The 288,358-nt window shown below is 37.4% G+C and overlaps 2 non-coding genes across 2 annotated transcripts; both read left to right on the top strand.

Moving 5' to 3' along the window:
- The first annotated feature begins 227,297 nt into the window (after nt 1-227,297).
- LOC128282244 (small nucleolar RNA R71) lies at nt 227,298-227,404 on the top strand. Its single transcript, XR_008272457.1, has one exon. It is a non-coding gene; the product is annotated as a small nucleolar RNA R71 (small nucleolar RNA).
- Nucleotides 227,405-232,316: 4,912 nt separating this feature from the next.
- On the top strand, nt 232,317-232,423 carry LOC128282122 (small nucleolar RNA R71). Its single transcript, XR_008272383.1, has one exon. It is a non-coding gene; the product is annotated as a small nucleolar RNA R71 (small nucleolar RNA).
- Nucleotides 232,424-288,358: the final 55,935 nt, after the last annotated feature.

The following is a 288,358-nucleotide window of genomic DNA, read 5'->3' as shown; positions in this document are numbered from 1 at the left end:
CTAAATACTCCTTTTCCCGATTTTATTCTTCCTTCCTCTGTTCTCTGGCAGGCCGAATCATTCCTTCTCTTTCTTTGTTGGCCGAATACCCTAAGTAGTGTTCACTTCTTCTTCTCTGTTCTCCAAACCGATTACCCTCTATCTTTGGGAAGCCAAAATTGTCGAGGACTAGTTATTTTCTCCTTTCTTCTCTTTTCTTTCCCTTGGCCGATTCTTGCTGAAGTGCTGTCAAAATTCCTTTGACTTGTTGGGTAAGTGTTCTTTGGTTTGTTTTCCCCCTTAGTCGAATCTTATTTAGTTTCTTCTAAAAAAATTCAGCTTTTGGTATCTCTTAGGCCGAGAGTTTGCTTTCTCTTTCCTACCATGGGGTGGTATTCATCTAACACCTTTTTTATTCCTTGTTCGTGCAATTGTTATTAGGGGCTCGATTTCTATAATTAGGGTGCTTAGCTGATTATCCTGTCCCTACAAGTGGTACATTCTCTATTGGTAAGTCTTTAATCCTAGGTAAAATTAAGTGGGGTTATGGATTTTGGTGATTTGGTTAACTGTTCTTGTGAAGGTAAAGCTTTTGGAAAGAGTACGTGGAGTTAGAGCAAGGGAAGGTTACGATATTAGATGTTTGGAAAGAGTACGTGGAGTTAATTGTTTGGTAATTAGATGTTTTGGTTGCAACAGTTTCAATATTATGGTATTGAACTAACAAGGGTTTGAGACTAATGAGGGGTTGTGGTTGATCATAGGTTCTCATTTCAAAAGTGGTTCGGTTGCAACTCTGTAGCAGGTGTGTATGCACACACTGAATAAATTATGGATCGGCAAAGGCTGAAAAGATGAAAACCCGAAAGAATGGCCTTTTGGCCACATGGGTGTGCGAATGCACATGTGGTAAGCAAGCCCACCAATCATGAGCGTAAGACTGTAGAGGCCACCATGGGTGTTCTCATAGGCTTAAGCTGTTTTGGGATTCGATGGGCCAAAATGGGCCGTGTAGGCCCAATGGGCTTATGGGCTTCACATAGATAAATTCACTGGTACGTTGTAATTACTGGATCGGGATGTGTAGTTCGCATGGCTGTGGTAATTTTTGGGCTTGATGGGCCATACGCGCGTGTGGGCCTACTTGGACCGCATAATGGGCCTTGGGCCCATTTACACTGCTAGAACCATTAAGGTTACATGAGTCGCTCGAGGCGACTGTAGACCTTCTGATGGGTCGATAAGAGTACCTAGACCCTAGGCAGGTAAAATGACCAAAATACCCCAATAGGGTAAAATGACTATTTTAGTCCTCGAGGGTAAATGGCTGATTTGTTCTATGATTTGACTATTCTTTCTAAGTATGACATTCTGCATATATGTATGATTTATTACATAACATTATGCATGGGGATGGGTTTATGTACTTTGGAGGAAGTATATTGTACTGATATGGTCGCACGGGTTGCACAAGATGACTATAGACCTAAGGTTGCACGGGTCGCACAAGATGATTGTGGACCTACTGATGGGTTTGTGCCACTACTGATGGCTTTGTGCCATTACTGATTGTTGTGTACTACTATTGATGTCTTTGTGCCACTACTGATGGCTTTGTGCCGCTATTGATGGCTTTGTGCCACTACTGACGGCTTCGTGCCGCTACTCATGGCTTTGTGCCATATATTGATACTAGCAGCTTTATTTCGTTATTGTTACTGGTAGCTTTGCTGCGATATTGGTGTGCTGGTGGTACGGAGTAGTGTGATGGTTGGATTGGGATGTTTTGCATTATTGTACATATACTGTTACTGTAATGGGCTAAGGCCCTAACTGATATTGAACTGTTACTACTTGGGCTTAGGCCCAGACTTGTTTACTGTTTGTTTATTATTTGGATTACACACTGAGTTTTCGTAAACTGAGCCATTTGTTTTAACTGTCCAGGTAATCCTTAGGCGGATCGGTGCTGCGAGGGACTCGAAAATGGCCACACTACTGCTTCTGTTTCCTTTATTTGCTATTAGATTTCATTTTGGGTTTTAATTTATGTAATAAGGCCTCTCTATTGTTCTATCGTTTAATTTGGGACTTTTTGTTTATTATGTTTTTTATCTGTTAAGAGTAGAACGCGGTTTTCCAAAACGATAACTCTTTTCAAAACACTACGTTTTTGCAACACTTTTGAAATGCTTCTACAACAAATAATGTTTTAAAAGTAATGACAACTCAAAATGAATTAACAATGGCTAGAATGATTTGAGTTCTAACAAAGAGGCTTTCAATTTCCAAACGGGTTTTCATCATCAAGAGCAAGTTTTCTAAAAGCACTCCAATGTGATACTGCCAGATTTGGCCATAACGTCTAGGCCGAGTTGGGGGTGTTACAAACTCATAATATCATGTACAAAATAACCAAATCCCTATACATTCCATACACCTAAAATGCTAGAAAATCATTGATACCCATCAATAGCTTGTCAGTGTGATAGGATCTCCGACGACCTCCAGCTCGAGCTAGCATCTGTGTTACGATAGGAAAAAGGAAAGGAAGAGAGAGTAAGCATATAGCTTAGTAAGTAGGTAAGTAAATAATAAAGAATTTATTAACATGCTTTTAACAATCCTCATAATATGTTCTCAAGATAAGGCAATCATAATTGCACAAAGTTCCACTATTCACTTATGTTCATATCAAGCTGTCTACGCGAGTTATAGTCACTAAATTATTTATATCTTGATCTACGAAACTCCAAATTAAAATCTGCTAATTTTCCCTAAAAATAAACTCACATATCTTCTTGCCATAAAATTTTCTGAATTTTTGGTCCAGCCAATAAGAACAGTTTATTCTTTAAAGTTTTCCATATTCTGCTGTCCAACAGTTTCGACCCTTTTTCACTAAAAATTAATTATCTCCTAATACGGCATTTTGATGATGTTTCTGTTTATTTATCTTGAAAATAGACTCATTAATAATTTTAAAAATATAAATTATAACCCATAATTATTTTTATACAATTTTTAACAATTTTCCAAAGTCAGAATAGGGGATACCAAAATCATTCTAACCTTGTCTCACAAAAATTCAAACATCTCATAACATGAATTTTTTTTGCTTACACTGTTTCTTCTATGTGAAACTAGACTCACTAAGCTTTAATTTCATATCTTATTCACCCTCTAATTCAATTCATAATTTTTGGTGATTTTTCAAAGTTATACAAGTGCTGCTGTCTAAAATTATTTTATTGCTAATTTTACTCTTTCATTTACACATACATAATACCAAAGCATATCCATAGCTAGCCATTCCAATAGCTAGTCATTATCAAATATTTACATGCGATTCACGGCCAATTTAACCTATACATCAACAACAAAGACTTAAACATATCATGTCTGAATTTAATTTGGTCTAAAAGCCTCACACATGATCATAAATCAACTTACCACATAGTTCCACATCATAAGTATAAACCTATAATTACAAGGTCATCACAAGATCATTCTCATAGATATGACTTACACATTTACATTCTTACTAAATGTTCAGTAATCACAAAGTGTTCACAAAGACATTCTCGTAGAAATCATGAACTCACAATGTCATGAAGTAAATGTTTGTAAACCTTAATTACATACATGTACCAATTCAGAACATAATCAAAACCTTTCACATCCTTGGCGTAAACTTCAAATTACCCGTTGAACCACTTGGAATACTAAAGGATATTTGATAAGCCTCACACAAGAGGGTAAAATGCCGATGCCCTGTCCCAGACATGGTTTTACAGTGGCTCACATGTCGAGGCTGATGCCATGTTCTAGACATGGTCTTACACTAGTTCTCGTCTCAATGCCGATGCCATGTCCTAGACATGGTCTTACACTGGCTCTCATAATGTGGTCGATGCCATGTCCCAGACATGGTCTTACACTAGCACACATATCACATGTTCGCATTGCCATGGTCCAACCACGGTGTTTTTCGTAGTCTCGTACTCAAGCATTCACATTTCATTTCAATAATATAGCATTTATCACAATTATATCAATTTGACCTTTATGCATATATAATTTAATGTTTATTTAAATATACGAACTTACCTCGGTAGCACAATCGGTGAAAAAGACCTATTTGTCATACTTTTTCCCCTGTTCTAAGTCTGAATCTTGTCTTCCGTTATCTATAACAACACATTTAATTTATTTAATCATCATGCTGCTCAAATTAGTCGAATTTCACATTTTTGGTAACATTATATTTTTACCCCTGAACTTTGTCATATTTACACTTTTGCCCCTAGGCTCGTAAAATGAAATTCATTCAATTTCTTTGCTACCCATGCCTAGATGAATCTTTTTCTTGCTTATAGTAGCCCACATTATCCCTTAAAATAGATTTTTAACACGTATTTCATAACTTTTACAAATAGGTCCGTTTGGACGTTTCCACCGAAAATCACTTAGTAAAAGTTGTTTATTTAACAACAAGGATGCATTTTCCATCATCAAGCATCAAAATACACATATATTCATCAATGGAAAAATTTACAAACTTTAACAGTTTTGAAAACGAAGGTACGAAATAAGCTAAATTGAGTTACCACGACTCTAAAAACATAGAAATAATTAAAAACGGGACAAAAACCGTACCTAGATGAGCCATAGAAGCTTGGAGGAAAGTTTGTTCATCCATGGCTGCGCATTTTTGTCATAAATGGTTGAAGAAGAAAGGAAAAAAAGATGATAGCTTTTAAATTTTTGTCTTATTATGCCTTTATTAACTTAATTACCAATTTGCCCTTTTCTTTTCAAACAAATTTCAAATATATCAAAGAAATGTCTTCCACTAACTTATTAATGGGCTAATTATCACATAAGGACTTCTACTAAAAATCCTATAGCTATTTAATACCTCTAGCTTCTAGAACTCAAGTTTTGCACTTTTTACGATTTAGTGTTTTTTTTTCGAAATTAAGCATGCAACTGCTAAAATTAATTGACTAAAACTTTCAAATATCTATAAAATCATGGTATAACACATAAAAAATATTAAAAATTATTTTACCCGACCTCAGATTTCTGTTTCCAAAACCACTGTTCCGACTAGGCCAAAAATCAGGATGTTACAAAGTAACCCAGTTATAATGTCAGTTCAAGTGAGCAGCCTTGAAATACTATTAGCTTGTGTGAGCATTATATTCCCATGTATCTGAGTCTATTGAAAGTGGAATTTAAATCATGAATTGAAAGTGAAACGGTATTGATGATACTTGACATATAAATTGCAATATGGTTATGTTACAAATGTTCACGAGAGTACGATTCGAGAACGTAACTAACGTATTTGATTTGTGGTGACGTTGCATGTATAGATATGTATCAAGTGCCATGGAAAGTTAATTTATTAGTTAACAAAATGCTTTTTTAGGCTTAAATGAGCAGGGCAAGTTTTAATTTCCATATGAGCTTACTAAGCATTTTATCGGCTTACTCTGTTTATTCTCCCTTTTCCTTGTAGATTGTCACCTCATGTCTAACGCCCTAAAATTTTTTAGTATTTATTTATTTATGTTGTGACAAAACAGTTTACCTGTTTCAGTGGTTAAGCTTTATGGGAAGTGTGTGAGAAGTCTTGGGTTCAAGCCTTGGCTTGTGCAAAATTTTTGTTTTAAATGAATTAACCCTTGTCTTTAGTCAATATGTTTATAAATAAATATGAGTAAAACATGTCAGAAAGGGCCTGCTGGTTAAGTGGTTAAGTGGAATATAAATGAGCAGGAGGTTTGGAGTTCGAGTACTGATGTAAATATAGAATTTATTTTTACTGCTGGTGCCATGGGAGTGTTGTGGTTTGACCAAAATTCTGCAGAGTTTGGGTGGGATTTGAATTTGGTATTGAGGGGATAGTGTTAGAGTGATATGGGGAGAAAAATATGGAGGGAGGAGTTCTGATAGAACCGAATTAGGTAAAGGAAAATTCGGCCACTCTTCCTCTTTCTCCAAATTTTCTCTCCTGTGGAATTTTTCCCCTTCTCTGTTTCTTTGCCGAATTGGTTTTTGGTGCCCAAACTCTTCCAGTGGCTGCTAAATTGTTTTTTTGGCTATTCTCTTCTTTTCTTTTTATCTTTCTGCCATTGTTTTCCAGAGATTTCGGTTACCCTTTCTACCCTCAAATTATTTTAAAGCTAGGTTCTCTTTTCCTCCAGCAGGCTGTGCATCATCTTGCACGTTTCTTTGGCCAAATATTGCTAGATAATTCTCTGCTTTACTTTCTGTCCCCTGTTGGCTTTCTACTTTTCTTGGCATTATTTCCTTTTTCTTTTCCTCTTCTTGTCGTTACCTTTTTATTTTTTTCAGTTCAATTCTCCTCTTCGATTCATTGTTCGGTGCATTGCCGAATTGCACTCTGCTCTGTTGTTTTTTGGTAAGTGATTTAGGTGTTGGTTGTAACGTGTTATAAGTTACTGAATGAAAGGTGGTGTTGAGAGGTAAGCGTGGTTTAATTGAAATTGTAATGTAATTCAAATATAGGTTTAATGAAAAGGTTTTGTGACTTTTGTGTTAGGTGAGTACCAAGGTTAATTGGTGCGTCTTCAAGGAACTAAGGGTGCGATTTTGATTGATTTTGGTAAAGAGGTTGTGATTGTGAGCGATTTTGAATTCCATTAAGCTCCATTTGAATAATGAGTTAGGTGATTGATTAAATGACATTTTGGTTGAATCCAGGTGTAGGAGTACTTGGAGTACGATTAACTTCAAATCATATTAGGTGTGTGTAAACACAACCTCGCAGACTGAAATCGGCAAAAAGCTAGAAATGTGGATCATCGACACTATGCGGGCGTGCGGCTGCCCATATGGTAGGTTGTATGTTCGAACACGAATATGTGATCGACAAGGTAGGTCATGTGCGATTCATGAGTCGGGACGAATTGGAAGGGTGGGCACCACGAACGTGTGGCACCCACACTAGTGGACCATACGGGTGTGTGGGATATTGGGCCAGGCCGTGTGATGCACACGATTAAGGCAATTTTTAGGCCTTATGGGCCCACATGGGCAAATGACATGGGCTTATGAGCCCATTTTCACTGTTAAATGGCTAAGGTTGTACGGGTCGCCCGAGACGATTGTGAACCTACTTTAGGGTCGGTAAGCGTACTTAGACCCCTAATTAACTGAAATGACTGTTATACCCATATATGATATAAACATCTGTACGGATGTATATGAGGCATGTTGCTAAAACTGTTCTGAATGCATGTATAATATTATGATTTGGCATGACATGTTGTATATTGCACTGCATTAGGTTGTGGGTTATATTATGCGGAGGAATTGCACTATCAGGCTTCGAGCCTGATTAACTACTAGCTTAGCTGCATATTACTGTATGGTGCCGCATTCGGTACTACTTAGAGTGTTGGATTGGGTGGGTTGATTATATCTCCACATGGAGTGTAGGGTTGGACGGAGATGGTGTGTACAGGATGGTTGGGTAGGAATCTTGTAACTGTATATATGTGACTGTTATTGTACTGAGATGGGCTAAGGCTGAAACTGGACCGACACTGTTACTAAAAAAGGGCTTATGCCCAGACTGTGATTATTTGTATGCTATCTATTTTTGTGCATGGTGATTACACACTGAGTTTCGTAAACTCACCCCTTTTGTTTCACTGCGCAGGTAATCCCCAAACATAGGTGGATCGGTGTATCGAGGGACTCAAAGGTGGCCACTCAACAACCTATATTTTCGTATTTGATTTTGATTATAAGTATTTTTTGGGGGTATTCTACTGCAATAAGGCCTTTATGGATTTCTACTTTAATTTTGGATTTGTTTGTCGTTGCTTATAATTTGTAATCACTAGTTGTAGGGAAACATGGGTTTTCAAAAGTTACAAATGTTTTCTTTCAAAACACTCACCACTACATAAATTGTTTTAAAAAACTTTCGCAATTTATAACAACGTGTAAATAAATGGATAATATTTTGGAAACATATAACTAGATATAAAGATTGCATAAGATAACAAAAAAGATTTATCAATGAATTACTTTTTGAAAGTACTATCATGTGACATCGCCAAATTAGGCCATAACATTTAGGCCGAGTTTGGGGTGTTACATTTAGTGGTATCAGAGCCGAGTTACAAAACTCGACTGTGGATTTTGGTTTTAAAACTTGAATTTTGACTTCCAATTGATTTGAAATGTTTTCAAAAAATTTTCTAGATGTGTGGTACACTGAGTCTCCGACGCCGATCTTGTAAGTTTTCTATAACTATTATGTGTTTTTAACTAAAATGCTATAGATAGTAAAAATTGAGCCTATTATAGGTAGCATACTGTACTAAAAATATTTTAGTAGTGTACACTAAGACGATGGTAAAACTATTGTACGATTGCGATCTATGAAAATGAACTTTGAATTACTAATACTATTTTCTATAAAATATCTGTTAATTAACACTGGAACTATAAATTGATGCATAAAATTATTAATACAGATAAAATGCAATTCGACAATGAGCACTAGAGGTACTTACGGACGGGGTACAAGAGGCCGTAGCAGAGGCCGTGGAGGTGCCCGAGCTGGGTCTTTGTCATCTGGTCACATGCCTAATGTAGAAACAAGAGAGGCACCGGCTTCACCTATGACTGAGACTGGGTCTCATGATCGGGCAGCTGGAGATGACGCACTGTCCCAAGCCATGTTATGGATTCTAGAGAGGGTCGTTGGGCACAATACTGGTGCTGTGGGCCCAGGGTCAGTTATAGAACGACTACGGTCTAATGGAGCTGAGATTTCCAAGGGTATTGCTAGAGTTCCCCTAATGTGGCAGAGTATTGGATTGAGGCCACTGAGAGGATTATGGACGATATCAACTACACCTCCGAGTAGAAACTAAAGGGTGAAGTGTCACTACTGAGAGATGAGGCTTACCAGGGGTGGCTTACGGTTAAAGAGGGCACTCAACCCGATCGACTATCCTGGGAGTTTTTTAAGACTACTTTTCAAGGAAAGTATGTGGGTGCTAGTTATCTGGATGCCTGGAGGAGAGAGTTTTTGAATCTGACTCAGGGGGATAGATCAATGGCCGAATATGAGGCTAAATTTTTGCGACTAAGCTGCTATGCGTGAGGGATGGTGGCGACTGAGTATGAGCAATGTGTTCACTTTGAGGATGGCCTCAGGGATAGTTTTCGAGTTCTAATAGTTCCATGTTGCATTGGTTGATAAGGCGAAGATTACCGAGGAAGTGAAGCACGCTGAGCGTTAGAATCATGAGAAAGAGAGAAGTAGGAACAAAAGGGATTTGAAACCCTCGAGTTCCTTTCTGAGGCCTAAGAAAAAGGCCAGAGTTAATGGGCTGGTCAAAGTTAGGGCCCTTGTTTGATGCTACTGGACTGCAACCATGAGCTGATTGTGGGAGACGCCATCAGGGCGAGTGCTGGAAAAGGAATGGGGCATGTTTAAGGTGTGGATCATTGGAGCACCGTATTAGAGAGTGTCCACGGAGGCCTAATTAGATGGAAGCTCCAGGTTTAGGTACTACACAGCTGCCGAGGGGTGTTCAGCAGCCACCGAGAGGTCGTGGTCAGGCTAGAGGTGGAAATGGTCTGAGCCATGGTCAGAGAGCACCGGGCAGAGGTGCTGGGCATACTGAGGTGAGGCAGCCAACTCTAGTTTGTACTGCACGTCACCGAGAGGATGGAGATGCTCCAGATGTTATCACGAGTATGTTCTTTATCTATGATGTACCTTATATTGTGCTGATAGATATAGGATCTACTCATTCCTATAAAACTTATACTATGTTTGAGACTCTGGTTATCTTGGTTAAGAGCACTACGAGTGAGGTTACTGTACTAAGTCTATTGGGGCAGTTGGTGAGGGTAAATAAACTATTTAGAGATGTTCCTTTGGAGGTTCAAGGGGTCATCTTTATGGTAGATTTGATGGAACTTCCTTTTGGAGAGTTTGATTTAATACTGGGAATGGACTGTGGTTAAACACCGAATGAGTTTGGGTTGTGCCACCAAGCGGATTATACTGAGAACTGCGGAGGACGATGAAGTGGTTGTAATAGGGGAACATTGGAACTACTTATCGAATGTGATCTCTGCACTGAGGGCGAAAAAGTTGGTTCGTAAGGGATGTGAGGCGTATCTGGCTTACATCAGTGTTTCAGATTCTGGGGTTTTTTCTATTAAAGATATCATAACGGTTAAAGAATTTCCAGACGTCTTTCCTGATGAGCTACTGGGTTACCTCCAAATCGAAATGTTGAGTTTGGGATTGAGCTTCTACCTGGTACAGCTCCGGTGTCCATTGCCCCTTATAGAATGGCACCAAATGAGCTTGTGAAGCTTAAGGCTTAGATTCAAGAATTATTGGATCATGGGTTCATCTGTCCTAGTGTGTCTCCATGAGAAGCACCAGTTTTGTTTGTGAAAAAGAATTATGAATGCATGCATATGTGCATTGATTACCGACAATTGAATAAATTGACCATTAAGAATAAGTACCCCCTACCGAGGATAGATGATTTATTAGATCAATTCCGAGGAGCTTTATTTTTTCTAAGATTGATCTCCAATCTGGGTACCATCAACTGAGGGCCAAAGAGACTGATGTATACAAGATAGCGTTTAAGACTCATTATGGTCATTAAGGGTTCCTAGTGATGCCATTTGGACTGACAAATGCACCAGCGACTTTTATGGATTTGATGAACCGAGTGCTCTAGCCCTATCTGGATCGGTTCGTAGTGGTTTTTTTGATGACATTCTGGTGTATTCAAGAACTAAAGGTGAACATAATGAGCATCTCCTACTGGTTCTACAGATTCTGAGGGAGAAACAACTATATGCCAAGTTCAGTAAATGTGAGTTCTAGTTACAAGAGGTAACATTTCTGGGCCATGTGGTATCTACTGAAGGGATTAGGGTTGATCCTCGAAAGATTGAGTCTGTTTTGGATTAGAAGCCGCCTAAGACTGTATCTGAAATCCGCAGTTTTCTGGGACTGGCAGGTATTATTGATGATTTGTAGAGGCGTTTTTACTTATTGTAGCACCTTTGACTAAGCTGTGATGTAAGGGTGTGCCATTTATGAGACTGATGCACAGAAGGAGAGCTTCGAGAAGCTCAAGAAGGTTCTGAATGAGGCCCCTATCTTGATACAGCCAGAGTCAAGTAAAGAGTTCACTATCTACAGCTATGTATCACATGTTGGTTTGGGATGTGTGTTGATGCAAAAGGGTAAGGTAGTAGCGTATGCGTATCAGCAGCTAAAGATTCATGAAGTGAATTATCTGACGCATGACTTAGAGTTGGCTGCGGTGGTATTCACACTGAAGATTTAGAGGCATTATTTGTACGGTGAGAGGTGTATCATCTACACTGATCACAAGAGCCTCAAATATCTCTTCACTCAGAAGGAGCTAAATCTTCAGCAGTGTAGATGGATTGAGCTACTTAAAGACTATGACTATACGATCGAATACCATCCTGGTAAGGCCAATGTGGTGGCAGATGCACTAAGTCGTAGAGCTATGACTGATCTGAGGGCAATGTTTCCTCGCCTCAGTTTATTTGATGATGGTAGTTTGTTGGTCGAGCTTCAAGTTAAACCGATGTGGATGGATCAAATTAAGGGTAAGTAGATGGAAGATGAGTCGTTAGGTCTTTGTTTTCGTCAGGTTGAGAGTGGGGATACTGCGAATTTTGGACTAAATAACGAAGGGATGCTCTATTTCTATGGGAGAATCTGTGTACCAAAGGATACTGATTTGAGGCAGTCTATACTGCGAGAGACGCATAGTAGCCCTTATGCTAAGCGTCCTGGTGGAAATAAATATATCGAGACCTTCGCGAGTTATATTGGTGGTCGGGTCTTAAGCGTGAAGTTATCGACTTCGTGGGTAAATGTCTGACATGCTAGCAGGTTAAGGCTGAAAATCAGTTACCTTTAGGGTTGCTTTAGCCAGTTAAGATTTCACTTTGGAAGTGGGAGAGAGTAACTATGGACTTCGTTAGTGGTTTGCCCCTAACACCTACTAAGAAGGATTCAGTATAGGTCATCGTGGATCAATTGACCAAGTCTGTCCACTTCATACCAGTTCGTACTGACTACTCTTTGCAGAAGTTGGCTAAACTGTATGTGTCTGAGATAGTGAGACTGCATGAGGTACCGGTTTCAATAATATCTGATAGGGATCCTCACTCTACATCTTGGTTCTAGAAGAAGTTATATGAAGGTCTGGGTACAAGGTTGGACTTCAGTATTGCATTTCATCCTCAGACAGACAATCAGTCAAAAATGGTGATACAGAGACTAGAGGACATGTTAAGGAGTTGCGTGATTGATTTTCAAGGCAGTTAGGAGGATTACTTACCGCTAGCAGAGTTTGCTTATAACAATAGCTATCAATCTAGCATACAGATGGCACCTTACGAGGCATTATATAGTCGTAGGTGTCACACTCATTCGTGTTGGATTGAGTTGGGCGAGTGACATGTTCTGGGCCCTAAACTAGTTTCTGATACCAAGGATAAAGTAGGACTAATTCAGGATTGACTGAAAGCGGCACCAGACAGACAAAATCATATGCAGATCTGAAACGTCGAGAGATAGAGTATTCTGTGGGGGACTTCATTTTTCTCAAGGTCTCACCATGGAAGAAGGTATTGAGGTTTGGACGTAAAGGTAAGTTGAGCCCTAGGTTTATCAGGCCTTATCGCATACTAAAACGAGTGGGACCGGTTGCCTACCAGTTGGAGTTACCTCCAGAATTAGATTAGATTCACGAAGTGTTTCATGTCTCTATGTTGAGACACTACCGCTTTGATCCCATGCATATTATTTCAGTTGAGGAGATTGAGGTTAGGCCAGATCTGACTTTTGAGGAGGAGCCGGTTCAGATAGTATATCGTGATGTAAAGGTTTTAAGGATGAAGTCTATCCCATTGGTTAAGGTTCTTTGGTGTAATCACAGCTCTAAAGAGGCCATGTGGGAGCTTGAACATGCGATGCAACAACAATATTCTCATTTGTTCTGATCAGGTAAAATTTTGAGGCTGAAATTTTCTTTAAGGGGGGTAGAGTTTTACCTCCTAGAAATATTTGGTATTTATTTAATTTGTGACACAATTGTGTACCTGTTTCAGTGGTTGAGTGTTCTGTGAAGTGCCTGAGAAGTCTTCGGTTCAAGCCTTGGCTTGTGCAAAATTTTTGTTTTAAATGAATTAACCCTTGTCTTTAGTCAATAGGTTTATAAATAAATATGGGTAAAACATGTTAGAAAGGGCCTACTGGTTTAATGGTTAAGTGGAGTGCAAATGAGCAGGAGGTCTGGAGTTCGAGTACTGACGCAAACATAGAATTTATTTTTACTATTGGTGCCATAGGAATGTTGTGGTTTGACCAAAATTCTGCAAAGTTTGGGTGGGATTTGAATTCGGTAGTTGAGAGGATAGTGTTAGAGTGATATGGGGAGAAAAATGTGGAGGGAGGAGTTGTGATAGAACTGAATTAGGTAAAGGCAAATTCGGACACTCTTCCTCTTTCTCTAAATTTTCTCTGCTATTGAATTTTTCCCCTTCTCTATTTCTCTGCCGAATTGGTTTTTACTGCCCAGACTCTTCCAATGGCTGCCAAGTTATTTTTTTGGCTGTTATCTTATTTTCTTTTTATCTTTTTGGCATTGTTTTCCAGAGATTTTGGTTTCCCTTTCTGCCTTCAAATGTTTTTTGAAGCTAGGTTCTCTTTTCCTCTAGTAGGCTGTGCATCATCTTGCACGTTTCTTTAGCCGAATATTGCTAGGTAATTCTTTGCTTTACTTTCTGTCCCCTTTCGGCTTTCCACTTTTCTTGGCATCATTTTCTTTTTCTTTTCCTCTTCTTCCCGTTACCCCTCTATTTTGGTTTTTTCAGTTCAATTCTCTTTTTCGGTTTTTTATTCTCTGCATTGCAAAATTGCACTCTGCTCTATCATTTTTTGGTAAGTGATTTAGGTGTTTGTTGTAACGTGTTATAAGTTACTGAATGAAAGGTGGTGTTGAGCGATAAATGTGGTTTAATTGAGATTGTAGTATAATTCAAATATAGGTTTAATAAAAAGGTTTTGTGACTTTTGTGTTAGGTGGAGACGAAGGCTGATTGGTGCATCTTCAAGGAACTAAGGGTACAATTTCGATTGATTTTGGTAAGGAGGTTGCGATTGTGAGCGATTTTGAATTCTGTTAGGTTCCATTTGTATAATGAGTTAGGTGATTGATTAAATGACATGTTGGCTGAATCCAGGTGTAGGAGTACTTAGAGTACGATTAACTTCAAATCACATCAAGTGTGTGTAAACACAACCTTGCAAACTGAAATCGGTAAAAAGCCAAAAATATGGATAGTCGACGCCACACGGGCAGTAGGTTGTGTAATCGACGAGGCAAGCCATGTGCGATCCATGAGCCATGCCGAATTAGGCCAAGTGGGCCCCACAAGTGTGTGGGCCCCACACTGGTGGACAACACGGGCGTGTGGGAGTATTGGGCCAGGCCGTATGATCCACACAGCTAAGGCCATTTTTGGGCCTTGTGGGACACACGGGCATGTGGGCCCACATGGGAAAATGACATGGGCTTATGGGCCCATTTTCACTGTTAAACGACTAATGTTGCCCGGGTCACCCGAGACGACTGTGAACCTATTGTAGGGTCGGTAAGTATACTTAGACCCCTGATTGACTAAAATGACTGTTATACCCTTATATGATATAAACATCTGTATGACTGTATATGAGGCATGTTGCTAAAACTGTTCTGAATGCATGTATAATACTATGGTTTGGCATGACATGTTGTATATTTCATTGCATTGGGTTGGGGGTTATATTATGCGAAGGAAGTGCACTGATAGGCCTCGAGCCTGATTAACTGGCAGCTCAGCTGCATATTACTATATGGTGCCGCATTCGATACTACTTGGAGTGTTGGGTTGGATGGGTTGATTATATCCTCACATGGAATGTAGGGTTGGACGAAGATGGTGTGTAGAGGTTGGTTGGGTAGGAATCTTGTGACTGCATATATGTGACTGTTATTGTACTGAGATGGGCTAAGGCCCAAACTGGACCAACACTGTTACTAAAAAAGGGCTTATGCCTAGACTGTGATTATCTGTATGCTATCTATTTTTGTGCATGGGGATTACACACTGAGTTTCGTAAACTCACCCCTTTTGTTTCACTGCGCAGGTAATCCCCAAACATAGGTGGATCGGTGAATTGAGGGACTCAAAGGTGGCCACTCAACCACCTATATTTTCGTATTTGATTTTGATTATAAGTAGTTTTATTTGGGGTATTCTACTGTAATAAGGCCTTTATGGATTTTTACTTTAATTTAGGATTTGTTTATCGTTGCTTATAGTTCGTAATCACTAGTGGTAGGGAAACATGGGTTTTCAAAAGTTACAAATGTTTTCTTTCAAAACACTCACCATTACGTAAATCGTTTTAAAAAGCTTTCACAATTTATAACATCGTGTAAATAAATGGATAATGTTTTGGAAACATATAACCAGATTTAAAGGTTGCATAAGATAACAAAAAGGATTTATCAACGAATTAGTTTTCGAAAGCACTATCATGTGACATCGCCAAATTAGGCCATAATGTTTATAGCATTATATATGTGTTCATAAATGCTTACACTAAAAGTGAAATGGCATGATTCAAGATGGTCTGGTATATGTAAAGAATGATGTTTGAATGATTTGGTTAGTATGCCCTAATGATATGAAAATGTCTAAGTTTAATTGATGTTTAAGTAGTTAATGACTTGTTGAATAGTTGAATATGAGTATTGAACTTGTTTTGTATGATTTTGGCTTGTTTTGAATCGAGTGAAGTTAATTTTTTGTGCACAAATTGAATGCTTTGGTGGATGGAAACACGAAAATGTACACATTTTTTCATGCCTTTTTAACTCAAATTTATACAGTTTCGGTAAAATTCTTGTCGAAAAATAAATAATAATTATAAAATAATTAAATTGCACTCAAATTATGAAAATTTTGAATTTTAATTAAATTTATATCAAATTTTGATTACTTTTGATTATTTTTGACAGATTTGCACAAAGAGCAAAAAATGGCTCGGCAGACACTGCTAGAAGCACAAAATCGATAAGCAATTTTGAAGCATCAATGTGAAATAATTTTTTAGCCTAAGACGGTCCAAATTATGTGTATTAATTCATAATATAATTAATTATTAATTTTAATTCAATTTAATTTGGGAGAAATAATTATTGTTAATTAATTATGAAAAGGGGCCAATTGAGCTGAACCGAGACAACCGATCCAACCGTGCACTGGGCAGCCCAAAACCGTCCCACATTTTGACCCAATTAGCTTGTTTCACTGATTATTTGGCTTGCAAAATGGCCCTTGAAGACCTTTTTAATTTGCATTCAAACCACTCTACTATTTATGCCTTTCAAGATTTGCCCCTACCTAAAAATAGCATGTTTGAAATCTTCAAACATGCTACATGTGTGGCTGGCCATGGGGGGAGTCTTTGGCTGTTTATTTTGGCTATTTTAGTAGCCTTCTCAACCTATAAATACCACCCTTTTCTGCTCACTTCAAATACATCTCAAACCCATTCATTTCTTCACTTCTCTCTCATTTTTCTCTCTTCATTCCCTTCTATTATTCTTTATTTTCTTCCTTTATTCCTTTGTCGATTTCACCTCTTGAAAAAGATTCATTAAAGCACCATTTGGAGCTGCATTCAAGTGTTTGTAGAAGTCTTGGTTCAACAAGAATAGGTGGAGAAGGAGGAGCAGAGCAAACTAGTCAAGCCTCTGAGAAACACCAGATTTGATTCTTGTTCCCTATCCTTTTAATTTTGTTGTTGTTATGATGAACATGTCTATGAATATTTGTGATGATGATATGTTTAATTTAATTAATATGGCTTAAATTTAATTCATGTTAGGTTGATTGCATTTCATCTACTTGAGTTATTAAAATTGTGTTCGTGTTGTTATAGGCCTCAGTAAGATGTTTGATTAAGTAAAACCATGACTAAGTTATTCTTGCATTACAATTGTACGGTAACTAAAGAATTAATTATTTAAACGGATTGAAATTGTTATTAATTGACACGATACTTAATCAATGAATGTTTAATCATCTAAGGTATCTAGGGTTAAATTAGCAACGGTATCTAACGATACATTAGACTTGCATAACTTGCAAGATTATTGTGATTAAATTGTTTCAAGGTAGAAATACATTGTTACCTCATGTAATCTTTTATGTACTTATGAGATTGAATTAGTTGCTTGAATTGACATAAAGATATGTACAAGAGATTATTTTAATTTCATAAGTATGTATATGCATTAACACATTTACTTATTAAAATTTCTTTAATTGGTTGAATTGACATAGAGATATAGTCAAGAGATAAATGGATTTTGGCAGGTAAGTATGTTCATAAGTTAGCAAATTACCGAGTTGCTATGAATTTATTCATAACAACATAAATACGAGTTTAATAATTCTAAGTTAAGAAATGTAATTAATCTAGCAAAATTATGTCATCTGGATTAAAATCATCTGTTGAAATCGTGCATTGGAACTTTTATTTTAATTTTATTTATTTTTCTTAGTTAAAAATCTTAGTTTTCAATCAATTCCTCAAATCAAAATATTTTTCTTCACCAAAGTGTTTTAAATTGCATTCATAAATAATTCTTTTCACAGTCCTTATGGGTACGATAACTCAACATTTACTTTTCACTTTATTTCTTGTTGCGATTGCGTACAATTGCACATTTTCATCGTTCCAGTGGAAAGCTTGAATTAGGTACCAAATGGTTCATTTTTATCAAAAACGAAGTCCACATCCCGACAAGCAACCTATCCCGTCGCTGTAACACCCCTAACCTATATCCAACACCGAGACAGGGCTCGAGGCCCGGAACTATACACTTTCAGTATAATAACTCAGGTCACAAAATTTCATTTAAATTTAAAACTTTTCAACCATGAACATCTCGTCTTTTGTATAGGACTTTGAGACCTATAACATATTGGAATGCAATGCGGGACAAATACGGGCACGTTCGATTAACCTTGGGCTTCTCAAAAAAAAATTTCTTAACATAAAGGGACACACGCCCGTGTAGATTGGGCCGTGTGAACTCACACGCCCGCGTATCTTGAGGCATACCTATGCCCTTCAACTGTTGGCAACACTGACTTATCAACACGGCCATGGAAACACGCCCGTGCTTCCTGTCCGTGGACGAAACTGTCATTTTAACACGGCCATGATGCATGCCCGTGTGGCCTACCCGTGTACAACTTTGAGCTAAAATTTTAAGTGCAGGGGACACACGTCCATAGCACACGCCCATGGAAGGGAACCGTGTGTCATACATGGCCTAGACACAAGCTCGTGTGTCCAACCACGTGGACTTTATTAGGATATTTTCCAAGCCTTTGGTCACCCCTTTGTACTACTTGTGCCTAATGGTTACCAAGTTTGAGAAGAAGCATGATTATATACTTGTAAATAATCGTAATGAAAAAATTTTTATGGAAACCTCATACCATTGGTTTCATACATAAATGGTTATTTCCTATTTAGTATCATGGGTTCTCATATTACTTTAATCCATCTGAAATTGGCTCATTCGTGTGATTCATTGCCAATTGATAGCAACCCATCCTTCGTAATTAAAACCATGCATAAAATCGTAGGTCATAGCCTACTTAAATTAATCCAATTTTCATGGCCATATACAAAGAGGCAAACATATTTTTACATGCCTTTACTGGGAAAATCAAATGACACATATAACAAAATACTCAAAAATACTATACATGCCATTTAACAAAATAAACAGAGTCTTTATACCAAAGCTTGTTTAGTTGATAGTGTGTTGACTCTCCAATTGTCCTCCAATCCTTTTGAGTCCTCGAGCTCTATGAGACAGGGAAAAAGAGAGGGGTAAACATTTACATGCTTAGTAAGCTCGAATAACCGGAAAGTAAACTTACTGAGTAATTAGCATACATCCATATCTAAATCATGAAATCATCCTTTATGAAATGATTTCCTATCACATGCACTCAATCAATGAGTTAGTCACATAACAAAGCATCATGTAATTTATATAGATGAGCTCATCATTCATCATCTTGTTAACATACATCATATTATCCCGTTGAGTTTCTAGGAAATCTCGATGGAGTACCCATTATCCGTCAATTCTTATGAATGATCATTTCACATATATCCACTCCTACGAACCTCACATCCCATGGCAGGATTACCACTCCAGGCTAAATCCTCCATATCATGAACTCGTACGGTGATGTCGGGGTTACCAGTCCAGGCTAAATCCCTTATAGCGACAAAAACCCTTAATGAGTTCAGATCTAAATTACCAGTCCTAGCTAAATTCAGACCCAAATCGGATTAGGCTAAATCCATAATGCACACATATTCTTCGGGAGGCTTGATCATTCAAGGAACACCCGTCCAGGCTAGATTCCTTTCCATATTTGAGATCACGAATTACCCGCCCGGGCTAAATCCTGACTGCAACACATGCACGTTCTCAGTTCACATGTAAAACAGGGTTTATCCATCGAATTCCCTTTTCAACCTCAACCGAGATAGTTATCAAGAAGTCATTACCAATGGTGCATTTCATGCATTTTCATACCATCAATAAATGAAAATATCATGCATTCATAAATCATACAATTATGTATATTAGGGGTTTACTTTAAGTTATCCGAACTTACCTGGTATTCTTTTCGGGATTGTGTTTTGGTTATTCCGAAACCTTGTGTTTACCACGATTGACCTCTGAAATTTGTTCCTTAGGGTCTATAACAACAAAATTAACTCATTAATACACCACATTATGCATGTCAAGTTTAATATCTACCCCTGGTCCAAATGACCGTTTTGCCTCTAACCTTTCACATTTTTACGATCTAGTCCCTAGGCTCGGATAATGAAACACGTGCACCACCTATCTTACCCAAGCCTAACCAAACATTATTCTCTCCTATGGCAACCCATATTTTTCATTATTTTCCTCATTTCTACCATACATTTACATCTTTTGCAAAATAGTCTCTATAAGGGTTTCTTATGAAAACCAACTTGGAAAAGATGTTTAACACACATTTATCTTTCATATTCTTCCATCATCCATCAAAATACCAATAACTCATGCTTGGGTAAATTTTTCAACATGAACCCTAGCATGAAATATGGGTAGAAATGAAGAGAGCAAACTACCGGGATTTCAAAAATACGAAGAACATGAAAAACCGGGTTTGAGAGCAGTTACTATTGAGCTTGAAAATTGAAGAAACCCTAGGTATGGTGTCCTCCAAATTTTGGCAGCTATAAGAAGAAGATGAGCATATTTTTGCTCCATTTTTCTCTTTTTATTTCATTAAAATGCTTAATGACCAAAATGCCCTTATGCCATTTCTTTAAAATTTCATCCATGCAAGCCCATTTTTGTCCAAAAATTTAGAATTTGGGCAAATTGCTCTCCAAGACCTTCTAATTCATAATCTAAAACAATTTCATACAAATTGCTGCTAGAAACCATGTTTTGCAATTTATTCAATTTAGTCCCTAATTTCCAATTGGACATCTTATACTTAGAATTTCTTCATGAAACTTTAACAAATGCATATACTCATATTCTAGGCCTCATAATAACTATGAAATAAATATTTTGATGTTGGATTTGTGGTCTCGAAACCACTATTCCGGCTAGACCCTATTTTGAGATGTTACATTTCTCCCTTTAGGGACTTTCGTCCTCGAAATTCTTACCAGAAAACAGATTCAAATATGGATTTCTCACGGTTTCTTTCGGCTCCCATGTAGCTTCTTCAACACCATGTCAATGCCATAAAACTTTTACAAGGGCCACATCTTTATTTCTCAATTGTTTAACTTCGCGAGCCAATATCTTAATCGGTCCCTCTCTATAGGTCATGTCCGGTCGAATTTCAATCTCAGTCGGTGAAATTACATAAGAAGGGTTTGATCCATATCTCCTTAACATGGATACATGGAACACATCATGAATCCTTTCCAGTTTGGGTGGCAAAGCCAAACGATAGGCTAACGGTCCAATTCTTTCGGAAATCTCATACGGTCCGATAAATCATGGACTCAGTTTACCTTTTCAACCAAATCTTAATACCTTTTTCCATGGAGATACTTTCAAAAATACTCTATCCCCAACTTGGAATTTAATTTCCTTTCTTTTCAGATCAGCATAAGACTTTTGCCTATCTGATGCCGCTTTTAGACAATCCCGTATCACTTTAACTTTTTCTTCGGTTTCTTTAATCAGATCAACTCCATGAATCTGATTTTCCTTGAGTTCTGTCCAATACAATGGAGTTCTGTACTTCCTACCATACAAGGCTTCATAAGGTGCCATCCTTAAACTTGTTTAGAAACTATTATTGTAGGCAAATTCTACCAATGGTAGGTATTTTTCCCAACTACCCTGAAAGTCAAGGATGCAACATCGTAACATGCCCTCGAGAATCTTAATCATCTACTCAGACTGACCATCGGTCTGAGGGTGAAAAGCTGTACTAAAGCTCAACTTTGTACCTAAGGCTTCTTGTAACTGCTTCCAGAATCTCGAAGTGAACCTCGGGTCTCTGTCTAAAATAATCGAAAGTGGTACTCCATGCAATCTTACTGTCTCAGAAATGTACAAATTGGCCAATTTATCAAGGGAATAATCCGTTCTTACCGGGATGAAATGAGCCGACTTTGTCAATTTGTCCACTACGACCCATATGACATCTTTCTTTTTCGGAGTTTTAGGTAGTCCTGTCACGAAGTCCATGGTAATTCTATCCCACTTCCATTCGAAGACCATTGCAGGCTGTAACATACCTGAAGGCACTTGATGTTTCGCTTTAACTTGCTGACATACTAGGCATTTCAATACAAATTTAGAAACATCTCTTTTCATGCCGCTCCACCAGTACATCTTCTTTAAATCATTGTACATCTTGGTACTTCCCGGGTGAGTAGACAAATGACTGTTATGTGCTTCTTACAAAATCTTCTGAATAAGTTCATTGTCTTTTGGTACAAAAACCCTATCTTTGAACATCAAACATCCATCAGGACTAATTTGAAAATCGGACTCAATTCCAGACTCACATTGAGGCCTTTTTGCTTGCAAGTTATCATCATTTAACTGAGCATCATGAATCTTCTACAAAAATGTCGGCCTAGCCTCCAGCTCGGCCAAAACTGAACCATCATCAAGCAAGGTCAGATGAGCATTCGTAGCTTTCAAAACATACAAGGATTTTCTACTCAGTGCATTGGCGACCACATTCGCCTTTCCCGGGTGATAGTTGATAACCAGATCATAATCCTTAATTAATTCTAACCATCTCTGTTGTCTCAAATTTATTTCTTTCTGAGTCATCAAGTATTTCAAACTCTTGTGGTCTGTAAATATACGACAAGTCTCGCCATACAAATAATGCCTCCAAATTTTTAAGGCAAAAACAATAGCAGCAAGTTCTAGGTCATGGGTTGGATAATTCTTCTCGTAAGGCTTCAGTTGTCGTGAAGCATAGGCTATCTCCTTGCCATCTTGCATAAGCACACACCCCAATCCATTTAAGGATGCATCACTATAGACCACAAATTCTTTTCCCTATTCATGTAGCAATAAAATAGGAGCTTTGGTCAGCAATGTCTTTAACTTCTCAAAACTTTGCTAACACTTCTCTGTCCATTCAAACTTAATGTCTTTCCATAACAACTTCGTCATCGGAGTCGCTATTATGGAAAATCCTTTTACAAACCTTTAATAGTAACTTGCTAAGCCCAAAAAGCTTCTAACCTCGGTTACATTCTTAGGCAATTTTCATTCAACAATTGCAGAAATCTTACTTGGATCAACTCGGATGCCTTCACCCGAAACTATATGACCCCAAAAACCAACTTTTCGGAGCCAAAACTCACTCTTGCTAGACTTAGCATACAGTTGCTTTTCTGGCAAGGTCTGTGTAACACCCCAAAACCCGAGACCATCGCCGGTGTCGGACCCGAGGGTTAACAAACCAAGTTCACATGTTTTTGCCCACCAATTTGACATTTCCAGTCAGGCTGGAAAACTGCGTCACTGTCGCCTTAAAAATCATATCTCGAGTTTCAAAACTCGGAAACTGGTTTCGTAAATTTTCCTGAATTTAGACTCATATATCCATCCATGGATTTATTTCTAGGATTTTGGTCGGGCCAATTGGTACAGTTTATTAGTTAAAGTTACCCCTGTTACAGGGATCGACTGCTCCGACCTTCGCGCGGTATAACTTGAATATCTCTCTGTACAGGGCTTTAATTCTGGTGTCGTTTGTTTCTAATGAAACTAGACTCAAAATGGAATCTGTACATATAAGATATATCTCCTAATTATTTTTGGATAATTTATAGTGAATTTTAAAGTTGCGACAGGGAACCCAGAAACCATTCTGGCCCTGTCTCACAATAGCTTTAATATCTCTTAACCTGTAACTCCTATGACCGTTTCATTTCTTCCATATGAAAATAGACTCATCAAGGTTCATTTACATAGCTTATTCACTATCTAATTCCATTCCTATGAATTTTGGTGATTTTTCACATTCACGGCACTGCAGCTGGCAGCATCTGTTTTAAGATAGGACTCACCTATTTGGTGGTCTCCATGATTCAACTAGCCTTACCATACATAGGTTCATATATGATCATTTTAACCGTGCCAATGGCTGATCATATGACCAACATTCTCATTTCCAAGCCATAGCCACATCATGACACAAAATATATACATACAACCCACAATTAGTCTAAGTTCATACTTCCTTTTCGAGCCATTTTCGCACGGCCGTACATACTTACATTACAACATATTTAACAAACAAGGGTAGTCCTATACATGCCATCTCAAGTTCAAACAAAATTTATACCAAAATGGAGGCTTGATAGTGTGGATGACTTCGACTTCAACGATCCCAAATCCGATTGCCTCGAGCGAAATCTAGAAAACTAAGAGCCAAAGCAACGGGGTAAGCATTTTTATGCTTAGTAAGTCTCAAGGAATATAATGAACTATAATTTACAGCAATACATTCACATAGCCAAATGCATCATTTCATTAATACACATTCTTACTTCATACTTCATCATTATATAAGTTCGCAAAGCATCAATCAATTCAATAACTGAAATTCATTAGTCGATTGAGCGAATGTTGCTCAAACACGCCGACTTTCCAATGCACATATAACGTACCTTATCCTTTGGGCTGTCCGAGTGTACTAATTAAATTCATTTCAGCAACCAACACTCACCTCCAGCCCAAGATTCTTGAATATAACCGGATATAATCAAGTGCACAAATGCCTTCGGTCTTAGCCCGGATAGAATAACTTCGCACGAATGCCTTTGGTCTTAGCCGGATGTAGCCACTAGCACAATTGCCTTCGGTCTTAACCGGATATAATTTCCAGCATAATTGTCTTGGGCTTAGCCCGATATCATTCAATTTCTCATGCACACATACATCAATAATCATTGGACATACATATTTCATTTTCGTTACTAAGGCTCAAACACAATTAATATCATTAGCATATTCGCCGGGACTTAGCCCGGTGGAATTCAAATACTCATACACACCTAATCAATAATCATACACATCCATATTTCATCTCACATAATTCAAGTAAGGTCACTTCTTGAGGACTTACCTCGGATGTTGTCGAACGGCTTTTTCGGCTATTCGATCACCTTTTCCTTCCCCTTGTCCAATTGTGGCCCTCTTGGCTCTTGAGCTAATTCAAACAAATTCAATTTATTAAAACCTCATTGTGCTTGCTTATGGCCGAATATGACAAGGATTTTAGATGGTCATATGGCCACTCTTTAGCTTGAATACACAATGGTCATGCACATTTTATACTACATCAAGCAATTCAATACAATTTGTTTGAACATCAAGGAAATGCTAAGGCCTTCAATGGGCTACCCAAGGCCGAATATTCATGTACATGTTGAGGTCAAAATTTGCACTTAATACCTCACAAAAACAGCATGCAATCTACTAATTAATGCTTGCACATTGTGGCCCAAAACTTATAATATAGCATCAAGCACTTATATGTGTGCTAGGCAATTGTGCTTGCAATTTCACAAGCATTCTTCCACATTTTCTTCTTTAAATCAATATATTCATCACTTAGTTCATAACCAAACAAAATGTGCAATCATATATATACATATATGAGCATGGTCAATTTTCAAGGTGTCCATAGCCATCCAAAACACAAACTTTTAACTAACATGCAAGAAGCATGAATCATGCTCAAGAATGCATCATGGCCAAGTATGACAATCATGCTCCTTTTCAACTTTAATCATGATAAAACAAAGAGAAAACTCAAAATCTTACTCATGAGTAGAAAATCCATCATTGCATGCATCATCATCAAGCTTCACACTTAGCATGCAATGGCTTCATCACTATAACAACTTTGGCCAAATACCATTTCCATGGCATACCAAAGATTTGAGCCATGGCTAACATGCACATCAAGTTAGCAACCAAAACATGCATGAAACTCCCAACACAACCCCATACATACCTTAATCTTGATGCAAATTTAGCCAAATCACCTTCTAGATCTCTTCTAAACAAAGGAAATGAAGCAAAATCCTTCTTCCTCTTAGTATTTTCGCTAAAAAGATGAGAAAGGATGAACAAGTTTTTTGTTTTCTCCTCTTGGTTGCACGGCAATGGGGGAATGCTACTCTCTCACACATTTTTTTTCATTCTTTTCTCACCCATGCTTATTTGTTTATGATTTTCTCCCTAATGCCCAACAAAACATGTTTCATGACATGTTTAACCCATATTTCTTTGTCATGGCCGGCCATTACTTGTAAAAAGGGGGAATTTGACATGCAAGTCCATTATTTTGCATGCATGCTTTAATTAGTCATCACATATTTCCTATCGTACTTTCAAAGTTTACTACTAAGTCCTTTCTTATAAATTAGCACCTAATTAATAAAAATCGAGACACGAAATATTTACGCATACCAATTCCACATTCAATAAGTACGGAATATAACACTTAATTATTCTTGTGACTCGGTTTCGTGGTCCCGAAACCACTCTCCGACTAGGGTCACATTCGGGGTGTCACAACTCTCCCCCACTCAAGAGATTTTCGTCCCCGAAAAGCTTACCGGTAAATAGGTTCGGATATCGCTCTCTCATAGAGTTCTCGGTCTCCCAAGTAGCTTCTTCTATCCCGTGCTTGAGCCATAACACTTTCACTAGCGGAACCCGCTTGTTTCGCAACTCTTTCACTTCTCGTGATAGGATACGAATTGGTTCTTCCTCATAACTCATATTAGCTTGAATTTCAATTTCTGATGGACTAATCACGTGCGATGGATCGGATCTATAACGTCAAGCATCGACACGTGGAAGACATCGTGAACCTTTTTGAGTTCAGGGGGCAAAATCAAACGATATGCCACCGGACCGACTCGCTCTGATATCTCATATGGCCCAATGAACCTCGGGCTCAACTTGCCCTTACGGCCGAACCTGAGTATCTTTTTCCAAGGCGACACCTTGAGAAACACCTTATCACCCACCTGATACTCGATATCCTTACGCTTCATATCCGCGTACGACTTCTGACGATCGAAGGCTATCTTCAAACTTTCACGGATTACTTTCACTTTCTGTTCAGCATCCCTAATCAAATCCACCCCGAAAATCTTGCTTTCACCAAGCTCAGTCCAAAACAATGGTGTACGGCATTTACGCCCGTACAAAGCCTCATAAGGTGCCATCTTAATGCTCGATCGAAAAGTTGTTGTAAGCGAATTCAATCAACGGCAAATACCGCTCCCATGAACCACTAAACTCGAGGACGCAACATCTTAACATATCCTCAAGTATCCGAATTACCCGCCGGATTGACCATCGGTTTGGGGTGAAAGGCGGTGCTGAAATGCAACTTGGTACCCAAAGCTTCTTGCAACTTTTTCCAAAACCGCGAGGTAAATCTCGGATCTCTATCCGACACGATAGAAATAGGCACCCGTGTAATTTCACAACTGAGAAACGTACAATTCCGCTTAATTTGTCCATTGAAAAATCCAGACGACGGGGACAAAGTGGGCCGACTTAGTCAATCGATCTACCACGACCCAAACCGCATCCTTCTTACTTGTCGACAATGGCGGTCCGGATACAAAGTCCATTGTGACTCGATCCCATTTCCACTCGGGTATCGTGATTGGTCAAGTAATCTCAAGGCACCGATGTTCCGCTTTCACTTGTTGACATATTAAACATCTTGAAACAAAGTCGGAGATGTCTCGCTTCATACCATGCCACCAAAATCGACGTTTCAAATCATTGTACATCTTTGTACTCCCGGGTGGATTGCCATTTGGCTACAATGGGCTTCATTGAATTATCGAAATGAGTTCAATTCCTTGGGACACACAGACGACTTTTGAACTTCAAACAATCGTCATCGTCGATTTGAAACTCCGAGTCCTTGTTCGGAACACACGCAGCCCGTTTTGCAACCAACTCGTCGTCGACTTTCTGAGCTTCTCGAATTTGGTGTGTCAATAGTGGTTTGGCTTTCAATTCAGCCACTAACACACTCTGTCGGATCGGACGAGACAAGTGCACATTCATCGTCAGAAGTGAATAACGATTTACGACTCAAGGCATCCGCAACCACATTCGCCTTTCCCGTGATAATCAATGATCGATTCATAATCCTTTAACAGCTCAAGCCAACGTCTTTGTCGCAGATTTAAGTCTCTTTGGGTCATCAAATATTTGAGACTTTTGTGATCCGAGTATACATGGCACCTTTCACCAAATAAGTAATGTCGCCAAATCTTTAAGGCGAATACGATAGCGCCAATTCGAGATCATGAGTCGGATAATTTTTCTCATGTGGCTTTAATTGCCTCGACGATAGGCCACAACTCGACCTTCTTGCATTAATACGCAACCTAACCCAAGTAGAGAGGCGTCGCTATAGATAACAAACTCCTTGCCGGACTCGGGTTGCACTAGAATTGGGGCTTCACCAAATAAGTTTTCAGTTGATCAAGCTTTTTGGCATTTCTCCGTCCATTCAACTTAACATCCTTTTGGAGTAGCCGTCATCGGCGTGGCTATCGTTGAGAACCCTTTACAAATCGTCGGTAATAACCGCAAGCCCCAAAAGCTCGAACCTCAAGAATATTTCTGAGGTTTCCAATTAAGTATGGCTGAAATTTTATTCGGTCGACTCGAATACCCGATGCAGATACCACATGACCCAAGAAGCTAACCTCTCTTAACCGAACTCACACTTCTTGAACTTAGCATATAATTGCTTGTCCCATAAAATTTGCAAGACTAACCGCAGTGTTCAAGATGTTCGGTCTCATTTCTTGAATAGACCAAGATGTCATCAATGAACACGACTACGAATCGATCCAAATATGGTCTAAAGATCCGATTCATTAAGTCCATAAATACCGTAGGGCATTAGTGAGCCCAAACGGCATCACTAGGAACTCATAGTGACCATATCTCGCTCAAGGCGCCTTGGGCACGCCTCAATCTCGGATTCGCAATTGATAGTAGCCCGATCTCAAATCTATTTTCGAGAACACCGAGGCTCCTTCAGCTTGATCGAACAAGTCATCAATACGCGGCAACGGATATTTGTTCTTTATCGTCGCTTTGTTGTCGACGATAGTCGATGCACAAATGCATGGTTCCATCCTTCTTCTTCACGAAAAGACACCGCGCACCCAAGGCGAAAAACTCCAAGAGCAAAACCTCTATCCACCAATTCTTGCAACTGAACTTTCAACTCCTTTAATTCCGTTGGGGCCATACGACACGGAGCTATCGAATTGGAGTGGTACCAGTACCAATTCGATGCCAAATTCTATTTCGAACAGTGGTAAACCCGGTAATTCTTCGGGGAAAACATCCGGGTATTCACAAACCACGGGCACAGATTCGGGTTTCTTCTCTGATTCCTTGTCATCGAGCACGTACGCAAGGTACGCTTCGCACCCTTTTCTTACATATTTCTGGGCCAACATCGCTGATATTACAGCTGGCAACCCTTTTAAGTCCGTGGACTCAACCCGAATTATTTCATTATTCACAAGACCTCAAATCGATAGTCTTGCTCTTGCAATTTACAACCGCATCGCATGGTCAACCAATCCAAACCAAGAATAACATCGAACTCATCGAACGGCAAAAGCATCAAGTCCGCCGGAAAACAAGAACCTCGGAACACTAGGGGACTTTTCTTGCACACTTTGTTAACAAGCACGTAATGACCCAAGGGGTTTGACACCCGAATTACAAACTCAGTAGACTCAATGGGCAAAGTCTTACTGGATGCTAAGGTTTCACATATATATGAATGAGTAGAACCAGGGTCAATCAAAGCAATTACATTTGTATTGAAAAGAGTGAAAGTACCGGTAATAACATCCGGAGAGGCAAGATCCTCGGCAAGGCGCAGATGGCATAAGTCCTAGCAGAGCACGAGCCTCGATCTGATGGTAGCATCTCTAGATCCTCTCTCGACCGCCAATCGACATTGCCCATATTTCTAGGTGGTCTACCTCGAGCGATGGTAGCACCGGGTTTGCACTCGACTTGCATTCTGCTCGTGCATCCTCCTGCAATCCTTCATAAAGTGGTCGGCCGATCCACACTTATAGGAGGAGCGATCACGAAACCAACAGCTCCCGAATGCCATTTGCCACAATGTGGACACTCGCCTCTCTCGGCGATCATTTCCGCCACCCGCGATCGAGGTGACTCGTGTGGTCACAGGGGTCGATCGCGTCCTCGTCTAGAAAAGCCCAAACGCTCTAGACCGGCTCGCATCATCTCAAATCTCTTCGATGCTTGTTGAAGAGACTTTCCGAGGACCTCTTTCGAATTCTCCAATCCCACATCAGCTTTTTGTTTCTCCTTTCTAAGCTCTTGGCTTTACAAGCTCGCTCAACAAGTACTACGAACTCTCGATCTCGAGAATGCCAACAAACATCCTTATATCATCATTCAGCCCATCCTCAAGCGTTTATACATAATAGCTTCGGACGAAATGCATTCTCGCGTCATCGGCTAAGCCTCACAAACTTTCGTTCAGAGTCGTATCGGACATAGAACCTTGCTTAAGATCAAGGAACTCCCTCCGCTTTTGGTCGATGAATCTCGATCGATATACTTTTTGAACTCGGTTAGAAAGAATTCCCAAGTCACTTGCTCTCTAGGCACCACAAGTCGAGTACTCCACCAATAGTAGGCGGACTCGTAGCAAGGAGATGGTACACTTTAAGCACTCATCGGGTGTACAGGATAGCTCATCAAGCACCTTGATAGTGTTATCCAACCATAATTCAGCTCGCTTCGGCATCATCATCATCCGTAGCCTTAAATTCAGTGGCCCCATGTTTTGAATCCTATCGATTGGGGGCTTACCGACCTTATTGGGTCACCACCGGAGGTATCGAGGTGCGGGGTTGCATTCGTCGGGAATGGAGGTGGTGGAACACCGTGTTGGTTCGAATGTATTGATTAAACCATTCGCTCATCACACTATAAAAGGCTTGCCTAGCCTCATCATTAGGATTATCGCCATAGGTTGAGAGTCCGCCGGCGCTGTCCCTTGCGCGGGAGCAGCGCCACACTCTCCACATCATCAGCTATCGCTTCGGTTGGGATCGGATCCATTGCTATAAACAAACATGAAGTCAAATTGTCGAATTCATCACACTATCGATTCATCATTTAATGGCATGTATAGCTAGACCCCAAACACATCACGGTAGTCCTAGAATCGACTAAACCGTGGCTCGATACCAATAAAATTGTAACACCCCAAAACCCGAGACCATCGCCGTGTCGGACCGAGGGTTAACAAACCAAGTTCACATGTTTTTGCCCACCAATTTGACATTTCCAGTCAGGCTGGAAAACTGCGTCACTGTCGCCTTAAAATCATATCTCGAGTTTCAAAACTCGGAAACTGGTTTCGTAAATTTTCCTGAATTTAGACTCATATATCCATCCATGGATTTATTTCTAGGATTTTGGTCGGGCCAATTGGTACAGTTTATTAGTTAAAGTTACCCCTGTTACAGGGATCGACTGCTCCGACCTTCGCGCGGTATAACTTGAATATCTCTCTGTACAGGGCTTTAATTCTGGTGTCGTTTGTTTCTAATGAAACTAGACTCAAAATGGAATCTGTACATATAAGATATATCTCCTAATTCTTTTGGATAATTTATAGTGAATTTTAAAGTTGCGACAGGGAACCCAGAAACCATTCTGGCCCTGTCTCACAATAGCTTTAATATCTCTTAACCTGTAACTCCTATGACCGTTTCATTTCTTCCATATGAAAATAGACTCATCAAGGTTCATTTACATAGCTTATTCACTATCTAATTCCATTCCTATGAATTTTGGTGATTTTTCACATTCACGGCACTGCAGCTGGCAGCATCTGTTTTAAGATAGGACTCACCTATTTGGTGGTCTCCATGATTCAACTAGCCTTACCATACATAGGTTCATATATGATCATTTTAACCGTGCCAATGGCTGATCATATGACCAACATTCTCATTTCCAAGCCATAGCCACATCATGACACAAAATATATACATACAACCCACAATTAGTCTAAGTTCATACTTCCTTTCGAGCCATTTTCGCACGGCCGTATATACTTACATTACAACATATTTAACAAACAAGGGTAGTCCTATACATGCCATCTCAAGTTCAAACAAAATTTATACCAAAATGGAGGCTTGATAGTGTGGATGACTTCGACTTCAACGATCCCAAATCCGATTGCCTCGAGCGAAATCTAGAAAACTAAGAGCCAAAGCAACGGGTAAGCATTTTTATGCTTAGTAAGTCTCAAGGAATATAATGAACTATAATTTACAGCAATACATTCACATAGCCAAATGCATCATTTCATTAATACACATTCTTACTTCATACTTCATCATTATATAAGTTCGCAAAGCATCAATCAATTCAATAACTGAAATTCATTAGTCGATTGAGCGAATGTTGCTCAAACACGCCGACTTTCCAATGCACATATAACGTACCTTATCCTTTGGGCTGTCCGAGTGTACTAATTAAATTCATTTCAGCAACCAACACTCACCTCCAGCCCAAGATTCTTCGAATATAACCGGATATAATCAAGTGCACAAATGCCTTCTTGGTCTTAGCCGGATAGAATAACTCGCACGAATGCCTTGGTCTTAGCCCGGATGTAGCCACTAGCACAATTGCCTTCGGTCTTAACCCGGATATAATTTCCAGCATAATTGTCTTCGGCTTAGCCCGATATCATTCAATTTCTCATGCACACATACATCAATAATCATTGGACATACATATTTCATTTTCAATTACTAAGGCTCAAACACAATTAATATCATTAGCATATTCGCCTTGGGACTTAGCCCGTGGAATTCAAATACTCATACACACCTAATCAATAATCATACACATCCATATTTCATCTCACATAATTCAAGTAAGGTCACTTCTTGAGGACTTACCTCGGATGTTGTCGAACGGCTTTTTCGGCTATTCGATCACCTTTTCCTTCCCCTTGTCCAATTGTGGCCCTCTTGGCTCTTGAGCTAATTCAAACAAATTCAATTTATTAAAACCTCATTGTGCTTGCTTATGGCCTAATATGACAAGGATTTTAGATGGTCATATGGCCACTCTTTAGCTTGAATACACAATGGTCATGCACATTTTATACTACATCAAGCAATTCAATACAATTTGTTTGAACATCAAGGAAATGCTAAGGCCTTCAATGGGCTACCCAAGGCCGAATATTCATGTACATGTTGAGGTCAAAATTTGCACTTAATACCTCACAAAAACAGCATGCAATCTACTAATTAATGCTTGCACATTGTGGCCCAAAACTTATAATATAGCATCAAGCACTTATATGTGTGTTAGGTCAATTGTGCTTGCAATTTCACAAGCATTCTTCCACATTTTCTTCTTTAAATCAATATATTCATCACTTAGTTCATAACCAAACAAATGTGCAATCATATATATACATATATGAGCATGGCCAATTTTCAAGGTGTCCATAGCCATCCAAAACACAAACTTTTAACTAACATGCAAGAAGCATGAATCATGCTCAAGAATGCATCATGGCCAAGTATGACAATCATGCTCCTTTTCAACTTTAATCATGATAAAACAAAGAGAAAACTCAAAATCTTACTCATGAGTAGAAAATCCATCATTGCATGCATCATCATCAAGCTTCACACTTAGCATGCAATGGCTTCATCACTATAACAACTTTGGCCAAATACCATTTCCATGGCATACCAAAGATTTGAGCCATGGCTAACATGCACATCAAGTTAGCAACCAAAACATGCATGAAACTCCCAACACAACCCCATACATACCTTAATCTTGATGCAAATTTAGCCAAATCACCTTCTAGATCTCTTCTAAACAAAGGAAATGAAGCAAAAATCCCTTCTTCCTCTTAGTATTTTCGGCTAAAAAGATGAGAAAGGATGAACAAGTTTTTTGTTTTCTCCTCTTGGTTGCACGCAAGCAATGGGGGAATGCTACTCTCACACACATTTTTTTTCATTCTTTTCTCACCCATGCTTATTTGTTTATGATTTTCTCCCTAATGCCCAACAAAACATGTTTCATGACATGTTTAACCCATATTTCTTTGTCATGGCCGGCCATTACTTGTAAAAAGGGGGAATTTGACATGCAAGTCCATTATTTTGCATGCATGCTTTAATTAGTCATCACATATTTCCCTATCGTACTTTCAAAGTTTACTACTAAGTCCTTTCTTATAAATTAGCACCTAATTAATAAAAATCGAGACACGAAATATTTACGCATACCAATTCCACATTCAATAAGTACGGAATATAACACTTAATTATTCTTGTGACTCGGTTTCGTGGTCCCGAAACCACTCTCCGACTAGGGTCACATTCGGGGTGTCACAGTCTGCAACATAATTCTCAGATGTTTCGCATGCTCTGTCTCATCTTTAGAGTAGATCAAAATGTCGTCAATAAACACAATGACAAACTTATCCAAATATGGCCAAAAGATCCTATTCATTAGATCCATAAACATGGCCGGTGCATTTGTCAGCCCAAACGACATGACAAGAAATTCATAATGGCCATACCTCGTTCTGAAAGCTGTCTTGGGTACATCTGAATCTTTAACTCACAACTGATAATAGCCAGAGCTCAAGTCTATCTTGTAGAATACGGTGGCTCCTCTCAATTGGTCAAACAAATCATCAATCCTTGGCAAAGAATACTTATTCTTGATAGTCACCTTGTTCAGTTGCCGATAGTCGATACATAACCTCATCGAACCATCTTTTTTCTTTACAAACAACACGGGGGCATCCCAAGGTGAAAAACTTGGCCTAACGAATCCTTTATCAGTCAGCTCTTGCAACTGTGCTTTTAACTCTTTCAGCTCAGTAGGTTCCATTCTGTACGGGGCAATGGAAATAGGAGTCATCCTTGGCACCAATTCCATACCAAACTCTATCTCCTTTTCAGGAGGTAATCCAGGTAACTCCTCCGGAAACACATCTAAGTACTCATATACTATCAGCACAGACTTAATCTTCAGCTCTGTTTTCTTAGTGTTCGGTACAAATGCAAGGTAGGCTTCATATCCTTTTCTTATATATCTCTGGGCAACCATTGCTGTGATTACAACCGGCGGCAAACCCAATTCTCTTGATTTGACCTGTAGAATCTTACCATCCGGACATTTCAACTTAATATACTTACTATAATAATTCACAATTACATCATGAAGGGTTAACCAATCCATACCAAGTATTACATCAAATTCATCAAATGGTAACAACATAAGGTTAGCCGAAAAAAATGACCTTGAATCGTCAAAGGACAATTTTTACAAACTTTATCAATTAGGACTGATCTGCCTAGTGGGCTCCACATTCTAATGATGAATTCTGTAGGTTCAACGGATATATTCATAATGGACACCAATCTCATACAGATATATGAATGCATTGACCCTGGGTCAATTAAAGCAACAACACTTGTATTAAAAAGAGAGCAAGTACCCGTAATAACATCAGGAGCAGAGGCTTCCTCTTGAGCATGTATCGTATATGTTCTTGCTGGGGCTCGAACTTCTGATTTTGTAGTGTCTTTAGTCACGACTCGACTGCCACTAGCACTCCTAGGGTATCTCCGAGGCCTACCTCGTGGAACGGGAGCATTCAACTTTAGAGCTAATTCTTCATCTTTTTCATCCCGTTCCGGGTAGTCTCTAAGAAAATGATCAAGAAAACCACATCTGAAACATGCGCCGCTTTTCATTCGGCACTCTTCAAAATGAAATTTGTTGCAGCTCTTACACTTCGGTTTTTGATCATCTACACTCCCCACACTAGTCACCATCAGGGAGGAAGACTTTTGACCTCGTTGCTTAGAGCTTCTTGATCTACCCGAGTATCCCACTGATGAAGTGGAGCGTTCATGCAGGCTCTTGGCTTTCTTCGTGGAAAATGAGAGTGTTTTATCACTAGACCTCTTGTTCGTAACTCGAGCCTCTCTCTTAGCTTGTTTTCTTTCATTATTAAGTTCTTCGGCCTTCTTGGCTCGATCGGCCAATGCGGCAAACTCCCATATTTCCAAGATCCCAATCAATAACTTGATGTCCTCATTCAGACCCTCCTCGAAGCGTTTACACATTTCCGATTCAGTTTGGACCCATTCAGTTCCATACTGACTTAGTCGCACAAACTCTCTCTCGTATTCCGCTACAGTCTTGTTACCTTGTTTGAGTTCCAGGAACTCCTTTCGCTTCGAGTCCAAAAACCGTTGGCTAATATATTTCTTCTTAAACTCTGATTGGAAGAAATCCCAAGTAATATTTTCCTTCGGCACTACAGAAGGATACGATTTTCCACTAATTGTATGCAATGTCCTTCAAAAGGGACACAGCACACTTCAAACACTCCTCGGGTGTGCATGACAAATTATCTAGCACCCACGTAGTGTTCTCGAGCAAGAACTCAGCTCTTTCAGCGTCATCATCAACTTTCGCTCTGAATTCCTCAGCCCCATACTTCCTAAGTTTATTTACCAGGGCTTTACCGATTCTCACCGGTGCCATACCTCGTGGCACAGCCTCATCAGTTTGGTTAGGGGGCGAAGGAGGTCTCAGTATATTGGGGTGATTTCTTAGATAATCCCCAAACCATTTATCCATTATATCAAAAAAGGAAGATCGGGCCCCTTCTCGGCCTTCTCACATCAGCCTTCTACTACTACTAGACACAGCTCGTTGTACGGTAGCTGGAACATGGCTCTCGGCTCCCTCGGACTCATCTTGTGCTTGATTGGAAGACATTTACTATATTCAAAACAATTTAAACAATTAGGAGACATCACACTATCGACACTCGAATAATGGCATGTATAGCAAACTTTAACATCCTCTACGGTAATCCTAGAATCGACTAAATAGTAGCTCTGATACTAATAAATGTAACACCCCTAACCCATATTCAACATCGAGACAGGGCTCGAGGCATTACCAGAACTATACACTTTCAGTATACTAAATCAGGTCACAAAATTTCATTTAAATTTAAAACTTTTCAATCATGAGCACCTTGTCTCTTGTATAGGACTTCGAGACCTATAACATATCGGAAGGCAATGCGAGACAAATACGGGCATGTTCGATTAACCTTGGGCTTCTCAGAAAATTTTTCTTAACATAAAGGGACACACGCCCGTGTAGATTGGATCGTGTGAACTCACACACCCGTGTATCTTGAGGTACGCCCATGCCCTTCAACCGTGGGCAACATTGACTTATCAATACGGCCATGGAAACACGCCCGTGCTTCTTGCCCGTGGACGAAACTGTCATTTTAACATGGCCATGATGCACACCCATGTGGCCTACCCGTGTACAACTTTGAGCTAAAATTTTTAAGTACAGGGGACGCACGGTAAAAGCACACACCCATGGGAGGGAACCGTGTGTCACACACGGCCTAGACACACGCCTGTGTGTCCAACCATGTGGACTTTATTAGGCTATTTTCCAAGCCTTTAGTCACCCCTTTGTACTACTTGAGCCTAATGGTTACCAAGTTTGAGAAGAAGCATGATTATATACTTGTAAATAATCTTAATGAAAATAGTTGTATGGAAACCTCATATCATTGGTTTCATACATTAATGGTTATTTCCTATTTAGTATCATGGGTTCCCATATTACTTTAATCCATCTAAAATTGGCTCATTCATGTGATTCATTGCTAATTGATAGCAATCCATCCTTCATAATTAAAACCATGCATAAAATCGTAGGTCATAGCCTACTTAAATTAAGCCAATTTTCATGGCCATATACAAAGAGATAAACATATTTATACATGCGTTTACTGGGCAAATCAAATGACACATATAACAAAATAATCAAAAATACTATACATGCCATTTAACAAAATAAATAGAGTCTTTATACCAAAGCTTGTTTAGTTGATAGTGTGTTGACTCTCCAATTGTCCTCCAATCTTTTCGAGTCCTCGAGCTCTGTGAGACAGAGAAAAAGAGAGGGGTAAGCATTTACATGCTTAGTAAGCTCGAATAACTGGAAAGTAAACTTACCGAGTAATTAGCATACATCCATATCTAAATCATGAAATCATCCACTATGAAATGATTTCCTATCACATGCACTCAATCAATGAGTTAGTCACATAACAAAGCATCATGTAATTTATATAGATGAACTCATCATTCATCATCTTGTTAACATACATCATATTATCCCGTTGAGTTTCTAGGAAATCTAGATGGAGTACCCATTATCCGTCAATTCATATGAATGATCATTTCACATATATCTACTCCCGCGAATCTCACATCTCGTGGCAGGATTACCAGTCCAGGCTAAATCCTCCATATCATGAACTCGTAAGGTGATGTCGAGGTTACCAGTCCAGGCTAAATCCCTTATAGCGACAAACACCCCTAATGAGTTCGGATCTGAATTACCAGTCCAGGCTAAATCCAGACCCTAATTGGACTACCCCTCCGGGCTAAATCCATAATGCACACAATTTCTTCGGGAGGCTTGATCATTCAAGGAACACCCATCCAGGCTAGATTCCTTTCCATATTTGAGATCACGGATTACCCATCCTGGCTAAATCCTTACTGCAACACATGCAAGTTCTCAGTTCACATGTAAAACATGGTTTATCCATCGAATTCCCTTTTTAACCTCAACTGAGACAGTTATCAACAAGTCATTACCAAAGGTGTATTTCATGCATTTTCATACCATCAATAAATGCAAATATCGTGCATTCATAAATCATACAGTTATGTATATTAGGGGTTTACTTTAAGTTATCCGAACTTACCTGGTATTCTTTTTGGGATTGTGTTTCGGTTATTTTGAAACCTTGCGTTTACCACGATTGACCTCTGAAATTTTTTCCTCGGGGTCTATAACAGCAAAATTAACTCATTAATACACTACATTATTCATTTCAAGTTTAATATCTACCCCTGGTCCAAATGACCGTTTTACCCCTAACCTTTCACATTTTTACGATTTAGTCCCTAGGCTCGGATAATGAAACACATGCACTACCTATCTTACCAAAGCCTAACTGAACATTATTCTCTCTTATGGAAACCCACATTTTTCATTATTTTCCTCACTTCTACCATACATTTACATCTTTTGCAAAATAGTCCCTATAAGGGTTTCTCATGAAAACTAACTTGGAAAATATGTTTAACACACATTTATCTTTCATATTATTCCATAAACCATCAAAATACCAATAACTCATGCATGGGTAAATTTTTTAACATGAAACCTAGCATGAAATATGGGTAGAAATGAAGAGAGCAAACTATCGGGATTTCAAAAATACAAAGAACATGAAAAACGGGGCTTGGGAGCACTTACTATTGAGCTTGAAAATTGAAGAAACCCTAGGTATGGTGTCTTCCAAATTTTGGCAACTATGGGAAGAAGATGAGCATATTTTTGCTCAATTTTTCTCTTTTTATTTCATTAAAATGCTTAATAACCAAAATGCCCTTATGCCCTTTCTTTAAAATTTCATCCATGCAAGCCTATTTTTGTCCAAAAGTTTAGAATTTGGGAAAATTGCTTTCCAAGACCTTCTAATTCATAATCTGAAGCAATTTCATACAAATTGCTTTTAGAAACCAAGTTTTGTAATTTATTCAATTTAGTCCCTAATATCCAATTGGACATCTTATACTTAGAATTTCTTCATGAAACTTTAACAAATGCATATACTCATATTCTAGGCTTCATAATAACTATGAAATAAATATTTTGGTGACGAATTTGTGGTCTCGAAACCACTATTCTAGCTAGACCCTATTTCGGGATGTTACAGTCGCAACTTCGATCGACCGTGAGTCTTGTCACAACATCAAGTAGCCTGAGGTCATGACATGACAACCTGTTTGACGATGCCATGACATGGAGGAAGTGATGTCACGATGTTGACCCTAAAATCTTAAAACTTTGTAATATGGTCCTATTTCGTGCCTAGGTTGACAAAAGTGCTTTTGTAAGCTCGATTAATGCTCAATTTTGATTTTTTAACCATAAATGAATATGTTTGGCATCAAATTACATATTCATGTGAATATTTTATTGTAAATTGATTGTAGTTTCTCCAAAAACGAATGTAGCATTCTATCGCTCAGACCCGATGATCGGGTCGGGCAAGGGGTGTTACAAATTCCCTTTTCTTGTTTTCTAAATAGAACTGACTGATGTATTTGTTTTTAAACTCTTTCTAAAAGAATTTTCAATTTACCTAATCTCTCAAGACTACTGTTACCAGAGTTGTCCATCACTGATATGTTTTTGTGTGTTTTCTAACCATTGATGTCCTTAAGCAAAGACATGACATATCTCATGTTATATTCAAGGGAACACATCAGCTTGTCGAGGACTCTTTGGTATTTTCTAACCAATATTCAATTTTTTTGGGTTATCATCTTTCTTTCCTTTAAATTACTCCACCCCGCATTGGCAGACTTTTTCAATAGGAAGGTATGTTACAGATATCAGATTAGGATCATAAGGTTAGGTTGGTGCTACTAGGGGCATTATAGGTGGATGAGGCAGCATTTGTTGTTAGGGAGCTAAAAGGGTGGCTCCCATAAATTGTGTGAACCATTGGTTCATCATTTTCGTAAAGGTATTTCTGGCCCCATTTGCTATCCCTTGTGGAACAGGCAAACTTCTAGTAGCTCCTTGATCAGAAGCAGGAGCATTGTTTTCAACTTCATCAGTTACAGCTCAATTAGCATCAGTCGACATGGTTTATCTATATTGAAAAACAAAGCCAATTTGGATCAATAGACATCACACTATCATAGACTATTGGGGCATATATTTTTAGACTCGACTCACACTACAATTCAGTCTTAGAATCAACTAAATCATAGCTCTAATGCCAATAAATGTAACACCTCTGTCCTGACCTGGTCGCTGAGTCTGACCTATAAGATGCAACATTTGTTATCAAATAAACTACAAAAAATTATACACCATTTGATCATTCAAACATGTGAACAAATATCATTCACATATATAATATATTACCTAAACATTTGCAAGTCTCACACAAGCTTATGAAATATCCTTTATTAACCCGAGGGCGAATTAGGACCAAATTGTAAAATTTTCAAAATTTCAGGTTGTCATCACGACTTCACGGTTCCCATGTCACGACATCACCAACTCAGTGATCTATTGTAATTTGATACGTCATTGGGCTTTCCAATACACTCGAAGAGCTTATTCTCAAGCAATTTAAGTATATTTTATATGTTTTTGTCTATTTTTAACTCTAAGCATTAATAAACGTTTTTGCTTAGTTTTACACCTTTTTGAAACCCAAATTGCCCAAACGTTACATGGGGAACCTAACGATGTGATTAAATTGGTGTTGGGAGATGATAAGGGCTCAAACTCATGGTGAATATCTTGTAAAGTAGGTATCACGACACCAATGCCATGGAAGTTGTGATATCCCCGAAGGTGCTAAGGTGAAGAAAATTAACGAATCAATTGACCATTATTTTAGCATTTACATTGTCTAAAAAATAAGAAAGAAAATTAGATTAGTTTGTTTAATTGATAGTTTAATTTTAGTTTATAAACAATTTATATTCGAATTTTCAGTAATAATTTCTAACTCGATTAGACTAGTAATTGTTTAATTTGTAATTAACTTGATAAACACATTTACTGATTTGGCAATCCCTTGGGTTCGTGTAACACCCCGAACCCGAGACCATCGCCGGTGTCGGACACGAGGGGTTAGCAGGCTAAGTTCACTTGTTTTGCCCATCCATTGGACATTTCCAGTCAGGCTGGAAAAAACTGCGTCACTGTCGCCTTTAAAATCATATCTCGAGTTTCAAAACTCGAAACTGGTTTCGTAAATTTTCCTGAATTTAGACTCATATATCCATCCATGGGTTTATTTCTAGAATTTTGGTCGGGCCAATTGGTACAGTTTATTAGTTAAAGTCACCCATGTTACAGGGATCGACTGCTCTGACCTTCGTGCGGTATAACTTGAATATCTCTCTGTGCAGGGCTTTAATGCTGGTTCCGTTTGTTTCTAATGAAACTAGACTCAAAATGGAATCTGTACATATAAGGTATGTCTCCTAATTCTTTTTGGATAATTTATAGTGAATTTTTAAAGTTGCGACAGGGAACCCAGAAACCATTCTGGCCCTGTCTCACAATAGCTTTAATATCTCTTAACCTGTAACTCCTATGACCATTTCGTTTCTTCCATAAGAAAATAGACTCATCAAGGTTCATTTACATAGCTTATTCACTATTTAATTCCATTCCTATGAATTTTGGTGATTTTTCACATTCACGCCACTGCAGCTGGCAGCATCTGTTTTAAGGTAGGGCTTACCTATTTGGTAGTCTCCATGAATCAACTAGTCTTGCCATACATAGGTTCATATATGATCATTTTAACCATACCAATGGCTGATCATATGACCAACATTCCTATTTCCAAGCCATAGCCACATCATGACACCAAATATATATATATACAAACCACAATTAGTCTAAGTTCATGCTTCCTTTTTCGAGCCATTTTCGCATGGCCGTACATACTTACATTACAACATATTTAACAAACATGAGGTAGTCCTATACATGCCATCTCAAGTTCAACCAATAATTTATACCAAAATGGAGGCTTGATAGTGTGGATGACTTCGACTTCAACGATCCCAAATCCGATTGCTTGAGCGAAATCTAGAAAACCGAGAGCCAAAGCAACGGGTAAGCATTTTTATGCTTAGTAAGTCTCAAGGAATATAATCAACTCTAATTAAAGCAATACATTCACATAACCAAATGCATCATTTCATTAATGCACATTCACATACTGCACTTACTTCACCATCCCAACACTTATGTTCATACACAAATAACGGCTTCATTAAGGCCGATAACTCGCTCCATCATAGGAGCGGATATTCATACGCTCTTACTCCTAAGCAAAGCACACACCGCACTTACCTTGTCATTGGGAAATTTCACAAGTGCATTAGCTGAAATTTTCCAGCAAGCTTATAATTTTCAAATCACATACCTTCGAGTTTAACCGGACGTCGCTACTCGCTCAATCGCCTTGGGACATAGCCCGGTTATGATAACCCGCACCAAGGCCTACGGACTTAACCCGGATATCACGATTTGCACAAATGCCTTGGTCTTAGCCCGGATTTAACAACTTGCACGAATGCCTTCGGTCTTAGCCCGGATATAGCTACTAGCACAATTGCCTTGGTCTTAACCGGATATAATTTTCAGCATAATTGTCTTCGGGCTTAGCCCGGATATCATTCAATTTCTCATGCACACATACATCAATAATCATTGGACATACATATTTCATTTTCCTTACTAAGGCTCAAACACAATTATAATCATTAGCATATTCGCCTTGGGACTTAGCCCGGTGGAATTCAAATACTCATACACACATAATCAATAATCATACACATCCATATTTCATCTCACATAATTCAAGTAAGGTCACTTCTTGAGGACTTACCTCGGATGTTGTCGAACGGCTTTTACGGCTATTCGATCACTTTTTCCTTCCCCTTGTCCAATTGTGGACCTCTTAGCTCTTGAGCTAATTCAAACAAATTCAATTTATTAAAACCTCATTGTGCTAGCTTATGGCCGAATATGACAAGGAATTTAAATGGTCATATGGCCACTCTTTAACTTGAATACACAATGGTCATGCACATTTTATACTACATCAAGCAATTCAATACAATTTATTTGAGCATCAAGGAAATGCTAAGGCCTTCAATAGGCTACCCAAGGCCGAATATTCATGTACATGTTGAGGCCAATTATGCACTTAATACCTCACAAAAACAGCATGCATTTTACTAGTTAATGCTTTTCATATTGTGGCTCAAAACTTATAATATAGCATCAAGCACTTATATGTGTGCTAGGCCGATTTGTGCTTGCAATTTCACAATTATTCTTCAACATCTTCTTCGTTAAACAAACTTATTCATCACTTCCTTCATAACCAAACAAAATGTGCAATCATATATATGCATATATGAGCATGGCCGAATTTTCAAAGTGTCCATAGCCATCCAAAACACAAACTTTTAACTAACATGCAAGAAGCACGAATCATGCTCAAGAATGCATCATGGCCAAGTATGACAATCATGCTCCTTTTCAACTTTAATCATGATAAAACAAAGAGAAAACTCAAAATCTTACTCATGAGTAGAAAATCCATCATTGCATGCATCATCATCAAGCTTCACACTTAGCATGCAATGGCTTTATCACTATAACAACTTTGGCCAAATACCATTTCCATGGCTTAACAAAGATTTGAGCCATGGCTAACATGCACATCAAGTTAGCAACCAAAACATGCATGAAACTCCTAACACAACCTCATACATACCTTAGTCTTGATGCAAACTTAGCCAAATCTCCTTCTAGATCTCTTCCAAACCAAGCATGAAGCAAAAATCCTCCTTCTTCCTTAGTTTTGGCTCAAAGAAAGGATGAACAAAATTTTTTCTTTCCTTCTCTACAACTCACTAAGCAATGGGGGGATTACCACACTCACACACATTTTTTTCATTTTTTATCACCCATACACCTTTGTTTATTATTTCACCCTAATGCACCAACAAAACATGTTTCATGACATGTTTAGCCCATCCTCCTTGTCATGGCCGCCACCACCTATAAAAGGGGAATTTGACATGCAAGTCCATTATTTTGCATGCATGCTTTAATTAGTCATCACACATTTCCTATCATACTTTCAAAGTTCATTACTAAGTCCTTTCTTGTGGAATTCACCCTTATAACACTAAATCAATCATCATAAAATGTCATACATGAGCACACACATGTTATAGGCATCAAAATAAATTTTTAATTATTTTTATGCCTCGGTTTTGTGGTCCCGAGACCACCTTCCGACTAGGGTCAATTTTGGGCTGTCACAACTCTCCCCCACTTAAGAAATTTTTGTCCCCGAAAATCTTACCGGTAAATAGGTTTGGATATCGCTCTTTCATAGAGTTCTCGGTCTCCCAAGTAGCATCTTTTATCCCGTGCTTGAGCCATAACACTTTTACTAGCGGAACCCGCTTGTTTCGTAACTCTTTCACTTCTCGTGATAGGATACGAATTGGTTCTTCCTCATAACTCATATTAGCTTGAATTTCAATTTCGATGGACTAATCACGCGCGATGGATCGGATCTATAACGTCAAGCATCAAACGTGGAAGACATCGTGAACCTTTTGAGTTCGGGGCAAAATCAAACGATATGCCACCTGGACCGATTCGCTCGATATCTCATATGGCCCAATGAACCTCGGGCTCACTTGCCCTTACGGCCGAACACGAGTATTTTTTCCAAGGCGATACCTTGAGGAACACTTTATCACCCACCGATACTCGATATCCTTACGCTTCATATCCGCGTCGACTTACTTCGACGATCGAAGGCTATCTTCAAACTTTCACGGATTACTTTCACTTCGCTCGCATCCCTAATCAAATCCACCCGAAAATCTTGCTTTCACCAAGCTCGGTCCAAAACAATGGTGTACGGCATTTACGCCCGCACAAAGCCTCGTAGGGTGCCATCTTAATACTCGATTGAAAGTTGTTGTTGTAAGCGAATTCAATCAACGGCAAATACCGTTCCCATGAACCACTAAACTCGAGGACGCAACATCTTAACATATCCTCAAGTATCCGAATTACCCGCTCGGATTGACCATCGGTTTGGGGTGGAAGGCGGTCTTGAAATGCAACTTGGTACCCAAAGCTTCTTGCAACTTTTTCCAAAACCGCGAGGTAAATCTCGGATCTCTATCCGACACGATAGAAATAGGCACCCGTGTAATTTCACAATCGAGAAACGTACAATTCCGCTAATTTGTCCATTGAAAATCCGTGACGACGGGGACAAAGTGGGCCGACTTAGTCAATCGATCTACCACGACCCAAACCGCGTCCTTCTTACTTGTCGACAATGGCGGTCCGGATACAAAGTCCATTGTGACTCGATCCCATTTCCACTCGGGTATCGTGATTGGTCAAGTAACTCGAAGGCACCGATGTTCCGCTTTCACTTGTTGACATATTAAACATCTTGAAACAAAGTCGGAGATGTCTCGCTTCATACCATGCCACCAAAATCGACGTTTCAAATCATTGTACATCTTCGTACTCCCGGGTGGATTGCCATTCGGCTACAATGGGCTTCATTCAGATTATCGAAATGAGTTCAATTCTTTGGGACACACAGACGACTTTTGAACCTCAAACAATCGTCATCATCGATTTGAAACTCCGAGTCCTTGTTCGAACACACGCAGCCCGCTTTTGCAACCAACTCGTCATCGACTTTCCGAGCTTCTCGAATTTGGTGTGTCAATAATGGTTTGGCTTTCATTTCAGCCACTAACACACCGTCGGATCGGATAGACAAGTGCACATTCATCGCTCAGAAGTGAATAACGATTTACGACTCAAGGCATCCGCAACTACATTCGCCTTTCGGGTGATAGTCAATGATCAGCTCATAATCCTTTAACATTTCGAGCCAACGTCTTTGTCGCAGATTTAAGTCTCGTTGGGTCATCAAATACTTGAGACTTTTGTGATCCGAGTATACATGGCACCTTTCACCAAATAAGTAATGTCGCCAAATCTTTAAGGCGAATACGATGGCGGCCAATTCGAGATCATGAGTCGGATAGTTTTTCTCATGTGGCTTTAATTGCCTCGACGATAGGCCACAACTCGACCTTCTTGCATTAATACGCAACCTAACCCAAGTAGAGAGGCGTCGCTATAGATGACAAACTCCTTGCGGACTCGGGTTGCACTAGAATTGGGGCTTCATCAAATAAGTTTTCATTGATCGAAGCTTTTTGGCATTTCTCCGTCCATTCGAGCTTAACATCCTTTTGGAGTAGCCGTCATCGGCGTGGCTATCGTTGAGAAGCCTTTACAAATCGTCGGTAATAACAAGCAAGCCCAAAAAGCTCGAACCTCAAGAATATTTCTGAGGTTTCCAATTAAGTATGGCTGAAATTTTATTCGGTCGACTCGAATACCCGTCGCGAGATACCACATGACCCAAGAAGCTAACCTCTCTTAACCGAACCCACACTTTTGAACTTAGCATATAATTGCTTGTCCCGTAAAATTTGCAAAGACTAACCGCAGTGTTCAAGATGTTCGGTCTCATTTCTTGAATAGACCAAGATGTCATCAATGAACACGACTACTTAATCGATCCAAATATGGTCTAAAGATCCGATTCATTAAGTCCATAAATACCGTAGGGCATTAGTGAGCCCAAACGGCATCACTAGGAACTCATAGTGACCATATCTCGCTCAAGGCGGTCTTGGGCACGTCTCAATCTCGGATTCGCAATTGATAGTAGCCCGATCTCAAATCTATTTTCGAGAACACCGAGGCTCCTTCGCTTGATCGAACAAGTCATCAATACGTGGCAACGGATATTTGTTCTTTATCGTCGCTTTGTTGTCGACGATAGTCGATGCATAGTCGCATGGTTCCATCCTTCTTCTTCACGAACAACACCGCGCACCCAAGGCGAAAAACTCAGGCGAGCAAAACCTCTATCCACCAATTCTTGCAACCGAGTTTTCAACTCCTTCAATTCCGTTGGTGCCATACGATACGGAGCTATCGAAATTGGGGTGGTACCAGTACCAATTCGATGCCAAATTCTATTTCTAATGTGGTAAACCGGCAATTCTTGGAAAACATCCGGTATTCACAAACCACGAGCGCAGATTCGGGTTTCTTCTCGATTCCTTATCATCGAAAGCACGACGCAAGGTACGCCGACACCTTTTCTTACATATTTCGGGCCAACATCGGCGATATTACGGTGGCAACCCTTTAAGTCCGTGGACTCAACCCGAATTATTTCATTATTCGCGACCTCAAATCGATAGTCTTGCTCTTGCAATTTACAACCGCATCGTGCATGGTCAACCAATCCAAACCAAGAATAACATCGAACTCATCGAACGGCAAAAGCATCAAGTCCGCCGGAAAACAAGAACCTCGGAACACTAGGGGACTTTTCTTGCACACTTTGTTAACAAGCACGTAATGACCCAAGGGTTTGACACCGAATTACAAACTCGAGAGACTCAATGGGCAAAGTCTTACTTGGATGCTAAGGTTTCACATATATATGAATGAGTAGAACCAGGTCAATCAAAGCAATTACATTTGTATTGAAAAGAGTGAAAGTACCGGTAATAACATCCGGAGAGGCAAGATCCTCAAGGCGTGCGCGTATGGCATAAGTCCTAGCAGAGCACGAGCCTCAGATCCGATGGTAGCATCTCTAGATCCTCTCGACCGCCAACGACATTGCCCATATTTCTAGGTGGTCTACCTCGGCGATGGTAGCACCCGGGTTTGCACTCGACTTGCATTCTGCTCGTGCATCCTCGGGCAATCCTTCATAAAGTGGTCGGCCGATCCACACTTATAGCAGAGCGATCACGAAACCAACAGCTCCCCGAATGCCATTTGCCACAATGTGGACACTCCGCCCTCTCGGCGATCATTTCCGCCACCGGCGATCGAGGTGACTCGTGTGGTCACAGGGGTCGATCGCGTCCTCGCTCTAGAAAAGCCCAAACGCCTCTAGACCGGCTCGCATCATCTCGAAATCTCTTCGATGCTTGTTGAAGAGACTTTCCGAGGACCTCTTTCGAATTCTCCAATCCCCACATCAGCTTTTTGTTTCTCCTTTCTAAGCTCTTCGACTTTACAAGCTCGCTCAACAAGTACTACTGAACTCTCGATCTCGAGAATGCCAACAAACATCCTTATATCATCATTCAGCCCATCCTCGCTGCGTTTACATAATAGCTTCGGACGAAATGCATTCTCGCAGCGTCGGCTAAGCCTCACAAACTTTCGTTCAGAGTCGGTAACGGACATAGAACCTTGCTTAAGATCAAGGAACTCCTCCGCTTTTGGTCGATGAATCTCGATCGATATACTTTTTTCTGAACTCGGTTAGAAAGAATTCCCAAGTCACTTGCTCTCTAGGCACCACGAAGTCGAGTACTCCACCAATAGTAGGCGGATTCGCGTAGCAAGGAGATGGTACACTTTAAGCACTCATCGGTGTACAGGATAGCTCATCGAGCACCCGGATAGTGTTATCCAACCAAAATTCAGCTCGCTCGGCATCATCATCATCCGTAGCCTTAAATTCAGTGGCCCCATGTTTTGAATCCTATCGATCGGGGGCTTACTTGACCTTATTTGGTCATCACGGAGGTATCGAGGTGCGGGGTTGCATCCGTCGGGAATGGAGGTGGTGGAACAGTAGTGTTGGTTCGAATGTATTGATTAAACCATTCGCTCATCACACTATAAAAGGCTTGCCTAGCCTCATCATTAGGATTACTGGCCATAGGTTGAGAGTCCGCCGGCGCTGTCCCTTGCGCGAGCAGCGCCACACTCTCCACATCATCAGCTATCGCTCGGTTGGGATCGGGATCCATTGCTATAAACAAACATGAAGTCAAATTGTCAGAATTCATCACACTATCGATTCATCATTTAATGGCATGTATAGCTAGACCCCAAACACATCACGGTAGTCCTAGAATCGACTAAACCGTGGCTCTGATACCAATAAAATTGTAACACCCCGAACCCGAGACCATCGCCGGTGTCGGACACGAGGGGTTAGCAGGCTAAGTTCACTTGTTTTGCCCATCCATTGGACATTTCCAGTCAGGCTGGAAAAAACTGCGTCACTGTCGCCTTAAAATCATATCTCGAGTTTCAAAACTCGGAAACTGGTTTCGTAAATTTTCCTGAATTTAGACTCATATATCCATCCATGGGTTTATTTCTAGAATTTTGGTCGGGCCAATTGGTACAGTTTATTAGTTAAAGTCACCCATGTTACAGGGATCGACTGCTCTGACCTTCGTGCGGTATAACTTGAATATCTCTCTGTGCAGGGCTTTAATGCTGGTTCCGTTTGTTTCTAATGAAACTAGACTCAAAATGGAATCTGTACATATAAGGTATGTCTCCTAATTCTTTTGGATAATTTATAGTGAATTTTAAAGTTGCGACAGGGAACCCAGAAACCATTCTGGCCCTGTCTCACAATAGCTTTAATATCTCTTAACCTGTAACTCCTATGACCATTTCGTTTCTTCCATAAGAAAATAGACTCATCAAGGTTCATTTACATAGCTTATTCACTATTTAATTCCATTCCTATGAATTTTGGTGATTTTTCACATTCACGCCACTGCAGCTGGCAGCATCTGTTTTAAGGTAGGGCTTACCTATTTGGTAGTCTCCATGAATCAACTAGTCTTGCCATACATAGGTTCATATATGATCATTTTAACCATACCAATGGCTGATCATATGACCAACATTCCTATTTCAAGCCATAGCCACATCATGACACCAAATATATATATATACAAACCACAATTAGTCTAAGTTCATGCTTCCTTTTTCGAGCCATTTTCGCATGGCCGTACATACTTACATTACAACATATTTAACAAACATGAGGTAGTCCTATACATGCCATCTCAAGTTCAACCAATAATTTATACCAAAATGGAGGCTTGATAGTGTGGATGACTTCGACTTCAACGATCCCAAATCCGATTGCTTCGAGCGAAATCTAGAAAACTGAGAGCCAAAGCAACGGGGTAAGCATTTTTATGCTTAGTAAGTCTCAAGGAATATAATCAACTCTAATTAAAGCAATACATTCACATAACCAAATGCATCATTTCATTAATGCACATTCACATACTCGTACTTACTTCACCATCCCAACACTTATGTTCATACACAAATAACGGCTTCATTAAGGCCGATAACTCGCTCCATCATAGGAGCGGATATTCATACGCTCTTACTCCTAGCGCACAAAGCACACACCGCACTTACCTTGTCATTGGGAAATTTCACAAGTGCATTAGCTGAAATTTTCCAGCAAGCTTATAATTTTCAAATCACATACCTTCGAGTTTAACCGGACGTCGCTACTCGCTCAATCGCCGGGACATAGCCCGGTTATGATAACCCGCACCAAGGCCTACGGGACTTAACCCGGATATCACGATTTGCACAAATGCCTTCGGGTCTTAGCCCGGATTTAACAACTTGCACGAATGCCTTCGGGTCTTAGCCCGGATATAGCTACTAGCACAATTGCCTTCGGGTCTTAACCCGGATATAATTTTCAGCATAATTGTCTTCGGGGCTTAGCCCGGATATCATTCAATTTCTCATGCACACATACATCAATAATCATTGGACATACATATTTCATTTTCCTTACTAAGGCTCAAACACAATTATAATCATTAGCATATTCGCCTTGGGACTTAGCCGGGTGGAATTCAAATACTCATACACACATAATCAATAATCATACACATCCATATTTCATCTCACATAATTCAAGTAAGGTCACTTCTTGAGGACTTACCTCGGATGTTGTCGAACGGCTTTTACGGCTATTCGATCACTTTTTCCTTCCCTTGTCCAATTGTGGACCTCTTAGCTCTTGAGCTAATTCAAACAAATTCAATTTATTAAAACCTCATTGTGCTAGCTTATGGCCGAATATGACAAGGAATTTAAATGGTCATATGGCCACTCTTTAACTTGAATACACAATGGTCATGCACATTTTATACTACATCAAGCAATTCAATACAATTTATTTGAGCATCAAGGAAATGCTAAGGCCTTCAATAGGCTACCCAAGGCGAATATTCATGTACATGTTGAGGCCAATTATGCACTTAATACCTCACAAAACAGCATGCATTTTACTAGTTAATGCTTTTCATATTGTGGCTCAAAACTTATAATATAGCATCAAGCACTTATATGTGTGCTAGGCCGATTTGTGCTTGCAATTTCACAATTATTCTTCAACATCTTCTTCGTTAAACAAACTTATTCATCACTTCCTTCATAACCAAACAAAATGTGCAATCATATATATGCATATATGAGCATGGCCGAATTTTCAAAGTGTCCATAGCCATCCAAAACACAAACTTTTAACTAACATGCAAGAAGCACGAATCATGCTCAAGAATGCATCATGGCCAAGTATGACAATCATGCTCCTTTTCAACTTTAATCATGATAAAACAAAGAGAAAACTCAAAATCTTACTCATGAGTAGAAAATCCATCATTGCATGCATCATCATCAAGCTTCACACTTAGCATGCAATGGCTTTATCACTATAACAACTTTGGCCAAATACCATTTCCATGGCTTAACAAAGATTTGAGCCATGGCTAACATGCACATCAAGTTAGCAACCAAAACATGCATGAAACTCCTAACACAACCTCATACATACCTTAGTCTTGATGCAAACTTAGCCAAATCTCCTTCTAGATCTCTTCCAAACCAAGCATGAAGCAAAAATCCTCCTTCTTCCTTAGTTTTGGCTCAAAGAAAGGATGAACAAAATTTTTTCTTTCCTTCTCTACAACTCACGGCAATGGGGGATTACCACACTCACACACATTTTTTTCATTTTTTATCACCCATACACCTTTGTTTATTATTTCACCCTAATGCACCAACAAAACATGTTTCATGACATGTTTAGCCCATCCTCCCTTGTCATGGCCGCCACCACCTATAAAAGGGGAATTTGACATGCAAGTCCATTATTTTGCATGCATGCTTTAATTAGTCATCACACATTTCCTATCATACTTTCAAAGTTCATTACTAAGTCCTTTCTTGTGGAATTCACCCTTATAACACTAAATCAATCATCATAAAATGTCATACATGAGCACACACATGTTATAGGCATCAAAATAAATTTTTAATTATTTTTATGCCTCGGTTTTGTGGTCCCGAGACCACCTTCCGACTAGGGTCAATTTTGGGCTGTCACAGTTCGGTCCTTGGAATACTTGAAATGTTCAATTGTAACACTACAAATAGTGTAACTAACTTGTCACACTTGCAGTAAAGCCACCAGATATTTAAGTATAATTGTGTTTATTCATAGCTGTGCACACATGCTGGGGCGCGGTCACTCAGTAAGTCACGTCGTGACTTTGAGTATATTGACATCTCGACATCACTCACTATCGGTCTTATGTCGTGATGTCAAAGTTTGAGGTCATGATGTTGACCCCGTTTTGGAGAAACGAACATTTGTTACCTATTCATTCGTTACCAACCAAAATGTTTCAACACATTCTTCCATATGCCAATTCTACCTACTCCAAACATGACCAAAACATGCTAAGACAAGTCTTTGACAATTAGATTCAACCATTCAACATAACATATAGCCCATGATATTCATTTAAATCCAATTACATCATTTACTTACCTAACTATGTCAATTTTTCTTACTTTAGTCCAACATATGCATACCTATTCATCTTGAGCATCAAGAACTTATATGACTTTGAAATAAACCAAATCTATCATATACAAACTATATATTTCAAGCATGACATTCAATCATTCCATTTCCAACCATGTTTCAATTAACTACCTTAATTACCCCATTTGCCACACACCAAACCATACAAACTAAGATCACTACACATTCTAGCATCACATAAGATAAAAACCATGAATCAATTAGATCACTTACCAAACTTAATACACAAATTCAAACATTAACACAATAACACATAATCAATAACTCCAATTGACCATTTGTACAAAAAAGGTCCTTCTGTACATACCATAAATTCTATACTCAAAATGAATATATATCTACAATCTTTTAATAATGTGTACTCCTTTTCTAATCCGACTAAACAAATTCCGCAAGATGAGAAACTACAAGGGAAGTAAAACAACTAGAGACTACCGATCATTTTGGCATTCAAAATAACTATCCTTGACACATATTGGTATAACTTGTGACAGCCCAAAACTGACCCTAGTCGGGAAGTGGTTTCGGGACCGCTAAACCGAGTCACCGAAATGTTTGAATGTAAAATTTATTGTCTAGAATATGTAATTATGAATGTGTGAAAATTTCAAGTTCCGATTTAGCCGATTGCATGTGAATTCAGTTAGTAGGACTTGTGTGACACTTTTGAAAAGTGAAAGGCTAATCTATAAGGACCTAATAGTGCATGTAGTCAAAGGGGAGGACTTGCACGTCAAATTTCCCCCAAGTTGTAGTGGCCGGCCATGACAAGGAATCATGGGCTAAACATGTCATGAAACATGTTTTGTTGGGCATTAGGGAGAAATAATAAACAAATAAGCATGGGTAATAAAGAAAGAAAAGAAAAAAATGTGAGTGTGAGTGTGAAACCCCATTGCCGTGTATTGTAGATGAAAAAAGAAAAAATTGTTCATCCAACCTTGCATTCTCTCTTGACCGAAAATACTAGAGGAAGGAAGGAATTTTGCTTCATGTTTGTTTTGGAAGAGGATTAGGAAGAGGTTGGCTAAACTTGCATCAAGATTAAGGTATGTTTGAGATTGTGCCATGAAATTCATGCATGTTTTTAGTTGCTAGCTTGATGTTCTTGGTAGCCCATGGTTCAAATCTTTGCAATGTCATGGGAATGAAATTCAGCCAAAGTAAATGTGGTGTAAATGCCATTGCATGCTAAATATCAAGCTTGATAATGATACATGTGATGGGGGGGATTGAGGACTCTTAGATTTTCTTTTAGCATTTTCGAATGAGATGCTAAGTTTTTTGTTTAATCATGACCAAAATTATGGTGTTGTGATGTATTCGCCATGGTACATCCAAAAGTGTGATTTATGCTCATTGCATGGAAAGTAAGATTTGTGTTTTGAAATTTTGTTCGTGTTTAGTTACAATCAACTTGAGATTCGGCTCTAGCATATATATATGTATATATGTTGTACATGATGTATTGGTATGACATATATACTATTTCAAGGTGTATATTTGCTTGTGATGATGTTTCGATCATGAAGGAAATGATAGATGTGTATTGAGTTACATTATGGAATGCATTAGTTAGTAAAATGTATGCTGTTTTTTTGGTGTGGTATAAAGTGTATAATTGGCCTCAACATGGACATGCATATTCGCCACATGAGGGAAATTGGTGTGCATGCACTCGGTTAGAGGCAAGCATATTGATGGCTATTCTTGGCTTAGAAAATTCGGCTAAGAGGAATATTAACTAATGTGTTGAGTTCGACTCATGATTTCGTACATATGCGACTTTGATGCCAAATGAGTATATATATTGGCTAAGTACCTTGAATTCCTCTTCGATGCTCAAATGATTAAATCAATTTATTTGTCAAATTAAGCTCAAGAGCGGAGGGAGCTAAATCCGATAAAAGGAAGGAAAAAGTAGTCGAGTAGTCCGTTAAATCGCTCGACAACATCCAAGGTAAGTTCTTGAGTAATAGAGCTTAAATTTGAAATGATTAGATCATGTTTAAAGCAAATTAAAATCATGCTCTTTGTGTGTGGCTATTGAGCCGAAATTGCAAGTGTAAAAGTGCCTTGTGTTTGAGTTTTGCTATTGAAAATGAAATACTGAATGTGTCATAATTTATTGACAATTGTGCTCGGTTATTGAATGATGTCCGGCTAAGTCCCGAAGGCTTTGTGCTAAGTGACTATATCCGGACTAGGATCCGAAGGCATTCGTGAAGTTAATAAATCCGGCTAATCCCAAGGCTTTGTGCAAGTTACTAAACCCGGGTTAAGTCCCAAGGCATTCGTGCAAGTCGCTATAACCGGCTTCGTCCCAAGGCATTTGAGCGAGTCGTTATATCCGGTTAAATTCAAGGTACGTGATTCTAGAATAAGCAATCTTGCTGTAAAATTTCAGTTAATGCGCTTGAGAAAATTCCAGCAATGAGGTATGTTCATATGAGCTTGAATCGCTTGATTCCTTGAATAATATTCGCTCAGTCGAGTAATGAGTTTCCGGTATGTGACTAAGGTGATCCCTTATGTATGATCATAGGGGTTGAAATGTGAAATGAGTATGATATTGAGAGTTTGTACATATGAAATTATCCGTTAGCTTTATGAATGCTAAGCTTTTGTTGTGCTGGAATTTCTTGCTCAAACTTACTAAGCATAAATTGCTTACTCCGTTTCCTCTGCTTTCTCTGTCTTATAGATTTTGCTCGTTAGCTATTGGATTCGGGATCCTTGAAGTCAAGTCATCCACACTATCAAAGCCCCCATTTTGGTACTCTTTTAGTTGAACTTTGGATATGGCATGTATAGGACTACCTCGGTTGTTTTCAAGTGCTTTTGTGATGTATATATGTACGGCCATGCGAAAATGGTTCGTAAAAGTGGAGTACGGAATTAGACCATTTGTGGTTTGTAATTTTATATGGTTTCATGATGTTATTATGGATTAGAATGGGAGTGTTGGTCACATGATCAGCCATTGGAATGGCTAAACATGATCATAGGAGGACCTATGTATGACTAGACTATAGTTGGTCCATGGAAACTACAAAATAGGTAAGGCTACCTTAAAAACGGATGCTGCCAAGTTGCAGTGACGTGGATGTGAAAAATCACCAAAATTTGTAGGACGGGTATTAAATTGTGAATAAGTTATGTAAACGAACCTTGACGAGTCTATTTTCATATGAAAGTAACGAAACGATCATATGAATAGTATACCGAGAGATATTAAAGTTCTCGTGAGACAGGGCCAGAACGGTTTCTGGGTCCCCTGTCGCGACTTTGAAAATTTACTATAAATTATCCAGAAAGAATTAGAAGTCATGCCTTATATTTTCAGATTCCATTTTGAGTCTAGTTTCATTATAAACAAACGGCACCAGTATTAAAGCCCTGTACAGAGAGATATTCAAGTTGTAACACGCGAAGGTCAGCATAGTCGACCCCTGTAACATGGGTGACTTTAACTAATAAACTGTACCAATTGGCCCGACCAAAAATTCTAGAAATAAATCCATGGATGGATATATGAGTCTAAATTCAGGGAAAATTTACAGAATCAGTTTCCGAGTTTTTAAACTCAAGATATGATTTTTAAGGCGATGGTGACGCAGTTTTCCAGCCTGTCTGGAAATGCCGAATTGGTCGGTACTTTAAGAGGATTTGTCTCGTTAACGCCTCGTGTCCGACACCGGCGATGGTCTCGGGTTCGGGGTGTTACATAACTAGATACATATCAACATTAACAACCAAATGAGTTAACTAGATACATATCAACATTAACAACCAAATAGGTTAGTCATACTTGCATATCATTAGTAATATCACTAACATTAAGGAAATCACACGTCACATATCAAGTTATAAACATATACCATTTCCTTTTGAATTCACTTTCAAGTTTCCATTTCAACTAAATTGAATATTGCACGAAGGAACTATAATAAAAAGGACTCAGATACACGAGTGACGAAGTTGCTTATATCAAGTTGCCCATTGGGGCTAAACCTATGTTACATATAACCTGAGAATCTACAATAAATGCTAGAATTCATTATAATATGTAAAATCCTTGATCAAATGTGCATATAACCCCATTGGCATGCCAAACATATCCTAACTTTTTACTATGTCCACACGGGTATTAATTCCACATATATGCCATTACTAATTCTTGTGCATGACCACATAATTCATTTACGTGTCCTACAATCAATCAAATTTCACATTTTTACCATATACTATAACATAATAGCCAATAACCACATGACATTTCAATTCAGTCCATAATTAGCCATACGTGCCAAATTCACTAGAATTCTAATTATAGCTGTAACACCCCAAACCCGGCCTGGAAGTTTGGCTCGAATCTGGCGTGTCACATTGAAGTGTTTTTCGAAAACCATGTTTCCATTAAAAACCCTTCTTAATAATTAAAAACTTATACCCTTTTTAAACCTTGTTAGAAAACCACAGCTGAATAACATTCTTAACAACTTTGTAAAAATCTTTGCAGTTGTGGAAGCTTAATTTAAAAACAATTGCGGATACGTGATGTTTTGAACAACAGTAGTTGCTTTGGAAAACCGTGTTCTAATACTAGCAATTATAAGAACAGTAAATAAAATTCCAAATTTGAAATCCAGAAAATTACAACGGCTTTACTACAACCCACATAAAAACATTTAAAAGTAATAATCAAAAGCGTAACATAAGCAGTGTGTGTGGCTTCCTCCGAGCCCCTCGCATCTCGATCCGTCTAAGGTTGGAAATTACCGAAGGTTAATAAACGGGCGAAGTTTATTTAAAACTCAAGATGAAATCCCTACTATATAAAAAAGAACAGTCAGTCATATAAGAGAATTAAAAGTTTGGCCCCAGCCCTACTTACAGTTTCAGCATCAATTGGGCCTTAGCCCATTTTAACAGATAGTACCAGATGGGCTTTAGCCCATTACAGAATAAGAAACATTATCAGAACTAGAATCAAAATGAGAATTAGAATCAGAATCAGGTGACAGAATCAGAATCAATATCAAGTAACAGAATTAGAATCAGAATGTGAATGCAATCCCAACCCAATCCAGCCGTATACACCCCCATACCAACCTTACACCATGTGGGGAGACAACCTGACCCACCTATCCGCTACACACCACAGAATTTGCAGCAGGCTGCCAGAATAGATATTGTGACAGAGTCACCAGATACAGATATTGTAGCAGAGCCACCAGAACAGATAATGTGGCAAAGCCACTTAACAGAATACGTGGCACAAAGCCATCGATAACTGCATTATGTTAGGCACATAGCCCTCAACTAGAGTAACATAACTGGCACACAGCCCTAGGTAAATGTGATCGACACAGAGTCGTCAATAATCATATGTTGGCGCATAGCCTTAGGCAAATACGTTTGGCACACAGCCATAATCAGATTGGCACAGAGCCATATGTAGGTTGGTGCAAAGCCATAATCCGAAGGCTTTAAGCCATTAGTAGCTGTATCATGTTAGGCACATAGCCATCAGCGACAGTAATATAGTCGGCACATAGCCTCGGGTAAATATGATTGGCACTCAGCCATCGATCGGTCCACAGTCGTCTCAGGCGACCCATGCGGCCTTATGAATTCAGTACGAATATACGGCTCTTAAGCCTTCGGTGGATCCACAGTCGTCAAGCAACCATGCGATCCTAAAGATCAGATCTTCCTCCGTACAAAATCCCAACCCCTGCAACATGTCATGTATACAGAATGTCATGCCCATATTTGAATCAAACAATCACAGCCAACTCATTTATATCACCAACATATATTCATAATCAAATCCATCAACCACACAGTCCAAGTCAGTCACTTGCCCACAAGGGCAAAACAGTCATCTAACACCTTAGGGGCAAAATGGTAATTTTACCCCACAAGGGTATCTCGGTAATTCTACCCTACAAGGGTATTTCGGTAATTTTATCCTATAGGGGCATTTCAGTAATTCTACTTTACAGGGATATTTCGGTATTTCTACCCTACAAGGGTATTTCGGTATTTCTATCCTACAGGGGTATTTTAGTAATTCTACCCTACAAGGGTATTTTGGTATTTCTACCTTACAAGGGTATTTCGGTATTTCTACCCTACAAGGGTATTTCGGTAATTCTACCCTATAGGGGTATTTCAGTAATTCTACCCTACTGTGGGTATTTGGTAGATTTCTACCTACATGTGGGTATTTCAGTATTTCTACCCTACAAGAGTATTTTCTAATTCTACCCTACAAGGGTATTTCAAGAATTCTACTCTGTGGGTATTTGGATTTCTACCCTACAAGGGTATTTCTAAGATTTCTACCCTACAAGGGTATTTCTTAGATTTTTACCTACAAGGGTATTTCAAGAATTCTACCTCTGTGGGTATTTCAATAATTTTGTAAATTGAGGGTAAAACGGTAATTCTGTAAATCGGGGGTACTTTGATAATTTTACAAGTCGAGGGTATTTCAGCAATTTTACAAATCGAAGGTATTTCAGTAATTTTGCAAATTGAGGGTATTTCGGTAATTTTACAAATCGAGGGTTTTTCAATAATTTTACAATAAATGATATTTCGGTAATTTTACAAATCGAGGGTATTTCGGTAATTTTACAATCGACGATATTTCAGTAATTTTACAAATTAAGGATATTTGGGTAGTTTTATAAACCGGGGGTACTTTGGTAATTTTACAACTGGGGGTATTTCAGTAATTTGGTAAACTAAAGTATTCTAAATAGGGATAACAATACGAATGGGCCTAATCCTTTCATTAAATGGGCCCACACGCGTGTGGCCCTTTTAGCCCAAATCTAGCCACGATATGAGATTCACCTAACCTAGTCCAATATTTACTACACAATCAAACAACTTATCCAATTGGGCCAGTAGGCTCATTAGGCCCATGGCCCCTTTCGCCCACCATGTCCGAAATAGCCATCCCTGACTAGAGTAGTGAGAAATACACACCGATAGGAGATGGAGTTAATCCGCTTGAGCACTCTTAGCCGACGCCCAACCCAAACGAGTACGCCATAAAGCGAAAGGGATCAGCCAAGAAAGGTACCTTTACTCTCCTATTGGTTCTCTCTATTTAAAGCCAGCTTCGCATCCACTCTTATGTTAGCTTCCCAATATGGGATCCCTCCATCATCAGAGTTTAAATTCAACACCAACTCTTGCCGCCCCCTGTTAGCAAAATAAATGCTCTTTGATTGCCATGAGTTTCGAACCCTAGACCTCCTTGCCAACTCTATGACGCCACCTTGCCTCTTATGTGGCTCTACTTTGCCACTAGACCACAAGGCTTTTTGTGGCACAATTTCTCCAACAATATTCTTAAGGCCTACCTACTACACCCAGGGTTTGATTCACCTTAAACCAAAATTTTTGCTAGAGTCCAAGTTTGAACCCAGGACTTCTCCAACACTTCTCAGCACACTTAACCACTAAAATAAGCCTTCATTAATGAAATTTATATGCACAACAAAATATTATAAGCTGCCTTCAACCGCTTCCATGCTCACGGCCCAAAACTTCTAGGCCCAAACTCAGGGTGTTACAACTCTACCTCCCTTAAAGAAATTTCGTCCCTGAAATTTCCATCTAACAGGGTAGTCGTGTAACATCTACCCCACTATGCTACCGCTGCGCATTCTGATCCTACTATCACTATCACACTTCAACTAGAACTTAAAACATCTCATACATACAACACTTATTCACTGAAGTAGACACATATTTATCACACATCTATACAATTTCTATATCCAAACATCACATCCACATAAAATAAATACCAAATTCAAATTCAGACCAATATCTAAGGAATACGCAGTATTTTAATTTCTAAATAGACAAAAGTATTCAGAAGGCTTACAAATTCGGCGTCGGAGACTTGGTGTGCCACACTTTTTAGGAGAAATACTTCAAACAGACCACGTGGTTGAAAATAATTTTCTGAAATTCAGCCTTTGAAAACCCAATCCACAGCCGAGTTGTTGCAACTAGGCTATGATACCACTAAATGTAACACCCCAAACCAGGCCTGGAAGTTTGGCTCAAATCTGGCGTGTCACATCAAGTATTTTTGAAAACCATGTTTCCATTAAAACCCTTCTTAATAATTAAAACTTATACCCTTTTAAACCTTGTTAGAAAACCTCAATTGAATAACATTCTTAACAACTTTGTAAAAACCTTGGCGCATTTAAGCTTAATTTAAAAACAATTAGGATACGTGATGTTTTGAACAACAAGAGTTGCTTTGGAAAATCGTGTTCTAATACTAGCAATTATAAGAACAAGAAATAAAATTCCAAATTTGAAATCCAAAAATTACAACGGCTTTACTACAACCCACATAAAAACATTTAAAAGTAATAATCAAAGCGTAACATAAACAGTGTGTGTGGCTTCCTCCGAGCCCCTCGCAGCTCCGATCCGTCTAAGGCTAAAAATTACCTAAAAGGTTAATAAACGGGGCGAGTTTACGAAATCTCAGTATGAAATCCCTACTATATAAAAAAGGAACAATCATATAAAAGAATTAAAAGTCTGCCCCACCCTACTTACAGCCAAGATCAATTGGGCCTTAGCCCATTTTAATGACAAAGATGCAGATGGGCCTTAGCTCATTACAACATAAGAAACATTATCAGAACTAGAATCAAAATGAGAATTAGAATCAAAATCAGGTGACAGAATCAGAATCAATATCAGGTAACAGAATTAGAATCAGAATGTGAATGCAATCCCAACCCAATCCAGCCGTATACACCCCCATACCAACCTTACACCATGTGGGGAGACAACTTGACCTACCCATTCGCTACACACCACAGAATTTGTAGCATGGCTGCTAGAACAGATATTGTGACAGAGTCACTAGATACAGATATTGTAGGAGACCCACCAGAACAGATAATGTGGCATAGCCACTTAACAGAATACATGGCACAAAGCCATCGATAACTGCATTATGTTAGGCACATAGTCCTCAACTAGAGTAACATAATCGGCATACAACCCTAGGTAAATGTGATCGACACAGATTCGTCAATAATCATATGTTGGCGCATAGCCTTAGGCAAATACATTTGGCACACAGCCATAATCAGATTGGCACAGAGCCATATGTAGGTTGGCGCAAAGCCATAATCAGAAGGCTTTAAGCCATCGGTAGCTGTATCATGTTAGGTACATAGCCATCAGCGACGGTAATATAGTCGGCACATAGCCTCGGGTAAATATGATCGGCACTCAACCATCGATCGGTCCACAGTCATCTCGGGGGACCCTTGCGATCTTATCAAATCAGTACGAATATACGGCTCCTAAGCCTTCAGTGGATCCACAGTCGTCAAGCAACCATGCGATCCTAACAGATCAGATCTTCCTCCGCACAAAATCCCAACCCATTCAACATGTCATGTATGCAGAATGTCATGCCCATATTTGAATCAAACAATCACAGTCAATTCACTCATATCTCCAACATATATTCACAATCAAATCCGTCAACCACACAGTCCAAGTCAGTCACTTGCCCACAAGGGCAAAACAGTCATTTAACACCTTAGGGGAAAAATGGTATTTCTACCCTACAAGGGTATTTCGGTAATTCTACCCAACAAGGGTATTTCAGCAATTCTACTCTACAGGGGTATTTCGGTATTTCTACCCTACAAGGGTATTTCGGTATTTCTACCCTACAAGGGTATTTCGGTATTTCTATCCTATAGGGGTATTTCAGTAATTCTACCCTACAAGGGTATTTCGGTATTTCTACCCTACAAGGGTATTTCGGTATTTCTACCCTACAAGGGTATTTCGGTAATTCTACCCTATAGGGGTATTTTAGTAATTCTACCCTACAGGGGTATTTCGAAATTTCTACCCTACAAGGGTATTTCGGTAATTCTACCCTACAGGGGTATTTCAGCAATTCTACTCTACAGGGGTATTTCGGTATTTCTATCCTACAAGGGTATTTCGACATTTCTACCCTACAAGGGTATTTCGGTATTTTTACCCTATAAGGGTATTTCAGTAATTCTACCCTACAGGGGTATTTCAATAATTTTGTAAATTGAGGGTAAAACGATAATTCTGTAAATCGGGGGTACTTTGATAATTTTACAAGTCGAGGGTATTTCAGTAATTTTACAAATCGAGGGTATTTCAGTAATTTTGTAAACTGAGGGTATTTCGATAATTTTACAAATTGAGGGTATTTCAGTAATTTTACAATCAATGATATTTTGGTAATTTTACAAATCGAGGGTATTTCAGTAATTTTACAATCGACGGTATTTCAATAATTTTACAAATCAAGGATATTTGGGTAGTTTTATAAACTGGGGGTACTTTGGTAATTTTATAATTAGGGGTATTTTAGTAATTTGGTAAACTAAAGTATTCTAAATAGGGATAACAATACGAATGGGCCTAAAGCCCTTCTCGGCCCAAATGGGCCCACACGCTCGTGTGGCCCTTTTAGCCCAAATCTAGCCACAGATATGAGATTCACCTAGCCTAGTCCAATATTTACTATACAATCAAACAACTTATCCAATTGGGCTCGTAGGCCCATTGGGCCCACATGGTCCCTTTCGGCCCATCGCGGCCCGAAGTAGTCATCCTACAGCTAGAGTAGTGAGAAATACACACCTGATAGAAGACTGGAGTTAATCCGCGCTTCGAGCACTCTTAGTCGACGCCCAACCCAAACGAGCACGCCATAAAGCGAAAGGGATCAGCCAAGAAAGGTACCTTTACTCTCCTAATGGTTCTCTCTATTTAAAGCCAGCTTCGCATCCACTCTTATGTTAGCTTCCTGATGTGGGATCCCTCCATCATCAGAGTTTAAATTCAACATGAACTCTTGCCGCCCATTGTTAGCAAAATAAATGCTCTTTGATTGCCATGAGTTTCGAACCCTAGACCTCCTTGCCAACTCTATGACGCCACCTTGCCTCTTATGTGGCGCTACTTTGCCACTAGACTACAAGGCTTTTTGTGGCACAATTTCTCCAACAATATTCTTAAGGCCTACCTACTACACCCAGGGTTTGATTCACCTTAAACCAAAATTTTTGCTAGAGTCCAGGTTTGAACCCAGGACTTCTCCAACACTTCTCAGCACACTTAACCACTAAAATAAGCCTTCATTAACGAAATTTACATGCATAACAAAATATTATAAGCTGCCTTCAACCACTTCCATGCTCAAGGCCCAAAACTTCTAGGCCTAAATTCAGGGTGTTACAATAGCTAAACACACACACATATACACATATTGAAATCAAACACAAAATTACCCAGAACATAAAATAAGCTAGTAATTTACTTATGAACTTACCTATTAGAAACACCAAAATTAGTTGATTCTTTAAGACTACTAAATAATTTTAGCTTTTCCTCGATTAACACCATTTCAATCTCATTCTTGTTCTAAACAGTTACTTTATAACATCAACTAGTAATAAACATTTTTCATACTATGCTATGTAGTGCATGATCCATAAAAAATTACCTTTCAATTTCTCTCAATTTTTTATTGTATTCAATTTAGTCCATGAACTCGGGATAAGCATAACTTTTGATACCTAGCTTCGAATTAAAATCTAATTTCATAAATTATCATTAGGGACCTTATACTTTCTATTTCTTCAGTTTGGTCCCTAATGTAACAAAGTTAACAATAAGCTAAATTAACTTTACAATCTAATCCTTTTCATAATCTAAGCTTAAAATCTATCAATTTCAAGACTAATTCTTCAAGAAATCAATAATGGAAATGTGATAACCCTAAAGTGACCCTAGTCGGAAAGCGGTTTCGAGACCGCTAAACCGAGTCACCAAATTGTTTGAATGTGATATTTATTGTCTAAAATATGTGAATATGAATGTGCGAAAATTTTTAAGCTTCGATTTAGTTAATTGCATGTGAATGGAGTATATAGGACTTATGTGAGAAAATTTAGAAATGTGCTAGGCAAATGTAAAGTGGCCTAATAATGCATGTTATAGAAATGGTGGGTTTGCATGTCAAATTGCCCAATATTTGAGCTAATGGACGGCCATGCTATGAGTGGAAACATGTCACAAACATGTTATGTAGTGATGTATGTTAGGAACAATAAAATAATGAGTATGGGTAATAAAGAAATGGAAAAAGGAAAAGAATGGTGAGATTGTTTCTCCCCTCCCCATTCCGTGAATGTAAGAAAGGAAACAAAAAAAAGTGTTCATCTTTTCTCATTTCTCTTGGCGAATGTTCTAAGGAAGAAAGAAAACAAGTTGTGTTCTTTGGTTCTTCTTGGCCGAATTGAAAGGAAGAAGAAGGGAGTGAAGCAATCGGTCATCTTAGGTCACTATTAAGGTAAGGAAGTTTGTACTAGCTCTTGAAATTTTAGTTGATATTGAGTGAGATATCAAGTGATTTTTGTAAACCATGACGAAATTTTGATTTTAGATTGAGTAAGGTTTTTGACTATGGTAGTTAATAATGGTGAGTTTTGTTGTTTCATGTTAAAGTTAAGTGAATGATGATGATGGATGAGTGTTTGAACCATAAAAAGAATTCGGCTACCTTGTTATGAACTAGGGCCGAATGTGAGTTGGTTGTGGTTGAATATTGCATGCTTGGTAGAATGGTGGATGAAAGTGCCGAATGTGGTCTTTGGTTTGGCATGAAGTAATAATAAAGGTTTAAAAGATAGCTTAGGTTAATTGATACTCACTAATGAGTTTGAATGGAGGCTTTGTTAAGTGTGAAATGAGTGGCCGAGAGAGAGAATTATGGACTATTGCCGAATGTATGTTGGATTGATAGAGTATCCAAATTGATTTTATGTGTGTATGCATGACCGAATATAATCGACCACATGAATGAGTACGTAGGTTGATGTGTATGTTCTGCCATAGGTAAACATATTGATGGCTTTATCTTGACTTAGAAAATTCGGCTAAGGTGAATATTGGCTAATGTGTTGAGTTGATTCATGGTTTCATATGTATGTGACTTTAGTGTCTAATGTATATATATGGGCTAAGTACCTTGAGTTCCTCTTTTGATGCTCAAATGATTAAATCAATTTATTTGTTAAATTAAGCTCAAGAGAAAAGGGGAACTAAATCCGATAAAGGGAAGGAAAAAGTGGTCGAATAGCCATCGAAATCGTTCGACAACATCCGAGGTAAGTTTTCGAGCAATGAGACTTAGTTTATGATTTGATTAAGTCATAATGTATGAGCATAACAAATATACAGTGATACGATGATTTTTACTTGAATTATATGTTGAGTTAATTAGTCTATACGTATGGCGGGTAGCCGTATGTGCATAGAGATCGTGTTATAAAGCAAACTAAACCATGCTGTTTGTATGTGGCTAGTGAGCCGAAATGGGAATGCTTAATACGTGACTTGTGTTTGAATTCTAATTATGAAAATGAAATTAGATGTGTCATGATTTATTGATATGTGCATGAATGTTCGGATGATAACCGGGCTAAGTCCCGAGAGCATTTGAGCTAGTGGCTAATTCCGGGCTAAGTCCCGAAGGCATTCGTGCGAGCTACTATATCCGGGCTAAGTCCCGAAGGCATTCGTGCGAGCTACTATATCCGGGCTAAGTCCCGAAGGCGTTTGTGCGAGTTATTATACCGGGCTAAGTCCCGAAGGCATTTGTGCAAGTTACCATAACCGGCTAAGTCCCAAGGCATTTGAGCTAGTGGCTATATCCGGCTAAACCCCGAAGGTACTTGGTTTGAGAACGAGTGATCTTGCTGTAATAAGTTAGATTGATACGCTCGTAAAACCCAACGATGAGGTACGTTTTGTATATGCATTGGGGTAGTGATTCTGTTTAAATAATATTCGCTCAGTAAATTAATGAGCTTCCGGCCTTGGCTAAGTTGATCTTTTGTGTATGAATATAAGGGTCGGTAATGTGAAGTAAGTATGATATTGAGAATATGTGCATATGAGATTATCCGTTTAGCCATATGAATGCTATATTTTGGTTGTGTCTAATTTCATGGCTCAAACTTACTAAGCATTAAATGCTTACTCTGTTTCTTTGATTCTATGTTTTATAGATTTTGGTTCGTCAGCTATCGTACTCGGGATTTTTGAAGTCGAAGTCGCCCACACTATCAAAGATCCTTTTGGTATATTTTTGGTTGAACTTTGAAATGGCATGTATAGGACTACCCTTTTGTTGTAGGTCATGTACCTTTCAATTTTGTGTAAATTTGGATAGCCATGCGAAAATGGCTTAAGTATACTTTGATCATAGCATTATAATCGTTTTGTATGTTGTCCGTCGAGAGGTATGGAAATATTGGTAATGGTTAGTCATGGGAATGGTTATTCATGATCACTTTTGGTATATGTATGACAAACTCTAGTTGATCCATGGAGGATCATGAAATAGGTAAAGTTTACCTTAAAAATAGATGCTGGCAGCAACAGTGATGTGGATGTGAAAAATCTCTAAAAATAGTAGGAATGGAATTAAATAGCGAATAAATTATGTAATCGAACCTTGATGAATCTATTTTCATATGAAAGTAACGAAACGCTCATATGAATAGTATATTATGAGATGTTAAAGTTTTCGTGAGATAGGACCAGAACGGTTTCTGGATCCCCTGATCTGAATTTGGAAATTCATTATAAATTAACCAGAGACATTTAGAAGTCATGCCATATATGTATAGATTCCTTTTTGAGTCTAGTTCTATAGAAACAAACGGAATCAGTATTTAAGCCCTGTAGAGGGAGATATCCAAATCGTAATGCATGAAGGTCAGTGTAGTTGCACCCTGTAACAGGGGAGACTTTAACTAATAAACTGTACTAATTGGCCCGACCAAAATTCTAGAAAAATCTGTAGATGGACATATGAGTCTAGTTTTAGGGAAAAATTACGAAACTGATTTTCGAGTTTTGGAACTCAAGATATGATTTTAAAGTGAGCGATGACGCAGCTTAGCCAACCGCCGGAAATTTTAAAATGGACTGTGAAAGCGAGTGATTTAAGTCTGCAAACCCCTTGTGTCCGACTCCAGCAATGGTCTCGGGTATGGGGTGTTACATTTAAATTGGTATCAGAGCTACGGTTTAGTCGATTCTAGGACTACCGTAATGCGTTGGGTTTAGCTATACATGCCATTTTATGTGATTATTTGATAGTGTGGTGATTTCTGACATTTGCAAATGTTTTTATTTATAGTAATGGATCCCGATCCCGACCGAGCGGTAGCTGATGATCTTGAGAGTGTAGCGCTTGCTCCTGCACAAGGGACAGCGCCGGCGGACTCTCAATCTAATGCTAGTAATCCGAATGATGAAGCTAGACAAGCTTTCTATAGCATGATGAATGATTGGTTCAACCAATACATTCGAACTAATACGGCTGTTCCACAACCTCCATTCCCGACAAATACCACCCCCGTACCAACAATACCTCCGGTAACTGACCAAATAAGGTCAAATAAGCCTCCAGTTGACAGAATCTGAAAACATGGGGCTACCAAATTTAAGGCTACGGACAGCGATGATGCCGAGCAAGCTGAATTTTGGTTGGACAACACTATCCGGGTACTCGATGAGCTATCTTGCACACCCAATGAGTGCCTAAAGTGTACTATCTCTTTGCTACGTGATTCTGCCTACTATTGGTGGAACACGTTGACTTCTGTCATGCCCAAAGAGCAAGTGACTTGGGAGTTCTTCCAAACCAAGTTTCGAAAGAAGTATATCAGTCAGAGATTCATTGACAAAAAACGGAAGGAATTTCTTGAACTCAAACAAGGTTCCATGTCGGTTACCGACTATGAACGAAAATTTGTAAGGCTTAGCCAGACGCGAGAATGCATTTCTTCAGAAGCCGTGATGTGTAAACGTTTCGAGGATGGGCTGAATGACGATATAAAGCTGTATGTAGGCATTTTGGAAATCCGAGAATTTGTGGCACTTGTCGAGCGAGCTTGCAAGGCTGAGGAGCTCAGTATGGAGAAAAGAAAAGCTGAGGAGGGAGCAAGGGAGTTTCGTAAGAGGTCTTCGAGGAAGCCCTTCCCACAGTCATCGAAGAAATTTAGAGATGGCTTAGGCCGGTCTAGGGACACTTCGGGCTTTTCTAGACGAGATCGCGATCGACCCCCTGTGAGCACACGAGTCACTTCGATCGCCAGTGTTGGAAATGATCGTCGAGATAGAACGGAGTGCCAATATTGTGGCAAATAGCATTCGGGAGTTGTAGATTCCATGATCGCCTGTTATAAGTCTTGGTCACCGACCACTTTATCAAAGATTGCCCGAGATTGTCGAATGAATGTAAATCGAGTGGGAAACCGGTGCTACCACCGCCGAGGTAGACCATCTAGAAATACGGCAATGCTAGTGGTGGTCGAGAGGATCTAGAGATGCTACGACCGGATCCGAGGCTCGTGCTCTGCTAGGGCTTATGCTATCGCCAGCACGCGAGGATGCTTCCTCGCCGGATGTTATTACCGTACTTTTACTCTCTTTGATACTAATGTGATTGCTTTGATTGACCCCGGTTCTACTCATTCTTATATATGCGAAACCTTAGCATCCAAAGAAGACTTTACCTATTGAGTCTCCGAGTTCGTAATTCGGGTGTCAAATCTCTTGGGTCGTTACGTGCTTGTCGACAAAGTGTGTAAGAAATGCCCCCTAGTAATTCGAGGTTCCTATTTTCCGGCGGACTTGATGCTTTTTCCGTTTGATGAATTTGATGTTATCCTCGGTTTAGATTGGTTGACCGTGCATGATGCGGTTGTGAATTGCAAAAGCAAGACTATCGATTTGAGGTGTGTAAATAACGAGATAATCCGAGTTGAGTCTACGGACTTAAAGGGGTTACCAGCTGTAATATCAGCAATGTTGGCCCAGAAATACGTAAGAAAGAGGTGCGAAGCATACCTTGCGTATGTACTTGATGACAAAGAGTTAGAAAAGAAACCCGAATCTGTGCCGGTGGTTTGTGAATACCCGGATGTTTTTCCTGAAGAATTGACGGGTTTACCACCTGTTCGGGAGGTAGAGTTTGGTATTGAGCTTGTACCTGGGACTACGCCAATTTCGATAGCTCCGTATCGTATGGCACCAACCGAGTTAAAAGAGTTGAAAGCTCAGTTGCAAGAGTTGACGGATAGAGGTTTCGCTAGACCAAGTTTCTCACCTTGGGGTGCACCAGTATTGTTTGTGAAAAAGAAGGACGGAACCATGAGGTTGTGCATTGACTATCGTCAGCTGAATAAAGTGACGATAAAGAATAAATATCCGTTACCGCGTATTGATGATTTGTTTGATCAACTGAAGGGAGCCTCAGTGTTTTCAAAGATAGATTTGAGATCGGGTTATTACCAGTTGCGAATTCAAAATTCAGATATACCCAAAACTGCTTTCAGAACGAGATACGGCCACTACGAGTTCTTAGTGATACCGTTTGGGCTCACTAATGCCCCCGCGGTATTTATGGATTTGATGAATCGGATTTTCAGGCAGTATTTGGACCGGTTCATGGTTGTGTTTATTGATGACATCTTGGTCTATTCAAGAGATGAGACCGAACATGCTGAGCACCTGAGATTAGTGTTGCAAATTTTACGGGATAAGTAGTTATATGCTAAGTTCAAGAAGTGTGAGTTCGGTTAGAGAGGTTAGCTTCTTGGGCCATGTGGTATCTGTGACGGTATTCGAGTTGATCCGAGCAAAATTTCAGCCATACTTAATTGGAAGCCTCGAGAAATATTACCGAGGTTCGAGCTTTTGGGACTTGGTTACTACCGACGGTTTGTGAAAGGTTTCGATGATAGCCACACCGATGACGAAACTACTTCGAAGGATGTTAAGTTTGAATGGACGTAAAAGTGTCGTAAAAGTTTGAACAATTGAAAACGCACTTAACGGAAGCTCCAAGACTAGTGCGGCCCGAATCGTGCAAGGTGTTCATCATTTATAGTGATGCATCCCTACTTGGGTTGGGTTGCGTATTGATGCAAGAAGGTCGAGTTGTGGCCTATGCGTCGAGACAATTAAAGCCACATGAGAAAAATTATCCGACCCATGACCTCGAACTAGCTGCCATCGTATTTGCTTTGAAAATATGGCGACATTATTTATTTGGCGAGAAGTGCCATGTGTATTCGGATCACAAAAGTCTCAAATATTTGATGACTCAAAGAGACTTGAATCTGCGACAAAGGCGTTGGCTTGAGTTGTTGAAAGATTATGAACTTGTCATTGACTATCACCCGGGAAAGGCTAATGTGGTTGCGGATGCCTTAAGTCGTAAATCACTGTTTGCTTTACGAGCGATGAATGTACACTTGTCTGTTCTATCCAACAATGTGTTAGTGGCGGAATTAAAGGCCAAACCATTGTTGATTCATCAAATTCGTGAAGCTCAGAAAGTCGATGATGAACTGGTTGCAAAACGGGCTGAATGTGTTTCGAATATGGAATCAGAGTTTCAAATTGATGATGACGATATTTTGAGGTTCAGAAGACGGTTGTGTGTTCCAAGAAATTCAGAACTCATTTCGATGATTCTGAACGAAGCTCATTATAGCCGAATGTCGATTCACCCGGGGAGTATGAAAATGTACAACGATCTGAGACGTCAGTTTTGGTGGCATGGTATGAAACGAGACATTTCTGATTTTGTCTCGAAGTGCTTAGTATGTCAGCAAGTGAAGGCGGAACATCAAGTGCCTACGGGTTTACTTCAACCGATCATGATACCTGAATGGAAATAGGATCGAGTCACGATGGATTTTGTATCTGGGTTGCCAGTGTCGGCAAGTAAGAAGGATACGATTTGGGTTGTTGTCGATAGACTGACTAAGTCGACCTATTTTATCCCTGTACGTACGGATTTTTCATTGGATAAACTAGCTGAATTGTATGTTTCTCAGATTGTAAGATTACACGGGGTACCGATTTCTATTGTGTCGGATAGAGATCCGAGATTCACCTCACGATTTTGGAAGAAATTGCAAGAAGCTTTGGGCACCAAGTTGCATTTTAGCACCGCTTTTCACCTCCAAACCGATGGTCAATCCGAGCGGATAATTCAGATACTTGAGGATATGTTGAGATGTTGCATCCTCGAGTTCAGTGGTTCGTGGGAGCGGTATTTACCTTTGATTGAATTCGCTTACAACAATAGTTTCAATCAAGTATTAAGATGGCACCTTACGAGGCCTTGTACGGGCGTAAATGCCATACACCATTGTTTTGGACCGAGCTCGGTGAGAGTAAAATTTTGAGTGGATTGGATTAAAGATCTGAAGTAAAGTAAGAATAATTCATGAAAGTCGAAGGCGACATCGATCGCCGGAAGTCGATGCTGATTTAAAACGAAGAGATATTGAGTATTAGGTGGGAGACAAAGTGTTTCTTAAGGTCTCACCTTGGAAAAAGATACTCAGATTTGGCCGTAAGGGCAAACTGAGTCCGAGGTTCATCGGGCCATATGAGATATCCGAACGAGTTGGTCCAGTTGCGTATCGTTTGATTTTGCCCCCTGAACTTGAAAAGATTCACGACGTCTTTCATGTTTCGATGCTTCGACGTTATAGATCTGATCCGTCACACGTGATTAATCCATTAGAAGTTGAAATTCAATCTGACTTGAGTTATGAAGAGGAACCGATTCGTATCCTAGCTCGTGAAGTGAAAGAGTTGTGAAACAAAAGGGTTCCGTTGGTAAAAGTGTTATGGCTCAAACACGGAATCGAAGAAGCTACTTGGGAAACCGAGAACTCTATGAAAGAACGATACCCAAAACTGTTTACCGGTAAGATTTTCGGGGACGAAAATTTCTTAAGTGGGGGAGAGTTGTGACAACCCTAAAGTGACCCTAGTCGGAAAGCGATTTTGGGACCGCTAAACCGAGTCACCAAATTGTTTGAATGTGATATTTATTGTCTAAAATATGTGAATATGAATGTGCGAAAATTTTTAAGCTTCGATTTAGTTAATTGCATGTGAATGGAGTACATAGGACTTATGTGAGAAAATTTAGAAATGTGCTAGGCAAATGTAAAGTGGCCTAATAATGCATGTTATAGAAATGGTGGGTTTGCATGTCAAATTGCCCAATATTTGAGCTAATGGCCAGCCATGCTATGAGTGGAAACATGTCATAAACATGTTATGTAGTGATGTATGTTAGGAACAATAAAATAATGAGTATGGGTAATAAAGAAATGGAAAAGGAAAAGAATGGTGAGATTGTTTCTCCCCTCCCCATTCCGTGAATGTAAGAAAGGAAACAAAAAAAAGTGTCCATCTTTTCTCATTTCTCTTGGCGAATGTTCTAAGGAAGAAAGAAAAACAAGTTGTGTTCTTTGGTTCTTCTTGGCGAATTGAAAGGAAGAAGAAGGAGTGAAGCAATCGGTTATCTTAGGTCACTATTAAGGTAAGGAAGTTTGTACTAGCTCTTGAAATTTTAGTTGATATTGAGTGAGATATCAAGTGATTTTTGTAAACCATGACGAAATTTTGATTTTAGATTGAGTAAGGTTTTTGACTATGGTAGTTAATAATGGTGAGTTTTGTTGTTTCATGTTAAAGTTAAGTGAATGATGATGATGGATGAGTGTTTGAACCATAAAAAGAATTCGCTACCTTGTTATGAACTAGGGCGAATGTGAGTTGGTTGTGGTTGAATATTGCATGCTTGGTAGAATGGTGGATGAAAGTGCGAATGTGGTCTTTGGTTTGGCATGAAGTAATAATAAAGGTTTAAAAGATAGCTTAGGTTAATTGATACTCACTAATGAGTTCGAATGGAAGCTTTGTTAAGTGTGAAATGAGTGGTAGAGAGAGAATTATGGACTATTGCCGAATGTATGTTGGATTGATAGAGTATCCAAATTGATTTTATGTGTGTATGCATGACCGAATATAATCGACCACATGAATGAGTACGTAGGTTGATGTGTATGTTCGCCATAGGTAAACATATTGATGGCTTTATCTTGACCTAGAAAATTGGCTAAGGTGAATATTGGCTAATGTGTTGAGTTGATTCATGGTTTCATATGTATGTGACTTTAGTGTCTAATGTATATATATGGGCTAAGTACCTTGAGTTCCTCTTTTGATGCTCAAATGATTAAATCAATTTATTTGTTAAATTAAGCTCAAGAGAAAAGGGAACTAAATCCGATAAAGGGAAGGAAAAAGTGGTCGAATAGCCATCGAAATCGTTCGACAACATCCGAGGTAAGTTTTGAGCAATGAGACTTAGTTTATGATTTGATTAAGTCATAATGTATGAGCATAACAAATATACAATGATACGATGATTTTACTTGAATTATATGTTGAGTTAATTAGTCTATACGTATGACGGGTAGCCGTATGTGCATAGAGATCGTGTTATAAAGCAAACTAAACCATGTTGTTTGTATGTGGCTAGTGAGCGAAATGGGAATGCTTAATACGTGACTTGTGTTTGAATTCTAATTATGAAAATGAAATTAGATGTGTCATGATTTATTGATATGTGCATGAATGTTCGGATGATAAGGGCTAAGTCCCGAGAGCATTTGAGCTAGTGGCTAATTAGGGCTAAGTCCGAAGGCATTCGTGCGAGCTACTATATCCGGGCTAAGTCCCGAAGGCATTCGTGTGAGCTACTATATCCGGGCTAAGTCCCGAAGGCGTTTGTGCGAGTTATTGTACCGGGCTAAGTCCCAAAGGCATTTGTGCAAGTTACCATAACCGGGCTAAGTCCCGAAGGCATTTGAGCTAGTGGCTATATCCGGCTAAACCCCGAAGGTACTTGGTTTGAGAACGAGTGATCTTGCTGTAATAAGTTAGATTGATACGCTCGTAAAACTCAACGATGAGGTACGTTCAGATATGCATTGGGGTAGTGATTCCGTTTAAATAATATTCGCCGAGAAATTAATGAGCTTAGGCCTTGGCTAAGTTGATCTTTGTGTATGAATATAAGGGTTGGTAATGTGAAGTAAGTATGATATTGAGAATATGTGCATATGAGATTATCCGTTTAGCCATATGAATGCTATATTTTGGTTGTGTCTAATTTCATGGCTCAAACTTACTAAGCATTAAATGCTTACTCCGTTTCTTTGATTCTCTGTTTTATAGATTTTGGTTAAATCACTATCGGACTCGGGATTTTTGAAGTCGAAGTCGCCCACACTATCAAAGCTCCTTTTGGTATATTTTTGGTTGAACTTTGAAATGGCATGTATAGGACTACCCTTTTGTTGTAGGTCATATACCTTTCGGTTTTGTGTAAATTTGGATAGCCATGCGAAAATGGCTTAAGTATACTTTGATCATAGCATTATAATCGTTTTGTATGTTGTCTGTCGAGAGGTATGGAAATGTTGGTAACAGTTAGTCATGGGAATGGTTATTCATGATCACTTTTGGTATATGTATGACAAACTCTAGTTGATCCATGGAGGATCATGAAATAGGTAAAGTTTACCTTAAAAATAGATGCTGGCAGCAGCAGTGATGTGGATGTGAAAAATCTCTAAAAATAGTAGGAATGGAATTAAATAGCGAATAAATTATGTAATCGAACCTTGATGAATCTATTTTCATATGAAAGTAACGAAATGCTCATATGAACAGTATATTATGAGATGTTAAAGTTTTCGTGAGACAGGGCCAGAACGGTTTCTGGATCCCCTGATCTGAATTTGGAAATTCATTATAAATTAACCAGAGATATTTAGAAGTCATGCCATATATGTATAGATTTCCTTTTGAGTCTAGTTTCTATAGAAATAAACGGCATCAGTATTGAAGCCCTGTACAGGGAGATATCCAAATCGTAATGCATGAAGGTCAGTGTAGTCGTACCCTGTAACAGGGGAGACTTTAACTAATAAACTGTACTAATTGGCCCGACCAAAAATTCTAGAAAAAAATATGTAGATGGAAATATGAGTCTAGTTTCAGGTAAAAATTACAAAACTGATTTTCGAGTTTTGGAACACAAGATATGATTTTTAAAGTGACAGTGGCGCAGTTAACCAACTGCCTGGAAAATTTTAAAATGGACTGTGAAAGCGAGTGATTTAAGTCTGCAAACCCCTTGTGTCTGACTCCGGCAACGGTCTCGGGTACGGGATGTTACAGGAAACTTTCTAAAACTTTCACAGTTTTACAAATTGGCATAGGCTAACTAAATCAAGCTTCTATGACCTTAAATCCATAGAAATTACAAGAAAAGGACATGAATTTACCTTTTATTTTATGTTCGAATGTTTTTGTGGTTTGGAAGCTTTTCCCTTATATTTTTTTTTCACTTTGGATGGTACACACATGAAATGGAGAAGATGGAACTATTTTCCCCACTTATTTAACTTATAGACTTGATTAAAGTTTAATTAAACTTAATCAAGTTTAATTCCACTAATCCTAATGTTATTAATGCTAATGGTTTCTCATATCATCTTCCACTAAGTTTCAATTATACATTGTTTAATAACCATTTTGGACCTTTAGCTAATTGTTGTTTAAGTCCTCAAGCCTTTGGTTAATTACAATTCTATAGTGATTGAACTTTACAATTTCGTCTCTAATCCTTAATTAACTATTAATTCAACAAAATTACTAGACTAATCTTTAATATATGTTCATATTAACTCTATAAATATTCATATTTAATATTTATGGATTCGATTTGTGAAAATAGGATTTCGAAACTATATTTTTGGTACCATTAAAAATCGAGTCATTACAAGTTATATTCAAGATACAAGTACACAAAACCAATCATTACCTTTTTCCAACATAAACTCAATGGTATCATAGAATAATACTTAAAATTTCATTACTCTTTCATTGATTCAAGATTTTAAAAAATATAAGGGGTAATATCAGAATCTCAAAGAAAATATCAATATCCAGACTCCAAGTTCTGGTACTTTTGAAGTCAGTAGCCAAAATTTTGAACTAAGGGAAACTTGTATCAATACATGACCTCGAGTATCAATACATCCCTTATTTCTATTGGAACCTTGAAACATTGAAGCTAAAATGTTGATATATTAGTCCAAGTATCTGTACACAAGTGCCAAGTATCAATACTTGGCTCACTATTTTTTTTAGGCCATGTTTTAAAACCTATTTGAATTGTATTTTCATTCATGTTGATCTATAGTCACCCAAATATATTCTATATCATGTTTTAAACTTGGAATTTTTATGCACTTTGAGTTTATGATTTTCTTAAGTTACTTAAGTGACAAACGTGTTGTACTATATTCAATCATCTTTCGAATTGAGTGTAGGATATTACACGCAAATTGGGTCAAATACTATTGACCGCCTCCGAGCGTACTAACGTCCAAAGTGTGAATACTCTACAAAATATATGGAATTGAGGCGATGTCCACAACTATACGGGTCAGGTTGTAATGTAGTTTGTTTACAACGAAACACTTGGTATGTATTCTTAGGATCATACCCAAGGGATTATAGTTTGGGAAAACTGATATTAAGCCAATTACCAAAAATAATTACTAATCTACTCGAGTCATGAATTATTAGTGTTAATCGATAAGCAAGATGGTAATACTAATAATAAACTAAATAAATTTAACTAAACCTAAATCTACTCCTAGGTTCATGTATCGACTTGTCCTATTCCTTGTTTCGACTACGCAAGTTGCTTTAGCCTAGATCTAATTGTTTTACCTAATTAATTATTGATGCATAGTTCTAAATGGTGGGTTTCTAGTTAAGCTAGCTAGGCTTCTTAGCCTTCTACTAACCTAACTAGATGGCAAGACTACTCACATCTCAATGTTGCAGTATAGATTAGGGTAGGGTAAGGTTTTCACGGATAGACAATACCAATTTTGGGTTAATTCCAACCTAAATAACTTTCTAGGGTCGTCAAGCCTAGGGTTTAAGTTCTTCCTTCCCTAACCACTAATCTGTTAAGTGATGCTTGGTAAGCAATACCAATTTTAGGTTAATTCCTACCTAGATGACATTTTAGAGTCATCAGTCCATAGGTTTAATAAAACTAACCAGATCTAACCAATCCAAATGAACTCTATCAATCAATCAATTATTAAGATTAGAATAGTTGAAACATGCGAGATATGATAAAGCATAAATTGATTCTAATCTTTAGAAAAACAATAAATTAAAAAATGTTAAAGAAAGAGATATAAAGAATAGAATAAAGGAAAAGAGATGCTCATGACTTTATCGATGAAAGCGTGGCACCAGAACAATCTCCCCTAGCGAAAATCTCATTTGGGAATAAGATATTCCGATTACAAGAACATAAAATAAACTAAGAATGAAATAAAAACCTAACAATAATTTTTGTCTCCCTAAGATTATGTGTTAAAACTTATTACAATGGCCTTTATATAGGTTAAACTTGAAATATTAAAGTGCCTAAATTACCCTTGAAGTCCTTAGAGTTTGATTAGGACAAATACTCTTAATTTCCCTAAAAAATACAATCATCCTGTGCAGGGAAATTTTGGGCTGCGTAGCGGCGGTGTTGCAACATAGGCCTATATTGTTGCAACATCAAATCTGTTGTCACGACATCAAAGGGTCGTGTCATGACAGCGAAGGCAGTTCTGCTCTTGGGCTTTGTTTTTGCTTCTATCTTTGATGTTGTTACATTGGTGTCTTGGTGTCACAACATAGGCATCAATTTTGGCCCTAATATGAATATTTAGCTTCCGATTTGTCCTACAAGACCATGTAACCTTATTTAGATATAAAAAATGTAATAAAACTACTAAAAAGCATAAAATAATAATTTAAGCATGAAAACCTAAATATATACTAAGATGCTTTCATTTAACTATTAAACAAGTTAAAGTTACATCTAAAAATGATGTAAATAATAGTGTAATTCGTGGCAGATCACTCCCCCACACTTAACTTGTTGCTTGTCCTTAAGCAATCAAAACACATATATAGGAAAAAGAGAAAACAAAATAATGTGAAAATGACTTGATTCCTTTCTTTAAACAAGCTAGATTTAAGAACCTCACACCTAAACCCCCCCACACTTAACTTTTTGCTTGTCCTCAAGCAAACCAGGTGTAGACACATAGAATGCAATAAGAAGATGTCCTTTGGATTTTATTACTACTAAGAATAGTCAAATATTAAAGGTATAACAATTCTTATCGCACATGTAACTTAATTCTGATAGTTCGATACCTTAAAATTTTTTTAAAGTAAATTAGGATTAGTTTACAAAGTTACATTACTAACAAATTAGAAGTAATTCCCATGACCAAATGTTTAAAAATATTATCATTAACATAAATCAAACAGATATGTAGCAGAAACAATCATGTGAATCAAAAAAATATTAATTAAGTATAATTGTTAGCTATTTTATAAGATTATGCACAAAGAATGCTTAAGTCACATTGGTCTTCTAGGCTTGTAACGTTCTAAGGCTTAGGATGGTATGAGTTCAAAGAAAAATATGGCTCAAAACGATTCAAACACTAGAAATAGTTAGACACTTGACATTGTTCCCTCTCTTCCCCCTTAATGTCCTATCCAAGGTCACCGCCTTTTGTCTCCGTCTCTTACCTACCTTATCTTTCCATGTATGAAAAAACAATATAATACTAGCAACTATGGTCAGCTTAACGAGTTTTGATGCACTGATGACTGAGTTTTCTCAGTTTTATGACTGTTGTTTTGTCACTTGACTTTTTACTCTTTTCATAGTCACAATGCTTTTATTTATGTTCTATAATTTTTCTTCTCATTTTTACTTTTGACTTTTTTTAGATTTTCTTTGTCATACATTTTTACCCAACCTATAATCATTGTATCACATTGTTTCTTCCTTTTTCGCCCCCTTTTTTTGAAACCACCGTGATGTATCTACCTAAACCCTCAATATCTATGGTCTGACATTTATTTCGTAATGTATTAAAGGATCAAGGATAGGGAAGAGTTCAAGTATTATGTGTCTTTAGGTTTCAATTTTGTTGGTTCATCAAAAATGAGTTATCAAGCTCAAATAAGGAGACTAGGGATTCATAGCATCAAGGTATGGTCATTTGAGAACTAGCTATTCGAACAATGCCTTACTTCATCCCTAAGCATCCTGCCATACACAATTTCTTACATGCTTCATGGCAGACCGAATGAATAATAATCAATTCAAGCATTCATGTTTCCATGACTACCTATAAGACTTATATCTCATATGGCATCATCAAACATTCTTACCTAGGTACTTCTAATCTATTATGCAATTTAACTAAGTAACCTAATCAATTTCCCATAAAATAATCAAATTATCCCATATCAATAAAAAATTTCATGCTTGACAAAAATAATTACATGCTTTACTATTTCCAACCATTATTCACAATATTAATATAAACCAAGCACCAGACAACAAAACCAAAAACAATAATATATATATTTTAAATAAACAACTAAAACAGAGTAAACACGCAAAAGAAAACACACAAAACTAATCCTAGGAACTTTTCCCCACACTTTAGAACCTACATTTCCCTTAATGTAAACTAATTAAAGTGCAAGCAATAAAACTTCCTTCAGTAGGAGGAATGTAACAACCCGTTTTTAGTGGTTTCGAGTAACGATTCTAACAAGTGAGTCAGCATTTTAATATTTATTTAATATCAACGAGTCTTCATTAGAGTCGTATTAAAATTTGATTAAGAAATTTTAATGTTTAAATAGTTAATTAATTAAAAAGGATTAAATTGTAAAAGACGCAAAAGTTTATTTTCATTAATTAAAAGGGTCAAATAGCTTTGAAAAGGTAAATTAATGAACTTAGATGGTAATTAAACCATATACATTAATAGTGGACTATTATGGGTATTATTTTGTTATTTTATAAGTTAATAACATAAGGGTAAAGTGGTAATTAGATAAAATAAATAACATAAACAAAAAAAATGAAATCGTGTCATCTTCCTTAGTTTTCTTTCAATGATTTCTGGAGAAAAGAACACCATTTTTTAAGGTGAACATTCGGCCAAATTAAATATCTCATGCATGGTATGTGTTTGATGCCCCCTTTTAATAATTTTTATGTTTTTGAGCTCGTATTAGCTTAATCTAGCTAACCCGATGGTCAATTTTAGAACTGTTAAAAGTTCAGGGACTTTCCATGAAGGAGTTTGTAGTGTTTGTGAATTTAGTTGATAGATTATTAAGCTTGATTATTAAATAGACATATTTTGTTAAGTGATTTTTGATAATTTTAAGATTTAAGAACCTATTTGAGAAAATAGTAAAATTTAATGATAATAATGTGAAACGGTGGTAATTATGGGCTGTAATGAACCCCTAGGGAATTCGGCTAATAGGGTTTTTCTTTAAAAATGGTGAATTTGCAAGTTTTGAATTCAGGAACTTCATTGCATGTAACACCCCTTACCAATGTCCGATACCGGGATAGCATACGAGGTGTTGCTGGACTTAAATATAAACCTACTTACAAAATTTGTATGATTCATGATGATTATGGTATAATTTCTTAAAGGCTAAACTAGTTGTATATTATTTGATGGGTTGTGGTTAATTCAGCACATGAATATTTGTTATATTAGTTATTTTTTACGGTTAATGTATCTGTGTAAAAATTATGTCATAAAATGGAGTTGTATATTTAGTATATGAGGTTTGTGTATTCAGATTGGTAATGAAATATTATGGACATTCGGATATGACTTTTAAGTTTTTGTTGGGTTTGTAATTTTGATTTGGCGTGAAGTGAAATTGAGTTTTATGCTTAAATTTGCACTTAGCCGATTATATGGTTATTGAATTGGTTTGGTAAATTAAAGTGCTAGTTAAAATGGTTACTTTATATAATGCATATAGGTTTATTTGTGATTTACGAATGAGAAGGGTATATTATGTTTGGTATTATTTGCTTATAACTTTATATTGGACATATCTTGATTAAATGGTTATGATATGATTTAAAAAGATGTTAAATTGATTATTTATGTTACAATTGCTTGGTATTTGAGTCGTATGCATGAGTATGACTGTGATAGCCAGAAAGCTGTGTCTCATCTGGTAATACATCGTAACCCATTCCGGCAACGGATATGAGTTAGGGGTGTTATATTTGATTGGTATTAGAGCTATGGTTTAGTCAATTCTAGGACTAACGTAGCGCGTGTGAGTTTAGTAATACATGCCATATTATACATTGCGATAGTGTGATGACTTCTGACATTTGAAAATATGTTTTCGTATAGTAAATGGATCCCGACAGAGCTGTACCTAATGATAATGAAAGTGTAACGCTTGCTCCGGCGCAGGGGACAGCACCGGTTGATTCTTGACCAACCTCGAGTAACCAAGAGGGCGAGGCTAAGCAAGCCTTTTACCAAATGATGTACGACTAGTTTACTCAATATATCCGGACTAATCCGGCTGCACAACAGCCTCCACCCTGGACTAATCCATCTTCGATACCTGTTATACCTCAAGTGAGTGATCTATTGAGATTGCTTAAGCCACCTGTTGATAAAATCAGAAAACACGGGGCCAAAAAGTTCAAAGCTACTGATGATGATGATACTATCCGTGTGTTTGATGAGTTATTTTGTACCCCGGTGAGTGCTTAAAATGTGCCATATCTTTACTACGAGACACTGCATATCACTAGTGGACTACACTAGTATCAGTGGTTCTGAAAGAACGGGTGACCTGGAACTTCTTTCAGACTGATTTCCGTTAGAAATATATCAGATAGAGATTCATTGAACAGAACCCAAGGAATTTTTCGAATTAAAATAGGGTCGCATGATTGTGACAGAATATGAGCGAAAATTTGTGAGACTCAGTCGATATGCCCACGAGTGTGTTTCGACCGAAGGTATCTTGTGTAAAAGATTTGAAGGCAGGTTGAACGAAGATATTAAACTTCTAGTTGGCATACTTGAAATAAAAGAGTTCCTAGTACTGGTTGAGCGAGAATGTAAAGCCGAAGAGCTCGGGAAAGAGAAAAGAAAAGTTGACTTTGAATCTATAGGTTCACAGAAGAGATCATCAAGTAAGTCATTTTAGTCGGCATCAAAGAAGTTTCGAGATGATTTTAGCCATTCTAAGGCTATTTCGGGTTATTCTAGACGAGATCGGGATAGACCACCTGTGAGCTCGAGAGCTACCTCAGTAGCTAGCATTGGTAATATTAGATCGAATCAACTCGAGTGTAAACATTGTGGTAAACGACATCCTGGCAGTTGTAGATTTCATGATTGGGCCGATTTTAAATGCAGATCGACGGATCATTTTGTTCGTGAATGTCCTGAGTTAGCTGAACAAAATCTAGTACACAATGCGAGACCGGGTAGTGTGTCAGTACGAGGTAGACCGCCTAGATATACGGGTAATGTGAGTGGTAGTGAGAGAGGGACTAAAATACAACAGTCAGATCTGAGGCTCATGCACCAGCCAGAGCCTATGTTATACGCACATGAGAGGAGGCTTCATCTCCAGATGTTATTACCAGTACATTTACACTTTATGATACTAGTGTTATTGCATTGATTGATCCTGGTTCGACTCATTCTTATGTGTGTGAGACCTTTGTATCCAGTAAGACTCTACCTGTTGAGTCTACTGAATTTATAATTAAAGTATCAAACCCTTTAGGCCGATGTATTCTGGTTGACAAAATGTGTAAGAATTGTCCGTTGATGATTCAAGATTCGTGTTTCCCGGCTGATTTAACGTTGCTACCATTTGAAGAGTTTGATATAATTTTGGGTATGGCCTAGTTGACTTTGCATGATGCTATGGTTAACTGTAAAAGAAAGACTATTGATTTACTGTGCCAGAATGATGAAGTTATTCAGATTGAATCTAATGATCTGAATAGTTTACCATCAGTGATATCCTTGAAGTTTGCCACCTGTTCAAGTGGTAGAGTTTGGTATTGAATTAGTGTAACACCCCAAACCTGGCCTAGACGTTATGTTCAAATCTGGCATGTCACATTAAAATGCTCTTTCAAAAAACTTTGTCTTCTTAATAAATCTCGCTTGAAAGATAAAAGTCCCTTTGTTTAATTCTAAAGTCAACTTAATTATTTGTTAACCATTTTAAACCAGCCTTACTTTTAAAAACATGATTGTTCCGGAAACATTTCAACAATGTTGTGAAAATGTGATGCTTTGAAAACATATGTCATTTTGGAAAACCGCGCTCTGCCTTTAACAGAAATAAATCATAATAGTTAAAAGCCCCAAAATTAAAAGCTAGAAAATTAGAGAAAATGCCTTATTACATCAAAAACCCAAAGAGAAAGTAATTTAAGTAATGTAAAAGACAATACAAAAATTTAAAGCCATTCATGGTCTGGCCACCTTCGAGTCCTCCCATACACCGAACCACCTACTGAGGATTACCTGAAAAATTTAAAAGAGGGGGTGTGTTTACAAAAACTCAGTGTGTAATCCCCTGGAATCCAAACAGTCAGTCAAAAATAGAGTTTAGAACAAATCTGGGCTTGAGCCCTATTTAGTAACAAAATAGTCTGATTCAGAATATATGTGGGCCAAATCCTGATTCATTAACATTTGGGTCTCAACCCATCACAGTCTCAATTGGGCCTAGCCCATCATAGAATCAATATCAGTTGGGCCTAGCCCATTTCAATATCAAACCCATATGAATAATGCATGATAACCCATCCAACCCTGCACTTGCCTTCGTCCAACCTTGCACTACTTGTGGGGAATAAATCACCCACGCCATCCCTACACTTACAGTGTAAGCACTGGTTGCGGCACTAACTAGAATTGTAGCAAAGCTACTAATATCAAAATATGTGGCACAGCTACCAATACGGTTTCTTCCTCCATAACAATATCCCAATCCCAAGCAGTATGTCATGTATTCAGAATGTCATGCACAAAATCAGTCATACAAATCTCAAACAAATTAGTCATTTTCCCTCGAGGGGCAAAATAGTCATTTTACCCTTTAGGGGTATTTTGGTCATTTTACTAATTTTGGGGTCCCAGTACAGATTATGACCTCATAGATGATCTGCCGTCGCCTCGAGCGACTCAGGTAACCTAGATGGTCAAAATGGTGTAAATAGGCCCAAGGCCCATTACTCAGCCCAAATGGGCCCACACGCTCTTGTGGCCCATTTAGCCCAATTTTAATCACGGCTACGAGAACACCATAGCCTATTTCATAATTTGTCACTTACCAAAAATTTTATCCGTGTGGGGCCTATGAGCCCATTGTGCCTATATGGCCCATTTTGGCCCAACGTGGCCCAAAACAACCCATGCCCACGAGATCGCTCGTGGTGGTCTCCATAATCACATGTTCACATTTATGCGCTTAGCTAACCACATGAATGTGCATTCACTCATGTGGCACCGATGATAATAGTTTTTCGGCTTTTGCCGTATAACGGTTGTGGCAGTGTGATTACACACCATTTTTCGACACGTGAGCAACTCCCCACAACGCCAACCTAGATTCAAGCATAACCCAACGTTAGTCCTTAAACCATTAGGGTTAACACCCTCTTATCAACATGTAAAAACTCCAATCATATCACTCACTTACCCTGATTAAGTAAACAGAGTTCACTCTTTCCTTAACCTAGCGATCGCCACTCCTTGTCAAGGATCTGCACTACCCAAAGCGGTCCATTAGATGATGGTCTCTTATACATACTCAACTAGAATCAAAACAACCTTATAGAACATACTAGATCCAATACAGGGAAGTAGGACATTCGGCCAACACCCTCTACTACCAAACACACACGAAGTGCACCACAAGATTTTTAAGGATTGAGTTACCTTTAGCTGAATGATGGCACAAGATCTTGAACACCACAGAATCCCCTTGAGAATCCCTTCACTCCTCACGTAGAACTACAATGCAAGAACACTATGAACAAGGGCAAAAAGGTAAGAACCGAGGATGAAGAAACACAATAGACTTACCTGACACCAATCGGCCAATGCATGAAACGCAATGGAAGGGTGAAGAGAGAAAAGAAATAGGGGGAAGAAGAGACTAGATAATCGACTAGAGAAAACAAGGGTTGATAGAAGAAATCGGTCTAGAAAGAAGGCCCAGAGGGAAAAAAAGGAACAATTGATTTCAAGAAGAACCAAATGGTCAAAAAGAACAAGTACCAACAATTGAGAAAAACAAAATTGAGTTACCCGAATGACAAGCAATATTCAGGTTCTACCAGAAAGTGCAGGGAAATCAAAAGGAACGTTTTGGCCAAAAATCAAAAAAGAAGAGCAAATCCAAAACAAATTCGACCCCAAGTGGCCCAAAACCGAAATTGCACAAGAGAACAACTCCCAAAACTCTCCAATTGCTAAAAATGCACACAAAGGACCCCTTAGTCGAATTTGCACACACTAGCTTCCCTATTCGGCTACAATACTCTCCAAGTTTGAAATTATTTGATTCACTCCACCCTTTTCTCCATAATCCACTCCTTCAAATCCCCAACAACCAACATCCTATTCCTTGATCCCCTCCTCTTTTACCAAGTCTACAACCACCTCAGGAGAGTTTTAATCCAACTCTACCTCTCTCACCTCATGGGGATAAATAAATATACCTTGCAAATTATAGGATTCGAACTCAAGATCCCTTTCCACCATAACGATGCCACAACCACTAGACCACATGCTTCCTTGTGATACATTTTAATCTCTAATATTTATAAGGCCTACAAGCTAAAGCCAAGGTTCACTTAAGGGAAAAACTAAAATTTTGCTAAAGCCTAGATTTGAACCCAGGACTTCTCAAACATCCCCAAACACACCCAAATCACTTAACCACCACACCAGACATGCAATTTGTGTCACTTTCTCACTCAACTAAAATATTTATAAGCCGCCTACTAACAGTTCCTATGCTCAAGGCCCAATACTTCTAGGCCCAAAATTTGGGGCATTATAATTAGTGCCTGGGACGACTCTAATTTTGATAGTTTCGTACAGAATCTCACCTACTGAATTAAAAGAATTGAAAGTACAATTACAAGAGCTAATAGATAGAGGCTTTGCACAACCGAGTTTCTCTTCCTAGGGTGCGCTAGTTCTATTTGTGAAAAAGAAAGATAGAACTATGATAATGTACATAGACTACCGTCAGCTCAAAAAGGTGACTATAAAGAGTAAATACCCATTTCCACATATTGATGACCTGTTTGATCAGCTGAAAGGGGCTACAGTGTTTTTAAAAATAGATTTGAGATCAGGCTACTATTAGTTGCGAGTTAAATACTCCAATATGCCAAAAACTGCCTTCCGAACGAGGTACGGACATTATGAGTTTTTGGTTATGCCTTTCAGACTTTCTAATGCACCTGCTGTTTTCATGGATTTGATGAATCGAATCTTCAAACAGTATTTGGATCGGTTTGTGGTTGTGTTCATTGATGATATATTAATCTACTCCCGTGTTGGAATCGAGCGTGCCGAGCATTTGAGTCTTGTGTTACAGACTTTGTGAGAAAAGTAGTTGCATGCGAAGTTTAGTAAATTTGAGTTCTGGTTACATGAAGTTAGCTTTCTGGGACATGTTCTTTCAGCATCAGGTATTCGGGTTGATCCGAGTAAGATTTCAGCAATACTTGACTGGAAACCTCCGAGAAATGTTTCTGACGTTCGAAGTTTTCCAGTACTTGCTAGTTATTATAGACGATTCGTGAAAGGGTTCTCAATGATTGCAAGCCCAATGACCAAGCTACTAGAAAAATATGTTAAGTTCGAGTGGTCAGAGAAGTGCCAGAAAAGTTCTGATCAGTTGAAGGCCCTTTTAACAGAAGCTCTAGTGCTAGTTCAACCAGAATCGGGTAAAGAATTTGTTATTTATAGTGATGGATCTTTAAATGGTTTGGGCTATGTTTTGATGCAAGAAGGCAAAGTTATAGCTTATGCCTCGAGACAGTTAAAGCCGCATGAAAAGAACTATCCGGCGCACGATTTAGAGTTGGCAGATATTGTGTTTGTATTGAAAATATGGCGCCACTATCTGTTCGATGAAAAATGTCATGTTTATTCTGATCACAAAAGTTTGAAGTATTTGATGACTTAGAAAGATCTAAATTTGAGACAGTGTCGATATTTAGAGTTGCTAAAAGATTATAAGCTTGTGATTGACTATCATCTAGGAAAGGCTAATGTTGTTGCTGATGCTCTAAGTCGAAAATCCCTGTTTGCTTTGCGTACAATGAATGCACATATGGTTATGTCAGATGATGGTGCAATAATAGCCGAGTTAAAAGCAATACCATTATTTATTCAGCAGATTTGCGAAGCTCAGAAGGTCAATAATGATTTGATAGTAAAGCAGGCTCAATGTGATTCGAATGTTGATTCAGCATTTCAAGTGGATGCCGAGGGATGTTTGTGGTTCAGAAACCGAATATGCATTCCAAGAAATACAGAGTTGATTCAGATGATTTTGAATAAAGCTCATAACAGTCGGCTATCTGTTCACCGGGGTAGTACGAAGATGTATAATGATCTTAAACAGCTTTACCGGTGGCACGGTATGAAACGAGACATTTCTGACTATGTTTTGAAATGTTTATTTTGTCAGCAAGTAAAAGCCGAGCATCAGGTACCTTCTGGATTACTTTAGTCGATCATGATACCTGAATAGAAATAGGATAGAGTTACAATGGATTTTGTATCCGGTTTACCGTTGACACCGAGCAAGAAAGATGCAATCTGGGTTATAGTGGATAGATTGACTAAATCAGCTCACTCTGTTTCGGTTCATACAAATTATTTGCTCGATAAACTTGTTGAGTTATATGTTTATCAGATTGTGAGACTACATGGAGTACCTATTTCAATTGTGTCGGATAAAGATCCGAGGTTTACATCGCTGTTTTGGGAGAAACTGCAAGATGTATTAGGTACTAAACTGCATTTTAGCATTGCTTTTCATTCCTAGACAAATGGCAATCTAAGGGAATCATTCAGATACTTGAGGATATGTTAAGATGTTGCATTCTCGAGTTTGAAGGTACGTGGGAACAATACCTACCTTTGATTGAATTTGCGTACAATAATAGCTGTCAATGGAGTATCAAAATGGGCTGTAAATGTCGTACACCATTGTATTAGACTAAACTCAGTGAAAACAAGATACACGGGGCTGATTTGATCAGAGAAACTGAACAGAAAGTGAAAGTGATCCATGAAAGTCTAAAAGCAGCATCAGATCGTCAGAAATCATAAGCAGACTTGAAACGTAAAGATATAGAGTTTCAGACCAGGGATAGAGTGTTTTCAGACCAGGGATAGAGTGTTTTTGAAAGTCTCACCATGGAAGAAAATACTCAGATTCCCTCGTAAAGGCAAATTAAGTCCAAAGTTTATTGGGCTGTATGAGGTAATAGAACGCATCAGGCCCGTTGCTTACAGACTTTTGTTGCCACTTGTGCTGGAAAAGATCCATAATGTATTCCATGTTTCGATGCTACGTCGATATAGATCTGATCCTTCACATGTGTTAAATCTGTCAGACATTGAGATTAAGTTTGATATGACTTATGAAGAAGAACCGATTCGTATTCTAGCTCGTCAAGTGAAAGAATTGCGGAATAAGAAATTTTTGTTAGTGAAAGTACTATGGCATAAAAACGGTGTTGAAGAGGCAACTTGGGAACCAGAAGATGCAATGAAATAACGTTATCCAGACCTATTCACCGGTAAGATTTTCGGGGACGAAAATTCCTAAGGGGGGAGTTGTAACAGTCTGATTTAGACCCTAATCAGAACGGTGGTTTCAGGACCACGAATCTGAGTTAGAAAAATATTTAAAAATTATTTTCTGTGTTTATCTTGTGTGAATTTATGCCTGTGAAATTTTCGTAATTTAATTTTGACGTTTGAGTGTCTGATTAAGAAAAAGGATTTAATCGTGTAAATTGAAAACTTGATAGTTTATTTTATAAGAACTGAATTGTTAATGGCTTTGTAAATTGAAGCATTTATGTTGCAAATAACCCTTTAGACTAAGTGATGGCCGAATGTACCCTTATTATGCATGTTTTTGTTATTAATTTTAAAAGGTTAAATATGAAAAAAAAGGTAAATAATATATATGATATAATATAACATAATTAAAAGTCATGTTCGTATGTTCATATTTTGACCAAAAATAAAAACAAAGAAAAGAAACAAAAGCTTTGTGATATTCAACCATTCTCAAGCTTGATTCAAGGTTAGTTTGGTTTTGGTTTTTGATAATTTTTACGTTTTTGAGATCGTTGCTTCGAGTACTATTCAACCCATGCCTGAATTTTTTATTCTGATGAATATTTTGAGTTATGCCATTGATAAATAATTGTGTTTTGTGATGTTTGATGATGAATTATGAAAGATATGTTTTGGATTAATATGTATTGTATTGGAATTTTTGATGAATTTGAGTAATTAAGGCTAAATTACAAAAATTATAAATTTAGGGACTAAAATGTGAAATAAATGAAATATAAGGATTTATATGAATAAGATGAACATTCAGCCTAAGCATGTTGTATTGAAATTTTGTGTATTTTGTGTTTTATACAAATTGGATTAATTTGTAAAAGTGTGAAATATTAGGGATAAAATGGTAATTTGCCCATTTATGTGCTGTTGTATTAAATTGAAAGAAATTGTGTTTGAATGAGATTAATTTGAAATTTTATAGATCAAGAACGAAATAAATCAGACTTAGATCGGGGGAAAACAAAAATAATTGAATAGTCGATTTACATCGTTCATCGATATCCGAGGTAAGTCTGTAAGCAAGTAAACATTGTTAATTATTACTATATGTAAAATTAACATGCTAATTTGAATTTCTATGAGTTTATAATGCAACTGTCGAATGTGAATATGCTTGGGAATAATATGTTCAAGTTCAATTCGATCGAGTTACAACGTCCAAAAACCCCGTACGAACCTTAGGAACAGCTAGAATACAAATGTCATGACATAGGATTTTGATATGTGTTTTTGTGTAAGACCACGTCTGGAACATTGGCATCGATATGTGATTAAGTGTAAGACCATGTCTGGGACATTGGCATCGTATTTGATTCGTGTAAGACCCTGTCTGGGACAGTGGCATCGATTTATCGATATGTGATTACATGTAAGACCATGTCTGGGACATCGACATCGTATTTGATTCGTGTAAAACCCTGCCTGGGATAGTGGCATCGATTTATCAATATGTGATTGCATGTAAGACCACGTCTAGGACGTTGGCATTGTATGATATATGTGATTATCCAAGTATCCTATACAATTTCGAATGGTTCAACAGGCAATGATAAGTTACGAATGAATGTGAAATCAGGTTAAAGTGAACAGGTACATAAAATTATTTGCCTACTTGAAAGTAAGGTAAGTTGGTTAATGATGTTTGATATAAGTTATATGCATGCTAATGGTGATGTTTGTGTATATAATAAGCTATATGTGGTTTAATGAATAAGTATATGATATTGAAATTTGATTTATATATATATTAGGTTATGTAATGATATTGTGGCTTTGAATTAAATGATTCTTGATGATGGATATATGTATTTATATTCGGCCAAGATAAGGTTATATATGAAAGTATATAATGTTTATGAAATTGCAAGTTTTATATAAAATGGAATTAAGAAATTATGTATTAATTTAGTTAAATTGAGTTCATAATGCTTTTGAGTTGTTTATTTGCTTAAGGCTTACTAAGCTAAGTTATCTTATTTTGTGTGTATATTTGTCTTTGTTTTATAGATTTTGGAGATCGTTACATGCTCGGGGATCGTCAGTAAAGTCAATCACACTATCGTTTATTTTCGGTACTTTTAAAAGTTTTAAATTCAAACTTATGGCATGTATAGGCTATATTATCCTTTGGACATATTTGATTTTGATATGTATATATGTTAAAAAGCCATGCAAAAATGGCTTGTCTATCTTGCCAAGCATGTTTACATGGTTGAGTAAATGATGTGGTTGATATATTGATTGTGGTTGACATATTCGGCTAGGAAACATATTTGTAGGTGAATATGGTTTGAAGTGGTTGGTTGCAAAGTGAATGATTTATAAATAGCTCATTTAGTAAGCTTAATATATAGATTGATTTTCAAGTGTGATGAGTTGTATGGTTCAGCTTGTAATGGATTAAATGGTGAATTTATAGCCAATTGTATAGTGATTAATTTATTTCAAATTGTATTGGTTAAGTGTGCACATTTTGTACATTTGAATGAGTTAGATATTTGAATGATTCATGATGATTATGGTATGATTTCTTAAAGGCTAAAATAGTTGTATACTATTTGATGGGTTGTGGTTAATTCGGCACATGAATATTTGTTATATTAGTTATTTATTTTTGGTTAATGTATCCATGTAAAAATTATGTCATAAAATGGAGTTGTATATTTAGTATATGAGGTTTGTGTATTCGGATTGGTAATGAAAATTAAGGACATTCGGATATGACTTTTAAGTTTTTGTTGGGTTTGTAATTTTGATTTGGCATGTAAGTGAAATTGAGTTTTATGCTTAAATTTGCACTTAGTCGATTATATGGTTATTGAATTGGTTTGGTAAATTATAGTGTTAGTTAAAATGGTTACTTTATATAATGCATATTGGTTTATTTCTGATTTAAGAATGAGAAGGGTATATTATGTTTGTCTTTATTTGCTTATAACTTTATATTGCACATATCTTGATTAAATGGTTATGATATGATTTATAAAGATGTTAAATTGATTATTTATGTGACAATTGCTTGGTATTTGAGTAGTATGCATGAGTATGATTGTGATTGCCAGAAAACTGTGTCTCGTCTGGTAATACCTCGCAACCCATTCCGGCGACGGATACAGGTTAGGGGTGTTAGACATATAATGGCCTAATGACTAAATAAGGACTTTAAGTTTCAAATCTCATCACATTTATGCCCCTTAATCAACTAGAGCACATGTTTTTCACTTATTTCAATTTAGTCCTATTAACTCAATTGAACACCTTATTGGTAAAATTTCTCATCGATATTTTCACACAGTTATTTAATCACATAGTAGAGCTTAGAACTTTATCGATATGAATATCTCTACCTCGAATTTGTGGTTTTAAAACCACAATTCCGTTTAGGCCATAATTTGGGATGTTACATTGCATAAAAGTTAAAACGTTAGGGGAATTTTTATAAATTCTCATTAAAATGATTTATAAGTTAACTATTTTAAGTTATTTGAATGGTTTAATTGAATGAAATTTATTATTTAGATCAATAAATGAACCAAACAGACCTAAACCGAGGAAAAGCTAAAGTGTCGGATTAGTCGTTGGCTTCATTTTTACAACTATTTTTGTGACAGCCCTAAATTGACCCTAGTCGGAAAGTGGTTTCGGGACCACGAAACCGAGTCTTATAAATAATTAAAGGTTATATTCTGTGTTTATGATGTGCGTAAATGCTTGTGTGATAATTCCATACTTTAATTTGGTCAGTGTATGTGAAATTTATTAGTAGGGACTTATGTGAGACAATTTAGAAATATGCTAGGCAAGTGTTAAAGTGGCCTATTAATATATGTGGGAAAGTTCTTGTCCTTGCATGTCAAATTAGCCAAATTAAAGCATAGTGGCCGGCCATGCTATGGGTGGAAACATGTCACAAACATGTTATGTTAGTGATGTATGTTAGGAAAAATAAAATAAGGAGCATGGTAATAAAATAATGAAAGGAATATGATGAAAACAAAGAAAAAAAAGTGTCCATCCTTTTCATTTCTTTTGGCCGAAGGTTCTAAGGAAGAAGGAAGGAGCTCTTGCTTCATGTTTGGCTTGGAAGAGGATTAGGAGGAGTTTCGGCCATACTTGTATCTAGGATAAGGTATGTTTGATGTTGTGCCATGAGACTCATGCATGTTTTTAGTTGTTAGCTTGAGTTCTAACTAGCCCATGGTTCAAATCTTTGCTATGTCATGGAGATGATATTCAGCTAAGGTGCATTGGTGTTGATGTCATTTTCATGCTAAAAGTGAAGCTTTGTAATGATGCATGTGATGGTGGATTGATGACTCTTGAATCTTCTTTTTAGCATTTTTGAGTGAGACATTAAGTTCTTTGTTTAACCATGACCAAAATTGAAATGGTATGGTGTTGTGATGCATTCGGCCATGGTAGGAAGTAGAAGAGAAATGTGGTTGTTGTTCACGTTATTTAGATGAGAAATGGTAGTAAGGTGAAGTGCCAATGTTAGTGTTTGATTTACTAGTGTGTATATGTGTATTAGCCGAGTTTTGAATTTGAAACAAAATGGTATGTAGTCAATACAAGTAACCATATTTGTAGGAAGTATTAAGCATATACTCGGCCTCAACCTAGACATGTATATTCAGCCACATGAGATAGGTTGGTGTTGCATGTGTTCGGTTAGAGGCAAGCATATTGATGCTTTTATCTTGGCTTAGATAATCGGCTAAAAGAGAGTGTGGGCTAAAATGTTGAGTTTGATTCATGATTTCCATATATATATGTGACTTTAATGCCTAATGTATATATGGGCTAAGTACCTTGAGGTTCTCTTTTGATGTTCAAATGAATTGTGTTAAATTGCTTAATGTGATTAAAAATGCGCATGACCATTGTGTATTTGAGCTAAAAGGTGGCCATATGACCTATCAAGCTCCTTGTCATATTCGGCCATAAGCTAGCATAATGAGACTTTAATAGATTAAATTTGTTTGAATTAGCTCAAGAGCTTAGAGGACCACAGTTGGATAAGGGAAAGGAAAAAGTTATCGAATAGCCGCCGAAAACGTTCGACCACATCCGAGGTAAGTTTTCGAGTAATGGAACTTAGATTATGATTTGATTAGATCATGTTTTAAGCAAATCAAAATCATGCTCTTTGTATGTGGCTATTGAGCCGAAAATGATTATGCTCGATAAGCGACTTGTGATTGAATCCTAGTTATGAAAATGAAATATAGATGTGTCATGATTTATTGATATGTGTATGGATATTCGGATGATAACCGGGCTAAGTCCCGAAGGCATTTGTGCGAGTTACTAATTCCGGGCTAAGTCCCGAAGGCATTTGTGCGAGTTACTAATTCCGGGCTAAGTCCCGAAGGCATTTGTGCGAGTTACCAAATCCGGGCTAAGTCCCGAAGGCATTGGTGCGAGTTACTATAACCGGGCTATGTCCCGAAGGCATTTGAGCCAGTAGCTATATCCGGTTAAATTCTGAAGGTACGTGATTTGGGAATGAGCGATCTTGCTGTAATAATTTCAATTAATACGCTCGTAAAATCCCAACAATGAGGTATGTTTCGTATGTGCATTGGAATAGTTGATTTCTTTCGAATATTATTCGCTCAGTCGAGTAATGAGCTTCCGGTCTTTGACTAAGATGATCCCTTATGTATGAATATAGGGGTTGGAATGTGAAGTAGGAATGATTTGAGAATATGTATATATGGAATTATCCGTTTAGTTATATGAATGCCATACTTCAATTGTGCTTAATTTCATTGCTCAAAACATACTAAGCATTAAATGCTTACTCCGTTCTATGAATTTCTGTTTTATAGATTTTGGTTTGTCAGCTATCGGACTCGGGATTGTTGAAGTCGAAGTCTCCCACACTATCAAAGCCCCTTTTGGTACACTTTTGGTTGAACTTTGAAATTGTGACAGCCCAAAATTGACCCTAGTCGGGAAGTGGTCTCGGGACCGCTAAACCGAGTCACCGAAATGTTTGAACGTAATATTTATTGTCTAGAATATGCATTTATGAATGTGTGAAAATTTCAAGCTTCGATTTAGTCGATTGCATGTGAATTCAGTTATTAGGACTTGTGTGACACTTTTGAAATGTGATAGGCTAATCTATAAGGACCTAATAGTGCATGTAATCAAAAGGGAGGACTTGCATGTCAAATTTCCCCCCCTAATAGCTAGTGGCCGGCCATGACAAGGAATTATAGGCAAAACATGTCATGAAACATGTTGTGTAAGTGTTTTATGTTGGAATAAATAAAATAAGGTGTATGGGTAATAAAAAAATGAAAAAAATGTGTGTGAAGGCTTCTCCCCCTCCCCATTGCCGTGAAGGTAAGAAAGAAAACAAAAAAAAAGTGTTCATCTTTGAACATTTTTGGCTGAAAAATTGAAGGGAAAAGGGAAGAAGGGAGTGAAGCATTCGGCTACCCTAGGTCACTATTAAGGTATGTTTGAGGTTGTGCCATGAGATTCATGCATGTTTTTAGTTGCTAGCTTGATGTTCTTATTAGCCCATGGTTCAAATCCTTGCTATGTCATGGGGATGATATCGGCCAAGGTGGATTTTGTGTTAATGCCATTGCATGCTAAATATGAAGCTTGTTGATGATATATGTGATGGTGGGTTGAGGACTCTTGGATTTTCTTTTAGCATTTTTGAGTGAGACATTAAGTTCTTTGTTTAACCATGACCAAAATTGAAATGGTATGGTGTTGTGGTGTATTCGGCCATGGTATATCCATAAGCATAATTTATGCATATTGCATGGTAGGTAAGATTTGAGCTTTGGATATATGTTTATGTTTGGTTATAATCAACTTGAGATTCGGCCCTTGCACCTACATGTATATATGTTTGCACATGATGTATTGGTATGACATATATACTATCTCAAGGTATATATTTACTTATGATGATGAAACACCCCGAACCCGAGACCATTGCCGGTGTCGGACACGAGGGGTTAACAAGCCAAAACCACTTATGGCGCCGACCAATTTGACATTCCCAGACAAGCTGGAAAACTGCGTCGCTGTCGCCTTAAAAAGCATATCTCGAGTTTCACAACTCGGAAAATGATTCCGTAAATTTTCCCTGAATTTAGACTCATATATCCATCCATGTATTTATTTCTAGAATTTTTGGTCAGGCCAATTGGTACAGTTTATTAGTTAAAGTCACCCATGTTACAGGGGTCGACTACACTGACCTTCGCGCGTTACAACTTGAATATCTCTCTGTACAGGGTTTCAATACTGATGCTGTTTGTTTCTAATGAAACTAGACTCAAAAGGGAATCTTCACATATAAGGCATGACTTCTAATTCATTCTGGATAATTTATGGTAAATTTTCAAAGTCGCGACAGGGGACCCAGAAACCGTTCTGGTCCTGTCTCACGAGAACTTTAATATCTCTCTGTATACTGTTCATATGATCGTTTCGTTAATTTCATATGAAAATATACTCGTCAAGGTTCGATCGCATAATTTATTCACTATTTAACACCATTCCTACGAATTTTGGTGATTTTTCACATCCACGTCACTGCAGCTGGCAGCATCTGTTTTTAAGGTAGGCTTTACCTATATTGTAGTTCCCATGGACCAACTATAGTCTAGTCATATTTAGGTCCACATATGATCATATTTAGCCATTCCAATGGCTGATCATGTGACCAACTCTCTCATTCCAAACCATAATCACATCATGAAACCAAATATAATTACAAACCACATATGGTCAAATTCCATACTCCACTTTTACGAACCATTTTCGCATGGCCACACACATATACATCACAAAGTACTTAAAAACAACCGAGGGTAGTCCTATACATGCCATATCCAAAACTCAACTAAAGGAGTACCAAAAAGGGCTTTGATAGTGTGGTTGACTTCAACTTCTATGATCCCGAATCCGATCGCTAACGAGCAAAATCTATAAACAGAGAAACAAAGAAACGGAGTAAGCAATTTATGCTTAGTAAGTTTTGAGCCATAATATACACACAACCAAAGCATAGCATTCAAGTAGCTAAACAATAATTCATATGCACAATTTCTCAAAGACATGCTTACTTCACAATCCCAACTCTCATGTTCATACACAAATAACGGCTTAGTTAATGCCGATAGCTCATTTATCATTGGAGCGAATATTCATACGCACTTACTCATAGTGTGCCAAGCACACACAAAACGTACCTTGTTGTTGGGACTTTCACAAGCGCATAAACTGAAAATTTTCCAGCAAGCTTATAATTTTCAAATCACATACCTTCGGAGTTTAACCGGATATAGCTACTCGTTCAAACGCCTTCGGGACATAGCCCGGTTATGGTAACCCGCACAAATGCCTTCGGACTTAACCCGGATATCACAACTCGCACAATTGCCTTGGGCTTAGCCCGGATATCATAACTCGTGACAATTCCTTGGGCTTAGCCCGGATATCATAACTCGCACAATTGCCTTGGGCTTAGCCCGATATCACAATCGCACATTCATACACATCTTTGTTTCAATGTCATAACAAAACTTTTATGCACAATTCACTTAATTAAGAATATCATTTCGCTCAATGGCCACATACAAGGGCACAATTTCGATTGCTTATTACTTCATTCAATCGAATCAAAATCTAAGTTTCGATACTCGAAAACTTACCTCGGATGTTGTCGAACGATTCGATGGCTATTCGACTACTTTTTCCTTCTCTTTATCGATTTGGTCCCCTTGCTCTTGAGCTTAATTTAACAAATAATTTGATTCAATCATTTGAGTATCGAAAAGAGGAACTCAAGGCACTTAGCCCACATATATTCACTAGACATTAAAGTCACATAAGTACGGAATTCATGAATCGACTCAACACACAAAGCCTTCAACATGCTTACTCATGGCGAACAACACAACCTCTTAGGCACTCATTCATGGTCGATTATGCATGTTGATGTTGAGGCCAATTACATGTTTAACACCACACATGAATGGCACACATTTTACTAGCTAATGCTTTACATATTGTAGCTCAATACTTATAATATAGCATCAAGCACTCATATGGCCGATTATACTTAGTCATACTTGCACCAAATCAACAATAAATTCCAAGATTTTCACATCATATGTGTACTAGGCCGAATGTACTTGCCATTTCACAAACATTCTTCAACATTTTCTTCTTTAAACAAACATATTTATCACTTACTTCATAACCAAAACATCATGTGCAAACATATATACACATATAGGTGCAAGGCCGAATTCTCAAGGTGTTCACAACCATCCAAAACACAATTTTTAACTATCATGCAAGAAGCATAAACCATGCTCATGAGCATACCATGGCCGAATACATCACACACCACACCCTTTCAATTTTTTGGTCATGGTTAAACAAAAAAAAAAACTCCATGGCTTACTCAAGAATGCTAAAAGAAATTTCAAGAGTAGTCAATCCATCATTACAAGCATCATCATCAAGCTTCACATTTAGCATGCAATGGCTTTAACACAATATCAACTTTGGCCAAATACCATTTCCATGGCATAACAAGGATTTGAACCATGGCTAGCATGAACATCAAGTTAGCAACTAAAACATGCATGAATCTCATGACACAACCTCATACATACCTTAATCTTGATGCAAGTATAGCCAAATCTCCTTCTAGATCTCTCCTAAACCAAAAGATGGTGCAAAATCCTACCTTCTTCCTAGTAATTTCGGCCAAAAGGAAAGAACAAGGATGAACAAATTTTCTTTTCTTTTCTTTCACTCACGGCACAAGGGGAAAGGATGAGCAATTTTTTGATTTTTTTTTGTTTCTCATCCAACATCATTAATTTTTTATCATTTAATACATCATGCATTAACAAAACATGTTTCAACATGTTTTCTTTGCCCATAAACCATGTCATGGCGGCCACTAAGCTTCTTTTGGGGAAATTTGACATGCAAATCCTTTATTTTTGCATGCATGATCAACTAGTCATCACACATCTTCCCATCATACTTTCAAAGTTTACTACTAGGTCCTTTCTAGTGAAATTTACCTTTATAAGTCTAAATCGAAACATCAAAAATGTCACACATGAATACACACATATTATAGGCATCAAAATAAATTTTAAATTATTTTTATGCCTCGGTTTTGTGGTCCCGAAACCACATTCCGACTAGGGTCAATTTTGGGCTGTCACAGATGATGTTTCGGTTATGAAGGAAATGATAGATGTGTATTGAACTACAATATGTAATGCATTAGTTAGTAAAATGTATGCCGTTCATGTGTGGTATTAAACTTGTAATTGGCCTCAACATCTACATGCATATTCGGCCACATGAGGGGGAGTGGTGTGCATGCATTCGGTTAGAGGCAAGCATATTGATGCCTATTCTTGGCTTAGAAAATTCGGCTAAGGAGAGTGCTAACTAATGTGTTGAGTTTGATTCATGATTTCTGTACATATGTGACTTCAATGTCTAATGAAAAAAAGGTGGGCTAAGTACCTTGAATTCCACTTTCGATGCTTAAATGATTAAATCAATTTAATTGTTAAATTAAGCTCAAGAGCAAAGGGGAGCTAAATCCGATAAAGGGAAGGAAAAAGTAGTCGAATAGCCGTCGAAATCGCTCGACCACGTCTGAGGTAAGTCTTCGAGTAATGATCCTACTTGTATTATATTGAAATGATTTGTCAGATTATGGCGGATAGCCGAATGTGCGTAGGGACTACGTGGTAAAGTCAATTGAAATCATACTCTTTGTGTGTGGCTATTGAGCCGAAATTGGAAAGGTTTGATAAATGTTTTGTGTTTGAGCCTTAGTAACGAAAATGAAATATGGACGTGTCGTGATTTTTGATATATGTGTGCGAGAGCAATTGAATGATACCCGGGCTAAGCCCCGAAGGCATTTATGCTAGTGATTATATCCGGGTTAAGACCCAAGGCATTTGTGCGAGTTGCTATATCCGGTTAAGACCAAGGCATTTGTGCGAAGTTGTTATATCCGGCTAAGACCAAGGCATTTGTGCGAGTTGCTATACGGGTTAAGACCCGAAGGCAATTGTGCTTGTGGTTATATCCGGCTAAATTCCGAAGAAACTTGGTTTGAAAGTGAGCGTTTTGTGCTGCAATAAATTCAATTAATACGCTCGAAAAACCCAAACGATAAGGTATGTTTGCATGTGCATCGGAAAAGTCGATTCGTTTGAAATAGTATTCGTTCAATCGACTAACGAACTTTCGGCTCTTAGATAGGTTGATACCTTGTGTGTGTATATGTTGATGAAGTGTGAAGTAAGTATGATTATGAGAATGTGTATTACTAAAGTGATTCATTTAGCTATGTGAATGTAATACTTTAGTCAAAGCTGATTTCATTACTTGAGACTTACTAAGCATTAAAATGCTTACCCCGTTGCTTTGGCTCTTTGTTTTATAGATTTTGCTCGTTAGCTATCGGATTCGGGATCATCGAAGTCGAAGTCATCAACACTATCAAAGCCCCCTTTTGGTACAATTTTGGTTGAGCTTTGAAATGGCATGTATAGGACTACCTTTTGTTGTTTTTCAAGTACTTTGTGTGATGTATGTGTGTACAGCCATGCGAAAATGGCTCGTAGAAGTGGAGTATGGCATTAGACCATTTGTGTTTATGTATGTATATATGGTTTCATGATGTGACTATGGACTGGAATGGAGGTGTTGGGCAATGATCAGCCCTTGGAATGGCTAAATATGATCATAGGTGTACCTATGTATGACAAAACTCTATTTGGTCCATGGAAACCACGAAATAGGTAAAGTTTACCTGAAAACAGATGCTGACAGCAGCAGTAGTGTGGATGTGAAAAATCACTAAAAATACCAGGAATGGAATTAAATAGTGAATAAATTATGTAAATGAACCTTGATGAATCTACTTTCATATGAAAGAAACTAAACTGTCATATGAGTTGTATGTTAAGAGATATTTAGGTTTTCGTGAAACAGGGACAGAACGGTTTCTGGATTCCCTGTTTCAACTTTGGAAAATCATTGTAAATTAACCAGAGATAATTAGGAGTCATACCATATATGTATAGATTCCTCCATGAGTCCAGTTTCTATAGAAACAAACGGCATCAGTATTGAAGCCCTGTATAGGGAGATATCCAATTTGTAATACGTAAAGGTCAGTGTAGTCAAACCCTGGATTAGGGGAGACTTTAACTAATAAACTGTACTAATTGGACCGACAAAAAATTCTAGAAAAAAATATGTAGATGGACATATGAGTCTACTTTCAGGGAAAATTTACAAAACTGATTTCCGAGCTTTGAAACTCAAGATATGATTTTTAAGGTGACAGTGATGCAGTAACCAGCTTGTCTGGAAATTTTTTAAATGGACTGTGAAAATAATTAAGTTAAGTCTGTGTGCACCTTGTGTTCGACTCCGGTAACGGACTCGGGTACGGGGTGTTACAATTTTATTGGTATCAGAGCTACGGTTTAGTCGATTCTAGGACTACCGTAATGCGTTTGGGTCTAGCTATACATGCCATTTTATGTGATTATTTGATAGTGTGGTGATTTCTGACATGTGCAAATGTGTTTATTTATAGTAATGGATCCCGATCCCAACCGAGTGATAGCTAATGATGTGGAGAGTGTGGCGCCTGCTCCCGCACAAGGGACAGTGCCGGCGGACTCTCAACCTATTGCTAGCGATCCGAATGATGAGGCTAGGCAAGCTTTTTATAGCGTGATGAATGATTGGTTCAACCAATACATTCGAACTAATACGGCTGTTCCACAACCTCCATTCCCGACAAATACCACCCCCGCACCTACAATACCTCCGGTAACTGACCAAATAAGGTCAAATAAGCCCCCAGTTGACAGAATCCAAAAACATGGGGCTACTGAATTTAAAGCTACGGATAGCGATGATGCCGAGCAAGCTAAATTTTGGTTGGACAACACTATCCAGGTACTCGATGAGCTATCTTGTACACCCGATGAATGCCTAAAGTGTACTATCTCCTTGCTACGCGATTCTGCCTACTATTGGTGGAGTACTCGACTTCATTGCCCCGAGAGCAAGTAACTTGGGAGTTTTTCCAAACTGAGTTTCGGAAAAGTATATCATCAGAGATTTGTTGATCAAAAACGGAAGGAATTTCTTGAGCTTAAGCAAGGTTCTATGTTAGTTACTGATTACGAGCGAAAATTTGTTAGACTTAGTAGATACGCTCCGGAATGTATTTCGTCCGAGGCTATCATGTGTAAACGCCGAGGATGGGCTGAAAGAAGATATAAAAATGTTTGTTGGCATTCTTGAAATACGAGTTCGTAGTACTTGTCGAGCGAGCTTGTAAAGTCAAGAGCTTAGAAAAGAAAAACAAAAGTGGATGCGAACCGAGAGTTTCGTAAAAGATCCTCGGAAAGTCTCTTCAACAGCATCAAGAAATTTCGTGATGATGTGGGCGATCTAGAGGCACTTCGGCCTTTTAGACGAGATTGTGATCGACCCCCTGTGGGTACACGAGGCACTTCAGCCGCAAGTGTTGGGAATGAACGTCGAGACAGAGCGGAGTGTCAGCATTGTGGCAAATGGCATTCTGGAAGTTGTAGATTTCGTGACCGCTCTGTTATAAGTGCGGATCAGTTGGCCACTTCATTAAAGATTGCCCGGGGTTGTCGAGCAGTTGTAGATCGAGTGGGAAACCGGCGCTACTAACGCTCGAGGTAGACCATCTAGAAATACGGGCAATGCTAGTAGTGGTCGAGAGGATCTAGAGATGCTACGACTAGATCCAAGGCTCGCGCTCCTGCTAGGGCTTATGCCATACGCCGCACGTGAGGATGCTTCCTCGCCGGATGTTATTACGGTACTTTCACTCTCTTTGATACTAATGTGATTGCTTTGATTTACCCCGGTTCTACTCATTCTTATATATGCGAAACCTTAGCATCCAAAGAAGACTTTACCTATTGAGTCTCATCGAGTTCGTAATTCGGTGTCAAATCCTTGGGTCGTTACGTGCTTGTCGACAAAGTGTGTAAGAAATGCCCCCTAGTAATTCGAGGTTCCTATTTTCCGGCGGACTTGATGCTGTTGCCATTTGACGAATTTGATATTATCCTCGGTTTAGATTGGTTGATCATGCATGATGTGGTTGTGAATTGCAAAAGCAAGACTATGGATTTGAGGTGCGCAAATAACTAGATGATCCGAGTTGAGTCTACGGACTTAAAAGGGTTGCCAGCTGTAATATCATCAATGTTGGCCCAGAAATATGTAAGAAAGGGGTGCGAAGCATACCTTGCGTATGTACTTGATGATAAGGAGTTAGAAATAAAACCCGAATCTGTGCCGGTGGTTTGTGAATACCCGGATGTTTTTCTCGAAGAATTACCGGGTTTGCCACCTGTTCGGGAGATAGAGTTTGGTATTGAGCTTGTACCGGGGACTACGCCAATTTCGATAGCTCCGTATCGTATGGCACCAACCGAGTTAAAGGAGTTGAAAGCTCAGTTGCAAGAATTGACGAATAGAGGTTTCGTTCGACCAAGTTTCTCACCTTGGGGTGCACCAGTATTGTTTGTGAAAAAGAAGAACGGAACCATGAGGTTGTGCATTGACTATCGTCAGCTGAATAAAGTGACGGTAAAGAATAAATATCCGTTACCATGTATTGATGATTTGTTTGATCAACTGAAAGGAGCCTCAGTGTTTTCAAAGATAGATTTGAGATCGGGTTACTACCAGTTGCGAATTCGAGATTCGGATGTACCCAAAACTGCTTTCAGAACGAGGTACGGTCATTACGAATTTTTAGTGATGCCGTTTGGGCTCACTAATGCCCCTGCGGTATTTATGGATTTGATGAATCGGATCTTTAGACAGTATTTGGACCGGTTCGTAGTTGTGTTCATTGATGACATCTTGGTCTATTCAAGAGATGAGACCGAACATGTTGAACACCTAAGATTAGTATTGCAAATATTACGGGATAAGCAGTTATATGCTAAGTTCAGCAAGTGTGAGTTCTGGTTAAGAGAGGTTAGCTTCTTGGGTCATGTGGTATCTGCATCGGGTATTCGAGTCGACCCGAGCAAAATTTCAGCCATACTTAACTGGAAGCCTCCAGAAATATTACGAGGTTCGAGCTTTTTGGGCTTGCCGATTACTACCGACGGTTTGTAAAGGTTTCTCGATGATAGCCACACCCATGATGAAGCTACTTCAAAAAGATGTTAAGTTCGAATGGACGGAAAAATGTCGAAAAGTTTTGATCAATGAAAACTTTTTGATGAAGCTCAATTTTAGTGCGCCCGAATCGGGCAAAGAGTTTGTCATCTATAGTGACGCCTCCTACTTGGGTTAGGTTGCGTATTGATGCAAGAAGGTCGAGTTGTGGCCTATGCGTCGAGACAATTAAAGCCACATGAGAAAAATTATCCGACCCATGATCTCGAACTAGCGCCATCGATTCGCTTTGAAAATATGGCGACACTACCTATTTGGGAGAAGTGCCATGTATTTTGGATCACAAAAGTCTCAAATATTTGATGACTCAAAGAGACTTGAATCTACGACAAAGGCGTTGGCTTGAGTTGTTGAAAGATTATGAGCTGGTCATTGATTATCACCCGGGAAAGGCTAATGTGGTTGCGGACGCCTTAAGCCGGAAATCACTATTCGCTTATGAAGCGATGAATGTACACTTGTGCGTTTCTACCCGACAATGTGTTGGTAGCTGAATTAAAAGCCAAACCATTATTGATTCATCAAATTCGTGAAGCTCAGAAGGTCGATGATGAATTGGTTGCAAAACAGGCTGAGTGGGTTCCGAACAAGGAATCGGAGTTTCAAATTGATGATGATGATTGTTTGAGGTTCGAAGTCGTTTGTGTGTTCCAAGGAATTGAACTCATTTCGATGATTCGAACGAAGCCCATTGTAGCCGAATGTCAATTCACCCGGAGTACTGAAGATGTACAACGATTTGAAACGTCGATTTTGGTGGCATGGTATGAAACGAGACATCTCCGACTTTGTTTCGAGATGTTTAATATGTCAACAAGTGAAAGCGGAACATCAAGTGCCTTCAGGATTACTTCAGCCGATCAAGATACCCGACTGGAAATGGGATCGAGTCACAATGGACTTTGTGTCCGGACTGCCATTGTCCGCAAGTAAGAAGGATGCGATTTGGGTTGTTGTTGATAGACTGACTAAGTCGGCTCACTTTATCCCCGTGCGTACAGATTTTCCATTGGATAAACTTGCTGAATTGTACGTTTCTCAGATTGTGAGATTACATGGGGTACCGATTTCTGTTGTGTCGGATAGAGATCCGAGATTCACCTCACGATTTTGGAAGAAATTGCAAGAAGCTTTGGGTACCAAACTGTATTTTAGCACCGCTTTTCATCCACAAACCGATGGTCAATCCGAGCGGATAATTCAGATACTTGAGGATATGTTGAGATGTTGCATCCTCGAGTTCAGTGGTTCATGGGAACGATATTTACCTTTGATTGAATTTGCTTACAACAATAGTTTTCAATCAAGTATTAAGATGGCACCTTACGAGGCTTTGTACGGGCGTAAATGCCGTACACCATTGTTTTGGACCGAGCTCGGTGAAAGCAAAATTTTCGGAGTGGACTTGATTAAAGATGCTGAACAGAAAGTAAAAGTAATCCGTGAAAGTCTAAAGACAGCCGCAGATCGTCAGAAATCGTACGCGGATTTGAAACGAAAAGACATTGAGTATCAGGTGGGAGATAAAGTGTTTCTTAAAGTTTCGCCTTGGAAAAAGATACTCAGATTTGGCCGTAAAGGCAAATTGAGTCCGAGGTTCATCGGGCCATATGAAGTCTCCGAACGAGTCGATCCAGTTGCATATCGATTGATTTTGCCTCCTGAACTTGAGAAGATTCACGACGTCTTCCATGTTTCGATGCTTCAACGCTATAGATCTGATCCACCGCACATAATTAGTCCATCAGAGGTCGAAATTCAAGCCGATATGAGTTATGAAGAAGAACCGATTCGTATCCTAGCTCGTGAAGTGAAGGAGTTGCGAAACAAAAGGGTTCCGTTAGTAAAAGTGTTATGGCTCAAACACGAGATGGAAGAAGCTACTTGGGAACCCGTGAACTCTATGAAAGAGCGATACCCAAACCTATTTACCGGTAAGATTTTCAAGGACGAAAATTTCTTAAGTGGGGGAGAGTTGTGACAGCCCAAAATTGACCCTAGTCGGGAAGTGGTCTCGTGTAACACCCCATACCCGATGCCGTTGCCGGAGTAGAACACGAGGTGTTAACGGACTTAATTCATTAATTAAATAGCTCATACAATTCATTTTAAAATTTCCAGACAAGCTGGCTAACTGCATCACAGTCGCTTTAAAAATCATATCTCGAGTTACGAAACTCGAAATCCAATTCCGTAAATTTTTCCTGAAACTAGACTCATATATATATCTACTAATTTTTTCTAGAATTTTGGTTGGGCCAATTAGTACAGTTTATTAGTTAAAGTCTCCCTGTTTCAGGGTTCAACTACTCTGACCTCTGTGTATTACGAATCAGATATCTCCTGTACAGAGCTTCAATGACTATGCCGTTTGTCTCTAATAAAACTAGACTCAATAAGGAATCTGTACATATAAAGCGTGACTTCTAATTATCTTTGTAAAATTTATGGTGAATTTCCAAAGTCAGAACAGGGATCCAGAAATCGCTCTGGCCCTGTTTCACAAAAATTTAAACATATCATAAAATATAGCTCATATACCTGTTTCGCTTATTCCATATGAAAATAGACTCATCAAGCTTCGATTCCATAACTTATTCATTATTTAATTCCATTTATACTATTTTTAGTGATTTTTAAACTCACGTCACTGCTGCTGTCTGAATCTATTTTATGGTAAATTTTACCTATTTCATGGTTTCCATGGATTAGCTAGCAATTTGACATACATAATACCAAATATGATCATGATTAGCCATTCCAATGGCTAATCATTACCAAGCATTTCTATTTCCATACCACTCAATAACCATATCATAAGACCATATATACAAAATGATTATAATGCTATACATGCCATACTCAAAATATACAAGCCATTATGCCAAGATGGTATACGGATAGTGTGGCGTGCCTCCGACCGCTTCCGATTTCCGAGCTGGCTTGTCAACACTACAAGGAATGAAAAGGAGGAGTAAGCATAAATGCTTAGTAAGCTCACATGCAAATAGCAAGTAACATAACCATATAAGCAAACATAAAACATCATTTGCATAATCATCACCAAGACATTCATATCACCTTTTCATTTATCATCTTACCATATTGTTGTTATATCGAGTTTTCAACCTGAGGGTTAAGTACATACCTGTTCAAATTATCCATTTCACAACACTTACCAATACGTCCCTTTCATCTTGAGTATTCCTCCATTTGAGTAGAACTTTACCCGTTGAACACATCGAATATAATTCGGATACATGGAAAGTTTGCACATAAGTGCCGTGATATGTAGCCAAGCTACCATGTAACCCGCCCATAAGTGAACTCGGACTCAACTCAACGAGCTCGGGCGTTCGCATCCATAAGTGAACTCGGACTCAACTCAACGAGTTCGGATGCCTAGTTACATCTCACGAACTCGGACTCAACTCAACGAGTTGGACGCCGCATCCATAAGTGAACTCGGACTCAACTCAACGAGTTCGGATGCCCAAATATCCTAGTGACATGTCACTTGTATCCTAATCCATCCCTAAGGTTCAACGGACCTTTTTCCCAATCATGTGTCTCAACCATCTTCTACGGAATGCCGATATCGATACTCGGTAGTATTTCACATTTTCCAAGTATATCACATAATTTGACATATTATCAAACAATTATCACAAGTATAATATTTCATAATAATTATCATATCATTTCAAAAACATTAAAACATTTAAAATAATAACTATGTTACCAACATTTACATATGAACTTACCTCGTATGCTAAAATGGCTATTTTACCATTTCGTCCACCACTTGGTATTTTCCCCATTTTAGCCCAATTTCAGTTTTCCTTGCTCTATCATTTAAAATATAGTCTAATTAGGACTCACATTATTCAAATTGACCCAAAATCATATTTTGGAAAAATTACAATTTTGCCCCTAAACTTTTGCATATTTACACTTTTGCCCCAAAGCTCGTAAATTAAAATTCAGCCTATTTTCTTATGTTTTATGACATGCTGATCATTTTTCCTTCTATGGCAACATCAAATTCTCACTCTAACATGTACTTATGACTATTAGGTATTTTTACCGATTAAGCCCTTTTGCTCGTTTTCACTTAAAACCGAGTAGCACAAGTTGTCTAACATAATTTAAAACTTCATATTCTATCATAAAACACCAAAATACACAAATTTCACCTATGGGTATTTTTCCAAATATAAACCCTAGGTTAAATTATTGCTAGCATAAGCTAAATCGAGCTCTAGGGACTCCAAAAACGTAAAAATCATTAAAAACGAGGCTAGAACGAACTTACAATCGAGCTTGGAAGCTTGAAAACCCTAGCCATGGTTTCTCCTTGCTATATTCGGCCATGGGGTTGAAGATGAGCAAAATTGGCTTTTAATTTTGTATTTTAATTCATTTTACCCCTAAATGACCAAAATGCCCTTACTACTAAACTTTCCAAAATTCCATCCATGTCCAATTTTTGTCCATAGACTTAGAAATTGGTAAAATTACTCTTTAAGGACCTCTAATTAATAATCTAATTCAATTTTATGCAAAATACTTCTAGAACACAAGTTTTGCAATTTATTCAATTTAGTCCCAAATTTCAAATTAAGCACTTTATGCATAAAATTTCTTCACGAAATTTTCACACAATCATGCAATCATATCATAGACCTTAAAATAATCATAAAATAATTATTTATATCTCGGATTTTGTGGTCACGAAACCACTATTCCGACTAGGCCCAAAATCGGGATATTACAACTCTCCCCCTTCGAGGATTTTCGTCCCAGAAAATCTTACCGTAAAAGTGGTCTTCACTTTTAATCTCATATTTGGTGTCAAGAACTTGCACTTAGACTGTACCTCCAATACATCTCTTCAATTTCTCATATGATCTAAAAGCTTACGTCTCAACTCTCAACTGTTCTTAAATTTTCAACCCTTCTCAATTTCCCATGATATCATGACATAAAACCCGGATCTCAACTTGATTTAATGGAGACCGAATTCCAAGAAATCCAACAATCAAAGAGACACGAAATTCCATGAATCGATGAGTAGGAATTCATTCAATACGAGATGTGATTTATAGATCTCGCCAAACATTTAACAATAGGATACATCACATTTTCCTTTTTCCGCCATAGAAATAATTACGATATGGCCTCAAGAATAATCCTTCTCATTTCCATCCCAATATCAACATTGACAAGGATAATTTTGATAGATCCCAATGCTCGGCTTTAACCCTTTAACAACTCCGATTTTATGTAACATCGGATGCTCTAAACTATCACATTACCTCACCGTCTTGAAACACATCACAATTCATACAACAATACATTCTTGAAAGTCGAAGTCTTTGCTCAATGTAGACTAGTCTAGTTCGACGCGCTTTGTTACCAATATTCTCATCTATCCAAACTCATCAACATGTAATAAACTTTTAGCTTTCACAAGATGGAAACCTTATCATTCGTAGTGACTTAAACTAATATTCAACTCTTTCTATTAAATATACACTTCTCGTTCAAACTATTTACTCTTTTATCCGTACAAAATGAAATTCTATTATCGACTTGGGAAAATAATCCGACATAATTGTCACATGAAATCTTTCAAAAAATAATTTACCATACCGACTAAAACTCACGCTTTTATCACCTATGCCTTTCTCGATGTCAAATCCTTACGTAAATTAGAAAAATCCCAATACTAAAATCACCACATTACCAAGATCAAATTAGAAGTATAGTCATATTTGACATGATTATCACGAAGTGAAGAACGTACTTGAATATGAGTCATAATTGACAAATTATGGAACAAAGATAACAAGAAAACTGAATAAAGAAATCCAAGATAGAGAAACCGAATAAAGAAATCCGAATAAAGAGATCCGGATAAAGAAACCCAAGATACGATACTATGGGAGAATCGAAAACCAAATTCATAGAGAAATCTGAGAATACCCGATAATTCTTCAAAGAAAGAAAGTCCAAAAGAAAACATTATTTAATCCCACTGAAATTAAATATAACAAGATCAATATATCTTCCCATACATATATATTAGATGAAGCATCAAGTAGAAGAAACAGAATCATAATATCATATGAATTCTCTCATCAATTCTTATCAGACGAAATGAAATAGAATACCCGATGAAATAGAGCAATATAAATTATAAACCAGTCAGACTACCAATGCTTTCATCCAACACCAAATTAGAAGACATTCCCATATAACAAGAATTTCTTCAGAAGATCAATAGCCATAGAAATATTTACGAGAACGGGTGAACACATAGAACATCTCAAAAGAGAGCGCTAAATCATCCGGTCATAAGCATCACACTCAGATAATTCACATTTGAAATATCATTTCCCCAACTAGTTCTGCTGTCACAAATTTCATATTAAATCATTCACTAAAGAATGTCGATTCTGAATAAATTTCGATTTACACTTTTCTCGACCTTGCACTTGAGTAATTCGATTTACCAAAGAGAATTCCTCTCTAACTCGACACGGTGCATAATTCCAATAATCTTTATATCAATCCGATACTTTCGGCTCGACTTTACTTATCAGCTCATTTTCAATCTCGAATCATACTTATAATTATTCTATCTTTGAACTCTTTGGGTTCTCAACCGAAACTTATTCAATACAAATCTCATGAAATTCCATTATAAGTACCACTTTGGTAAGGGGAGGGTTGTAGGACCTCGACTCGACTTTCTTATACATACATATATGACACAACTTCCATCATCATAGTAACATCATCAAAATCATGTCATTCATTCATGTTGGCTTACACCAATTTTCCTATTGTCCCATTTAGACAATATACTTATGCATACATTCTATGTTTTCTAGACACTTTACTTATCCATTCATTTAATTAAATTAATTCATGCTCATGACATTATATAAGGCCAAACAAACATAGATATTTGCATCACAATCACAACTTTCATTTCGTGCATCATCATGTACATATCATTACAATCATACAATTCAGTCCAACAATTTAACATAGATAAGTTCATTTCATTATAATCCTTTATCTCATAAAAAATTGTATATCATTAACATTCATCAACATTCAACGTCCAATCAAGACAAGGACATTTTCATCCGTATTATGATATTATGACCTTTATTCATACCTCTACTACTTTCTATTTATTCCGTTCATCTTATCAAGTAAGCCACATACACTACATCGTATGAGCATTAAGCAAATATGGATATTTATCACAACATGAACTTTCATCTCACATATTATCACATATGTATCATAAACTTTTATTCATACTTTTCTGAACCGAGACTTATCATAATCATAACTTTACTCAAATACCTTTACTTAACATTGAACATGGTTGGCGCAGCTCGGTTGGAGAGTACCCTGTCTAAATAAGACGGTACTTATACGCGTCGGAAGACATCACACTATCACAGATCAGTGGCATGTATAGCTAAACTTTTACACATGCTAGGTTAGTCCGAGAACCGACTAAACCTGCTCTGATACCACTAAATGTAACACCCCATACCCGATGCCGTTGTTGCGAGTCGAACACGAGGTGTTAACGGACTTAATTCATTAATTAAATAGCTCATACAATTCATTTTAAAATTTCCAGACAAGCTGGCTAACTGCATCACAGTCGCTTTAAAAATCATATCTCGAGTTACGAAACTCGAAATCCAATTCCGTAAATTTTTCCTGAAACTAGACTCATATATATATCTACTAATTTTTTTCTAGAATTTTTGGTTGGGCCAATTAGTACAGTTTATTAGTTAAAGTCTCCCCTGTTTCAGGGTTCAACTACTCTGACCTCTGTGTATTACGAATCAGATATCTCCCTGTACAGAGCTTAAATGACTATGCCGTTTGTCTCTAATAAAACTAGACTCAATAAGGAATCTGTACATATAAATCGTGACTTCTAATTATCTTTGTAAAATTTATGGTGAATTTCCAAAGTCAGAACAGGGGATCCAGAAATCGCTCTGGCCCTGTTTCACAAAAATTTAAACATCTCATAAAATATAGCTCATATACCTGTTTCGCTTATTCCATATGAAAATAGACTCATCAAGCTTCGATTCCATAACTTATTCATTATTTAATTACATTTATACTATTTTTAGTGATTTTTTAAACTCACGTCACTGCTGCTGTCTGAATCTATTTTATGGTAAATTTTACCTATTTCATGGTTTCCATGGATTAGCTAGCAATTTGACATACATAATACCAAATATGATCATGATTAGCCATTCCAATGGCTAATCATTACCAAGCATTTCTATTTCCATACCACTCAATAACCATATCATAAGACCATATATACAAAATGATTATAATGCTATACATGCCATACTAAAATATACAAGCCATTATGCCAAGATGGTATACGGATAGTGTGGCGTGCCTCCGACCGCTTCCGATTTCCGAGCTGGCTTGTCAACACTACAAGGAATGAAAAGGAGGAGTAAGCATAAATGCTTAGTAAGCTCACATGCAAATAGCAAGTAACATAACCATATAAGCAAACATAAAACATCATTTGCATAATCATCACCAAGACATTCATATCACCTTTTCATTTATCATCTTACCATATTGTTGTTATATCGAGTTTTCAACCTGAGGGTTAAGTACATACCTGTTCAAATTATCCATTTCACAACACTTACCAATACGTCCCTTTCATCTTGAGTATTCCTCCATTTGAGTAGAACTTTACCCGTTGAACACATCGAATATAATTCGGATACATGGAAAGTTTGCACATAAGTGCCGCATATGTAGCCAAGCTACCATGTAACCCGCCCATAAGTGAACTCGGACTCAACTCAACGAGCTCAGGCGTTCGCATCCATAAGTGAACTCGGACTCAACTCAACGAGTTCGGATGCCTAGTTACATCTCACGAACTCGGACTCAACTCAACGAGTTGAGACGCTCGCATCCATAAGTGAACTCGGACTCAACTCAACGAGTTCGGATGCCCAAATATCCCAGTGACATGTCACTTGTATCCTAATCCATCCCTAAGGTTCAACGGGACCTTTTCCCAATCATGTGTCTCAACCATCTTCTACGGAATGCCGATACGATACTCGGTAGTATTTCACATTTTCCAAGTATATCACATAATTTGACATATTATCAAACAATTATCACAAGTATAATATTTCATAATAATTATCATATCATTTCAAAAACATTAAAACATTTAAAATAATAACTATGTTACCAACATTTACATATGAACTTACCTCGTATGCGAAAATGGCTATTTTACCATTTCGTCCACCACTTGGTATTTTCCCCATTTTAGCCCAATTTCAGTTTTCCTTGCTCTATCATTTAAAATATAGTCTAATTAGGACTCACATTATTCAAATTGACCCAAAATCATATTTTGGAAAAATTACAATTTTGCCCTAAACTTTTGCATATTTACACTTTTGCCCCAAAGCTCGTAAATTAAAATTCAGCCTATTTTCTTATGTTTTATGACATGCTGATCATTTTTCCTTCTATGGCAACATCAAATTCTCACTCTAACATGTACTTATGACTATTAGGTATTTTTACCGATTAAGCCTTTTGCTCGTTTTCACTTAAAACCGAGTAGCACAAGTTGTCTAACATAATTTAAAACTTCATATTCTATCATAAAACACCAAAATACACAAATTTCACCTATGGGTATTTTTCCAAATATAAACCCTAGGTTAAATTATTGCTAGCATAAGCTAAATCGAGCTAGGGACTCCAAAAACGTAAAATCATTAAAACGAGGCTAGAACGAACTTACAATCGAGCTTGGAAGCTTGAAAACCCTAGCCATGGTTTCTCCTTGCTATATTCGGCCATGGGGTTGAAGATGAGCAAAATTGGCTTTTAATTTTGTATTTTAATTCATTTTACCCCTAAATGACCAAAATGCCCTTACTACTAAACTTTCCAAAAATTCCATCCATGTCCAATTTTGTCCATAGACTTAGAAATTGGTAAAATTACTCTTTAAGGACCTCTAATTAATAATCTAATTCAATTTTATGCAAAATACTTCTAGAACACAAGTTTTGCAATTTATTCAATTTAGTCCCAAATTTCAAATTAAGCACTTTATGCATAAAATTTCTTCACGAAATTTTCACACAATCATGCAATCATATCATAGACCTTAAAATAATCATAAAATAATTATTTATATCTCGGATTTTGTGGTCACGAAACCACTATTCCGACTAGGCCCAAAATCAGGATATTACAACTCTCCCCCTTCGAGGATTTTCGCCCCAGAAAATCTTACCGAAAAAGTGGTCTTCACTTTTAATCTCATATTTGGTGTCAAGAACTTGCACTTAGACTGTACCTCCAATACATCTCTTCAATTTCTCATATGATCTAAAAGCTTACAGTCTCAACTCTCAAGCTGTTCTTAAATTTTCAACCCTTCTCAATTTCCCATGATATCATGACATAAAACCCAGATCTCAACTTGATTTAATGGAGACCGAATTCCAAGAAATCCAACAATCAAAGAGACACGAAATTCCATGAATCGATGAGTAGGAATTCATTCAATACTGAGATGTGATTTATAGATCTCGCCAAACATTTAACAATAGGATACATCACATTTTCCTTTTTCCGCCATAAAAATAATTCGATATGGCCTCAAGAATAATCCTTCTCATTTCCATCCCAATATCAACATTGACAAGGATAATTTTGATAGATCCCAATGCTCGGCTTTAACCCTTTAACAACTCCGATTTTATGTAACATCGGATGCTCTAAACTATCACATTACCTCACCGTCTTGAAACACATCACAATTCATACAACAATACATTCTTGAAAGTCGAAGTCTTTGCTCAATGTAGACTAGTCTAGTTCAGACGCTTTGTTACCAATATTCTCATCTATCCAAACTCGTCAACATGTAATAAACTTTTAGCTTTCACAAGATGGAAACCTTATCATTCGTAGTGACTTAAACTAATATTCAACTCTTTCTATTAAATATACACTTCTCGTTCAAACTATTTACTCTTTTATCCGTACAAAATGAAATTCTATTATCGACTTGGGAAAATAATCGACATAATTGTCACATGAAATCTTTCAAAAAATAATTTACCATACCGACTAAAACTCACGCTTTTATCACCTATGCCTTTCTTGATGTCAAATCCTTACGAAATTAGAAAAATCCCAATACTAAAATCACCACATTACCAAGATCAAATTAGAAGTATAGTCATATTTGACATGATTATCACGAGTGAAGAACATTACTTGAATATGAGTCATAATTGACAAATTATGGAACAAAGATAACAAGAAAACTGAATAAAGAAATCCAAGATAGAGAAACCCGAATAAAGAAATCCGAATAAAGAGATCCGGGATAAAGAAACCCAAGATACGATACTATGCCGGAGAATCGAAAACCAAATTCATAGAGAAAATACAGAATACCCTGATAATTCTTCAAAGAAAGAAAGTCCAAAAGAAAACATTATTTAATCCCACTGAAATTAAATATAACAAGATCAATATATCTTCCCATACATATATATTAGATGAAGCATCAAGTAGAAGAAACAGAATCATAATATCATATGAATTCTCTCATCAATTCTTATCAGACGAAATGAAATAGAATACCCGATGAAATAGAGCAATATAAATTATAAACCAGTCAGACTACCAATGCTTTCATCCAACACCAAATTAGAAGACATTCCCATATAACAAGAATTTCTTCAGAAGATCAATAGCCATAGAAATATTTCGAGAACGGTGAACACATAGAACATCTCAAAAGAGATCGCTAAATCATCCGGTCATAATCTGTCACACTCGGATAATTCACATTTGAAATATCATTTCCCCAACTAGTTCTGCTGTCACAAATTTCATATTAAATCATTCACTAAAGAATGTCATTCGAATAAATTTCGATTTACACTTTTCTCGACCTTGCACTTGAGTAATTCGATTTACCAAAGAGAATTCCTTCTCTAATCGGGACAAGGCATAATTCCAATAATCTTTATATCAATCCGATACTTTCGGCTCTGACTTTACTTATCAGCTCATTTTCAATCTCGAATCATACTTATAATTATTCTATCACTGAACTCTTTGGGTTCTCAACCGGAAACTTATTCAATACAAATCTCATGAAATTCCATTATAAGTACCACTTTGGTAAGGGGGAGGGGTTGTAGGACCTCTGACTCGACTTTCTTATACATACATATATGACACAACTTCCATCATCATAGTAACATCATCAAAATCATGTCATTCATTCATGTTGGCTTACACCAATTTTCCTATTGTCCCATTTAGACAATATACTTATGCATACATTCTATGTTTTCTAGACGACTTTACTTATCCATTCATTTAATTAAATTAATTCATGCTCATGACATTATATAAGGCCAAACAAACATAGATATTTGCATCACAATCACAACTTTCATTTCGTGCATCATCATGTACATATCATTACAATCATACAATTCGGTCCAACAATTTAACATAGATAAGTTCATTTCATTATAATCCTTTATCTCATAAAAATTGTATATCATTAACATTCATCAACATTCAACGTCCAATCAAGACAAGGACATTTTCATCCGTATTATGATATTATGACCTTTATTCATACCTCTACTACTTTCTATTTATTCCGTTCATCTTATCAAGTAAGCCACATACACTACATCGTATGAGCATTAAGCAAATATGGATATTTATCACAACATGAACTTTCATCTCACATATTATCACATATGTATCATAAACTTTTATTCATACTTTTCTGAACCGAGACTTATCATAATCATAACTTTACTCAAATACCTTTACTTAACATTGAACATGGTTGGCGCAGCTCGGTTGGAGAGTACCCTGTCTAAATAAGACGGTACTTATACGCGTCGGAAGACATCACACTATCACGATCGCTGGCATGTATAGCTAAACTTTTACACATGCTAGGTTAGTCCGAGAACCGACTAAACCTGCTCTGATACCACTAAATGTAACACCCCATACCCGATGCCGTTGCCGGAGTCGAACACGAGGTGTTAACGGACTTAATTCATTAATTAAATAGCTCATACAATTCATTTTAAAATTTCCAGACAAGCTGGCTAACTGCATCACAGTCGCTTTAAAAATCATATCTCGAGTTACGAAACTCGAAATCCAATTCGTAAATTTTTCCTGAAACTAGACTCATATATATATCTACTAATTTTTTCTAGAATTTTGGTTGGGCCAATTAGTACAGTTTATTAGTTAAAGTCTCCCTGTTTCAGGGTTCAACTACTCTGACCTCTGTGTATTACGAATCAGATATCTCCCTGTACAGAGCTTAAATGACTATGCCGTTTGTCTCTAATAAAACTAGACTCAATAAGGAATCTGTACATATAAATCGTGACTTCTAATTATCTTTGTAAAATTTATGGTGAATTTCAAAGTCAGAACAGGGATCCAGAAATCGCTCTGGCCCTGTTTCACAAAAATTTAAACATCTCATAAAATATAGCTCATATACCTGTTTCGCTTATTCCATATGAAAATAGACTCATCAAGCTTCGATTCCATAACTTATTCATTATTTAATTCCATTTATACTATTTTTAGTGATTTTTAAACTCACGTCACTGCTGCTGTCTGAATCTATTTTATGGTAAATTTTACCTATTTCATGGTTTCCATGGATTAGCTAGCAATTTGACATACATAATACCAAATATGATCATGATTAGCCATTCCAATGGCTAATCATTACCAAGCATTTCTATTTCCATACCACTCAATAACCATATCATAAGACCATATATACAAAATGATTATAATGCTATACATGCCATACTCAAAATATACAAGCCATTATGCCAAGATGGTATACGGATAGTGTGGCGTGCCTCCGACCGCTTCCGATTTCCGAGCTGGCTTGTCAACACTACAAGGAATGAAAAGGAGGAGTAAGCATAAATGCTTAGTAAGCTCACATGCAAATAGCAAGTAACATAACCATATAAGCAAACATAAAACATCATTTGCATAATCATCACCAAGACATTCATATCACCTTTTCATTTATCATCTTACCATATTGTTGTTATATCGAGTTTTCAACCCGAGGGTTAAGTACATACCTGTTCAAATTATCCATTTCACAACACTTACCAATCGTCCCTTTCATCTTGAGTATTCCTCCATTTGAGTAGAACTTTACCCGTTGAACACATGAATATAATTGGATACATGGAAAGTTTGCACATAAGTGCATATGTAGCCAAGCTACCATGTAACCCGCCCATAAGTGAACTCGGACTCAACTCAACGAGCTCGGCGTTCGCATCCATAAGTGAACTCGGACTCAACTCAACGAGTTCGGATGCCTAGTTACATCTCACGAACTCGGACTCAACTCAACGAGTTGAGACGCTCGCATCCATAAGTGAACTCGGACTCAACTCAACGAGTTCGGATGCCCAAATATCCCAGTGACATGTCACTTGTATCCTAATCCATACCTAAGGTTCAACGGGACCTTTTCCCAATCATGTGTCTCAACCATCTTCTACGGAATGCCGATCTGATACTCGGTAGTATTTCACATTTTCCAAGTATATCACATAATTTGACATATTATCAAACAATTATCACAAGTATAATATTTCATAATAATTATCATATCATTTCAAAAACATTAAAACATTTAAAATAATAACTATGTTACCAACATTTACATATGAACTTACCTCGTATGCTAAAATGGCTATTTTACCATTTCGTCCACCACTTGGTATTTTCCCCATTTTAGCCAATTTCAGTTTTCCTTGCTCTATCATTTAAAATATAGTCTAATTAGGACTCACATTATTCAAATTGACCCAAAATCATATTTTGGAAAAATTACAATTTTGCCCCTAAACTTTTGCATATTTACACTTTTGCCCCAAAGCTCGTAAATTAAAATTCAGCCTATTTTCTTATGTTTTATGACATGCTGATCATTTTTCCTTCTATGGCAACATCAAATTCTCACTCTAACATGTACTTATGACTATTAGGTATTTTACCGATTAAGCCCTTTTGCTCGTTTTCACTTAAAACCGAGTAGCACAAGTTGTCTAACATAATTTAAAACTTCATATTCTATCATAAAACACCAAAATACACAAATTTCACCTATGGGTATTTTTCCAAATATAAACCCTAGGTTAAATTATTGCTAGCATAAGCTAAATCGAGCTAGGGACTCCAAAAACGTAAAAATCATTAAAAACGAGGCTAGAAACGAACTTACAATCGAGCTTGGAAGCTTGAAAACCCTAGCCATGGTTTCTCCTTGCTATATTCGGCCATGGGGTTGAAGATGAGCAAAATTGGCTTTAATTTTGTATTTTAATTCATTTTACCCTAAATGACCAAAATGCCCTTACTACTAAACTTTCCAAAAATTCCATCCATGTCCAATTTTGTCCATAGACTTAGAAATTGGTAAAATTACTCTTTAAGGACCTCTAATTAATAATCTAATTCAATTTTATGCAAAATACTTCTAGAACACAAGTTTTGCAATTTATTCAATTTAGTCCCAAATTTCAAATTAAGCACTTTATGCATAAAATTTCTTCACGAAATTTTCACACAATCATGCAATCATATCATAGACCTTAAAATAATCATAAAACAATTATTTATATCTCGGATTTTGTGGTCACGAAACCACTATTCCGACTAGGCCCAAAATCAGGATATTACATCTCGGGACCGCTAAACCGAGTCACCGAAATGTTTGAACATAATATTTATTGTCTAGAATATGCATTTATGAATGTGTGAAAATTTCAAGCTTCGATTTAGTCGATTGCATGTGAATTCAGTTATTAGGACTTGTGTGACACTTTTGAAATGTGATAGGCTAATCTAGAAGGACCTAATAGTGCATGTAATCAAAAGGGAGGACTTGCATGTCAAATTTCCCCCCTCTAATAGCTAGTGGCCGGCCATGACAAGGAATTATGGGCAAAACATGTCATGAAACATGTTGTGTAAGTGTTTTATGTTGGAATAAATAAAATAAGGTGTATGGGTAATAAAAAAATGAAAAAAATGTGTGAAGGCTTCTCCCTCCCCATTGCCGTGAAGGTAAGAAAGAAAACAAAAAAAAAAGTTTTCATCTTTGAACATCTTTGGCTGAAAAATTGAAGGGAAAAGGGAAGAAGGGAGTGAAGCATTCGGCTACCCTAGGTCACTATTAAGGTATGTTTGAGGTTGTGCCATGAGATTCATGCATGTTTTTAGTTGCTAGCTTGATGTTCTTATTAGCCCATGGTTCAAATCCTTACTATGTCATGGGGATGATATTCGGCCAAGGTGGATTTTGTGTTAATGCCATTGCATGCTAAATATGAAGCTAATTGATGATATATGTGATGGTGGGTTGAGGACTCTTGGATTTTCTTTTAGCATTTTTGAGTGAGACATTAAGTTCTTTGTTTAACCATGACCAAAATTGAAACGGTATGGTGTTGTGGTGTATTCGGCCATGGTGTATCCATAAGCATAATTTATGCATATTGCATGGTAGGTAAGATTTGAGCTTTGGATATATGTTTATGTTTGGTTATAATCAACTTGAGATTCGGCCCTTGCACCTACATGTATATATGTTTGCACATGATGTATTGGTATGACATATATACTATCTCAAGGTATATATTTACTTATGATGATGTTTCGGTTATGAAGGAAATGATAGATGTGTATTGAACTACAATATGTAATGCATTAGTTAGTAAAATGTATGCCGTTCATGTGTGGTATTAAACTTGTAATTGGCCTCAACATCAACATGCATATTCGGCCACATGAGGGGGAGTGGTGTGCATGCATTCGATTAGAGGCAAGCATATTGATGCCTATTCTTGGCTTAGAAAATTCGGCTAAGGAGAGTACTAACTAATGTGTTGAGTTTGATTCATGATTTCCGTACATATGTGACTTCAATGTCTAATGAAAAAAAGGTGGGCTAAGTACCTTGAATTCCTCTTTCGATGCTCAAATGATTAAATCAATTTAATTGTTAAATTAAGCTCAAAAGCAAAGGGGAGCTAAATCCGATAAAGGGAAGGAAAAAGTAGTCGAATAGCCGTCAAATCGCTCGACCACGCCCGAGGTAAGTCTTGAGTAATGATCCTACTTGTATTATATTGAAATGATTTGTCATATTATGGCGGATAGCGAATGTGCGTAGGGACTACGTGGTAAAGTCAATTGAAATCATACTCTTTGTGTGTGGCTATTGAGCCGAAATTGGAAAGGTTTGATAAATGTTTTGTGTTTGAGCCTTAGTGTGAAAATGAAATATGGACGTGTCGTGATTTTTGATATATGTGTGCGAGAGCAATTGAATGATACCCGGGCTAAGCCCCGAAGGCATTTATGCTAGTGATTATATCCGGGTTAAGACCCGAAGGCATTTGTGCGAGTTGCTATATCCGGGTTAAGACCCGAAGGCATTTGTGCGAGTTGTTATATCCGGGCTAAGACCCGAAGGCATTTGTGCGAGTTGCTATACCCGGGATAAGACCCGAAGGCAATTGTGCTTGTGGTTATATCCGGCTAAATTCCGAAGAAACTTGGTTTGAAAGTGAGCGTTTTGTGCTGCAATAAATTCAATTAATACTCTCGAAAAACCCAAACGATAAGGTATGTTTGCATGTGCATCGGAAAAGTCGATTCGTTTGAAATAGTATTCGTTCAATCGACTAACGAACTTTCGGCTCTTAGATAGGTTGATACCTTGTGTGTGTATATGTTGATGAAGTGTGAAGTAAGTATGATTATGAGAATGTGTATTACTAAAGTGATTCATTTAGCTATGTGAATGTAATACTTTAGTCAAAGCTGATTTCATTACTTGAGACTTACTAAGCATTAAAATGCTTACCCCGTTGCTTTGGCTCTTTGTTTTATAGATTTTTCTCGTTAGCTATCGGATTCGGGATCATTGAAGTCGAAGTCATCCACACTATCAAAGCCCCCTTTTGGTACAATTTTGGTTGAGCTTTGAAATGGCATGTATAGGACTACCCTTAGTTGTTTTTCAAGTACTTTTTGTGATGTATGTGTGTACAGCCATGCGAAAATGGCTCGTAGAAGTGGAGTATGGCATTAGACCATTTGTGTTTATGTATGTATATATGGTTTCATGATGTGACTATGGACTGGAATGGAGGTGTTGGGCAATGATCAGCCCTTGGAATGGCTAAATATGATCATAGGTGGACCTATGTATGACAAAACTCTATTTGGTCAATGGAAACCACGAAATAGGTAAAGTTTACCTGAAAACAGATGCTGACAGCAGCAGTGGTGTGGATGTGAAAAATCACTAAAAATAGCAGGAATGGAATTAAATAGTGAATAAATTATTTAAATGAACCTTGATGAATCTACTTTCATATGGAAGAAACGAAACGGTCATATGAGTTGTATGTTAAGAGATATTTAGGTTTTCGTGAAACAGGGCCAGAACGGTTTCTGGATTCCCTGTTCCGACTTTGGAAATTCATTGTAAATTACCCAGAGATAATTAGGAGTCATGCCATATATGTATAGATTCCTCCTTGAGTCTAGTTTCTATAGAAACAAACGGCATCAGTATTGAAGCCCTGTATAGGGAGATATCCAATTCGTAATGCGCAAAGGTCAGTGTAGTCGAACCCTGGATTAGGGGAGACTTTAACTAATAAACCGTACTAATTGGCCCGACCAAAAATTCTAGAAAAAAATATGTAGATGGACATATGAGTATAGTTTCAGGGGAAAATTACGAAACTGATTTCCGAGCTTTGAAACTCAAGATATGATTTTTAAGGCGACAGTGATGCAGTAACCAGCTTGTCAGGAAATTTTTTAAATGGACTGTGAAAATAATTAAGTTAAGTCTATGTGCACCTTGTGTTCGACTCCGGTAACGGACTCGGGTACGGGGTGTTACAGAAATGGCATGTATTGGACTACCCTTTTTGTTGTTGGTCATGGACCCTTTGGTTTGTATAAATTTGGATGGCCATGCGAAAATGGCTTATATACACTTTGAGCTTAATATTATAATCGTCTTGTATGATGTTCATTAAGAGGTATGGAAATGTTTGGGAACGATTAGCCATTGGAATGGTTAATCATGATCATAATTTGTGCTGTATATGCTAAAGGGCTAGTTGAATCATGGAAACTATGTAATAGGTAAAGTTTACCCTAAAGGCTGATGCTGGCACCAGCAGTGATGTGGATGTGAAAAATCACTAAAAATAGTAGGAATGGAATTAAATAGTGAATAAATTATTTAATTGAACCTTGATGAATCTATTTTCATAGGAAAGTAACGGAACGGTCATATGAACAGTATATTATGAGATGTTAAAGTTTTTGTGAAACAGGGCCAGAAGGGTTTCTCGATTCCCTGTTCCGACTTTGGAAATTCATTATAAATTAACCAGAGATAATTAGAAGTCATTCCTTATATGTATATATTCCTTGTTGAGTCTAGTTTCATTAGAAACAAACAGAATTAGTATTGAAGCCCTGTACAGGGAGATATCCAAGTCGTAATGCGCAAAGGTCAGTGTAGTCGAACCCTGAAACAGGGGGGAACTTTAACTAATAAACTGTACTAATTGGCTCGACCAAAAATTCTAGAAAAAAATATGTAGATGAAAATATGAGTCTAATTTCAGGAAAAATTTACGAAACTGGTTTTCGAGTTTTGAAACTCAAGATATGATTTTTAAGGCTACAGTGATGCAGTAACTAGTTTGTCTAGAAAATTTTCAAATGGATTGTGAAAATAAATGTATTATGTCTGTTAGCACCTCGTGTTCGACTCCGGCAACGGTCTCGGGTACGGGGTGTTACAATTAAATTGGTATCAGAGCTATGATTTAGTCGATTCTAGGACTACCGTACTACGTTTGGGTCTAGCTATACATGCCATTATGTGATTATTTGATAGTGTGGTGATTTCTGACAATTGCAAATGTGTGTATTTATAGTAATGGATCCCGATCCCGACCGAGCAGTACCTAATGATCTTGAGAGTATAGCACCTGCTCCCGCACAAGGGACAGCTCCGGTGGACTCTCAACCTATTGCTAGTAATCCGAATGATGAAGCTAGACAAGCTTTCTATAGCGTGATGAATGATTGGTTCAACCAATACATTCGAACTAATACAGCTGTTCCACAACCTCCATTCCCGACTAATGCCACCCCGCACCTACAATACCTCTGGTAACTGACCAAATAAGGTCAAATAAGCCCCCATTGATGAATCGAAAACACGGGCTACTGAATTTAAAGCTACGGACAGCGATGATGCCGAGCAAGCTGAATTTTGGTTGGACAACACTATCCGAGTACTCGATGAGCTATCTTGCACACCCGATGAGTGCCTAAAGTGTACTATCTCCTTGCTACGTGATTCTGCCTACTATTGGTGGAATACATTGACTTCGATTGTGCCAGAGAGCAAGTAACACGGGAGTTCTTCCAAAGCGAGTTTGAAAGAAGTATATCGATCGAGATTCATCGACCAAAAGCGAAAGGAATTTCTTGAACTCAAACAAGGTTCCATGTCGGTTACCGACTATGAACGAAAATTTGTGAGGCTTAGTCGATGCAGCGAGAATGCATTTCTTGAAGTCGTGATGTACAAACGTTTGAAGATGGGTGAATGATGATATAAAGTTGTATGTTGGCATTTTAGAAACCGAGAATTTGTGGTACTCGTCGAGCGAGCTTGCAAAGCCGAGGAGCTCGATATGGAGAAAAGAAAAGGCGATATGGGAGCAAAGGAGTTTCGTAAGAGGTCTTTGGGAGGCCCTTTCAACAGTCATCGAAGAAATTTAGAGATGATTTAGGCCGATCTAGAAACACTTCGGGCTTTTCTAGACGAGATCGCGATCGACCCCCTGTGAGTGCACGAGTCACTTCGGTCGCCAGTGTTGGAACTGATCGTCAAGACAGAGCGGAGGGCCAATATTGTGGTAAATGGCATTCGGGGAGTTGTAGATTCCATGACTGCTCCTGTTACAAGTGCGGGTCAGTTGACCACTTTATTAAAGATTGCCCGAGGTTGTCTAAACAGAATGTAAATCAGAGTGAGAAACCGGGTGCTACCACTGTTCGAGGTAGACCATCTAGAAATACGGGCAATGCTAGTGGTGGTCAGAGAGGATCTAGAGATGCAACGACTAGATCTGAGGCTCGTGCTCCTGCTAGGGCTTATGCTATACGAGCATTCGAGGATGCTTCCTCGCCAGATGTTATTACCGGTACTTTTACTCTCTTTGATACTAATGTGATTGCTTTGATTGACCCTGGTTCTACTCATTCTTATATATGTGAAACCTTAGCATCCAGTAAGACTTTACCTATTGAGTCTACTGAGTTCGTAATTCGGGTGTCAAATCCCTTGGGTCGTTACGTGCTTGTCGACAAAGTGTGTAAGAAATGTCCCCTAGTAATTCGAGGTTCCTATTTTCCTGCGGACTTGATGCTTTTGCCGTTTGATGAATTTGATGTTATTCTTGGTTTGGATTGGTTGACCGTGCATGATGCGGTTGTGAATTGCAAAAGCAAGACTATTGATTTGAGGTGTGCAAATAACGAGATAATCCGAGTTGAGTCTACGGACTTAAAAGGGTTGCCAGCTGTAATATCCTGAATGTTGGCTCAGAAATATGTAAGAAAGGGGTGCGAAGCATACCTTGCGTATGTACTTGATGACAAAGAGTTAGAAAAGAAACCCGAATCTATGCCGGTGGTTTGCGAATACTCGGATGTTTTTCCCGAAGAATTACCGGGTTTACCACCTATTCGGGAGGTAGAGTTTGGCATCGAGCTTGTACCTGGGACTACGCCGATTTCGATAGCTTCGTATCGTATGGCACCAACCGAGTTAAAAGAGTTGAAAGCTCAGTTGCAAGAATTGACGGATAGAGGTTTTGCTCGACTAAGTTTCTCACCTTGGGTGCACCAAGTATTGTTTGTGAAAAGAAGGACGGAACCATGAGGTTGTGCATCGACTATCGTCGGTGAATAGAGTGACAATAAAGAATAAATATCCGTTACCGCGTATTAACGATTTGTTTGATCAACTAAAGGGAGCCTCGGTGTTTTCAAAGATAGATTTGAGATCGGGTTATTACCAGTTTCGAATTTGAGATTCGGATATACCCAAAACTGCTTTCGGAACGAGATACGCTCACTACGAGTTCTTAGTGATGCCGTTCGGGCTCACTAATTCCCCTGCGGTATTTATGGATTTGATGAATCGGATCTTCAGACAGTATTTGGACCGGTTCGTAGTTGTGTTCATTGATGACATCTTGGTCTATTCAAGAGATGAGACTGAACATGCTGAGCACCTGTGATTAGTGTTGCGAATTTTACGGGATAAGCAATTATATGCTAAGTTCAGTAAGTGTGAGTTCTGGTTAAGAGAGGTTAGCTTCTTGGGTCATGTGGTATCCGCATCGGGTATTCGAGTTGATCCGAGCAAAATTTCAGCCATACTTAGCTGGAAGCCTCGAGAAATATTCGAGGTTCAAGCTTTTGGGACTTGCGGTTACTACCGACGGTTTGTAAAGGTTTCTCGATGATAGCCACACCGATGACGAAACTACTACGTAAAGATGTTAAGTTCGAATGGACGGAAAAATGTCGAAAAGTTTTGATCAACTGAAAACTTATTTGACTGAAGCTCCAATTCTAGTGCAGCCCGAATCAGGCAAGGAGTTCGTCATTTATAGTGATGCATCCCTACTTGGGTTGGGTTGCATATTGATGCAAGAAGGTCGAGTTGTGGCCTATGCGTCGAGACAATTAAAGCCACATGAGAAAAATTATCCGACCCATGATCTTGAACTAGTTGCCATTGTGTTCGCCTTGAAAATATGGCGACATTACTTATTTGGTGAGAAGTACCATGTATACTCGGATCACAAAAGTCTCAAATATTTGATGACTCAAAGAGACTTGAATCTGAGACAAAGGCGTTGGCTTGAGTTGTTGAAAGATTATGAGCTTGTCATTGATTATCACCCGGGAAAGGCTAATGTGATTGCGGACGCCTTAAGCCGAAATCACTGCTTGCTTTTCTGACGATGAATGTATACTTATCTGTTTCTACCCGACAATGTGTTAGTAGCTGAATTAAAGGCCAAACTATTATTGATTCATCAAATTCGTGAAGCTCAGAAAGTCGATGATGAATTGGTTGCAAAACGGACTGAATGTGTTCCGAATATGGAATCAGAGTTTCAAATCGATGATGACAATTGTTTGAGGTTCAAAGGTCGTTTGTGTGTTCCAAGAAATTTAGAACTCATTTCGATGATTCTGAACGAAGCTCATTGTAGCCGAATGTCAATTCACCCGGGGAGTACGAAAATGTACAACAATCTGAGACGCCTGTTTTGGTGGCATGGTATGAAACGAGACATTTCCGATTTTGTTTCGAAGTGCTTAGTATGTCAGCAAGTGAAGGCGAAACATCAAGTACCTACAGGTTTACTTCAGCCAATCATGATACCTGAATGGAAATGGGATCGAGTCACGATGGATTTTGTATCTGGGTTGCCATTGTCGACAAGTAAGAAAGATGCGATTTGGGTTGTTGTTGATAGACTGACTAAGTCGGCTCATTTTATCCCCGTACGTACGAATTTTTCATTGGATAAACTAGCTGAATTGTATGTTTCTCAGATTGTGAGATTACAAGAGGTACCGATTTCTATTGTGTCGGATATAGATCCGAGATTCACCTCGCGATTTTGGAAGAAATTGCAAGAAGCTTTGGGTACCAAGCTGCATTTTAGCACCACTTTTCATCCACAAACCGATGGTCAATCCAAGCGGATAATTCAGATACTTGAGGATATGTTGAGATGTTCCATCCTCGAGTTCAGTGGTTCATGGGAGCGGTATTTACCTTTGATTGAATTCGCTTACAACAATAGTTTTCAATCAAGTATTAAGATGGCACCTTACGAGGCTTTGTACGGGCGTAAATGCCGTACACCATTGTTTTGGACCGAGCTAGGTGAAAGTAAAATTTTCGGAGTTGATTTGATTAAAGATGCTGAACGGAAAGTAAAAGAAATCCGTGAAAGTCTGAAGGCAGCCACAGATCGCCAGAAGTCGTACGCGGATTTGAAACGAAAAGACATTGAGTATCAGGTGGGAGACAAAGTGTTTCTTAAGGTTTCACCTTGGAAAAAGATACTCAGATTTGGCCGTAAGGGCAAATTGAGTTCGAGATTCATTGGGCCGCATGAAATATCCGAACGAGTTGGTCCAGTTGCGTATAGATTGATTTTGCCCCCTAAACTTGAAAAGATTCACGACGTCTTTCATGTTTCGATGCTTCAACGTTATAGATCTGATCCATCGCACATAATTAATCCATCAGAGGTTGAAATTCAACCTGATATGAGTTATGAAGAAGAACCGATTCGTATCCTGGCTCGTGAAGTGAAAAAGTTACGAAACAAAAGGGTTCCGTTAGTGAAAGTGTTATGGCTCAAACACGGGATCGAAGAAGCTACTTGGGAAACCGAGAATGCCATGAAAGAATGATACCCAAACCTATTTACCGGTAAGATTTTCGGAGACGAAAATTTCTTAAGTGGGGAGAGTTGTGACACCCTAAATTGACCCTAGTCGGAAAGTGGTTTTGGGACCAATAAACCGAGTCTTATAAATAATTAAAGGTTATATTCTGTGTTTATGATGTGCGTAAATGCTTGTGTGATAGTTCCATACTTTAATTTGGTGGGTGTATGTGAAATTTATTAGTAGGGACTTATGTGAGACAATTTAGAAATATGCTAGGCAAGTGTTAAAGTGGCCTATTAATATATGTGGGAAAGTGCTTGTCCTTGCATGTCAAATTAGCCAAATTAAAGCATAGTGGCCGGCCATGCTATGGGTGGAAACATGTCACAAACATGTTATGTTAGTGATGTATGTTAGGAAAAATAAAATAAGGAGCATGGTAATAAAATAATGAAAGGGAATATGATGAAAACAAAGAAAAAAAAAAGCGTCCATCCTTTTCATTTCTTTTGGCGAAAGTTCTAAGGAAGAAGGAAGGAGCTCTTGCTTCATGTTTGGCTTGGAAGAGGATTAGGAGGAGGTTCGGCCATACTTGTATCTAGGATAAGGTATGTTTGATGTTGTGCCATGAGACTCATGCATGTTTTTAGTTGTTAGCTTGAGTTCTAACTAGCCCATGGTTCAAATCTTTGCTATGTCATGGAGATGATATTTGGCTAAGGTGGATTGGTGTTGATGTCATTTTCATGCTAAAAGTGAAGCTTTGTAATGATGCATGTGATGGTGGATTGATGACTCTTGAATCTTCTTTTTAGCATTTTCGAGTGAGACATTAAGTTCTTTGTTTAACCATGACCAAAATTGAAATGGTATGGTGTTGTGATGCATTCAGCCATGGTAGGAAGTAGAAGAGAAATGTGGTTGTTGTTAACGTTATTTAGATGAGAAATGGTAGTAAGGTGAAGTGCCAATGTTAGTGTTTGATTTACTAGTGTGTATATGTGTATTAGCCGAGTTTTGAATTTGAAACAAAATGGTATGTAGTCAATACAAGTAACCATATTTGTAGGAAGTATTAAGCATATACTCGGCCTCAACCTAGACATGTATATTCGGTCACATGAGATAGGTTGGTGTTGCATGTGTTCGGTTAGAGGCAAGCATATTGATGCTTTTATCTTGGCTTAGATAATCGGCTAAAAGAGAGTGTGGGCTAAAATGTTGAGTTTGATTCATGATTTCCATATATATATGTGACTTTAATGCCTAATGTATATATGGGCTAAGTACCTTGAGGTTCTCTTTTGATGTTCAAATGAATTGTGTTAAATTGCTTAATGTGATTAAAAATACACATGACCATTGTGTATTTGAGCTAAAAGGTGGCCATATGACCTATCAAGCTCCTTGTCATATTCGGCCATAAGCTAGCATAATGAGACTTTAATAGGTTAAATTTGTTTGAATTAGCTCAAGTGCTTAGAGGACCACAGTTGGATAAGGGAAAGAAAAAAGTTATCGAATAGCCGCCGAAAGTGTTCGACCACATCCGAGGTAAGTTTTCGAGTAATGGAACTTAGATTATGATTTGATTAGATCATGTTTTAAGCAAATCAAAATCATGCTCTTTGTATGTGGCTATTGAGCCGAAAATGATTATGCTCGATAAGCGACTTGTGATTGAATCCTAGTTATGAAAATGAAATATAGATGTGTCATGATTTATTGATATGTGTATGGATATTTGGATGATAACCGCAAAGTCCCAAGGCATTTGTGCGAGTTACTAATTCGGGCTAAGTTCAAGGCATTTGTGCGAGTTACTAATTAGGGCTAAGTCCCAAGGCATTTGTGCGAGTTACTAATTCCGTGCTAAGTCCTCAAGGCATTTGTGCGAGTTACTAATTCAGGCCAAGTCCCGAAGGCATTTGTGCGAGTTACCAAATCGGGCTAAGTCCCAAGGCATTGGTGCGAAGTTACTATAACCGGCTATGTCCCAAGGCATTTGAGCGAGTAGCTATATTCGGTTAAATTCCGAAGGTACGTGATTTGGGAATGAGCGATCTTGCTGTAATAATTTCAATTAATACGCTCATAAAATCCCAACAATGAGGTATGTTTCAGTATGTGCATTGGAATAGTTGATTTCTTTCGAATATTATTCGCTCGATGAGTAATGAGCTTCCGGTCTTTGACTAAGATGATCCCTTATGTATGAATATAGGGGTTGGAATGTGAAGTAGGAATGATTTGAGAATATGCATATATGGAATTATCCGTTTAGTTATATGAATGCCATACTTCAATTGTGCTTAATTTCATTGCTCAAAACTTACTAAGCATTAAATGCTTACTCCGTTCTATGAATTTCATTTTATAGATTTTGGTTCGTCACCATCGGACTCGGGATTGTTGAAGTCGAAGTCTCCCACACTATCAAAGCCCTTTTGGTACACTTTTGGTTGAACTTTGAAATGGCATGTATAGGACTACCCTTTTTGTTGTTGGTCTTGGACCCTTTGGTTTGTATAAATTTGGATGGCCATGCGAAAATGGCTTATATACACTTTGAGCTTAATATTATAATCATCTTGTATGATGTTCATTAAGAGGTATGGAAATGTTTGGGAACGATTAGCCATTGGAATGGTTAATCATGATCATAATTTGTGCTATATATGCTAAAGGGCTAGTTGAATCATGGAAACTATGTAATAGGTAAAGTTTACCCTAAAGGCTGATGCTGGCAGCAGCAGTGATGTGGATGTGAAAAATCACTAAAAATAGTAGGAATGGAATTAAATAGTGAATAAATTATGCAATCGAACCTTGATGAATCTATTTTCATAGGAAAGTAACGGAACGGTCATATGAACAGTATATTATGAGATGTTAAAGTTTTCGTGAAACAGGGCCAGAACGATTTCTGGATTCCCTGTTCCGACTTTGGAAATTCATTATAAATTAACCAGAGATAATTATAAGTCATGCCTTATATGTATAGATTCCTTTTGAGTCTAGTTTCATTAGAAACAAATGGCATCAGTATTGAAGCCCTGTACAGGGAGATATCCAAGTCGTAATGCGAAAAGGTCAGTGTAGTCGAACCCTGAAACAGGGGGGACTTTAACTAATAAACTGTACTAATTGGCTCGACCAAAAATTCTAGAAAAAAATTTGTAGATGAACATACGAGTCTAGTTTCAGGAAACATTTACAAAACTGGATTTTGAGTTTTGAAACTCAAGATATGATTTTTAAGGTGACAGTGACGCAGTAACCAGTTTGTCTGGATTTTCAAATGGATTGTGAAAATAAATGTATTATGTCTGTTAGCACCTCGTGTTCAACTCCGGCAACGGTCTCGGGTATGGGGTGTTACAATTTTTGTCCAAGTAAGTTTGTATAAGTATTAAACTTATTAATTTATGTTTTGATTGTATGTTAATAAATAGTATGATATGTATAATTTAATTTGATAATTGTACAATGTTTTGGATATTGGATTAAATTACGATGCTAATTAATTTGGATGTTTAATGGTCTCACTTGAACCTTTTGAATACTTAGGATACAAATGACATGTCATTAGGGATTATATGGTTCGGGTGTTGGTCCTGGATGTCCTACCGATGCCTAAGGTCTTGCATTTGTTGTGGATTCTCCACAGCTCATGTGTACAGCATCGTGTAGCTAGTATCCCAGCCCATTTCATAGCTCGTGTGAGGATGATAGATACGGTTACAGTTACCTATAAAGGCACACTTTGTGTGAGCATTTCCTGAGTATCCAATGTTATTCTATTTGGTTCAATGGGTGATTAAAGTTTTAATCAAAAGGATATGTATATAAATGAGTTATGTTAGGGAAACATGAAGTGAAAAATATTGGTATATGTATTTTAAATGAAAAGGGAGAACATTGAGCAATTGACGGATGATATATATATTAAACTCCTTATTATGATATGTTTCATGTTCAAATAAATTGGTATCCTCTTTAATACACCTACTAACTTTGTGGTGTACTGTGATTAGGAAAGAAAATTATGCATAAGTTTAAATGAGCAATACTTTAAGATTTAATCATTTAAATTCGGTAAGTTTAAGTTTCCTTTATAATAGTATACTAGATACTAGTTGCTTATATAGTTGTTATTCTTTGTCTTGTAGATCATCGAAAAGCTTGACCGGTTGGAATCACATCGGATCCAATCATTATTTTGGTAGTTTTTGGTTATTTTGGCAAGTGGTTATAAAGCTTAAATGTAATCTTGGTTCCTTTGTTGTTTTGAGTTTTTGATGAGCTTATTTATGGTCAAATGCCTAGTTGGTGTTGTGTTGTAAATGATGATGTAAATAGGTGAAGTTGCACTTGTGCATGTCCTATCTTATATTAGGTAAGCCATGGTTGAATGGTATGCTTTTGAAATGGTTTTTGATATGTTTGATCTAAGTTTAATGAATGAACTTGTTATGTTAAATGGGACTAAGTGTGATTTGTGATTGTGGTACCTTTTGTTGTTACATTTGTTAAGTCTTATAGGTTGGATGATTTGGTATGTTTTGAGTGTGTTTAGAATGTGTTTTGTTCATATGAATGTTTGTGGGAATAGTGTGTCTTGGTGTGCAAGAATTGGGTTTGAAATGGCTTTTTTAAGGTGCAATTTATGCAGCACATCTCTTGGGACACGAGATATCACACAACCGTGTGTCTTTTTAATTTTTAGGTGCAGTATGAACCACATAGTCTTAAAGAGTTACACGGCCGTGTGACCAAACTTCGAAAGCACACACTACCTGTTACACGGCCTTTTGACCTTTTTTCGAATACCCATACAAGCAGACACACGGGCTGGGACATGGCCATGTGTCTTATATTTCGAATACTCATATAGCCCGGGCTATGTTACACGACCGTGTAACCCCTTGTTTCTAAATTTTCCAATTTTCAAAATTTTCTTGAATTGTTTCAAATTAGTCCATAGATGTTCCCAACCTGTTTTTATGACCTCGTAAGCTGGAATTAAGTTCCATAACCATGTTTATGCCATGAATAAATGTTAGTTGGAATGTTATTATTTAAATTGATTAATTGTTTCAAAAGGTCATTATTTGTTATGTTTTGATCAATAATGCTTCCTAACCCTAATTTAGTGACATAAACAGGTTAAAAGTGTTACATTTAGTGGTATCAGAGCTATAGTTTAGTTGGTTCTCAGATTGAATGTAACATGCCTGTGATAGTATGATGTCTCCTAACTTAAATTGATTCAATTTTTCATATAGATAAAAGATGTCATCCAATCGAGTTGATTTGGATGAAGCTGAGAGAAAATCTCAAGCTCTATTCAAGGGGCAGGTATCAAAGAGCCCATTTTTTAGGGACAAGGAAATGGGGCGCGAGAAGCCATCCTCCATATGATTTCCAAATGGTATCTGATTTTATTAAAACAAATCTGATGGCTTAACGACTTTTGCCCTCTCTCATACCCCAAACTAGTCCCCTTATTCCTCAAGGTTTAGTAATGGTACGTATAAATAGGCTTTCAGTTGATAAAATTCATAAATATAGGGTAGAAGAATTCCGTGGTAAAGTTGAAGTTGACCCAGAAAAAGCTAAATTCTGGTTACAGAATACTATCAGAGTTTTTGGTGAGCTATCTTGTTCTCTTAATGGTTGTCTAAAATGTGCGATATCTTTGTGAAAATACGAAGCGTGTCAGTGGTGGAACATTTTGATAGTAGTGGAACCAAAAGAATGCGTAATTTGAGACTCTTTCCAAACTGAATTCAAAAAGAAATACATCAGTCAGTGATATCTTGATAAAAAGTGGAAAGAGTTTCTTGAATTGCAACAGGTTCATAGGACTGTAGCTGAATATGAAAAAGAATTTGTAAGGCTCAGTAAATATGCTCAAGAATTATTCCAACTGAGGATGTTATGTGTACCTAGTTTGAAGATGGTTTGAACGAATATATTCGATTACTTGTCGGGATACTTGAGTTGAAATAATTTGTTATTTTGGTGGATCGAGCACATAAAGCTGAATAACTTAGCAAAGTAAAATGAAAGGCAAATTTTGAAGCCCAAGACACGGGTAAATGAATGGTGGGAAAATCTTTTTCTTCTCCAGCAAAGAAAGCTTAAGAATCTCATAGCCGTATGTTAGCTCCATCTGGATTTTCCTAGAGAGATAGTGTAACAGCCCATTTTTGGTGAGATCGGAATAGTGGTTTTGGGACTCACCCATGGAAAAATTAGAAAAGGTTACGGACTAATTTAGAAATCAATAAAATTAATAGATGATAGTTAATTAAAAAGAAAAAGTCATCAATTTTCATATCATTTTCCCCAATTTTTCTATGAAAACCCTAAGAAAGAGGAAGAAAACTTTTCAAGCTTAAAAAGGTATGAAATCAAGTCCCGTTTTTAGTAATTTCTATATTTTTGGAATCGAGATATCTAATCTTCCTATTTAGGGGATTTATTTGACAAGTTATCAAGGTATGAAATTTGGGTCATGGATGAATATGCTGAAAATTAGAAATTTATGGTAGAAAATGAAAATTTATTCATAGATAAACAACTTTTATAAAGCAATTTTTGATGAAAACTTGATATAGGGACTAGAATTAAAAAGTGGTAAAACTCAAAAAAAAATTTAAAATTTGTGAAATGTATGTGCTGTAAATGTATTATATAAATTTTGGCTCCGCTTGGAAAGAGGGTTAAGTTTCATGAATTTCATTTTCCGAGCCTAGGAACGAAATTGAAATATTTTAAAAAGATAGGGGCAAAATGATAATTTTGCCTAGGATGTAATACGATGCAAATGTATATGAAATGTGATAGATTAATAGTTCAATTTACCCATATAGATCCTGAAAGACCAACTACGGAACTAGATCAAGGAAAGCAAAAGGTTTCAGATTAGTTGAAATTCAAATATGAACCATTATCAAGGTAAGTTCGTGTAACTTAATATGTATGTTAATAAGCTTGAATTGAATTGTATGATTGTGTTAATATGCATGAGATGATATACATAATGAAATAGTCATAAGTTGTGAAATATGGACAAATTGTCATGTTCTAGTTGAATGTTGAATTTCGATGGATTAAGGTGATTTCTTGAATAAGAATAATACTGCATATGTTGCAGATAGAATTTAGCGCGGTTGGGTAATTCTAATGTAAGCCCTCTTGAGCTTATGTTATAGATTGAATTTAGCCCGGATGGGTAATCAAAATTAAGTTCTCTAAAGTATATGCTACGGATAGTGTGACAGCCTTAAAACGACCCTAGTCGGAATATGGTTTCGGGACCACAAAACCGAGGTATAAAAATAATTTAATATTTATTTTATTGCCTATAATATGTGTTAACTCATGTGTGACATTTTTGATGTTTTGATTTAGAGTTATAAATGTGAATTTCACTAGAAAGGACCTAGTAGAAAACTTTGGAAGTATGATGGGGGAATGTGTAATGACTAATTAAAGCATGCATGCAAAACAATGGCCTTGCATGTCAAATATCCCTCTTTGTATAAGAGGTGGCGGCCATGACAATGAGGATGGGCAAAACATGTCATAGACATGTTTTGATGGTGCAAGAGGGAGAAAAGAAATAAACAAATAAGCATGGGTAATAAAAATGAAAAAAAATGTGTGTGAGTGAACCCCTATTGCCGTGTATTGAAGAAAAGAAAAGAAAAAAATTGATCATCCTTTCATTCTCTCTTGACCGAAAATCCTAAGGAAGAAGAGGGAATTTTTGCTTCATGTTTGGTTTGGAAGAGGATTAGGAAGGGTTTGGCTATACTTGCATCAAGATTAAGGTATGTTTGAGGTTGTGCCATGAGATTCATGCATGTTTTAGTTACTAGCTTGATGTTCTTATTAGCCCATGGTTCAAATCTTTGTTATATCATGGGGATGGTATTTGGCCAAGGTGGATTTTGTGTTAATGCCATTGCATGTTAAATATGAAGCTTGTTAATGGTATATGTGATGGGGATTGATGGCTCTTGGACTTTCTTTTAGTATTTTGAGTAAGACATTAAGTTCTTTGCTTAATCATGACCAAAATTATGGTGTTGTGATGTATTCGGTCATGGTATATCCATAAGTATGATTCATGCATGTTGCATGGTAGGTAAGATTTGAGCTTTGGATATGTGTTTATATTTGGATATAAACAACTTGAGATTCGCCCTTGCACCTACATGAATATGTGTTTGCACATGATGAATTGGTATGACATATATACTATTTCAAGGTGTATATTTGCTTGTGATGATGTTTCGGTTATGTAGTAAATGAGAGATGTGTATTGAGCTACAATATGTAATGCGTTAGTTAGTAAAATGTATGCTGTTTTTTTGTGTGGTATTAAGTGTAAAATTGGCCTCAACATAGACATGCATATTCGGCCAAATGAAGTAGATTGGTGTGCATGTATTCGGTTAGAGGCAACCGTATTGAAGCCTTATCTTGGCTTAGATAATTGACTAAATGGGTAATAAGTGAGGATGGTTGCGAATATACAAACATACATATGCATGTGTAATTGAATTATGAATGTTTAGCAAGATGGTTAAACTAGTTGATTTATTGATTAAGCTCAAGGAGTTAAAGAAGGAGAATCAAGCAAGGGAAAGACGAAGGTCATCGAGTAGCCGACTTGGACTGTTTTACCCAACACAAGGTAGGTCACTAAGCATATATTTTGTATTGATTTAAATAGACATAATGTCTATGTAATTATGCCGAAAGGAATGATAAATTTATATACATGTATGTATGTGGTGATGAAAGTATTGAATGAAAAGAAAAGAGGTGAGAAGTATTGAGTTGTTGATTTCGCACTAAGTGTGCGGGTATAAACATTTGTGATCATGAGAATGGCACTAAGTGTGCGGGTTTAAAATTTGTACAGCACTAAGTGTGCGAGTTTGATCATATAGCACTAAGTGTGCGAGTTGATTATATAGCATCGAGTGTGCGGACTCACTATAAGCTTTTGAATCACTATTGACACCGAGTGTGCGACATTATTGAGTTGACCACGGACAGCTGGTCGGGTAAGTACCTTGAGTTCATGGCTAATAGGCGCTATGTTTATATTTGGAGTTGAGCTTGGTAAGTTTGAACCTATGTGACAATGTAAATTGAAGTCACGTACATAAGAATTATCGCGGAATGAGTGAAAGGTCATGTAGATGTATGATTGAATCGAAGGTCTAAGGAACTATGGTATAGTTCGGTTTGAATGGAGTAATTAGCCTCGTTCCATTTTGTTTCCTCTTGCGATAATGTTATTAATGGTTGTTAGTGCATTGCTTATGACTTCTTGAGTTATATACTCATTCGGTGTTTTCTTGTCACCTATTTTAGGTTTCTTGGACTCGACTTTTTGCGTATTCGGGACCGTCATCAAGTCATCACACCGCTAACAACTTTTGGTATTTTCTTCGTAGTTGGTCTTGGAGTACATTACGGCATGTATAGGCTATTATGTTTTGTTTGGACTTAGTATGTAAAATTTTGAATAGCCATGCGAAAATGGCGTATAAATGTTTTGAGCATAATGTTATAATCATTTGGTATGTATATGCTCATTAAGAAGCACGAAAATGTTTGGCAATAACCAGCCATTAGAATGGGTCATCATGATTATATTTTGGACTATATATGAAAAAGGGGTGGTTGAATCATAGAAACTATGTGTTAGAGAAAGTCTACCCTAGAAATAGATGCTGGCAGCAACAGTGACGTGGATGTGAAAAATCACTAAAAATAGTAGGAATGGAATTAAATAGTGAATAAATTATGTAAATGAACCTTGATGAATCCATTTTCATATGGAAGAAACGAAACGGTCATATGAGTTGTATGTTAAAAGATATTTGGGTTTTCGTGAAACAGGACCAGAACGGTTTCTGGATTCCCTGTTCCGACTTTAAAAATTCATTATAAATTAAACAGAGATAATTAGGAGTCATACCATATATGTATAAATTACTCTTTGAGTCTAGTTTCTATAGAAACAAACGGTATCAGTATTGAAGCCCTTCACAGGGAGTTATTCGAGTTGTAACGCATGAAGGTCAGTGTAGTCGACCCCCGTAACATGGGAGACTTTAACTAATAAACTGTACTAATTGGCTTGACCAAAAATTCTAGAAAAAAATATGTAGATGGACATGTGAGTCTAGTTTCAGGGACAAATTACGAAACTGATTTTCGAGTTGTAAAACTCAAGTTATGATTTTTGAAGCGACTAGTACACAGATTGGCAGCTTGTCTGGGAAATTCTCAATAAGTGGTTTGAAGTCTGTTAACACCTCGTGTTCGACTCCGGCGACGGTCTCGGGTTCGGGGTGTTACAATTTTATTGGTATCAGAGCTATGGTTTAGTCGGTTTTAGGACTACCATAGCACGTATGAGTTTAGCTATACATGCCTTAATGGTAATGTTTAAATGTGTGATGACTTCTGACGGTTAAAATTATTGTTTTGATTAGTAAATGGATCCCGGTGTAGAGAGAACCTTGGCGGATGACGTTGAAAGTGTAGCGGCTGCTCCTGGCACAAGGGACGCCACCTGTTGAACCTCGGTCATCTGCGAATATTCAGGGTGAGGGGCTAGACAAGCCTTCTTTACCATGATGAATGAGTGGGTCGCATAATATGCCCGAACCAATCCGGCTGTCCAACAATTCCAATTTGAATAATCCATCCCAAGAGCCCGTAATGCCATGCCATTCGACCTCGTGATTTGAGTAAGCCACTGTAGACTTGATTAGGAAGCGGGGCTGAAGAGTTCAGGCCATAGTTACCGATGATGCCGAAAGGTGAGTTTCGCTTGATAACACCATTCGGTGTTTGATGAACTGTCATGCACACCGATGAATGTCTAAAGTGTGCTATATCCTTGTTGCGAGACTCACCTACTATTGGTGGAGGACCTTGATTTCCATAGTTCCAAACGAACGAGTTACTTGGGATTTCTTTCAAACGGAGTTTCAAAGAAATATATTAGTCAACAGTTCATCGATCAAAAGCGTAAGGAATTCTTGGAACTCAAGCAAGGCCAGTATGACAAGATTCGAATCTGAACATGAGTTCGTAAGACTCGATCGGTATGCCGGAGAGTGTGGCTGATGAGGTTGCTATGTGCAAGAGGTTTGAAGAAGGATTGAATGAAGATCTAAAGCTACTAGTGGGTATTTTGGAGATAAAAGAATTCGTAACACTAGTTGAACGAGCACGCAAGGCGGAGGAACTTGGAAAGCGAAGAAGAAGGTGAATTTGAAGCTAGAGACTATCGCAAAAGATCGACGGGTAAAGCTCCGTTCTCTACTGTAAAGAAGTTCGGGAGGACACTAATAAATCGAGGACATTGCAGGAATTTCCATTAGAGCACGACCATCGATGGACTCGAGCTACTTCGGTAGCTAGTGTGGGCAATAACCGTCAAGAGAAACCTGAATGCCCACTATGTGGGAGAAGACACATAGGTGAATGTTGGGGTAAGTCTACCAATTGGGCTTGTTACGGATGCGGTTCGAAGGACCACTTCATAAGAGATTGCACGGAGCTTGATGAGAAGAATAGGATGCAAGGTGCAAGACCTAGTGGAATGATGACTAGAGGTAGACCACCAAGAATTTCGTGGAGGTAGGGGTGGTAGTCGAGAGGGCAACCGATACTACTGTTCGATCCGAGACCCGTACTCTGCTAGGGCATATGCCATCCGTGCACGAGAGGAAGCATCCTCCCCGATGTTATCACCGGTACTTTCACTCTCTTTGATACTAATGTGATTGCTTTGATTGACCCCGGTTCTACTCATTCTTATATATGCGAAACCTTAGCATCCAAAGAAGACTTTACCTATTGAGTCTCTTGAGTTCGTAATTCGGTGTCAAATCCCTTGGGTCGTTACGTGCTTGTCGACAATGTGCAAGAAATGTCCCTAGTGTCTGAGGGTCCCGCTTTCCGACGGACCGATGCTTTTTCCGCTTGATGAATTTGATGTTATTCTTGGTTTGGATTGGTTGACCGTGCATGATGCGGTTGTGAATTGCAAAAGCAAGACTATTGATTTGAGGTGCGCGAATAACGAGATAATCCGAGTTGAGTCTATGGACTTAAAGGGGTTGCCAGCTGTAATATCAACAATGTTGGCCCAGAAACATGTAAGAAAGGGGTGCGAAGCATACCTTGCGTATGTACTTGATGATAAGGAATTGGAAAAGAAACCCGAATTGGTGCCGGTGGTTTGTGAATACCCGAATGTTTTTCCTGAAGAATTACCGGGTTTACCACCTGTTCGGGAAGTAGAGTTTGGTATTGAGCTTGTACCTGGGACTACGCCAATTTCGATAGCTCCGTATCGTATGGCACCAATCGAGTTGAAGGAGTTGAAAGCTCAGTTACAAGAGTTGACGGATAGAGGTTTCGCTCGACCAAGTTTTTCACCTTGGGGTGCACCGGTGTTGTTTGTGAAAAGAAAGACGGAACCATGAGGTTGTGCATCGACTATCGTCGACTTAATAAAGTGACAATAAAGAACAAATATCCGTTATCACAGATCGATGATTTGTTCGATCAACTGAAGGAGCCTCGGTGTTCTCAAAATAGATTTGAGATCGGGCTATTATCGATTCTGCGAATTCGGATTCGGACATACCCAAAACTCCCTTCAGAACGAGATATGGTCACTACGAGTTCTTAGTGATGCCGTTTGGGCTCACTAATGCCCCTGCAGTATTTATGGATTTGATGAATCGGATCTTCAGACCGTATTTGGATCGGTTCGTAGTTATGTTCATTGACGACATCTTGGTCTATTCAAGAGATGAGACCGAACATGTGGAGCACCTGAGATTAGTGTTTCAAATTTTACGGGATAAGCAGTTATATGCTAAGTTTAGCAAGTGTGAGTTCTGGTTAAGAGAGGTTAGCTTCTTGGGTCATGTGGTATCCACATCGGGTATTCGAGTTGACCCGAGCAAAATTTCAGCCATACTTAACTGGAAGCCTCCAAGAAATATTACTGAGGTTCGGAGCTTTTTGGGACTTGCCGGTTACTACCGACGGTTTGTAAAAGGATTCTCGATGATAGCCACACCCATGACGTAAACCGCTTGTAAAGATGTCAAGTTTGAATGGACGGAAAAGTGTCAGAAAAGTTTCGACCAATTGAAAACTCATTTGACGGAAGCTCCAGTACTAGTACAGCCCGAATCTGACAAAGAGTTTGTCATCTATAGTGATGCCTCCCTACTTGGGTTAGGTTGCGTATTGATGCAAGAAGGTCGAGTTGTGGCCTATGCGTCGAGACAATTAAAGCCACATGAGAAAAATTATCCGACCCATGATCTCGAATTAGTCGCCATCGATTCGCCTTGAAAATATGGCGACATTACTTATTTGGTGAGAAGTGCCATGTATTTTCGGATCACAAAAGTCTCAAATATTTGATGACTCAAAGAGACTTAAATCTGAGACAAAGGCGTTGGCTTGAGTTGTTGAAAGATTATGAGCTGGTCATTGATTATCACCCGGGAAAGGCTAATGTGGTTGCGGATGCCTTAAGCCGGAAATCACTGTTTGCTTTACGAGCAATGAATGTACACTTGTCTATCCTACCCGACAATGTGTTAATAGCCGAATTGAAGGCCAAACCATTATTGACTCATCAAATTCGTGAAGCTCAGAAAGTTGACGATGAGTTGGTTGCAAAACGGGCTGAGTGTGTTCCGAACAAGGAATCGGAGTTTCAAATTGATGATGACGATTGTTTGAGGTTCAGAAATCGTTTGTGTGTTCCAAGAAATTCAGAACTCATTTCGATGATTCTGAACGAAGCTCATTGTAGCCGAATGTCAATTCACCTGGGGAGTACGAAGATGTACAATGATTTGAAATGTCGGTTTTGGTGGCATGGTATGAAACGAGACATCTCCGACTTTGTTTTGAGATGTTTAATATGTCAACAAGTGAAAGCGGAACATCAAGTGCCTTTAGGGTTACTTCAACCGATCATGATACCCGAGTAGAAATGGGATCGAGTCACAATGGACTTTGTGTCCGGGCTGCCATTGTCGACTAGTAAGAAGGATGCGATTTGGGTTGTTGTTGATAGACCGACTAAGTCGGCTCACTTTATCCTGTATGCACGGATTTTCATTGGATAAACTTCTTGAATTGTACGTTTCTCAGTTGTGAGATTACACGGGTACCGATTTACATTGTGTCGGATAGAGATCCGAGGTTCACCTCGCGATTTTGGAAGAAATTGCAAGAAGCTTTGGGTACCAAGTTGCATTTCAAAGACCGCCTTTCACCCCCAAATCGATGGTCAATCCGAGCAAATAATTCAGATGCTTGAGGATATGTTGAGATGTTGCATCCTCGAGTTCGATGGTTCATGGGAACGATATTTACCTTTGATTGAATTCGCCACAACAATAGTTTTCAATCAAGTATTAAGATGGCGCCTTACGAGGCCTTGTACGGCGTAAATGCTGTACACCATTGTTTTGGACCGAGCTCGATGAGAGCAAAATTTTGAGTGGATTTGATTAAAGATGCTGAGCAGAAAGTAAGAGTAATCCGTGAAAATCAAGATAGCCTCCGATCGTCGAAGTCGACGCGGATCTCAAACGAAAAGACATTGAGTATCGTGGGAGATAAAGTGTTTCTTAAAGTTTCGCCTTGGAAAAGATACTCGATTTGGGCGCAAGGGCAAATTGAGTCCGAGGTTCATCGGGCGGATGAGATATCCGAACGAGTCGGTCCAGCGTATGATCGTCGATTTTGCCCCGAACTTGAAAAGATTCACGACGTCTTTCATGTTTCGATGCTTGACGCTATAGATCCGATCCGTCGCACGTAATTAGTCCATCGAGGTTGAAATTCAAGCCGATATGAGTTATGAAGAAGAACCGATTCGTATCCTAGCTCGTGAAGTGAAGGAGTTGCGAAACAAAAGGGTTCACTGGTGAAGGTGTTATGGCTCAAACACGGATAGAAGAAGCTACTTGGGAACCCGAGAACTCTATGAAAGAGCGATACCCAAATCTATTTATCGGTAAGATTTTCGGGACGAAAATTTCTTAAGTGGGGAGAGTTGTGACCTTAAAATCACCCTAGTCGGAATGTGGTTTGGGACCACAAAACCGAGGCATAAAAATAATTTAATATTTATTTTATTTCCTATAATATGTGTTAACTTATGTGTGACATTTTTGATGTTTTGATTTAGAGTTATAAATGTGAATTTCACTAGAAAGGACCTAGTAGAAAACTTTGGAAGTATGATGGGGGAATGTGTAATGACTTATTAAAGCATGCATGCAAAACAATGGCCTTGCATGTCAAATATCCCTCTTTGTATAAGAGGTGGCCGGCCATGATAATGAGGGATGGGCAAAACATGTCATAGACATGATGGAATTATGTTAGCATATAAGTTTATATCCATTGATGCATGAGAAAATACCACATGATTGATGACTAATTTTATGTGAATATGATGTTGGATTGGTGGATATATGCTTGTGAGCTTTTGTGCAGAAAAATGGTAAGTTTTGGGTGACAAATAAGGCTAGGAAATGACTTTATTTTGTCCACACGGGAAGACACAGTTGGCCGAGTGTGACACACGACTCGTCCCATTGGTATGTGGTCCGGCCGTGTGTCCCCTACTCTTTAAAAATCAGAAACAGAATGTTCAAAACTGGGCACACGGGCGTGTGTCTCAGCAGTGTGGTTGACATGGCCTTGAACACGGGCGTGTTACACGACCGTGTAAAAGCTGCACCTAAATTTCGAAAATAAAATTCGCCACACAACCTAGCACACGGGCGTGTGACTTTCCCGTGTGACTTCAATTTCTTCATGCCTTATAAGTCACAGAGTTACACGGGCTAGAGACACGGGCGTGTGTAGTCACACAACCTGGCCACATGGGCATGTCCCTAGACCACATGGGCGTGAGGGTACTGTTCATAAGAAAAATTTTAAAATTTTGATGAAAATTTTATGAGATCCCGATTGAGTCCCGATTCATTTCTAATGTTCGTATTGAGCCTCGAGGGTCCATTTAAGGGACGTTATGATTGATATTAAAAAATGTTTAGTAATGTGTAACACCCTGAATTTGGGCCTAGAAGTTTTGGGCCTTGAGCATATGAGCGGTTGAAGGCAGATTATAATATTCTGTTGTGCGTGAAAATTTCGTAGTTGAAGGCTTGTTTTAGTGGTTAAGTGTGCTGAGAAGTGTTGGAGAAGTCTTGGGTTCAAACCAGGACTCTAGTAAAAATTTTGGTTTAAGGTGAATCAAACCCTGGGTGTAGTAGGTAGGCCTTAAGAATATTGTTGGAGAAATTGTGACACAAAAAGCTTTGTGGCTTAGTGGCAAGTAGCGTGTGGAGCATTTAAGGGGAGGCATGGGTTCGAATCCCATGGCAAGCAAAGAGCATTTATTTTGCTAACAGGGGGCGACAAGAGTTGGTGTTGAATTTAAACTCTGATGATGGAGGGATCCCACATCGAGAAGCTAACATAAGAGTGGATGTGAAGCTGGCTTTAAATAGAGAGAACCATGAGGAGAGTAAAGGTACCCTTCTTGGCTGATCCCTTTCGCTTTGTGGTGTGCTCGGTTGGCTAAGAGTGCTCGGAGCGTGGATTAACTCCAGTCTCCAATCAGGTATGTATTTTCTCGCTACTCTAGCTGTAGGATGGCTACTTCGGGCCGCAATGGGCCGAAAGGGGCCATGTGGGCCCAATGGGCCTACGGGCCCAATTGGATAAGTTGTTTGATTGTGTAGTAAATATTTGACTAGGCTAGGTGAATCTCATATATCGTGGCTAGATTTGGGCTAAAAGGGCCACACGGCGTGCAGGGCCCATTTAATGAGAAGGGCTTTAGGCCCATTCGTATTGTTATCCTTGTTTAGAATACTTTAGTTTACCAAATTACTGAAATACCCCAAATTGTAAAATTACCAAAGTACCCCCGGTTTATAAAATTACCCAAATATTCTCGATTTGTAAAATTACCGAAATACCTCAGTTTGCAAAATTACTGAAATACCTTCGACATGTAAAATTATCAAAGTACCCTCGAATTACAAAATTACTGTTTTACCCTCGATGTGACAGCCCTAATGTGACCCTAGTCGGAAAGTGGTTTCAGGACCACAAAACCGAGTCATAAAAATAATTAATTGCTATATTCTATGCTTATTATGTGTGTACATGAGTATGTGGAAGTTTCATTCTCTAATTTTGCCAATTGCATGAGAAATTATTAAATAGGGATCAATATGAGACATGGTGAAATATGATAGGCTAATTTTAAATATGACACAAGGGTGGACTTGCATGTCAAATTCCCCAATTCCTTTGTAGTGGCGGCCAAGATGGATTGTTGATGGGCAATATATATGTTAATTAGATATTATAATAAGAAATTGGGTTATTGGAGATAAAATATTGTTAGTAAAAGAAGGTAAAATGAAAAAATGAAGGAATGCTCATCTTTCTCCTCCATTGCCGTGACTTGAGGGAGGAAGAAGAAAGGAATTCTTTTGTTCATGATTCGCTTGGATGATGCTTAGGAAGAGGTAAGCACTTTGAAATTCTTGGAAATTTAGGTATAAATAAGGTGATTAGTTCAAGTTCTACTCATTCCATGGATTAAGTTTGGTTGTTTGGAGGGTTGATATTCGGCCAAGTAGTTTGAAGCTCTTGGTACATATACTTTTTCTTGAAGGTTGAAATTGGTTTGTTCATAAGGGGGGGGAACCGAATCTGATCATTGAAGGGTCTTAATGAACAAAATGTGTGGCTTGGGTTTATGACATTCGGTTAAGGAATATTGTGTGCTAGCAAGGTTGGTTTAATATATAGATGTAAATCACTTTGTATTTGATGATTAGAAAAAAAATAGTGAAGGGCAAATTAAAATGATGTTGGATAAATTTTTAGTATAGTTGTGCTTAAGCATTCGGTCATTGATGGGCATTGTTGTAACCTAATTGTAGTTGCAACTCTTAATTTTGAGATGGAATTTGTACATATAAGTGAAGTGAATGGTTAGGGCGAATGAGGTGTATAAAATATTAAAGCATGCTAGAATTATACATTAGTAAGAATGTGTAATTGTACTAAATTCTCTATTTGAATTCGGTTAGGTATAGTCATGGTATGAGCTCATTAAGGGTGCTATCTTATAAGTGAATGTAGCTTTAGTTAACCTTATGTGCCATGCGTGTGCTAAAATAATTAATGAATTGGATGTTATTATAGGTGTATGGTTGGTCTTATTATTAAAAATAAGGGTTGAGTACCTTGAATTTCTCTTTGATATTCAAAATGATTAAATCAATTTAATTGTTAAATTAAGCTCAAAAGCAAAGGGGAACTAAATCGGATAAAGGAAAGGAGAAAGCAATCGATTAGCCGAGTTGGAACCGTTCTACCCAACACAAGGTAAGTCATTAAGCATATATTTGGTATTGATTTAAACGATCGTGACACCTATGCAATTGTGTTTAATGAGGTGAAATGTATACAAATGTATATGTATGTAGAGATGAAATTGTCGAATGTAAAAAAAGAAGTGAAGCGTATAGAGTGGCTGGTTTTCGGCACTAAGTGTGCGGGCAATAAGTGTTCACGGTTGAGAGATTGGCACTGAGTGTGCGAGCTTGAAATGCATGGCACTAAGTGTGCGAGCTTGAAATGCATGGCACTAAGTGTGCGAGTTTAAAGTCTATGGCACTAAGTGTGCGCGGCTGATTATTAAGCACTATGTGTGCGAACCCACTATGTATTTTCTATAGATTATTTACATTATATGCGACCTTACCGAGTCGATTTTGGACAGCGGAAAGGGTAAGTACCTTGAGTTCATGGCTAATAGGTGCTATGTTTATATTTGGAGTTGAGCGTGGTAAGTTTTGAACCTATGTGATGATTATAATTGAAGTCACGTACATAAGGTTCATTGTGGAATAGGTGAAAGTTCGTTTAGTTGTATGATTGTAACGAAAATAAAATGATGTATGGAAATGCCTCAATTACTCTATTGAATAGCGTATGAAATGTCAATGTAGGACTTGGAATGAGATTGAATCGTGAGGTCTAAGAAACTATGGCATAGTTCGGTATGGATGGAGTACTTAGCCTCATTTCATTGTTTCCTCTTGTGAAAATTTTATTAATGGATGGTAGTGTAATGCTTATGACTTCATTGAGTTATATACTCATTCGGTGTTTGCTTGTCACCTATTTTAGGTTTCTTGGACTCGACTTTTTGCGTACTCGGGACCGTCATCGAAGTCATCACACCGGCTAGCAACTTTTGGTATCTTCTTTTTAGTTGGTCTAGGAGAACATTTCGGCATGTATAGGCTATTATGTTTTGTTGAAATTTGGTATGTAAACTTTAGCCATGCGAAAATGGCATAATGTTCGGTTGGATTTGGTTCTATGATGTTTGGACACAAGTCTTGGTAATTCGGTTTTGGTTGAGTATTGGTTGAGGCCTACTCGATTATTATGCCATATGTCATGGCTGATTATTTTCGGTGTTAAATTCATGATTTGGTAATAGTGTAGTAGGGAGATGCTCGGTGATGATTAACCTTTGGCATGGCTAGTCATGGTCATAATTTGTAATATGCATGATGAATTATTAGTTAGATCAAGGAAAAATCATGAAATAGGCATAGTTTGCTTTAGTAACAGATGCTGACAGCAGCAGTGATGTGAGATTGAAAAATCACTAAAAATAGTAGAAATGGAATTAAATAATGAATAAATTATGTAATTTAATCTTGATGAGTCTACTTCCATATGGAAGAAACGAAACTACCATATGATCTGTATGTTAGGAGATAATTAAATTCTTGTGAAACAGGGCCAGAGCGATTTCTGGATCCCCTGTTTCGACTTAGAAAATTTACCGTAAATTTTATCGAGATAATTAGAGGTCGTGGCTTATATGTACAGATTTGTTATCAAGTCTAGTTTTATTAGAGACAAACGGCATAGGCATTGAAGCCCTTTACAGGGAGATATTTAAATCGTAAGGTACAGAGGTCAGTGTAGTCGAACCTTGAAACAGGGTAGACTTTAATAAATAAACTGTACTAATTGGCCCAACCAAAAATTCTACAAAAATTCCCCCATATTGATATATGAGTCTAGTTTCAGAGAAAATTTATGGAATTGGATTTCGAGTTCTAGAACTCAAGATATGATTTTTAAAGCGACTACGATACAGTTAGCCAGCTTGCCTGGAACAAAAAAAAAATAAATAGGGGGAAATAAATGAAGTAAGCTCGGTAACACCTCGTATTCGATTTCCGGTAACGGTCACAGGATTGGGGTGTTACATTTGATTGGTATTAGAGCTATGGTTTAGTCAGTTCTAGGACTACCATAGCACGTATGAGTCTAGCTATACATGCCTTAATGTTAATGTTTAAATGTGTGATGACTTCTGACGGTTAAAATTTTTGTTTTGATTAGTAAATGGATCCCGGTGTAGAGAGAACCTTGGCGGATGACGTTGAAAGTGTAGCGGCTGCTCCTGCACAAGGGACGCCACTGTTGAACCTCATCATCTGCGAATAATCAAGGTGAGGGGCTAAACAAGCCTTCTTTACCATGATGAATGAGTGGGTCGCATAATATGCCCGAACCAATCCTACTGTCCAACAATTTCGAATTTGAATAATCCACCCCAAGAGCCCGTAATGCCATCGATTCTTGAACACGTGAGGCTGAGTAAGCCACCTGTAGACTTGATTAGGAAGCGGGGCTGAGGAGTTCAGGCCATAGTTCTTGATGATGCCGAAGGCCCGAGTTCGCTTGATAACACCATTCGGTGTTTGATGAACTATCATGCACACCGATGAATGTCTAAAGTGTGCTATATCCTTGTTGCGGGACTCACCTACTATTGGTGGAGGACCTTGATTTCCATAGTCCCAAACGAACGAGTTACTTGGGATTTCTTTCAAACGAATTTCGAAAGAAGTATATTAGTCAACGGTTCATCGATCAAAACGTAAGGAATTCTTGGAACTCAAGCAAGGCCGTATGACAAGATCTGAATCTGAACATGAGTTCGTAAGACTCGATCAGTATACCCGGAGTGTGTGGCGATGAGGTTGCTATGTGCAAAAGATTTGAAGAAGGATTGAATGAAGATTTAAAGCTACTAGTGGGTATTTTGGAGATAAAGGAGTTCGTAACACTAGTCGAACGAGCCTGCAAGGCGGAAGAACTTGGAAAGGAGAAGAAGAAGGCTGAATTTGAAGCTAGAGACTACCGTAAAAGATCGACGGGTAAAGCTCCGTTCTTGGTTGTAAAGAAGTTCAGGGAGGGCACTAGTAAGTCGAGGACGACAGCGGGAATTTCCATCAGAGCACGACCATCGATGGACTCCCGAGCTACTTCGGTAGCTAGTGTGGGCAATAATCGTCAAGAGAAACCTGAATGCCCCCAATGTGGAAGACGACACCTAGGTGAATGTTGGGGTAAGTCTACTAACAGGGCCTGTTACGGATGTGGATCGAAGGACCACTTCATTAGAGATTGCACGGAGCTTGATGGAAGAATAAGATGCAAGGTGCAAGACCTAGTGGAGTGACAGCTAGAGGTAGACCACCGAGAATTTTAGGAGGTAGGGGTGGTAGTCAGAGAGGGGCCTCTGATACGGCTGTTCGAACCGAGACCCGTACTCCTACTAGAGCATATGCCATTTGCGCACGAGAGGAGGCATCCTCCCCTGACGTCATCACTGGTACTTTCACTCTCTTTGATACTAATGTGATTGCATTGATTGACCCTGGCTCTACTCATTCATATGTATGTGAAACCTTAGCATCCAAGAAGACTCTACCGTTGAGTCTCTTGAGTTCGTAATTCGAGTGTCAAACCCTTTGGGTCAATACGCACTTGTTGATAAAGTGTGTAAGAGATGCCTCTAATAATCCGAGAATCTGTTTTCCGCCGATTTGATGCTTTTACCGCTTGTGAATTTGATGTCATTCTTGGTATGGATTGGTTGACCGTACATAATGCAATGGTGAACTGTAAAAGAAAAACCATCGATTTGAGGAGTGCACATGATGAGGTAGTCCGAGTTAAGTCTACCGATTTGAAGGGGGTGCCAGCGATAATATCTTCAATGACCGCTCAGAGATATGTGAAAAAGGGGTGTGAAACATACCTTGCGTATGTATTTGATAGCAAAGAGATGGAAAGGAAACTTGAATCAGTACCAGTGGTTTGTAAGTATTCAGATGTTTTTCCTGAGGAGTTACCGGGGTTGGCATCGGTTCGAGAGGTGGAATTTGGCATCGAGATTGTACCTGGTACCACGCCAATCTCGATAGCCCCGTATCGTATGGCATTAACGGAATTAAAGGAATTGAAAGTTCAATTGCAAGAATTGATGGATAGAGGTTTCGCTCGACCGAGTTTTTCTCCATGGGGCGCACCCATATTGTTTGTGAAAAAGAAGGATGGAACCATGAGATTGTGCATCGACTATCGTCAGTTGAATAAAGTGACCATAAAGAATAAATACCCGTTGCCACGTATTGATGATTTGTTTGATCAATTAAAGGAGCCTCAGTATTTTCCAAGATAGATTTGAGATCTGGTTATTATCGGTTGAGGTTCGAGACTGGACATTCCCAAAACCGCTTTTAGAACGAGGTACGGTCACTACTTAATTCTTAGTGTGCCGTTTGGGCTCACTAATGCCCCTGCGGTATTTATGGATTTAATGAATCGAGTATTCAGGCCATACTTGGATCGATTTGTGGTTGTGTTTATTGATGATATTTTAGTTTATTCACAAGGTGAAGCCGAACACGCCGAGCATTTGAGGTTAGTATTACGATTTTATGAGACAAGCGAGTTATACACAAAATTGATAAATGTGAATTTTGGTTGAAAGAGGTTAGCTTTTTGGGGCACGTGGTGTCCGTGATCGGTGTTAGAGTGGATCCGAACAAAATTTTGGCCATACTCGATTGGAAACCTCCGAGGAATGTTCTTGAAGTTAGAAGCTTTTGGGACTTGCGGATACTACCGACGGTTTGTAAGGGGTTTCTCGATGATAGCTGCACCGTTGACGAAACTACTCCAAAAAGATGTTGAGTTTGAATGGACAGAAAACTGTCAGAAGAGTTTCGATCGACTAAAGACCTGTTTAACCGAAGCTCTAGTGTTAGTACAACCGGAGTCCGGCAAAGAGTTTGTCATTTATAGTGATGCATCCTTACTTGGGCTAGGTTGTGTGTTGATGCAAGAAGGTCGAGTTGTGGCTTACACTTCGAGACAATTAAAGCCGCATGAGAGAAACTATCCGACCCATGATCTTGAATTGGCGGCCATAGTGTTCGCCCTGAAAATATGGCGGCATTACTTGTTTGGGGAAAGGTGTCATATTTATTCGGACCACAAAAGTCTTAAATATTTGATGACTCAAAGAGATCTAAATCTGCGACAAAGACGTTGGCTTGAGTTGTTGAAAGACTATGAACTTGTCATTGATTATCACCGGGGAAGGCTAACGTGGTGGCCGATGCTTTGAGTCATAAAGCACTGTTTGCTTTGAGAACGATGGATGCTCACCTATCCGTTTCGCCCGATGAGGTGCTAGTAGTTGAATTAAAGGCCAAACCATTATTGATTCATCAAATACTTGAATCCTAGAAAGTCGACGCTGAATTGGTCGCTAAACGAGCTGAATGTGCCTCGAATGAGGAATCGGAGTTTCGGATTGACAACAATGATTGCTTGACGTTCAAGGGTCGATTATGTGTTCCAAGAAATTCGAAACTTATTTCGATGATTTTGAATGAGGCTCATAGTGACCGAATGTCTATCCACCCGGGTAGTACTAAAATGTACAACGATCTGAAACGTCAATTTTGGTGGCCGGGTATGAAACGAGACATTTCTGAATTTGTTTCAAGGTGTTTGATATGTCAACAAGTAAAAGCGAAACATCAAGTGCCATCGGGATTACTTCAGCCAATCATGATACCCGAATGGAAATGGGATCGAGTGACAATAGACTTTGTATCTGGGTTACCTTTGACTCGAGTAAGAAAGACTCGATGCAGGTTATTGTTGATAGATTGACCAAGTCCGCTCATTTTATCCTCGTCGTCATGATTTTTCGCTCGATAAATTGGCGAATTATACAACTCCCAAATTGTTCGATTGCATGGGGTACCTATTTCTATCGTGTCGGATAGAGACCCAAGATTTACATCGTGATTTTGGAAAAAGTTACAAGAAGCGTTGGGTACTAAGATGCATTTTAGCACCGCATTTCATCCCTGCATCGATGGCCAATCTGAACGAATAATCCGGATACTCGAGGATATGTTGAGATGTTGCGTCTTAGAGTTTTGTGGTTCATGGGAAAGATATTTGCCTTTGATTGAATTAAACACAACAATAGCTTTCAATCAAGCATTAAGCGGCACCTTACGAGGCCTTATACGGTCGTAAATGCCGTACCCATTATTTTGGTGAACTTAGTGAAAGTAAAATTTTGGGGTTGATTTGATTAAGGATGCCGAGCGAAAGTTCGAGTAATTCGTGAAAGTTTGAAAGCCGCCGGATCGTCAAAAGTCGTATGCGGATTCAAAAAGAAAAGACATTGAATATCGGGTTGGAGACAAAGTATTTCTCAAAGTTTCACCACGGAAGAAGGTGCTTAGATTTGGTCGTAAGGGCAAACTAAATCCGAGGTTCATCGGTCCGTATGAAGTATCCGAACGAGTTGGGCGATCGCATACGGTTAATTTTACCCCGAGCTTGAAAAGATTCACAACGTTTTCCATGTCTCGATGCTTGACGATATAGGTCCGACCCGTCGCACGTAATCACTCCATCTGAGATCGAGATTCAGCCTAACTTGAGTTATGAAGAAGAACCGATTCGCATTTTGATGCGTGAAGTAAAAGAGTTGCGAAATAAGAAAATCCCATTAGTGAAGGTGTTATGGCATAAACACGGAATTGAAGAAGCCACTTGGGAACTTGAGGACTCTATGAAGGATCGATATCCAAAATTGTTCACCGGTAAGATTTTCAGGGACGAAAATTTCTTATGTGGGGAGAGTTGTGACACCCTAATGTGACCCTAGTCGGAAAGTGGTTTCGGGACCACAAAACCGAGTCATAAAATAATTAATTGCTATATTCTATGCTTATTATGTGTGTACATGAGAATGTGGAAGTTTCATTCTCTAATTTTGCCAATTGCATGAGAAATTATTAAATAGGGATCAATATGAGACATGGTGAAATATGATAGGCTAATTTTAAATGGCTTGTTAATGCATGATGACACAAGGGTGGACTTGCATGTCAAATTCCCCAATTCCTTTGTAGTGGCCGGCCAAGATGGATTGTTGATGGGCAATATATATGTTAATTAGATATTATAATAAGAAATTGGGTTATTGGAGATAAAATATTGTTAGTAAAGAAGGTAAAATGAAAAAATGAAGGAATGCTCATCTTTCTCCTCCATTGCCGTGACTTGAGGGAGGAAGAAGAAAGGAATTCTTTTGTTCATGATTCGCTTGGATGATGCTTAGGAAGAGGTAAGCACTTTGAAATTCTTGGAAATTTAGGTATAAATAAGGTGATTAGTTCAAGTTCTACTCATTCCATGGATTAAGTTTGGTTGTTTGGAGGGTTGATATTCGCCAAGTAGTTTGAAGCTCTTGGTACATATACTTTTCTTGAAGGTTGAAATTGGTTTGTTCATAAGGGGGAACCGAATCGATCATTGAAGGGTCTTAATGAACAAAATGTGTGGCTTGGGTTTATGACATTCGGTTAAGGAATATTGTGTGCTAGCAAGGTTGGTTTAATATATATATGTAAATCACTTTGTATTTGATGATTAGAAAAAAATAGTGAAGGGCAAATTAAAATGATGTTGGATAAATTTTAGTATAGTTGTGCTTAAGCATTCGGTCATTGATGGGCATTGTTGTAACCTAATTGTAGTTGCAACTCTTAATTTTGAGATGGAATTTGTACATATAAGTGAAGTGAATGGTTAGGGCGAATGAGGTGTATAAAATATTAAAGCATGCTAGAATTATACATTAGTAAGAATGTGTAATTGTACTAAATTCTCTATTTGAATTCGGTTAGGTATAGTCATGGTATGAGCTCATTAAGGGTGCTATCTTATAAGTGAATGTAGCTTTAGTTAACCTTATGTGCCATGCGTGTGCTAAAATAATTAATGAATTGGATGTTATTATAGGTGTATGGTTGGTCTTATTATTAAAAATAAGGGTTGAGTACCTTGAATTTCTCTTTGATATTCAAAATGATTAAATCAATTTAATTGTTAAATTAAGCTCAAAAGCAAAGGGGAACTAAATCGGATAAAGGAAAGGAGAAAGCAATCGAATAGCCGAGTTGGAACCGTTCTACCCAACACAAGGTAAGTCATTAAGCATATATTTGGTATTGATTTAAACGATCGTGACACCTATGCAATTGTGTTTAATGAGGTGAAATGTATACAAATGTATATGTATGTAGAGATGAAATTGTTGAATGTAAAAAAAGAAGTGAAGCGTATAGAGTGGCTGGTTTTCGGCACTAAGTGTGCGGGCAATAAGTGTTCACGGTTGAGAGATTGGCACTGAGTGTGCGAGCTTGAAATGCATGGCACTAAGTGTGCGAGCTTGAAATGCATGGCACTAAGTGTGCGAGTTTAAAGTATATGGCACTAAGTGTGTGCGGCTGATTATTAAGCACTATGTGTGCGAACCCACTATGTATTTTCTATAGATTATTTACATTAAGGGTGCGACCTTACCAAGTCGATTTTGGACAGCGGAAAGGGTAAGTACCTTGAGTTCATGGCTAATAGGTGCTATGTTTATATTTGGAGTTGAGCGTGGTAAGTTTTGAACCTATGTGATGATTATAATTGAAGTCACGTACATAAGGTTCATCGTGGAATAGGTGAAAGTTCGTTTAGTTGTATGATTGTAACGAAAATAAAATGATGTATGGAAATGCCTCAATTACTCTATTGAATAGCGTATGAAATGTCAATGTAGGACTTGGAATGAGATTGAATCGTAAGGTCTAAGAAACTATGGCATAGCTCGGTATGGATGGAGTACTTAGCCTCATTTCATTGTTTCCTCTTGTGAAAATTTTATTAATGGATGGTAGTGTAATGCTTATGACTTACTGAGTTATATACTCATTTGGTGTTTGCTTGTCACCTATTTTAGGTTTCTTGGACTCGACTTTTTGCGTTCTCGGGACCGTCATCGAAGTCATCACACCGGCTAGCAACTTTTGGTATCTTCTTTTTAGTTAGTCTAGGAGAACATTTCGGCATGTATAGGCTATTATGTTTTGTTGAAATTTGGTATGTAAACTTTAGCCATGCGAAAATGGCATAATGTTCGGTTGGATTTGGTTCTATGATGTTTGGACACAAGTCTTGGTAATTCGGTTTTGGTTGAGTATTGGTTGAGGCCTACTGATTATTATGCCATATGTCATGGCTGATTATTTTCGGTGTTAAATTCATGATTTGGTAATAGTGTAGTAGGGAGATGCTCGGTGATGATTAACCTTTGGCATGGCTAGTCATGGTCATAATTTGTAATATGCATGATGAATTATTAGTTAGATCAAGGAAAAATCATGAAATAGGCATAGTTTGCTTTAGTAACAGATGCTGACAGCAGCAGTGATGTGAGATTGAAAAATCACTAAAAATAGTAGAAATGGAATTAAATAATGAATAAATTATGTAATCGAAGCTTGATGAGTATATTTCCATATGGAAGAAACTAAACTACTATATGAGCTGTATCTTAGGAGATAATTAAATTCTTGTGAAACAGGGCCAGAGCGATTTCTGGATCCCCTGTTTTGACTTAGAAAATTTACCGTAAATTTTATCGAGATAATTAGAGGTCGTGGCTTATATGTACAGATTCATTATCGAGTCTAGTTTTATTAGAGACAAACGGTATAGGCATTTAAGCCCTTTACAGGGAGATATTTAAATCGTAAGGTACAGAGGTCAGTGTAGTCAAACTTTGAAACAGGGGAGACTTTAATAAATAAACTGTACTAATTGGCCTAACCAAAAATTCTACAAAAATTCCCCCATATAGATATATGAGTCTAGTTTCGGAGAAAATTTACGGAATTGGATTTCAAGTTCCAGAACTCAAGATATGATTTTTAAAGCGACTACGATACAGTTAGCCAGCTTGCCTGGAACAAAAAAAAATAAATAAATAAATAGGGGGAAATAAATGAAGTAAGCTCGGTAACACCTCGTATTCGATTTCCGGTAACGGTCACGGGATTGGGGTGTTACACTCGATTTACAGAATTTCTGTTTTACCCTCGATTTATAAAATTACCGTTTTACCCTCGATTGACAGAATTACTGTTTTACCCTCTATTTACAAAATTATTGTTTTACCCTCGATTTACAAAATTACTGTTTTACCCTCGATTTACAGAACTACCATTTTACCCTCGATTTATAAAATTACCAATTTACCTCTAGGGTGTTAAATGATTGTTTTGCCCTTGTGGGCAAGTGACTGACTTGGACTGTGTGGTTGACGGATTTGATTGTGAATATATGTTGGTGATATGAATGACTTGACTGTGACTGTTTGATTCAAGTATGGACACGGGTTTATATTGATGGAGGAAGCGTTCTGGCAGCCTCGCTGCAATCTAGTGGCCTCGCCACATATATCTGTTCTGGTGACTTCGTCATAATATCTGGCAGCCTCGCTGCAATCTGGTGGCTTCGCCACATATATATATATATATATATGTTCTAGTGGCCTAGCCACAATATCTGTATCTGGTGACTTCGTCACAATATCTGGCAGCCTCGCTACAATTTCTGTGGTGTGTAGCGGTTGGGTGGGTTGAGTAGTCTCCCCAAATGGTGTAAGGTTGGTACGGAGGTGCATATGGCTGGATTGGGTTGGGATTGCATTCACATTCTGATTTTGATTACATTCGACATCGATTACGATTCGATTACATCACCGATTACGATTCGATTCGATTACGATTCGATTCGATTACGATTCTAGTTCTGATAATGCTTCTTATCCTATAATGGGTTAAAGGCCATCTAGTACTGTCTGTTATAGTGGGCTAAGGCCCAATTGATATTGAAACTGTAAGTAAGGTGAGGCGGACTTTTAATTCTTTTATATGACTGATTGTTCCTTTTTATAGTAGGGATTTCACACTGAGTTTTCGTAAACTCACCCCGTTTATTAACTTTTCAGGTAATTTCCAGCCTTAGACGGATCGAAGCTGCGAGGGGCTCGGAGGAAGCCACGCATTAATCGTTTATTTTATAGTTTTGATTATTACTTTTAAATTTTTATGTGGGTTGTAGTAAAGCCGTTGTAATTTTCTGGATTTCAAATTTGAAATTTTACTTATTGTTCTTATAATTGCTAGTATTAGAACACGGTTTTCCAAAGCAACTACTGTTGTTCAAAACATCACGTATCCACAATTGTTTTTAAATCAAGCTTCCACAACTGCCAAGATTTTTACAAAGTTGTTAAGAATGTTATTCAGCTGAGGTTTCTAACAAGGTTTAAAAAGGGTATAAGTTTTTAATTATTAAGAAGGGCTTTTAATGGAAACATGGTCTTCGAAAAACACTTCAATGTGACATGCCAGATTCGAGCCAAACTTCCAGGTCGGGTTTGGGGTGTTACATAATGAGTATAAATTGTCTATGAATGTTCTGTAAACTCTGGTAATACTCTATAACCCTGTTTCGATGACGGATACGTGTTAGGGTGTTACATTTAGTGGTATCGAAGTTACTGTTTAGCCAATTCTCGGACAAACATAATAAGTACGATTCTATCTATACATGCCATTATGTAAATTATGATAGTTTGATATCTCTTGACCACTTTTAAATGTATTTTCATATTCTAATGTCTTCCAACAAAGCTAGAGCCGAGACTGAGAAAGCTGAGGGCGCTGCTCCAGCTGCAATGAGCTGCAGCTAGTGGTAGTAGAAGGCCCGTATCTGAGGGTCGAAGTAAGGCGGCAAAAGCAGTATTCTTTGAATTGATGGATGAAAGGTTTATTGAATATATGAGAACAAACCCTGCTATTCAACGACCTCTCCCACCTACTTCACAACATAATGAAACGCCACAGGATGCTAAACCTGTTAGAATTGGTAAGGCTCTAGTAGATAAAATTAGAAAACATGAGGCTGAAGAATTTAGGGCTACGACCGATGACGATCCAAAGAGGGTCGAGTTCTTGATGGAAAATACTATTCAGCTTTTAGATGAGTTATCATATACACCAGCCAAATGTCTGAAATGTGCGGCATCTTTGTTGAAAGACACAGCCTACCATTAGAAGAAAACCATATCTTCTGTGGTACCAAGGGAAAATATTACATGGGAATTTTTCCAAACAGAGTATAAAAAGAAGTATATTAGTCAGAGATTCCTAGACCAGAAAAAGAAGGAATTTCTAGAGTTCAAATAGAGAAATATGAAAGTGTTTGAGTATGAACGAGAATTTGTTAGATTGAGCAAATATGCTAGTGAATGGGTTCAAACTGAAGTCGAAATGTGCAAACGATTTGAAGAAAGACTAAACGAAGATATCAAGCTGTTGATTGGAATTCTAAAATTAAGAGAATTCATAATATTGGTTGAACGAGCAGACAAGGCCGAGGAATTAAGAAAAGAAAAGAGGCAAGTGAAAAGGGAAGCTCGGGTTACGAGCAAAATATTTATGAAGGGAGTATTCAAGAAAGGAATGAGGTTCTAGACGTACCAATCCGAGGTCTTCTTCTCCATTGACAACTAGTGTCGAGAGTGTTGGAAACCCCAAATCACGATGCAATGTCTGTAATAAATTGCATTTCAGAGAGTGCCGGATGAGAAGTGGGGCTTACTTTAAGTATGGTCCTCTCGACCATTTTCTTAAAAATTGCCTAGAAAGAGTTGAGAAAGACATTGAACAGACCCCGAAGCTGAGTAATCCTGTCTCGAGAGGTAGACCATCACGGTATTCCAAAAATGTCAGTGGTAGCCGTAGTGCTGAAAAAGATTCAACAACTAAATTTGAGGCTCAGGCTCCGGCAAGAACATATGCAATATGTGCAAGGGAAGATGCTTCGGTACCAAATGTTATCACTGGTACATTCTCTCTACTTGAAACTGACATTATTGCTTTGATTGATCCTGGTTCCATGCATTCATATATATGCACAAAATTTGTGCCTGTTAAAAATATGATTGTTGCATTCACTGAATTTGTGGTTAAAGTTTCAAACCCCTTAGGTTAGCATGTTATGGTGGATAAAATTTATAAAACTTCCCATTGATGATAAAGGGTTACTGTTTTCCAGCTAATTTGTTGTTGTTACCCTTTGATAAATTTGATGTAATTGGGAATGGATTGGTTAACCCAACATGATGCAGTGGTAAATTGTAAGAAAAAATACATTGTTTTGAAGTGTCAAAATGGTGAGTTACTTCGGGTTAAATCTGAAAAACTGGATGGATTGTCTAATGTGATTTCAAAGAATATCAAGATAAAATATATTAAAAGGGTATGAGGCTTATCTTGCTATTGTCTTTGGATAGCAAAGTATCGAGTTGAAAATCCGATCGGTCTGCGGTTGTTTGTGAGTTTCCTGAGGTATTTCCAGAAGAACTACCTGGTTTACCTCCAGCTAGAGAGGTGGAATTTTCCATAGACTTTGTGCTAGGGATGACGCCGATATCTATAGCACCATATAGAATGGCTTCTGCTGAATTGAAAGAACTGAAGGTATAGTTGAAAGAGTTGATTGATAGAAGATTTGCCCAACCCAACTTTTCACCATGGGGTGCACCGATATTGTTTATAAAGAAGAAAGATGGATCATTGAGATTATGCTTCAATTACAAATAGCTTAATAAAGTCACAGTAAAGATGACTTGTTTGATCAATTAAAAAGTGCCACTTTATTTTCAAAAATTGACCTAGATCTGGTTACTATCAGCTACGTGTGAAAGATTCAGATGTGCCAAAGACAACTTTCAAAACCACATATAGGCATTATGAGTTTTTGGTGATGCCATTCAGATTAACAAAAGCCCCAGCGATATATATGGATTTAATGAATAGAATTTTCAGACCATACCTTGAGAGGTTCGTGATTGTTTTCATTGATGATATTTTGGTTTACTCTCAGGATGTGAATGAGCATGCTGAGCATCTGAGAATTGTATTGCAAACTCTGTAACAACCCTAACCTATATCTGATGCCGTAATAGGGTTACGAGGCATTACCGATCAATATACATCATTCAAATACATAACACATACATTTATGCATTCATATATAAAAAAACCCATCCAACACATTCACATTGTCCCTTATAAGGCTGTACGAGGCCTTAAAACATTCTTAAAAGAGGTTCAGGACTAAACTGATAACTTTTGACAACTTTGGAAAACTTAGAAAATTTTCAAACATTTAAGGGTCACAAACTCTTGTGAATAGGCCATGTGCCTCACATGGCCACCAGACACGCCTGTGTATCAAATCGTGTGAAAATAGGGCATACATGTTAACTTGCACCACACAGTCGGAGACATGCCCGTGTGCCATGGCCATGGGAAAACTGGAGGGGTTATTGACTTGGGTCACACGGCCAGCCACACGCCCATGTGCCAGCCTGTGTGTCTCACACGGTCGGTAGACACGCCCATGTGTCTAGGATGTGCCAAACCTGTAGGGTATACTGTCTTAATTCGAAGGGTTACCTCAAGGGACACACGGCCGTGTAGTATGACTGTGTGTCGCACACAACTAAGACACACGCCCGTGTGGACAAAAATAGGCTATTTGCAAAGCCAATTTGCCACCCTTTCCTAATGCACCCCTAGCAACCAAAATGGTACCATTTCAATACATTCATCGACAGCCCAAAAATACCAATTTGTATACAATTCATGCTATTTATCATCAACCATTTCACTACTCAATCCATAACCAAAACATATCACATTGGTGTGTCATAATCAATATTTTTCACCTAACTTCCACATTCATAATCTTACCATCTTTTCATCTATTTCATACTTTAAAACATATCATTTCATCATGAACAAGCCAATCCACAACATACCATTTTCCAAACAATAATACACCAATCGACAATTAGCTAATTAAGCAAACTTATATCCATCACAACAACCATACAAAACATGCCAAAACTCAAGGCCATAAATTTATCATATAATACTTACCAAACTAAAAAATTAAGCCAATTTAAATAGCCAAATGCACATCAACATTTACATAAAAAACAAGCCAAATCTCGTGGCTAAATCATATTGCAAAACATATCATCTACTAATTAGCCTATACATGCCATATACCATATTTACAAAGCATCCAAAAATACCAACAAGTTGATCGATAATGTGATGACATTTCCCGACAATCCCCGAGTCCGAGCTAGCTTCGATAATATATAAAATAGGGAAAGAACACACAAAGTAAGCTTTAAAAGCTTAGTAAGCCATAAACAAATAAAGTCATCATATGGATATTTGCACATCAATTCAAATATGGTAAGCATAGCTAAACACATTCAAGTTCACAAACCTCTCTCATTGTACACATATTCAATATCATAATTGAATTCATCAAATACTTCCCATTTCAATACTTGTATGTGTTGAAACATCAGTGCCTCCAAGGCACAGCGAAAAATTTAAAAAAAAATTCCAAAGATCCAAACCAAGGATCCATGTGTAAGGAACGAATCGGGGTGATAAAAAGGCTTCGAAATTACTGAAATGTCAATCTGAGTAGACAGCGACGCCTAGGCAACAGGAATGCTGAACCACTATCAAACCAAGCGCAACCTTTTCCGATGTCGGCCTCTACGTAGTCCACCCGATTGACAATGAGCGGTAGAAATCCCAGAAAACTATTTTCAGAGAGTATTTTGCTAAACGGCTGCTCGGCCACATTGCATATTTTCGGGCTAGTTTTTATATATCCTTTTTAGGGTTTTTACCCTTGCTATATATAACTCCCTCTTAATTGGTATATATTTATAACAAATTTTAATTCATTAAAATTAATCCGAACATAATAATTATCATTCAAATATATATAATAATGTTTAACCGAAAAATTATAATTACATTAATTATAATAAAGATTTCGGTAAACTATATTTATTTAAACTTATATACGAACTAAATTCATATATCAATAAAATTATGTTCTGATTATGTGTACAACATCCTTGTACATATAGTATGTTTAACAATTTGATTGCCCAATTAAATTAATTCTATAATTAATTTAATTCATGTGACAACCAAGAAATATACCAACTATGTTTTACCTCGTTCATTTCAACCATAGGGTGTGACCCTATAGGTTCTTGTAACATTAGAAGTAATATTAGAACGATTCTAATGTTACAAACAATGAGTGGCATCTAGCAATGCATCAATGCTACCTAAGTTACAAGAAGCCATAATTCGACATAACCTTTTATGATTAACCTTTCATGCATTAATCCTTAAGTCCTATATCTTTGGAATGGACACAAGTCATGGAATAGTCACACTTGCATAGTCCATCCCATGTTTCTTGATACCTTGAGTAGACTATGATACACAAATAAGTATGACATCTCATATCAACTTATTTGAGCATGGCCATGCATTTCTAGCCTCACTCAATCAAGTGGCCTGAGATATTACTCCCATTATATAGGAAGGACTTATCCTATATTGATCAACTATATCCCTCAACATAGATTGTGGTATATCCAACATCAGTCTTTATAGAACAACCAGTTACGGTGTTTGTTTGACTGTATCAAAATATACAACTCATGATGTTGGGATAAAGATGATTTCAAGTATGAGGATCATATACATATTAATCACTATGAGTAATGTTGTGACAATTACACAATAATCCAAGAAACATACTCATAGCGGGTCAGTCCAATATGTTGTTCTCTAGCACACATATTCATGCATTGATTCTGACACTCCATATCAATGACAACTCTTTATCATCAATCAACTACATGTTAGTCTTAATGCATTATTATTGTCCTAGCCAACAATAATACTTGACTTAGGATCTTTTAAGAATAATCATATTATTCTCAGGACATTATTATAAAACAGTTTATTTATGCACACAGAAAAGAAACTAAAATAATAATGGTAATGCCTTATATTAATAAACATGATAAACCAAGTATGTTATTACAACCATCTCGTGATTGATCTTTGGGCATACTCTTACAGTATGAATCTTGTATGTACCTGAGTCACTTAACTCATTCATATATTCTTTCTCAATTTGACTTTGCCCATTGAACCAATCGGAATCGTTAAGGAAAGTCAAAAATTTGCATAAAGCTCGTATAATGCCATATCCCTGATACGGTCTTACATGTTATCACATATCGATGCCACTATCCCAGACAGGGTCTTATACCTTGCAAATTATGGGATTCGAACTCAAGATCCCTTTCCACCATAACGATGCCAAAACCACTAGACCACATGCTTCCTTGTGATACATTTTAATCTCTAATATTTATAAGGCCTACAAGCTAAAGCCAAGGTTCACTTAAGGGAAAAACTAAAATTTTACTAAAGCCTAGATTTGAACCCAAGACTTCTCAAACATCCCCAAACACACCCAAATCACTTAACCACCATACCAGACGTGCAATTTGTGTCACTTTCTCACTTAACTAAAATATTTATAAGCTGCCTACTAACAGTTCCTACGCTCAAGGCCTAATACTTCTAGGCCCAGAATTCGGGGCATTATAATTAGTGCCTGGGACAACTCTAATTTTGATAGTTTCATACAGAATGGCACCTACTGAATTAAAAGAATTGAAAGTATAATTGCAAGAGTTAACAGATAGAGGCTTTGGACGACCGAGTTTCTCTCCCTGGGGTGCGCCAGTTCTATTTGTGAAAAAGAAAGATAGAACTATGAGAATGTGCATAGACTACCGTCAGCTCAATAAGGTGACTATAAAGAATAAATACCCGTTGCCACGTATTGATGACCTGTTTGATCAGCTGAAAGGGCTACAGTGTTTTCAAAAATAGATTTGAGATCAGGCTACAATCAGTTGCGAGTTAAAGACTCCAATACGCTGAAAACTGCCTTCCGAACGAGGTATGAACATTATGAGTTTTTGGTTATGCCTTTCGGACTTTCTAATGCACCTGCTATTTTCATGGATTTGATGAATCAAATCTTCAGACAGTATTTGGATTGGTTTGTGGTTGTGTTCATTGATGATATACTGATCTACTCCCGTGTTGGAACCGAGCGTGCCGAGCATTTGAGTCTTATGTTACAGACTTTGCGAGAAAAATAGTTGCATGCGAAGTTTAGTAAATTTGAGTTCTGGTTACATGAAGTTAGCTTTCTGGGACATGTTCTTTCTGCATTAGGTATTCGGGTTGATCCGAGTAAGATTTCAGCAATACTTGACTGGAAACCTCCGAGAAATGTTTCTGAAGTTTGAAGTTTTCTAGGACTTGCTAGTTAATATAGACGATTCGTGAAGGGTTCTCGATGATTGCAACCTCAATGACCAAGTTACTAGAAAAATATGTTAAGTTCGAGTGGTCAGAAAAGTGCCAGAAAAGTTTTGATCAGTTGAAGGCCCGTTTAACAGAAGCTCTAGTGCTAGTTCAGCCAGAATCGGGTAAAGAATTTGTTATTTATAGTGATGGATTTTTGATGCAAGAAGGCAAAGTTATAGCTTATGCCTCGAGACAGTTAAAGCCGTATGAAAAGAACTATCCGACGTACGATCTAGAGTTGGCAGATATTGTGTTTGTATTGGAAATATGGCGCCACTATCTGTTCGGTGAAAAATGTCATGTTTATTCCGATCACAAAAGTTTGAAGTATTTGATGACTTAGAAAGATCTGAATTTGAGACAGTGTCAATATTTAGAGTTGCTAAAAGATTATGAGCTTGTGATTGACTATCATCCAGGAAAGGCTAATGTTGTTGCTGATGCTCTAAGTCGAAAATCCCTATTTTCTTCGCGTACAATGAATGCACATATGGTTATGTCAGATGATGGTTTAATAATAGCCAAGTTAAAAGCAAGACCGTTATTTATTCAGTAGATTTGCGAAGCTCAGAAGGTCGATAATGATTTGATAGTAAAGCAGGCTCAATGTGATTCGAATGTTGATTCAGAATTTCAAGTGGATGCCGAGGGATGTTTGCGGTTCAGAAACCGAATATGCGTTCCAAGAAATACAGAGTTGATTCAGATGATTTTGAATAAAGCTCATAACAGTCGGCTATCTATTCACTGGGGTAGTACGAAGATGTATAATGATCTTAAACAGCTTTACTAGTGGCACGGTATGAAACGAGACATTTCTGACTATGTTTTGAAATGTTTATTTTGTCAGCAAGTAAAAGCCGAGCATCAAGTATCTTCTGGATTACTTTAGTAGATCATGATACCTAAATAGAAATGGGACAGAGTTACAATAGATGTTGTATCCGGTTTACCGTTGACACCAAGCAAGAAAGATACAATCTGTGTTATAGTGGATAGATTGACTAAATCATCTCACTTTGTTTCGGTTCGTACAGATTATTCGCTCAATAAACTTGTTGAGTTATATGTTTCTCAGATTGTGAGACTACACGGAGTACCTATTTCAATTGTGTGGGATAAAGATCCGAGGTTTACATTACGATTTTGGAAGAAACTGCAAGATGTATTAGGTACTAAACTGCATTTTAGCACTGCTTTTCATTCCCAGACAAATGGAAATCTGAGCGAATCATTCAGATACTTGAGGATAAGTTAAGATGTTGCATTCTTGAGTTTGAAGGTACGTGGAAACAATACCTACCTTTGATTGAATTTGCATACAATAATAGCTGTCAATCGAGTACCAAAATAGGCTGTAAATGTTGTACACCATTGTATTGGACTGAACTTAGTGAAAACAAGATACATGGGGCTGATTTCATCAGAGAAACTGAATAGAAAGTGAAAGTGATCCGTAAAAGCCTCAAAGCAGCATTAAATCGTCAGAAATCATATGCGGACTTGAAATGTAAAGATATAGAGTTTCAGATCAGGGATAGAGTGTTTTTGAAAGTCTCACCGTGGAAGAAAATACTCAAATTCGCTCGTAAAGGCAAATTAAGTCCGAGGTTTATTGGGCCGTATGAGGTAATAGAACACATCGGGCCCGTTGCTTACAGACTTTTGTTACCACCTATGCTGGAAAAGATCCATAATTTATTCCATGTTTCGATGCTATTTCGATATAGATCTGATGCTTCACATGTGTTAAATCCGTCAGAGATTGAGATTAAGTTTGATATGGCTTATGAAGAAGAACCGATTCGTTTTCTGGCTCGTCAAGTGAAAGAATTGCGAAATAAGAAATTTTGGTTAGTGAAAGCACTATGGAATAAACACGGTGTTGAAGAGGTAACTTGGGAACCAGAAGATGCAATGAAATAACGTTATTCGGACCGATTCACCGGTAAGATTTTTGGGGACAAAAATCCCTAAGGGGGGAGAGTTGTAACAGTTCGATTTAGACCCTAATTAGAACGGTGGTTTCGGGATCACGAATCTAAGTTAGAAAAATATTTAAAAATTATTTTCTGTGTTTATCTTGTGTGAATTTATTCCTGTGAAATTTTCGTAATTTAATTTTGACGTTTGAGTGTCTGATTAAGAAAAAGGATTTAATCGTGTAAATTGAAAACTTGATAGTTTATTTTATAAGGACCGAATTGTTAATGGCTTTGTAAATTGAAGCATTTATGTTGCAAATAACCCTTTAGACTAAGTGATGGCCGAATGTACCCTTATTATGCATGTTTTTGTTATTAATTTTAAAAGGTTAAATATTAAAAAAATGTAAATGATATATATGATATAATATAACATAATTAAAAGTCATGTTCATATGTTCATATTTTGACCGAAAATAAAAAGAAAGAAAAGAAACAAAAGCTTTGTGATATTTGACCATTCTCAAGCTTGATTCAAGGTTAGTTTGGTTTCGATTTTTGATATTTTTTACGTTTTTGAGATCGTTGCTTCGAGTACTATTCAACCCATGCTTGAATTTTTTTTATTCTGATGAATATTTTGAGTTATGCCATTGATGAATAATTGTGTTTTGTGATGTTTGATGATGAATTATGAAAGATATGTTTTGGATTAATATGTATTGTATTGGAATTTTTGATGAATTTGAGTAATTAAGGCTAAATTGTAAAAAATTATAAATTTAGGGACTAAAATGTGAAATAAATGAAATGTATGGATTTATATGAATAAGATGAACATTCAGCCTAAGCATGTTGTATTGAAATTTTGTGTATTTTGTGTTTTATACAAATTGGATTAATTTGTAAAAGTGTGAAATATTAGGGATAAAATGGTAATTTTCCCATTTATGTGCTGTTGTATTAAATTGAAAGAAATTGTGTTTGAATGAGATTAATTTGAAATTTTATAGATCAAGAACAAAATAAATCAGACTTAGATCGGGGGAAAACAAAAATAATTGAATAGTCGATTTTCATCGTTCGTCAATATCCGAGGTAAGTCTGTAGGCAAGTAAACGTTGTTAATTATTACTATATGTAAAATTAACATGCTGATTTGAATTTCTATGAGTTTATAATGCAATTGTCGAATGTGAATATGCTTGGGAATAATATGTTCAAGTTCAATTCGATCGAGTTACAACGTCCAAAAGCCCCGTACGAACCTTAGGAATAACTAGAGTACAAATGTCATGGCATAGGATTTTGATATGTGTTCTCGTGTAAGACCACGTCTGGAACGTTGGCATCGATATGTGATTACGTGTAAGACCATGTCTGGGACATTGGCATCGTATTTGATTCGTGTAAGACCCTGTCTGGGATAGTGGCACTGATTTATCGATATGTGATTACGTGTAAGACCATGTCTGGGACATCGACATCGTATTTGATTCGTGTAAAACCCTGCCTGGGACAGTGGCATCGATTTATCAATATGTGATTGCATGTAAGACCACGTCTGGGACGTTGGCATTGTATGATATATGTGATTATCCAAGTATCCTATACAATTTCGAATGGTTCAACAGGCAATGATAAGTTACGAATGAATGTGAAATCAGGTTAAAGTGAACAGGTACGTAAAATTACTTGCCTACTTGAAAGTAAGGTAAGTTGGTTATTGATGTGTGATATAAGTTATATGCACGCTAATGGTGATGTTTGTGTATATAATAAGCTATATGTGGTTTAATGAATAAGTATGTGATATTGAAATTTGATTTATATATATATTCGGTTATGTAATGATATTGTGGCTTTGAATTAAATGATTCTTGATGATGGATATATGTATTTATATTCGGCCAAGATAAGGTTATATATGAAAGTATATAATGTTTATGAAATTGCAAGTTTGATATTAAGTGGAATTAAGAAATTATGTATTAATTTAGTTAAATTGAGTTCATAATGCTTTTGAGTTGTTTATTTGCTTAAGGCTTACTAAGCTAAGTTATCTTACTTTGTGTGTATATTTGTCTTTGTTTTATAGATTTTGGAGATCGTTACATGCTCGGGGATCGTCAGTAAAGTCAATCACACAATCGTTTATTTTCGGTACTTTTAAAAGTTTTAAATTCAAACTTATGGCATGTATAGGCTATATTATCCTTTGGACATATTTGATTTTGATATGTATATATGTTAAAAAGCCATGCGAAAATGGCTTGTCTATCTTGCCAAGCATGTTTACATGGTTGAGTAAATTATGTAGTTGATATATTGATTATGGTTGACATATTCGGCTAGGAAACATATTTGTAGGTGAATATGGTTTGAAGTGGTTGGTTGCAAAGTGAATGATTTATAAATAGCTCATTTAGTAAGCTTAATATATAGATTGATTTGCAAGTGTGATGAGTTGTATGATTCAGCTTGTAATGGATTAAATGGTGAATTTATAGCCAATTGTATAGTGATTAATTTATTTCAAATTGTATTGGTTAAGTGTGCACATTTTGTACATTTGAATGAGTGAGATATTTGTATGATTCATGATGATTATGGTATGATTTCTTAAAGGCTAAAATAGTTGTATACTATTTGATGGGTTGTGGTTAATTTGACACATGAATATTTGTTATATTAGTTATTTATTTTCGATTAATGTATCCATGTAAAAATTATGTCATAAAATAGAGTTGTATATTTAGTATATGAGGTTTGTGTATTCGGATTGGTAATGAAAATTAAGGACATTCGGATATGACTTTTAAGTTTTTGTTGGGTTTCTAATTTTGATTTGGTGTGTAAGTGAAATTGAGTTTTATGCTTAAATTTGCACTTAGTCAATTATATGGTTATTGAATTGGTTTGGTAAATTAAAGTGTTAGTTAAAATGGTTACTTTATATAATGCATTTAGGTTTATTTGTGATTTATGAATGAGAAGGGTATATTATGTTTGTCTTTATTTGCTTATAACTTTATATTGCACATATCTTGATTAAATGGTTATGATATAATTTATAAAGATGTTATAATTGCTTAGTATTTGAGTAGTATGCATGAGTATGATTGTGATTGCCAGAAAGCTGTGTCTCGTTTGGTAATACCTCGTAACCCATTCTGGCGACGGATACAGGTTAGGGGTGTTACACATATAATGGCCTAATGACTAAATATGTAACACCCCGTACCCGAGACCGTTGCCGGAGTTGGACACGAAGGGTTCAGACTAAATTCACCGATTGAGCATTTACCGATTAACTTTCACATCCATTTTAACATTCCTGACAAAGTCGCCTAACTGCGTCACTTGTCACCTTAAAATTATATCTTGAGTTCCGAACTCGAAACCAGTTCCGTAAATTTTTCATGAAACTAGACTCATAATTCCATCTACACATTTTTTCTAGAATTTTGGTCAAGCCAATTAGTACAGTTTATTAGTTAAAGTCACCCCTGTTTGAGGTTCGACTACTTGACCTTTGCAATTACGACTTGGATATCTTCCTGCAGGGCTCCAACACTTATGCCCTAAAGAAATTAGACTCACAAGGAATCTGTAAATATAGAGCATAAATTCTAATTCTCTCTGGTTAATTTATAGTGAATTTTCAAAGTCGGAATAGGGATCCGAAACCGTTCGCCCTGTTCAGCGAGAACTTGAATATCTCAACAAAATCCAATTCATATGGCTGTTTCATTTCTTCCATATAAAAGTAGGTTCATCAAGGTTCAATTACATAATTTATTCACTATTTTATTCCATTCCTACTATTTTTAGTGATTTTTCACATCCACATCACTTCTGCTGCCAAAGCATCTATTTTAAGGGTAAACTTTACCTATTCCATGATCCTCCATGGATCAACTAAGGTTTATCATACATATACCAAAAGTGATCATGCATAACCATTCCCATGGCTAACCGTTACCAACATTTCCATGCCTCTCGACGGGCAACTTACCAAATGATTATAATGCTACGATCAAGGTATACTTAAGCCATTTTCGCATGGCTATCCAAATTTACACAAAACCGAAAGGTACATGACCTACAACAAAAAGGTAGTCCTATACATTGACCAAAATATCCTCTCACTACTAGTCTATTCTATACATGCCATAAGATATTCCAAAACGTAGCAGATACCAAACAAGTGGATGGTGATAGTGTGACTAGTTCTTGACGATCCCCGAGCACAGTAGCCAGAATGAGACCTATAAGACAGAGGAAGCAGAATAAGCGGAGTAAGCATTACAATGCTTAGTAAGTTTTAAGCAGTGTCAACAGATAACAATCAAATTATAACGTAGTTGTTCGTAATTTCATTTCACTCTTCCTTCGGGCATACCATCCCTTTACCGAATATGCACATCTCATCATATACAATAGGCAGATAAACTCTCACATAAAAGTGAGCTCATGTGACATAGATATATCGTATGATTTCACATAACCTCTCACACTAATCCGATGTCACATAATCATAGGAATAGTCCCATAGATTGCTCTCGTATGCATCATATATAAACTCGGAGTACATACCTGTTTAACCTTTTGCATTGAATATATTTATAAGCAATTCTTATTACGAAGTCTTACCCAGACATAATCTCCACACGTAGTCATCGGGTCTTACCTGGACATAATTTCCACATGTAGTCATCGGGTCTCACCCGGAATATATTTCCAAGTTTCATGTACATTTAATCGCAGGTTACAACATTCTCATTAGCCATTCGGCTTTACCACATATTCATATCTCATACGCATTTCACATTCGCCATTCGGCTTTACGACATATACACATCTCATATATATTTCACATTAGCCATTCGGCTTTACCACGTATACATATCACACATGTATTTCACATTAGCCATTCGGCTTTACCACATATACATATCACACATGTATTTCACATTAGCCATTCGGCTTTACCACATGTATACACTTTCACATTCATCACATCGGCCATTAGGCCTTATCACATATATACACTTTCACATTCATCACATCGGCCATTAGGCCTTATCACATATATACACTTTCACATTCATCACATCGGCCATTAGGCCTTATCACATATATACACTACGAGCTGTTTTTCCTGAGCAATTGTCACTAAATTATTTATAACCGGAGCTACAAGGCTCCGAATCACTTGCCGTTAATTTTCCCTGAATATAGACTCGTACATCTTCCATTGATAAATTTTTCAGAATTTTAGGTTTTGCCAATCAATACCAGTTTTTTCTTAAAGTTTCCCCTATTTCACTGTTTGACTAACCTGACCAGTCTTCACTATGAATCAAAATTCTCATTGTACAGAATTCAAAGTATGTTCCATTTGATTTCATTTGAAACTAGACTCATTAAGGAGTCTAATAATATAAATTTTATCTTGTAACCATTTTTGTACAAATTATAGTGATTTTCTTAAAACAGAACAGGGGATTTCGGAGTCATTCTTACCCTGTCCCACACAACTTTAAATATCTCTTTATAGGAAATTTCTTTGCTTCCACGGTCTCTTTTATAGGAAACTAGACCAACTAAGCTTTGATTACATATTTTATTCAGCCCATAATTCCACAAAAATTTATAGTGATTTTCTAAAATCACATTACTGCTGCTGTCCAAGCAAATTATTACAATTTGCTCTTAAATTTCAAGTCCAAACACATATGAACTTACCATTTGGGTTTAAGACATATCATGACCACATCATATCTTATTAAATCAACTCATTATGTCCTATTATGGTTGAATTTACTCAACGTTTAATCGCTTAAAACTTACCTCGGAAGTGGTCGACGACTAGATATCCACTACTGTTCGTTTATTTTCTCTTTTCTCCTATCCGACTTGATCCTCTTTGCTCTTAAGCTTGATTCAACAATAGATTTTATTAAATAACTTATCAATTCAGCTATTCGATTTAATACATGCATACCATACAATTAAGTACAATTGATGTTATTAACTCGACGTTAAACATCATACATATGCTCTACTTATGTACCGACAAACATAATACTAGCTTAATACCATGCATAATCGGATTTATTTAACATTTTGACCGAAATCCTCAATTGGCTAACATAGCTTTAATATTTCAATATAACCACGTATACATCAAAGGCAATTTAGAACACTTAACCCTTATACTCAATAATGAAACCAAACCATATACCTAATTATTAAACACATCACCTCCAAATGCATGTATTAACTAACATATATCCAATCCACATGCCAAGTTACCATGAATAAATTAAACTTACATATATGTAACATAGCGAATATTTCCTTAACATAAAGGCACTTAGTGACATTTTAGAAAAAGTAGAATAACCATTCCCATAAGTATATTTTCATGCCAAGACCGTACCTAAATCACCAACATTTTAACTCCCAACTACTTAGACTTAACCTTCAACACTTTAATTTTCCACAACCTACTCTTCAAGGCTTCAAATATAAACTAATTAACATTTATACTCTTATGCGAATACACATATACTTATAATAAGCGCATATGACATCTTCTTCAAGACACATTCGCCATGGCATACTTTCCTTGTAAAACCCAATTGATCAATCCACCATAACAAACCGAACTCATACAAAACCTATCTTCAAACCATAAAATAGGTAGAATTGAAACAAATCATCCAAATGGTGCATAAGTTTTTCCAAGAATGACATTGAACTTACCTTACTTTAGCTATCCACCTTAGCGAACCTTCTTCCCCAAAGACTTTTCTTCCTCTCCTTTCCCTAGTTACGGCAATGGAGGAGAATACATAGGCTAACCCTTTTTTTTCCACTAACTAGTATTTTATCAACCTTATTTATTATTTCTTTTGTTTTATATAAAATATTAACATATAATATATTTTGATCCATAACATGGCGGCCACTATCATGAAAAATGGGGACTTTGACATGCAAGTCCCCATATTTAATCCATGCAACAATTTGGCCATTTTAAAAATTAACCAACACATTTTCAATGTTTCTCACATAAGCCCTTTTGATTAAATTTGCATTCAATTGACAAAATCAAAGCATCAAAATTTCACACACAAATTGTAACATAATATAGACATGAAATATAACAATCAATTACCGGTGTGACTCGGTTTTGTGGTCTCGAAACCACTTCCTGACTAGAGTCAAATTAGGGATGTAACAAAATAAGGACTTTAAGTTTCAAATCTCATCACATTTATGCCCCTTAATCAACTAGAACACATGTTTTTCACTTATTGCAATTTAGTCCTATTAACTCAATTGAACACCTTATCGGTAAAATTTCTCATCGATATTTTCACATAGTTATTTAATCACATAGTAGAGCTTAAAACTTTATCGATATGAATATCTCTACCTCGAATTTTGTGGTTTTAAAACCACAGTTCCGTTTAGGCCATAATTTGGGATGTTACATTGCGTAAAAGTTAAAATGTTAGGGGAATTTTTATAAATTCTCATTAAAATGATTTATAAGTTAACTATTTTAAGTTATTTGAATGGTTTAATTGAATGAAATTTATTATTCAGATCAAGAAATGAACCAAACAGGCCTAAACCGAGGAAAAGCTAAAGTGTCAGATTAGTTGTTGGCTTCATTTTTACAATTGTTTTTGTCCAGGTAAGTTTGTATAAGTATTAAACTTATTAATTGACGTTTTGATTGTATGTTAATAAATAGTATGATATGTATAATTTAATTTGATAATTGTACAATGTTTTGGATATTGGATTAAATTATGATGCTAATTAATTTGGATGTTTAATGGTCTCGCTTGAACCTTGTGAATACTTAGGATACAAATGACATGTCATTAGGTATTATATGGTTCGAGTGTTGGTCCTGGATGTCCTACCAATGGCTAAGGTCTTGCATTTGTTGTGGATTCTCCACAGCTCATGTGAGCAGCATCGTGTAGCTAGTATCCCAGCCCATTTCATAGCTCGTGTAAGGGTGATAGATACGGTTACAGTTACCTGTAAAGGCACACTTTGTGTGAGCATTTCCTGAGTATCCAATGTTATTCTATTTGGTTCAATGGGTGATTAAAGTTTTAATCAAAAGGACATGTATATAAATGAGTTATGTTAGGGAAACATGAAGTGAAAAATGTTGGTATATGTATTTTAAATGAAAAGGGAGAACATTGAGCAATTGACGGATGATATATATATTAAACTCCTTATTATGATATGTTTCATGTTCAAATAAATTGGTATGCTCTTTAATACACCTACTAACTTTTTGGTGTATTGTGATTAGGAAAGAAAACTATACATAAGTTTAAATGAGCAATACTTTAAGATTTAATCATTTAAATTCGGTAAGTTTAAGTTTCCTTTATAATAGTATACTAGATACTAGTTGCTTATATAGTTGTTATACTTTGTCTTGTAGATCATCGAAAAGCTTGACCGGTTGGAATCACATCGGATCCAATCATTGTTTTGGTAGTTTTTGGTTATTTTGGCAAGTGGTTATAAAGCTTAAATGTAATCTTGGTTCCTTTTTTTTTTTGAGTTTTTGATGAGCTTATTTATGGTCAAATACCTAGTTGGTGTTGTACTGTAAATGATGATGTAAATAGGTGAAGTTGCACTTGTGCATGTCCTATCTTATATTAGGTAAGCCATGGTTGAATGGTATGCTTTTGAAATGGTTTTTGATACGTTTGATCTAAGTTTAATGAATGAACTTGTTATGTTGAATGGGATTAAGTTTGATTTGTGATTGTGGTACCTTTTGTTGTTACATTTGTTAAGTCTTATAGGTTGGATGATTTGGTATGTTTTGAGTGTGTTTAGAATGTGTTTTGTTCATATGAATGTTTGTGGGAATAGTGTGTCTTGGTGTACAAGAATTGGGTTTGAAATGGCTTTTTTAAGGTGCAATTTATGCAGCACATCTTTTGGGACACGAGATATCACACGACCGTGTGTCTTTTTAATTTTTAGGTGCAGTATGAATCACATAGTCTTAAAGAGTTACATGGCCGTGTGACCAAACTTTAAAAGCACACACTACCTGTGACACGACCTTTTGACCCTTTTTCGAATACCTATACGGGCAGACACACGGGCTGGGACACAGCCATGTGTCTTATACTTCGAATACTCATATAGCCCGGGCTATGTTACACGACCGTGTGACCCCTTGTTTCTAAATTTTCCAATTTTCAAAATTTTCTTGAATGTTCCAAATTAGTCCATAGATGTTCCCAACCTGTTTTTATGACCTCGTAAGCTCGAATTAAGGTCCATAACCATGTTTATGCCATGAATAAATGTTAGTTGGATTGTTATTATTTAAATTGATTAATTGTTTCAAAAGGTCATTATTTGTTATGTTTTGATCAATAATGCTTCCTAACCCTAATTTAGTGACAGAGACGGGTTAAAAGTATTACATTTAGTAGTATTAGAGCTATAGTTTAGTTGGTTCTCAGATTGAATGTAGCATGCTTGTGATAATACGATGTCTCTTAACTTAAATTGATTCAATTTTTCATATAGATAAAAGATGTCATCCAATAGAGTTGATTTGGATGAAGCTGAGAGAAAATCTGAAGCTCTATTCAAGGGGTAGGTATCAGAGAGCCCATTTTTGAGGGACAAGGAAATGGGGCACGAGAAGCCTTCCTCCATATGATTTCCAAATGGTTTCTGATTTTATTAAAACAAATCTGATGGCTCAACAACTTTTGCCCTCTCTCATACCCCAAACTAGTCCCCTTATTCCTCAAGGTTTAGCAATGGTACGTATAAATAGGCTTTCAGTTGATAAAATTCATAATTATAGGGTAGAAGAATTCCGTGGTAAAGTTAAAGTTGACCCAGAAAAAGCTGAATTCTGGTTAGAGAATACTATCAGAGTTTTTGGTGAGCTATCTTGTTCTCCTAATGGTTGTCTAAAATGTGCGATATCTCTGTGAAAATACGAAGCATGTCAGTGGTGGAACATTTCGATAGTAGTGGTACCAAAATAATGCGTAATTTGAGACTTTTTCCAAACTAAATTCAAAAAGAAATACATCAGTCAGTGATATCTCGATAAAAAGTGGAAAGAGTTTCTTGAATTGCAATAGGTTTATAGGACTGCAGCTGAATATGAAAAAGAATTTGTAAGGCTCAGTAAATATGATCGAGAATTATTCCAACTGAGGATGTTATGTGTACCTAGTTTGAAGATGGTTTGAACGAATATATTCGATTACTTGTCGGGATACATGAGTTGAAATAATTTGTTATTTTGGTGGATTGAGCACATAAAGCTGAATAACTTAGCAAAGCAAAATGAAAGGCAAATTCTGAAGCCCGAGGCACGGGTAAATGAATGGTGGGAAAATCTTTTTCTTCTCCGGCAAAGAAAGCTTAGGAATCTCATAGCCGTATCTTAGCTCCATCTGGATTTTCCTAGAGAGATAGTGTAACAGCCCATTTTCAGTGAGATCAGAACAGTGGTTTTGGGACCACAAATCCTAGCCAAAAATAAGAATTTATTTTTTTATTTTATGGTTGGCAACATGATAGGAAGGTCACATGAAAATTTTGATACGAAAATTTTACCGATTGTGTGTTTAATTAGGGAAAGGACTAAATTGAATAAAATGTAAAAGTTGGGTTCTAGTAGCTGTAGGTATCAAATAGCTATGGAATTCAAAACTTGAGGTCCTTATATGGTAATTAAACCATTGAAGAGTATTTAGTAGATATTTTAATGACTCATCCATGGAAAAATTAGAAAAGGCTAGGGACTAAATTAGAAATCAATAAAATTAATAGATGATAATTAATTAAAAAGAAAAAAATCATCTATTTTCATATCATCTTCCCCAATTTTTCTATGAAAACCCTAAGAAAGAGGAAGAAAACTTTTCAAGCTTAAAAAGGTATGAAATCAAGTCCCGTTTTTAGTAATTTCTATATTTTTGGCATCGAGATATCTAATCTTCCTATTTAGGGGATTTATTTCACAAGTTATCAAGGTATGAAATTTGGGTCATGGATGAATATGCTAAAAATTAGAAATTTATGGTAGAAAATGAAAATTTATTCATAGATAAACAACTTTTATAAAGCAATTTTTGATGAAAACTTGATATAGGGACTAGAATTAAAAAGTGGTAAAACTCATGGAAAATTTTAAAATTTGTGAAATGTATGTGCTGTAAATGCATTATATAAATTTTGGCTCCGCTTGGAAAGAGGGTTAAGTTTCATGAATTTCATTTTCCGAGCATAGGGACGAAATTGAATTTTTTTAAAAAGATAGGGGTAAAATGATAATTTTGACTAGGATGTAATTTGATGCAAATGTATATGAAATGTGATAGATTAATAGTTCAATTTACCCATATAGATCCTGAAAGACCAACTACAGAACTAGATCAAGGAAAGTAAAAGGTTTTAGATTAGTTGAAATTCAAATATGAACCATTATCAAGGTAAATTCGTGTAACCTAATATGTATGTTAATAAGCTTGAATTGAATTGTATGATTGTGTTAATATGTATGAGATGATATACATAATGAAATAGTCATAAGTTGTGAAATATGGACAAATTGTCATGTTCTAGTTGAATGTTGAATTTTGATGAATTAAGGTGATTTCTTGAATAAGAATAATATTGCATATGTTGCAGATAGAATTTAGCGCGAATGGGTAATTCTAATGTAAGCTCTCTTGAGCTTATGTTATAGATTGGATTTAGCCCGGATGGGTAATCCAAATTAAGTTCTCTAGAGCATATGCTACGGATAGGATTTAGCCTAGACCGGTAATCCTGCTGTTAAATGTGCGGCTTAAGAGTGTGCCATTTTTATTATGTACCTTAATGGGTACTTTTGCATATGAGTACATTATCCGAACATCTATTGAAATTTCAATAGTTTGACGGAAAAGACTCTTGAAGTGTGGAAAGGTGAAATTAATGGATTCTTGTAATGTGTTGAGCTTATCTATATTTACTTGATTCTTATATGAGGTTATGTGATTAACTTGTTTGATTAAGTGTTTTTGTTTAGGTAAACTCACCCAAAATTTATGGGAAGTATGACTATGTATGCTTGTATTGTTAAATATGATTGGTAAGTTTATTTTCTGTTATACGAACTTACTAAGCATAAAATGTTTACTCCGTTTAATTCTCCCTATTTTATAGTGCTCAAAATCTCACGAAGGTTGGAAGTCGGTCGGAGAAATCATCACACTATCCACTATCTCATTTTGGTATAATGGCATGTATAAGCTTATTTGGCCAATGATGGCTTGTAATTTTTGTTTTGTAAACTAGCCATTGGAGTGGCTAGTGATGATCTAACTTGGTTATCATAAAAGTTATGTTTTGGTAATTACACAAATGCTTATTGTGTGTTGGTTTGATGGAATTATGTTAGCATATAAGTTTATATCCATTGATGACTAATTTTATGTGAATATGATGTTGGATTGGTGGATATATGCTTGTAAGCTTTTGTGCAGAAAAATGGTAAGTTTTGGGTGACAAATAATGCTAGGAAATGGCTTTATTTTGTCCACACGGGAAGACATAGTTGGCCGAGTGTGACACACGGCTCGTCCCATTGGTATGTGGTCTGGCCGTGTATCCCCTGCTCTTTAAAAATGAGAAATAGAATGTTCAGAACTGGGCACACAGGCATGTGTCTTAGCCGTGTGGTTGACACGACCTTGAACACGGGCGTGTTACACGGCCGTGTAAAATCTACACCTAAATTTCGAAAATAAAATTTGCCACACAACCTAGCACACGGGCGTGTGACTTGGCCGTGTGACTTCAACTTCTTCATGCCTTATAAGTCACAGAGTTACACAGTCTAGAGACACGGGCGTGTGTAGTCACACGGCCTGACCACATGGGCGTGTCCCTAGACTACATGGGCATGTGGGAACTATTCATAAGCAAAATTTTAAAATTTTGAGGAAAATTTTAGGAGATCCCGATTGAGTCCCGATTCATTTCTAATGTTCGTATTGAGCCTCAAGGGTCCATTTAAGGGACGTTATGATTGATATCGGAAAATGTTTAGTAATGAGTATAAATTGTCTATGAATGTTCTGTAAACTGTGGTAATCCTCTATAACCCTGTTTTGATGACGGATACGGGTTAGGGTGTTACATTTAGTGGTATCAAAGCTACAGTTTAGCCAATTCTCAGACAAACATAGTAAGTACGATTCTATCTATAGATGCCATTATATAAATTATGATAGTTTGATATCTCTTGACCACTTTTAAATGTATTTTCATATTGTAATGCCTTCCAACCAAGCTAGAGTCGAGACTGAGAAAGCTTCCATGCAATGAACTGCAGCTAGTGGTAGTAGAAGGCCCGTATCTGAGGGTCGAAGTAAGGCGACAAAAGCAGTATTCTTTGAATTGGTGGATGAAAGGTTTAGTGAATATATGAGAACAAACCTTGCTATTCAACGACCTCTCCCACCAGCTTCACAACATAATGAAACGCCACAGGATGCTAAACCTGTTAGAATTGGTAAGGCTTTAGTAGATAAAATTAAAAAAAATGAGGCTGAAGAATTTAGGGCTACGACCGATGACGATCCAAAGAGGGTCGAGTTCTTGATGGAAAATACTATTCGAGTTTTAGATGAGTTATCATATACACCAGCCGAATGTCTGAAATGTGCAGTATCTTTGTTGAAAGACACAGCCTACCATTAGTAGAAAGCCATATCTTCTGTGGTACCAAGGGAAAATATTACATGGGAATTTTTCCGAACAGAGTATAAAAAGAAGTATATTAGTCATTGATTCCTATACTAGAAAAAGAAGAAATTTCTAGAGTTCAAATAGAGAAATATGACAATGTTTGAGTATGAACGAGAATTTGTTAGATTGAGCAAGTATGCTAGTGAATAGGTTCAGACTGAAGTCAAAATGTGCAAACAATTTGAAGAAAGACTAAAAGAAGATATCAAGCTGTTGATTGGAATTCTAGAATTAAGATAATTCGTGGTGCTGGCTGAATGAGCAGACAAGGCCGAGGAATTAAGCAAAAAAAATAGGCAAGTTGAAAGGGAAGCTCGGGTTACGAGAAAAATATTTATGAACAAGACGCAATCATCTGTTTCAAAGAAATCAAAGAATTATCATGAGCGTTTTGCTACATCAAGAGAGTATTCAGGAAAGGAATGAGGTTCTAGATGCACCAATCCGAGGTCTTCTTCTCCCTTGACAACTAGTGTTGGGAGTGTTGGAAACCCCAAATCACGATGCAATGTCTGTAATAAATTGCATTACAGAGGGTGCCAGATGAGAAGTGGGGCTTACTTTAAGTGTGGTCCTCTTGATCATTTTCTTAAAAATTGCCTAGAAAGAGTTGAGAAAGACATTGAACAGACTCCGAAGCTAAGTAATCCTGTCTCGAGAGGTAGACCATCACGGTATTCCAAAAATGTCAGTGGTAGCCGTAGTGCTGAAAAAGATTCAACAACTAAATTCAAGGCTCAGGCTCCGGCAAGAACATATGCAATACGTGCAAGGGAAGATGCTTCGGCACCAAACATTATCACTGGTACATTCTCTCTACTTGAAACTGACATTATTGCTTTGATTGATCCTGTTTCCATGCATTCATATATATGCACAAAATTTGTGCCTGTTTAAAATATGATTGTTGCATTCACTAAATTTGTGATTAAAGTTTCAAACCCCTTAGGTTAGCATGTTATGGTGGATAAAATTTATAAAATTTCCCATTGATGATAAAGGGTTACTGTTTTCCAGCTAATTTGTTATTGTTACCCTTTGATGAATTTGATGTAATTGGGAATGGATTGGTTAACCCAACATGATGCAGTGGTAGATTGTAAGCAAAAATACATTGTATTGAAGTGTCAGAATGGTGAGTTACTTCGGGTTAAATCTGAGAAACTGGATGGATTGTCTAATGTGATTTCAGCAATATCAGCACAAAAATATATTAAAAAGGGGTATGAGGCTTATCTTGCTATTGTACTGGATACCAAAGTATTAGAGTTGAAAATCCAGTCGGTGCCGGTTGTTTGTGAGTTTCCTAAGGTATTTCCAGAAGAACTACCTGGTTTACCTCCAGCTAGAGAGGTGGAATTTTCCATAGACATTGTACCAGGTATGACACCGATATCTATAGCACCATATAGAATGGCTTCTGCTGAATTGAAAGAGCTGAAGGTATAGTTGCAAGAGTTGATTGATAGAGGATTTGCCCAACCCAGCTTTTCACCATGGAGTGCACTGGTATTGTTTGTAAAGAAGAAAGATGGATCATTGAGATTAAGCATCAATTACAAATAGCTTAATAAAGTTACAGTAAAGATGACTTGTTTGATCAATTAAAAAGTGCCACTTTATTTTCAAAAATTGACGTACGATCTGGTTACTATCAGCTACGAGTGAAAGATTCAGATGTGCCAAAGACAACTTTCAGAACCACATATGGGCATTATGAGTTTTTGGTGATGCCATTTGGATTAACAAAAGACCCAGCGGTATCTATGGATTTAATGAATTGAATTTTTAGACCATGCCTTGATAGGTTCGTGATTGTTTTTATTGATGATATTTTGCTTTACTCTCAGGATGTGAATGAGCATGCTGAGCATCTGAGAATTGTATTGCAAAATCTGTAGCATCCCTAACCTGTATCCGATGCTGTAATAGGGTTACGAGGCATTACCGATCAATATACATCATTCAGATACATAACACATACATTTATGCATTCATATATAAAAAAACCCATCCAACATATTCACATTGTCCCTTATAAGGCTGTACGAGGCCTTAAAACATGCTTAAAAGAGGTTTAGGACTAAACCGATAACATTTGACAACTTTGGAAAACTTAGAAAATTTTCAAACATTTAAGGGTCACAAACTCGTGTGAATAGGCCGTGTGCCTCACATGGCCACCAGACACGCCCGTGTCTCAAACCGTGTGAAAATAGGGCATACATGCTGACTTGCACCACACAGTCGGAGACACGCCCGTGTGCCATGGCCATGGGAAAACTGGAGGGGTTATTGACTTGGGTCACACGGCCAGCCGCACGCCCATGTGCCAGCCTGTGTGTCTCACACGGTCGGTAGACACGCCCATGTGTCTAGGCTGTGCCAAACCTGTAGGGTATATTGTCTTAATTCGAAGGACTACCTCAGGGGACACACAGTTATGTAGTATGACTGTGTGTCGCACACAATTAAGACACACGCTCATGTCTCTACCCGTGTGGACAAAAATAGGCTATTTGCAAAGCCAATTTTCCACCCTTTTCTAATGCACCCCTAGCAACCAAAATGGTACCATTTCAATACATTCATCGACAGCCCAAAACATACAAATTTGTATACAGTTCATGCTATTTTATCATCAACCATTTTACTACTCAATTCATAACCAAAATATATCACATTAATGTGTCATAATCAATATTTTTCACCTAACTTCCACATTCATAATCTTACCATCTTTTTATCTATTTCATACTTTAAAACATATCATTTCATCATGAACAAGCCAATCCAGAACATACCATTTTCCAAACAATAATACACCAATCGACAATTAGCTAATTGAGCAAACTTATATCCATCACAACAACCATACAAAACATGCCAACACTCAAGGCCTTAAATTTATCATATAATACTTACCAAACTAAAAAATTAAGCCAATTTAAATAGCCAAATGCACACCAACATTTACATAAAAAAAAAAGCCAAATCCCGTGTCTAAATCATATTTCAAAACATATCATCCACTCATTAGCCTATACATGCCATATACCATATTTACAAAGCATCTAAAAATACCAACAAGTTTATCGATAGTGTGATGACATTTCCCGACGATCCACGAGTCCGAGCTAGCTTTAATAATATATAAAATAGCGAAAGAACACACAAAGTAAGCTTTAAAAGCTTAGTAAGCCATATACAAATAAAGTCATCATATGAATATTTTCACATCAATTCAAATATGGTAAGCATAGCTAAACACATTCTAGTTCACAAACCTCTCTCTGTAATATCCTGATTTTGGGCCTAGTCGGAATAGTGGTTTCGTGACCACAAAATCCATGATAGAAATAATTATTTTATGATTATTTTAAGGTCTATGATATGATTGAATGATTGTGTGAAAATTTCGTGAAGAAATTTTATGCATAAAGTGCTTAAATTGAAATTAGGGACTATATCGAATAATTTGCAAAACTTGTATTCTAGAAGTTTATAGTATGAAATTGTTTTGAAATATTAGTTAGGAGGTCTTAAATAGAAATATTACCAATTTCTAAGTCTATGGACAAAAATTGGACATGGATGGAATTTTTGGAAAGTTTAGTAGTAAGGGTATTTTGGTCATTTAGGGGTAAAATGAATTAAAATACAAAATTAAAAGCCAATTTTGCTCATCTTCAACCCCATAGCCGAATATAGCAAGGAGAAACCATGGCTAGGGTTTTTCAAGCTTCCAAGCTCGATTGTAAGTCCGTTCTAGCCTCGCTTTTAATGATTTTTACGTTTTGGAGTCCCTTAGCTCGATTTAGCTTATGCTAGCAATAATTTAACCTAGGGTTTATATTTGGAAAAATACCCATAGGTGAAATTTGTGTATTTTGGTGTTTTATGATAGAATATGAGGTTTTAAATTATGTTAGACAACTTGTGCTACTTGGTGTTAAGTGAAAACGAGCAAAAGGGCTTAATCGGTAAAAATACCTAATAGTCATAAGTACATGTTAGAGTGAGAATTTGATGTTTCCATAGAAGGGAAAAATGATCATCATGTCATAAAACATAAGAAAATAGGCTGAAGTTTAATTTACGAGCTTTGGGGCAAAAGTGTAAATATGCAAAAGTTTAGGGGCAAAATTGTAATTTTTCCAAAATATGATTTTGGGTCAATTTGAATAATGTGAGTCCTAATTAGACTATATTTTAAATGATAGAGCAAGGAAAACTGAAATTCGGGCTAAAATGGGGAAATATCAAGTTGTGGACGAAATGGTAAAAGTAGCCATTTTCGCATACGAGGTAAGTTCATATGTAAATGTTAGTAACATAGTTATTGTTTTAAATGTTTTAATGTTATTTAAATGATATGATAATTATTATGAAAAATCATACTTGTGACAATTGTTTGATAATATGTCAAATTATGTGATATACTTGGAAAATGTGAAATACTACCGAGTATCAGTATCGACATTCCATAGAAGATGGTTGAGACATATGATTGGGAAAAATGTCCGTTGAACCTTAGGAATGGATTAGGATACAAGTGACATGTCCTTTGGGATATTTGGGCATCCGAACTCGTTGAGTTGAGTCCGAGTTCACTTATGGATGCGGCGTCCGAACTCGTTGAGTTGAGTCCGAGTTCGAGAGATGTAACTAGGCATCCGAGCTCGTTGAGTTGAGTGCGAGTTCGCTTATGGATGCGAACGCCCGAGCTCGTTGAGTTGAGTCCGAGTTCACTTATGGGCGGGTTACATGGTAGCTTGGCTACATATGTGGCACTTATGTGCAAACTTTCCATGTATCCGAATTATATTCGATGTGTTCAACGGGTAAAGTTCTCTGAAATGGAGGAATACTCAAGATAAAAGGGACGTATTGGTAAGTGTTGTGAAATGGGTACTTTGAACAGGTATGTACTTAACCCTCGGGTTGAAAAATCGATATAACAACAATATGGTAAGATGATAAATGAAAATGTGATATGAATGTCTTGGTGATGATTATGCAAATGATGTTTTATGTTTGCTTATATGGTTATGTTACTTGCTATTTGCATGTGAACTTATTAAGCATTTATGCTTACTCCCTGTAACACCCCGAATTTGGGCCTAGAAGTATTGGGCCTTGAGTGGGGGTCCGTAAGGAGGTTGTATATAGGTAGTTAATTGTGCAATGAAATGACACAATTAAATGTCCGCTTTGGTGGTTAATGGCCCTGAGAAGTGTTAGAGAAATCTTGGGTTCAAACTTGGGCTTTAGCAAAAATTTTGGTATTAAGTGAAAAAAACCTGGATGCTTGGATGAGGGTTTTTAAATTATTGTATTAAATAAATGACACAAGGAAGTTTGTAGTCTAGTGGTTGTGGCGTCATTAAGGTTGTATGGGAGCCTGGGTTCAAGCCTTGGCTCTTGCAATTTATTTTGGGTTTTTTAAATGGAACCTGGACTTTGGCCTCTAGACCTTATAATTAATTGGGGATAAAATATGACACAAAAAGCCTTGTGGCTTAGTGGCAAGTAGCGTGTGGAGCATCTGAGGGGAGGCATGGGTTCGAATCCCATGGCAAGCAAGGAGCATTTATTTTGCTAACAGGGGGCGGCAAGAGTTGGTGTTGAATTTAAACTCTAATGTTGGAGGGATCCCACATCAGGAAGCTAATATAAGAGTGGTTGTGAAGTCGGCTTTAAATAGAGGAACCATGAAGAGAGTAAATGTACCTTTCTTGGTGATCCCTTTCATTGTATGGCGTGCTTTCGTTTGGGTTAGGCGTCGGCTAAGAGTGCTCGGGCGTGGATTAACTCTAGTCTCCTATCAGGTGTGTATTTCTTACTACTCTAGCTGTAGGATGGCTACTTCGGGCCGCGATGGGCCGAAAGGGGTCATGTGGGCCTAATGGGCCTACAGGCCCAATTGGATAAGTTGTTTGATTGTGTAGTAAATATTGGGCTAGGCTAGGTGAATCTAATATTTGTGGCTAGATTTTGGCTAAACGGGCCACACGAGCGTGTGGGCACATTTGGGTCGAGAATGGGATTTAGAGCCATTAGTATTGTTATCCATGTTTAGAATACTTTAGTTTACCAATTATTGAAATACCCTCGACTTGTAAAATTACCAAAGTACCCCCGATTTACATAATTACCGTTTTACCCTCGATTTATAGAAGTACCGTTTTACCCTTGATTTATAGAATTACTGTTTTACCCTTGATTTACAAAATTACCATTTTACCCCCGATTTACATAATTACCATTTTACCCCCGTTTTACCCTTAACTTACAGAATTACCGTTTTACCCTCGATTTACAAAATTATCGTTTTACCGTCGATTTATAGAATTACTATTTTACCCTTGATTTACAGAATTACTATTTTACCCTCGATTTACAAAATTACAGAAATACCCTCAATTTGTAAAATTACCAAAATACCCCTAGTTTGTAAAATTACCAAAATACCGGTTTGTGAAATTACCAAATACCCTCAATTTTAAAATTACCAAAATACCCCGATTTACAAAGTTACGAAATACCCTTGACTTTCTAAAATTATAGAAATACCATTGGTTTACAAAATTCTTGAAATACCCTTGGTTTGTAGATTTACCAAAACACCCTTGTAGGATGAAATGACTAAAATACCCCTATTAGGTAAAAAGACCGTAAAGCCCCTGTAGGGTAAAGTGACCGTAAAGCCCCTGTAAGGTAAAGTGACCGTAATGCCCCTGTATGGTAAAATGACGAATATGCCCTTATGTTTCGTATGGTGATGTGCTTAGGATTTACATATATTGATATTGGATTAGTTAAGGTTGAGTGACGTGGTGGTTATCGAGGCGATTGATTTTGGAAACGTTTCAACTTCAACCCGTAATGTGTGTACCAACCCTCGTAATAGCTTAGATTAATATTTCTTTGAAAAGTCAAAGCTTCATATTTTAGTGATTCAGAATTAATATTTAGATCTATTTTCACGACGTTTAAGTTGGATTCACAACGGATATGGGGTAGGAAGGTATTTGGAACGTTCTTCAACGAGTAGATCTCTTGGTAAGTATTGAACCTTCTTTCCATTTGTATCTTGTGGTTTAAGAAAAGCTGAAAACCCCTCTGTCGACTAAGGCTAAAAGGGTTTTTGGTGTTATTTGGTTTGTTGGTGCTAGTGAGGATTAAATGCTACTGATCGAGGAGTGTGTGAAAAGCTTGGATCATCGGAGTGACTAAATCTAGTCATCAACTTCGGCAAAGGTATGAACCCAAGGGCCATTGTGGATGGTGGCCGAATGTGTAAGTGATGATAATAGGTAGTTTTCGATTTGGTTTAATATTAACATGGTCTAATCTATTAACGGTTGATTATAGGAGAAATCACATAGGAGATCTCGACGAGGAATATCACAAATAGGTGTGTAACGAACCCTTTTTCATAGCTTAAAGCGATAAAATGCCGAAAAGCCGAAATGCCGAAATTCTGGCATTTCGAGGACTTGTGAGCAAGTGAACGCTCACTAGTTAGTTAGAATAGATGAGACGATGATCGAGAACGATGGAAACGGTAAGAATGTGATTTTTGGCGTTCTCGGTAAGTTGGGCCTCGAGGGGCTGAAATAGGGCCCAATAGGCTTTCGAGCCCATTTGGGTAAAATTGGTAGAAAACGGAAATATGTTAAATTGCATGTTAAGACTGTTAATACTATTATGGATATAGGCTAAATGGGCCTAGATGACAAAATCAGCTGAGTAGGGCCCATCAAGGGTTTTTTGGCCCAATAACTCGTTTTCGCTAAAAGTGGGCCAGAATCACTGTATGCACCCATGAATTGTTTGTAACCGTTAATGAACATGGAAACCCTAATTTTTGGTAAAATTACAAGATTACCCTTATAATATGAAAATGACCGTTTTGCCCGTAGGTAAAAATAACCATTATACCCCTAGGGTTTATATATGAACTTAATGCATGGGATTTTGATAAACATGATATGTATGATATGCACATGACATGTATGATATGCACATGATATGTATGATATGCACACGAGATGTTCATAAATGCATTGGGTTGGGTTTTCTATATGAATGGAGGAAGTGAAAAAGGGCTTATGCCCCAGTTATTAAAGGGCTTATGCCCCAGTTATCAAAAGGGCTTATGCCCCAGTTATCAAAAGGGCTTACGCCCCAGTTATCAAAGGGCTTATGCCCCAGTTATAAAAAGGGCTTTTGCCCCAGTTATTAAAAGAGGCTAGTCCTCCAGTTATATGATAAAGCAGCTAAGCTGCCAGTGGAGAGTTATGGCGGGGTGGGTCGAGTTAATCCCTACATGGTGTGTTGGTTGGTACGGGTGGAAAATAGCGGATGGTGGGTTGAGTAGTCTCCCCAGATGGGTTTGCATTCTTTCATTGACATTATATGTGATATTGAAATGGGCCTATGGGCCATACCGTTTCTGAGAAAGGCTTCGCCCAAGAATATGAAATTTGAAAAGGCTTCGCCCAAAGTGTTATGAAATATGAAATATGAAAAGGGCTATGGCCTAGTACATGTTTGAGATTGGATTTGGGCTTAGACCCAATAGGCTGTCATTGTTTTGGGCTCTGAAAGGGGCTTGTTGCACACTGAGTTTCCAAACTCACCCCCTTTCCTTAACCTTACAGGTGAGCCTTGATGTGGGGACTTGGTAGGGGGGATTGAGTAGCCACGGTGATTGTCTTTGGACTTTTAAATAAGCGTTGGTTTTCATTAGTTTCCCTTTAATTATTATTTATTTTTGGGTTGTAATAAGGCCATTTTCACTTTCCTTTTATTTCTTTTCGGGATTATTTTAATTTTAATAACTTCAAACCTGGTTGATAATTATTCAAATGGGCTAGACTTAGGATGTGTTTTCAAAACGATACTTGTTTTCAAAAGAGTTCAACACCATGATTAATCGATTTATCAAAGTCGTTCACTTAAACAAATTTAAACTCGATATAACAAAGTGTGGCTATGGTTGTGAGCATGTCTAGGATTGGATCCAATCAAAGAGCTTGGTACTTAAGCAGCCTTCATGGCTCACCTCCTCTGTCTCGAATACCTACCTGGTGCCCAGCTTCCATACACTTTGTTAACTCAACAAAATATATGGTTTTAAAACACTAAAAACGGAACGTGGGTTTTCAACTCCAATGTGGCACGTCAGATTCGGCCATAACGTCTGGGCCGGGTTTGGGGTGTTACACTCCCTCCTTTTCATTCCTTGTAGTTTTGACAAGCCAGCTTGGAAATCGGGAACTGTCGGAGGCTCGCTCACACTATCCGTATACCATCTTGGCATAATGGCTTGTATATTTTGAGTATGGCATGTATAGCATTATAATCATTTTTTATATATGGTCTTATGATATGGTTATTGAGTGGTATGGAAATGCTTGGTAATGATTAGCCATTGGAATGGCTAATCATGATCATATTTGGTGTTATGTATGTCAAATTGCTAGCTAATCCATGGAAACCATGAAATAGGTAAAATTTACCATAAAATAGATTCAGACAGCAGTAGTGATGTGAATTTCAAAAATCACTAAAAATATTAGAAATGGAATTAAATAATTAATAAGTTATGGAATCGAAGCTTGATGAGTCTATTTTCATATGGAAGAAGCGAAATAGGTATATGAGCTATATTTTATGAGATGTTTAAATTTTTGTGAAACAGGGCCAGAGCAATTTTTGGATCCCGTGTTCTGAATTTGGAAATTCACCATAAATTTTACAAAGATAATTATAAGTCATTCTTTATATTTATAGATTCCTTATTGAGTCTAGTTTTATTAGAGACAAACGGCATAGTCATTGAAGCTCTGTACAGGGAGATATCTGATTCGTAATACACAGAGGTCAGAGTAGTCAAACCCTAAAATAGGGGAGAATTTAACTAATAAAATGTACTAATTGGCCCAACCAAAAATTCTAGAAAATAATTAGTAGATATATATATTAGTCTAGTTTCAGGAAAAATTTACGGAATTGGATTTCGAGCTTTGGAACTCGAGATATGATTTTTAAAGAGACTGTGATGCAGTTAGCCAGCTTGTCTGGAAATTTTAAAATGAATTGTATGAGCTGTTTAAGTAATGAATTAAGTCCGTTAACACCTCGTGTTCGACTCCGGCAATGGTCTCAGGTACGGGGCGTTACACTCTCATTGTACACATATTCAATATCATAATTGAATTCATCAAATACTTCCCATTTCAATACTTGTATGAATCTTGTACGTACCTGAGTCACTTAACTCATTCACATATTCTTTCTCAATTTGACTTTGCCCATTGAACCAATCGGAATCGTTAAGGAAACTCAAAAATTACATAAAGCTCGTACAATGCCATATCCCAGATATGGTCATACATGCTATCACATATCGATGCCACTATCCCAGACAGGGTCTTATACTAAATCATCTAACGATGTTAATACCCCTAACAGCCCATATGAACTTACCTCTTATATACAATGAACAGATCAGATCGACCACTCGACAGCTTTCGATTTCCCCTTATCTAAATCTGATTTCTTTGTTCCTTGATCTATAAACATTCAAATTTAACTTATTTATTCATTGATTCAATCAATGCAGACCAAAAATACATATTTAAGCCAATTTGCACTTTGGCCCTAAACTTTCACATTTCTTACAATTTAGTCATTATTTCAATAAACACAAAGTTACACCAATTCAATTCAAACCCGTGTGTGCCGAATTACTATAGTACCCCTAACAGCCCATATTTCACAATTATTCACACTTTTTAACCCCACATTTTCATCTTTTTAGAATTTAATCCCTAATATTCATTTTTAGTCAAAATCACTTTACAAAACATAGATATCCATCACTAAACTTTCATAATTCATCATCAATCATTCAAAAACACATGAATTCATCAATGGAAACTTTCAAAACATTAAGGAATTTTAAAATTTATTCCCTGGGCTAGCTAGTACTCGATACAATGGTCACAAAAACGTAAAAATCATTAAAAATCGAGTCAAATTCATACCTTAATCAAGCAATGCAAGTGCCGAAAGTTCTAGCCCTAAATTAGCTTCTTCTTCTTTGATATTTCGATCATGAAAGGATAAAAATGATGATGATAATTCAATTTGTTTTATTTTAATTAGCTTAAATCACCAAATTACCTATTTAACCTTAGTTATAAAACATCAAAGCTAATTAATACATGTCCATAATGGGCCATTCAAGCTGTTAATGGTATAATAACATCATAAGGACCTTTCTTTTAATAAATCATAGCAATTGAACACATTTAACAATTAGAATGCAACTTTTGCTGTAGCACCCTAAATTTAGGCCTAGAAGTTTTGGACCTTGAGCATGGGAGTGGTTGAAGGCAGCTTATAATATTTTGTTGAGCATGTAATTTCGTTAATGAAGGCTTGTTTTAGTGGTTAAGTGTGCTGAGAAGTGTTGGAGAAGTTCTGGGTTCAAACTTGGACTCTAGCAAAAATTTTAGTTTAAGGTGAATCAAACCCTGGGTGTAGTAGGTAGGTCTTAAGAATGTTGTTGGAGAAATAGTGCTACAAAAAGCCTTGTGGTCTAGTGGCAAAGTAGCGACACATAAGAGGCAGGAAGGTGGCGTCACAGAGTTGGCAAGGAGGTCCAGGGTTCGAAACTCATGGCAGTCAAAGAGCATTTATTTTGCTAACAGGGGGTGGCAAGAGTTGGTGTGGAATTTAAACTCTGATGATGGAGGGATCCCACATCGGGAAGCTAACATAAGAGTGGATACGAAGCTGGCTTTAACTAGAGAGAACCATGAGGAGAGTAAAGGTACCTTTCTTGGCTAATCCCTTTCGCTTTAAGGCGTGCTCGTTTGGGTTGGGCGTCGGCTAAGAGTGCTGAGAGCGCGGATTAACTCCAGTCTCCTATTAGGTGTGTGTATTTCCCACTACTCTAGCTATAAGATGGCTACTTGGGCGCGATGACAAGAAAGGGCTATGTTATCCAATGGGCCTACAGGCCCAATTGGATAAGTTGTTTGATTGTGTAGTAAATATTGGACTAGGATAGGTGAATCTCATATCTGTGGCTAGATTTGTGCTAAAAGGGCCACACGAGCGTGTGGGCCCATTTGGGCCGAGAATGGGCTTTAGGCCCATTCTATTGTTATCCTTGTTTAGAATACTTTGGTTTTCCAAATTACTAAAATATCCTTGGTTTACAAAATTACTGAATACCCTCGATTAGCAAAATTATCAAAATACCCTACATTAGCAAAATTACCAAAATACCCATGGTTTGTAAAATTACCAAAATACCCCCGATTTGCAAAATTACCGAAATACCTCTGATTTGTAAAATTACCAAAATACCTCAATTTGTAAAATTACTGAAATGCCCTCGACTTGTAAAATTACCAAAGTACCCCCGATCTACAGAATTACCGTTTTACCCTCGATTTACAAAATTATTAAAATACCCCTGTAGGGTAGAATTATTGAAATACCCCTGTAGTGTAGAATTACTGTGATTGTTTGATTCAAATATGGGCATGACATTCTGCATACATGACATGTTGCATGGGTTGGGATTTTGTACGGAGGAAGATTTGATCTGTTAGAATCGCATGGTTGCTTAACGAATGTGGATCCACCGGTGGCTTTTAAGCCCAATATATGATTATTGATGACTCTGTGTCAATCATATTTACCCGATGCTGTGTGCCGACTATATTACCGTCGCTGATGGCTATGTGCCTAACATGATACAACTACCAATGGCTTAAAGCCAATTATTTTGATTATGGCTTTGCACCAACCTACATATGGCTCTATGCCAACCTGATTATGGCTGTGTGCCAAACGTATTTGCCTAAGGCTATGTGCCAATATATGGTTATTGACGACTCTATGTCGATCACATTTACCTAGGGCTATGTGCCGATTATGTTACTCTAGTTGATGGCTATGTGCCTAACATAATGTAGTTATCGATGGCTTTATGCCACGTATTCTATTAAGTGGCTTTGCCACAATATCTGTATCTAGTGACTCTGTTACAATATCTGTTCTGGTAGCCATGCTACAAATTCTGTAGTGTGTAGCGGATGGGTGGGTCGAGTTGTCTCCCCACATGGTGTAAGGTTGGTACGAAGGTGTATACGGCTGGATTGGGTTGGGATTGCATTCACATTCTGATTCTGATTTTGTTACGACATCGATTTCGATTCATCACACCGATTACGATTCGATTTCGATTACATCACCGATTCGATTCGATTCTCATTTTGATTCTAGTTCTAATAATGCATCTTATTCTGTAATGGGCTAGGGCCCATCTGGTACTGTCTGTTATAATGGGCTAAGGCCCAATTGATACTGAAACTGTAAGTAGGGCTGGGGCCAGACTTTTAATTCTTTAAATGACTGACTGTTCCTTTTATATAGTAGGGGATTTCACACTGAGTTTTCGTAAATTCACCCCGTTTATTAACCTTTCAGGTAATTTCTAGCCTTAGACGGATCGGAGCTGTGAGGGGCTCGGAGGAAGCCACACACACAGTTTATGTTACAGTTTTGATTATTACTTTTAAATGTTTTTATGTGGATTGTAGTAAAGCCGTTGTAGTTTTCTGGGTTTCAAATTTGGAATTTTATTTATTGTTCTTATAATTGCTAGTATTAGAACACGGTTTTCGAAAGCAACTATTGTTGTTCAAAACATCACGTATCCATAATTGTTTTTAAATTAAGCTTCCGCAACTGCCAAGATTTTTACAAAGTTGTTAAGAATGTTATTCAGCTGAGGTTTTCTAACAAGGTTTAAAAAGGGTATAAGTTTTTAACTATTAAGAAGGGTTTTTAATGGAAACATGGTTTCCGAAAAACACTTCAATGTGACACGCCAGACTCGAGCCAAACTTCTAGGCCGGGTTTGGGGTGTTACATTTGCATTTTACGCGATTTAGTCCTTTTGTCAAATTAAGCACTCAAACACACACATATATAATCACATGCTATAAACAACAAAAATAATATTAAAAAATAATTTTCTGACCTTGGATTTATGGTTTCAAAACCACTATTCTGATTTAAGCTAAAACCGGGTAGTTACAACTCTCCCTCTTTAGGGATTTTCGTCCCCGAAAATCATACCAGTGAATAGGTTTGAGTATTGTTCTCTCATAGCAACTTCAAGTTCCCACGTAGCTTCTTCAATCCCGTGTCAATGCCATAAGACTTTCAGTAATGTGATTTTCTTATTTCTCAACTCTTTGATCTCACGATTTAAAAGTCAAATTGGTTCTTCACTGGATAACAAATCTGACTGAATTTCAACCTCTGAATGAGAAATAACATGTGAAGAGTTAGATTGGTATCGTCGAAGCATTTATACATGAAAAACATTGTGAATATTCTCTAACTTGCTCGGTAAAGCTAATCGATATGCCACTGGACCAATTCTTTCAATGATCTCATACGGCCCGATGAATCTCAGACTCAATTTGCCTTTACGATCAAATCGAAGTATTTTCTTCCACGGAGATACTTTCAAACACACTTTATCCCTGATCTGAAGCTCAACATCTTTCCATTTCAAGTCTGCGTATGATTTCTGATAATTCGAAGCTGCTTTCAAACTATCGCGAATTACTTTCACTTTTTCTTCCGTCTCTCTAATTAGATCAACCCCGTGAATCTTATTCTCACTAAGCTCAGTCCAGTACAACGGTGTTTGACATTTACGACCATATAAAGCTTCATATGGTGCCATTTTTATAATCGATTGAAAACTGTTGTTATACACGAATTCAATCAACGGCAAATCCTTTTCCCACTTACCTTTGAGCTCAAGAATGCAACATCTCAACATATCTTTGAGTATCTGTATAACTCACTCTGATTGACCATCCGTCTGCGAGTGACATGCAGTACTAAAATGTAGTTTTGAACCTAGTGCATCTTACAGTTTCTTTCAAAACCTCGATGAGCACCTCGGATCTCCATCTGAAATAATAGAAACAGGTACTCTGTGTAATCTCACAACCTCGGAGATATACAATTCAACTAACTTTTCAAGCAAATAATCCATTTGTACCAAAATGAAATGAGCTAATTTTGTCAATCTGTCAACTATAATCCAAATCACATCTTTCTTTCTAGGAGATAAGGGAAATCCTGACACAAAATCCATAGTCACTCTATCCCATTTCCACTTTGGAATCATAATCGGTTGCAATAAACCAGAAGGTACCTGATGCTCAACTTTAACTTGTTGACAAATCAAACATTTAGAAATGAACTCTGAGATATCACGTTTCATACCAGGCCACCAATAAAGTTGTTTTAATTCATTATACATTTTTGTGCTTCCCGAATGAACAGATAAATGACTACTATGTGCTTCATTTAAAATCATCCAAATCAATTCTTAATTTCTTGGAACACATATTCGGCCTCTGAATCTTAAACAATCATCAGCGTCGACTTGAAATTCTGAATCAAGGTTAGAATCACATTGAACTCGTTTTGCTAACATTTCATTATCAACTTTCTAAGCTTCCCAAATCTGCTGTAAAAATAACAGTCTCGCTTTCAACTTAGCTATAACTGAGTCGTCGTTAGATAAAACCAACTGAGTATTCATTGTATAAAGAGCAAACAAAGATTTCAAGCTTAATACATCAGCAGCAACATCTGCTTTTCCCGGATGGTAATCAATCACTATGTGACAGCCCAAAATTGACCCTAGTCGGAAGGTGGTCTCGGGACCACAAAACCGAGGCATAAAAATAATTAAAAATTTATTTTGATGCCTATAATATGTGTGTGCTCATGTATGACATTTTATGATGATTGATTTAGTGTTATAAGGGTGAATTCCACAAGAAAGGACTTAGTAATGAACTTTGAAAGTATGATAGGGAAATGTGTGATGACTAATTAAAGCATGCATGCAAAATAATGGACTTGCATGTCAAATTCCCCTTTATAGGTGGTGGCCGGCCATGACAAGGAGGATGGGCTAAACATGTCATGAAACATGTTTTGTTGGTGCATTAGGGTGAAATAATAAACAAAGGTGTATGGGTGATAAAAAATGAAAAAAAAATGTGTGTGAGTGTGGTAATCCCCCATTGCCGTGAGTTGTAGAGAAGGAAAGAAAAAATTTTGTTCATCCTTTCTTTGAGCCAAAACTAAGGAAGAAGGAGGATTTTGCTTCATGCTTGGTTTGGAAGAGATCTAGAAGGAGATTTGGCTAAGTTTGCATCAAGATTAAGGTATGTATGAGGTTGTGTTAGGAGTTTCATGCATGTTTTGGTTGCTAACTTGATGTGCATGTTAGCCATGGCTCAAATCTTCGTTAAGCCATGGAAATGGTATTTGGCCAAAGTTGTTATGGTGATAAAGCCATTGCATGCTAAGTGTGAAGCTTGATGATGATGCATGCAATGATGGATTGTCTACTCTTGAGTAAGATTTTGAGCTTTCTTTTGTTTTATCATGATTGAAGTTGAAAAGGAGCATGATTGTCATATTCGCCATGATGCATTCATGAGCATGGTTCATGCTTCTTGCATGTTAGTTAAAATTTGTGTTTTGGATGGCTATGGACACCTTGAAATTCGCCATGCTCATATATGTATATATATGTTTGCACATGATGTTTTGGTTATGAAGGAAGTGATGAATAAGTTTGTTTAAAGAAGAAGATGTTGAAGAATAATTGTGAAATTGTAAGCACATTGCCTAGCACACATATGAGTGCTTGATGCTATATTGTAAGTTTTGAGCTACAATATGCAAAGCATTAACTAGTAAAATGCATGCTGTTTTTGTGTGGTATTAAGTGCATAATTGGCCTCAACATGGACAAGTATATTCGGCCTTGGGTAGCCTATTGAAGGCCTTAGCTTTTCCTTGATGCTCGAATAAATTGTATTGAATTGCTTGATGTAGTATAAAATGTGCATGACCATTGTGTATTCAAGCTAAAGGGTGGCCATATGACCATTTAAATTCCTTGTCATATTCGCCATAAGCTAGCACAATGAGGTTTTGATAAATTGAATTTGTTTGAATTAGCTCAAGAGCTAAGAGGGCCACAATTGGACAAGGGGAAGGAAAAAGTAATCGAATAGCCGTAAAAGCCGTTCGACAACGTCCGAGGTAAGTCCTCAAGAAGTGACCTTACTTGAATTATGTGGAATGAAATATGGATGTATTGATTATTAATTTATGTGTGTATGAGTATTGAATGATACCCGGGCTAAGTCCGAAGGCAATTATGTTAGTGATTATAATTGTGTTTGAGCCTTAGTAACGAAAATAAATATGTATGTCCAATGATTATTGATGTATGTGTGCATGAGAAATTGAATGATATCCGGGCTAAGCCCCAAAGACAATTATGCTGGAAATTATAACCGGTTAAGACCAAGGCAATTGTGCTAGTGGCTACATCCGGGCTAAGACCGAAGGCATTCGTATGCGAGTCATTCTATCCGGCTAAGACCAAGGCATTTGTGCAAATCGTGATATCCGGGTTAAGTCCGTGAGGCCTTGGTGCGGGTTACCATAACCGGGCTATGTCGAAGGCGATTGATCGAGTAGCGACATCCGGTTAAACTCGAAGGTATGTGATTTGAAAATTATAAGCTTGCTGGAAAATTTCAGCTAATGCACTTGTGAAATTTCCCAATGACAAGGTAAGTGCGGTGTGTGCTTTGCGGGCTAGGAGTAAGGCGTGTGAATATCCGCTCCTATGATGGAACGAGTTATCGGCCTTAATGAAGCCGTTATTTGTGTATGAACATAAGAGTTGGGATGGTGAAGTAAGTATGATTATGTGAATGTGCATTAATGAAATGATGCATTTAACTATGTGAATGTATTGCTGTAATTAGAGTTGATTATATTCCTTGAGACTTACTAAGCATAAAAATGCTTACTCCATTGCTTTGGCTCTCGGTTTTCTAGATTTCGCTCGATAGCAATCGGATTCGGGATCGTTGAAGTCGAAGTCATCCACACTATCAAGCCCCCATTTTGGTATAAATTCTTGGTTGAACTTGAAATGGCATGTATAGGACTACCCTTGTTGGTTTAAATATGTTATGATGTATATGTACGGCCATGCGAAAATGGCTCGTAATAGTGAAGTATCAACTTAAACTATTTGCGGTTTGTATATATATATATGGTGTCATGATGTGACTATGAATTGGAAATGGGAATGTTGGTCACATGATCAGCCATTGGCATGGTTAAAATGATCATATGTGGACCTATGTAAGGCAAGACTAGTTGGTTCATGGAGACTACAAAATAGGTAAGACCTACCTTAAAACAGATGCTGCCAGCTGCAGTAACGTGAATGTGAAAAATCACCAAAATTTGTAGGAATGGTATTAAATAGTGAATCAGCTATGTAAATTAACATTGATGAGTCTATTTTCATATGGAAGAAACGAAATGGTCATAGGAGTTACATGTTAAGAGATATTAAAGCTATTGTAAGACAGGGCCAGAACGGTTTCTGGGTTCCCTGTCGCAACTTTAAAAATTTACTATAAATTATCCAGAAAGAATTAGGAGACATACCTTATATGTACAGATTCCATTTTGAGTCTAGTTTCATTAGAAACAAACGGAACCAGCATTAAAGCCCTGTACAGAGAGATATTCAAGTTATACCGCTCGAAGGTCAGAGCAGTCGATCCCTGTAACATGGGTGACTTTAACTAATAAACTGTACCAATTGGCCCAACCAAAAATTCTAGAAATAAATCCATGGATGGATATATGAGTCTAAATTCAGGGAAAATTTACAAAACCAGTTTCCGAGTTTTGAAACTAGCGATATGATTTTTAAGGCGACAGTGACGCAGTTTTTCCAGCCTGACTGGAAATGTCCAATGGATGGGCAAAACAAGTGAACTTGGCTTGCTAACCCCTCGTGTCCGACACCGGCGATGGTCTCGGGTTCGGGGTGTTACACACTAGCTCGTAATCTTTTAGCAATTCTAACCATCTCCACTATCGTAAATTCAAATATTTATGAGTCATCAGATATTTCAAACTCTTGTAATCTGAATAAACATGGCATTTCTCACTGAACAGATAATGGTACCAAATCTTCAAAGCAAACACAATAGCTGCTAACTCCAAATTGTGCACCAGGTAATTCTTTTCATGCAGCTTCAACTGTCTCAAGGCATAAGCTATGACTTTGCCTTCCTGCATCAAAATGTAGCCCAGATCATTTAACAATGCATAACTATATATCACAAAATTCTCTACCCGATTCTGGATGTACTAACACTGGAGCTTCAGTCAAAAGAGCTTTCAGCTGATCAAAACTTTTCTGAAATTTCTTAGACAATTCAAACTTTACATCTTTCTGAAGCAATCTCGTTAATAAAGTCGCAATCATTGAAAAGCCATTCAAAAATCGTCTATAATATCCTACTAGTCCCAGAAAACTGCAGACCTCAAAAATATTTCTCGAAGGCTTCTAAGCTATAATTGCAGATATCTTGCTCAAATCAACTTGAATACCTGATGTTGACACAATATGACCCAGAAAACCAACTCGCGCAACCAAAATTCACATTTACTGAACTTTGCATATAACTGCTTATCACGCAGAGTCTGCAATACAATTATCAAGTGCTCGGCATGCTCGGATTCTTTTTGCGAATATATCAATAATTCATGAATAAATACAACAAACCGATCTAGGTATGGTCTAAAAATTTGATTCATTAAATCTATAAAGACAGCAAGTGCAGTTGTTAGTCCGAAAGGCATAACCTCATTCTAAAAGCTGTCTTTGGCATATTAGAGTCTTTAACTCGCAATTGGTAATAGCCCAATCTCAAATCTATTTTTGAAAACACTGTAGCCCCTTTTAATTAATCAAACAAATCATCTATTCTGGGTAGAAGATACTTATTCTTTATAGTCACTTTATTCAACTGTCTGTTGTCAACACACATTCTCATCGTGCCATCTTTCTTTTTCACAAAAAAACATAGAAGCAACCTAGGGCAAGAAACTTGGTCTTGCAAACCCTCTGTTAGTTAATTCTTGCAACTGAGCTTTTAATTCTTTTAACTCTATCGGGGCCATTCGATATGGAGATATAGATATCGGCATAGTTTCTGGTACTAACGCAATACCAAATTCAACCTCTCGGATCGATGGTAAACTTGGTAACTCTTTAGGAAACACATTCGGATATTCACACACAACTGGTACAAATTCTATTTTCTTTTTAGTCACTTTTGTATCAAGCACATAAGCAAAGTAAGCTTCAGAACCCTTTCTCACATATTTCTGAGCTAGCGTTGAAGAAATCACTACTGGTAAACCATTCGGATCATCTGCCTCTGGATAATCTCATTATTCTGACATCTCAGATCAATCGTCTTTCATTTTCAATTCATAATAGCATCATGCAACGTTAGCCAATCCATACCCAGAATTATATCAAATTCATCAAATGGTAACAACATCAAATCAGCGGGAAAATAGAAATCTCGAATCATCAATGGATTGTTCTTACACACTTTATCAACCAACCCGTACTTGCCTAAAGGGTTCGATACTCTAATTACAAATTCAATAGACTTGCCTAGATCTATCAATGCAATAACTTTAGTATCATAGAGAGTAAAAGTACCGGTAATAACATCTGGAGATGATGCTTCTTTGCAAGAGAGAATAGCATAAGTTCGTGTAGGTGCTCTAGCTTCAGACCTCATAGCAGAGTCTTTGGTCGTTCTCTGACTACCACTCACATTAACAGCATTTCTAGGTGGTCGACCTCTAGCTGCAGTGTTACTCGGCCTTGTATTTTGTATTGTATCTTGCTCAACCAACTTGGGACAGCTACAAGTGAAATGATCTAATGATCCACATTTAAAACAGGTCTGATCATTCAATTTACAATCACCGATATGTCGTTTTCTATAATGTCTACATTCAGGTCAGTTTTGTCTCACACTGCCAGCATTAGCAATAGATGTAGCTTGAGCTTTAGAACTTATAGGTTTCTTTTCACGATTTCTGATTGAATGTCCCATAGATGCATTAGAATGATTAAACGAGTCTCGAAATTTCTTCGATGTAGACTAATAAGATTTACTAGTTGATCTCTTTCACGAATCTTTTGCTTCAAAATTAGCTTTTCTCTTTTCTTTGTTAAGATCTTCAGCTTTACAGGTTCTTTCAACCAAAACTACAAATTCTTTCAATTTAATAATCCCGACTAACAATTTTATATCCTCATTTAGTCCATCAACGAACCTTTTACACATGATCTCCTCAGTAGAAACATATTCCCTGGCATACTTGCTTAAACATACGAATTCTCTTTCATACTTAGTAACAGACATCCGACCTTGTTCAATTTTAAAAACTCTTTATGCTTCTGATCGAGGAATCACTGACTTATGTACTTCTTCCAAAACTCGGATTGGAAGAACTCCCAGGTAACCCGTTCTCTAGGAATCACGGATATCAATGTTTTCCACTAATGATACGTATCATCTCTAAGTAAATATACCACACATTTGATACACTCATCAAGAGTACAAGACAATTCATCGCATACTCAGATCATGTTCTCCAGCTAGAACTCAGCCTGAGAAATCAACGGTAGCCTGGAACTCCTCAGCCCCATGTTTACGAATCTTATCAATAGGTGGTTTATTTAATAGCAGAAGATCAATATCATGAGGAGCTACAGGGGTTTGTTGAGGAACAAGTGGGGGTGGAAGTTGTTTAGTATCCGGATTCGTTCGAACGAACTTCGTGAACCACTCACTCATCATTTGGAAGAAGGAATGCTTAGCCTCTCCCTCTTGACTTCTTGAAATTAGCCTAGAATCAGTCAGTGCTACCGCTTGGGCAGGAGCGGGAGCATTACTTTCCACATCATCAACCAAAGCTCGACTGGAGTCCATTTGCTATATGAAAACACACTTTAAGTTGTTAGGTATCATCACACTATCACAGTTTATATATATGGCATGTATAGCTAGACTCTCACATGCAACGTTAGTCCTAGAATCGACTATACCGTAACTCTGATACCAATAAAAGGTAACACCCCTAACCCGTATTCGACATAAGAATTGGGTTACAAGGCATTACCGATCAATACACATCATTCACATACATAACACATACATTTATGCATTCATATATATAAAACCCATCCAACACATTCACATTGTTTCTTATAAGGCTGTATGAGGCCTTAAAACATGTTTAGAAGAGGTTCGGGACTAAACTGATAATATTTGAAAACTTTGGAAAACTTAGAAAATTTTCAAACATTTAAAGGTCACACGCCCGTGTGAACAAGCCGTGTGCCTCACACAGCTACTAGACACGCCCGTGTGCCATGACCATGGGAAATCTGGAGAGGTTACTGACTTGGGTCACACGGCCAGCCACACACTCATGTGCCAACCCGTTTGTCTCACACAGTCAATAAACACGCCCATGTGTCTAGGCCGTGTGAAACCTGTAAGGTATATTGTCTTAATTCGAAGGGCTACCCCAGGGGACACACAGTCATGTAGTATGACCATGTGTCGCACATGACTAAGACACACGCCCGTGTCTTTACCCGTGTGGACAAAAATAGGCTATTTGCATTGCTAATTTACCACCCTTTTCTCATGCACCCCTAGCAACCAAAATGTAACCATTTCAATACATTCATAGACAGCCCAAAACATAGCAATTTGTATACAATTCATGCTATTTATCATCAACCATTTCACTACTCAATTCATAACCAAAACATATCACATTAATGTGTCATAATCAACATTTTTCACCTAACTTCCACATGCACAATCTTGCCATCTTTTCATCTATTTCATACTTTAAAACATATCATTTCATCATCAACAAGCCAATCCACAACATATCATTTTCCAAAAAATAATACACCAATTGACAATTAGCTAATTGAGGAAACTTATATCCATCATAACAACCATACAAAACATGTCAAAACTCAAGGCCATAAATTTATCATATAATACTTACCAAACTCATAAATTAAGCCAACTTAAATGGCCAAATACACACCAATATTTACATAAAAAACAAGCCAAATCTCATGGCTAAATCATATCTTAAAACATATCATCTACTCACTAGCCTATACAAGCCATATATTTACAAAGCATCCAAAAATACCAACAAGTTGATCGATAGTGTGATGACGTTTCCCGACAATCCCCGAGTCTGAGCTAGCTTTGATAATCTATAAAATAGGGAAAGAACACACAAAGTAAGCTTTAAGACATTAGTAAGCCATATAAAAATAAAGTCATCATATGAATATTTGCACATCAATTCAAATATGCTTAAGCATAGCTAAACACATTCAAGTTCACAAACCTCTCTCATTATACACATACTCAATATCATAATTGAATTCATCAAATACTTCCCATTTCAATACTTGTATGAATCTTGTACGTACCTGAGTCACTTAGCTCATTCACACATTCTTTCTCAATTTGACTTTGCCCGTTGAACCATTCAGAATCGTTAAGGATACTCGAAAATTACATAAAGTTAATACCATGCCATATCCCAGATATGGTCTTACATGTTATCACATACTGATGCAACTATCCCAGACAGGGTCTTAAACAAAATCATATAGCAATGGCAATGCCCCAGACATGGTCTTACACGTAATCACAATACAATGCCAATTTCCCAGACATGGTCTTACATGTAATCGTATCTCGATAACCTAATGTCATGATAGTTGCATCTTATACTATTCCTAAGGTTCGCACGGGACTTTCAGATGTCATAACTCTTTTGATTCTTACTCGTACTTGCTCGTTCAACATTCATAATAATTCAATGACAATGAAACATGTATAATTCAATTTAAGGACACTTATTTGCATATGAACTTACCTCATATATACAATGAACGGATCAGATCGACCACTCGACAACTTTCGATTTCCCCCGATCTAAATCCGATTTCTTTCTTTCTTGACCTATAAACATTCAAATTTAACTTATTTATTCATTGATTCAATCAAATTCAGTCCAAAAACACATATTTAAGCCAATTTTGCACTTTGGCCTTAAACTTTCACATTTCTTACAATTTAGTCCTTATTTCAATAAACACAAAATTACACCAATTCAATTCAAACCCATGTGTGCCAAATTATTATAGTACACCTAGCAGCCCATATTTCACATATATTCACACTTTTAACCCCACATTTTTATCTTTTCAGAATTTAATCCCTAATATGCATTTTTACTCAAATCCACTTTACAAAACATAGATATCCATCACTAAACTTTCATAAATCATCATCAAACATTCAAAAACACATGAATTCATCAATGGAAACTTTCAAAACATGAAGCTGTTTTACAATTTAGTCCTTGGGCTAGCTAGTACTCGATACAACAATCACAAAAACATAGAAATCATTAAAAATCAAGTCAAATTCATACCTTAATCAAGCAATGCAAGTGCCGAAAGTTCAAGCCCTAAATTATCTTCTTCTTCTTTAATGTTTCAGTCATGAAAGGATAAAAATGATGATGATAATTCAATTTATTTTATTTTAATTAGCTTAAATCACCAAATTACCTATTTAACCTTAGTTATAAAAGATGAAAACTAATTAATACATGTCCATAATGGTCCAATTAAGCTATTAATGGTATAATAACATCATAAAGACCTTTATTTTAACAAATCATAGCAATTAACACCTTTAACAATTAAAATGTAACTTTTGTATTTTATGCGATTTAGTTCTTTCGTCAAATTAAGCACTTAAACATTAAAATTATTTCACGAATTTTCACACATATATAATCACATGCTATAAACACCAAAAATAATATTAAAAAATAATTTTTTAACCTCAGATTTGTGGTTCTAAAACCACTGTTTCGATTTAAGCTAAAATCGGGTTGTTACAAACTCTACGTGAGAAACAACTGCATGCTAAATTCAAGAAATGTGAATTCTGGCTACGAAAAGTTAGTTTCCTTGTACATGTTGCATCTACAGAGGGTATTCAACTGGATTCGAACAAAATTTCATTTATTGTAAGTTGGAAGCCAGCGAAGAATGTTTCAAAAGTGTAATGCCCCGAATTTGGGCATAGAAGTATTGTGTCTTGAGTATGGGTCCGTAAGGAGGTTGTATATAAGCATTTAATTGTACAAGGAAATGACACAATTAAATGTCTTCTTTGGTGGTTAATGGCCTTGAGAAGTGTTGGAGAAATCTTGGGTTCAAACCTGGGCTTTTGCAAAAATTTTGGTTTTAAGTGAATAAAGCCCTGGTGCTTGGGTGAAAGCCTTTTAAATTATTGTGGCAAATAAAGGACACAAGGAAGCATGTGGTCTAGTGGTTGTGGCGTCATTAAGGTTGCAAGAGAGCCTGGGTTCAAGTCTTGGCTCTTGTAATTTATTTTGGTTTTTCTTTTAAAGGAACCTTGACTTTAGCCTATAAACCTTATAATTAATTGAGGCTAAAATGGTGACAGAAAGAATTTATGGTGGAGTGGCAAGGTGGCGTGTTATGTAACTGTGAGGTCTGAGGTTCAAGTCTTGGGATGTGCAATGAAGAATTTATTTTGCTGTTTGAGCTGTGTAGGAGGTTGAGTTGGACTGGAACTCTATGGTTGAAGTGGTCATAAAAAATAAGGAATTTTCCTAATGGTTGAAAGTAATCCCATATCGGGAAGCTAACATGGGAATTGGTGAGAAGCTGGCTTTAAATAAAGCGAACAAGATGAGTTGGTGATCACTGGTTTTATGAGGGATTATTTCATACCAGCTTAACCAAGGTTGGTGATCATAGACTTCGACACATTCTCATAAACAGGTGTGTATTCACGCTCTTCTTTATTGGAAGTGGATAAAAGCCGAAAAGCTAAAACCACGACATTCGAGGCCTCACTAGCGTGCAAACGCACGAGGGGTGAACAGAGCCTATAAATCATGGGTGATAGACTATAGAGGCTGCCACAAGCGTTCTCGTGTGCTAGGGCTGTTCTGGGACTCGATGGGCCTGTAGGCCTACTTGTGTAAACTTCACTGTTAAGTGGGATATAGATAGACTTGTCATGTCGCGCACATGACTTAGGTAGTTCTGGGCCACGTTGGGCCTAGATAGACCGTGTGGGCTGGGCCCCACACCGATTGAATCTGTAACTTGTGATAATTAGTGGACTGGTCTATGTAGGTCACATAGCTGTATCTAAATTTGGGCTAAATGGGCCACATGAGGGTGTGGACCCACTTGGGCCGAGTAATGTGCCTTAGGCTCATTTACACTGTTATGTCTGTTTAGGTTACTTAAGTCACTCAAGGTGACTGTGGACCTTCTGTTGGGTTGTTAAGTCCCCAATTTGTGAAATCACCGAAATACCCTTATAGTGTTAAATGACAGTAATACCTCTGTATGGTAGAATGACGATTATGCCTTATGTTTCGTATGACTGATGTGCTTATCATTTACATAAATGATTGTACATAGTATGATTTTGCCAACATGCAATATTTATGGCATGACATATTGCATGGGGTTGGGTTATTATTGACGGAGGAAGTGTACGGCCAGTAGCCGTTCTGTACAAGGCTTTCAGCCTTTCTACGATACTTATGGGTCATAGCCTTTCTGCTAATTGGTAGCGTTGCTGTGATATCTACAGTGTTGAGCCATCCTTTTGACTTAGTTCCACAACCAGTGCTAAGCTTGGTGTGTTGGCTGGGTGGGTCGATTTTATCCCCACATAGTGTATTAGTTGGTACAGGTGGTGTGTTGGTTGGACTGGGCTGGGAATCTGTTTGCATATCTGCATCTCATATTGATTCTGTACTGGGCTTAGGCCCACCTGATTCTGTTAATGGGCTAGACCCAACTGTTATTGATTTTGAGATTGAGCTAGGCCCAATTAATTCTGGTAAGGGCTGAGACCCTAGTGAAATTGTACTGGACTTTGGCCCACACATATTATTCTGTTACTGTAATGGGCTCTGGCCCAAAATGATTCTAAATTATGTCTTTTACTAACTGTTTTAGTTTAGGAGGGGATTACACATTGATTTTTCATAAACTCACCCCATTTATTAACTGTACAGGTAATCCCCAGCATTAGGAGGATCAGTACTGCGAGGGACTCGAAAGTGGCCACACAACTGCTATTGTTTTCGATTTTCTTTTAAGTTAACTATTTACAAGTACCTATATTTGATCTGGGTTGTAACAAGGCCTCTTTTAATTTCTGGTTCTAAATTTGGACTTTTATATACTATTTTATAATTGTTGGAGTAGAACACGATTTTCTTTTCCAAAATAATAATTGCTTTTCAAAATATCATGTTTTCGCAAAACTTTAAACTAAGCTTTCGCAGCAAATAAAGTTTTAAAGGTAATAATGTTTTACAAGAGAATTACTTTTAAGAAACCAATGGAAACTGAGGTTTTCAGAAGTTTTAAAATGGCCAGAGGTTTTAAATAGAAAGAAGGGTTTTCAATGAGAACATGGTTTTCGAAAAATACTTCAATGTGACACGTCAGATTTTGGCCATAGTGTCTAGGCTGAGTTTGGATTGTTACATTTAGTGGTATCAGAGCTAGGTTGTAAAACTCGACTGTAGAATGGGTTTTAAAATTGGATTTCTGAAAGAATTATTTCAAAAAAGTTTGAAAAGATTTGAAGTATTTGAAATGTTTTTCTGAATATTTTGTTGAAAGTGTGGTTACCGAGTCTCCGGTGCCGAATTCATAAGTTTTCTGTTAGACTGTGCTTAAAGTTATATTTTGTATTTATTTAGTGTATGTTCTGGAAATCAAATTTTTTTTTAGTTTGCAACAGTACTGTGATGGATTTTGAAGGCAAGCAAGGTTGCGAGGAGTTGCTTGTCTCCCCAGAACATGAAAAAGTTCAAGAAACTGTAGTCAAGGTAAGTCTGCCAACTTTGGCTAACAATAACCTAGAGCTTGGTACGGAGGCACTAACCCGGTTGGTGAGGGAAGTGCTGGAAGAAGTGTTCGAGGCAAGGGTTAAGGCGTATGGTGAAACACTTCAGGCTAGGTGCTTGGAGTGTAGCAAGAAGAGGGATCATAGTCTTCTGAAGCAGGAGCCTCGTTTTTTGAAACGTGTTAAGACGCGTCTGAAATTTTTGGCTTGCAAGCGTTGTAAAAGGTGTCATCCGGGTGAATGTTGGAGGAAGTCAAGAGCATGTCTCAGATTCGGGTCTAAGGAGCATCGGGTTTGGGATTGCACAATTCTTTTTAAGTCAGGTGTGTTTTGTTTGGATGTGATGTTTGGATATAGAAATTGTATGCATGTGTGGTAAATATCTATTTGCTTCTGTGGTTAGATGTTTGGTTGGGTGTGAGAGGTTTTGAGATTAAGTTAAAAGTGTATTAGTGTAATTTGGAACTAGAGTATGCAGTGGGACTGTAGTGGTGTAGATTGACCTAAGCGCTTGTTCAGATAGTTGGAAATTTCGAGGACGAAATTTATGTAAATGGGTAGAATTGTAACACCCCGAATTTGGGCCTAGAAGTATTAGGCCTTGGGTATGGGTCCATAACAAGGTTGTATATAAGCATTTAATTGTACAAGGAAATGACACAATTAAATGTCTACTTTGGTGGTTAATGGCCCTGAGAAGTGTTAGAGAAATCTTGGGTTCAAACCTGAGCTTTAGCAAAAATTTTGGTTTTAAGTGAATAAAACCCTAGGTGCTTGGATGAAGGCCTTTTAAATTATTGTGGTAAATAAATGACACAAGGAAGCGTGTGGTCTAGTGGTTGTGGCGTCATTAAGGTTGCAAAGGAGTCTGGGTTCAAGTCTTGGCTCTTGCAATTTATTTTGGATTTTCTTTTAAAGGAACCTGGACTTTGGCCTATAGACCTTATAATTGATTAAGGCTAAAATGGTGACAGAAAGAGCCTGTGGTGGAGTGGCAAGGTGGCGTGTTGTGTAACTGTGAGGTCTAAGGTTCAAGTCTTGAGATGTGCAATGAAGTATTTATTTTGCTGTTTGAGCTATGTAGGAGGTGGAGTTAGATTAGAACTCTGTGGTTGAAGTGGTCATAAAAAAAAAAAGGAATTTTCTGAATGGTTGAAAGTAATCCCACATCGGGAAGCTAATATGGGAATTGGTGAGAAGCTAGCTTTAAATAAAGCGAACAAGATGAGTTGGTGATCAATGGTTTTAGGAGGGATTATTTCATACCTGCTTAACAAAGATTGGTGATCGTGGACTTCGACGCATTCTCATAAATAAGTGTATATTCACGCCCTTCTTTGTTGGAAGTTGGCAAAAGATGAAAAGCTTAAACCTCGGCAATCGGGGCCTCACGAGCATGCAAACGTATGGCAAATTGAGCCCACAGATAATGGGAAATAAACTATAGAGGCTGCCAGAGCATTCTCGTGTGCTGGGGCTATTCTGGGCCTCGATGGGCCCATAGGCCCACTTGTGTAAAGTTCACTGTTAAGAGGGATGTAGATAGACTTGTCATGTCGCACACACGACTTAGGTAGTTCTAGGCTAAGTTGGGCCTAGATAGGCCGTGTAGGCCCAATGGGCTTGTGGGCCCCATATAGATTGAATTTGCAACTTATGATAATTAGTGGACTAGGCTATGTAGGTCACATAGCCGTATCCAAATTTATCCTAAATGGGCCACACGAAGGTGTAGACCCACTTGGGCCGAGTAATGGGCCTTAGGCCTATTTGCACCGTTATGTCTGTTTAGGTTACTTAAGTCACTCAAAGCAATGGTGGACCTTCTGTTGGGTTGTTAAGACCCTAGTTTGTGAAATCACCGAAATACCCTTGTAGTGCAAAATGACCGTAATACCTCTGTATGGTAGAATGACGATTACACCTTATGTTCTGTATGACTGATGTGCTTATCATTTGCATTTATGATTGTACAGGGTATGATTTTGAATACACGCAATATTTATGACATGACATACTGCATGGGGTTGGGTTATTATTGACGGAGAAAGTGTACAGCCAGTAGCTGTTCTGTACAAGGCTTCCAACCTTTTTGCGATACTTATGGCTTATAGACGTTCTGTTAACTGGCAGCATTGCTGTGATATCTACGGCATTGAGCTGTCTTGCCTACGGCTTTGAGTCGTCCTGTCTACAACGTTGAGCCGTCGGTTGACTTAGTGCTACAACCGGTGCTAAGCTTGGTGTGTTGGTTGGGTGGGTCGATTTTATCCCCACATGGTGTGTTGGTTGGTATGGGTGATGTGTTGGTTGGACTGGGCTGGGAACCTGTCTGCATATCTGCATCTGATACTGATTCTGTACTGGGCTTAGGCCCACTTGATTCTGTTAATGGGCTAGGCCAAATCATATCGATTTTGAGAATGGGCTAGGCCCAATTGATTTCGATGAAATTTGAGACCCAAGTGAAATTGTCTGGGCTTTGGCCACACACATTGTTCATTCATTGTAATGGGCTTGGCCGGACTAATTCTTAATTCGCATGCATTTACTAACTATTTTAGTTTAGGAAGGGATTACTCACTGAGTTTTCATAAACTCACCCCGTTTATTAACTATGTAGGTAATCCCCAGCATTAGGAGGATCGGTGCTGTGAGGGACTCGGAGGTGGCCACACAACTGCTATTGTTTTCAATTTTCTTTTGAGTTAACTATTTTCAAGTACTTATATTGGATCTGGGTTGTAACAAGGCCTCTTCTCATTTCTGGTTCTACATTTGGAATTTTATATACTGTTTTATAACTTTTGTAGTAGAACATGGTTTTCTTTTCCAAAACAATAACTGTTTTTCAAAATATCATATTTCCGCAAAACTTTAAAGTAAGCTTCAGCAGCAAATAAAGTTTTAAAGGTAATAATGTTTTACAAGAGAATGATTTTTAATAAACCAACAGAAACTGAGGTTTTCAAAAGTTTTAAAATGGCCAGAGGTTTTAAATAGCAAGAAGGGTTTTCAATGAGAACATGGTTTTCGAAAAACACTTCAATGTGACATGCCAGATTTTGGCCATAACGTCTAGGCCGGGTTTGGGGTGTTACATTAAGTCAGAAGTTTTCTGGGACTAGCAAGATATTATCGGAGATTTGTTAAAGGGTTTTCAATGATAGCTTCTTCGATGAATCGATTTTTGCAAAAAGAATTGAAATTTTAGTAGACTAATAAGTGCCAGCAGAGTTTTGATAGATTGAAACTTTTATTGATGGAAGCGGCCACATTAGTCCAACCTGAATCAGGTAAGGAATTTATAGTCTATAGCGATGCTTTATTGAATGGTTTGGGATGTGTATTGATGCAAGATGGTAAAGCAGTGGCTTCTGCATCTGGGAAGCTAAAACCACATGAAAGAAATTACCCGGTCCATGATCTTGAATTAGCAGCTATTATTTTTGCATTGAAAATATGACGACATTATCTTTTTGTTGAAAAATGTCACATCTTTACGGATCACAAAAGTCTAAAGTATTTAATGACGCAAAAAGAATTGAATTTGGGACAACGTAGGTGGTTGGAATTATTAAAAGATTATGATCTTGTTATTGATTACCATACGGGGAAAGCTAATGTAGTGGTGGATGCCTTGAGTCGAAAATCTTTATTTACCTTACAGGCATTGAACACCCAGTTGTCTTTATCTGATGATGGTTCAATAATAGTTGAGTTAAAAGTTAGACTGATGTTTTTGCAACGGGTCCCCCAAGCTCAGAAAAATGATAGTAAGTTGCAAGCAAAACAGATTCAAAGTGAATCGACTTGATACGTGATATTCGTGACAGGTTTTAAATATTTAGAATGAATCGTTCTTGAAACTAACTATTATCACGATGAAGGCAAGTGTACCTATCGAACAGTAGTATAGCTTTAGCAAGACCGGATTGTTGAACCTAAAGGAACTAAAAGTACTAGTAATGACTGTCTTTTTATTATATAGCCTAAGAATAATGGGGTTTGTTTTAACTAACTAATTAACTAAACTAAGAATTCACAGAAAATAGAATTGGGGAATTACTTTTGGACAAACGATTGAATTAAGACAATACCTAAGGAAAAATCCATCTAGACTTCACTTGTTATTTGACTCTGAATCGGACGATTTATTCATTTGACTTGATCCGTGGAATCCCTAAGTTTTATTATTATCTTTTTCGAGACTAACAACGTCTAACCCTAGATTGAATAATTGAAATCTCTTTCTAATTAACTCCCAATTGTTGCATTAACTCGAAGACAGGGTCTATTCCTCCTCTAAATAAGAGCTTAACTTTAATCAATATCCTGGAATATCAAAACAAGAATTAAAAACACATAATTAAGAACAAGTCAAATATTTATCATACAATTCAGATAATAATAACAAGATCTGTCTTAGGTTTTATTCCCCTTAGGTATTTAGGGGTTTTAGTTCATAACTAAAAAGGTAAAAATCTCAGAAGAATAATGAATACAAAACATAAAGAAAAACCTAAAACTCCTGAAGGGAAATTGAGGGGAGATCTTTAGTCTTGATGATGAATCCGACTTTTGAAATGGATCAATCGGCTTTCCTTGAGCAGTTCCCTGCTTCCTCCTCTGTGTCCCTCTTTTCCTCCTACTCTAGGGTGTATTTTTAGGCTTTAGAATCCCTAAGAACCCTCAAAATTGGCCTATCTGAATTGGACTCAATTGGGGCTCGATAGGGACACGCCCGTGTGCGATTACTTTAGTCTGTGGTCAAGCCTATTAAATAGGCACGGGCGTGTGGTCTACCCGTGTGAGTTGTGCTTCGATTTTGCCAAATTGACACGGCCGTGTGGTCTGCCCATGTGAGGAGGTCCATTTTCTCCGTTTTTGGCTCGTTTCTCATTTCTTTCACTCTCCTATGCTCACCTAAGTATAGAATATGAAATTAAGGCATTAAGAGCATCAAATTCACCAATTTTAAGGAAAAATCATCCATTAAATGTGCTAAACATGGGATAGAAATATGTATAAATTGCGGTTTATCAAATACCCCCACACTTAAGCATTTTCTTGTCCTCAATCAAAATCCTCAACTTGTAATCAAAATAAATTGTTCTCAACTTATAATTTCGATCGATAATATCTTAAAATAATCTATAGGTAATCATACATTGAAAATTCAACTGAAAGAACATCAAAGTTTTAAACATTCCAAGTTGAGCATTTTATCATGAAAATATAGGTGTCTCCCCTCGTCTAAGTAATTACCTTTGATTCAAAATATCACAGAGTTTCACATCCTCACTAATGATTCACTCAAATCACTCGAGGTGTTTAAGGACAATAAATGAAGCACTCAATAGTCAATAATGAAGAGTCATTACCATAGGCTTACATGAAAATCAAATCTCCACCACTATAAATTGAGATGAAACATCAATCAAAAGGTCTTTAGAGGGTTGTAACGTGGCTTTGGTTAGAGGGTATGGTCACAAGCTGAATGAAAGGGTTAGAATCGAGATTGAATTGAAAAATTTCCTAACTAGAAAAATGGCTAGTCATCAATTGCGTACAACAGAGCTTTTTCTCAGAATATGGAATTTAACTTCTTTAGCTCAGAAGATCACTGCTACTAATATGTATACATGTATTATTTTGTTTTGAGAACAAGTCAAATTACAAAATAGAATAAAACATAGCTAAGCAACTATTCCAATTCAAATCTCGACAAAAATAAGGATCAAATTAATTTAGGGGATTTCAACAATAATGAGTTATGGGTTAATATTGAGGGTAAATCAGTGAATGGGTTGCTAGGCTCAAGGGGGTTCACTAAGGGTTAATTGTGAAGATAGGCTTTTATGGAGTGAGTGGGTTAAACCTAAGTGTCTTTCTCATTTTGACATATCAAATCAAATGGTGTGGTCTTAACATGCATAATCAAGCAAGTTCTAGAATAACAATTCAATACTGACGTACTCATAATGAAAGTGAGCATGAAAGAAATAATAGATGCTCTAAAGGCTCAATATCTCACAAAAATTATGGCTTTTTGATGTTTAAACTTGTGAATTCCAACTCAAAATAATACCTAAACTTGGGGGAACAACCTAAAAGTTTTTAATTCTTCAAAAATCAACTTATCATGCTTGATTCCCTAATGTCTTAAAGTTTAAACAATCAATGCATAAATGCCTATGTTTTAATTCAAGATATATCAATAAAAATCATAAATTAATTAAAATTCATTCTAATAGTGATATGAGTGATTCACGCGAGAAAAAGATAAAATTCAAGGATTTCTAATGATGATATAAAAGATCCCCCACACTTAAGATGTACATTGCCCTCAATGTACAAATATAGATATAATGAAAAAGATAGATTCATAATCATAAGATAGGGGGAGAAGTGAAACTTCTTGAATGATGAATGAATTCCTTAAACTAGAGTTTTGGAGGATAATCAGCGTAAGAGTGGAGGATACTCTGGTGGTCGTAGAGGTTCATTAGTCCATAAGTCCTGTGCCAAAAGAATATTATATCTGGTGGCAGCTATGGTGGTGGTCGAGCAGGACATGGCAGTCGTGGAGAACCTTTCTCGGTGGAGTTCTTAGTTCCTATGCGAGGATGAGCTTTGGAGCTCTTTCTAACTGTGATAAAATTAGGAACTCTTTAAGAGGTATACTGAAGCATAATTACTCGTAATGAAATAGCCGAAGAATAAGAATTGTAAAAAAAACTCAAGATAAAATAGTATTAAAAGGAAATAAAAAATAATTTCAAAAAATAAAATAAAATAAATAATAGGTGTTTATAGAGAAATTGGGGCACACGGCCGTGGGACACGCCCGTGTGCTCTAAGCTCAGCTCGTGCATTTCATAATTTTTGAAATTAGGCGCATTGGTGTACACGGTCATGTCGATCCCCGTTCGCTTCTCCCACGCCCGTGTATGCAGGCGCACGCTCGTGTTAAATTGATAGGTTTACCCACGGTTTCAAAACACGGGCGTGCTATTTTGGCAGTTTCACCCATGGCCATGTCGCCCGACCGTGGCTACTTATCGCATCCCGTATTTGGGAAGAAATTTTTGACTTGTTTTCACACGGCGGTGTTGCATCCCGTGGTATGTGCATGGCCTACGGCACGCCTTGTGCCTGGCCGTGTGGTTCTGAAAAGCCTATGTTCAATTATTTGGTTAGTATGTTAGATTTTAAAAACTAAAATTTAAGGAAATTAATATTGTTAGTGCTCGAGTTGCCTCCCAAGAAGTGCTTATTTAAAGTCTAAGCTAGACTTTACGATTTAAATATACTTAAGGTGATTTGTGGAGCCGTAGCTCCTCCCTGTCATCTTTAAATTTCTCACCGTTGTAAGGTTTGAGGCGATGTCCATTTACTTTGAAAGTACCTTGCGATGGGTGACTAATTTCTACGGTGTCGTATGGGAAAACTGTTTTGACTACGAACTGACCTGACCATCATGATTTAAGCTTCCCAAGGAATAATTTGAGTCTCGAGTTATATAATAGTACAAGATCTCCAACTTCAAATTGTTTATTTTGTTTTAACCGAGCATCATGGCGTCGTTTCGTTGCTTCCTTGTATAGTCTTGAATTTTCATATGCATAGGTTCGCCATTCACCTAACTCGTTTAACTGCATCAACCTATTTCACCTACAAGTTTGGGATCAAAGTTTAGAAATTTTATAGCCCAGAATGCTTTATGTTCTAACTCAAATGGTAGATGACAACTTTTTCCATAAACGAGTTTGTATGGTGATGTTCCTATGGGGGTTTTAAAAGTAGTTCTATAAGCCCATAATGCATCATCTACTTTCATTGTCCAATCTTTCCTATTTAGTCCTACTGTATTTTCTAGGATACGTTTAAGTTCTCGATTTGCCACTTCGACTTGGCCACTAGTTTGAGGGAGGTAAGGGGTAGCTATTTGGTGGTAAACTCCATATTTCTTGAGGGTTTTCTCAAATTGGGCGTTACAGAAATGAGTCCCCCTATCGCTGATGATTAATCTAGGTGTTCCAAATCGAGAGAACAGTTTTTTAAGGAAATGTACCACTACTCTAGCTTGATTTGTAGGCAGAGCTTGGGCTTCAACCCATTTAGACATATAATCGACAGCTACTAAGATGTATTTATTTCCAAATGAACTAGAGAATGGACCCATGAAGTCTATACCCCAAACATCAAATATTTCACATGAAAGCATATATGTCTGAGGCATTTCATCACAGTTAGAGATATTACATGTCCTTTAGCAATTGTCATAAGAAATAACATACCTATTGGCATCTTTGAATAAAGTGGGCTAATAAGAACCTGATTCGAGTATTTTATGTACGGTCTTATTTCCACCGTAATGTCCTCCAGCTGGTCCTGAGTCGCAATGTTTCAAGATTTTTAATGCTTCTGTTCTTGTAACGCATCACTGAATGACTTGATCTGCACATATACGGAAAAGAAAAGAATCTTCCCAAAAGTAGTTTTTCACATCAGTAAAGAATCATTTCATTTGCTGATGTGTCAACCCTTTTGGGATAACGTTAGTGGCTAAAAAATTCACGATGTCTGCAAACCAAGGTACCTCCGAGTCAGAAATAGCAAACAATTGTTCTTTAGGGAACGAATCATTTATTTCCACTTCATCTAGCTCTTTAGTACTTGAATTTTCAAGCCTGGATAAATGATTAGCTACGAGATTTTCTGCTCCTTTCTTATCTTGAATTTCCAAGTCGAATTCCTGCAATAACAAAATCCATCGAATGAGTTGAGGCTTTGCATCAGTCTTAGTTAACAGGTAGCGAAGGGTAGAATGGTCAGTATAAATGACAACTTTAGACAATATTAGATATGGCCTAAATTTATCGAATGCAAAAACCATAGCTAACAATTCTTTCTCCATGGTGGTGTAGTTCTCCTATGTGGCTGTCAAAGTTTTGTTAGCATAATAAATAGGATTAAAGTGCTGTACCTTTGTTGTCCCAAAACTGCACCAACTGCAAAGTCACTCGCATCACACATTAGTTCAAAAGGTAAATTCCAATTAGGTGCTATTATAATTGGAGCATTAATCAATTTATCCTTTAGAGTATTTGATCGCGATTTTCGTGTGATAGGTTTTAAATATTTATAAAGGATCGTTCTTGAAACTAACTATTAATATGATGTAGGAAGTGTACCTATCGAATAGTAGTATAGTTTTAGCAAGACTGGATTGTCGAACCCAAAGGAACTAAAAGTACTAGTAATAACTGTCTTTTTATTATCTAGCCTAAGAATAAGGGGGTTTTGTTATAACTAACTAATTATCTAAACTAAGAATTCGTAGAAAGTAGAATTGGGGGATTACTTTTGGAAAACGATTGAATTAAGACAATATCTAAGGAAAAATCCACCTAGACTTTACTTGTTATTCTAGCTCCAAATCGGACGATTTATTCATTTAACTTGTCCCGTAAAGATCCCTAAGTTATGTTATTATCCCTATTCAAGACTAATAACGTCTATTCCCTAGATTGAATAATTCAAACTTTTCTCTAATTAACACCCTAGGGTTGTATTAACTCGATCTATGGATCCCCTTATTAGGTTTTACCCTAATCTGGCAAAATCTTGTCACCCTATGTATAGGCACGCAATCAACTCCGCTTAATTATGAAAAATGTACTCTTAGATAGGGTCTATTCCTCCTCTGAATAAGAGCTTATCTTGAATCAGTATCCTGGGATATCAAAACAAGAATTAAGAACACATAATTGAAAACAAGTTAAATATTTATTATACAATTCAGAAAATAGTAACAAGATTCGTCTTAGGTTTCATTCCCCTTAGGTATTTTAGGGGATTTAGTTCATAACTAAAAATGAAAACATATTAGAAGAATAATGAATACAAAACATAAAGAAAACCTAAAAATCCTAAAGGGAAATTGAGGGGAGATCTTCAGTCTTGATGGTGACTCTAGCTTCTAAGATGGATCAACTGGCTTCCCTTGAGCAGTTCCCTGCCTCCTTCTCTCTGTGTGTCCTTTCCTCTTCCTCTAGGGTGTATTTTTAGGCTTTAGAATGCCCAAGAACCCTCAAAATTAGCCTTTTCCTAATTGGGCTCAACTTGGGCTCAGTAGGGACACGTCCATGTGAGTCATGCTTCGATTCTACCAGATTGACATGGCCGTGTGGTATGCCCGTGTGTGGAAGTCTAGGCTATGTTGATTTCATACTTTGGCCCATTTTCTCCATTTTTGGCTTGTTTCTCGTTCCTTTCACTCTCCTATGCTCACCAAAGTATAAAATATGTAATTAAGGCATTAGAAGCATCGAATTCACCAATTCTAAGGAAAAATCATCCATAAAATGCGTTAAGCATGGGGCAAAAATATGTATAAATTACGGTTTATCAAATACCCCTACACTTAAGCATTTACTTGTCCTCAAGCAAAATTCTCAACTCATAATCAAAATAAATTCTTCTCAACCTATAATTTCTATTGATAATATCTCAAAATAATCCACAAGTAATCATACATTGAGAATTCAACTAAAAGAACATCAAAGTTTCAAACATTCCAAGTTGAGCATTTTATCCTAAAAACATATGTGTCTCTCCTCATCTAAGTAATTACCTTTGATTCAGAATATCACAGAGTTTCACATCCTCACTAAATATTCACTCAAATCACTCGAGGTATTTAAGGACAATAAATGAAGAACCCAATAGTCAATAATGAACAGTCATTACCATAGCTTGCATGAAAATCAAATCTTCACCACTTATAGATTGAGATGAAACATCAATCAAAAGGTCTTTAGAGGGTTATAACGTGGCTTGGTTAGGGGGTGCAGTCACAAGCTAAAAGAAAAGGTTAAAATCGAGATTGAATTGAAAGAGTGCCTAACTAGAAAAATAGCTAGTTATTAATTGCGTACAACAGATCTTTTCTCAGAATATGGAATTCAACTTCTTTAGCTCAGAAGATTACTACTACTAAGATGTATACATTTTTTTAAGAACACATAATTACAAAGTAGAATAAAACATAGCTAAGTAACTATTTCAATTCCAATCTCGACAAAAATAGGGATCAAATTAATTTAGGGGATTTCAACAATAATGGGTTAAGGGTTAAGGGTTAATATTAAGGGTAATACAAGAAATGGTTTGTTAGCTCAATGGGGTTTACTAAGGGTTAATCATGGAGGTAGGCTTTTCATGGCATGAGTGGGTTAATCCTAAGTGCCTTTCTCATTTTAACATATCAAATCAAATAGTATGGTCTTGACATGCATAATCAAGCAAGTTCTAGAATAACAGTTTCAATTACTGACGCATTGAAAGCAATTATAAAAGTGAGCATGAAAGAATTAAAAGATGCTCAAAAGGCTAAAAAATCTCACAAGAATTATGGATTTTTAATGTTTAAAACTTGTTAATTCCAACTCAAAGTAATACCTAAACTTTGGGGAAACAACCTAAATTTTTAAATTCTTAAAAATCAACTTATCATGCTTGATTCTCTAATGTCTTAAAGTTTAAACAATCAATGCATAAATGCCTATGTTTTAATTCAAGATATATCAATCAAGATCATAAATCAATCAAAATTTATCCTAAATACGATATGAGAGCTTTTCAAGAGAACAAGGCAGTCATTCAGGGATTTTTCTGATAGTAAAATGAACACCCCCCCACACTTAAGATGTACATTGTCCTCAATGTACAAAGATAGATATAAGAATATAAAAATAAGATAGGGAGAAGAGTGAAACTTCCTGAGTGATGAATGAATTTCCTTGAACTAGAGTTTTGGAGAATAGTCGGCGTAAGGGTGGAGGAGGATACTCCGGCAGTGGTAGAGGTTCATTAGTCCATAAGTCCTGCGCCAAAAGAATATTATATCTGAAGTTGGTTATGATTGTGGTCGAGTAGGACATGGCAGTTAAGACATGGCAGTTGTGGAGAACCTTTCCCAGTGGAGTTTTGAGTCCCTATATGATGATAAGCTTTGGAGCTTTTTATAATTGTGATAGCATCAAGAACTCTTTTAGAAAATATATAAGGAATAATGATTACTCGGTAGGAAATAGCCGGAATTTAAAATTTTTGAATAAAAACTATAAATCCTAATAAAAATAAGATGAAAGAAAAGTAAAAAGTAGTCTTAAAATAAAATAAAAGGAAAAGCATAAAATAATAAATAAATGTTTTTAAACATCTTCATCGCTAAATGGTTCACAAGGTGAGGGTGGCGATGAGATGCAGAGGTGCTGACAAATCTATTGTAGAGTAGCATTAATGTTGTCAAATCATTGAAAACACTATTGCTCGAATCGAGTGAGCCGCTCAGAGATGTCAGCATATGAAGCCGCCGCATGAACTGGACGAGAGGGTGGTGGTGGCTGAGACAGTGGGTCCTCATGCTGTGGAGGGACATCATCAGTAATGTCCTCGAAGGCCTCCTCCTCGGTAGATTGGGTGAGACGATATTAAGAAAGGTAGGTTCCTCGGTGCTTTTCGATCATCCTCATGCTAAGCATACTCGAGATGCCTTGTGGAGACATCTGGCCAATGAGGGTGAAGGATGATTCTTGGGCCGCAGTGTTAAGGAGCCCAAAGTGTTGAGCCAATCGCGTCACATAGGGGCCAATAGAGATGACCCCTTTTCTATGCCACTCCGTCTGGTGTTGAATGGTGAGGGTAATGAAATAGGCAAGGTCGATGACGTGCCCGTGCGACATACACCATAGAAAGTAGGCGTCGTGAGTATTGATGACGCCGGTGCTCTCTCGCCTACCTGTTATGGTGTGAGCCAAAATGGCATGTGGGTACCTCAGAGATGGAGGGAGAGCTGATGCCTTGGAGCACCTAGGATTATAGGTGGTTGTACCTGGTACTAGTGCGTCCCAAAAACGTGAAGGAGAACGATGGATATGGTGGTTGAGAGTATCTAAGTCATTCTCCTCCATGAATTCCTCTGTATATAAGCCTAGCGCCGTACCAAATTCTGGGACACTAAGCTGGCAGACTAATCTGCCTAGGCAAAATTGGACCGTGTCGACATCATCGTAGTTCATCATCACAGTCTGAAGATGAAATGTGGAGCATAATTCCATCGTGAGCTCGAGATACGTTGGCTCGATGATCCAAAAGAAAAGCATCCAAGGATCGGTGGTTAGGAGGGTCTGAATCGTATCAGCCAACTGAACTTGTTCTACAGCAGCCCAGTCGATGCAATGGCCTGCAATTAAAGGTTGGGCCCAGAGTATTTGGAAAAGTTCTTCTTGGGGCCTGATGGGGAGCCTCAGGAAAGGGTGACGAACTTTCGCGGTAGGACCCGAAGAAGATGACGCTCCCTTCTTTTTCTTTGAAGTAGGGACAACGGGTTTCTTTCCTCATAAAGAAGACATTGTATACCTGCAAGCAAAACCATTATTTCGTCGTAAGGAATGTTCAAGGTAATACAAAAGCAAATCCAAAAAGGCAGAAGTCATAAATTAGAACTAATAATCTCAGTCACAACTACTAGCAAACTTAATCAAAAATAAGTTTACGGTGTATCATTAGCATGACAATAGTATGAGTTTCCTAAAAAAAATGGTAAATAATTCTGTGTTAGTGCATTTTATTGATGGAGAATATCAACCCAAAAGTCATGAGTATTTTCACTTTAAACTAGTAAAATGTAGCAGATAAATCATGCAACGAGGAAGAACTTCAATATGAAAAGATAATAACTACTCTAGATATGAAATGTGAGTGATAAAGAGATGAAAAAAACATAAAAAATGCATAGTACTATGTTAACTTAACATGAAAATTGAGTGCAATTAAAGGGAAAAAAAACAAACGCTAGAAAGGGAAGAATGAGTGTCAAAAATGGAGTTAGAGGCGAGGCACGGGCGTGGTAGGGGGCGTGTGGACATGCAACGACTAGGGTTAGGGTTTTTGGGTGAAGAAGACAATGAATAGTGCAGCCTATTTATAGATTTTGGGGCACATAACTGGGGAACACACCCGTGTTCCCCAATTTTTGCCCGTGTGATTCGCGAATTTTGAATTTGGGCGCGTCTGATAATTTCCCCACGCCCGTGTTCCTTGGGCGTGTGGGTGCACACGACCGTGTCGCACGACCGTGCTTGGGTTCATTCGCTTCTCCCATGCCCGTGTATATAGGCCCACACCCGTGTTCGTTTAACAGGTTCGACCATGGGTTCTAGACACGAGCGTGTCGCACGCCCGTGTTGTTTTGGCAGGTTCGCCCACGGCCATGTCGTACGGCTGTGGTGATTTATCATAGCCTGTGTTGGGGAAATCTTTCCCCTATTTTCACACAGCCCTAAGCACACCTATGTGCTTGGCCGTGTCTGTGTGGAAAAACCTGTATTCAAGATCTCTGTTAGTAAGTTAGGTGTTAAATACTAAAATTTAAAGAAATTAATATTGTTAGTGCTCGGGTTGCCTCCCGAGAAGCACTTATTTATAGTCTAAGCTTGACTTACCTTTCCATTGAATGGTCATGGGGGTTCGAGGAGTTTATACTCCTTATTCCTGCTATCCATCTTATCAAAATAAGGTTTTAGATGAGTATTATTTACCTTAAAAGTGCCAAACTTGGGATGATTTACCTCAACTGTACCGAATGGGAAAATACTAAGTACCATAAGAGGGACGTCTTCATCTGGTTTGGTAGTGATAATGTGAGAATCCGCGACATCTAATAAAATTCTATCTCCAACCTTAAGTTGATTTGGAAAGGTATTGAGCTCGTTCTGGAGTAGTTTTGGTTTGTCGTGTGTTTTCGGTTTATGCGTCCGCCATTCATCTAGATCCTTGACTTGTAGCATTCATGAATAGGTCCTCTACTATTGCTTGAGAATGGCTCATGTGTTTCTTCAGACTTATTTCCTGCAAAGTAGGTTGCACCATATTGTCAGTTTTAGTAGAATGGTCTAAACAATCACCTTCAATTTTCGATGTGTTGCCAGAATTGCGAGCTTAAAGGGTGATTGTTTGTCTTCCACACGAAGTGTGAGCTCACCTGTGCCAACATCAATATTAGTTTTAGCAGTTGCCAAAAAGGGCTTTCCTAAAATCAAAGGAGTGTTGCTATCCTCCTCGATGTCTAAAACAATGAAGTCAACGGGAAATATAAATTTATTGACTTTAACTAGCACATCTTTAATAATAATCCTAGGAAATCTTATGGTTTTATCTGCTAATTGAATGCTCATCCTAGTCTATTTGGGTTTCCCAAGACCTAATTGTTTGAACATTTTGTAGGGCATGACGTTAATACTAGCCCCTAAATCAGCTAATGCATTATTAACATCTAAACTACCAATTAAGCAAGGAATCGTAAAACTCCCTGGATCTTTTAGTTTGCTGTGTAGTTTATTCTGTAGAATAGCTGAGCAAACTACGTTTAGCTCTACATGCGACGCCTCGTCCAACTTCCGCTTATTTGCTAAAAGCTTCTTTAAAAATTACATTGCGTTTGGAATCTACGATAAGGCTTCAATAAACAGTAAGTTAATGTGTAATTTTTTTAAGAGTTTAAGGAATTTACCAAATTGTTCATCTGAACGGTCTTTCCTTGTCGCATTGGGGTATGGCACATGAGATTTATATTCGACATTCACTAATTTATTTTTATTATGACCTACCTCATCTTGATCTCTGCTCACCACAGTTTCTTGCTTCGGTTCTGGCTCAGGCTCAATGAATTCTTCTTCATCTTGAACATTAATCGCGTTGAGCTATTCCCTTGGGTTGGGTTCAGTATTGCTTGGCAATCTACCTTGTGGTCATTTAAAGATTAGTTGCTGGCCTATCTGTGTTTCTGGCCCTTGGATCGATGCTTGTTGATTCTTAAGTGATGTCTCAGTATTCTAGAAATGAGTTTCTAACACTGATATAAACTTTGAGAGAATCTCTTCAAGGTTCAGCTTCTTTTCCTATTCGTAGGGTGGTTGTTGGTAGCCTAGAGGTGGTCTCTGATTTCCTTGGCCTCCTCATGAGAAATTTGGGTGGTTCATTCAACCTGCATTGTAAGTGTTATTATATGGATTGTTTTGAGATTGAAAATTATTACACATGTTTTTTAACTGCTCGTTATCCATGTTGTGGCCATAAGGTTGGTATTCCAAATTGTTTGATCCACCTCCACTTGCTTCGCACTGCATTATTGGGTGAACCTGTGAAGAACTAAGAAAACCATCAATTTTCTTATTTAAGAGTTCTACCTGATTAAAGAGTATGGTGACCGAATCGACGTTATAAACACCGGCTATTTTTGTTGGCTTCGTCCTCATGACTTACCACTGATAGTTATTCAGTGACATCTCCTCTTTAAACTCATAAGCATCTTCAGGTGTTTTATTATTGATGGTTCCACCAGCAGCTGTGTGAACCATTTGTCGAGTCCAAGGATTCAGGCTATTATGGAATGTTTGAACCTAAAGCCAAAGCGGTAACCCATGGTGAGGGCACCTTCTCAGTAAGTCCTTGTATCTCTCCCATGCATCGTAAAGAATTTCTAAGTCCATCTGCACAAATGAAGAGATATCATTACGTAATTTAGCCGTTTTAGCCGGCCAAAAATATTTTAGTAAAAAATTTTCTGTCATTTGTTCCCAAGTAGTAATTGACCCTTGTGGTAACGAGTTCAACCACTATTTAGCTTTGTTACTCAATGAAAAAGGGAATAACCGAAGACGAATGGCATCATCAAAAACACCATTAATTTTAAATGTATCGCATAGTTTCAAAAAGTTTGCTAAGTGAACGTTGGGATCCTCATCCTGCAAACCATCAAACTGAACAAATTGTTGTATCATTTGAATAGTGTTAGGTTGTAGTTCAAAAGTATTTGCTGCTACAGCAGATCTAACTATGCTCGATTCAATTCCTGTTAAAGAAGTTTTAGCATAATCATACATAGTGCGTGGAGTAGGATTTTGATTAACCACAATTGTAGGAGGTAGTTGATTTTCTTGGTTTTCAGCCATCTCTTCGGTTGGGGGTTGAGTATCGTCCTCTTGGTCTTTCTCTGTGTATCTTAAGCTTCGCCTTATTTCTCTTTGGTTTCTGCAAACTGTGCGATCGATTTCTTCGTCAAAGAGTAGTGGTCCAGACGGGTTTCTTCCAGTCATAAACTATAAAAACCTACCATGAGAAAGAAAAACTAAATTAATAAATAATAAATAATTAAATTAAATTAAATTAAATTGCAAGAAAAATAAATGGCTAAAGTAATAAAAATTGAGTGTTCCTAATATCTTAGTTCCCCGGCAACGACGCCAAAAACTTGATCGCGATTTTCGTGTGACAGGTTTTAAATATTTATAAAGAATCATTCTTGAAACTAACTATTATCATGATGTAGGCAAGTGTACCTATCGAGCAGTAGTATAGTTTTAGCAAGACCAGATTGTCGAACCCAAAGGAACTAAAAGTACTAGTAATGACTATCTTTTTATTATCTAGCATAAGAATAAGGGGATTTTATTTTAACTAACTAATTATCTAAACTAAGAATTCACAGAAAGTAGAATTGGGGGATTACTTTTGGAAAACGATTGAATTAAGACAATACCTAAGGAAAAATCCACCTAGACTTTACTTGTTATTCTGGCTCCGAATCGGACGATTTATTCATTTAACTTGTCCCGTAGAGATCCCTAAGTTATGTTATTATCCCTATTTAGGACTAATAACGTCTAATACCTAGATTGAATAATTGAGACTTTTCTCTAATTAACACCCTAGGGTTGCATTAACTCGATCTATGGATCCCCTTATTAGGTTTCACCCTAATCCGGCAAAATCTTGTCACCCTTTGTTTAAGCGCGCAATCAACTACGCTTAATTATGACAAATGTACTCTTAGACAGGGTCTATTCCTCCTCTAATAAGAGCTTATCTTGAATCAGTATCCTGGGATATCAAAACAAGAATTAAGAACACATAATTGAAAACAAGTTAAATATTTATCATACAATTTAGAAAATAATAACAAGATTCATCTTAGGTTTCATTCCCCTTAGGTATTTAGGGGATTTAGTTCATAACTAAAAAGGAAAACATCTCAGAACAATAATGAATACAAAACATAAAGAAAACCCAAAACTCCTGAAGGGAAATTGAGGGAGATCTTTAGTCTTGATGGTGACTCTAGCTTCTGAAATGGATCAACCGGCTTCCCTTGAGCAGTTCCCTGCCTTCTTCTCTTTGTGTGTCCTTTCCTCTTCCTCTAGGGTGTATTTATAGGCTTTGGAATGCCTAAGAACCCTCAAAATTAGCCTTTTCTGAATTGGACTCAACTTGGGCTCGGCAGGGACACGCCTATGTGAGTCGTGCTTCGATTCTGCTAGATTGACATGGCCGTGTGGTATGCCCATGTGAGGAAGTCCAGGCCTTGTTGATTTTGTACTTTGGCCCATTTTCTCTATTTTTGGCTCGTTTCTCGTTCCTGTCACTCTCCTATGCTCACCTAAGTATAAAACATGAAATTAAGGCATTAGGAGCATCAAATTCACCAATTCTAAGGAAAAATCATCCATAAAATGCGTTAAGCAGGGGGTAAAAATATGTAAAAATTACGGTTTATCAGTATTAAATGCTTCTAGACATTCCTGATCAAAATTGAAGAGCATATCTTTTTCTAGTAGTTTGGTCAAAGGCTTAGCTATTTTAGAAAAATCTTTAATAAATCTTCTATAAAACTCAGCATGTCCTAAAAGACTTCTAATAGCCTTAACTGAACTAGGAGGAGGTAATTTTTCAATGATTTTGACTTTAGATTTATCAACCTCAATCCCTTTACTAGAAATTTTATGTCCTAGCACAATACCTTCCTGAACCATAAAGTGACATTTTTCCGAGTTAAGTACAAGGTTCGTTTCCTCACATCTTATTAGAACTCATTTTAAATTTTTAAGGCAAAGATGGAAAGAGTTACCGAATACCGAGAAATCATCCATAGATACCTCCATGATATCTTCTACAAATTCGTCAAAGATGGCCATCATGCAGCGCTGGAACGTAGCAGGAGCATTACATAATCCAAAGGGCATTCTTCGATAAGCAAATGTACCGTATGGACATGTGAATGTCATTTTTTCCTTATCTTCAGGAGCTATTGGGATTTGAAAATAGCCAGATAGCCCATCTAAGAAGCAATAGTACATGTGCCCTGATAGTCTTTCCAACATTTGGTCAATGAATGGCAATGGGAAGTGATCTTTTCTCGTGGCATCATTTAGCTTCCTATAGTCAATGAAAACTCTCCAACCTGTGACTGTCCTAGTTGGAATTAGTTCATTCTTCTCATTGGCTATCACATTATGCCTCCTTTCTTAGGAACAACCTGCACTGGACTTACCCAAGAACTGTCAAAAATAGGATAAATAATTCCAGCATCTAGAAGTTTAATTACCTCGGCTTTAACAACTTTCTTCATGTTGGGGTTCAGTCGTCTTTGAGCTTGCACATATGGTTTATATTCATCTTCTATTAAAATTTTGTGGGTGCAAAAAGAAGGGCTGATCCCTTTAATGCCAGAAAATTTCCAAGCTATGGCCTTTTTATGTTCTTTTAATACTTAGATTAATTTTCCTTTCTCCTTGGGTTGCAAGTTAGACGCAATAATAACTGGTAATGTATAATTATTTCCAAGGAATGCGTATTCCAAGTGATTTGGTAATTGTTTGAGTTCCAGTTTGGGAGGTTCTTCAATAGGGGGTTTTTGCTTAAAATCATCGTTCCCTTTAATGTCCTCATATTATGCTTGTCTTTGGGAAGATTCATTAAAGTTCAGTTTAGCTTTTATTTTACCTGTCTCGAAATCATCATCATCTATCTCCTCTCCTTGGGCATGGGCACAATTCCAACGTGTCCTTATGTATGATTTCCTGAATAAAATCTTGAGCAGCATGATCAATAGAGTCAATAAAATAACATGAGCGATCCTGTTCCCTAGAAAATCTCATGGCATCATAAATTTTAAAAATGATTTCTTCGTCACCTACTCTAAGTACCATTTTACCATCACCCACATCAATAACAGCCCTAGCAGTGGCTAAAAATGGACACCCTAAGATTAAAGGCACTTCAACATCTTCATCCATATCAAGCACAATGAAGTCAACAGGGAATATAAATTTATCTACTTTTACAAGTATGTCCTCTATAATACCCCTAAGATATTTAACAGATTTATCAGCTAGTTGAATACTCATCCTACTGGGTTTAGGTTCCCCAAGACCAAGTTGTTTAAACATTTTATATGGCATCAAATTAATGCTAGCAGCTAAATCAGCTAGTGCCTTATCAATGTTAAAACTACCAATTAAGCAGGGTATAGTAAAACTTCCTGGATCTTTTAGTTTGGTTGGCAGTTTGTTTTGGAGTATAGCCGAACATTCCTCATTAAGTTCCACTGTAGATAAGTCTTCAAACTTCCTTTTGTTTGTTAGTAGCTCCTTTAAAAATTTTGTGTATGTAGGCATCTGCGATATAGCTTCAACAAAAGGTAAGTTAATATGTAATTGTTTAAAAAGTTTAAGGAATTTACCAAATTGTGCATCCATGCAGTCTTTCTTCAACTTTTCTGGGTATGGAATTGGTGGTTTATATTCCTTCGGCATTGGATTGTCATTGCTTTCGGGTTTTACCTCCTCTCCTTTGCTTCTGTCAGCTTCTTATTGTGGCTTCTTTTCTGATTCAGCTAACACTTTCCCACTCCACAGTGTAACTGCTTTCACATGTGCTTTTGGATTGGGTTCGGTGTTACTAGGTAGATTTCCTGGTGCTCCTTTTGAAATCATCTTAGCCAGCTATCCAGTTTGAGTTTCGTGCCCTTAGATCAATGATTGTTGATTTTTTAGTGCCATCTTGGTATTCTGAAAATGAGTCTCTGACACCGAGATGAATTTGGTTAGCATCTCCTCAAGGTTCGGCTTTTTCTCCTGCTAGTATGGTGGTTGCTGAAAGTCTGGAGGGGGTGGTGGTTTCTAATTTCCTTGGTCTCCCCATGAAAAATTTGGGTGATTCCTCCAACCTGCATTGTAAGTATTGCTATAGGGATTGTTTTGAGATTGAGAATTATTACCAATGTAATTTAATTGCTCGTTCTCCATGTTGTGGCCATAAGGTGGGTATTCTGAATTGCTTGATCCACCTCCATTTGCTTCACACTGCATTACTGGGTGAACCTGTGAAGAACTAAGAAAACCATCAATTTTCTTATTCGAGAGTTCTACCTGATTAGAGAGCATGGTGATCGAATCGACGTTATAAACGCAGGCTGTTTTTGTTAGCATTGTCCTCATGACTTGCCACTGATAGTTATTCAGTGACATCTCCTCTATAAATTCATAGGCATCTTTAGGTGTTTTATTATTGAAGGTTCTGCCAGCAGCTGCGTCAACCATTTGTCGAGTCGAAGGATTTAGGCCATTATGAAAAGTTTGAACCTATAGCTAGAGTGGTAACCCATGGTGAGGGCATCTTCGCAAAAGGTCCTTATATCTCTCCCATGCATCATAGAGTGTTTCTAAATCCATCTGCACAAAAAAAGAGATAGCATTACGCAATTTGGCTGTTTTAGCTGGTGGAAAATATTTTAATAAAAATTTTTCGGTCATTTGTTCCCAAGTAGTGATTGACCCTCGTGGTAACGAGTTCAACCATTGTTTAGCCTTATTCCTTAACGAAAAGGGAAACAACTGAAGGCGAATGGCGTCATCAGAAATGCCATTAATTTTAAAGGTATCGCAAAATTCTAGGAAATTTTCCAACTGAGCGTTGGGATCCTCGTCCTACAAACCATCAAACTGAACAAACTGTTGTTTCATTTGAATTGTGTTAGGTTTTAGTTCAAAATTATTTGTAGCAATAGTAGGTCTAACTATACTTGACTCAGTTCTTGTTAAATCTAACTATACTTGACTCAGTTCTTGTTAAATTAGGTTTAGCATAGTCATACATAGTGCGTAGAGCAAGATTTGATTAACAACAATTGCAGGAGGTAGCAGATTTTCTTGGTTTTTAGCTATCTCCTCGGTTGTGGTTTGAATATTGTCCTCTTGCTCGTTCTCTGTGTATCTTAAGCTTCACCTTATTTCTCTTTGGTTTCTGCGAACTGTGCGATCAATCTCACTGTCAAAAAGTAATGGTCCTGACGGGTTTCTTCTAGTCATAAACTATAAGAACTTGCCAAAAAAAGGGAAAAAGAAGAATTGGTAATAAAAGTTAGAATAAAATTTAAATTGTAGTAAAAGTAAATGGCTAAAGTAATACAAATCAAGTGTTCTTAACATCTTAGTTTCTCGGCAACGGTGCCAAAAACATGATACGTAATATTCATGACAGGTTTTAAAGATTTATAATGAATCGTTCTTGAAACTAACTATTATCACGATGAAGGCAAGTGTACCTATCGAACAGTAGTATAGCTTTAGCAAGACTGGATTGTCGAATCCAAAGGAACTAAAAGTACTAGTAATGACTGTATTTTTATTATCTAGCCTAAGAATAATGAGGTTTGTTTTAACTAACTAATTAACTAAACTAAGAATTCACAAAAATTAGAATTGGGGAATTACTTTTGGAAAAACGATTGAATTAAGACAATACCTAAGGAAAAATCCACCTAGACTTCACTTGTTATTTGACTCTAAATCGGATGATTTATTCATTTGACTTGATCCGTAGAAATCCCTAAGTTATATTATTATCCCTCTCGAGACTAACAACGTCTAACCCTAGGTTGAATACTTGAAATCTCTCTCTAATTAACTCCATAGGGTTGCATTAACTCGATCTATGGATCCCCTTATAAGGTTTCACCCTAATCTGGCAAAATCTTGTCACTCCATCTCTAGGAGCGCAATCAACTCCACTTAAATATGACAAATGTACTCTTAGACAGGGTCTATTCCTCCTCTGAATAAGAGCTTAACTTGAATCAATATCCTGGAATATCTGTAACAACCTGATTTTAGGCCTAGTCGGAACAGTGGTTTCGAAACCACAAATCCGACGATGAAAATTTTATTTTTATTATATTTTTATGGTCTATGATTTCACGAAATAATTTGGTGAAATTTTCGTTTGAAAATTTTGACATTCGGGCACTTAATTAAGTCAAAAGGACTAAATCGTAAAAAGTGAAAAATTTGAGTTCTACATACTAGAGGTGTCCAATTGTTATGAAATTTTAAATTAAGGGTCCTTAAATGGTAATTAGACCATTGGTTAATTTCTGGAGAAAAATAGACATGAAATGGGTGTAATAAAATATTTTTAAGTTAGGGGTATTTTGGTAAACTAATAATTAAAAGAATTAAAAAGGAAAATAAGCCAAATTAGCTATCATCTTCTTCATTCAACCGTTTCTACCAGCAGCAGCCATGGTTATGGTTTTTTCAAACTCCCAAGCTCAATTATAAGTGCTCCTTAGCCCCATTTTTTAAGTTCTTTACATTTTTGAAATCCCAGTAACTTGGTTAAGCTTATTCTAGCAATAATTTAACCTAGGGTTTATATTTGGAAAAATACCCATAGGTGAAATGTGTTTATTTTGATGTTTTATGGTAGAATATGAAGCTTTAAATTGTGTTAAACAACTTTTACTAAGTGATTTTACTTGAAAACGAGTAAAATGACAAAATCGGTAAAAATACCTAATGTTTATAAGTACATGTCAGAGTGTGAATTTGATGTTGCTATAGAAGGGAAAAATGACCAGCATGTCACAAAACATAAGAAAATAGAATGAAGCTTAATTTACGAGCCTAGGGGAAAAATGTAATTTTGACAAAGTTTAGGGGAAAAATTGTAATTTTTTCAAAATATGATTTTGGGTCAATTTAAATAATGTGAGTCCTAATTAGGCTATATTTGTAATGATAGAGCAAGGAAAATTGAAATTCGGGCTAAAATCGGCAAAATACCAAGTTGTGGACAAAATGGCAAAAATGGTCATTTTCGTACACGAGGTAAGTTCGTGTGTTAATAATAATGCAATACCATACTTGAATTGTAATTTTCTATTGTTATGGCATAAATTGTATGATTTAATATGTTTAGGAGAAGTTGATGGATGGTGTATATGATATGGAAAATGTGATGCTTGTTGTGTCATGTGAAATTGAATGGCAAATTATTGTTACATGAATTGAATGTTAAATTACTAGTACATGGGTTGAATGAATTGCTACACGGTTGTACCTGATGAGATTTCGACTAGTTTGTACATAAATAATTTCTCGTTTCTTTTTATTTTATTATATTTTGTTATCATATGAAATGTGGCTGCCTATAGAATGATTATTTGTTGTAAATTACAAACTGAAAAAGGACTTTGAATAAATTTTTAACATGTTGGAAAGTGAGGAATTTCCCAATTGAACCTTCAGAATAGAAATGATACGAATGATCTATTGTGAGATCACGTGTGTAGTACTAAGTGCAGGCTACTACGTGTACCGGATAATTGGTCGCATGTGTAGTACTAAGTGCAGGCTACTATGCGTACCCGATAACTTCGATCACTTGTGTAGTACTAAGTGTAGGCTACTACGTGATCAGATGGTTAGGTCATGTGTGTAGTACTAAGTGCAGAATACTACGTGTACTGGATAATTGGTCGCATGTGTTGTACTAAGTGTAGGCTACTATGTGTACTAGATAACCTTGTCTACAAGTGTGAAAATATGTGTAGGCAACTGAGTATCAGTTATTATTCCAAAGAGTTCAACAGGAAAATCGATTAAGTAAAAATACATGTGAACATGATTATATGATCAATAAATTCAGATGTATGTTTATGAAAATTATGAGCAATGTGCTTGATATTTGAGTGAACTTCGATAAGACAAAATGGATTAAGTAAAATTATGTAAGAGTGAATTTTAGTAGTAAAACAGTGTTGGACATTAGTAGTTGCATGACTTTGAAAATTCACCAAAAATTGTGTAAGTTGAATTAAATTTCAAAAAAAATATGGAATTAAATATTAATGAGTCTTTTTTTATATAAAAGACACAGGGGGAGAAAAGAGTTCTATATTATGTGATATTCTAATTTTTGTGAGACAGTGTCAGAATGAATTCGAGATCCACTATTCTGACTTGGAAAATCATTAAAAATTGAAAAAAATAATTATGAGTTATAATTTATATGAATATAATCCTCAATGAGTCTACTTTCAGGAGGAATGGACGAGAACATTATCAGAGTCTCGAAATATGAGATAAATAATTTTTAGTGAAGAAAGGTCAGAACTGTTGGACAGCGAAACAACGGAAACTTTAATGAATAAACTGTACTAATTGGCCAAACCAGAAATTCTGGAAATTTTATGGGAGAAAGTTATATGAATCTAGTTTTAAGGAAAATTAACAAAACTAAATTTGGAGTTTTTTAGCTCCAGATATGAATGATTTAGTAACTATAACTTGATAAAACAGCTTAACCTGAACATGTGTAATTGTACAATTATAGTGTTTTATCTTGAAAAGTATGTTAGTAATTGGTTATTAATTTCATACGGACTTACCAAGCGTCTAGCTTACCCATCCTCTCCATTTCTTTAGTATTGGCAGGTCGGCTCGGGGTTGGATATCGTCGGAGGCAAAATAACACTATCAAACTATCATTTTTGGGAGAATTAATTCAAATATTAGAAATATCAAGTGAGTGGCATGTATAGGAAGTTGGTGTGTGATATGTATTATTATTATGACTTTAACCATATGTATTAGTTTGCATTGAGTTATCGTATATGATCATGAGATGTGGTCCTTATCCATTATGGTTTATAAGTTTAATTAATCATGTCATGTCCTATGTTTTGATGTGATGACCTAGTTAACTTTGTTTGTTATGCATGATTGGTAATACATCAGGTAAGTTAAATGCAGGCCAGTGGATTATGGATTAAATGGAAATGAGTATTGTTGCTTTGAATATGGATGTTTAATGGACAAATTGGTAACTACATTATGATGGTATAAAATGTGAATAAGATTTAGCATGTCTAGTTCTAGTTAATGTAAGAATGTATATTATATACAAGATGGTAAGCAAATATGTTTAAATTGAATGACATGTTATTGCATGATTATGGATGTGTAAGTGCTCATTTATGCCACGTTATATGTCTTTAAATATGAGTCTATGCATGTGTTCGAAAAGTTTTGAATTAAATGAAATTTTATGGCCTGGTTTTTGTCTATGTGTACGGTTAAGTCTGGTAATGCCTCATACCCTGTTTTGACCTTGGATACGGGTAAGGGGTGTTATATTTGGTGGTATCAGAGCTATGGTTTAGTCAGTTCTCGAACTAACCTAACATGTTAAAAGTCTAGTTATACATGCCACGGATCCGTGATAGTGTGATGTGTAACACCCCAAACCTGGCCCAGACGTTATGACCAAATCCGACGTGTCACATTGAAGTTTTAAAAACCCATAACTCTTTTTAGTGTTTTAAAAGATCGTCTTTTGCAAAGTTAAGAAAGTGAATGGAAGCTATGCACCAGGTAGGTATCTGAAACAGAGGAGGTGAGCCATGAAGGCTGCTTAAGTACCAGGCTCTCGATTGGATCCAATCCTAGACATGCCCACAATCATTGCCACACTTTGATAAACGAGTTGAAATTCATTTGAGTAGATATCTTTGATAAACTGGTTAATCGTGTCATTGTGTTATTTTGAAAATGAGTATCATTTTGTAAATGTGCCCTAAGTCTAGCCTATTTGAATTATTATCAGAAATATTTAGAGTTATTAAAAATAATATAATCCCAAAAAAATAGTTAAAATGGCCTTATTACAACCCAAAAATAAATAGTATTTAAGATAAACTAAAGGAAATTACTTATTGTAAAGTCCAAGAGCGATCACTATGGCCACGCTGAATCCCCTTCGGCTCCAGGTCCCCACATCAAGGCTCACCTGCAATGATAAGGAAGGGGGGTGAGTTTGGAAACTCAGTGTGCAACAAGCCCCTTTCAGAGCCCAACCAATATCAGCATACTGGGCCTAAGCCCAAGTTCAGTTTCAATATATACTGGGCCGAAGCCTTTCGTTTAACAGTTACTGGGCCAAAGCCTTTACTGTAATCGGTATGGCCCATAGGCCCATTTCAATATCACATGCAATATTAATGGATGTATGCAAGCCCGTTTGGAGAGACTACTCAACCCACCAACCGCTACTCTCCACCCGTACCAACCAAGCTCTCCATGTGGGGAATAACTTAACCCACCCAACCAAACTCTCCACTGGCAGCATAACTGCTTTATCATATAACTGGAGGCCTAGCCTCTTTTAATAATTAGGGCATAGCCCTTTTCGGTAAACTGGGGCAAAGTGCCCTTTTAGCACTTCCTCCGTTCATATAAAACCCAACCCATGCATATCATGTGCATATCATGGCATATCATGTACAAAAGCAGTATCACATGCATCTTAATTATAACATAACCCTAGGGGTATAATGGTCATTTTCACCTAGGGGCAAAAAGGTCATTTTCACATTATAAGGGTAATTTCATTTCTCTATCAATTATTAGGGTTTTCCATGCTCATTATCAATTATCAACAATTTCAAGTGTTAACTCAATGATTCTAGCCCATTGAAGCAAAACTGAGTCATTGGGCCAAAAACCCCTTATGGGCCCTACATGGCCCATCTAGTCATCTAGGCCCATTTAGCCTATATTCCATAACGGTATTAACTGTGTTAATGTGCAATTTATCTGGATTCCATTTTCTACCAAACTTACCCAAATGGGCCCGAAAGCCCATTGGGCCTAATTTCAGCCCCTCGAGGCCCAACTTACTGTAATGCAACAAATCATGGCCTTACCTGTTCTAATGATCCCGATCATTAAACTTAGAGTATCTAGCTAACCTATGAGCTTTCGTACACTGACGAGTCCTCAAAATGCCAGAATTTTTGGCATTTCGGCTTTTCAGCATATATCGAGTTAAGCTACGAAAGAGGGTTCGTTACGTACCTGTTTTGTGATGTTCACCAACGAAGTCTCCCACGGCAACCTACAATTATTCACCACCATTCTTAGTCTACAGTTCATGCTAATCAACCCAAATCTTACCTTACGAAAATCGGCCTGAAGAACCCCTAATGGCCATAGTTCACTTACCTTCATAGGGTCTGACGATATGATTCAAGCTTATCCAACACTGACACTCCAAGCCTTGCTGCTCCTCCAAAGTTATCTATTCCACTATACAAACCATGAAAATCAAATGAAGAAGCCCAATAAGGCCTATATCTCAATTCGACAACCTCCCTAAACTATAGGGGGTTTCGGCTTTTGTCAATAGTTATACTACTGAATTGATAGGAGTATGAATACTTACCACAGTCTTTCTTTTTTTGTACCGCTTAAAACTTAGCAGATGAAGGAATTGGCCACCAAAAAGTGAAGAGAAAAAGAAGGTTGATAGTCAACAAGAAATCGGCACAACCAAGCTTCACAGGTTTCAGCTTTTGTGGCTTTTCGGCAAAAGCGATGATGAGAAAGAGAGTAGTAGATGGGAAGAAAGGAATAGTTGACTGGTTTTGGAGAAGAAAAGAAAGAAAGATGAATGGAAAGGGTGATAGTTCCAGTTGAGAAGAAAAAGGAAGAAAAGAATGGCTCTATGGTGTTCCAACAGAGGAAAATCGGCACAACTATAGCCTAATGTCGAAATACTACCCTCAAAATCCCCAAGCCGATTCCTCCTCCCTAATATCCTTTATTCGGCCAACTCTAATCCCTCCTTCAAATCCCTAAAATCTCTCCCTTTATCACTCTTTAATTCAAACATTCAACTGATTCAAACTCTCTCCGACAAAGTTCCATTCAACTTCAACTTCTACATGCTCAAGGCATAAAAATAACATCACATTTGCCATCATAGTGAATCGAACCCTGGCTTTCCCCCAACCACTTACACGCCACCTTTTTAGCTCCTTAGTGGCGTCACTTAGCCACATTTTTAGGGGCTCTTTTGCGTTACATTTTACCCACACCTTTTAATAAAGCCACCTATCCAAAGCCCCTAAGTCCTTAAGTCCAAAATTCAAAAATACTACCGGGTTTTGGCCATCACATGGGCCTTCCATAAGCCCAATTACATACTCCAATTATGAATTTCACAACCAAATACCAAATTTTAAAAACTTTACCAAAATCTCGAGAATCACGAAAAACCTGAAAATTAGGATGTTACAACTCTACCCTCCTTAAAGAAATTTCGGCCTCGAAATTTTACTTGATCCAAACAGTTGAGGGTACTGTTGATGCATCGCCTCCTCTGACTCCCAAGTAGCTTCTTCTTTGCCATGATTTCTCCAAAGTACCTGCACCAATAGGACTGACTTCCTTCTCAGCACCTTGACGTCGTGATCAAGTATCTGCACAGGTTCTTCTTCGAAGGTCAAATCCGACTGTACTTCAATTTCTGCAACTGGCACGATATGAGTAGGGTCAGAACGATATAGCCTTAGCATGGATACATGAAATATGTCGTGAATACGATCCAGCTCTGGAGGTAACTCTAGCTGATAAGCCACCAGCCCTATCCGCTTAAGGATCCGATAAGGCCCAATGAACCGTGGACTCAACTTACCCTTCTTACCAAACCTCAATATCTTCTTCCAAGGCGATACCTTCAAAAAGACCATGTCCCCTACAACATATTCAATATCCTTACGCATCAGATCAGCATAAGACTTTTGTCGATCCGCTGCCTCCCTTAACCGATTCTTGATCACCTTGACCTTGTCTTCAGTATCTGTTACCAACTCTGGACCAAATACTTACCTTTCCGCCAACTCTGCCCAACAAGTAGGCGAACGACACCTTCACCCATACAGTGCCTCGTAAGGAGCCATCTGAATACTTGCTTGGTAACTGTTGTTATACGCGAACTCCGCCAATGGCAAGTAATCCTCCCAACTGCCCCTAAATTCAATAACACAACCTCTCAACATGTCTTCTAGAATCTGAATGACCCTCTCCGACTGCCCATCTGACTAAGGGTGAAAAGTCGTACTAAAATCCAATCGCGTTCCCAATGCCTCATGCAACTTCTGCCAAAATCGAGATGTAAACCTTGGGTCTCGGTCAGAAATTATTGATACTGGCACTCCATGCAACCGTACTATCTCTGCCACATACAACTTGGCCAACTTCTGAAGTGAGTAATCGGTTCGGACAAGATGAAATGGGCGATTTCATCACCTATCCACAATTACCCAAAGCGAATCCTTCTTGGAAGGTGTCAATGGCAAACCACTTACAAAATCCATAGTTACCCTTTCCCACTTCCAAAGTGGTATATTCTTGGTGTAACAATCTCAAGGCGATTGATGCTCGGCCTTTACTTGTTGACACGTCAAACATTTCCCCACAAATTCGGTCACTTCTCGCTTAAGCCTAGGCCACCAATACAACTCTCGCAAGTCTCGATACAACTTACTCCCTCCTGGATGCATAGCACAAGGTCCACTATATGCCTCCTTTAAAATCATCAATCTTAAGTCAGAGTCCTTCGGCACACATATTCTTCCTTGGAAACAAAGAACCCCATCATTATTTAATCCAAAGTCTGGATTCTCCCCCTTCTCAGCTTGCTGAAACTGAGAAACCAACGACTCATCCACCAACTGCTGCTTCTTAATCTGCTCCACGCAAGTCGGTCTCACTTGCAACTCTGCCAATAAGCTTCCATCGTCATACAAGCTTAAACGAGCAAACATTGCCTTCAATTCTGCCACAGTTCAATGGCTCAACGCATCAGCCACAACATTTGCCTTACCAGAATGGTACTCAATCGAATAGTCATAGTCCTTTAACAACTCTATCCACCTTCGTTGTCTAAGATTCAGCTCCTTTTGAGTCAGCAAGTACTTAAGACTCTTGTGATCCGTATAGATAATGCATCTCTCCCCATACAAATAGTGCCTCCATATCTTAAGCGCAAAAATCACCGCTGCCAACTCCAAGTCATGAGTAGGATAGTTTACCCCATGAGGCTTAAGCTGTCGTGAAGCATAAGTGACCACTTTACCCTCTTGCATCAACACGCAGCCCAAACCTACATGTGACGCGTCACTATATACCGTGAAATCCTTACCAAACTCTGGCTGAATCAACACTGGTGCTTCTGTCAGAACCTTCTTTAACATCTCAAAAGCCTCTTGCTGCTTATTTGTCCAAACAAATGGTGCTCCCTTCCTTATAAGTTTTGTTAACGGTGCTGCCAACATAGAAAATCTTTCCATAAATCTTCTATAATAGCCTGCCAACCCCAGAAAACTTTGAATTTCTGTTACTGACCTCGGTGGCTTCCACTCCAGAATGGCCTCAATTTTCCGAGGGTCCACCTTGATCCCCTCAGCAGACACAACATGCCCCAAGAAAGTTACTTCATTTAGCCAAAACTCACACTTACTAAACTTTTCGTAAAGTTGCTTTTCCCTTAGTACTTGCAGCATAATACAAAGATGCTCATCATGCTTTTCTTCCATTTCTGAGTATGCTAAGATATGATCGATAAAAATGACTACGAACTGATCCAAGTATGGCTGAAATACCCGATTCATCAAATCCATGAATGCTGCCGATGCATTAGTCAAACCAAAGGGCATAACTAGAAACTCGTAATGACCATATCAAGTTTTGAATGCCGTCTTATGAATATCCACTTCTTTGACTCTCAACTGATGATATCCTGACTAAAGGTCAATATTAGAAAATACCGAGGCTCCTCTCAGTTGGTCGAACAGATAGTCGATTCTTGGCAAAGGATACTCGTTCTTGATCGTTAGCTTGTTCAGTTGCCGATAGTCAATACACATCCACATGGTCCCATCTTTCTTATTTACGAACAACACTGGTGCGCCCAACGGAGAAACACTTGGTCTTATGAACCCTCTATCCAACAGTTCCTGAATCTGAGCTTTTAGTTCCACTAACTCCTTTGGTGCCATTCGATAAGGCGTAATGGACACTAGAGCTGTTTCAAGAAACAAGTCGATTCCGAACTCGACTTCTCTGTTCGGAGGTAGTCTAGGAAGTCCCTTCGGAAATACATCTTGAAATTCTTTGATGGTCCTAACCGACTCCACAGTTATCCCCTCAAGTTCAGCTTGACTCACAAATGCTAAGAGTGACTCACAACCTTTCCGAATCAACTTCTCAGCCCTTAAAGCCGAGACAACATTGGACAAATAGTTCCTTCGCTTCCCTATGACCATTATCTCCTCATCCTTGGCAGTTCTTAGCACCATTCTCTTAGCGGCACAATCCAACATCGCCCTATGCTTAGTTATCCAGTCCATTCCCAAAATTAGATCAAAATCCCCAAATAGCAGTTCCATCAAATCTCCTACAAATATCTTATCTTGTGTCTCTAAAGGCACCTCCCTAAAGAGTTTATCTACCTTAACCGAGTGTCCTAAAGGGGTTATCACCGATACCCCACTCACAGTCTTCTCAGGAAGCATACCTAATGCCCCAGATACATCAAAAGCAACATACGAGTGAGTGGAACCCACATCAATCAAAGCTGTGTAAGGCGTGCTATGAATGAAGAACGTACCAGTTATAACATCAGGAGCGTCACCCTCCTCACGACCCCGTGCAGCATAAACCAACGCCGGCTGTAGAGCTTCAGCATGTCCAGCACCCCTGCCAAGTGCCCCACGTCCACGTCCATTACCATTGCCACCTCCACCTTGCCCAAGGCCTTTCTGTAGTGGTGGTCCTCCTCGCGGCTGTTGGGCACCTCTTTGTTCCGCAGCTTGATCCTGAGCTGCTCTCTGAGGACACTCTCTGAACTTATGTTCCTTTGACCCATATCGAAAGCATGCCCCAGTTCATTTCCAGCACTCCCTCATATGTTCTCTGCCACAATCTCTGCAAGCCTGCGGTCTAAAGGTATTCACTGAAACTGCTCGAACCGGTTCCTCCATTCTAACTCTTTTAGCATTCCTATTTGCAACATCGGAAGGTCTAGAATCCCTCCTAAATCTGGGTCGATCCCTCTCACGATTTTGTCGTTCAGTTTGTTTTACTTCCTTGGCTATCTTAGCCTTCTCTACTAACGCAACAAAATACGCTCCCTCTATGGAGCTATCAGCACCCTAAGTTCATGGCGGAGGCCATCCTCGAATCAAACACTACGCTCATGTTTGGTCGCAACTATCCTGCTAGCATATCGACTCAACCTCAAGAATTCTGCCTCATACTCCCCAATAGTCTTATTACCCTAAACCAGATTTAAAAATTCCTTTCGACGGGCATCCACATAACTAGCTCCAACATACCTCCCCTTAAAAGCAGTCTTGAACAATTCCCAAGTTACTCGTTCGATCGGGGTACTCTCCCTTATGGTGATCCACCACCGGTATGCCTCATCTCGTAGCAACAACACAGCACCCTTCAGCTTTTGCTCCACAAAGCAATCCAGGTCGTCCATAATCCCCTTTGTTGCCTCTAGCCAATATTCAGCCACATTTGGGGTTACTCTAGATATGCCCCTAAAAACCTCTGCTCCATTAGCCTAGAGTCGCTCAGAGATGGATCCCCTATTTACTGTCTCGGTGCTAGCTCCAGCTACCCTTTCTAAAACCCTTAACATTACTTGGGACAAAGCATCATCTCCCGCAGCCCGATCATATGACCCATAAGCCTTTACTATAATCGGTATGGCCCATAAGCCCATTTCAATATCACATGCAATATTAATGGATGTATACAAGCCAGTTTGGGGAGACTACTCAACCCACCAACCGCTACTCTCCACCCGTACAAACCAAGCTCTCCATGTGGGAAATAACTCAACCCACCCAACCAAACTCTCCACTGGCAGCATAGCTGCTTTATCATATAACTAGAGACTAGGTTTTTTTAATAATTGAGGCAAAGCCCTTTTCGGTAAACTGGGGCAAAGCCTTTTTAGCACTTCCTCCGTGCATATAAAACCCAACCCATGCATATGTGAATATATCATGGCATATCATGTGCATATCATGGCATATCATGTACAAAAGCAGTATCACATGCATCTTAATTATAACATAAACTTAGGGGTATAATGGTCATTTTCACATAGGGGCAAAAAGGTCATTTTCACATTATAAGGGTAATTTCATTTCTCTATCAATTATTAGGGTTTTCCATGCTCATTATCAATTATCAACAATTTCAAGTGTTAAATCAGCGATTCTAGCCCATTCTAGCAAAATCGAGTCATTGGGCCAAAAACCCCTAATGGGCCCTGCATGGCCGATCTAGTCATCTAGGCCCATTTAGCCTATATTCCATAACGGCATTAACTGTCTTAATGTACGATTTATCTGGATTCCATTTTCTACCAAACTTACCCAAATGGGCCCGAAAGCCCATTGGGCCCGATTTCAGCCCCTCGAGGCCCAACTTACCGTAATGAAACAAATCGTGCCCTTATCTGTTCTAATGATCCCGATTATTAAACTTAGAGTATCTAGCTAACCTATGAGCTTTCGTATACTCATGAGTCCTCGAAATGCCAGAATTTTCGGCATTTCGGCTTTTCAGTATATATCGAGTTAAGCTACGAAAAAGGGTTCGTTACATACCTGTTTTGTGACGTTCACCAATGAAGTCTCCCACGGCAACCTACAATTATTCACCACCATTCTTAGTCTACAGTTCATGCTAATCAACCCAAATCTTACCTTACGAAAATCGGTCAAAGAACCCCTAATGGCCATAGTTCACTTACCTTCACAAGGTCTAACGATATGATTCAAGCTTATCCAACACTGACACTCCAAGCTTTGCTGCTCCTCCAAAGTTATCTATTCCACTATAAAAACCATAAAAATCAAATGAAGAAGCCCAATAAGGCCTATATCTCAATTCGACAACCTCCCTAAACTATAGGGGGTTTCGGCTTTTGTCAATAGTTATACTACTGAATCGATAGGAGTATGAATAGTTACCATGGTCTTTCTTTTTTTGTACCGCTTAAAACTTAGCAGATGAAGGAATTGGCCACCAAAAATTGAAGAGAAAAAGAAGGTTGCTACTCAACAAGAAATTGGCACAACCAAGCTTCACAGGTTTCAGCTTTTGTGGCTTTTCGGCAAAAGTGATGATGAGAAAGAGAGTAGTAGATGGGAAGAAAGGAATAGTAGACTGGTTTTGGAGAAGAAAAGAAAGAAAGATGAATGGAAAGGGTGATAGTTCTGGTTAGAGAAGAAAAAGGAAGAAAAGAATGGCTCTATGGTGTTCCAACAGAGGAAAATCGACACAACTATAGCCTAATGTCAAAATACTACCCTCAAAATCCCCAAGCCGATTCCTCCTCCCTAATCCCCTCTATTCGGCCAACTCTAATCCCTCCTTCAAATCCCTAAAATCTCTCCCCTTATCACTCCTTAATTCAAGCATTCAACTGATTCAAACTCTCTCCGACAAAGTTCCATTCGGCTTCAACTTCTGCATGCTCAAGGCATAAAAATAACATCACATTTGCCATCATAGTGAATCAAACCCTGGCTTTCCCCCAACCATTTACACGCCATCTTTTTAGCTCCTTAGTGGCGTCACTTAGCCACATTGCCAGGGGCTCTTTTGTGTTACATTTTACCCACACCTTTTAATAAGGCCACCTATCCAAAGGCCCTAACTTCTTAAGTCCAAAATTCAAAAATTCAACCAGGTTTTGGCCATCACATGGGCCTTCCATAAGCCCAATTACATACTCCAATTATGAATTTCACAACCAAATACCAAATTTTAAAAACTTTACCAAAATCTCGAGAATCACGAAAAGCCCAAAAATAAGGATGTTACATGATGTCTCCCGACGCATAAGAGCACCATCTTATTTAGACAAAGGTACTCTCCAACTGAGCTGCACCGACCATGTTCAAGGTGATTAAAGGTATTTGAGTAAAATTATGATTGTGATAAGCCTCGGTTCAGAAAAGTATGAATAAAAGTTTATGATATATATGTGATAACACATGATATGAAAGTTTATGTTGTGATAAATATCTATATTTTCTAAATGCTCATATGATGTAGTGCACTTGGCTTACTTGACAAGTTGAACGGGATAATTGGAAAATTGGTGTAAACCAACATGAATGTTGTGTTGCCTGAAATGAATGACATGATTTTGACGATGTTGCTATGATGATGAAAGTTGTGTCATATGTATATGTATAAGAAAGTCGAGTCAGAGGCCCTACAACCCCTCCCCCTTATCGAAGTGGTGCTTATAATGGAATTTCATGAGATTTGTACTGAATAAGTTCCTGGTTGAAAAACCAAAGAGTTCAATGTTAGAATAATTATAAGTATGATTAGAGATTGAGAATGAGTTGATAAGTAAAGTTAGAGTTAGAAAAGCATCAGGTTGACATAAAGATTATTGGAGCTATGCACTATCCCAGTTAGAGAATGAATTTACTTTGGTAACTTGAATTACTCAAGTATAAGGTCGAGAAAAGTGTAAATCAAAATTTATTCAGAACTGGTCTTCTTTAGTGAAATGTCTAACATGAAATTTGGGATGGCAGAACTAGTTGTGGGAAATGATATTTGAAATGTGTAATATTTGAGTGTGAAAGTTACAATTTGAAGCATTTATGAGTTTCTTCTGAAATGTTCTATGTATTTATCCGTTCTCAGAAAAATTTCTATGGCTGTTGATCTTTTGAAGAAATTCTTATTATATGGGAATGATTTCTAATTTTGATGTTAGATAGAAGCATTGGTAGTCTGACTGGTTTATAATTTGTATTGTTGTATTTCCTCGGGCATTTTATTACATTTTGTCTGATAAGAATTGATGAGAGGATATGTATGATATTATGATACTGTTTCTTCTACTTGATGCTCCATTTGATATATATGTATGGAAAGATACATTGTTCTTGTTATATTTGATTCCAGTGGGATTAAATGATGTTTTCTTCTAGACTTCTTTTCTCTGAGAAATTTTCGAGATCTTCCATATTTTCCTATGAGTTTGGTTTTCGATTTTCCAGCATGGTATCGTATCTTGGATTTCTTTATTCGGTTTTCTTGTTATCTTTATTCCATAATTTGTCAATTATGACTTATGTTCGAAGTGCGTTCTTCAGCTCGTGATAATCATGACAAGCATGACTATACTTCTGATTTGATCTTGGTAATGTGGTGATTTTAGTATTGGAATTTCTCAAATTTCTGTGTAAGGATTTGACAACAGTAAAGACATAAGTGATAAAAGCACGAGTTTCAATCGGTATGGTGGATTACTTCTCTCAAGGAAGTCAATTATAGTTAATGTCTTCAATTGAGATATTTTGGTTACTTGAGCTAATGCAATTGAGATGGTTTTGATTAGCGTAAGGAATGAATAGTAAAGGACTACATGATGAATTGTTTAGTAACTAGAAGAAAGGATAACTTGAAATGTCATTCAATGGTGTTTAAATCGGCTCGAGTGTTTAATCTGTGTGAATTATTTATTTGAAAGATTTCATATGACAATTATGTCAGGATCATTTTTCCCAAATCTAATACTAGAATTTCATTTCTTTACGGGTAAAACGCAAATAGTCTGAACGAGAAGTGTATATCTCTTAGAAAATTTTTATATGAGTTAAAGCTAAGTAAGATTTGGACAGATGAGAATATTGCTAACCAAAGAATCTGAACTGGACTAGTCTGCATTGAGTAAAGGTTTCTTAATTTTCAGTAATGCACTGAGTTATAAGGGTGATGTGTTTCAAGAAAATAAGGAAAATATGATAGTGAGTAGTAAACTAAAAGAGTACAGTGAGGATCGACTTCTGATGTTGAATTTCAGATTGGATCTGGTTCATGGTATTATTATTTCGAGGCTTATACAGAAGGAACTGTACGAAACTCACAGTGAAAATTTGCCTATTTATTCAGAGAGTAATGACGTGTACTGTAATTTGATTCAGATGTTATTCGATTGTGGTTTATCATGATGAAAATCTGTATGATTATTTCGGACGAGTACAGGTCCCTTTGATTGTTGGATTTCTTGGAATTGTAGTCTCCATAAACCAAATTGAGATCCAGGTTTTATGTCATGATATCATGAAAAACTGAGAAGCCTTTGAAAATTTAAGAACAATTGGGAGTTGAGTCCCTAAGCTTTCAAATCATATGAGAAATTAAAGAGATGTATTGGAGGCATCACCTAAGCGAAGGTACTTTGGTATCGAGTATGAGATTGAGGAATCTAAGTGAAGACCACTTTTTCGGTAAGATTTTTGGGGACGAAAATCCCTAAAGGGGGGAGAGTTGTAACACCCTGATTTTAGGCTTCGTCGGAACTGTGGTTTTTGAACCACAAATCCGACGATGAAAATTTTATTTTTATTATATTTTTATGGTCTACGATTTCATGGAATAATTTGGTGAAAATTTCGTTCGAAAATTTTGACATTCAGGCACTTAATTTAGTCAAAAGGACTAAATTGTAAAAAGTGAAAAAGTTGAGTTCTACATTCTAGAGGTGTCCAATTGTTATAAAATTTTAAATTGAGGGTCCTTAAATGGAAATTAGACCATTGGTTAATTGCTGGACAAAAATAGACATGAAATGGGTGTAATAAAATATTTTTAAGTTAGGGGTATTTTGGTAAACTAATAATTAAAAGAATTAAAAAGGAAAATAAGCCAAAATAACTATCATCTTCTTTTTTCAACCATTTATACCAGAATCAGGCATGGTTAAGGTTTGTTGAAACTCCCAAGCTCGATTGTAAGTGCTTCTTAGCCCCGTTTTTAAAGTTATTTACATTTTTGAAATCCTGGTAACTTGGTTAAGCTTATTCTAGCAATAATTTAACCTAGGGTTTATATTTGGAAAAATACCCATAGATGAAATGTGTTTATTTTGATGTTTTATGGTAGAATATGAAGCTTTAAATTGTGTTAAAAAACTTTTACTAAGCGATTTTATGTGAAAACGAGTAAAACGACATAATCGGTAAAAATACCTAATGTTTATAAGTACATGTTAGAGTGTGAATTTGATGTTGCTATACAAGGGAAAAATGATCAGCATGTCATAAAACATAAGAAAATAGAATGAAGTTTAATTTACAAGCCTAGGGAAAAATGTAATTTTGGCAAAGTTTAGGGGCAAAATTGTAATTTTTCCAAAATCTGATTTTGGGTCAATTTGAACAATGTGAGTCTGAATTAGGCTATATTTGTAATGATAGAGCGAGGAAAATTGAAATTCGAGCTAAAATCGGCAAAATACCAAGTTGTGGACAAAATGATAGAAATGGCCATTTTCGTATACGAGGTAAGTTCGTGTGTTAATAATAATGCAATACCATACTTGAATTGTAGTTTTCTATTGTTATGGCATAAATTGTATGATTTAATATGTTTAGGAGAAGTTGATGGATGGTGTATATGATATGGAAAATATGATGCTTGTTCTGTCATGTGAAATTGAATGGCAAATTATTGTTACATGAATTGAATGTTAAATTACTATTACATAGGTTGTATGAATTGCTACATGGTTGTACCTGATGAGATTTCGACAAGTTTGTATGTAAATAATTTATCGATTCTTTTTATTTTATTATATTTTGTTATCATATGAAATGTGGCTGCCTATAGAATGATTATTTGTTGTAAATTACAAACTGAAAAAGGACTATGAATAAATTTGTAACATGTTGGAAAGTGAGGAATTTTCCGGTTGAGCCTTCGGAATAGAAACGATACGAATGATCTATTGTGACGTCACGTGTGTGGTATTAAGTGCAGGCTACTACGTGTACCGGATAATTGGTCGCATGTGTAGTACTAAGTATAGGCTACTATGTGTACCCGATAACTTCGATCACGTGTGTAGTTCTAAGTGCAGGCTACTACGTGTATCAAATGGTTAGGTCACGTATGTAGTACTAAGTGCAAGCTACTACGTGTACTGGATGATTAGTCGCATGTGTAGTACTAAGTGCAGGCTACTATGCGTACCAGATAACCTTGTCTACAAGTGAAAATATATACAGGCAACTGAGTATCAGTTATTATTCTGAAGAGTTTAACGGGAAAATCGATTAAGTAAAAATACATGTGAACATGATTATATGATGAATAAGTGTAGGTGTATGTTTATGAAAATTATGAGCAATTTGCTAGATATTTGAGTGAACTTCGATAAGACAAAATGGATTAAGTGAAATTATGTAAGAGTGAATTTTAGTAGTAAAACAGTGATGGATAGTAGCAGTTGGGTGACTTTGAAAATTCACCAAAAATTTTGTAAGTTGAATTAAATTTCAAAAAAAAGTTATAGAATTAAAGATTAATGAGTCTATTTTTCATATAAAAGAAATAGGGGGAGAAAAGAGTTCTATATTATGTGATATTCTAATTTTTGTGAGACAGTGTCTGAATGAATTTGAGATCTCCTGTTCTGACTTGGAAAAATAATTAAAAATTGAAAAAAATAATTATGAGTTATAATTTAGATGAATATAATCCTCAATGAGTCTACTTTTAGGAGGAATGGACGGGAACATCATCCGAGTCCCGAAATATGAGATAAATAATTTTTAGTGAAGAGAGGTTAGGATGTTGGACAGGGAAACAGGGGAAACTTTAATGAATAAATTGTACTAATTGGCTAAACCAAAAATTCTATAAATTTTATGGGAGAAATTTATATGAGTCTAGTTTCAAGGAAAAGTAACGAAACTAAATTTGGAGTTTTGTATCTCGTGATATGAATGACTTAGTAACTATAACTCAATAAAACAGCTTAACCTGAACATGTGTAATTATACAATTATAGTGTTTTATCTTGAAAATCATGTTAGTAATTGCTTATTAATTTCATATGGAATTACTAAGCGTAAAGCTTACCCTTCCTTTCCATTTCTTTAGTATTGGCAGGTCAGCTCGGGGTTGGAGATCGTCGGAGGCAAAATCACACTATCAAACTATCATTTTTGGGAGAATTAATTCAAATATTAGAAATATCAAGTGACTGGCATGTATAGGAAGTTGGTTTGTGATATGCATTATTATTATGAATTTGACCATATGTATTAGTTTTCATTGAGTTATCGTATATAATCATGAGATGTGGTCCTTATCCATTATGGTTTATAAGTTTAATTAATCATGCCATGTCCTATGTTTTAATGTGATGGTATAGTTAACTTTGTTTGTTATGCATGATTGGTATTACATCAGGTAAGTTAAATACAGGCCAGTGGATTATGAATTAAATGGAAATGAGTAATGTTGCCTTGAATATGTATGTTTAATGAAAAAATTGGTAACTACATTATGATGGTATAAAATGAGAATAAGACTTAGCATGTCTAGTTCTAGTTAATGTAAGAATATATATTATATATAGGATGGTAAGCAAATATGTTTAAATTGAATGACATGTTATTGCATGATTATGGATGTGTAAGTGCTCATTTATGTCGCGTTATATGTCTTTAAATATGAGCCTATGCATGTGTTTGAAAAGTTTTGAATTAAATGAAATTTTATGGCCTGGTTTTCGTCTATGTGTACGGTTAAGTCTGGTAATGCCTCATACCCTGTTTCGGCCTTGGATACGGGTAAGGGGTGTTACAATATCGAAACAAGAATTAAAAACACATAATTAAGAACAAGTCAAATACTTATCATACAATTTAGATAATAATAACAAGATCTGTCTTAGGTTTCATTCCCGTTAGGTATTTAGGGGTTTTAGTTCATAACTAAAAAGGTAAACATCTCAGAAGAATAATGAATACAAAAAATAAAGAAAAACTCAAAACTCATGAAGGGAAATTGAGGGGAGATCTTCAGTCTTGATGATGAATCCGACTTCTGAGATGGATCAATCAGCTTTCCTTGAGCAGTTCCCTGCTTCCTCCTCTGTGTCCCCATTTTCCTCATCCTCTAGGGTGTATTTATAGGCTTTAGAACGCCTAAGAAGCCTCAAAATTGGTCTTTTTTGAATTGGACTCAAATTGGGCTCGACAGGGACACGCTTGTGTGTGATTACTTTAGGCCATGGTCAAGCCTTTTAAATAGGCACGGGCGTGTGGTCCACCAGTGTGAGTCATGCTTTGATTCTGCCAAATTGACATGGACGTGTGGTCTGCCCGTGTGAGGAGATCCAGGCCTTGTTGATTTCGTACGTTGCCCCATTTTCTCCATTTTTGGCCCATTTCTCATTCCTTTCACTCTCCTATGCTCACCTAAGTATAAAATATGAAATTAAGGCATTAGGAGCGTCAAATTCACCAATTTTAAGGAAAAATCATCCATAAAATGTGCTAAGAATGGGATAGAAATATGTATAAATTACGGTTTATCACGACTCCTGACTCAGAATTCCAAGTTGGGACCAATGATTGTTTGTTATTCAAAGGCAGAGTATGTGTACCGAAAAGTTCAAAACTAGTACAGAAGATTTTGAATGAAGCTCATAATGGTAACATGTCTGTCCATCCTGGTAGTAATATGATGTATAGCGATCTGAAAATGATGTACTGGTGGCCAGCAATGAAACGATATATTTCTAAATTTGCATCAAAGTGTTTGATATGTCAGGAAGTGAAGGCCGAACACCAAGTAGCTTCGGGATTATTGCAACCAATTACAATACCGAAATGGAAATAGGAAAGAGTTACCATGGACTTTGTAACAAGATTACCTTTATCACCGAAAAAGAAAGATGTCGTCTAGGCAATTGTCAATCGTTTAACAAAGTCTATACACTTTATTCTAGTACGTATGGATTTTTCATTGGATAGTCTGGCTGAATTATATGTTTTTGAAATTGTAAGACTACATGGAGTGCCAATTTCTATTATTTCAGATAAAGATCCTCAATTTAAATTTTGATTTTGGAGAAAGTTACAAGAAGCTCTGGGCACTCGTTTATACTTTAGTACTGCATTCCATCTTGAAACAGATGGACAATCTGAACGCGTGATATAGATATTAGATGACATGCTTCGGTGTTGTATACTTGAATTTGGAGGTAACTGGGAAAAATACTTGCCTTTAATTGAATTTGCTTACAATAACAGTTATCAGTCCAGTATTAAAATGGTGCCGTATAAAGTTCTATATGGTCACAAATGTGGAACTCCATTGTATTGGATAGAGTTAAGTGTTTGATCTGGGAGACAAAAAAAAAGGTGAAGAAAGTTAGAGATAGTTTGAAAGAGGCCTTAGACTGTCAAAAGTCTTATGCTGATTTAAAGCGGAAAAAAAGAGTGTAATAGCCCTGTTCAGACCCTAGTCAGAATAGTGATCAGGACAACAAATTTGAGTCAGAAAAATATTTTTATATTATTTTCTATGCTCATAATATGTGACCTAATATGTGTGAAAGTTTCGTGTGAAAATTTGATCGTTTGTGTGCTTAATTTAGAAAAGGACCTAACCGCGTAAAGTGCAAAAGTAACTTGCTATTTGTTAAAAGTGCAAATTTGCTATGGCTTTTTAATTGTGAGGTCCTTATGTTGTAATTAGATCATTGATAAGGTTAATGGACATTAATGACCATCCATTAAATGATTTTTATAAGGTTTAATAAAGGGTAAAATTCTATTTGATAATTAATATGTGTTATAATAAAATAAAACATGACAATGGATGATTCATTCATCCTTGTTGGTCAAATATATCAAAAGAAAAAGAAAATAAAAAGAGTTCTAGGGTTCAACTAAGAGAATTTGTGATTAAGGTATGTGTTTTGCTCAGTTTTTGATAATCCTTACGTTTTTGTGATCGTTGCTTAGTAATCTTTCAAGCCCATGCCTCAATTTTTGAATTTGATTATAATTTTAAGATGTGGTATTATTGATAATGTGAGTTTTATGAAGTTTGATGATATAAAATGAAAGATATGTGTTAGATTACTATGTTTTGTATTGGGATTTTTGATGAATTTGAGTATTTTGGACTAAATTGTGAAAATGAGAAATTGAGGGGCTAAAATTTGAAATAAATGAAATATATGAACTTATTTGGACTACATGAATATTCGGCCTAACATGTGTAGAAAGAAATTATGTGTATTTTGTGATTTTGTGAATTAGGGATTAAAGTGTTAAAATGTGAAAATATGAGGGCTAATTTGTAAAATGCCCTAAATATGTGTATATGGATTAATTTGAATGAATGTGGGATTGAATAATTGAAATCTGAATGTGTTTAGATCAAGAACTAAAGAAAACAGAAATAGATCGGGGAAAGTTGAAAGTCATTGAATAGCCGTTCATTTCCGTTCAGTTTCGTATGAGGTAAGTCAATATACAAATAAATGTGTTTGAATTGATTTATTCATGTTTATATGATATTGAATTGTGATAAATGGTTATAGAAGCTGAATATGTGAAATTAAGAAAGTTTCGATAATGTAACGGCATCCTAAATCCCCGTACGAACCGTAGGAATAGTTAGGATACATATATCATGACATAGTATTCCGATATGTGATTTCGTGTAAGACCATGTCTGGTACGTTGGCATCGATTTGAGATTTATATGTAAGACAATGTCTGAGACATCGGCATCGTATTTGATATCGTATAAGACCCTATCTGGGACAGTGGCATCGATATTTGATTACATGTAAGACCACATCTGGGACATTGGCATTGTACGAGTTTTCCGAGCTACCTGAGTATCCTTAATGATTTTGAACGGTTCAACGAACATTCTGGGAAACGAATGGCTATGTGAATGTATATCCAATTCAGGTACATTTGTACTGTATATCATGATTGAGAATGAAAAGTAAGGATATGTGCAAGTGATGATATGTGATATAAGTATGAGAAAAAATTGGGAATAGGTGTAATGTATATGAACTATGTGGTTTGTAACAGTATTTGGTTATGAAATATATGTATTTTATGATGCTTATATGCTTAAAATGATAAGTTTATTTGTAGATGGCTGACTAAGCTTTTAAAAGCTTACTTTGTGTGTGTTTCCAATTTTTTTAGATATCGAAGCTACCGGGAGTTCGGGGATCATCGAGGATCATCACCACACTATCAAACTTAATTTTGGTACCTTTTGAAAGTGTAAATATTTAAGTATGGCATGTATAGTCTCGTTAAATTGAGATATGTTTATGAGTTATGAATATTTAGCCATGTGATATGGCTTGGTTTTGGTTGTGTTTATGAATAACTTTTGAGTATAATCTATGTGATGCAATATTTCCAATATGATGTGTTCATGGATGCCCAAAGAGAATTGGTCAATTTGTTAAGATTTTGGTATGTGCCTATTTGAGGAATTGGTAAGATTATGGCATGTGATTGAATGAAGTAAATTGAGGTTATGAAACATATGTTTTGGTATGACTTTGGGTTATGATTTGGCATGATTTTGGTATGGATATAAGCATGAGATTGGTTGTTAATGATATGGAATGAATGGTGTATGTTTTGATTATGTATTGGTTGGAATTTGGTATGAAATGATTTGATTTTGATCTTGTAGGGAGGACCCAAAATTAGGGTGGCAAGTTGGGCTTGTAAATGGCCTATTTTTGCTCACACGGGCAGGGACACAGGCGTATGTCTCTGCCATGTTGCTCAAGGGCCATTTCAAAATGAGCTTGGGTAGACCACACAGTCGCACACACAGGCGTGTGCCAAGCCGTGTGGCCAAGTCAGTTTCGAGCACGGGCTAGACACACGGGCGTGTGACTGGCCGTGTGACCCAAGTCAGTAGCCTCCCTAATTTTCACATGGCCTGACACACAGGCATGTCTTGTAGCCGTGTGGATGTCAATATGTATGCTCTGTTTTCTCATGGTCTAGACACACGGGCGTGTCTAATGCCATGTGAGGCACACAACCTGTTTACACGGGCGTATGACCATTACAACTTGGAAAAATTGTATAGTTTCTAAAAAAAGTTATATGCATTCAGTTTAGTCCTGACCTCTTCCTAATGCATGTTTAAGGTCTCGTTGACCTAAGAAAGGGACTTTATATTGATATTTGACTATGCTATGACGATGTATGGCATTTGATTATGAAATGTTACGATATGTCCGGTAATGCCTTTTAACCCTAGTCCGACGACGGATACGGGTTAGGGGTGTTACATTTGGTTGGTATCAGAGCTACGGTTTAGTCGATTCTAGGACTAACGTAGTGTATGTGAGTCTAGCTATACATGCCATATTTGTAAACTGTGATAGTGTGATGATTCCTGACAATAAAATGTGTTTTTATATAGTAAATGGATCCCGAACGAGCCGTAGCTGACGATGTTGAAAGTAACGCGCCTACTTCTGCTCAAGGGGCAGCACCATCTAATTCTAGACCCGTGACTAGTAGCCACGGGGGAGAGGCAAAGCAAGCCTTTTACCAAATGATGAATGATTGGCTCACTTAGTATATTAGAACCAATCTGGCTGTGCCACAACCTTCACCCCCGCTAAATCCTCCACAAGTCCCAGTTGTGCCACAAGCTGTAGATCCAATTCGTCTGAATAAGCCTCCAATTGATAAGATTAGAAAATATGGGGCTGAAGAGTTTTGAGCTACTATCGATGATGATGCTGAGAGAGCTCAGTTTTGGCTTGAGAATACAATACGGGTGTTTGATTAAATGCCATGTACTCTCAAAGAATGTCTAAAATGTGTCGTTTCACTTCTGAAAGATATGGCGCATCATTGGTGGAAGACATTGATATCTGTGGTTTCGAAGGAATGAGTCACCTTCGAAAGAAATACATCAGTCAAAGATTCATCGATCAGAAACGTAAAGAGTTTCTTGAGTTAAAACAAGACAGTATGTCCATTACAGAATACGAGCGAGAGTTTGTGAGAATGAGCCAGTATGCACGAGAATGTGTCTCGACTGAAGCAATAATGTGCGAAAGATTCGAGGATGGCTTGAATGAAGACATCAAATTATTAGTCAGGATTTTGGAGATAAAAGAGTTTGTTGTGCTTGTTGAACAAGCATGTAAAGTTAAAGAACTCGGGAAAGAGAAAAGAAAACCTGATTCAGAAGCTAAAGAAGTGCGAAAAAGATCATCGAGCAAGTCATTCCATTTGGCATCAAAGAAATTCCGAGATGATTTTAGTCGTTCAGAGGCTAATATGGGACATTCGAGTAGAGATCGTAATAGATCACATTTGAGTTTTAGAGCTCTAGCTACTTCTGTTGCGAGTGTTGGAAATGTCTGATCCGATCGACCCGAGTGTAGACATTGTAGTAAAAGACATCCGAGAAGTTGTAGATTGAATAACCGAGCTTGATTTAGATGTGGATCCTTAGATCACTTTATCAATGAATGTCCTAAGTCTATAGAGCAAGAGGTTGTGCAAAATTCAAGGTCGACTGGCAATACAATTCAAGGTAGACTGCCCAAAAATATGGGTAATATGAGAGGTAGCCAAAGGGTAACTAAAGATACGACTGCTAGATCTGAGGCTCGCGCACCTGCCAAAACCTGCTAAAACCTATTTATCAACCTTTTGTAAACAACTTTAGTAAGTAAGTCATAAGTGATTGATTTAATCAAGTAAGAGGTAAACTGTTAAACAAGTTTTTGGTAGGGGCCTTTGATAGGTCATTTGGGAAACAACTAACCGAAGCTTGTGACTGATTGTAGGGTGAAGTACTCGTGGTCCTTTCGCACATTCCGTAATGAGGTGTGTAATCACACTACCTCTAATAGTAGAACAGCAAAAGCCAAAATAACGGATTGTTGACTCTACACGAGCGTACACTCGCTCGTGTGGTATCCTGAACGCATAAATCATGGGCGTTAGAACGTAGAGGCCGCCATGAGCGATTTCATGAGCTTAGGCCATTCTGGGCCACGTTGGGCCGAAATGGGCCGTGTGGGCCCCACAGGCTCATGGGCCCCAAACGAATAAACCACACATATGTGTGACGATTATTGGGCCAAGCGGTGTAGTTCACACGGTAAAGGCCATAATTGGGCTTCGTGGGCCACACGGGCGTGTGGGCCTACATGGGCTCGCATTATGGGTCTTGGGCCCATTTTCACTGTTTGATTGTTAAGGTTACACGGGTCGCCCGGGACCACTGTGACCTTTTGTTGGGCTGGTAAGCATACCTGAACCCTTATGTGATAAAAATATGATTTTGCCCTTATGTGATAAAATGACGATTTTGCCTTTTTATAATAAAATGATGAATTTACCATTTTCTGATAAAATGACGATTTTTCCCTTCTGTGATAAAATGACCAAAATACCCTCATAGGGTTAAATGACTGAAATACTCCTATAAGGTAAAATGACCGAAATACCCTTAAGAGTAAAATGACCGAAATACCCCCATAGGGTAAAATGATTGAAATACCCCTGTAGGGTAAATGACTGTAATACCTGTGACAGCCCAAATATGACCCTAGTCGGGAAGTGGTTTCGGGACCACAAAACCGAGTCATAAAAATAATTAGCTGTCATGTTTGATGCTTACTATATGTATATATGCATGTGTGAAAATTTCATATTTGAATTTTGCTAATTGTAGGTGAAATTTAGTAAATAGGACTTATGTGAGAAAACTTAGAAGTGTGCTAGGCAAATGTAAAGTGGCCTGTTAATGCATGTTATAAAAGTGAGGGGTCTGCATGTCAAATTGCCCAAAAAATTGAGCTAGTGGCCGTCCATGCTATGGATCATAGCATATTTTAAGCATGGTGTGCTAATGTTCATGTTGGAAAGAATAAAATAATGAGTTAGTAATACAATAAGGGGGATGAAGGGTGAAGGAAAGAAAAAAAAAGGGCATCACATTGTTCTTCTTAGCCGTACAAGAAGAAGAAGAAAGAAGGAAAGGGGTGAAAGAAACAAGTCTTTATTCTTGTTTCTTCTTGGCCGATTCTAAGAGGGAGAGAGGGAGCAACCATTCGGTGATTCTAAGTCATGAATAAGGTGAGAAATTCATGTTAGCTTATGGATTTTTTTTAGCATATTTTGAGTTAGATGTTAAGTTCATTACATAGCCCATGACAAAATTTTTAGTTTTATGGTGTCTTGAGCATTCGGCCATAGGGGAAAATGGTAGGGGATAGATTGATGTTTTAAGGTTTAATAGAGTTTAAGCTACTAAATACTTAATTTTTGGTATTTATATGTGAAAGAGATGAACTTGAAATTTTTGAATTTACATGAATAAATCTTTTGGTTTGCCTTAGTATTAAATTGAAGGGAATGTCGTAGGTGCTTGAATGTACTAGCTAGATATTGTTTTATATACATCTCTCAATAGGTTTGGCTTTGTGCATGAATTTAGGGGATTAAACCTTGAATGATGTTATGTATAGGTTTCGGCTATGAATCTTTGTGTTTAATTTCTTTATGTGTTGATGTTCAAATTGAGAAAGGGATGTTAGTTATGTTAAAACATTTGCTTAATAATGAAAGGACATGAGCTTAAAGCTTGAGTAGCATTCGGTATTAGAGTAAGTTAAAATTTGTTAAAAAATAACTCCCAAGTTAGTGAATCACGAGTTGAGAAATGATTTCTCGAATGTCTAAAATAATATTCAGCCTAGGCTTGTAAACATGTCTAGTCGGTGTTAAATGTTTTAATTAGGAAAGATTATAAATTGAGTTTAGTGTTCAAGGAATATTTGGTTGGACACCTGGTGCCAAACGTGTTCAAACCCAACTTACCAAGTACATAAATATGATAATGCTATAATGGTAGACTTAATTGGATTTCGGCATTTTGAGTGATGCGTTTGACTCTTGTGTCGATTTGGGACAATATGTGTATTATGTGAAACTAAATGATGTCTATGAAATCCTAATATGCAAGGTATTAAGCTAGTATTATGTTCGATGGGGCATGAGTAGAGCATATGTATAATGCTTGAATAACTAGTTAATAAAATCATTCGCACTTAATTGTATAATATACATGTATTTAATTGAATAGCTAATTTGATAAGTTATTAAATAAGATCTATTTGTTTGAATCAAGCTCAAGAGCTAAGAGGGTCAAAATCAGATAAAGGAAAAGAAAAAGCAATCGAGTACTCTATCCGCAACTATTCAAAATATCCGAGGTAAGTTTTAAGTGATTAAACGTTGAGTAAATTCAATCATATTAGGACATAACGAGTTGATTTAATAAGATATGATGTGGCCATGATGTGTCTTAAACTCAAATGGTAAGTTCATAAGTGTTTGGACTTGGAAATTTAAGAGCAAATTGTAATAATTTGCTTAGGACAGCAGCAGTAACGTGATTTTAGAAAATCACTATAAATTGTTGGTGTGGAATTATAGGCTGAATAAAATGTGAAATCAAAGCTTAATTAGTCTAGTTTCTTATAAAAGAGACCGAGTAAGCAAATAAATTTCCTATAAAGGGATATTTAAAGTTGTGTGAGACAGTGTCAGAATGACTCCGAAATCCCCTGTTCTGTATTTAGAAAATCATTATAATTTGTACAAAAATGGTTATAAGATAAAACTTATATGCTTAGACTCCTTAATGAGTCTAGTTTCGCATGAAATCAAATAGAACATATTTTGAATTCTGTACAATGAGAAATTTGATTCGTAGTGAAGACTGGTCAGATTAGTCAAACAGTGAAACAGGGGAAACTTCAAGAAAAATGTGGTACTGATTGGCCAAACCTAAAATTCTGTAAATTTTATGGATGAATGATATACGAGTCTATATTCAGGGAAAATTAACGGCAAGTGATTTAGAGTTTTGTAGCTCCAGTTATAAATAATTTAGTGACCATTGCTCAGGAAAACAGCTCGTAGTGAATATGTGATTCTGTTGTAAACATGGATAAAACTTGTTTTAGTTGCTCATAAGCTATTGATTAAACCCATACTTGAATTCTAATTCGTGATATTGTAAAATGATATATGAGTGTTAGATGGATCTTTGATATTAAAATTTGTGAAAGTGTATATATACGTGATAAGGCCTAATGGCCGATGTGATGAATGTGAAAGTGTATATATGTGATAAGGCCTAATGGCCGATGTGATGAATGTGAAGGTGTATATATATGTGATAAGGCCTAATGGCCAATGTGATGAATGTGAAAGTGTATATATGTGATAAGGCCTAATGGCCAATGTGATGAATGTGAAGGTGTATATATATGTGATAAGGCCTAATGGCCGATGTGATGAATGTGAAAGTGTATATATGTGATAAGGCCTAATGGGCAATGTGATGAATGTGAAGGTGTATATATATGTGATAAGGCCTAATGGCCAATGTGATGAATGTGAAAGTGTATATATGTGATAGGGCCGAGTGGCCAACGTGATGGATGTGGAAGTGTATAAATGTGATAAGTCCCGAAGGGCATTTGTGTCAAGATACTATATCGGGTTAAAACCCCGCAGCTTTATGCGAGAATATTATCACTGATTAATGACCGTAGGCTTCGTGCTCGTACTATATCCGAGCTCTAATGACCCGATGACTACGTGTGGAGATTTTGTCCGGGTAAGCCCCGAACTAAAGGTTTTGCTGAAGATTCAAGTAAAGCGTAAGATTATGCGACTTCACAGTGACAATTAGTAATAAATACGTTCAATGCGTTAAGTTGGTCAGGTATGTATTTGAGATTATATTTAAGTTTGATTTAGACTAAATCACAAGGTCGTTAAGTGATGCACATGTGAGTAAAGCAATAAGACTGTTCTATGATTATTGTGCATTTGGTCGATGTGGAAAGTCAGGCAAAAATATGTAATGTACCTATGACCATAAGAGGTCACCATCAAGTGAGAATTTATCTGCCTATTACATATGATGAGACGTGCATATTCGGAAAAGGGGATGGTATGCCCGAAGGAAGAGTGAAATAAAATACGAACAACTATGTTATAATTTGATTGTTATCTGTTGACTTGCTTAAAACTTACAAAGCATTGTAATGCTTACTCCGTGTACCTTGTTTCCTCTGTTTTATAGATCTCATTTGGAAGCTACAGGCTCGGGGATCATCAGCAACTAGTCACATTATCACCATCCACTGTTTGGTACTGCTACGTTTTGGAATATCTTATGGCATGTATAGAATAGACTAGTAGTGAGAGGATATTTTGGTTAATGTATAGGACTACCCTTTTGTTGTAGGTCATGTACCTTTCGGTTTTGTGTAAATTTGGATAGCCATGCGAAAATGGCTTAAGTATACTTTGATCATAGCATTATAATCATTTTGTATGTAAATGCTGTCGAGAGGTATGGAAATGTTGGTAGCAGTTAGACATGGGAATGGTTATTCATGATCACTTTTGGTATATGTATGACAAACTCTAGTTGATCCATGGAGGATCATGAAATAGGTAAAGTTTACCTTAAAAATAGATGTTGGCAGCAGCAGTGATGTGGATGTGAAAAATCTCTAAAAATAGTAGGAATGGAATTAAATAGCGAATAAATTATGTAATCGAACCTTGATGAATCTATTTTCATAGGAAAGTAACGAAACGTTCATATGAACAGTATATTATGAGATGTTAAAGTTTTCGTGAGATAGGGCCAGAACGGTGTCTGGATCCCCTGATCTGACTTTGGAAATTCATTATAAATTAACCAGAGACATTTAGAAGTCATGCCATATATGTATAGATTCCTTTTTGAGTCTAGTTTCTATAGAAACAAACGGCATCAGTATTGAAGCCCTGTACAGGGAGATATACAAATCGTAATGCATGAAGGTCAGTGTAGTCGCACCCTGTAACAGGGGAGGCTTTAACTAATAAACTGTACTAATTGGCCTGACCAAAAATTCTAGAAAAAAATCAGTTGATGGATATATGAGTCTAGTTTCGGGGAAAAATTTCGAAACTGATTTTCGAGTTGTGGAACTCAAGTCATGATTTTTAAGGTGACAGTGACGCAGTCAGTCAGTCGTCTGGAAAATTTTTAAATGGACTGTGAGAGTAAATGAATTAAGTCGGTTAGCACCTCGTGTTCGACTCCAGCAATGGTCTCGGGTACGGGGTGTTACAATTATATTGGTATCAGAGCTACGGTTTAGTCGATTCTAGGACTAACGTAGCACGCGTGAGTCTATTTATACATGCCATAAAGTGATAAAATGATAGTGTGATGATTTTGACTATTAAAATGTGGTTCTTTGTATTGTAATGAATCTTGATCCCGATCGAAATGTAGCAAGCTTCGACTATGAGAATTTGCGATATAACTTCACTTAGATATGCCTAAATTATTAAGTTGATCAGGTACGTATCATGTACTCGTATTTGAATTTCGATTTGGATTGAATTAAAGGTATAAGTGATGCAATTTTGAAAGAGTGTTATGACTATAAATGTGATTTTTGTATGTGGCTATGGAACTGGAAGTTGAATGGTCGATAAGCATGTTGTGTTTGTATTCAAGTAACGTAAATGACATACTAATGTGTATTGCTATATGTGTATATGTACATGAGAATTGAGAGTGATATATCCGGGCTAAGTCCCGAAGAGCATTCGTGCTAGTGATGTATCCGGGCTAAGTCCCGAAGAGCATTCGTGCTAGTGATGTATCCGGACTAAGTCCCGAAGAGCATTCGTGCTAGTGATGTATCCGGACTAAGTCCCGAAGAGCATTTGTGCTAGTGATGTATCCGGACTAAGTTCCGAAGAGCATTCGTGCTAGTGACGTGTATTCGGGGCTTCGTGCCTAGTAGGCTTCGTGCCGGTAATTTGAGCAAAGTTTAAGTGTTCATTACTATACGAATTCAAACTTAAATGAGATGATATGTTTAAAAGTGTACATACATGATGTTTATAGACTTGGTTAAGTCATTTCAATGTGTAATAACGAATGAATAAGAGCACTATGTGTGTGAAGGATTAGAGGCACTGTGTGTGTGCGAATTCCTTTAACCGAGCACTATGAGTGCGAGATCGGTCAGTGGGCACTAAGTGTGTGAAGTGGAATTCATGTAAGACCTCATCTGGGACGAAGGTATTGATTTGAGATAGTGTGTAAGACCATGTCTGGGACATGGCATCGGCTCGATATGTGAGAATATGTAAGACCATATCTAGGATATGGCATTGTAAGAGCTATATGTGCTTAATGAGTATCTGTAATGATTTCGAATGATTCAACGGGTATATTTAAGATGATAAATAAAGTAAGATCAGAATAAGTGACTACGTAAAAAGATGGTGGATATGTTGTTAAGAAATGAATTCATGTTATAAATGTGTTACGGACTTAATCTATGGAATGCTTGGTATATGAAGTCATATGTGCTATTGCTAAATGACCCCTATTTTTTTTTGTTAATCATATTCAAGAAATTATTTCGATTAAGTTCGACATTTGAAAGTCTGTAAGAAATTTTTTTTTGATGAATGCTGATAATTTTGGATATATGGGTTATGTGCTAAAATAAATCCCATGCCGGTATACTATATGAGGCTTTATGCCAAATCGATTATATACGGGTATCGTTAACGGTGATTGAATGTGCTAAATGAATTCAATGTTCAGGTATGTGGAAGTTGATTTTCTGTTGGAAATAGATTAAGTTGAATAGTGAGATATGATGGAGTTATAAAGGATATTCATTGGGATGTTTGAGTATATGTGTACTTTCGGTCGAGTTCTGACTTATACATGAATGAAAATGTGGGTTACAAATATGTGGGTTGATGATGTGAATTATACATGTTAATATGTGCATACTTGTAGAAATGTTTATGTATTTGTTTTAAGATAAGAAAATGATTTTATAGATCGATGCTGAAATCAATAATGAATTACAATTGCTATCGATGAGCTAATGTTTATATGAATATAATTCAATAAGAGGACGTTATCCTAAACTATGCATCGGTAGAAATTTTGGGACGAAAATTTCTTAAGTGAGGGAGAGTTGTGACAGCCTAATATGACCCTAGTCGGAAGTGGTTTGGGACCACAAAACCGAGTCATAAAAATAATTAGCTGTCATGTTTGATGCTTACTATATGTATATATGCATGTGTGAAAATTTCATATTTGAATTTTGCTAATTGTAGGTGAAATTTAGTAAATAGGACTTATGTGAGAAAATTTAAAAGTGTGCTAGGCAAATGTAAAGTGGCTCGTTAATGCATGTTATAGAAGTGAGGGTTTGCATGTCAAATTGCCCAAAAATTGAGCTAGTGGCGGCCATGCTATGGATCATAGCATATTTTAAGCATGGTGTGCTAATGTTCATGTTGGAAAGAATAAAATAATGAGTTAGTAATACAATAAGGGGATGAAGGGTGAAGGAAAGAAAAAAAAGGGCATCACATTGTTCTTCTTAGCCGTACAAGAAGAAGAAGAAAGAAGGAAGGGGTGAAAGAAACAAGTCTTTATTCTTGTTTCTTCTTGGCCGATTCTAAGAGGGAGAGAGGGAGCAACCATTCGGTGATTCTAAGTCATGAATAAGGTGAGAAATTCATGTTAGCTTATGGATTTTTTTTTAGCATATTTTGAGTTAGATGTTAAGTTCATTACATAGCCCATGACAAAATTTTTAGTTTTATGGTGTCTTGAGCATTCGCCATGGGGAAAATGGTAGGGGATAGATTGATGTTTTAAGGTTTAATAGAGTTTAAGCTACTAAATACTTAATTTTTGGTATTTATATGTGAAAGAGATGAACTTGAAATTTGTGAATTTACATGAATAAATCTTTTGGTTTGTCTTAGTATTAAATTGAAGGGAATGTCGTAGGTGCTTGAATGTACTAACTAGATATTGTTTTATATACATCTCTCAATAGGTTCGGCTTTGTGCATGAATTTAGGGGATTAAACCTTGAATGATGTTATGTATAGGTTTCGGCTATGAATCTTTGTGTTTAATTTCTTTATGTGTTGATGTTCAAATTGAGAAAGGGATGTTAGTTATGTTATAACATTTGCTTAATAATGAAAGGACATGAGCTTAAAGCTTGAGTAGCATTCGGTATTAGAGTAAGTTAAAATTTGTTAGAAAATAACTCCCAAGTTAGTGAATCACGAGTTGAGAAATGATTTCTAATGTCTAAAATAATATTCAGCCTAGGCTTGTAAACATGTCTAGTCGGTGTTAAATGTTTTAATTAGGAAAGATTATAAATTGAGTTTAGTGTTCAAGGAATATTTGGTTGGACACCGGTGCCAAACGTGTTCAAACCCAACTTACCAAGTACATAATTATGATAATGCTATAATGGTAGACTTAATTGGATTTCGCATTTTGAGTGATGCGTTTGACTCTTGTGTCGATTTGGGACAATATGTGTATTATGTGAAACTAAATGATGTCTATGAAATCCTAATATGCAAGGTATTAAGCTAGTATTATGTTCGATGGGGCATGAGTAGAGCATATGTATAATGCTTGAATAACTAGTTAATAAAATCATTCGCACTTAATTGTATAATATACATGTATTTAATTGAATAGCTAATTTGATAAGTTATTAAATAAGATCTATTTGTTTGAATCAAGCTCAAGAGCTAAGAGGGTCAAAATCAGATAAAGGAAAAGAAAAAGCAATCGAGTAGTCTATCCGCAACTATTCAAAATATCCGAGGTAAGTTTTAAGTGATTAAACGTTGAGTAAATTCAATCATATTAGGACATAATGAGTTGATTTAATAAGATATGATGTGGCCATGATATGTCTTAAACTCAAATGGTAAGTTCATAAGTGTTTGGACTTGGAAATTTAAGAGCAAATTGTAATAATTTGCTTAGGACAGCAGCAGTAACGTGATTTTAGAAAATCACTATAAATGGTTGATGTGGAATTATAGGCTGAATAAAATGTGAAATCAAAGCTTAATTAGTCTAGTTTCTTATAAAAGAGACCGTGTAAGCAAATAAATTTCCTATAAAGAGATATTTAAAGTTGTGTGAGACAGTGTCAGAATGACTCCGAAATCCCCTGTTCTGTTTTTAGAAAATCATTATAATTTGTACAAAAATGGTTATAAGATAAAACTTATATACTTAGACTCCTTAATGAGTCTAGTTTCACATGAAATCAAATAGAACATATTTTGAATTCTGTAAAATGAGAAATTTGATTCGTAGTGAAGACTGGTCAGATTAGTCAGACAGTGAAACAGGGGAAACTTTAAGAAAAATCTGGTACTGATTGGCCAAACCTAAAATTCTGGAAATTTTATGGATGGATGATATACGAGTCTATATTCAGGGAAAATTAACGGCAAGTGATTTAGAGTTTTGTAGCTCCAGTTATAAATAATTTAGTGACCATTGCTCAGGAAAACAGCTCGTAGTGAATATGTGATTCTGTTGTAAACATGGATAAAACTTGTTTTAGTTGCTCATAAGCTATTGATTAAACCCATACTTGAATTCTAATTCGTGATATTGTAAAATGATATATGAGTGTTAGATGGACTTTGATATTAAAATTTGTGAAAGTGTATATATACGTGATAAGGCCTAATGGCCGATGTGATGAATGTGAAAGTGTATATATGTGATAAGGCCTAATGGCCGATGTGATGAATGTGAAGGTGTATATATATGTAATAAGGCCTAATGGCCAATGTGATGAATGTGAAAGTGTATATATGTGATAAGGCCTAATGGCCAATGTGATGAATGTGAAGGTGTATATATATGTGATAAGGCCTAATGGCCGATGTGATGAATGTGAAAGTGTATATATGTGATAAGGCCTAATGGGCAATGTGATGAATGTGAAGGTGTATATATATGTGATAAGGCCTAATGGCCAATGTGATGAATGTGAAAGTGTATATATGTGATAGGGCCGAGTGGCCAACGTGATGGATGTGGAAGTGTATAAATGTGATAAGTCCCGAAGGGCATTTGTGTCAGTACTATATCCGGGTTAAAACCCATGAGCTTTATGCGAGAATATTATCACCGATTAATGATCAGAGGCTTCGTGCTCGTACTATATCCGAGCTCTAATGACCCGATGACTACGTGTGGAGATTTTGTCCGGGTAAGCCCCGAACTAAAGGTTTTGCTGAAGATTCAAGTAAAGCGTAAGATTATGCGACTTCACAGTGACAATTAGTAATAAATACGTTCAATGCGTTAAGTTGGTCAGGTATGTATTTTGAGATTATATTTAAGTTTGATTTAGACTAAATCACAAGGTCGTTAAGTGATGCACATGTGAGTAAAGCAATAAGACTGTTCTATGATTATTGTGCATTTGGTCGATGTGGAAAGTCAGGCAAAAATATGTAATGTACCTATGACCATAAGAGGTCACCATCAAGTGAGAATTTATCTGCCTATTACATATGATGAGACGTGCATATTCGGAAAAGGGGATGGTATGCCCGAAGGAAGAGTGAAATAAAAATACGAACAACTATGTTATAATTTGATTGTTATCTGTTGACACTGCTTAAAACTTACAAAGCATTGTAATGCTTACTCCGTGTACCTTGTTTCCTCTGTTTTATAGATCTCATTTGGAAGCTACAGGCTCGGGGATCGTCAAAGAACTAGTCACATTATCACCATCCACTGTTTGGTACTGCTACGTTTTGGAATATCTTATGGCATGTATAGAATAGACTAGTAGTGAGAGGATATTTTGGTTAATGTATAGGACTACCCTTTTGTTGTAGGTCATGTACCTTTCGGTTTTGTGTAAATTTGGATAGCCATGCGAAAATGGCTTAAGTATACTTTGATCATAGCATTATAATCGTTTTGTATGTCGTCCGTCGAGAGGTATGGAAATGTTGGTAACGGTTAGACATGGGAATGGTTATTCATGATCACTTTTGGTATATGTATGACAAACTCTAGTTGATCCATGGAGGATCATGAAATAGGTAAAGTTTACCTTAAAATAGATGCTGGCAGCAGCAGTGATGTGGATGTGAAAATCTCTAAAAATAGTAGGAATGGAATTAAATAGCGAATAAATTATGTAATCTAACCTTGATGAATCTATTTTCATAGGAAAGTAACGAAACGTTCATATGAACAGTATATTATGAGATGTTAAAGTTTTCGTGAGATAGGGCCAGAACGGTGTCTGGATCCCCTGATCTGACTTTGGAAATTCATTATAAATTAACCAGAGACATTTAGAAGTCATGCCATATATGTATAGATTCCTTTTTGAGTCTAGTTTCTATAGAAGCAAACGGAATCAGTATTGAAGCCCTGTACAGGGAGATATCCAAATCGTAATGCATGAAGGTCAGTGTAGTCGCACCCTGTAACAGGGGAGGCTTTAACTAATAAACTGTACTAATTGGCCTGACTAAAAATTCTAGAAAAAAATAAGTAGATGGATATATGAGTCTAGTTTCGGGGAAAAATTTCGAAACTGATTTTTGAGTTGTGGAACTCAAGTCATGATTTTTAAGGTGACAGTGACGCAGTCAGCCAATCGTCTGGAAAATTTTTAAATGGACTGTGAGAGTAAATGAATTAAGTCGGTTAGCACCTCGTGTTCGACTCCGGCAACGGTCTCGGGTACGGGGTGTTACAATACCCCAGTAAGGTAAAATGACAGATTTGTTCTACAATGTGTATGACTATATTTGAGCATGCCATGTTATATGTATGTTGCACCCATGTATGATATTATGTTGCATTGCAAGGGGATGGGATATATATATTTTGGAGGAAGTGTACTGTACTGATATGGTCGCACGAGTCGCACAAGACGACTGTGGACCTACTAATGGCTTTAAGCCATTCATATTACTGGTAGCTTTGCTGCAATACTGATTAGTGCCGCAATCGGTGCTATATTTGGAGTGCAGGGATGGGTCGGTCGATTTTATCCCCACATGGAGTGTAGGGCTGGACGGAGTGGAGTGTAGTGGATGGATGGGTAGGATTTTCTATTTGCATTCTACACTGATTACTGTTACTGCATTGATCATGATTACTACCACTGCTACTGTTACTGTAATGGGCTAAGGCCCTAACTGATATTGAACTGTTACTGATATGGGCTTAGGCCCAAACTGTGTTGTTCACTGTTTGTTTATTATTAGGATTACACACTGAGTTTTTGTAAACTCACCCAACTGTTTTAACTGTACAGGTAATCCTTAGGCAGATCGGTGTTGCGAAGGACTCGGAGGTGGACACACAATGGCAGTTTTCAAATTTATCTTTTAATTTATAAGTAGTTTTATTTGGGTATTTTTATGTAAAGGCCTCTTTAAGTTTGATCTTTTAATTCAGGCTTTTATTATTACATTAGGGTTTATACCTGCTAGTGGTAGGATACGGGATTTCAAAAGATATGCATGACTTGCCAAAATACCGCGAATACAAAAAACTATTTCAAAAGCTTCCGCGATAAACGAGATTTTGAAATAAGTAACGTTTTAAAGTAAATACTTTTGATAGTGATGCAAGTTTTAAAATTATTTTCTAGATCACACAAAGAAGCTAAATAAACATTGGGCTTTTCAAACGATATCATGTTTTACGAAAAACACTTCAATGTGACATCGCTAGATTCAGCTATAACATCTAGGCCGGGTTTGGGGTGTTACATTGCGTGATAAGCAGTTGCATGCAATGTTTAGCAAATGTGAATTCTGGCTACGAGAAGTTGGTTTTCTGGGACATATTGTGTCAGCATCTGGTATCCGAGTTAATCCGAGCAAAATTTCAACTATCTTAGATTGGAAGCCTCCGAGAAATGTTTCTTAAGTCTGCAGTTTTTTGGGACTTGCTGGTTATTATAGACAATTTGTGAAAGGCTTTTCTATGATTGCTATTCTGTTGACGAAATTACTTTAGAAAGATGTAAAATTTGAATAGTCCAAAAAGTGTCAGAAAAGCTTTGATCAGTTGAAAACCCTATTGACAGAAGATCTGATACAACCAGAATCGGGTAAAGAATTTGTAATATATAGTGATGCTTCGTTGAACGGTCTAGGATGCGTTTTGATGCAAGAAGGCAAAGTTATAGCTTATGCCTCGAGACAGTTAAAGCCGCACGAAAAGAATTATCCAACACACGATTTGGAATTGGCGGCTATTGTGTTTGCTTTGAAAATTTGGTGCCACTATCTGTTTGGTGAGAAATGTCATATTTATTCTAATCATTAAAGTTTGGAATATCTAATAACTAAGAAAGGTTTGAACCTGCGACAGAGAAGATGGCTAGAACTGCTAAAAGATTATGAGCTTGTTATCGATTATCATCCTGGAAAAGAAAATGTTGTTGCTGATGCTTTGAGTAAAAAATCATTGTTTGCATTGCATGCGATGAATGCTCATTTGGTTGTTTCTAATAAAGGTTCGATTTTAGCCAAATTGAAAGTGAGACCGTTGTTTTTACAATAAATTATTAATACTTAGAAAGTTGATAATGGGATAATAGAAAAACAAGCTTAGTGTGAATTGAATTTTTATTCTGAATACCGAATAGATAATGATGATTGTTTGAGATTTCGAGGTCCGATTTGTGTTCCGAGAAATTCAGAGTTGATTTAGATGATTTTGAATAAAGCTCACAGCAGTCATTTATCTATACATCCAGGTAGTACGAAAATGTATAATGATTTGAAACAACATTACTGGTGGTCAAGAAGGAAAAGAAATATCTCCAACTTTGTTTCAAAATGTTTGAGCTGTCAGCAAGTTAAAGCTGAACATCAGGTGCCATCTGGTTTGTTCCAACTAATTATGATTCTAGAGTGGAAATGGGATAGAATAACGATGGATTTTGTTTCAGGTTTGCCCTTATCTCTAAGAAAGAAAGATGCAATTTGGGTTGTGGTTGACCGATTGACGAAATCAGCTCATTTTATTCATGTACGATCTGATTACTCGCTTGATAAATTAGCTGAGTTATACATTTTTGATATTGTAAGATTGCACGGGGTGTCATTGTCTATTGTGTCAGATAAAGATCCGAGATTCACTTCGCGATTTTGGAAGAAACTACAAGAGGCTTTAGGTATGAAATTACACTTCAGTACTACTTTTCACCCGCAGACAGATGGTCAATCCAAGTGGATTATTCAGATTCTCGAGGATATGTTGAGATGTTGCATTCTTGAGTTCGAAGGTACGTGGGAACAATATTTTCCATTGATTGAATTTGCTTATAATAATAGTTTTCAATCGAGCATTAAAATGGCACCGTACGAAGCCTTATATGGTAAAAAATGTCGAACACAATTGTATTGGCCAGAGCTTAGTGAGAATAAGATTCACGGGGTTAATTTGATAAAATAGATTGAACAGAAAGTAAAAACAATCTGAGATAATCTGAAAGCAGCTTCCGATTGTCAGAAATCATATGCAGATTTGAAACGAAAAGATATTGAATTTGAGATTGGCGACAAAGTCTTTCTAATAGTGTCTCCATGGATGAAAGTACTTTGGTTCGGTAGAAAAGGCAAATTGAGTCCGACGTTCATTGGGCTGTATGAGATTATAGAGCGTATCAGACCGATTGCATATAGATTGTTATTTCCACCTGAGTTAGAAAAGATTCATAATGTGTTTCACGTATCGATGCTTCGACAATACAGATCTGATCCCTCGCATGCGATTTCGCTATCTGAGATAGAAATTCAGTTTGATATGACCTATGAAGAAGAACTGATCTGTATCTTGGCTCCTGAGGTTAAAGAATTGAGAAATAACAAAACTCCGTTAGTAAAAGTACTAAGGCATTGACACGGTGTTGAAGAGGCTACGTGGGAGCCCGAAGATGCTATGTGACAGCAATATCCGAATCTGTTCAACGATAAGATTTTCAGGAACAAAAATCCCTAAGGGGGAGAGTTGTAACTGTGACAGCCCTAATATGACCCTAGTCGGGAAGTGGTTTCGGGACCACAAAACCGAGTCATAAAAATAATTAGCTGTCATGTTTGATGCTTACTATATGTATATATGCATGTGTGAAAATTTCATATTTGAATTTTGCTAATTGTAGGTGAAATTTAGTAAATAGGACTTATGTGAGAAAATTTAGAAGTGTGCTAGGCAAATGTAAAGTGGCCTGTTAATGCATGTTATAGAAGTGAGGGGTTTGCATGTCAAATTGCCCAAAAAATTGAGCTAGTGGCCGGCCATGCTATGGGTCATAGCATATTTTAAGCATGGTGTGCTAATGTTCATGTTGGAAAGAATAAAATAATGAGTTAGTAATAAAATAAGGGGGATGAAGGGTGAAGGAAAGAAAAAAAGGGCATCACATTGTTCTTCTTAGCCGTACAAGAAGAAGAAGAAAGAAGGAAAGGGGTGAAAGAAACAAGTCTTTATTCTTGTTTCTTCTTGGCCGATTCTAAGAGGGAGAGAGGGAGCAACCATTTGGTGATTCTAAGTCATGAACAAGGTGAGAAATTCATGTTAGCTTATGGATTTTTTTTTAGCATATTTTGAGTTAGATGTTAAGTTCATTACATAGCCCATGACAAAATTTTTAGTTTTATGGTGTCTTGAGCATTCGGCCACGGGGGAAAATGGTAGGGGATAGATTGATGTTTTAAGGTTTAATAGAGTTTAAGCTACTAAATACTTAATTTTTGGTATTTATATGTGAAAGAGATGAACTTGAAATTTTTGAAATTTACATGAATAAATCTTTTGGTTTGTCTTAGTATTAAATTGAAGGGAATGCCGTAGGTTATAGAATGTACTAACTAGATATTGTTTTACATACATCTCTCAATAGGTTCGGCTTTGTGCATGAATTTAGGGGATTAAACCTTGAATAATGTTATGTATAGGTTTCGGCTATGAATCTTTGTGTTTAATTTCTTTATGTGTTGATGTTCAAATTGAAAAAGGGATGTTAGTTATGTTATAACATTTGCTTAATAATGAAAGGACATGAGCTTAAAGCTTGAGTAGCATTCGGTATTAGAGTAAGTTAAAATTTGTTAGAAAATAACTCCCAAGTTAGTGATTCACGAGTTGAGAAATGATTTCTCGAATGTCTAAAATAATATTCAGCCTAGGCTTGTAAACATGTGTAGTCGGTGTTAAATGTTTTAATTAGGAAAGATTATAAATTGAGTTTAGTGTTCAAGGAATATTTGGTTGGACACCTAGTGCCAAACGTGTTCAAACCCAACTTACCAAGTACATAAATATGATAATGCTATAATGGTAGACTTAATTGGATTTCGGCATTTTGAGTGATGCGTTTGACTCTTGTGTCGATTTTGGACAATATGTGTATTATGTGAAACTAAATGATGTCTATGAAATCCTAATATGCAAGGTATTAAGCTAGTATTATGTTCGATGGGGCATGAGTAGAGCATATGTATAATGCTTGAATAACTAGTTAATAAAATCATTCGCACTTAATTGTATAATATACATGTATTTAATCGAATAGCTAATTTGATAAGTTATTAAATAAGATCTATTTGTTTGAATCAAGCTCAAGAGCTAAGAGGGTCAAAATCGATAAAGGAAAAGAAAAAGCAATCGAGTAGTCTATCCGCAACTATTCAAAATATCCGAGGTAAGTTTTAAGTGATTAAATGTTGAGTAAATTCAATTATAATAGGACATAATGAGTTGATTTAATAAGATATGATGTGGCCATGATATGTCTTAAACTCAAATGGTAAGTTCCTAAGTGTTTGGACTTGAAATTTAAGAGCAAATTGTAATAATTTGCTCAGACAGCAACAGTAACGTGATTTTAGAAAATCACTATAAATGTTTGGTGTGGAATTATAGGCTGAATAAAATATGTAATCAAATCTTAATTAGTCTAGTTTCTTATAAAAGAGACCGTGTAAGCAAAGAAATTTCCTATAAAGAGATATTTAAAGTTGTGTGAGACAGTGTCAGAATGACTCCGAAATCCCCTGTTCTGTTTTAAGAAAACCACTATAATTTGTACAAAAATGGTTACAAGATAAAATTTATATGCTTAGACTCCTTAATGAGTCTAGTTTTAAATGAAATCAAATAGAACATACTTTGAATTCTGTACAATGAGAATTTTGATTCATAGTGAAGACTAGTCAGATTAGTCAAACAGTGAAACAGGGGAAACTTTAAGAAAAATCTGGTATTGATTGGCCAAACCTAAAATTCTGAAAAATTTATGGATGGAAGATATACGAGTCTATATTCAGGGAAAATTAACAGCAAGTGATTTGGAGTCTTGTAGCTCCGGTTATAAATAATTTAGTGACCATTGCTCAGGAAAATAGCTCGTAGTGAATATATGATTTTGTTGTAAACATGGATAAAACTTGTTTCCTCCGTGTACTTTGTAATGCTTACTCCGTGTACTTTGTTTCCTCTGTTTTATAGATCTCATTTGGAAGCTACAGCCTCGGGGATCGTCAGCAACTAGTCACACTATGACTATCCACTGTTTGGTACTGCTACGTTTTGGATTATCTTATGGCATGTATAGAATAGACTAGTAGTGAGAGGATATTTTGGTTAATGTATATAAGCCATGCGAAAATGGCTTTAAGTATACTTTGATCATAGCATTATAATCATTTTGTATGTCGTCCGTCGAGAGGTATGGAAATGTTGGTAACGGTTAGTCATGGGAATTGTTATTCATGATCACTTTTGGTATATGTATGACAAACTCTAGTTCATCCATGGAGGATCATGAGATAGGTAAAGTTTACCTTAAAAAAATTGATGCCGCCAGCAGCAGTGATGTGAATGTGAAAAATCTATAAAAATAGTAGGAATGGAATTAAATAGCGAATAAATTATGTAAACGAACCTTGACAAGTCTATTTTCATAGGAAAGTAACGAAACGATCATATGGACAGTATGTTAAGAGATATTTAAGTCTTCGCTAGACAGGGCCAGAACATTTTCTGGAGTCCCTGTTCCGAATTTGGAAATTCATTATAAATTAACCAGAGACATTTAGAAGTCATGCCATATATGTATAGATTCCTTTTTGAGTCTAGTTTCTATAGAAACAAACGGTATCAGTATTGAAGCCCTGTACAGGGAGATATCCGGATCATAATGCATGAAGGACGGTGTAGTCGCACCCTGTAACAGGGGAGACTTTAACTAATAAACTGTACTAATTGGCCTGACCAAAAATCCTAGAAAAAAATCTGTAGATGGGCATATGAGTCTAGTTTCAGGAAAAAAATTTACGAAATTGATTTTCGAGTTTTGGAACTCAAGATATGATTTTTAAAGTGATGTGACGCAGTTAGTCAACGCTGGAAATATTTAAAATGGATGTGAAAGCAAGTGATTTAAGTCTGCAAACCCTCGTGTTCGACTCAAACAACGGTCTCTGCACGGGTGTTACAAGAACCACCGATTTAGACCTTAGTCAGAATAGTGGTTTCGGGACCAAAAATCTGAGTCAAAAAGATATTTTCATATTATTTTTCGTGCTTATAATATGTGACTTAATATGTGTGAAAGTTTTGTGTGAAAATTTAATCATTTGTGTGCTTAATTTAGAAAAAGGACCTAATCACGTAAAGTGCAAAAGTAACTTGCTATTTGTTAAAAGCTCCAATTTGCTATGCCTCTTTAATTGTGAGGTCCTTATGTTGTAATTAGACCATTGATAAGGTTAATGGACATTAATGACCATCCATTAAATGATTTTTATAAGGTTTAATAAAGGGTAAAATTGGTATTTGATAATTAATATGTGTTATAATAAAATAAAACATGATGATGGATGATTTATTCATCATTTTTGGCTGAATATATCAAAAGAAAAAGAGTTCTAGGGTTCGACTAAGAGAATTTGTGATTAAGGTATGTGTTTTGCTCTGTTTTTGATAATTTTTACTTTTTTGTCATCGTTGCTTAGTAATCTTTCAAGCCCATGCCTCATGCAATGCCCCAAAATCTAAGTATTTATTTTTGCATGTTGTGTTAGATTAATGCATCCTTTCTTCAATGGTTGAGTGTCCTGAGAAGTGTTGGAAAAGTCCTGAGTTCAAGCCTTGGATTGTACAAAATTTTGTTTTTGCTTGAATAAACCCTATCTCTGCTCTGTAGACTTCTTACATAAATGTGGTTAATACATGTCATAAAGAGCTTGCTAGTCTAGGGGTAAGTGGAGTGTGCCTTGGGGTTTGAGGTCGAGCTTGGAGGTGAAAAAGGAGTGATTATTTTGTTGCTATGCCGTGTAAGAGGTTGTATGTCAGTGGGATTCTATTGCTAATGGACGGTTGGAGTGTTTGAGGGAGTGGGGAGTGTGTAGCTGAATTCTAGGAGGAGATTTTTAGAGAGAATCAATGGAGGTTAAGGGGTATGTGAGTAGTGTGTCGAATGTGGGAACTCCATTGTACCAATTCGGTCATAGGACCTTTTACCCTTAGTGCTGAAATTGTGTTTCAGTTTTGCTCTCCATTGTGTTCGTTTCATTATTTTGATTGTTCTGTGTGTAGTAGCCGAATATTACTTGTGACTGTTCGGGTATTTTTGGGGTTGGTCTACTTTGGTTTTGTTCTCCAATATCGTAATTTGGGTTGATCGACTTTCCTCACTCCATCACTCTTCTTATCTTAATTTTCTTTGCCTTTTTCGAACCTTCTTTCTCCCCCTCTCCCTATCAGTCATTGACATTCACTTCTCCTTTTGTCTTTGGCTGAATACCCTTATCCTTCCCCTTTATCGAATCTTTCGAGTTTTAATGGTTGCACCTTGGTACTATTGCTGATTAGTTCCTCTCTCTTTCTCCCTTATTATTCTTTCAGTTTTCGACAAGCTTCTCTTTCATTGCTTAAGACGAATACCACGTTCTCTTCTTCTATATTTTCGGTTCTGGACTATTAGTATTCGACCAATCAAGTGTGAGGGTACAAGGATTCCATTTTGCCTCCATCATTTGTGTACTTCAAGCTCTTGTGGGTGTAGGCTGAATATTCTTCCCCTCTAGTCTGGACATTACGTTTTCGGCCTTGTGATTAGATCTCTTGCAACAGTTCCAGGGTGATCAATCAAAGCAAGTGATAGGTTTGGAATACTTGTGGGCCAGTAGTGTATATTCACAATTAGTTGTGTAAACACTGCCTCTACTCGTAAATTGGCAAAAGTCGAAATAAGAGACCATCGGTGCCACACGAGCATGCTCTTGCTCGTGTTGTAGTTTGAATGCAAAAACATGGGCGTTGGATCATAGAGGCCACCATAAGCGATTTCATAGGCTTAGGCTATTTTGGGCCATGTTGGGCCAAAATCGGCTGTGTGGGCCCCACAAGCATGTGGGCCCTACACAGGTAAACCACACGGACTTGTGAAGAAGATTGGGTCAGGCTGTGTAGTTCACATGGCCAAGGCCATTTTTGGGCTTGTGGGCCTACATGTCCCGCATTATAGGCCTTAGGCCCATTTTCACTGTTTGATTGTTAAGGTTGCACGAGTCACCCAAGACGATTGTGGACCTACTTTTGGGTCAGTAAGCATACTTATACCCTAAAATTGATAAATGATTGTTATGCCTCATGAGGTAAAATGACTAGTATACCCTTATGAGATGTACGACTGTATTGAGCATGCCATTTTATATATGTTGCATACATGCATGATATTATGATATGTTACATGTGGATGGGTTATTATGATTGGAGGAAGTGTACTGTACTGGTAGCTCTACTGCAATTTCTGTTTAGTGTCGCAACTGGTGCTATTTTTGGTGTGTAGGGATGGGTAGGTTGATTTTATCCCCACATGGTACGTAGGGCTGAACGGAATGGTGTGTAGAGGCTAGCTAGGTAGGATTTCCGATTGCATATCTGTACTGTGAACGTTACTGAATTGGGCTAAGGCCCCCACTGATTCTGATACTGTAATGGGCTAAGGCCCTAACTAAAATTAATCTGTTACGGAAGCAGGCCTAGGCCCAGATTGTAAATGCCTACTGTATGTCTGATTGTTGTTAAGGGATTCCACACTGAGTTTTCATAAGCTCACCCTTCTATTTTTTGTGCAGGCAATCCTTAGGTGGATTGGTGTTGCGAGGGACTCGAAGGTGGCCACACAACCGCATTAGCTTCCATTTTTAACTTCTCATTTTTAAGTAATTTAATTTGGGTATTTGTTTTGTAGTAAGGCCTCTTTAAGTTTTTATTTTAATTTGGGATCTATTACTTTGATTTATATCTGTTAGTAGTAGGCCGCGGGTTTTCAAAAAAATAAACGCTTTTCCAAAACACCACGTTTACACAATATATTTTGAAAGCTTCCACAACAAATATTGTTTTAAAGTGTAATAACAATCTAATATGATCAACATTTTGCTAAAACGACTTGAGTCTTAATAATGAACAAGATATCCTAAATTTTCGTTGAGATCACAAAGAGGTTTTAACATAGAGCGGATTTTCAACGAAATTATTTTTTTCAAAAAACACTTCAATGTGACATTGCAGATTTAGCGATAAAGTTTTGGCCAAGTTTGGGGTGTTACATTTAGTGGTATTAGAGCTAGGTTGTAAAACTCGATTGTGGATTTGGGTTTTCCTAATCACTTGAAATTTTCAAAAAGAACTATTTCATATGATTGAAGGGTATTTTGAAATATTTTTACTGAATGTGTGGTACACTGAGTTTCCGGCGCTGACTCTATAAGTTCTCTAAAACTACTATATGTTTAAATTGAAATACTGAAACTACTGTAGGCAATAGACTGTACTGAAATTCCCTGTTTAGGTTAACCTAAAACTGTAGTAAAGACTGCGATCTACAAGAACAAAACTCTGAATTACTGATAATATTTTCATAAAATATCCTATAATAAACACTGGAACTGTAAAGTGATACATAAAATTTCTAGTTCAGATAATACGCAAATCGATAAAGAGGTCGTGGAAGAGGCCTTGGAGGAGGCCGTGGAAGAGGCCTTGGAGGTGCTTGGGTCGGGTCTTTATCATCAGGCCACATGCCTAATGTTGAAGCTAGAGAGGCACCGGTTTCACCAGCGATTGAGATCGAGTCTTATGATTGTGTGGCTGGGGACGACGCATTGTCCCAAGCTATGTTGCGAATTCTGGATAGGTTCGCTGGGCCCAATACTGGTACTTTGGGCTGTGGGTCGGTTTCGAAACAACTCAGGTTTAATGGGGCTGAGATTTTTAGCTGTATTGTTGGAACTACCTCTAGTGTGGCTGAATATTGGATCTAGGCCACAAAGAGGATCATAGACGACCTCGATTGCACCTCCAAGCAGAAATTAAAAGGTGTAGTGTCATTGCTACGAGATGAAGCCTATCAGTGGTGGCTTACAAGACTACATTATGTGGGCGCTAGTTATGTGGATGCCCGAAAGAGAGAGTTTTTGAATTTGATTTAGGGGGATAAATCTATGGCTGAATACGAGGCTGAATTTTTGCGACTTAACCGTTATGCGCGAGGGATAGTGGCTACTGAATATGAGTGTTGTGTTCGATTCGAGGATGGCCTCAGGGATTATTTAAGGGTTTTGATAGCTCTATGAAGGGAGTGAGATTTTATGGTACTAGTGGAAAAGGCAAAGATTATCGAGGATGTGAAATGCATTGAGTACCAGAACCGTGAGAAGGACTGAGGTAGGAACAAAAGGGTTTGGGAGCCTTCAAGTTTAGTTATGAGGCCTAAGAAAAAGGCCAGAGTTGATGGGCCAGTCAGAGTTGGGGCCCCTATTGCTGCTACTGGACCGCAGCCCTGTACTGATTGTTGGAGACACCGTTAGGGCAAGTGCTGGAGAAGGGTTGGGGCATGTTTTAGTTGTGGGTCTTTGGAGCACTGTATCAAAGATTGTCCATGGAGGCCTGAGCAGAGCAAGCTACTAGTTTGGGTGATGTACAGCCACTGAGGGGTGTTTACCAATCATCGAGAGGCCGTGGCCAGGCCAGAGGTGATAATGGTATGGGTCGTGGTCAGAGGGCACCGGGCAAAGGTGCCTGTTGAACTGAGGCAAGGTAGCCAGCTCTGGTTTATGCTGCACGCTACCGAGAGGACAGAGACGCCCCAGATGTTATTACAGGTACATTCTTTATTCATAATGTACCTTATACTGCACTGATTGATGTTGGGTCTATGCATTTTTATATAGCATGTACTGTATTTAAGCCTTTGGTTATAATGGTTGAAAGTACTGCAAGTGAGGTTATTGTGTTGAGTCCACTAGCGCAGTCAGTGAGAGTAAATAAATTGTTCAGGGATTTACCTTTGGAGGTTCAAGGAACTATCTTTTTGGTGGATTTAATGGAACTCCCTCTTAGAGAATTCGACTTAATACTGGGTATGGACTGGCTGGTTAAACACCAAGTGAATTTGGATTGTGCTGCTAAGCGGGTGTTACTGAAAACTGTGGAGGGTAATGAGGTAGTGGTAATTGGGATCGTTGAAATTATTTTTCAAATGTGATTTCTGCACTAAAGGCAGAGAAGTTGGTTCGTAAGGGTTGTGAGGCATATCTAGCTTACATCGGTATTTCTGATTCTAAGGTTTCTTCTATTAAAGATATCAGAACAGTTAAGGACTTTCCAGACGTGTTTCCCGATGAGTTACTAGGCTTACCTCCAAACCGAAAAGTTAAGTTTGGAATCGAGCTCCTGCCTGGTACAGCACCGGTGTCCATTGCCCCTTATAGGATGGCACCGAAAGAGCTAGTGGAGTTTAAGGTTTAAATTCAAGAATTACTAGATTGAGGGTTCATCCGACCTAGTGTGTCTTCATGGGGAGCACCGATTTTATTTGTGAAAAAGAATGATGGATCCATGCGTATGTGCATCGACTATCGGTAACTGAATAAATTGACTATTAAGAATAAGTACCCCCTACTGAGGATTGATGATCTACTTGACCAGTTTCGAGGAGCTTCAGTCTTCTCTAAGATTGATCTCCGATCGAGGTACCATCAACTAAGAGTCAAAGAGGGTGATGTTTACAAGACAGCGTTTAGGACTCGTTATGGTCATTACGAGTTCCTAGCGATGCTGTTTGGTCTGACGAATGCACCAACAACTTTTATGGATCTGATGAACTGAGTGTTCTAGCCCTATCTGGATCGGTTCATAGTAGTTTTTATAGACGACATCTTGGTGTATTTGAGAACTGAAGATGAGCATGATGTACACCTCCGAATTGTTTTGCAGATTCTGAGGGGGATGTATGCCAAGTTCAGTAAATGCGGTTTCTGGCGAGAAGAGATAACATTTCTGGGTCACATGGTATCTGCTGAAGGGATTAGGGTCGACCCTCAAAAAATTGAGGTTGTTCTGGATTGGAAGCCTCCTAAGACTGTATATGAGATTCGAAGTTTTCTAGGTCTGGCAAGGTATTATAGGCGGCTTGTTAAGGGGTTTTCATTGATTGTTTCACCTCTGACAAAGTTGTTACTTAAGGGTGTGTCGTTTAGCTGAAATGATGCTCAGTAAGAGAGTTTTGAGAAACTTAAGAAAGTTCTGACTGAGGCCCTTGTCTTGATACAGCTAGAGTCTAGGAAAGAATTACTATCTATAGCGATGCATCACACGTTGGTTTGGGTTGTGTATTGGTGCAGGAGGGTAAGGTGGTGACATATGCATCTTGCCAGCTTAAGACTCAGGAGGCGAATTATTCGACGCATGACCTGGAGTTGGCCGTAGTGGTATTTGCACTGAAAATTTGGAGGCACTACCTGTACAGTGAAAAGTGTATCATTTACACAGATCACAAAAGCCTCAAGTATCTCCTCACTTAGGAGTTAAATCTTTGGCAGCATAGATGGATCGAGCTGCTTAAAGACTATGATTGTTTGATTGAAAACCATCTTGGTAAAGCTAATATGGTGGCTGACGCACTGAGCCATAGGGCTATGACGGATATGAGGGCAATGTTTGCTCGTTTTAGCTTATTTGATGGTGGTAGTCTGTTGGGTGAACTACAGGTTAAACTAACATGGATTGACCAGATTAAGGGTAAACAGTTGGAGGATGAGTCACTGGGTTCTCGTTTTTGTCAAGTAGAGAGTGGGGAAACTTCAGATTTTGGACTTAATAGTGAAGGGTATTGTGTTTCTGTGGGAGAGTCTGTGTACTGAGGAATACTGATTTGAGGCAGTCTATATTGCAAGAAGCATATAGTAGTCCTTATGCTATGCATCCCAGCGGGAATAGGAGGTACCGAGACCTTTGGGAGTTATATTGGTGGCTAGGTCTTCAGCGTGAAGTTACCAACTTTGTGAGTAAATGTTTGACTTGCTAATAGGTTAAGGCTCAACATCAGTTACCTTCAGGATTACTTCAGCCAGTTAAGATTCCACTTTGGAAATGGGAGAGAGTAGCTATAGATTTCATAAGTGGGCTACCCTTAACGCCTTCTAAGAAGGATTCGGTATGTGTCATCGTGGATCGGTTGACCAACTCTGCCCATTTCATACCAGTCCGTACTAATTAGTCGTTACAGAAGCTGGCTAAGCTGTATGTGTCGGAGATAGTGAGACTGCATGGGGTACTAGCTTCTATAATATCTGATAGAGATCCTCACTTCACGTCTCGGTTCTAGAAGAAGCTGCATGAAGCGTTGGGTACAAGGTTAGACTTCAGTACTATGTTCCATCCTCAGACAGATGGTCAGTCAGAGAGGGTTATTTAGATATTGGAGGACATGTTAAGGAGTTGTGTGATTGAGTTCTGAGGTAGTTGGGAGGAGTACTTGCCATTAGTAGAGTTTGCATATAATAATAGCTACCAGTCTAGCATACAGATGGCACCTTACGAGGCATTATATGGTTGAAGGTGTCGTACTCCTTCATGTTGGACTGAGTTGGGCGAGCAGCGTGTTCTGGGCCCTGAATTGGTTTCTAATACCAAGAATAAAGTTAGACTAATTCGGGATCGACGCAGGTGGCATCAGATAGACAGAAGTCATATGCATATCTAAAGCATAAGGAGATTGAGTATTCTGTGAGGGACTTCGTTTTCCTCAAGGTCTCGCCATAGAAGAAGTTATTGAGGTTTGGACGGAAGGGAAGCTAAGCCCTAGGTTCATTGGGCCTTATCGCATCTAACACTCGTGGGACTGGTTGCCTATCAGCTTGAGTTACCTCCAGAGTTAGACCGAATTCATGATGTGTTCCACGTCTCTATGTTGAGGCACTATCGCTCTGATCCCACACATGTTATTTCAACAAAGGATATTGAGGTTAGACCAGATTTGACCTTTGAAGATAAGCCAGTTCAAATTCTAGAGCTTGATGTAAAAATGTTAAGGAAGAATTCTATCCCGCTAGTTAAGGTACTTTGGCGTAATCACAGCTCTGAGGAAGCCACGTGGGAACCTGAGGAGGTGATGTGACAACAATACCCTCATCTGTTTTGACCAGGTAAATTTTGAGGCCGAAATTTTATTTTAAGGGGTAAAGTTGCAATGCCCAAAATCTAAGTATTTACTTTTCCATGTTGTGTTACATAAATGCATGCTTGCTTCAGTGGTTGAATGTCTTGAGAACTGTTGGAGAAGTCCTAGGTTCAAGCCTTGGCTTGTACAAAATTTTGTTTTTGCTTGAATAAACCTTATTTTTACTTTATAAACTTCTTAAATAAATGTTGTTAAAACATGTCATAAAGAGCTTGTTAGTCTAGGGGTAAGTGGCATGTGGAGTGTGCCTTCGGGTCTGAAGTTCGAGGCTTGGTAATGAAAAATAATTGATTATTTTGCTACTGTGCCATGTAAGAGGTTATACGTCAGTGGGATTTTGTTGCTTATGGACAGTTGGAGTGTTTGAGGGAGTGGGAGTGTGTAGCTGAATTCTAGGAGAAGATTGTGGAGAGATTTTAGGAGAGAATTAAGGGAGCTTGAGGGGTGAGTGAGTAGTGTGCCGAATGTGGGAACTCCACTGTACCAATTCAGTCATAGGACCTTTTACCCTTAGTACCGAAATTGTGTTTTAGTTTTGCTCTCCATTGTGTTCGTTTCTTTCTTTTGAGTGTTGTGTATGTAGTAGCCGAATATTACTTGTGACCATTCGGGTATTTTTTAGGGTTGGCCTACTTTGGTTTTGTTCTCCAATGTCGTGCTTTGGGCTGATTGACTTTTCTCTCTCCATCACTCTTTTTCTCTTAATTTTCTTTACCTTTGCTGAACCTTCTTTTTCCCCCTCTCCCTATTGGTCATTGACATTCATTTCTCCTTTTGTCCTCGGCCGAATACCCTTCTCCTTCCCCTTTATCAAATCTTTTGGGTTTTAACGGTTGTACCTTGGTACTATTTCTGATTAGTTCCTCTCTTTTTCTCCCTTATTATTCTTTCGATTTTCGGCAGGCTTCCCTTTCACTGCTTAAGCCGAATACCCTGTTCTCTCATTCTATATTTCCAGTTCTAGACTATTGGTATTCGACCAATCAGGTGTGAGGGTACAAGGATTCTATTTTGCCTCTATCATTTGTGTACTTCCTGCTCTTGTGGGTGTAAGCTGAATATTCTCCCCTTCTAGTCTGGACATTACGTTTTCGGCCTTGTGATTAGATCTCTTGCAACGGTTCTAGGGTGATCGATCAAAGCAAGTGATAGGTTTGGAATACTCGTGTGCCAGTAGCGTATCTTCACAATTAGGAGTGTAAATACTGCCTCTACTAGCAAATTGGCAAAAGCCGAAATTAGAGACCGTCAGTGCCACACGAGCGTGCGCTTGCTCGTGTGGTAGTTTGAACGCAAAAACATGGGCGTTGGATTGTAGAGGCCACCATGAGCGATTTCATGGGCTTAGGTCGTTTTGGGCCGGAATGGGCTGTGTGATCCCCACGGGTATGTCGGCCCTATACGAACATGTAGAGAAGATTGGGCCAGAATCTGTAGTTCACATGGTCAAGGCTATTTTTGGGCTTGTGGACCCACATGGGCCCGCCTATGGGCCTTAGGCCCATTTTCGCTGTTTGACTGTTAAGGTTGCACGCGTCACCCAAGACGACGTGAACCTACTGTTGGGTCAGTAAGCATACTTAGACCCCAAAATTGATAAATGACTGTTACGCCCTATGAGGTAAAATGACTTTCATGCCCTTATGAGATGTATGACTGTATTAAGCATGCCATTTTACATATGTTGCATACATGCATGATATTATGATAGGTTGCATGGGGATGGGTTATTATGATTGGAGGAAGTGTACTGTACTAGCAGCTCTGCTGCAATTTCTGTTTAATGCCGCAACCAGTGTCATTTTTAGTGTGTAGGGATGGGTGGGTTGATTTTATCCCCACATGGTGTGTAGGGCTGGGCGAAGTGGTGTGTAGAGGCTGGCTAGGTAGGATTTTGATTGCATATTTGTACTGTGACCGCTACTGAATTGGGCTAAGGCCCTTGCTGAAATTAATCTGTTACGGAAGCGGGCTTAGGCCCAGATTGTAAATGTCTACTGTATGACTGATTGTTGTTAAGGGATTACACACTGAGTTTTCATAAGCTCACCCTTCTATTTTCTGCGTAGGGAATCCTTAGGCGGATCGGTGCTGTGAGGGACTCAAGGTGGCCACACAACCACATTAGCTTCAATTTTTAACTTCTTATTTTTAAATAATTTAATTTGGGTATTTGTTTTGTAATAAGGCCTCTTTAAGTTTTTATTTTAATTTGGGATCTATTACTTTGATTTATATCTGTTAGTAGTAGGCCACGGGTTTTTAAAAAAAATAAACGCTTTTCCAAAACACCACGTTTACACAGCATATTTTGAAAGCTTCCACAACAAACATTGTTTTAAAGTGTAATAACAATCTAATATGATCAACATTTTGCTAAAATGTCTTGAGTCTTAACAATGAACAAGATATCCTAATTTTTCGTTAAGATCAAAAAGAGGTTTTAACATAGAGTGGATTTTCAACAAAATTATGTTTTCGAAAAACACTTCAATGTGACATTGCAGATTCGACCATAAAGTCTAGGCCGAGTTTGGGTGTTACACCTTAATTTTTGAATTTGATTATGATTTTAAAATGTTCCATTGTTGATAATGTGAGTTTTATGAAGTTTGATGATAGAAAATGAAAGATATGTGTTAGATTACTATGTTTTGTATTGGGATTTTTGATGAATTTGAGTTTTTTGGACTAAATTATGAAAATGAGAAATTGAGGGGCTAAAATGTGAAATAAATGAAATATATGGACTTATTTGAACTACATGAATATTCGGCCTAACATATGTATAAAGAAATTATGGGTATTTTGTGATTTTGTGAATTAGGGATTAAAATGTTAAAATGTGAAAATACGAGGGCTAATTTGTAAAATGCCCTAATATGTGTATATGGATTGATTTGAATGACTGTGAGATTGAATAAGTCAAGTTTGAATGTGTTTAGATCAAGAATCAAAGAAAATGGAATTAGATCGGGGAAAGTCGAAAGTCGTTGAATAACCATTCATTTCTGTACGAGGTAAGTCAATATACAAATAAATGTGTTTGAATTGATTTATTCATGTTTATATGATATTGAATTGTGATAAATGGTTATAGAAGCTGAATATGTGAAATTGAGAAAGTTTCGATAATGTAACGATGTCTGAAAGCCCCGTACGAACCATAGGAATAGTTA

This window comes from Gossypium arboreum, chromosome 1, assembly GCF_025698485.1.
Source record: "Gossypium arboreum isolate Shixiya-1 chromosome 1, ASM2569848v2, whole genome shotgun sequence".
In the NCBI taxonomy this organism is placed as follows: Eukaryota; Viridiplantae; Streptophyta; class Magnoliopsida; order Malvales; family Malvaceae; genus Gossypium; species Gossypium arboreum.
Note: the sequence above shows the minus strand (reverse complement) of the source record. Positions and strands in the feature narration are given on the sequence as shown.